Source organism: Molossus molossus, unplaced genomic scaffold, assembly GCF_014108415.1.
Source record: "Molossus molossus isolate mMolMol1 unplaced genomic scaffold, mMolMol1.p scaffold_m16_p_18, whole genome shotgun sequence".
Taxonomy (NCBI): domain Eukaryota; kingdom Metazoa; phylum Chordata; class Mammalia; order Chiroptera; family Molossidae; genus Molossus; species Molossus molossus.
Window position 1 is genome coordinate 30,541,776 of NW_023425353.1, and position 288,358 is coordinate 30,830,133.

Consider the following 288,358-nt stretch of genomic DNA (forward strand, 5'->3'; position numbering starts at 1 on the left):
TATTATTTTATATTTTAGATATTTGACTATTGTAATTTATCAATTCTCTCTGACTCAGTAGTTAATTAGGAGAGATGTTTTCCCCCTAATTTCCAAGTGTTTGGCCTTTCTATGCTTATTTATTGTTTTATGGTATTGCAGTCTAAGAATGTAGTTTGCATTATAATAGCTTTTTGGAATTTATGTCTAAAAGATGGTACTTTTTGTAAATGCACTATAATAATCTAGAAAGACATAATTTTAATTACATTGTTCACATATTTTATAGCCTTACCTATTTTCATTGAGTTGATGTGTCAGGGATCTAAAGAAGTATATTAAAACCTTATCACTTTTATATTTTTGTCAGTTACTCTTTGTATTGCCTATGGTTTTACTTTACACAAGTTGATGCTTTATTATTTGATTTCTAACGGTTCCTGCCAGTGTTCTCTCCACTGTGGACTGCTACCTTCATCATTATAAATGACCTCTTCTGCCCCGTGCAATACTTTTGGCCTTGACTTTGTCTAATAACAGTGTCATAACTCCTGCCTTGTCTCCACTTAGGCTTCTAGGCCAGGTTGGGAAGCTGGCTGGAGGAAAGAAATGGAGCTGCTGCCCATGTTGCTCTTAGCTCTGCCTGCTTTGCTTCCCCACTCGGTGGAGGAACAGCCTCCGCAGGGGTCCTGCTTCCCCACCCGCCCACCCAGAGTGGTGCTTCCATCTCTGCTAGTGAGAGCCCTCAGACACCTACCTGATGGTCTCAAGTTTCCTGAGCATTAGGGATGCACTGATGAATAAGACCCAGACCCTGGGTCTGAAGACCCTTCCATCTTAGTGGAGACAATCCGAGGGCAAAGTCACAGCACAGAAGGGCAGGAGTCACACCTGATGCAGCCTCGCTCTGGATGTGGCCTCTGCTCTATGTGGCTGGACGCTGAAGGACACTGACCAGGGGTACCTCCCAAATCCAGTCTTCCTGAGGAGGTGACACAGGTGACATATAGCCTGAATAGGAGTTAGCCAGGAAAAGGACAAGGAATATGTGGACATTCAAGATGAGGGGATGCAATGATCAGAGGCCTGGCTAGATATTTATATACTTACTTCAATAAGAAGGTAGTTAAGTTTTAAAGAAGTGAATTAGCCCAAGGTAACAGGAAGTAGGTGATAGAGTTGAGATTTGAATCCAGGTCCTTCTGACTCCCAGGCCTATTCTCTACCTAGTCTAGTGTACCACTTGCCCAAGTACCATTTCTCCTCCATGGTGTCCAATTTCTAATCCTCTTCAAGTATTTATGTTCCTAGTCACCACACTAGTTTTCTGTAGTGACAAAGCTTTCACACAGAGGAGCAGATGACTGACAACAGTTTAATGTCTGAGCTGTTTCTTTTTAAGGAAATCTGTATTTGACTGAGATAAAGTCAAGAGATAAAAGAATACAACTTCAGCAGTGGAATTCCATTTCTTGTTCGGAGAAGGAAGTTTGGGGACAGGAAGGAGCCTTATTAATGCCGGAGAAATTTCAGCCCTTGAGCTGAATCGAAGGTTGGACTCACTCTCTTTCTTTGGTTTCTATTCTTGGCACCCTTTGTTCATGCTAATTCCCAGCTCCTTTCTTCAAAGGAGTCTCTGACCCACGTCTTCTGTGACTGAGGCCCTGTGCCTCTGGGAGGAAGATGTCGATAGAGAACATAGGCTGAGGATGAAACGTTGCTCAATGTATACATTTCCATTTCTAAAGCCATTCCTGCTCATATCTAATTCTTCCTTCATTTCCAGGTTTTGTGAAGACTCCTCTTTCTGGGAGTCCGGGGTCTTCCTTACATGAAAAGAGTTTTGAGTTGCCGAGGATGCTGAACTTGCCAGTGTTAGTTAATTAGGAGGAGGCCAGCTTGTTCCTGCCGCAGACCTCAGGCTGTGCCTGAGTTTCCTCCATAAATTCATGTTGCCCCTTTCACTCCACACCCTCACACCCCTTTGAGCTGAGAGTCATTCTGAAGCCCTGAATCTGATTTTTCACTGCTTCAGGGGTGCATCTGCAATATGGGGGAGCTTCCCTTAGGTTTGGCCTGTTCCTTGTTTCAGGGAGACAGGTGGCTTTGCCAAGAGTCTGGTCATTGAGAGTCTTCTTGCTCACAGGCATCTTATTCTGTGGTTCAGCTCATTCAACGTTGACAAGAAGTTGCATATTTACCCGAAAGATTCCAAATTCCAAATTCCAATGATTGTGGCTTTGAAACCCAGCCACAATTTACATACTTGATGTAAATTATTCTTGGCTTTCCTTGTATGTTCATTCATTCAATCAGTCCAACACACACACACACACACACACACTCACACAGTTTTGGGAAGTATGGCTAGGATGTGCTAGCTACTTTAGGAAAGTAGAAATGCAGACTCTTTGTCATATCATTCAATTTACACTTTACCCTCACTGAATATATTTTTTAAACCTACAATCAGGATACATGGTGAGGCATTCAGAGTTTTTTTGGTTATGGTTAGTTTTGAACTAGAATAATTCCCAATTAAAACCTGCTTAAGCCTGGGCCAGTGTGGCTCAGTTGGTTGGAGCATCCTTCTGTGCACTGAAGGGTCGCAGATTCAATTCGGGTCAGAGCATATACTCAGGTTGCAGGTTCAATCCCTAATTAAGGTGCACATGGGAGGCAACTGATTGATGTTCCTCTCTCTTCTTCTTTTCCTAGAATCAATACAAAAAACTAATACAATAAAATAAAACCTGCCCAAGAACAAAAATGGTAATTTTTGCCTCATTTAGCTAAACCAGCCAGAGTTATAGATGGTTTCAGGCACAGCTAGATTTAAGGTCTCAAATGGTGTTATATCAGCACTAAGGGCCTCTCCATACTCAGCTCTGTCTCTTTCTGTCTTGGCAGCAATCTCAGGTTCCATGTGGTAACATGATGGTCAACAGGTCTCAAACTCCTTCTTCCTAACAGTTTATATTCAGAAATGAAGATATTGTCTCTCTCCCAGAAGCTCCATTAGTGTCTTATTGCCTCTGGTTGAGTCATGTGACCACCCCTTAGCCAATCTCTGAGGCCAGAGAAATACACTGTGCTGATTGGCTTAGACTCAAATTATATGTTCACCTACTGCTGAGTGGTAACTGAACCCACCCAGAGCACATGGAGTGTGGGAGGGGTGATTCCCCAAAGGGAGATGGGAATAAATTACCAGCACAATGGCAAATGGATGGTGGGAGACAAAAACTATAGATCTTCGCCAAGAATTTTTTAACTTGTAGACATAAAACCAGATTGAGAGAAGTAATATGATTCCAATGTATTGTCATTTCTGGGACATATTTTTTGTGCAATGACAAGTCTGTCACAGAATATTAGTGATTTATGGTCACTGAACTGCAATCTCAATCTCTATGGTCTTCATAATTATTTGGTAATATCTCCCAGGGGAAACCAACACACAGAAAACAACAACAACAACAGCGTCTTACTTAGTCTAGATATTGTTGGCAATTTTAAGAGAGATTGTTTTGAAAACTTATTTATTGTATGTACTGAGAACCTACAAATTGCTTTCAACATTTTCCCTGGAAGTGTGAAGTGTTTTGAAGGCTGCCAACAAAATGTCAAGTCAGTCCATTGATAGACAGAGGAAGAGAACCCTTTGGAAAAGATGTGCTGTTCTCATGAGCTTACATTCCAGCTGAATCTGTGCACCTGACCTGAGAAGGAGGTGGAAGAGGCTAGAGGGAGGAGATGCTGAGTAAGCTCTTTACTAAATGGTTTCAGTGGGAGAGATGCCACCTTCATGATTGTAATTCTAAGGGAAATACCCATAGCGTCAAAGACATTAAAATGCCTTCATTTGCAGAGCAAAACTTACAGTTTGATAAAGAGCCTCAGCACAGATTTATTTGGGCATCTTTTATTAACAGACTCAGGCTAACCAAGTGATTCCCCGAAAGCTCATCAAATTTCCAAGAAGAAAAGCAAAATTGTTAATCATGAAATATTCATTATGATTATTATTGCACATATTTTAGAGTGTTCACAGAACAGTGACACTGTGCCAGGACAGTGATCTAATAGTGCTGGGGAGAGAGAACCAGGCTGCGCAGACCAGAAAGCAGAGCAAGGAAGGACTGGGTACAGGTGAGTAGAATCTGCCAAGGAAAAGTTCTATTCTGGTGCATGCAGGGTGTCGCTGCCGCCTGGAGGAAGTATCGGGGCAAATTCATTAAAGACAAATCATGATAAACTTCTTGAAAATCATAGACCTGTAAAGCTTGTTTCTTGGGGTCTTGGGTGGTAAAATCACTGGGCTGGAAGGTTTTTGTTTTATAAATAAAATTCACAGGTTGTATTACTTTTTAGAAGAATTTTCATGGTCATTCCTGTGGCCCTGAGGTCTTCTGAGGGACAAGCTTAGGGACCTAGATGGCCAAGGAGGAAATGAGAGGCGGAGAAGGCTAGTGGCCTTATCTGGCCCAGAGCTGCAAGGCCCGCTACAGAGTTAAATTTCATCTCTCTTTTCCACTTCTCCCATGTCCAGTGTAAAGGCCAGGGCACCTTGGGTGGTGACCTAGGAAGAGCAGCTCTATTTCTGGTGTTAAATGTTTTTTCTCCTACTTTGGGGTGTCTTTCCTTGGGGATACCTTTCCTTGGAGAGGGGAGATCCAGAAAGGAAGCATCGGATGGCGTTGGTCCCAGCTGCCTCTCACTCAGGTACAGGAAGCTTCCCCTTGGTCCAGCTCACTGGGGGCTCCTGGCACCGCACACTGTCTCTGCGGGACGCTGCTCTGGGATAGGGACTTCCATGCGGGAAGACGGGGAAGCTAGCACAGGTGGCCATGCAGAAGCGGATCATGAAGTTTTGGTGCCCCTATTCCGGAGAAATTCAGCCCCTTTGCATCATTCATAACTGTCTCAGGTGGAATTTAAACCCAGGTTCGTCTGATGTCAAAGCTTATGCCATTTCTCTAAACTTCTGCTTCTCAGGAGCAGGACCATGAAGTACAGGAAGATGTTGGAAAGATAGAGGGATGGAGAGAGAGGATCCGGAGGGGGTAGGACAAGGTGAGGCCTAAGGACGAGAAGGCAGCGGGTGCAGCAGGATGGAAAGTGCGCGGGCGGTCGAGGGACCCTGGAGCCCGAGGCTCCCGGAGCCATCGTCACCGTTGAGACGTGGCAACCACACAGGGGCTCTGTCTTTGGGGGCAGATGGGGGAGTCTGGGAGGTTGAGCAGACACAGGACATGTGACAGCAGAGTGACAGAGGTAAGAGCCTGGTGCTTACTGTGGTCACCCGTGGCTGAGCTCCCGGACTCTCGTAGACAGGCCCACGCAGCGGGCCGGTTTGCAGCGTGGCCCCGCGGAAGGCTGTGAGTCCGGCTCCCTGTGGTCTCGGGGCGGTGGGCGTGTTGGGGGCGGGTCAGCGCCAGCCCCTCATACTGCCAGCAGGGACCAGAGAGAGGCCCCGGCGGACGTCCCAGGGTCCCACAGGGTCCCCACAGCCCAGTTATGACTAGATTTAGGTTGAATACTCGTGAGAAGAGATACTGAAGTAGAGAGGTGGGTTTAGAGAGAGAACGTGGCCCCACCAGCTGGTCGTGTCACAAATGAGCGAAGGAAGCCCCCCGAGGTGAGTGGCAGGCTGCGTGGACAAACTAGGAACGGTTTCCAAGGAAGAAATTGCCGCCACCCACCCCCGCTTATTTTTAGCACTTTGGGGCCGTTTGGTTAGGATGCCTTAGCTTTCCAAGTAATGGGGGGAGACGGGGGAACAAACAGTGACTTGCGGAGGAGTGGAGGCAGAGGCAGCCTCCAGGCACCGGCTGACCAGGGCCCTGGCCCCTCTCTCGGGCTTGCTTTCTGCTCTGCAGCCTCGCGGTTTGCCTGCAGCTCCGGTGGCCGCAGCAGGTCCAGGCTTCACATCCACACACCGCTGCACTGAACTGGAGGGCTTCTCTTTTCCAAGTCATCAGAAGCCCCGAGTTTTATTCTAACTGGACCAGTTACTCTGGTAAGAGGAGGGGGTTATGCTGATTGACTTAGGCCTTTTGAAGCCACTGTCAGGAATGGGATGGTAGGTCAAGCTCACTCAGACCCTGTGTCTGCTACACACTGGGAGAGGGGAGGGGTCGAAGTTGGTGGGGAGCGGGACTGTGTGCGGCCACAATGTCCTCTCCGAGGGGCGCCACTTTCTCACTAGGGAAAAAGACAAGTGCATCTGTGCTGTGGTAAGTGTGTGGAAGAGAAAAAAAAAATCATGTTTACACCAACGGTACAGATGTGGGGCCACAGCTGGAATGGTTATGGTACTGCAATGCACAACCCATTGTTCTTCTTTGAAATTAATGAATTGCCTTATAAACATAGTACTAGGAATTCATATTAAATAGCTGGTCCAAATGTAACATTTATAAATGTGCTGTTTGCTCAAGGCAAGCTATTACTGGAATATATAATGGTGTTTGCCAAGTAACTGAATACTTAAAGTGAATAACAAAAATGTATTATGAAAATGAAGTATTTAAATAAATAGCATTTTCTTTCTTGCCCCCCCCCCCCCATATACCATTTGTAGCAAAGGCAATGATTACAGAGTCAAATGCTCTATGACATTTTCAGAGACCTGTCACCAAGATACAAAGATAGGTGAATGCAAGACAGGTAGATAGATGACCAATAGATGGATGATTGGTAGATAGGTAAGGTGCATTCTCTGTCTTCACCACATTTTCCACAAAGATCCTGATAGACGCAGGCTTCTGGTTGCTCCCCTTTGGGTGGGACCCAAACACGTTGATGCCAGCTTCCCCCACTCACACGAGAGCACAGCATCTCTCTGTGTAAAATGAATTTCAAAACCAGCATGTTTTCCTTGCTCTCTTTCTGTCTCGATGGCGATTTGACTCAGGCAGAGTAGCTCACTGCAACAGCTCCAGAGGACAGAGGACACAGCCCCCTCCCTCCTTCAGGGGCTAAAACCCTCGGGATGGGCCTGTCCCCTTGGACATGTGCGGAGGGGCTTCCTTGGTGTGTTCCGGTCCTCAGCACAAGAGACGTTTAAGATGATGTTGGATTTTTGAGCCTCTTTAGAATGTGCAAATGGTTCACTGTTCACAATATTGGGATATAATCACCAGTATCAGCAAAATAACACACCTGAGGAGACAGGACGAGTCTCGTGTTGGGGCAGAACAGTGCACCTTATCACCTGGACTGTGGAGTTGGACACTTTGTAGCTTTGGGTATTAGCAAGGACATGACTGCTTTTTTCTGGTCTGTGGAATGGTTCCAAGGAGATACAGATCCCAAACTGTCCCCCATGGGTCTCTTCAGGGGCTAAAATTTCATTTAAAATTGAATTTTTTTGGGGGGGTATGACTCATGTACTAAGACTTACCTGATTGTATGCTTCACTTCAGGTACATTATATCATTCCCTGTTTAGTGCAATGACCCTCTTTATTTTATTTTAATTGTTCCCTTTATCCCACAAGCCCACTCATTTCCTTATTCCATAGATGCCCATTCTAGGATATTTTATGTACGTCTCTCCAATCTACTTTCTGTATGTTTATTCAGATAAGTCTAGTCTTAAAAACATAAATTTGGTGTGTGTTTTAATTTATGAAAATGACTCTGTGTGAAGGACCTCATTTTGTTACTTTTTCTACTTAGTGTGTGTGTGTATATATATCTATATATATTTATATATATCTATATATATATAGATATATATATTTAGATTCATCTATGTTGCTGTATTAAAATAAAATCTTTTACTTTCTTCTGCAAAGCATTCTATCATGGGAAAATTCCACGATTGTTTATCCAGAGGGACAACTAGGTTGTTTTCTTCTCTTTGCTATCACAAACAGCACAGTGATAAACATATTTCCATGTTTATCTTTGTCTTGGAGTTGTGTAAGAGTTTCTTCCAGTTAGGTACTAAGGTGTGGGGCTGCTTCTTGTCACTCATACCTGCCAGATCTGAAATGTTTCTGTTGAGAAATCAGCTGATAGCCTTATGGGAACTCCCTTGTAGGTAACCAGCTCTCTCTTTCTTGATGCCTTTAAGGTTCTCTCTTTGTCTTTAACCTTTGCCACAGAAACACCCGTTACTTCTCCCAGCCAGACACTAGATAGTAATTCTTTAATTTTTTTCAGTAATTGGGTGTTTTATCAAGGCATCAGTTCTTGTGTTCCACTGAGAGGGAAGCAACCAGAAATCTGTGGCTGTTGAGATCACTGGGCGAAACATGGTGTTTTCTTATTTTAATGTGCAATTCTCCAATTATCAGTGAGGTTGAGAATTTCTTCATATACTCGTCAGCAGTTGGGGGTTCTCTTTCTGTCATTTGCCATATGACTTGTCTATATATTTTTAGGTTTATTGCCTTTTAAAAATTGTTGATATGATAGAGAAAATAAAGGAGAAGGGTATGTGTAAACCACCATTTCTTTAACCACTGTCCTATTGACATATGGGTCATTTCCAGTTTGGGATAAAGCAGCAGGTTAGTTTATTATTTGAAAATCTCTCAATATAATTTACTATAATAACAGAATAACACAGAAAGACATTTATTGATCTCAATAGATAAGAAAAAAACATTTGACAGAGTACAACCCATGATGAACAAACACTCTCGTAAAAATTAGGAATAAATGGAGTTTCCTCAATCTGAAAGAGTATTTATGAAAAATTTACAGTTACAGTCATATTCAATGGTAAAAGATTGAATGATTTTGCCCCACATTTGGGAAACAAGGGAAGCATGGCCATTTTCAAGGCATCTATTTAACACTGTGCTGGAAATCATAGCCAACACAGTAGAGCAGGAAAAAGATATGAGGCGCATAAGATTGGGTGAGAAGAAGTAAAACTGCCTTTATTCACAGATGACATAATTATTTCTATAGAAAGTCTTAATCCATAAAAAAACTATTAGACTACTAAGTGATTTATAGGCTCATAAGACGCAAGGTCAAATGTACAAAAATAAATTGTATTTCTAGCAACAAAATCAACAGAATTGAAATTTTAAAAAGCCATTTAAAATAGCATTAAAATATAAAATTAAGGAACATATAAATATTTAGAGTAAAATTTTAAAAATCTATACAAAATCTGTATATAACGAATGTATTTCAGTATACCGAAAAAAATCATTGCTGGGAAAATTTCTAAAAGACTTAAGAGACTTCCAGTTTCTGGTTCTGCATGTAAGGAATTTGGAAGTCAGTCTTCCAACCTAACAGCAAGTAAAAGGTAAACAGACTGAAAAATTAACACTTCTTGGATCCAAGAGAGGGAGGACACAGGCAAACCACTGCTCCCAAGACTGAAGACCCAGTGAATGCAGGCAGCCATGGCCCACTGGAGCAGAGACTCAGGAGTGGCCGCTGCCAAGGGAACCAGTACCAGGGTAAGAAAACCTGAACTGTAATTGACTAATGCCAGAGGCTCAGTGTGGACAAGTGTGAGGGTTAAAAGACTACAGGGGAACCTAATTGGGAGAGGAAGAAGCAAAAATATTGTGAGATTTACTTTTAGGAGCTTGACCAGCTTCCCCCAGTAAATATCAGAGAAAAATTGTGTTTCCCAGAGGACGGGAAAAGAAACCACTCTGAAGTATGCCAGAGCACCCTGTTCTTAACAAGGCTTGTTCTCAGGGGAGACTAGGTGCCTAGAGCCTAACCTGCTGGGGTGTTATCAGTGCCTGATGACCTGGTGGAAGGGGATTAAGTCCAGCCAGTTCTCACCCTTATGTCCCACCCAAGGTGGAGGGTGGGGGGCTGATGAGATAAAAACCTAAGAAACTCTTGTGAAATTTACAGTCCTGAGACATAGGCTGATTAAAAGACTGAGACTATATGATTGAAGAACATCCCCAAGATCTTACCTCATCACCACATTACTAATGGTCTATTTACTAGAGTTCCTATTACCCAGTACATCATGTCCAGCTAGGAAAAATAAAGTCACAAGGCATACAAGAAGGCAAACACATACTTGAAGAAACAGAGAAAGCATCAGAACCAGGCCTGGCAGGCATTTTGGAATTATCAGACCAAGAATTTAAAACAACTATGATTAATATGCTAAAGGCTCTAATGGATAGAGTAGACGGTACGAAATAACAGATAGACAACGTAAGTAAAGATCGAAAATCCTATCCAAGAACCAAAAAAAAAAAAAAAAATGCTGGAGATAAAAAACATTTTAACCAAAGTGAATAATGTATTTGATGGGCTTATTAGTAGCTGGACATAGCTAAGGAAAAAATTTCTGAGCTAGAGGATATATCACTAGATCACTAGAATCCTTGAAAACTGAAAAGCAAAGAGAAGAAACACTGGAAGAAATAGCACAGAGTATCCAAGGAAGGACTGTGGGGCAACTACAAAAAGAGTAACATACACATAGTGGGAATACCCAAAGAAGAGAGATAGAAAGGAACAGAATAAATATTTGAAACAATAATAACTAGAATTTATCCCAATTAATGTCAGAACCAAACCATGGATCCAGGAAGCTTGCAAAACATGAAGCAAGATAAATACCAAAAAAACTACAGATAGGAATGTCATTTTCAAACTACAGAAAATCAAAGGTAATGAAAAAGTCTTGAAAGAAGTCAGTGGTGATAGAGGTGGAGTGAGGTAGGGAAGCTTACCGATAAGGGAACAAAGATAAAGAATTACATCTAACTTCTCAGAATCTATGAAAAGAAGAAGAGAGCATAGTGAAATATTTAAAGTATTGTAAGAAAAGAAACACCAATCTAGAATTCTATACCCTATGACATTATCCTTCAGAAGTGAAGGAGAAATTAAGACTTTCTCAAACAAAAATTGAGAGAGTTTGTTCTTAGTAGACCTACCTTGTAATAAATATTAAAAGAAGTTTTTTAGAGAGAATGAAAATAATATAGGTAAGTTGAATCTACATAAAATAAAAAAAAGCACTGAAGAAGGACTATGTGAAGGTACAATAAAAACATCTCTTTGCCCTGGCCGGTTTGGCTCAGCGGTTAGAGCGTCGGCCTGCGGTCCGGAGAGACCTGGGTTCGGTTCCCGCTAAGGGCGCGTGCCTTGGTTGCGGTTTGTCCCCGGCCCTGGTTGGGTCGTGTGGGTGGCAACCACTTGATGTGTCGCTTTCGCGTCGATGTTTCTCTCTCTCTCTCTCCCTCCCACTCTATCTGAACAAAGTATCGAAATAATGTCCTCGGGTGAGGATAAAAAAAAAAAAAAAAAAAAAAAAATTCTTATTTAAATTTTAAATTTAAAAAATTTCTTATTTATTTATTTATTTATTTATTTATTTATTTTTTAATGAATTTTTATTTATTTTTTTGTTACAGATATTTTACCTTTTTACCCCATTGGCACCACACACCCCACCCCCCCCTCCACCCTGTCCCCGGCTTAGTTGTCCATGTCCATTGGTCATGCATACATGCATATAAGTTCTGAGGTTTATCTCTTCCTACCCCCCCACCCCCCATCCCCTCTTCTGAGGGATGTCAGTCTGTGCCCTACTTCCATGTGTCTGGGTCTACTGTATTCCTCAGACTGTTATATTCATTATATTCCGTATATAAGTGAGATCATGTGGTATTTGTCTTTTTCTGCTTGGCTTCTTTCACTTAGGATAATACTTTCCAGGTCCCTCCATGTCGTCTCAAAGGATAAGAGATCTTTCTTTCTTACCACTGCATAGTACTCCATTGTGTATATGTACCACAACTTTTTTATCCATTCGTCTACTGGTGGACACTTGGGCTGTTTCCAGATCTTAGCTATTGTAAATAGTGCTGCTATGAACATGGGGGTACATATATTCTTCCTGATTGGTGTTTCAGGCTTCTTAGGGTATATTCCCAGCAGTGGGATCACTGGGTCAAATGGAAGTTCAATTTTTACTTTTTTGAGGTAACACCATATTGTTTTCCATAATGGCTGCACCAGTCTGCATTCCCACCAGCAGTGTATTAGAGTCCCCTTTTCTCCACACCCTCGCCAACACTTGTTGTTTGATGATTTGTTGATGCCGGCCATTCTGACAGGTGTGAGGTGATACTTCATTGTTGTTTTAATTTGCATCTCTCAAATGATTAGTGATGTTGAGCATTTCTTCATATGTCTCTTGGCCATTTGTATGTCCTGTTTGGAGAGGTGTCTATTCAGCTCCTCTGCCCATTTTTTAATTGGGTTCTTTGTCTTCCTTTTGTGGAGTTGTATGAGCACTCTATATATATTGGAAATTAACCCCTTATCTGATACATCATTGGCAATGATGTTCTCCCATACAGTGGGTTGCCTTTCCATTTTGATGATTGTTTCTTTTGCTGTGGAGAAGCTTTTTAGTTTGATGTAGTCCCATGTGTTCATTTTCTCCTTTATTTCTATTGCCTTAGGTGATGTATCAGTGAAAATTCTGCTCCGTATGATGTCCGAAATTTTGTTGCCTACATTTTTTTCTAGAATTTTTATGGATTCACGGGTCACATTTAAGTCTTTTATCCATTTTGAGTTTATTTTTGTGTATGGTGTAAGTTGATGGTCTAGTTTCATTTTTTTGCATGTCCAATTTTCCCAACACCATTTATTAAAGAGGCTGTCTTTACTCCACTGTATGCTCTTGCCACCTTTGTCAAATATTAATTGAGCGTATTGCCTTGGGTCCATTTCTGGGTTTTCAGTTCTGTTCCACTGGTCTATATGCCTGTTCTTGTGCCAGTACCAGGCTGTTTTGGTTACAGTCGCTTTGTAGTATAACCTGATATCTGGTATTGTGATCCCACCTACTTTGTTCTTCTTTTTCAAGATTGCTGTGGCTATTCGGGCTCTTTTTTGGTTCCATATGAACTTTTGAAGTATTTGTTCTAGTTCTATGAAATATGTCGTTGGTATTTTGATGGGGATTGCATTGAATCTATAGATTGCTTTGGGTAGTATGGACATTTTAATGATGTTAATTCTTCCAATTCATGAACAGGGTATGTGCTTCCACTTTTTTATATCTTCCTCTATTTCTTTTTTCAATGACCTGTAGTTTTCTGCAAATAGGTCCTTTACTTCTTTGGTTAAGTTTATTCCTAGGTATCGTAATTTTTTTGGCACGATGGTAAATGGGATTGTTTTTTCAGGTTCTCTTTCTGTGAGTTCATCATTGGTGTACAGGAATGCCATCGATTTCTTGACGTTAATTTTGTATCCTGCTACTTTGCCAAATTCATTTATTAAGTCTAATAGATTTTTGATGGAGTCTTTAGGGTTTTCTATGTACAATATCATGTCATCTGCAAAGAATGACAGTTTCACTTCCTCCTTTCCAATTTGGATCCCTTTTATTTTTTCTTCATGTCTGATTGCTGTGGCTAAGACTTCCAGTACAATTTTAAATAAGAGTGGCGAAAGTGGACATCCCTGTCTTGTTCCTGTTCTTAATGGAAATGTTTTTAGTTTCTGTCCATTGAGTATGATGTTGGCTGTAGGTCTTTCATATATGGCCTTTATTATGTCGAGATACGATCCCTCTATTCCTACATTGCTGAGCGTTTTTATCAGAAATGGGTGCTGGATTTTGTCGAATGCTTTTTCAGCATCTATTGATATGATCATGTGGTTTTTATTCTTCATTTTGTTTATGTGGTGTATCACGTTTATTGATTTGCGAATATTGTACCAGCCTTGCATCCCTGAAATGAATCCCACTTGGTCATGGTGAATAATTTTTTTGATGTATTTCTGGATCCGATTTGCTAATATTTTGTTCAGGATTTTGGCGTCTATGTTCATCAGGGATATTGGCCTGTAGTTTTCTTTCTTTGTAGTGTCTTTTTCTGGTTTTGGAATTAGAATTATGCTGGCCTCATAGAACGTGTTTGGAAGTCTTCCTTCTTCTTGAATTTTTTGAAATAGTTTGAGGAGAATGGGTGTTAGTTCTTTTTTGAATGTTAGGTAAAACTCCCCCGTGAAACCATCTGGGCCTGGGCTTTTGTTTTCTGGGAGAGTCTTGATTACCTCTTCAATTTCCTTAGTTGTTATTGGTCTGTTCAAGTTTTCTATCTCTTCCGGGAATAGTTTTGGGAGACTGTGTGTTTCTAGAAATTTGTCCATTTTGCTTAGATTGTCGAATTTGTTGCCATATAGTTGTTCATAGTAGTTGTTAACGATCTTTTGTATTTCCGTGGTGTTGGTTGTTACTTCTCCTCTTTCATTTCTGATTTTGTGTATTTGGGTTCTCTCTCTTTGTTTCTTGGTGAGTCTAGCTAAGGGTCCATCGATCTTGTTAATCTTTTCGAAAAACCAGCTCTTTGTTTCATTGATCCTTTGAATTGTTTTTTTGGTCTCTATGTCATTTATTTCTGCTCTGATCTTTACTATTTCCTTCCTTCTACTTGCTCTGGGGTTTTCTTTTTGTTTGCTTTCTAATTCTTTAAGTTGTGAGGTTAGACAGTCAATTAGAAATTTTCTTGTTTTTTGAGGTAGGCCTGTAGTGCTATGAACTTCCCTCTCAGAACTGCTTTCGCTGCATCCCATAGATTTTGTGTTGTTGTGTGTTCATTTTCATTGGTTTCCAGGAAGTTTTTAATTTATTCCTTGATCTCCTTGGTGACCCATTCATTGTTTAATAGCATGCTATTTAGCCTCCATGTGTTGAAATGTCTTTGCATGTTCTTGTTGCAATTGATTTCTAGTTTCATGCCATTGTGGTCTGAGAAGATGCTTGATATGATTTCAATCTTCTTGAACTTGTAGAGATTTAGTTTGTGTCCTGTCATGTGGTCTATCTTTGAGAATGTCCCATGTGCACTTGAGAAGAATGTGTATTCTGTAGTTTTGGGGTGTAATTCTCTGTAGATATCTATTAAATCCATTTGGTCTAGTGCTTCATTTAGAGTCTCTGTTTCCTTGCTATTTTTTTGCCTAGAGGATCTATCCAGTGCTGTCAATGGGGTGTTGAAGTCCCCTGCTATGATTGTATTGTTGTCGATTTCTCCTTGGAAGTCCTCCATAAGATTTTTAATATATTTTGGTGCTCCTATATTGGGTGCATATATGTTTATCAAGGTTATATCTTCCTGTTGGATAGATCCTTTCAATATTATGTAGTGGCCATCTTTGTCTCTAGTTATGGTCTTCATTTTGAAATCTATTTTATCAGATATGAGAATTGCTACCCCAGCTTTTTTTTGCTTTCCATTTTGAAATCTATTTTATCAGATATGAGAATTGTTACCCCAGCTTTTTTTTGCTTTCCATTTGCTTGGAAAATTTTTTCCATCCCTTCACTTTCAACCTATGTGCGTCTTTTGTTGAGAGGTGCGTCTCTTGTAAACAACATATAGTGAGTCATGCTTTCTTATCCAATCAGCTTCTCTGTGTCTCTTTATGGGAGCATTCAGTCCATTTACGTTTAAGGTGATTATTGATATGTACTTATTTATTGCCATTTTTGTTTAGTGTGGTTCTATTTTTCTTCCCATTTCTACTGCTAATTACAGCAGTCCTTTTAACATTTCTTGCAGTGCTGGTTTGGTGCCAATGTATTCCCTTAGCCTTTTTTTGTCTGGGAAGCTCTTTATTTGATCTTCTATTTTGAATGATAGCCTTGCTGGGTAGAGTAGTCTTGGATTCAGATTCTTGTTTTTCATGACTTTGATTACTTCATGCCATTCTCTTCTGGCCTGTAGTGTTTCTTGTGAGAAGTCAGCTGAGAGCCTTATGGGGTTCCCTTTGTAGGTAACCTGTTGCTTATCTCTTGCTGCTTTTATGATTCTCTCTTTGTCTTTAATTTGTGGCATTTTAATTACTATGTGTCTTGGTGTGGGCCTGTTTGGGTTCTTCTTACTTGGGACTCTCTGTGCTTCTTGAACTTGAATGCCTTCTTCCTTCACCAAATTAGGGAAGTTTTCTCTCACTATTTTTTTGAATATATTCTCTATCCCTTGCTCATTTTCTTCTTCTTCGGGGACTCCTATGATGCGAATATTATTACGTTTCCAGTTGTCCCATAGTTCTCTTAAGCTGTCTTCCTGTTTTTTAATAGTTTTTTCCTATTGTTTTTCTGATTGGTTGATTTTATCTACCCTGCCTTCTAATTTACTGATCTGGTCCTCAGCTTCCCCTACTCTGCTTTTTAAACCTTCCAATGTGTTTTTCATTTCTGATATGTCATTTTTTATCTCTTCTTGTTGGTTTTTAATTTCCAATTGGCTTATTTTCAGTGTCTCTATGTCCTTACACATGCTGTTCAGCTTCCTCAAGATCATGGCTCTGAATTCTAGCTCTGTTAACATGCCTAATTGCTCCACATTGATCTCATCTTTGGTGGAGGTGTCTTGCTCTTTCATTTGGCTTCTGTTTCTGTGTTTCACCATTTTGGCTATCACTGAGGGCTTTGGAGCCTGTCAAGTTCTCCCTGTGGGTGTTAGTGTTCTGCTGTTTGTGGCTCCCTCTCCTGTGTTTAGATGAGCGAGGGAGGACCCACGTTGAACACCACTGTCAAGTCTTACTTTCCTGGTTAAAGTTGCCAGCCCAGGAAACGTACTGTTATCCTCTAGCTTTTTGCCTGGAGGCTAGCAGTCTAGGTTAATTGATGAGTTTTGGGTTGTCAGTTGATTGAGAAACTCCCTCTGGTGCTCAGCCAAGGGGCTTTCAGGAGGGTGGGGCAGATGCTGGTTGTTAGTGAGCCTCAATTAGCACTTCAATGGCCCACAGGGTGGGGTTGGATCTCCGAGGGAGGGGCTGCTGCCTCTCCTTAGAGCCCTGGGAAGGAGCAATGTGGCCACCGTCCTGCGTGGCTGCACTCAGCCAAAGCTCTGAGCGCCCTCCAAACCCTGAGTGTCCCTACACAGTTCCAGTCCAGTCTGCCCTCCCTTCGCCGGAGCCCAAGGTGAGTGGCTGTGGCTGTTTCAGCCTCTGTCCCGGCTGCGCTGTGGAGCCGCCTGGGAGTGTGACCCGAGGGCGCTGCTCCCAGCTAAGTCCGCTGCCGAGCTGCAGACCGTGGGCTCCCGGCCCCGTCTCGCGCCTTCGCAAGCCTACCGGGATGGAGTCAGTGTCCCTCGTTGTATGGTCCTCGCAAGCTGCTTTTCTGTTGGTTTTTCCCGTTGATTTGTCTGTGTTATAGTTGTAATTCCAGTTTGGTTCTGGGAGACGGTCTGTGTAGCTCCGTTCACTCTGCCGCCATTTTTTCCTCCTTCAAAATTTCTTATTTTTTTAAAAATACAGTTTTACAGCATAGTGGTTAGATAATCATATACTTCATGAAGTGTTCCCCTCAACATTTCCACTGCTAACCTGGCACCATACACCATACAGTTATTATAATATTATTGACCATATTCCCTATGTTGTATAGTTTTCTTATTCTTAATTGTTAAGGGTTTGAAATATAATAGATAAAAATTTGTTCAAAATAACATCAATACTGTATTGATTATATATACTTATGTAGATATCTTATGTGTACATATACATGCTTATGAATAATTAAAAAAGACTTAAGAAATGGAGTAATATACCATGTTTATGAATTTAAAGACTCAATATTGTTAAAATGTCAATTTTCCTGAAATTGATCTATAGACCCAAAGCAGTCCAAATCAAAATCCTAGCAATCTCTTCACAGCTACAATTTTTATAGAAATACAAGAAAACTAGAATAGCAAAATCTATTTGTATAGAGAGAATAACAGGAGAGGACTCATAGTACCGAATTTCCAGACTTACTACATAAGATATAGCAATAAAGGTAGTGTGGATTTAGGTGTAAGGATAGACATATAACTCAATGAAATGGAATTAGGAGTCCAGAAATGGACCCATGCATAGATGGTCAATTGACTTTTCAACAAAGGTGCCATGATAGTTCAATGGAGTAAGGCTAGGCTTTTTAAAAATGGAGTGGAACCAATTGGGTAGTCATATGGAGAAGAAAAATTAACCTTGATCTTGACCTCAGATCATGTACCAAAATTAATCCAAAATGGATCAAGCTATAATATAAAAGCTAAAACTATAAAATTTCTAAAAGTGAACACAAGAGAAAAATATTTATGTTTTTGGCTGAGGAAAAAGATTTCTCAGATAATACACAAAAAGCAGAAACTATAAAATAAAAAAGTTGATAAATTGGACTGCATGAATATTAAAACCTGTTACGCTTTGGAAGACCCTGCTAAGAAAATTAAAATGCAAGCCTCAGATTGGGAGAAAATATTTGCCAACTATATAATGGATAAAAGACTTGTATTCAGAATATATAAAGATCTTTTAAAAACCAGTATAGATAAATCAATTAACCCAATTTAAAAAATTGGGCAAAGATTTGATAGGGTTGTTGGTGGGTTTTTTTTTTACCAAAGAAGATGTAGGAGTGGCAAATAAGCATATGAAAAAATGCCTAACATCATTTGTCATAAAGGAAATTCAAATTAAAGCCTCAGAGATACCAGCACACACACATTTGCATGGCTAGATTTAAAAGACTGACTATACCAAGTGTCACAGAGGATGCGGATCAACCAGAACGCTTGTAAATTGCTGGTGGGAAACCTAAATGGTCTAGCCACTTGGGAAAAATAGACTGGTGGTTTCTTATAAAGTTAAACACTTACCTACCATATGACCCAACCATCCGATCCCAGAGAAATAAAAACATATTCCACATAAAAATTTGTACATGAAAGTTCATAGCTTTTTTCAAAACTGACAAATATATACAATGAGGAACAACCTAATGATAGGTACAACCTTATAGATGAATCTGAAAAGTGCTATTTAATTGAAAGAAGGCAGACCCAAAAGACTATATATTCTATGCTTCCGTTTCGTGACATTTTAGAAAGAGCCAAACCACAGTGTCAGGAGGCTGACCAGTGATTGCCTGAACACAGGAAGGTGGAGTAGGGCAGAAGGAACTTTCTGGGATGATGAAAATATTCTATATCATGACCATGGTGGTGGTTACAAGATTTTACACTTTTGTCAAAACTTATCACTCTGTACACTTAAAAACGCGTGATTTTTTGTGTTCGACTTTGGTTGATCTAATTTTAATCATTGTTGTATTTGCTACAATGTTTCCATGTTGTTGCTCAGTGGATCAGGTATCGGAGGGCTGGGGGGCCTGGGTTGGCCGTCAGGGGAGTATCGTGACGAAAGGGGAGCCTGCTGGGCTGCAAGGGTGTCTGCAGCACATGGAAGGTGTCCCGTAACTAGCACCTGGCGGAAAAGGTCACATTTCTGCTGGAGTCCTCCATCCATACCTTGGGATCCACACCACATTTGACTAAAAGGCAAAACTCCCAGTTTGTATCTAGCAAAGGTGTAGTGACCCCAAGAGAGGCTGAAGGAAGGGAAAGGAAAAAGGTCACCTTTTTGTTGAGGGGACAGAACAGTGGTCTGGGAGTCAGGCCAGGGCAGCGTCCGACTCAGGGCCTCTCACTGATCTTCTGATGTGAGGCTTTTCCTATGACGGACGGACTGATGCAGCCGGGGCTGGCGGAGGGCTGAGCGTTTCCCTGGGCCTGGCCCTTGGCAGTTCGCCGGCCTCCAGCGGGGACTCCCATTTGTGCCGTGTGTCAAGGTCCTCTCCACCCGGGGGGAACATCATTGCCAAGCGCTGTGACATGAAGATGTGCTCAGAAGCCTGCACACCTTCACCTATTAAATGTGGGTAGTAACAATTGCAACCTCCCAAAATCACCGTGAGGAATTAACGAAATCTCTATAACTGCATTTTCAAACTAGACATTTCAAAATACCCACTGCCCGAGGGGCATCACGAGCAGCGTTCGCGGTGTGTTTCTGGGCTCTCCTCGGCCCTGGCTGGCCCCAGGCCCAGCTGCACCAAATGCAGGATGGCTCGTGTCTGCACAAACCAGTAACAATGGCTGCGAATATTCTGCAATTCAATATTCATGCACATCACGCGGGCTCCGTGCTGTTGGCCCCTTTCGACCCAGGGGAAAACGAGGCTCCTAAAAACTGGAGACTTGTCAGAAGCCAGGCAGCCAGTGGGTACTGACACTAGGGGAAGATGGACAGAAAGGCATGGTCCCATGTCCTTTATTCTTCTGATAGTCGTGCCCTGGCTTGGTCATCTGCATGTTGTCTTCAAGGATACAAATCAAATTGCCTACAAGAGCCAGGTAGGCTGCTGGTCATGTGAAAGGCGGAGAGAGTGGGTGCCAGCCTGGGGGGAGGGTGGGGCTGGGGGAACTGAGTGGCAGGAACGCACTGCAGCTCCTGCCAGGTGGTGCCAGGCATGTGTGCCAACCCCACGTGGCAGCACCTCTGATTTTTCGAGAGGAGCAGAAATCTGAATTTAAAAGTGAAATGTTCTTTCACCAGTAGATGAGTGGATAAAAAAGCTGTGGTACATTTACACAATGGAATACTACTTGCTGTGCAAAAATGGACATCTTACCTTTTGTGACAACATGGATGAACCCGGAGATCGTTGTGCTAAGTGAAATAAGCCAGTCAGAGAAAAACAAATACCATATGATCTCACTTATATGTGGGGTCTAATGAGTAAAATAAACCGATGAATTTAAATAGAAACAGAGGCATGGATACATGGAACAGACTGACAGCTGTCAGAGGGGAGGGGGATTGGGAGACTGGATGAAAGAAGGTGAAGGGATTAACCAAAACCATATATATACACATAGACAGACAACAGTGTGGTACTAGCCAGAGGGAAAGGGGTTGTGGGGTAGGTAGAGGTGGGCAACGGGGGTGGGATGGGGGTGGAGGAGGAGGCAGATAGGGACGGAAAGAGACTTTGCCTGGGACAATAGACACACAACACAGTGTGCAGATGAGGTTTTATTGATTTGGACACTTGGAACCTGCATGGTTTTGCAAACTAATGTCACCACAATAAATTCTATAAAAAAATCATAAAGAAAAGTAAAATATTCTTATTTTAAATTGTTAAACAGTTTAAAAATGAAAAATAAAATTGTGCAGGCCTAACATTGTGGATTAGATTTGGCCCAAAAGTTTTCAACATCTAGTCTATATAATTTTCTTTTAATGTAAGATTAAAAACCAAAAGAGGAAGTTTGCCATCGGCTATGTTCAAAGATCTGGCATATTATACTGGATAGTTAGCTGACATGCTACTTTAAATCATCTTGGCTAGTATAATAGGGGTTTCCAGAAAAATAGAACCAATAGCTTGTGTGTTTATATATGCATATATTCATATATGTAGATCTGTGTGTGTGTGTGTATATACAGATATATATATACATATATATATATAAATATGTAGATAAAACTATCTATCTACATATCTCTATCTAGAGAGAGATTTGTTTTAAAGAATTGACTCATGTGATTGTGGAGACCCAAGAGAAAGGCAATGTTTCAGTTCAAGGACAAAGGCTGTCTGCTGCAGAATTCTTTCTTGCTCCAGGGGAGGTCAGTCTTTTGTTCTATTCAGGCCTTCAACTGATTAGATGAGGCCCACCCACTTTATGAGGACATTGTGTTTTACTTAAAGTCTACTGATTTAAATGTTGTCATCCAAAATCACTCTCATAGAAACATTCAGAATGTTTGAACAAATATCTGGGCACCATGACTCAGGCAAATCAACACATAAAATTAGCTACCACAGTTGGTAATGTGGATAAAGGAGAGGCAATTTAGACAGAGGGCTGGTCTTTTTTTTGGGTAGGAGCAGTGGTTATCTGGGCTGTGATCAGCTGTCTTAGATTTGGGGACTGTGTTCCATATGAATTGTCTCTATAGCACAACTCAGCAAAATACCTGGGGAACTGGGAAGTGGGGTGGCAGCCTGTCCTCCAGAGTCTGCAGCCCTAATACAGTACTCTTCCAGGGGAAGGCTGGACAGGCCCTGCTGCAGCTTGGGACAACTTCATTAGTCAGTGTTGACCTCAGGGTTAAAAGCCAGGAAGCTGAAGAAATTGAAGGCTACACTTCTGAGTCAGTGAATGAAGATTTGACCTGGCTACAGGGCTGCTGGTCATCCTTGGAAAATGGACAGAATGTCTGAATTTGCATGCATATCATAAGCTAAAACATCTCTTATTTATTAATTCAGGCTTCAAATGAAAAACAAAAAACAAAAAAACAAAAAACACCACTGCTTGGAGAGGCACAGAAATGTGGGAGAGCAAGTCACAGGGCCAGGGTTGGATTCAGTCACCAGCACTCAAAACGTGAGCTGTGTCCCCATGCGCTCTACAAGTTCAGGAGCAGGGGCCTGTGCAGAGGGGCTGGAGAGTCAGCGTCTAAGCCTGGGCAGTTTCCTAGGTGCTGGGGACATGGAGCAACCCCTCTTGCCCTCAGCATCCTCGTCTCATGACTAGTAGTTTCCTGGATGAGCTTGTCTCCCTGTGTTTCTGGCTGCACACCCTGACTGCCTTTTCACATGCCAATAATTCTGTAATGTCACTGTTTACAGAGAGAAAAACTGGTGATGGAGTCTTTCTTCCAGCATGGTTGATTCATATTTGCTTTTTATTACTAGTGGTTTTAGAAATATTTCTTTCAGTTTAACAATTTACTTTTGGAAATGTCATGTAAATTTTTAGCGTTGTCACATTTGGGAAATACTCAAACACAGTTTTTCTTATATGTCTCATCTAATGACATATGTACTTAAATATTTGTGCATAACCATGAAATTGGACAGTTTGTTTTTTTATGTAATTTCTACATTCTTTGAGGCATCTTTGTCTTCTTTAATATCTCAAAGATCTTTACCAAATCAAATTGATATGCTCTTAGAGGAATTGGAGAAACCATCCTTAAAATGTTTAAAAATAGGCAAGAGAGAAAAGTTAGTGAAGATAAAAAAAATGCTTTAAAGGAGCTAGACAAACTACAACGCCTATGAAGAGCTGGACATGTGGTACATACCTGTTGGCCAAAGGTGCTTGTTGAGGGGAATTGCCTACCTTGGTCAGCTGCTGCTTGTTTGCTGGGAGCTGCCACTTAGCTGAATTGTGCTGTGGTCCAGCCTGAGCCCCTAGAGGCCACTAGGGAATTGGGTTTTTGTGACTTACTGCCTGCCCACCGTGCTTTGGCAGAGACAGACAAATATCATACGGTTTCATTTGTATGTGGACTCCAAAACCAACCAACCAACCAACCAACCAACCAACCAACCAGCCAAAACAAAAACAGATTCATAGAAACAGAAACCAAAGGGATGGTTTCCAGAAGGGAAGGAGAGATGGATGGAAAATAGAAAGAGAATATAGTCAATAATATTATAGTAAGTTTACACAGTGACAGATGATTACTAGAATTAATTGGGTGATCACATTGTAAGGTATGAAAATGTTGAATTTCTATATTGCACACCTGAAACCAACATAACAAATATAAGATTGTATACAAACTATACTTACATTATAAACAAACAAGCAAACAAACAAATAAATGGTACTGTGGGTGGAAGCAAGACAGATTTTGCAAGAGGGTCCTATATCCCTGACTTTTGTATGGAAATGTTTGTCCTTACCAACTGGTACAATTTTGTGTTATGGAAACTATAAATACTGTACTGAATGTATTCATTTTTTCTTTGGCTTTGAACGCTCGAAAACTCCTGTCAAACCACGTGACCTCATTAATTGTGATGGACTCTGTGATGTTGATTTTTAGGAATTCTGGCTTCAATGCCTTATTCTAATGGTTACTAATCAGTTTCTCTCTTTTTGTCTGTTGTATACAGATTGAAAGTCACCATAAGGCTTATTTGGAAAACGAATAGAGGTATAAATAACAGAAAGATGATGTTTTGGAGGGAGAATGGCTGAGATGGAGCTAGAGGAGCTATGAATTAATAAAGCCGGGATGGTGCCCTGGCCAGTGTGGCTCCGTGGGTTGAACATCATCCCATGCACGTAAAGTTGCTGGTTCAATTCCCAGTCAGGGCACATGGCCGGGTTGCAGGCTCCATCCCTGGTAGAGGGCATGTAGGAGGCAGCCAAACCATGTTTCTCTCTCTCCCTCTCCCTTCCTCTCTCTCTCAAATCTTTAAAAATATATATCAAAATAAAAAGTTGAGATGGGGAGAATAAGATGGGAGCAGGAATAGAAAATTATAGATGGGATCAAGATTTCGGAGGGTATTAGCAGAAAAGATGCTGAAATCAGAGCAGGAGGTCAGCTCAGGAAGGAGGAGAGCTTCCAGCCACACCTCGGGCAGTCCAGTCGCCTCTCGGTATTTAGTTAGCCATCTTTGTTTGTTTGGATATTTTAAAGATTTTTGTCTTTATCATTTCACTATGACATGTCTGGTTTTGGATTAATTTGTGTTAATCCCGCTTTGTGCTCAGAGCACATTTTTAATTTGAGAATTTATGTCTCTTTTCAACCGTGGAAATGTTCTCCTTTTATCTCTGAAATAGTGTTTGTGCACATCCTCCCTGCCTCTCGACCGCTTCCTGACAATTCTCTCGGTGTGGCTCTGCTCCGTCTTTTCCCGAGTCCCTTCCGATCGGTGTCCACTCTAGAGCACACTTCACTCGTTGAGTTTATTTCCATAGCTACATATTTAATTTCCATAGTTCTTAGTTTTTTAATAGTTTACTGTTGCTTTAATTTTTGCCTGATTTTTTTCTTTCATAATTTCTGTCCCGTTTATTGATGTTTTTCTTCTCACTGAGGATCCTAGGCATTTATTTAAAGTCATTGGCAGACTGCCTGTAATTTTACTTGTATCTTGAGTGAATTCATGTTTGATTATTTACTAGTTTATTTTATTTCCTCTCTTTTGTTGCATTTGACTTCCTAATGTGTTTTGCAATTTTTGTTTGCAGGCTCATCTGAAGGGAGTCTTGTACCATCTCCCCAGCTAAACACAACCGACACTGTTTCAGTTAGGATGTATTTGACTTCCTAACTGAAGTCAAGAGGAAGTCCAACCAACCCTGGTTAAACCATGTGCGGTGTATTATTGTCTGCTTTGGAAGTACAGAGGCTTGATGGTGCAGGGTTCAGTGAGTGGTCCCACATGTCAGGATTCTAGGTCAGTTTATCTTCTTTTCCTCCACAGTTGCCAGAGGCTGCCTCAGCTCCAGGCGTCCCGTCTTCGCACAGTAACATGTCAGGTGAGGGGGGAGATGTAGGCAGAAAACAGCAGCTTTTTTCCTACAAATGCTTTATTTGGAAGAAAATCTCTCCTAGAAGCTCTGAGCGGTATGCCTGACGTAGGTCCCTCACTGGGTATTCAATAGATAAATTTTCTACTTACCCTGCAAGAAGAAAACTCTCAGACATCCCAGACTAACTAAGAGGTTAGCAAGATAGCAGTTTCAGTTTCTACTAAACACTTTGGATTTCTCTTCCATTTCACAGCCACACACTCATCATGATTTTGAACTTGGCTATGATTTTAGCAGTTTCTTTTTATATTTCATGTGTTATTGCTATGTACTTAGATTGGAGGAAAGGAAAGAGTCTTCAAAAGATATATTTCCAATGCTTTCTTTATCCAAATCCTTCTCTTTTTTCTTTTTTTAAATTATGAGATATAAATTATGTGTTGGGTAAATGATCAGACTCATATGGAGATGCAGTTTCCTTGGCTTGAAGGATATGAGCCAGAGTGGTAAGGAGAGAGCTACCTGGTAAAACCCTTTCAGATGGATGAGGCACAGGTGCAGCTCAAAACAAGACACAAATAAACACCCTTGTGATATATTTTCAACTGGAAAGGGTGACCTGCATATTCAGCTTATGAACACTCGAAGGCAGAGTTTAGCCCGCACGTACTTTCCACATGAACTTGAACTCCAAAACCAACCTCCAAAGCCTTGAATTAGCTACAGTGGAGAGTATCAATATTCCGTCTTGGTTAATTTTTACATTAACTAACTGGAATGTGCCATACCATTTGGAAATGATAGGGGTAGGACATCAACACCTTGACCCATACACCCTCTTGGTCTGCTCAGTGCGTGTTCTCCACCGGCCTGGGACGGGAGGCTTGGAGGGCAGAGGCCACAAGACGGTCCTTTATTTCTCCACGGGAGCGCATTTCATGTGACCTGCATGGGTCAGTCTCTTATTGTCTTTGTTAGACTGGCTGGTCCAGTTTGGGAGCAGAGGTGGGGTTGTTTCAAAGACTTTCTTTCAAATGCTTTATTTTCAGAACTCATTTGTTTCCTTTTTCTTTCAAAGGAAAAAGAAAGTTAACTTCTGTACAGTTGATTTACTAGCAGCTGTTCCAAGGGAATTGAAGTTCAGCATTTCAAAGCCTTGTTTTCAGAATCTTTTCCCTTCCACCATGTTTTTAAGATAAAAGTGAGTTGCATACAGCTGGCGAAAGACGTGCTAAGGGGGCTCGGGCACAGCTCTGAGAGGGCCGCCTGAAGCCACACCGCCCACCTCCCCACTCCTCACTCCTGCTGCTGCTCAAGCGGGAGGGACACCTCCTCACCTCCTTCTCGCTCTTTACCTCGGCTCAGCGTCCAGCTGCTGCTCAGGCCCCCCCTCAGCCTCGGACCACTTCCACCTTCGGCTGTCCCTGTCGGCCTCTGGCCTGCTTCGAGGCTGGCCGAGCACTGCCTCAGCCCCACAGCTGGCTCTGCCATGAGTGCAACGGCCCACCTCCGGCCATCAGCTGAGACGCGGCCTTTGGAGCATCTCTGCGGCTTCTGTCTCTTCCTGCTGAGTTGAGCTATAACCCGAGGCTGCTAAGGCTCCACTGTGCAGCAACACATTGTCTCTCAGCCCTCACATTTCCCGTGCTCACTTTTAAGGAGCTGTGGTTGTGTGCAGCCCCTCAGCTGCTGCCCGGGGAGGGGAGGGTTGTGCTAATCGCATGCAATGATCGAACTCACGTGTGGTGGGGAACAGCACATCAACAGTTACTTCCCTTTAACAGCAGAGGTCCCGGAGTGTAGGGAGCCAGCTATCAGGGTTATGCAACCACTGGAAGGGTCTGTGTCACGTTGACCTGGGAGCCTGCTCCACATCAGGGTTGGCAAAAGATGGCCCATGGGCCACACTGAGCTTGCCACCTGTTCTGATAAATTACTGGGACACAGCCACTTTCATTTGTTCACATTATTGCCACCTCCATGCCAGAGCCAGGTAGTTGCAGCAGAGATCACACGGCTAGCCACACCCACAGTATTTACTAACTGACCATTTGCAGCTCAGAATGGCCAAGCCCTGGTTTTCGGTCTGCAGAGAAGAAACTTGAGACTACTGGCAAAGCCTTAAGACTCAGGAAGCCCTCCTGCAGTCTGTCTGGCACCCTTATATCTGTCTGGGTGTTTGAGGTTTGAGTGATGCTTCCCCATGTACTGAGATAAATCTATGGGCATTTAACTTCGTTTGGAATGACAGCCAGTGAGAGTCCTAGTTCACGTGGGCCCCACTGATCTCCAAGGAGTGTTATGTGAATAGGCAAGGACAGAGCTAAAGGAGATATTGAACTACGAGGAACAATAAAGTATTTGTGATTATTTGCACCTTGGTGAAGTCTTTGGGTGACATCCTGCTAGATATGGTGAGGCAGTAAAATCCTTTGACCAATCACCCCAACCTATTTGTATGAACTCAAACCCCCTTGGCAGCCCCAAGGTCAAGGGACATAGAGCCATGGCTGCCACAGTTGTCAGTCTGAGACAATCCACAAGAGCCACCACATGGGAAGAAGGAGGCGTGCCTTCACTGTCTCGGGGTTTCTGCCCATTCGTCCCCTGCCCCTGATGGGACAGCTGGGGCAACACAGTGTCCAAATCATGTGCTTTACTTACATGAGTGACAGCCTCAGGGAGCGTCACCAGGTCTGTTGTATGAGCTCAGAGCCCAGGATCCAGAGCAAGGCTGCTCCCCCTGGTGGTGGCGCACCCTCCACGGCGGCAGAGAACGTGCGCACAGCTTGAACGAAGGCAACAATGTAGGCAGATGTCCTTTGAATGGTTAACAGGCTCGACCAAAGATTATTTAATTCTTTACAAGAGTGTTCCTGTGTTTGACCTTGCAATTTACTATTTATTAGAGTCCAGACATTGTAAAATTACATGCTTTCTGGTAGTGCTGTTTGACAGAGGAAAAAAAACCCACTCAAATTATGATTTTATTGCTCTGTAGGACAGTAACCACTTTTCCATCTGGCCTAACAATCCTTTTAAAGACATTTTTTTCCTAACGACCTTATTCAAGCATTGTTTTTAAAAGCGCCCTTTACTGATGGACTATATAAGCCCTGTTCCTCACAAACTCTTAGAAGCAGCTCTATCATCGTACTGGCTTATAATTACGGCGAGAGGAACGCCCAGCCCAGTCATTTCAAGCCTCTCCTCCCTTAATGTACTCGAACGTCTCATTAGCCAAAGCAAAACACATCAACCTCAAGGGCAAGGAACTTCTCAAAGGAGATGGGAATAAGTATCAACAGAACAAGTATCTAACCTGCAGTTATGGCAAATCTTACCTGTCAGTTTGGGCAATGGGATGCCCAGATAGCTGGTGAAACGTTGTTTCTGGGTGTGTCTGTGGAGGTGTTTTGGGAAGAGGTTAGTGGTGGACTGAATGATAACGGTCCTCCTCAGTGTGGATGCGCATCATCCATCTTCCCAGGCCTGAGCCACACCGCTGGCCTTCTTGGCTTCTCCAGTGTGCAGGCAGCAGACTGTGGGACATCTCAGCCTCCATAATCATGTGAGCCAATGCCCCTATCTGTCTGTCTGTCTGTCTGTCTATCTACCTACCTACCTGTCATTTATCATCTATCATCTGTTTTCTATTGGCTCTGTTTCCCTCGAGAACTCTAACACACCTAAAAGAGTCGATAAACTGGTCCATTTGATTAGCAGAACTCATTGCAGCGACCCATTGTCAGATGCTTAGAACAAATGAAATGATCATGTACTATGTGAAGTATAAAAGTATGCAAACTGACTTTATAGCAAAAGTCCTGATTGCAAGTTGTATGTGTATCACATGAAGTGTATCGGAGACTTGGTTGAACATAGTGAAGATAGTAAGTGAATTTAACCAATCCAAATGTGGTAATGCCATAGTCCTGTGCTGGTATCCTGTACAGAGATTCAAAAAGAAAAAAATGTCAGTTGTCACAACTTTGTAAGTAAACAGATATAGTTGATATAATCATGTTCATAAAAGACAAAGGTTACACTCATTGCAAAAACATCTAGGATGGAACAGAAAATTTGAATCAGAGGTGGGAAACTCTATAGCCTGGGGACCAAATCTAGCCCACCCCCAGTTTTGTCAATAAAACTTGAAAAAAAAATTTTTTTCTTTATTGATTTTAAAGAGAGAAGAAGGAAGAGGGAAAGAGAGATAGAAACATCAATGAGAGAGGACATCGATTGGCCGCCTCCTGCATGCCCTCCATGGGGGATTGGGCCCACAACCTGGGCATGTGCCCTGACCTGGAATCAAACCAGTGACCTCTTGGTGCATGGGTTGATGCTCAACCAGTGAGCCACACCAGCCGGAGTTGTCAATAAAGTTTTATTGGAACACTGTCATGCACATTCCTTTGCAGGTAGTCTATGGCTACATTTGTGCTACAATGATGGGGTTGAATAGTTGCAACAGAGATCACAGGGCCCCCAAAGTCTGAGATATTTACTTTCTGGCCTTTTACAGGAACTTTTGCTGACCCGTCATCTAGAAGAATGCCACAGGTATGGTGTCCCGTATTCTCGGGCTCCCTCTGGATGGAACCAGCAAGGTGACAGCAGAGGCAACATGGCCAGCGTTGCTAACCCCTCAGCGGGAAAACCAGAGCCTCCGGGGCGGTGAGGGCAGGAGTCTGCAGGGGACCTGCTGAGAGCTTCTCCCTCCCTGCTGCTTCTCAAGTTTTCTAGAAAAAAAGTTTCTGAAGGGAAAAGTGTTCCAGGTATTATCATCCCTCAAGGATTAAGAAGGTTTACCTCTGTCACATACCTTGAGCTGCAAACAAGATATTTATTTGAAAATGTGAAATTTGCTGCAGTGGCGACAGGGACATGCAGCATTGGGCTGCTCTCTCCCTGGTGACATTGCCAAGATTAAAAATAGCCGTTCTGTTTGTCCTTCAGCCCTGTATTGAGCTGAAGCCTCCGAGCCGAGTTCTCCTTAGCTTCATGCTTAATGAAGCATAATTTGTATTAATAGCAGCTATTAGATCTCGAGTGCTTAACGGGAATGTAGAATGGAGGCCCTGAGTCACCGGGCTCCTCGAGCTCGGTCCCCAGAGCGCTGAGCTCAGGCCGGCAGCAGATCTGGGGCCTGGGGATGCGAGGCAGCGCGGGGAGCAGGAGAGGAGCGGGGCTCACAGCCTCTGCCGGCCCCATGTGCTGGTCCTTTCGTGTGACCGCCGCGTCCTGAATTGGCTGGTGGGGCTCGAGAACCAGTGGGCGTGGCCATTTCACACAGCAGGTCAGAGTGGGGTTCTGCTCTGTGACCAGGCTCTGGGCTCTTTTACAATTTAGATCTTTTTTAATGTATTTTATTTTTCAGTTTTAGTCTACAGTTTACATGCAACGTTATTTTGTATTAGTTTCAGGTGGACAGCATAGTGGGTAGGCGATCATATACTTCACAAAGCGTTCTCTGAACCTTGTGTTTTGTTGCTACTTGAGAAATCGATATAATTGAAGGGGGGATAATATAATATAGAGGAGTTGCTGAGAAGAATAAGAAAAGACAGAGATGAAGAGTTGACGCTGCTTCTGCACCCCCCCCCCCCCCCCCCCGTTTCAGAGCCAGCTCCGTTTGAAATAACCATGGAAGGATTTCTGCAGAAAATTACTGTGGGAAGCAAATTAGCTCCTTTTAAAACCTGCATTAGCAAATATTTCCTTACTTGCCCAGGCTCATCTCCACGAACAGACATTGTGTTTCTGTTTTCACTGAGGTGTGAATCCCCTGCTCCAGCGTCTGTCCACATTCGCGCTGGTACCCTAAAGGCCGTGAGCTCCCTAAAGGCAGTGGGAGAGGAAGACGCCCCCCTGTTGCCTGGCACAGGGTCTGGCACCAAGTAGGCACGTGATCGTGAGGTTGCTGTGATCACTGTTAGTGTACAATGAAGAAAACAGTGTGAAACACAGGTCTCATAATCTGGTTTAATATTACTACCAGCTGTTTGCCCTTGGGCCAATCAGTTCATCTGGGCTCAATTTCCACGTCTGCAGAATGGGATGAATAATAATACACTGTCTCTTAGGTTGTTGAGAAGATTAACTATCAAAATTAAGCACTTAGCCATGGTCCAGCCCCAGAGCTACTTCTCCTAGAAGTGCCCCAGGGTTATAGCGAACTAGAGCAGAACAGGTCGAGGTGCCTTCGGTGCTCAGCCTTGCACGCTCCTGTGATGTCCTTTTCTGCACTGGGCTGGGCTGGGCTGCTCAGGGAGGCCTGGCTCCAGGCACAGCCTCTGCTCAGCACTTGGTAGGTGGGAGACAGCAGCAGGAAGTGGGGCTTCAGAGAAATGATCAAACTGGCAGCCTCCCTTTGAAAGGTGATGTTTGAGACAGGCCTTTACGACAATGCCCGGGTCCTTTTAAATGTACCCAGGAGGAAAACAAAAACAAAAAACGCCTTTAACATTCTACTAAAGCCTCAAAGCAGGAGGATTAATAACAGCTCTAGGAAATTGGAGAGTGACGACCTGGCCATATTCGAGCCTGAGCGTCCTCACTGTGCAGTCCCTTCCCAGGAACTGTAGTGGGACAGGTGGAGAGTTCTCTCCTCCTTTGTGAACAGTGAGAAGCCCTCAGATTCAAGAACAAGCTAACGAGCCTCTAGACTGTCCACGGAGTGGGAACGTGCATGGGGGCATTTTATTTTAGGTGATTATTCATTTCTACCATGTAGGCTTCATTGCAATGACTCCGTCTCAGAGGTGGGGCTCGTTGCTGGGCTGCGGATATTGAAACAAGAGTTCTCAGAACATTTGCTTATCCGTGGAGTGCAGGCTGCTTTTGCAGGGTTGATGACTTGGCCGAAGCTGGGGCGTGTCCCCCCAACTCCAGGTGTCATAGCCATTGGGACAAGAAAGGACTCTACACGGGCAGAGGAATAATCTGTGGAGTGACTTGGGGAGTCACAGGGGCAGGGGCAGTAATAATACAGCCGGCTCAGAGCTCACCCCTCTCTCATTTACCGAGCAAGTTCAAGGTGCCAGGGCCTGGGCTGAGACTGGAGAGAAGCGTGGGGACACTGGGAGGGCACCCACATTTTGTGTATCCTTTGCTGAAAATAATACAAGATCATGCATTAAAAAGTAGGCAAAATGCAGGTAGTCATTTAGAATAAGAAGGAAATTGCGTCAAATGACATATACGTAAAAGCTGACACCAGAAAAATGATATTGTGCTTGAATGAGCAGACATGTTTTGCTAACATATTTGATAGCATTTCTTTGATCTTCATCTGGCAGCAACTTTGTCATGTTATTTTCTAAGGAGGACAGAAAGATGACTCACTCTATCTCCTTGCATACTTTCTCAAAAATTGCTGTATATTATTGGTAGTTGAGGCAAATTTCTTTCATCCTCATGTGTCATTATAGTCATATAAATGTGAAGATTGCTGTCAATTTGGAAAAACTTCTATCTCCAGTATGTGGGTCGTAGACGCTCGTCCTCCTGCTCTTCTGAGCCGTGTGCTGTGTTCTGACCTGGTCCATCTCTCCTGGTTCATTCTCTCGATTTTTCTGGATGTCACAGTTCCTCCCTCACCTTCACCTGGACCGTCTGCCCTCGAAGCTAGTGTGACAGAAGAGCTTTTGGTACACTGAAGCCTCTTCTAGTCTGTTTTTCAGTTGTTACTTTTGGCTTCCACTGGGCTAATTCCTCTCTGTCTTATTAGAGTTTTGGAGTGATCATTAATTCTGAAAAAAAATATACAAAATTGATCTGCAAGTAAGGACTACATAAAGGAAATTCAGATACATTGTTACAGGCCAGCGCTTTGGAGTTGACTGGGGAACGATGAATTGCAACTCGTTTTGTGCTGGAAGCACTGGGCAGGGAGGGTTTTGTCCGCGGGTTTCCTGAGGCCGTTTCCTGCACCCGCGGTGCTTTGTCTGCAGTGTTATCTGAAACTTCCCGACGTCTTGGAGGACAGATCGTGGCGGGTGCGCTAAGATATGCCCTGGTGCAGGAGACGTTGAAAACGTGCAGTTTCCCACACGGACACAGGCTGTTTGTAGAATTGCTGCCGGTTTGTGCCCTACAGCACAGGATTATGATGAAAACTTATTTTGTTGTATTCCATAAATATAAATTTTAAAGTGCATGCCAAATGTGCAATTACGTACACAACAGTGTTGACTCGATTTCGGAAGAGAGACACATTTGTAGGTATGGATGGCACCGAAGCCCTCGCTCTATCGGTCCCGTGATTGTTACGTTCACAGACTAGCTTTGCCTCCGTGCATTTTGAATTTGTTTCTCTTCCAGCTCCAGATGCTGTGGAACATGTTCGCACCATCGTACAATCTCTGGACCTGCGCCTTTGTCCATGATGGTGGAGGCCTCCTCAGCGTTCCGGAGCACCCGCCTCTGTGGCCCACAGAGAGCTCCGACGGGAGGGAGGGCGGGGAGGGCTAGGATGACAGCCACGCAGAGGGAAGCCCAGGGCTGGGCAGTCACAGAGGGGACCTGGGTCAGTGGCTCCGGCAGAAAAGGCCTCCGTGGGGAGGTGTGTTCCAGCTGAATCGTGGATGATGAGCTGCCCAGCCAGACAAACCAGTGAGAGAGGCGTTCGGGAGGAGGCACAGTGTGCGCACGGGCCCAGAGGTGTGGATGTACACAGACTCCAGAGAGAGGGCCGGAGAGAAAAGGGGCTCAATTAAAAAGCCAGGGTGAGCCCTGGCCGGTTTGGCTTAGCGGCTGGAGTGTCAGCCTGCAGCCCAGAGAGACCTGGGTTTGGTTCCCGCTAAGGGCACGTACCTCGGTTGCAGTTTGTCCCTGGCCCTGGTTGGTCATGCGGGTGGCAGCCACTTGATGTGTCCCTTTCACGTCAATGTCTTCTCTCTCTCTCTCCCCCCCTCCCACTCTACCTGAACAAAAAATGGAAAAATGTCCTCTGGTGAGGATAAAAAAAAAGCCGGGGTGAGGTCATTAAAGGGCTGGCGTCCTGTGCTAACGGAGCGCGACCCTGGGTGATGGGTAGTATTGAAAGACGTAGGTTAGATTTACGTTTAGAAGCTCACTTGAAGCAGTGCTGAGTTAGACAGAGTGAGGTAGGGGTGGTACTGGTGCAATAGTCTGAGTAAGAGTAGCTGTGTGTGAGAAGGAAAGGTCCAAATGTTAGGAAAAAATAAGGAATGTGTGGGGGGAGCAGTTGGATGAGTGGGGTTTCCAGGATAATAATCGAGGTGTCTGGATTGATGGCATGTTGAAAGAGGGGGTAGAGGAAGAGAAGCAGGCTTGTTGGGAGAGGTGGTGTCTGCTTGAGGTTCTTCTAGGACATCTCGGTAGTGATGCTGTGAGAAGGGACAGCAGATGTACCCCACGCTGGGGAGGCATCTGCAATAGCACTGACTGTGGAAGTCAGTGAAGCTACACTACGCATGAGCTCTTCAAAGGAGAGAGTGCAGCCTCAGAGTCAAGGACATAGACTAACCCCCTGGACACTAACATTAAAGGCAAAGAAGAGAGACATATGCAGAAGAGATGGGGAAGAAATGGTCTGTGTTAGAGGAAGATGTGTCCAGGGAAGTTTTCCTGCATTTGGGCATGATCCTAGAACAGGACAGGATCAGAGCTTCCACGGACACTCGAGGGTTGGGAAGGTCACTAACAGCAAGCATGTTTCCCACTTTCCAGTTCCAGGGGTGTCTTCCTTGGCATCATCTGATTATTGCACCAGTAATTTGAAGGGGGAACATCACTTTCATTCTCTTTTTACATTTCCTCAGAGGGACTCAAGGAAAAAAGAAAAACACAGGACTCTCAGTCTCTGAGGTAGTAGAGCACACCGACAAATATAAGATATGTGAGTTTTTGCCTAAAAGTACCTTATACATCTCTATCTCCATGGCCTAAACTGTAAGCCTAGCTTTTGCATATACATATATATTTACTAATGACATAATTTAACTCTTACTATAGTTTTGTGTTGCATTCTATTTAGATAAAAACTATTATCTATTATCTCAGTTAATTAGCCAGAATACTCAGTTGCTTAACAAGTAAACGATTTCTTCTCATTCATAGTTCGTAGCGCAGGGGCCAGCGGAGTTCTGCTCCACATGGCTACTCTGGACCCCGGCTGACAGCAAGTCCACTGTCTTGAAGCTACACCGTGCGGAACACTCGGCTTCCTCAGTCAGTAGCCAGGGAGAGGGAGCTGTGGTGTCCTGTCCCTGCTCTACAATGCTTGTCGCCGAGGGACAGGAACCACTTTGATTCACAACCTGTTGGCCAGCCCCATCTGACTGCACGGGGGCTGGGGAACGTGGAGGAGCCCGTCCACATGGTGGGTCTACGTGTTCCCGCCACACCCAATGCTGCGTGAATCCAAAGTCCCTAAGCCAGTTCAGGTCAGAAAACACAAGTAAAACAATGATAAAATACCTTGTTAATGATATCAACAAGTGATAGTAAAATACTCTTGTTGAAACTTATCTAAACAAATACAAATATAAAAATACACCGAAGTCTGGTTTCATTGGAAGCAATTTATTTTTTTAAAACCTAGGTATGTAAATTTTGACAGATTTATAATATTAATTGCAATAACACATTGACATTACATTAATATATTTTCCAAGGTTAATTTAATTAAGAATAACCGGCCCTGGCTGGTTTGGCTCAGCGGCTGGAGTGTCAACCTGCAGACCAGAGAGTCCCGGGTTCGGTTCCTGCTAGGGGCACGTACCAAAAAAAAAAAAAAAAATTTTTGCCCTGGCTGGTTTGGCTCAGCGGTCAGAGCGTCGGCCTGCGGTCCGGAGAGACCCGGGTTCGGTTCCCGCTAAGGGCATGTACCTCGGTTGCAGTTTGTCCCCGGCCCTGGTTGGTCGTGCGGGTGGCAGCCACTCGATGTGTCCCTTTCACATCGATGTTTCTCTCTCTCTCTCTCCCTCCTGCTCTAGCTGAACAAAGAATGAAAAAGTGTCCTCGGGTGAGGATAAAAAAAAAAAAGAATAACCGGAGTAGGTTTTACTGTTGTTGTTTTTATGAGAAAATAAGTATAGGAAGTGCAGAAAATTACAGACAAAACGTGGTTTTGCCTTTGCTGTAAAACCCAATCTTGGCATAATTTAAATGTGTCATGGTATGATTCCATCTTTGCTTTCTTTAGTACGCACACAGATGCTGCAAAGATAAAACACACAATCACTTACAAGGAACTGAGTTTCAACAATAAGTTAATTCACCGATAGATGTTTCCCTCTCATTCCAATTTATAAGGGAATTACTAGACTATGAAATGTTAAATTTCCCAGTTTTATTATACAACATGTTTTTATTGGGAACTAAAAGTATTCAATACACAGTTCCTGCGTTTGAAATTTCCAATTATTTGAAGAAAATAAAGCTCATATATAAGATTTTTTTTTAAAAAAAGATAAGTTAGGAGATAGTTTTATTTCCTTTTCTTGCTCAGAGCTCACCATTTCATAGGTCAAGATTGAAAGTAACTCTTTTGCTTCATTAAAAAAAGAAAAAAATTTAGCCTCGTAAAGAAAAACATTCCCCTTGTGTTTCTCCTTTACTCTCACACTCAACACTTCTGACACCAGGTGTGTGTTTTACACGTAACCAGGTAATTCTCGGTGACACTGAGGGGTGGCCTGTCATCCACTCTAATTCTGTCGTGATCTACCTGGAGCATCACGTCCCACCAGACGGCCCCACTTCGCACACCAGTGGCAAGTCCCAGGCTGTCACCTGTACTTCTGATTGATCAGTTATAAATCGGGGTTCCCACAACCCCTCCTTCGGCTTGATAATTTGCTGGAATGGCTCACCGAACTCAAGGAAACCCTGTGTTTAGCAGTTTATTATAAAGAACATGATAAAGGCTATCAGTGAACAGCCAGAGGAGGAGATCCGAAGTCTGGAAGAGTCCTGAGCCCAGGAGCCGATGTTCCTGTGGCGCTGGGTGCGCCGTCCCCCGGCCTGTAGACCTGTCGCCCACCTGGAAGCGCTCCGAACCCCGCGCTACTGGGATTTTTATGGAGACTTCCTCATGGGCATGATCAACCAGTAGCTCAGTCCCAGTCCCTCTCCCCCTCCCAGAGGATGGGGACAGGGTGAGGCTGAAAATTTTAAGTTTCTAATTCTGGTTTGGTCATCCTGGTGGTGAGCTGTTAGCCAGGAGCCCACCAACAGTCACCCCATTAGAACAAAAGACACTCCTATAACCCAGGACATTTCAAGGGACCCCGCGTCAGCAGCTAGACTCAAAGACCTAGTGGTAGAGCAAGTATTAGTGCTATTATCACAGGAAAGGAGGAGGGTTTTAGAAGCTCGACGCTACAAACCAGGGGCACAGACTAATATATATATATATTTCTATTATTTCACACCTCGGAAGAAATTTTTATGTTTCCCTTAAGCTGATATTATTATACCTCAGTATAATTTTGAAATGTTACCATTTTCCGTAGCATATGTTACTTTCTTATTGAAAGGTTATACTTAAAAATGAAATGAGTAATTAAGCGACAGCTTAATCATTACAGCATCTTATATTTTGATGTTTTAATTTATCTTGAAGTTGATAAAAATGATAGCTTGTAGCTCTTCATAAACACTTGCATATATTTCATGTTTTTCCTGGTCAGGAATGTTTATTTCCCAAAAAGACTTTTTCCTCCCCTTTATTGATTTTAAAGAGAAAGAAAAGAAGACAAGAGAGACATAGAAACATCAATGAGAGGGAACATTGATTGGCCGCCTCCTGCATGCCCCACACTGGGGACTTGGCCCACAACCTGGGCATGTGCCCTGACTGGGAATCAAACTGGCGATTTCTTGGTGCTTGAGTCAACACTCAACCCCTGCGCCACACCTGCTGGGTATCCAAGAAGACTGTTTAAAAGAAGAAGCTTTAAAAAAAATATTGTTACAAATGGGGTTTTTGATTTTCAATTACATATTTTGTATTAGATATTTAGGACATACTCTTACTTATCAGACAATTTTTTTTTTCTGTGTGATTTACAATCTCTGAATATCATTTTGAAATGATATATTTCTTTATGGAACCTGTTCGTAGACCTTTTATATATAATTTATATAATTATAAATTTTATATAATTTATATATAATAAATTTTATATATAATTTATACAATGGAACATTGTATAAATTATAAAGCACTAAGTCACTAAGTTGACTGCTTTTTTTCTTTTTAAATAGAAGTCTTTGTATTTGAAAGTGAGGAGATCATGCACTTTTGGTATCAGAAACCCAATTCTCTGCAAATAACAAAAACCCAGTCAACATCGTGTAACATGATTGAGGTGAAGGGCGGGCGGAGGGGAAGCGCGGACTCGGGCTGTGGCTCTGGCTCAGCAAAGCCACCAGCACCCCGGGCCGCGTGGCCTCTCCCTGCTCTGTCACTCTCAGCATGCCCATCTTCGGCCTCGGGGGTGGTGTCTTACGATTACAAGGTGGCTACTGCCCTGCAAACCTTCTCATCCATGTTCTAGTCAGGAGTAAGGAAGGAGGGGAGGGCAAAGGTGACCTCCTAGCAAAACCTTGCCTTTTAGTCAGGCAAGAGCATGGTCCGCGGGCCCTCCGCCTACATCTCACTGGCCAGACTGAGCTTAGGGGCCTTGCTTAGCAGCCAGGGCACTGGGAGGTCATCATAGTTTTAACAATTCTGTTCATAAGCAAATAGTGGGAGTGGATGCTGTATAGGAATTAGCAGGACTTGCTAAACTTACCCGAATTAAAATAGTCATTTGTATAATGAAAAACTTAACATATAGCCCTGGCCAGTTTGGCTCAGCTATTAGAGCGTTGGCCTATGGACCAATGAGTCGTGGGTTTGATTCCAGTCGAGGGCATGTACCTTGGTTGCAGTTCCTCCCTGGCCCTGGTGGGGTCGTGCGGGAGGCAACCAGTCGATGTGGCTCTATCACATCGATGTTTCTCTCTCTCTCTCCCCCTCCTTCCCATTCTGTCTGATGATAAATAGAAAAGTATCCTCTGGAGAGGAATAAAAGAAAAAAACAACAACATATTTGACCAGTGTATGAATAACATTCAGTTTTATTTATATTGGCCTCTTTTGTGATTTCCCTCCTCTAAAGAGAGCCATCTAAGAATGTTTCTCAGCTCCATTCTTATCACTTTCTGTGTCTGACACCTGCAGACCCCCCCCCTTTTAATTTATTTATTTTATCTTCACCCGAGAACATTTTTTTTTCCATTTTTCGTTCAGATAGAGTGGGAGGGAGAAAGAGGGAGAGAGAGAAAGAGAGACATCGACGTGAAAGGGACACATCGAGTGGCTGCCACCTGCACGACCAACCAGGGCCAGTGACAAACTGTAACCGAGGTACGTGCCCTTAGCAGAACCGAACCTGGGTCTCTCTGAACCACAGGCTGACACTCTAACCACTGAGCCAAACTGGCCAGGGCCCCCCTTTTAAATAAAAGGATCTTTACTCCCTTTAAAAAATAAAATGAGGGGTACTCTTCCTTAAGTCGTGAGATGACCAGGCAGATGTAAACAGACCTAATGAAGGACAGGTAGAAGCCTTTCACACAGGAACCCACGTGTGCAGAGCGACTGCGGACTACAGATCTCGCACTTCCCAGCTTTGTTCTGTTCCGCGTTTTATTTCCCTCTGAACCTGCTCATGTAAAGTCTGAAGCAAGTGCTCCTGATCAGCGCAGCCCTCCCTCGAGTGGCCCATCTCGTGGTTCTGCCCCCCTGGCGTGGCTTCCGAAGACAGTGTTCAGCCGCGGAAGGGGAGGAGCCTGGAGGGCCGGCCCTTCCCAGCCACTTCAAGGGCCAGGCTCGCGCTGGCCGCCGGCCACCCACGCTCCTGCCTTTGACTCGGACCCAGGACCACACTGACTGCAGCCTTCCCGCAGGGAGCGGGCTTGGGAAAGGCCAGCTGCTCTCTGCCACCCCGCTGGCTTGGCTGCTGAGCCACCTGACCAGGTTCTTGGGGCAAACACTGGCTGAGTCTGACCGTTAGTGGTGATCGGCTGCGTCCCGCCACAGTTTTGCTGCAGGAATATATCCCAGCAAAAACAAGCTGACACGTGGAAGCTAAAGAACAAACAAACAAAACAGAAACAGATGGGTAGATACAGAGAACAAACTGATCATTGCCAGAGGGGAGAGGGGTTGGGTGAAGAAAGGTGAAGGGATTAAGGAGTACAAATTGGCAGTTACAAAATAGTCATGGGGATGTAAAGTACAGCATAGGGAATATGGTCAACAATATTGAAATAACTGTATGGTGCCAGTAGGTACTAGACTTATGGGGGGATCACTTTGTAAACTATATAAATGTCTAACTGCTATACTGTACACCTGAAACTAACATACAATAATATGGAATGTCAACTGTAACTGGAAAAAAAGGACCTATTTTGGGCTTCTGATCTCTAAAATAAACAAACACAAAACAACAACCCCCCAACCCCCTATAAACAAAATAAAAGCTCTAAACTCAATTCTGATCAATGTAAGAAATGGCAAAGCAGACACGCGTTATGCTTGCAGACAGGAAAGTCTCCACTCTGTTCCTAGCCTTGAACAAAAGGTTTACTCTGAGACAGACCCCGAATTATTCAAGACATCCCAATGGCAGGGCCAGCCAGCCATGAAGATGGGTGTCTGGATGGAGTGCACCCCTCATTTAATCAATTCAAATGGCTTTATTAGTAGTAGTATTACTAGTAGTACTAATTTGGACGTAGTACTAATTTGGACCTCAGGTACGAAAAGGCTCACTTAACCCTTCTGCCCATGTCATGCTGTCATCATTGATCTCTGACCCAGGCCCCATTCCCACTCCTGTTCCCCTGCTTCTTATAGGCAGTCCTTCTAATGTGTGCATGCATGTTCTTTTATCTGTCTGTGTCCTTGAAAACGTGTAGAGTTTTGTGTGCATCTATTGTTAATTTTTATTGATGGTCGGTTGGAGATCTCATTCTGTGACTTAACTTTTTTCTTCCCTTATCACTATTCTTACATGTTGTTGTGTGGGTTAGGTTGGGTTTCCCAGGAAACAGACTCTGAGATAGAAATGAACGTGAAGGAAGTTGGCTGGGAATCTCTGTGTTTAGGATCAACCCCTTGAAGAGAGGAAGGGAGGGAGCGGAGCAGGACTGGGCAGAGGCGGGATGGACATCATAGGGAGCTTTGGAGCTGGGATGGCCCCACTAAGTTGCCGTGACTTAAGGTCAGGGGCCTGGCCTCAAGGCATCAACCAGTTATTGGCTGTGGGCTGTCCTGGAAGTGTGACCTAGGTGAGGGGTTTGCTTTGGCTGAGACAAGTTTTCAGAGAGGGATGCAGGTAAGAGCATCTACGGCCAACGGGTGCAGGGACTGGAGGAATGAAGGCTTCCGCTTTGCCAGAGGCTGGGGAGCACCCTCTACCATCTGCTTCTCCGCACAGGAGCCCAGTGGGTTATAGTCTCACCCCTACTTCACATCCATCACACTTCTTATCCATGCCTTCAGATGGCCTAAGCTCCCTGGTACCACAAATGATGTTGCAGCAAACATCGTATTTACCAGGTGGATCTGAGAGCATCTGGGGGGATTGTCAGAGCAGAATCCCTGGGTCCCGGGTAGTGACGCTGGCTGTACCGCAGGGTTGGCTCTGCCTGTGCTCCCACCAGCCATGCGACAGTTTCTGGGCTCCATCAGCTTTGACGCTTTCCCAGCTGTTTAATTTTTGCCCATCTGATGGGTCCGATTTGGGATTAAATTTGTATTTTGATCATTGCTGATGGGGTTGAGAATATCTTATATGCCTTCTATCCCTTGAGTTTTCTGTTCTGTGAATGTCTTTATATTCTTTGTCCACTTTTCTACTAGGTTCTGAAAAAGATATTTCTAATTTTTTTTGAGCTGGTAAACAAACCTCCCGTATCGATTTAAATAATGATATCCAAAGAGTGAAAGCAAACCTCTCTGGAGTGTGGATTCCTGTTCAGAATATTTCAAGTGTTAACTACCCCCTCCCCCACAATGCTGTTTATTATGAAGTATTTTTGAAGAAATTATTACTTTGATTTCATAACAATTGTCTTAACTGAAGATTTCTTTGAAGTGACTCATTAAAAAAAAAAACACCTCTCACTGCTTTGTGCCAATTCTTAAGCTTTTACATCTAAATCTGCAAAAGCTTAAAACGCTTTCTTACCTTTTTTTTTTTTTTGCGTTAGAATTCCGGTCTTAGAGTCAACGGAGTCCATACAGGAGCGGAAGGGGGTAGAAAGTCTGGCCTCCCTTCTGCCTCCCTCTCTCCTGGTCAGTTTCTCTCCCGTGTGTCAGTCAAAATAAGAGTCCTGGAAGCCACGAGTGCTGAGTGCTGTGATTTTGGGGATGTTTCTAAAGTGCATGCATTTGTCTAAAAATGAAGACCCCATTTGAGGGAAATGTTTTTTGTCCCAGAAGATGTAAAGCCTTTGTACCGTGCGATGTACATACACGTGTGTCATCACCCTGGGTGGGCACAGCCCTGGACGCTCCTGCCACACACTTCGCCTCCGCGGAGAGAATCTCCCTGGGGCTCACCTGCCTCACTTTGCTCCGAGAGGCTTATGGCAGGGGCAGAACACACTCAACCCACCGGTCTCGGGTTAAGGTTTTCACTGTGTGCAGATCAAATGATCCCGAGCTTCTCACTGCAGAAACCCAGGTTCCTTCAAGACTGGCTGAGAGTGTGGGGTGAGGGTGTTCCCCACCCCTACAAAAATTCAGGGGTCCCACCCCAGCCAGCACACTGCTCTGAGACCATTACCTTAAATTAGTTTCCTCAGCTAGAAGCGGCTGTTCTTCAATGCACCTCACTGATCCCACCGCTATCCTCGAGTCTAGACACCAGGTCTCCTCTTTTCTCACCTACGTGGGTTGAGGACACCAGGCAGCAAACTGGCCCGGGCCTCTGGACACACCCAGGTTGAAAGCTGTTACCGCATTTCCTGGTGGTGGGAAGTCGGTCCTGCCGTCCCTGACACACTCTGAGTCAGAGGCACCTTTGGTGGAAGAAGCATGCTTCAGGTTGTGTTTGGGTCAAAATCTGCTAGAACTTGCCTGGCCGGTGTGGCTCAGTGGTTGAGCACTGACCCATGCACCAAGAGGTCCCAGTTAATTCCCGGTCAGGGGGCAGCCAATCGATGTTCTCTCTCATAGCTGTTTCTATCTCTCTCCCCCTCTCCCTGCCTCTCTTTCTCTCTAACATCAACAAAGAGAAAAACATTAAAACAAACCTGCTAGAACCAGGCTGTAATGATAACCTCTGGCTACAGCTGAGAGACAGAGAGCACCTGAGGGAATTTTAAACCGAGTGCCAAGTGACAGAGTTGACATATTCTAATAAAGTGAAGTCACTTTATCATTTATTAACGGAAGGAAAAGACACAATGCAGTTGTTCGATTTTTTAAACAGGTCTTGTCGGAGGAGGCCGTGGCTGCCCATCACCAGCCTGCTCCTGCCCCTGCTTAGTGAAGTCTGATGACCTGGGACGAGGTCTGGAATGCAGAATTCCACGGGACGAGGGGTGGGTCTGTCTGTCATGTCGGCTGTGAACGGCTCGTTAACTGTGCCGTGAGCCGTGCAGTGGGGTTCACTTCATCTTGAGGTCATGAAGCTCTCTTAGGGGATTTTGAACAGGACAGCAGCATCAGTTTGATTGACAAAAATCAGAGCCTGTGGGTAAGTATTCATGTGCCCTTGACTCTCTCTATCTGCAGGCTCATCCCAGTGGAGACCCGATGTTTGAGGAGGTGGGATCACAGGCAGATTTTGGCGTGAAAGTCCTAGCTGAGCCAAAAGAGCACGGGGAGCAAGAGGGAGATCCTTGCAGATGTGCAGCCCACATCTGGACTCAGGCCTTGGTTTATTCTGCTGGAGAAGGCACTGCTGGGAGGTGTTTCTGGAAGCTCAGATTTGCCAGTTTTCCCAGGGATTCTGTTCATAAATACCTGCTCTCTTCAACTAGCTAGAGGTGATTTTCTCATTTGCAACTAAGAACCTTGACCCATACACCGCCCCTTTCTCCTTCTTGCCTCCACTTAATCCCACTTCTTTAGGGAACCTTTGGCCTTCCTGATGATAATTCATCCTACTATAGATGCGCAGAGTTCCAGGGGTGCCTCCTCGGCGGTGCCCATAATAAGTACCATTGTACACCTGTGTATGGGGTTATGTAATAATTATTTCTCTCCTCCACTAGACTGTAGATTTAGTGAGGGCGGGGAGCCGGTGTGCTGGGGTCCTGGTGCCCAGCGCGGTGCGGGTCCCACAGGAGGCACCGAGGAAGGACTCTGGAACGTCTCTGGGCAAAGAGCAGACACATGAATGAATACAGACTTCAGATTGTCAAGTCTTGGGATCATCACAGACTCCAGGGCACGGGGATCAACAGAGGCCTTGGGGACAGCCTTCCAGGGTTACTGCTCTGGGGAGTTTGCCCTTTTTTCTAGGTGCTTATTTCCACACATTTCGTTCTCTTGCTGGTTTTTAGGCTCTGTCTGGTTTATGTTGTTTTAAAACTCATTTTGTTTTTAAAATTGTAGTTGTGCAGCCAGGGCTCCCCAGTTCCTGTCTGGTGCGTGTTTGGGGACTGGTTGCAGCCCATGCGCTAAATGAGGAACACAGGCTCGCTGCTGGCTTCTGACACCCACACACGCTGCTTTTCCAAAGGCAGCATTTCGCTCTTCAGGGCTGGCTGTGCGAGCAGCGCCGGCCGACGTGGGGCTCGGAAAACCACCTCCGTGAAGGGATCTGAGCTCTGCCACTCCCCAGGTGTGCAGCCCCGATAGGAACACAGGCTCTTTGGAACTCAGTTCCTTCATTTATGAAATGGGATGAAGATGCTGGGGTGGTGGAAGGATTAGAGATCCAAAGTCAGTGCTCAGCAAGTCTTGGTACATCTCTCTGTCCTTTCTCTTCCCCCTCTTTCTGAAACCGTCTACACCGAGGAGATAAGGGGGAGAACGCTGTGGAGGCTAGACCCCGGACCACTGAGTGAGTGGGTGGGTGAAGGAGAATGAACGTATGACCCACTCATCCATTACTAGGGGAGGGTGGAGGAGGATCGGTCAGAGTTGTGGTGACAGTAACTGTTTAGTAAATGCCTGAAGGGCTAGTCATTGTGGCAGATGTTTTATGGAAATTACCTTACTTAATTATCCCGAGTCCTTTAAGGAAAGCACCATTGCTACCATTCTATAAACAAGGAAATGAACGCTCAGGAACATTGTCACACAGCGGTGCTGTGACCAGTGGTGGTTTTACTAAAGTATCATGGAATAGGAGGCCACTGCTCTGTATGTGTGTACAGGAGCACTTACAGGTGTGTGTGTGTGTGTGTGTGTGTGTGTGTATCTTAGTCCCAAGAAAACAGCAGGCACTCTGACATGATTGCACACTTACCGAGTGACTGTGGATGTTGGTGGCAATTAGAAGGGTGAAGTCAGAGTAGAGAAGGTAGGACACAGTGATGGTTTGACAATGTGGCCTCGAGGAAGGTGACACGAGGTATATTCACACAGAGCTTCTGGGACCACTACCCTGTCGTTTAGGGAAGGGAGAAGCTGCCGGGGCCCCGAGCGAGGCAGAGGCCCGTGCTGGAGGCCCCTGGGAGTCCCAGCTGGTGAAGTCTGTAGACCCGGACGGCCGTCTCCACCTGTGGCCACGGCGTGTTAGCGCCAGACTCTCCCTCTGGGCGGCTTCCACGTAGCCCCACAGTCACAGCAGTCCTGGGACTCCGAACAGAGACCTTTGCTTTGGACCGGCCAGAAGCAGGCTCTCTGGAGTGGTTGCATGGCTTAAAAGCACCTGTTTGAGCCTCAGCGACCCTGAGCTGTGCCATCCTGTAGCTAGGATGATTTACTTAGCCTCTCTGTGCTTCATTTTCTCCTTTGTAAATGGAGATATACATCTAATAAGACTTTGGTGAGGTAAGAATAAAATGCTGCCTATAAAGCACAGCATAGTTCCAGGCACCCGGTGGGTGCTGCATGAAGTGCACTATTGATATTAACATATTAATAATATTCACACGGCAGAGGGAGGCTCAGCGTGGAGGAGCAGGGAGGAATGGGCTGGACAGAGACACAGCTGCCACCGCCCTCCCCGTGCCCACCTCAGGGGTGAAGACCACACACAAAGAGCTCCACCCTTTGGAGGTGCACAGATCCATTAGATCGCCCTGGTGTGGGTCTCCAGCAACAACGCAGCGGGGTTCAGGTCTGGCTGTGAAGGGTGCCACCCTCATACCTGGAGGCCTAACGGGGGCCAGCTTTCTATGTCACCCCACAGCCCTCACCCCACACCCCGCTCCGTCCCACGCATGGATTTAGGACAGAGGCCAGACGACGTTGAGCGGACAAAGCAGTTCTGGTCCCCTCACCTCTTCGAATACGCCGAAGAACAGAAGCTCCCAGAGTCACCTTTACTGTGAAACTCTAAAATCATATTTATTCACCAATTCACAGGAAGTGTCGTAATGACCACCAACATGAATCAGTTTGTAGGCATTTACAAGCCAAGGCTGAAAATAAATATCTGTCTGTGTTGAATAGCATTTAACAAATTACTTGGAAACGGCAAGGATCTTAATTGTTAGAAATTTAAAGTTTGTGATTCCAACGTGGGTAAGATCACAGTCATGGGAAGAAGCCCAACAGATTCCCGTGATGGTTGTTATTTCTTCCTATATCTTTATATACATACAGATGCCCAGCGCCCCTCCCTCTGCGTCAGCCTGGATCGGACAGGCCGCTCATCAGGCGGGGGAGGTGCTGAGGGTGTGGGGAGGGGAGAGGGCACGTCTCCGGACTGCTGCGAGGGGGCAACCTCGGTCATGGAGCAAGGTGACCAGGGCTGTCCCGAAAGGGATCAACGTTCCATAAACGCAAACGGTGCTTCTCACGAGACAGTCCAGAGCTGGCATTGTTCACACTCACACACGCACAACGGTATATTTAGCAAGTACACACATTTTCTAGACTACAGAGGTTCACTCTCTGAGGCGGTTGGAGGAGCTCAGAAATCTGATGTGTGTCAGGTACACGCTGGCCGCCGCGGGAGCCACTCTGGCCGGACTGGCAGCAACTGTCCAGATAGCAACAGTGATTGAAGGTGATTCTGGAAAATGAGGCTGCTGGTCCTTCCTCTCCTCGGTGTCAACACCACAGAGGCTTCAGAGACAGAGCGCTGGCCTCCTTCTCGGACCCTCCACACACACTGTGGCTGGCAGCTGGGAACGAACAGCTGTCCAGGACTTCTCGGTGGCGGCGGCATCCGAGCAGGGGGGAAGGGCTGAGGGGAGAAGCCGCTGGACCTCAGGCGGGCTGAGCCCAGGACCTTCACACTTAGTTGCAGAATTGGGCCTGAAGCTGGCCAAGCGCGACAGCGTTTCACCAAGTGTTTAGGGAATGGCAGAGGCGATGGCGGGGAAGCCCCGGCCCCGCTCCCTGGAGAAATGGCCAGCTGGGCGGGATGCAGGGGTGGTCTCAGTGATGTGAGTGTCCTGCCACTGCTCACTGACAGAGAGCTGGCCTCTGTGCCTGCAGCGGGCTGGACACTGCACCGAATCTGCGAGTCACAAAGGCTTGTCCTCAGCCAGGTCGTGGCGACTGGGGAAGGGCATGTCGCCGAGCTTCTCTGTGGCTCACTTAATTTGGGATATACTGATGCTACTGAGTATCTACCAAGTGGTGACAAGCTGGACTTTCAATTTCCAAATGCTTACCAAATTCCTACTATGTGCCAAGCACTGTTCCCAGAGTTCTGAGGCTAAGAGTGAACAAAAACAATATGAAAAATATCACATCCAAACCAGTGCTTCTAAGGAATTTAACATGTGTTGGGACCATTGACATCTCCATTCTGTACCTTATTTCTCCGTTATAGATAGGGATATGCTTTGACACATATATTTAGCTCTCCTTAGCCTACTCGTCTCTGATAATTTATATTTAATACATTAACTAATATTCCAAACAAAGGCGCCACCAAGTCATTCCAAACCTTACCTTACCAACATTATGATGTCCATGCCAATAACGTACACCACACTCTGATCCCTACGGATTTCTTTGAAAACAACCTTCTACATGCACTTTCTTTTCTAAACTCACCAGCTGGTTTTCTTCACTCTCCCCCCAAGCCTGTCCGGCTCAGGGCACCAGCCCTTCTTTGGAAGCCACCTCGGTCAGGTTGGAAGCAGCCAGGTGGCTTGATCCATCACGGCTACTTCAACTAAGAACCCAACTCACCTCCCAACAGCTCTGACTTTGGAAGCAATCGATCGGACTGCCTCTGTGGTCACACCACCAGACGTGCCCAGAGGTTTGCTGAAACTTGGATACAGCTCTCAAGACAGCCTTGCTCTGGCTTCCAGGGTGAGGAGCGTTCTGGTTACGGTCACTCCTGTGCAGCTCACCTGTCCCCTCTCCAGTTCTGAGTCACCTCCATCTCTCTTTTCCTGCGCTTCGAGTGATCAACCCTGGATATCAAGTCTAACTTCCTGACCTCCAAAAAGCTTTGCTTTATTTCTACCAGGTGAAGTTTTCTAATGATGATGAACGTGACCTTTTCTGAATCTCTCACATCAGCCGCTCCTTTGCAGCTGTGTAAGGGAGCTGGGGCAGGGTGGGGGTGGGGGTGGGGTGTTCCATGGTGACCAGGATTGATGCACTTTTGTGTTCAGGGGTGGATGTGCACTACATATTCACATCTGTGACCCATAGGGACAAGCAGAGCCCACCTCTCAAAGGCAGGTGCCTCCTCATCCCTTCCCCTCCCTTCTCCACACAGGGACTGGAGTCTGTAGCTGAGACGTGGTTGGTTCTCTACTTCTGCAGATAAATACAACCCATGGGCGTGTGTGTGTGTGTGTGTGTGTGTGTGCACGCGCGGGTCCCATTTCTGCTCTGAAATGCTCACAACAAAAGGGTCTGGGCAACAGAGATGCATTTTCATTTCAAGATAAAAGCAAACAGACATTAAAGCTGACATGTTTCCGTTGCCTGTGATTAATACACACCGTCTGCATTTTGGCTCTTCCCACGTCTGTTGTCCTCCTTTCATTAGTCTGTTGGGAATTGAGCTTCACCTTGATGAATCTCCTCTGCAGAGAACCTCATAAAGGGACCGGAGAGCGGCACAGGGCTGGGGTCACTAACAGATCAAGGCTCGCTCAGTCGGGGCGCCGCCCACGGCGAAAGAGCCGAGCAAGGGGCCCATCGAGGCCCATCCACGCTTGCTCCTTGCTTAGGGGCTCCTTGGCCTGGTGGTAGCAGGGAGGGGTCATTCTCTCAACACCCCACTCCTGTTCTCTTCCCACTTGTCAGGCAGGAGTGTTAGCCTCCATCCACTTTACTCCACCCGCCTCCATCTGATTTTATCAAGGACTCGACTTCTACGCTGAGAGAAAAGGGGAAGGAGTCTTTCTCCCTTGGAGCACCCTAATTTTTCAAGCCCTGTCCATTCACTGAGGTGGAGCGATCTCTGGCATTCCACGTATGCCGGCGTTTACTGAGCACATGCTATGGTCCGGGTGCCGTGTTAGACACCCAGGGGGTGTGACGTAGAAGTCAGTCTTCTTGCCTCGAGGAAGGGGCCTGGGCAACAGAGGGGGCAGGAGTTGGGGAGCCAGACTCGCCTCAGACAACCGTGAGCTCCAGGACCCTCGTCAGACCCCCTCAGGTGCCTGGGCGGTAAGGACGGATGTGGTTCCACTTCGTTCAACTGAACATTTTCATGGAGTAGGGCCCGCCTCCAGAGCTGGCCCCTCGGTGGTCCAGAGGTACCCGCTCTTCTCTGCTCCTTGCAAAGGGAGGAACTCGCTGGCGTTGGGACTTGGCTCTCTGCACATTTCTGACAAACGTACACCGCTGGCGTGGTCTGTCAAGGACACACCATGCAGGTCTCGCCTGTGCCCAGCCTTCCGGGGAACGTCCTCTCATCCTGCCTCACTCCCCCTGGCGTCCGGGCTGGGCCTGAGCTCCGCCCTCCGGCCACTCCTCTCCGTTCCACCTGCCGACACGGGTCCGGGCCTGCCTACCGGAACGAGCCCGTCCTGCTCCAGGAGCACCGGACTCTCCATCAGCCGCCCGACAACCAGCCCTGTCCTTTCGTCCCCCGGCAGGCTTTCTGCACTGAGTGACCAACTCGGAGACACGCACACTTCCTTAAGGTCTTGGAGAAACATGTCTCTCTAGAGAATCACAGAGACGCCAGGCTGCAAGAAGAAGCTCTTCTGGATCCAAGTGGCAGGAAGAAGCCCTCCACCCCCCACCCGGCTTCCCCAGGCTCTCCCGCCGGCCAGCAACTGGCCAGCCCTCTGTCTGAGTCAGCATACCCTAACCTGTGGGAGACGAGTTCGTCTCGATAGGGGCCTACTCCAAGGCCATGGGCCTGGGCTCGTTCCCAGCCCCCCCCCCTTTTCCAGTTCTCCCACTCCGAGGCCCAGCACCCCCGTCCTCTGACTCCCAGTCTCAGAAATCCTCATCTGAGGAAGCTTCTACACCCAAGTTAGTTGTTAATAACGGATAGAGCGCCGACCAGTCCTCCCAAAGGTTTGTGGGTCTTCGTAGTTCAAGTCGTAAATAAAAAAACTAAATCAATAATTGGTGGACCTCAGGCATCTGGCAATGGGAAAAAGAGCATTGGTCTTAGAAATGCAAGGGCCAAGACAGATGGTCTGTAGGGAAGGTTGCATGATTGTTTTTGATTTTTGTTATCTGCTTTCAGTAACATCCAGAAAGAGTTACTGCTCTTCCAAGAAAAGCCATTATTTCCCATCTGATTTAGTGCCGGATTATGCCGCTGTGTGTCCCAGTCCTATCCCCCAGGAGCAGCGCTGCACGCACCTGCAGTGTCCTTCTGTGACCACGTCCACCGTCTGCCAGGCCCCGTGTCTCCGCCCGCACCGAGGCTGGTTCTCCTGGTGATGCAGGGTCATTGCTGCGGTGTCACTGTTTTCCCCTAAAGAACAGCCTTTGAGCAGGGACCTGGATGGAGGCTCCTAGGGATGGGTGACCTCAATACAGCCTCTCCAGGATGAAAGGGGCCAGGCCTGCAGGAATGGGTCCTGCCCTAGGGGCTAGGACCAGGGTTCTCTGAGCCCACTGCCTCAGGGAGCGAGGACTGGGGCCTGGCGGGCCCCTCTCCTCACTACGCTAGTGGTTGATTATTTTATCTTGCTAACAGTCATCTCTTCCCAAAGCCAGCTCAAGTCAGTCTCCTCATGGTTCTCAAACCTTAGTGGGCATTAGGGTCGGAGAGCTCACTAACACATGGGTGGCTGGGCCCACCCCGGAGTGTCTGGCGCGGTAGGTCTTGGGTGCGGCCTGGGAATTTGCATCGCTCACTCGATGTCGGGATGAGGAGGCTGCTAGTGCAGACCTGCACCTCGAGAACCGCTGCTCCCCAGGGTCAGGTGTGGACCCTCAGCAGGCCTCGGGAGTCTGGTCCTTTCCCCTCTCCAGCGACGACGTGGGGTCTTCGAGGGGCTCCTCCGCCTCAGGCTGCTGCATGGCCTTGGGCCTGGGCTCAGGCTATCCCTGTACCTGGGTCGCTCTTCTTAACTTCCGAGGTCTGGCTGCCTGCTGTTGACCTTCAGAACTCCCTCTGGCCCAGTGGGCAGGATGACCGGTGCTCATCTGCAGGTGGCCTGTCAGACCGGGCGGAATTGAGAAACAGAGGGAAGCGTGGCCGGCTTCCCGGAGACACCTCAGCCGGCCCAGGACGTGAGTCAGGGCTCCCAGAATTACACCGACCCCCCGACAGGGTGGAGAATGGCCGCAGCAAGTTATCCCACCTTGCCCAACCCTCAGCTTCTGTCCCCAGTGTCCTGACTCCTCATGGACAGCATCTAACTCTGCAGAGCGCGAAAGGCCATGGGCAGGGAGGTCCTACTCTTCCTCCCTTCCCTGGTTCCTGGCACCGGGCCTGGCACACAACGGGTGCTCAGCGAGAATTTGCTTCATGACATGGAACAAAGCTGCAAACAGAACCCAGCACTGAAGGCACACAGGCAATGTCGGCTAGCTCTGAGGGGCTGGCGGAGGTGACTTCTGTCTCTTCTTGTGTCCCTGGCATAGTCAAACTGGCTTCGAATCCACAGCCCCCGGAAAGCCAACTCTCCTTTCCAGCTGGCGCCGAAAGGAAAACTAGAGCAAGAGCTACAAAGCAGGTGCAGAATAAATCTATAAAGGAAAGCAAATAGAGACAGGGAGCTGAAGGTGCTGGGGCAGACTTCAAAACGTTCATTGCTCATTTCCTTTGCCTGCGGCTGGACAAGGGAAAATGGTCACATGAAAATTAAATTGTGCCATGGGCTTTGGCTTGTCAGCCTCGATAAATGTCGGATGCGGATAGAGAACCGTGTACCATCAGTAAGCCCACCAGAGTGCACTGCAGGAGGCTTGGAGCATCTCCCGAAGGCCCGAGAGGGATCTTACCTAAAAAGCATCTACTCTGCACTGGTCACTTCTTTCAAAGAATTAGACCCGCTCCCTCACTGTTTTGAAAAAGTGGTGTGGTTAATTTAAATGAGAGATGGTTAAGCAGAAGTCCTCGTTTTCTGCCTCTTGCTAATATTGAACCATCAAGCCAAGAAGACTGTTATTTTGAAGTGTGCTGGGTCGGGCTTTCTACTGATTACATCACTATTGATTCAAACAGTCACAAGTGTTTAGAATCATTTTTAGAGTGAAGGCATGAGCTGGCTGAAATGGAAATCAGTCTGAGATAATGAACACGCCTGCTTAGAAATCAGGATCGGATCTGCTGAGTCGTGCAGAGACGCCTGGGAGTTGGCCCTCAGCTCAGTGGGTTCTGCTCAGGGCCAGTCAGTGCTTGGACCCAGGGCCTTCGTCTCAAATGCTCGCCTGCATTTGAGTCAGCTCAACAAGTAACGAGTGTTTTTTGCTTTTGTTTTCCTCCGAACACAGACTTTTAAAACAGCTGAATTAAAGACTGTGGTGGTGTCTGTTGTTCATTTTGGAGACAAAGGCATCTGGGTAGTTGAAGGGAGGGTCTAAGAAAGAGATTTGCTTTCTCTGAGCAGACAGAGGGTTGCTTTCCACGCACACAGGGTAGGAGTGTGCAAACTATGACCCAGGGCCACGTCTGGCTGGCTGGCACTTTTTACATGGCCCCTGGGCTCAGGAAGTTTTCCCCATTTAAATGGTTGAAAATCACAATCGAAAGAGTAATAAAGTTTCATGACATGTGAAAAGAATATGAATTCAAATTTGGTGTTTGGAGTGTTCATAAATAAAGTTATTTTGGAGTGTAGCCATGTTCATGGGTGTAAGTAACGTCTGTGGCTGGTTCTGTGCTGCAAGGACACAGCGGAATGCTTGCGGCGGAGACCATAGGCCTGCAAAGCCCCAAATATTTACTATCGGCTCTTTGCAGGAAGGTTTGCTGAGCCCTGCCGTGTGCACAGGCCTGAAGAGCGCTGCTTCCCACGGGGGCCTCTCCCCGCAGGGCCCGTATCCACCATGTACAGGCCTCGCTACGTGCAGAGGTTTGTGGCCTGAGCCTGCTGGACAGCGCTGAGCACGTTCAGGACGGCGGTAGTGAAAGAGGTCTCACTGAAGTCACATTTTGTATCTAGATGGATTGGGGCTTTGGTCAGATTTTTAGCATTTGATTACACCTACGAGAATATGCTTTTAGCATTCTTTAAGAAGGCGGCCAGCTCGTTGATTGCTTTACTCCACTAGGGCAGCTCCTTCTGTGCTGGCCTTTCCGACTCAACCTCTTCTTCCCCCTCCTCCCTGTCACCCGCGTCACTGGAGAGGTGTCAGCCTATGTTTTCAAGGTCCTGAGAGCAGGGTCTGACCGTGCACTCGGAAAGACAAGCAACGGTCTGGCCTCTGGCCGCACCGGTCAGCTGTTCCCCCTGGGCTCAAGTCTGCATCTGCCACTGTTGACATCTGGATGAGAGGTCACAGTGTGGCCAGGTCATCGGGGAGTTTGACTCCCAGATGCCAGCACATGGAGCCTGGAACATGCTGGGCTGATTCATGACCTTTTCCACCTGTGGTAGAACATCTGGTGGAGGGCGAGTGCCCTGACTCACCGCTCACCTGGGCGATCCCTGAAGCGCCTGTTACTTTTACATAACCACCCTCCCTGGTCCCACCATGGTGATGAGCAGGGCGTTGGGAACATTGACCCAGCAGCACCATTTCAAGTGCCTCCTCTCTGAACTGGCATGCAGTGCGACCCTTCCCGGCAGGGGTTGGCAGAGGGCTCTGACGACCCGGCCCGTTGTTTCTCTGCATATAATCCAGGCCCAGCTCTGCTGCCCTCGCCAAGCGCCGCTTTCACGTGCTCCCTCCGCACAACCACGGGAAGATCTGACACACCCCAGCTGCTCCCTCAGCCACGAATGGGGGACGAGCCATCGGAGACGAGGGGATTGTGGGACCACAGTCCTGTGGATTTTCTCCTTGTGGACGTGCAGACGCAGCAGGGAGGGAAGGGCTGCCTGGATGGGAGAAGTCACACAGGTGTCTGTCTCCATCAGTGAATAGAAAACCCCAATGTCTGCCAGCATTGTTCCCTGAGGAGGGAAATAAGAGCACTGGTTGAGTTTGTGGCCGTGTCCCTCTCCTTCCTGTGACTTCTCTCCCTCTCTCTGTACTTGTCCCTCGTATCATGTCCATGCCCCTTTGTTTTGCTCTGAAACCGTCACGTCCTCTAGGGGAGAGGCTTATCTTATGCACCCTCATTCCCTCCCCACAGCTTCTGGGTGAGCGCTTGGCACATAGTAGGTCCCCTGCATTAGCTGCATAAACATGAACATGCGTAGAATCGGGGTGGTGGGCACTGGACCAGGCGTGGCAAGCGGGAAGTCCAGTCTTGACTCTCTCTCCGATTTACTCTGAGCAAGATGTTTGAATCTCTGAACCTCAGTTTACTCATACTGGAATGTGCCTGACAACAGATGTTCCAGCTACCTCACGGGCTCACTGTGCGGCTCAAAGGAAGGAACAGATGCAACAAACACTGTAGGCGACAGAAAGAGCTGCATAAGGTAGTTTTCTGGACTCAGGAGGCTGCAAAGGCTTATCGTGGGTCCTCACTGGGTGAAGGTCAGACTAGAGGACATTGACAGTGGTCCCTTTATAAGCTCTGTTTCGATGACACGGGGGCTAGAATGAACAGATTCTGAACTTTCTTTTGAATCTGAATGCCACTGTAGCTAGGGACCAGCTCCGTGCCTGCGTTGAGCCAAAATGAAATGGGATGGAGGAGACTGGGAAGACAGGGACAGATCACACACGCTGAGGACAAAGCCTGAGACGTCCGAGCCACCTGGAAGTCTGATAACGCCCCTAATTCTCGCCTGCTATTCTCTTGGCCACCAAAGATTGCAGACCGGTTACTATAGCAACAATTCTCCCCATGAGGTGTCCATGTTAGGAAGGAGATGGAAAAGATTTCCTTATTAAAAAAAAGAAGAAATAAATAAATTTGGTTTCAGATATATTTGCCCTCCACCCAAAGTGTTGTTCCTTTTATGAGAAAAAAGCAGCAGCTGTTATCACCAATGTGTCTAATTCCCAGCAGTTAAATTTGCAAACTTTCATTTTAGACTTGATGCCGTTCACACTTGTTCTAATACATCTAAGAGGGATGCATTTCCTTCAGAGGCAAACCAGCGTGAAATAGGGGACTGGATCGTAAGACCAGGTGGCGAGAGCCTTGTCCCCCGGGGCTGCCCTCTGGCCTGGGTGGACCGGGCCACCCTGTGTCCCAGATCTGCGCCCACCATGAAGCCCAGCAGTGTCTCCTCATCAGCCCTTCCTTCTGACCTGTGGCTGCAGGCCTTTTGCAGCTGTCGCCCGGGGCAGTGCCTGTGTGGAGTGTTCCTGGGTCCAGTGGCTTCATGGGGCAGGAGCCCCCCACAGGGAAGCCATGTGGGTCTCAGCGGCTGCTCAGGCAGGTAGACTCCTGTAGCTTTGGCTGGGGACCAGGTCCTGCTGTGGTTCGGGTTTTGGACTTTTCATATAAGCTTCTATTGCCTCAGAAAGGTCAAAGGGAAAGGCTCTCCAATCTGGGGAGTGTGTGCATGCGTACATGAGTGTGTGAACCTCTCCCTGTGAACTTGATTTGGCCTCAACAAGGCCTTGCCTTTAGAGTTGAGGACCAGATCTCAGGTGTGTGAAGTCCAGCCACCCTGCCTGAAAGAAGCCACCTGGCGTCAGGTAAGGAGAACCTGCTGGTCTGTGAGGAGAGACGACTGAGTCAGGTGCACACACCGTGAGTTGGAACCCAAGGGCCTTGGGGACACGGAGCCCAGGGAGGTGACTGAAATAAAACCTGACCTTCTGCCCTGCAGAGAAGAGCAAAGGCAGAACCGTGCGACTGGCTGACAGGACGCTGGGGGAGCCCAGGGCAGAAGAAGTGGGGACCGCAGGACAAAGTCCACCCTGAAGTCCCCACTGAGGATGATGCTGGGCTTCTTGGAACCAGCCGAGGGCCGGGACACGGGGGTGCCCAAGGCATGAGAGGCAGGTTCCGGGAGGCTGGGGAAGGTCTGCCCAGAGTCATCAAAATCAGAGGCGATGGTGATAGACTCACAGACATCAGGTGTGGCTTACAAAAGGGACAGGTGGGTGGGCGCAGACAGCGGGCACTAGTAGGGGAGGGTGGAGTCGTCCCACTCCAGCTGGGCTTGCCTGGCTCCACTCTGCCCATGTCTGCCCCGGCCCGTCCCCTCCTCCACCTCCTCCTCGTCGCTGTCGTCTGAGTCGCTGCTGCTGGAGCTTATGTCTTCTTCCACTTCCTCCTCCTCCTCCTCAGTTTCATCCTCGCCACGCCCTGGCGCTTCGTGCTTCTGCGTGTCAGAAAGAGAGGGGAGTGCTCGTCAGGGCTGCGGAGAGGCCACTTCAGGGCTCGTACTTCTCCCGCCACCAGGGGAACATTTCGGGCCCCTTGGAATTCCTTCCTCTTAATGCTAAACCCTTGGGCCCGGAAGGGAGGTCCCCTGGTGGAAGGTAAATCAGAAGATCGAGGACAAAGACTAGAAAGAGCAGCAAATTCTAAGGTACAGATTCAAGGTAGGACGTGCTTTAGACCCTGGACGTTTAAGCCAGTTCCCTGGTCGCTCAGCGAGCCTTCAGGCCCGGCTGTGTTCTGGCATTACTGGAGCCCGCTGGTGCGAGCTCGCCAAGTCTTCAGGGTGTGCTTCCCAGCGGAGCGTGGCGGCTCAGCTCGTTCCCCTTCGCAGGAAAAGAGTGTCTCCGGGAGCAGGAGGTCTTCTAAGCCAAGACTCAGGTATGCTGCCCCTCAGAAACATTCCTCTGGGAAGGACACAGTTCAAGGTCCTCACTTGCCATGTCTGCCTCTCACCCCCTGACTCTACCCCACTTTTTTCTAGTCCCATCTCTACTCCCCCTAGTTTTTGTGATTCCAGCTGAATTTTTCTGGATGTATGTTTTGATGATCCAGCCATAAAAGATACGTGCCCTTCCCTGGCCCTGGCCCATCTCTGGAGTGTCTTCTCCAAATCCTACCCATTCTTCAAGGTCTCCCTTAAGCTCACCTCCTCCAAGAAGTCTTCCCTGAACACTCCAACCCCAACAGCTCTCCCTGCTCATGCTTCACTGACTGCTGGCATTACCAGGTTAGCCTTTGGCAGGCACACTGTGGCCTGGTACTGAGACTGCTCCAAGATTGGTGGTTGTTTCCCACACCCAAGGCTCAGCTCCTCAGGGGTGGAGACCTGGAGTCTCTAAGCGGTGGACCCACTGCCCACTGCACGTGCTGAGCCACACTGGCACATTGGCTTTGGGATCAGAGCAAGAGACCCGCCGAGGGGAAAATGGACAATCTTTCCATTTCTCGGTGACTCATCCTGGTCTTCCCTGCTCTATTCAGTACTCATGGGCAGACTAAAGGGCGTGACGTCATGGTGACCCTTGGTATCCACATGCCCAGAGCAAGAGCTTTGGACGTTCATGGGTGGATGCTGGGAGCCGCTAGTGAACGGCAAGATCTGGACTTTAGAATCCGGCCCCTGGAGCTGGAATGACGACAGAGCCACAGCCAGCTGTGTGAGTGCGGGCACTGGACTCCCCGCTCCGAGGTGGTTTCTGACCTGGTGGTGAGGACGATGACTCCCGCTTCGCAGGTTGCTGGGAGAGCAAATGAGATGCGCATACTGAGCATTGTGCACAGTGCATAATGGGGGCTCGATAAATGGCAGCTGTTAATGTTGTATTTCTGTTTTAACCTGTTCTGAGCCTTTAAATGCACTCTGCAGGCGGTATGGAGCAAAGCCATCTAAATTACACTGCTAATTAATCAAAACCTCAATACTGAGTCCCTACGTGTTAGCTCCCAGCTAAATACAGTGTGGGCGGCAGTGGACATATGCCACATGGCTGGCTGGCTGCTCGCCTTAAGAAATGTCTGGTTGTGTTTGTAGGGTGAGAGCGAGCCCCCCATTTTTAATCAGTGGGTGTAGTCAGTGAGAAAGGACAGTCCATGTGGGCTGAGAGGGCTGGAGGAGCTCAGAGAAGGGCGGGACCTGGGCTGGACGGGGCGGGGCTTCTGGCACAAGAAAGATAGGTCTGGGCGGAGGGGAGGCACCCCGTCGGAGCTCCTGCCGCGTGAGGATCACCTCCATGGGGTTGACTGTGATAGTGAGCGCAGAGTCATCCCAATCCATCTCGGCCTCCTTGGCAGCCTCGGTCTCCTGGGTGAAGTGCTGGTGGGCGATCCGGGCCCGGTACACACCCATGGCCACCACAAACACTAGCATGCACACGGAGATGATGATGACCACCGTGGAGATGCTGGGGACCACTGGAACGAGGAAGGAATCCGCGTGACATGGTGAGCACCATGGAGCGTGCACGAGACTTCCACGCCCAGGCTAGATGTGCCCTCCCACCTGCCAGCCGTAGAGCTCTGGTCGGCACCTTACTCTGTCGGGGCTCCATTCGTCCTCTCTACTGGACTTGACGACTCCTGCCCCACGGGCATGTGAGGAGCAAAGGAAATACTCTGTGTGAGCTTCCACATAGGCACGTAGGAGGCTCTAAATAAAAGCAAGTTCTTTTCTATCTCTTGTGTTTCCTCTCAAATTATAGGACAGCTCACCCCGAGAGGCAGGCACTGTGGGGTTTAGCAGGGACAGACACAGTGCCCAGCAGACAGTAATGCAGGGCAAGTGCAGGGACAGAAGTAGGGGTAGGGGCTTTGCAGTGTGGTGCACACGTGTGTGTGTGAGCATATGAAAGGGGTTCAAGGATGTGGCTTTGAGTTGGCTCTAAAAGGATTTGCAAGATTTTACCCCAGCCCTTTGTACTAACCTGTTATTATAGATCGTCTGTGACTTCCTGTTTGCCTGACTGGTTCCCACTGGGGCTGTGTGCGTGCCCCAGAGCCAGGGTGCACAGCTTCCCCTTTGTCCGGTCCCTCCCTCACTCCTGGGCACCTACGGCCGCTGCACCCCACATGTCTGTCTAGTGGATGGTCTTGAGTCACAAGGATCACCCCGTGTCCTGAGGTCCCTCCTGCCCGGTGACCTACCTGAACTGTGCTGGACGCTGACCCGGGACTCGGGGTGGTGGACGGACTGCAGGAAGGGAGGCTGCACGATAAGGTGGTTGACGTGCTCCTCGTCTGAGACTCTGACCTCATGGAGGACACTGACCTGGAAGAGCAGGGACAGGCGCTGTTGACGGGTGGCAGGGGCCAGTGGCATAGATGAGGGGAAGGATGCGTGGGCCCAGCTCCCCTCGCTACTGCAGGACTCGCTCACCTCCAGGTTGAACTCGTTGCTGCTGTAGCGTCCATTGAGCTCCGAGCACTTGATCCTGAACCGCCGGGCCTCCAGGGTGGCAGGGCGCCAGTGGCGGTAGCGGACGTGACGCAGCACCTGCTCGTAGCGGCTCATGGAGCCCACACCTGTCACGAGAGGGGCTGCAGCGGCTGGGGCGTGCGGGGCCCCTGACTGGCCGGGCTGAGGGCTTGAGGTGTTTAGGGGCAGACCACGTGCTGAAGCACAAGTTCTGAGGAGCTAACTGAACGGACGCACAGGGTTTCCAGACAGTGGGCTCTGGGCAGAATGTTTGGCCATGGTTTTCTAAATGTTGCTATCACATTTGTTTCTACAGGAGATGTCCTCAGGGGTGGGGATGGGGCCCAGGTTCTCGAGATGCCAGAGTAGCTCACCAACGGAGGGGCTAGAAGTCTGTGCTCTGAGGTCAAGGGTCCCCACCTGACACTACCTTCATAGGTGACAGAGAGCCATCACACTCCTGACACCCTGGGTGACGCCCTCGAAGAGGAGTGCACCCGGAGGAGGGGCCAAGTGTGGCTTACCGTAGATGGAGTAGCCCGCTGTGGAGTTGGTGGCATCGAGGTGTCGCTGGTGGAGCTCACTGTGGTTAAGCTCCAAGCACTCCTCTCTGGGGTCCAAGTCCCCTCCCAGCACCAGAATGTCACAGAAATCTAAGTTGTGGAGCATTTCTTCTAAGACTGCTGATTTGGGGGCTGTGGGAAGACCAACACATGGGAAACAAAGGCATGAGGACCTCTCAAGACGGTGGAGGAAGGTTGCAAATCATCTTCCTCCCCTGTGTCTGCACCCCAGGGAAGCTGGGTCAGCAGAAGAGGCTGTGATGGACGTCCAGACAGCCCCTGAGGGTGGGCAGCACGGATTCGTGTGAAGACGTGAATGCAGTAATCAAAAGACGAGAATTTGAACACCAGCGCTGCTCCTGTGCAGTGTTGCAGAAACTACCTTCCCCTCAACTGCCCCACCTGTAAAGAGGGCAAGAGTTTTGAGAGGCTAGAAATGTTGTCTGGCACATAGTAGGTGCTCAATAAACAATAGCTTTCATTTGAAGTCAGAGATAAGTGCCCCTGCACCCTGCTCGTGTCACCTTGCCGGTGTGGCCATGGAGTGTCCCTGCTGCTCCCGGTAGATTCTGAGGTTCTCGAGGGCAGAAGCACTTTTTATGGCCACGTTCTCAGTATTCAACCCAGGCCCTGGCACGGAGCAGTGTTACTACATGGCTCAAATGGGGCAAAACTGTTCATATAGTTGAATACTTAAGTAAATTGGTCCCTGATTGTTTTTTGGGGGCCCTAAATTTCCCCAAAGGATGTCTGAGCATTAGAATCCTGGGCAGGTCAGCAGAACTGACTTAAAAGCTCATTTTCAAATAAAAATGATTGGTGTTTATAAAGTGACTGCTAGGTGCCGGGCACTGGGCCAACGGGGTCCCGGCAGACAGGCCTCAGGGTGCGCACTATTATTATCCCATTTCACTGATGGGAAAACGGCAGGTCCAAGGGTGGGCTGCCCAGGACCACACCGCCCTGGGGAGGGGCGGCGACAGAAACCCTGACTTTTTGGTTCCCCAGTTTGTAAAATCCTCCCCTCTGGGCTGGTAGTCTCCACATGTTTTGATCTCGCAGTCTGTTCTTGGGAAATTTGTGGACTGAGATCATTGAAATATGTATACTTATTTACTCACGAATACGACTAATATACTTTGTGTGTTATACAATATTTACAAAAGTAGAAATTAAAAAAGATGTGCTAAGTATGAATTTTTGTATTTTAATTTTTTAGGGATAAATATTTTTTGCTCTCACTAGATAAATATAATCATAAACGCGTTCATATGCTTAATTGTTAAGTGCTTGCCAGTCTCAATGGCTTCATGTGTCACCGGCAAAATCTAAGAGCACGTTAATATACACTTAGGACGAGGTCTGTGGTTAACAATGGTGTGTGTCTCTGTTTCAGGTGGTCTTCCCGGTGTGCAGGCTGTTCCGCCGGCTTTGCGTCTGGTTGGGTCAGGGCATCCTGTCTCCTCCCTCCCGATGCGGCTGACGCCGGCTCTCCCAGGTAGGGGGCCGCTTCCTCGCTGTCCCCGCCCGCATTGTGAGTGGCATGTCCCTCTGCACTTCCCCCGATTCCCGCTGTGCTGATGGACTGCACTGGGTTCAGGGGCTTCGCGAGAATCGGCCATGGCCGAGCCCTCCTGGAGCTTCTGCTTGTGTTTAGTAAACAGAGAGCAGAAGTTGTGCGCTGGGGGTAGCACGCGCGGCTGGGGGTGTACAGAGCAGGAGACCTGAGCAGGCCAGGGGTCAGCGTGGCGGTGGAGGAAGCCTGGAGGAGGTATGGGAGGTAGAGATGCCTGCCAGCAACGAGGACAGGGAGCGAGAGGAACCTTCCAGGCAGAAGAAAGAGCAAGAGCAAAGGTGTGAACTGACACAGAGACTGTGTGAGAGGGGCGTTCATGGGACACGCCTGTCCCTTGTACTGAGCAGCACAAAGAGGGAGTCAAGGGGGCAGACGCCGCCGCTGGAGTGGGTCCTTTGGGCCTGGTGGCAAATGCCATTGGCCTGCTTGTTTAAGGCACCCGTACAAATGAGTATTCTAATAACAACAAGAGTAACGTTTTCAGAGTACTAATAATAGGTCTCGGGCACTTGGCCCTGTGCTGTGTGTACTTCTGTCACGAACAGCAGGTGAGACAGAGACCCAGACGGTCGCTTCTCCTTCATGCCTGTGTGTTGTTATCCGGCCTAGCAATCCCGCCGCTCTCCGCTATGGCCTGCGACCTCTGAGGTCACAGGCCCCTTTTCTGCCTGATTTTAGCACAGATGAGGGGAAGAGGAAAGATCACTCGACCTAATGCACCTTAGAGTGTAACTAAGAAAATGCCCTGCCCGGGAAGGTGGTACAACACCATCTGTTTTGTAAGCTAAGAAGGGCTGCTTGCCCAGCCCGTGTGGCTCAGTGGTTGAGCGTCGACCCCTGCACCAAGAGGTCGCTGGTTCGATTCCTGGCCAGGGCACATGCCCAGGTTGTGGACCAAATCTCTAGTGGGGTGTGGGGGTACGTAGGAGGTGGCTGGTCAATGTTCTCTCTCATCCGTGTTTCTATCTCCCCCTTTCCCTTCTTCTCTCTCTAAAATAAAAAATCAATAAGAAAAAAAAAAAAGGGGGTCTGCTTTGAAAGCCACCCCCACTGGCTAGGGAGCAGGGTGGTTTATGGCGATGGGTATTAGGATCACCATAGGAGTAGCCCCAGGGACTCGGGCCCATGGGTACCAGCACATCAGCAGCTGCTGTTGCAGGGGACTTGGAAGTATTCTCCTGGAGAAGGCAGCAGAGGACAGTTTCCAAACAGGTGTTTGCCCGAGATCCGGCCCAGGTTCCCTCCTCCCTCCTTTCCTTCTTTTCCCGGCCTCCCTCCGCCTCCCTCAAGCCAGCAGCATCTCCTGGAGCTTGCGTGCAGCTAAGTGTTTCTGCCCGGCAGATCATTCCAACCACTCAGCTCTCACTGAACAGCCCTCCCAGTAATGAGACCATTGGAAAGAGCAACTGGAAAGTTTCCTGAGAGCTCAGAGTAACACTGCTGAACAGGCTTTCATTGTGGATACATTAAGATGTGCTTCTTCTGATTACCAAACCAGCAACGCTCACTGGAGAACATTTTGCATTTGCAGAAAATTGATGGGGAGCAGAAACCAAGGGGCTCTCCAATTTCTCAGAGCAGGTCCCCGTGAGTCTAAGGGGAGTTTTCTTTTTGGTGTTTTCCTGTGTACTTTTCTCTTTATAGGGTTGAGATCAGCCTATGCGTAGAGACTCTGCAATCTGCATCTTGCTTTCTGTCACTTACCATTCAGCATCAGTGCCTTTCCTGCAACCACACAGCGCTTATCTGGGGTCCCATGGTTTGCTGAGCCGTTCATGCCCCTCCTGTTATTTATCTGGGTCATTTCCAGGTTGGTTTGCTCGGTTTGCTATTGTAAATACCTTGCTACGGGGAACCGTACTGTTGTCCTGAATGGTGATGTGATGTGGCTCTGAGAACCTAAGGCCCACTGCCCACAACCCAGGATGCACCTGTGGCCCTCAAGTCACCTGGGGCCTCGGCTTTGGTGAAGGTGCTCACGATCTTGATGTCGGGGAAGAGGACCACCCCTCTGGCACTTGCGAACTGGGCGGCGGGTCTCCAGAAGCGGTCAGTGCCACGGAGCGTGATCTGGGGCTCGATGGCCTGCAGCACCATCACGTAGGTGTCCAGGTCGGGGATGCTGATGCACACGTCTTCTCCAAAGCACCTGGAGAGCACAGCAAAGCCATCCGTCACGCGGCCACGCACAAGGCTGCACACAGCCACCTCTGGTCTTGACAAGGAAGCCCGACTGCCTAAGTCTCAAGGACGGCAACAGACATTGAAGTTTAAAGACACATTACAGTCAAAACGACCAGCAACCTAGGGACGTAAAAAGATTGACTCCTGGGAGAAATGGGAATTTTCTCTACCAGCAACAAGCAACCATTAAACCTTTAATTATCCTCTAATAAAGTAATCAATGGCAACGTTAATTAGACAGCGGCAGCTTGTTTTGTGCAGTAGGATTTGGTGAGCAAATTGTTGTCGAACTGGTTGGTTACAGCCATCTTACTAAGTGACACTGCTGGGCTGGCCTCTCCTGCACTGCCTGGGTGTCCTCTCTGCATGAGGACCTCACACCGGTGCGCCTGTCCCAGGGATGCCGGCGGAGCGCCGTTGTGGCCACGCTCCTTTGTCCTGAGACACTGCCACAAAATGTGCAGGGAGCAGAATGGTGTGTGACAAGAGCGAAGCCCAAGAAGTCAGATGGACAGGGTCCCTGGCCTGGCTCCGCCCATCCTGGGCTGGGTGACTCTGGGCAAGGTGCTCGACCCCTGTGAACCCGTTTCTTCATCTCTAGGATGGGAACGACAATAATGAGTGACCTTACAGAAGTACAAATTAAATGCAAACAAGAAGGAGACCCAGAGCCCGCGTCGTGGTCGGAGGTCAGTAAATGCTGACCGATTTGATGCTCTCATGAGACCTCGTCAAGCGTGTGTGTCTTTGGCACTCTCTGGTGGTCACCTAGGCCAAGCCCGAGGCTACGGTGGAGGACCCCAGGGTGCAGATGGATGCTCTGGGAGTACTGGGTGGGCTCCAGCTGGTGGCCGCCATCATTCTGCATCTCTTGGGAAAGTTCCCAAGGAAAGGGGAGGCTGGGCAGATCCCATGTGGAGCTATTCTATCTTCTTCTCTGGGTGGGTGAGGTGTGGGAATGGTGGTGGGTTCCCATTCCCAGTTTTCTTTGGCCTTCGCTGTTCAACCCCACAATTTACAGAGGAGACCCTGCCCCTCACCAGTTCATGGATGTCTGGTCTCTGAGCCGGAGACTGCCAGTCTGGTCCCTCTCCTTCCCGCAATGTGAAGCCGACCTGGAGGAGCCTGCTCCCTACCCAGGGAGGGCCTTAGGGTGGGTGGGGGTGCCGCTCCTCTATCAGTAGCGCCATTGACTGTAATTTCTGTCTATGGGCTTTATGCAGGCACCTGTCTCAGACCCCAGCAATGGGCAGTCAGCAAACTCATACTTCCCACCCTTGGTCCTGTCCTTCTGGGCCCTTCTCTTGGCTCCAGGTGATACCCTTCCCCCTCCCAGGAGTTTTCCTGGGGTTCTCTCCTTAGCTCCCCCCCCAGGCAGCTGCCATGGCTGAGAAGTGAGTGGATAGGTGAGTAAGGTAGTTATCCACAAGCTTCAGTAACAGCCTCATGCCCTTAAATGAACTCTGCTCCCTGGAGATAATACATGCCTTCTCTTCTTCTTGGATCGGTTAAACACCTACTACGTACCAGGCACTGTGTCCCTAAATCACACCACTTAAAACCCAGCTCTCTGAGAATGTACAGAAAACAGTGTCTTCTGGGCATTAAAGCGGATACAGAAGAAAACGAGGAAGCTGGATTTGAGTTGGTGAAACAACAGAATATTTTCTTTAAGAAAACAGGACGATAAAGATCTACTGGGGTGTCCTCATAGGGACAGCACAGAAGCCGGACAGGACTGAGGAGGGGTGACCCTTGTTTTGCCAGGGGACCATCCCCGCTGCCTCAGCGGGCCCAGGCTGACCGGCGCCCACTCACTGGACTTTGGAAGAGACTTTGAGGCGTCGCACTCCTGCGGTCGGGAACTGCCTGGAGTTGATGTAGGAGACCTTCTGCAGCGCATGGTTGATGTTCCCGATGTCGTCACCTTCCATCACCAGCACGGACTGAGAGGGGTTGAAGTGATACTGGAAAATAGCAGGGGGTATCACAGGAGAGAGTGACCAGCAATGCACCCCGTCCCTTGGAGACCCTCCATCCCCACCAACAGGCTGCAAAGGACCTCGCAGGCGTCTCCAAAGCCTCTGCACGGCAGCAGCTGTGCGCCCAGACGACTCTTTCAACCCCCAAGCAATCCCTGCTGCCCCCTGGTGGGCTTCAGGGCCCTCCCCTCTTAGGTCCCCGGGGATCATAAACACCCACAGGGTGAATTCTGAACTCCTAGGCACGGTGCTCTTGCAGCTCCGTCCTCCATGGCTGGCCCATGCTCTGTGCCACTGTGGGGCCCGTGGACTCTTAGCCAAGGGCTGTTTGTCCCTCAGCCAGCAACCCAGAAATGTGGGGCTTCGGCTCCTTTCGCTGTTCTTGTCTGTGGTCTGGAACTGCTCTTCAGTTCACCCTGCACTCCGTTCCCTATCCCGTGCCTCATGGCCTTAGCTTCTAATCTTAAAGCTCACTATTGCCCTAGGTTTGTTCTCTCTTCACTGCACTCCGAGCCCCTGGAACCCCACAGGTGGTGCAGGCTCAGGGGCGACGATGTCCCTCACCGAGTCAAGGGGGTCCTCAGACTAGAGAAACCAGATACAGACTTCTGCTTCTCCACATACCTCCTACCAGTTACACTTCTTTGAATGGAACATGGAGAATGCCTTTTGTGCTGGTCTGAGTTAGTGATCTTGACATACTTCTGAGTAAGAATTATTGGGAACTGCTATTTTTTTTTAATCCTCACCTGAGGATATCTTCAGATAGAGCGGGAGGGAGAGAGAGAAGAAGAGAGAGAGAGAAACATCGATGTGAACGAGACACATCAACTGGTTGCCACCCACACGACCCCAATCGGGGCTGGGGACAAATTACAACTGAGGTACGTGCCCTTAGTGGGAACCGAACCCGGGACTCTCTGGTCCGCAGGCTGACGCTCTAACGGCTGAGCCAAACCGGCCAGGGCAGGAACTGCTATTACTAAGATGTCAGAAATCTGTCTGTGGATTCAGATTATGTATCCAATGCTCCTGTGACAGGAAAGTGAGGCATGAAATTACTTTTATGTACCTACTTGGCAACGATGATTTACTGTCGAATAGATAACATATCTACATGGTTCAGATGTACTATGTGCTCAGTGAAAGTGTTCATCTTCTTTCTATGTCCTACCCACCTGCCTTCTCCAATCTCACCCCACAGGTAATCACTGTTATACTAATCTCTTAGTGACAAATTCCATTCCTGTTCATAATTAGCTGCTTTCCCTCCTGGGGGACATGCCCGTTCTATTGTCAACAGGCTTGATCATGTCACTTACGGCACCCTTCCCTGCCAGATAGACATTTTGCCCCGTTGCACTCAGTAGTGATCATGTGACTTGCTTGGCCAACAAAATGTGGGGAGAGTATTGTTTGGTTGATACCCATGTGGAAGATTTAAGAGCCAGTTCACGGTTGGCTGGGTTGCTTTCCCTCTGCCGTGAAACTGCAAAGTTCCCTTAGGGTCTGTCCCTCAGCCTGGATCTCACTGTGAGGGTGCTATGAACAGAGCTGCCGCCCGGCTGTAAGGGACATGCAACGTGAACAATAAACTTCATTGTTACATAGCCACAAGAAATCGTAAGTCATGTGTTACTGCAGCACGACCTAGCCTATCCTGACAGTTAGACTTCAGCATTCTTATGAATATATAATCAATGAATATCCATTATTCTCCTTTCTTACACTGAAGGTAACTTCTTTACATAATATACATACTATACTATATCTTTGCCTTTTCACCCAGCTCATATCTTGGAGCTCTTTCAGTATCAGTACATAATAAGCTTCCTTATTCTTTTATACTGCAGCATAGTATTTTTAAATATTAAATAAATTAATTTTTAACTATTCTTCTAATATGAGCATTTGGGTTGTCTTCAATCTCTTTCTAATAATGCCACAATGAATAGTCCAGCACACATAACATTTTTTAAGTATGCAAATATATCTGTACAGTTATTCCTTACAAGTGAAATTGCTAGATCAAAACACATGCATTTAAAATGTTGACAAATGTTGCCGAATCCCCCACGGCTAGGGATTCTATCAATATCCACTCCTTCTCATGGTACATGAGAACGTCTCTCTTCTCAAAGCCTCAACAACAGAGCACGCTGTCAGACCTTGGAATTTTTGCCAGTCTGATAGGTGATACATACCATCGTAGTGTTGTTAAATTTGCATTTCTCTTACCGCGAAGGAGACTGAGTAGGCTTTCGTGGGCTTAGGGGAAAAAAATCTATCTATTTGAGCTTTTGCCTGATATGACTTGCATGTCCATGAGAGTTCCTAGTTCTGTGCCTGGACCCTAACAGGAGGTGGATGTCTCATGAACACTCTGGTGACACTGTGGCCTTTAGCCAGCTGAAAGCTTAACCTCTGTCTCCTTCAATTACCATGTGAATGTGTCCTTGTCCCCTCCTTGAGGCTTCCTCATCTTCCCTCATTTAGGTCCCCGTGGGCCCGTATAGGGCTCAGGGAACAGCAGTGTGATGATTACAGTGCAGTGACCATGAGCTCCGTGAATCCCAGTCCTAGCACCTGGTGAGCCCCGTTAGATGAAGAGTGAATGGTCCCCCCACAGCCTTCATTTCGCTCAGTAGCATCTCCTCTGACTCCCCGAAGGGACCCTTCTTTTGCAGTCACTTGTCTTTCCAGGCAAGCCTCTGTGGGGGTCATTATCATGGCTCCTCAGACCCTGTTCTTTCCTTCCAGGGCATCCTGCAGACTGCACTTGCCAGCTGCCTGGACCGCTCCGGCAGGGCCATGTGACTGCAGCTGGCCAATGAGATGCGAGAGGAAGCAATACAGAAGGTCTGGGCCGAGCAGCACAGTGCCTGCAGGATGCTCCAGCCGATCTCTTCCTCTGCTCTGGTGGCTTGTGGCGTTCTAGGCAGAAACCCCACTCCACCTCCCGACGCAGTGTGAGAGAGACCTTTACGCACCAAGTCATAGAGATTTTGGAGTAATTTGCTACTGCAATCAGTGAGCCCCTTGGAGGACCTCCGCCCTCCAGGCACGGCCCTCCCGTCCTCAGGGCTCTGTGGCATCCCTGGAGGATGATGGGCTGTGCCGCGACCACCCCCAGTTCCAGTGCCAACTGCAGACGGAGTGCAACGTCGGACTTTCTGGACTTTACTTCCTCATTTAAAATAATGAGGGTATTAATATCGACCTGTCTGGGGCTTAAATGAGATAACACATATAAAGTGTCAATTATGGTAGCTTTTGTCACAATTCTTAATATTGTCATTATTTCCACATTGAGTCTTTGCCTGTGCTGGTTTCCCAGCCTTCGCTGCTTGTCTGTCCTCAGACCAAGCTCCCTCCTGTTCTGAAAGCCCTGAGCAGGGTCTCTCCGAGCTGTGACGTCTGGTCACAAGTGCCACTGCCTGTGTGGTGACGCTGCCCTCGGCCCCGGTGCTTCTCTCTTGTCCTGATGACTCACTGGCTGCCCTGCACTGGTGAGTCACTGGACAGTTGTTCTTTTTTTATTTTATTGATTTTACAGAAAGAAAAAGAGGGAGAAAGAGCTAGAAACATCGATGAGAGAGAGCATCGATTGGCCATCTCCTGCATGCCCCCCACTGGGGATTTAGCCCACAACCTGGGCATGTGTCCTGACCGAGAATTGAACCAGCAACCTCTTGGTGCATGGGTCAACACTCAACCACTGAGCCACACCGGTTGGGCGACAGTAGTTCTGAGTGTTCACGAATCACCAGATTCAGATTTAGGCAGATTCAAGGTCATTCTTCTAAAAATATCACTTAACAGTCCTGGCCAGTGTGGCTCTGTGATTAGAGCATCTCTCCCCCATTTCTTCCACCAAAGGGTTTCGGGTTATATTTCTAGTCAAGGGCTTGTACCTGGGTTGCAGGTTCAATCCCCAGTCAGGGCACCTGAGGGAGGCAACCAATTGATGTGCATCTCTCACATTGATGTTTCTCTCTTTCTCTCTCTCTCTTTTCCTCTCTCTTCCTTTCTTCTAATCTCTCCAAAAATAAAATAAATTTAAAAAAATCCTTAGATGAGGATTAACAACAACAACAAAAAAGATTATTAAAAACACCACGTATGTTCTGACAGGTTTTTCTGCCCCATCACCATCCCTACTAATAGTATAGTAGAGTTGCCGTCTGTCTGTCTGTCTGCTGCCCCCAGTGGGCTGTGCACACGGCAAGGGGAGGGTCTACTGGCTTTTTGCAGCATCAGTATAGGGTCTAGCACATGACAGGCATGAAGCGAGGTGATGACCCCTGCAGAGGAGGCTGATCTCTGAGCCCCGCCTCAGGGCTGAGCCGGAAAACCAAGCAGTTCTTCCGGGGGGTGGATCGGCTGCCACCCGTGGCAGCCCCACTCCCACGGCACCGCGGCGGGGAGGACGGGAGGGAGTGTGCTGCAGCTCCAGTTAAGGCCCTCGTCTGGCTGCCAGAGCATCCCAAGGACGCCGCAGGGCCTAGCCACCAACACCGGCCTTGCAGGATCAACAAAGCAGTTTTGTTTGTTTTTTAAGTCGCAATGTTCACAGCCCTGTCATGACTGAGGGGTGGTCTCTACTTGTGTGGGATGTAGGGTGATATTGGCATTACTCAGGGGCAGATGATGGCTTCCTGGGGACCCAGCAAAGGGTGACAGTGTTCACTCTCCCCTGGGAGCTGTGCTGTAGCCATGGTGATTCCTTTCTTCTAGCCAAGGAACTGCTAGACGGAAGGCCTCTGCAGAGTGGTCGGCTCAGAGGGCTGGCCTGTGTCACCAGCCACGTAGCCGGCTGGGGCATGGGTGAAATCCTGTTCTCTGAGGATGGGCTGGCCGTGGCAGTCCGGGCACCGTGCGTTATCCCCTTGGGCACCTGCCAGCCTCTCTGGGCCGGGCCAGAAGATTTGCCACGTTAGAGGCTCCGCTGAGACGACCCTCACCCAGGCGGCGGCACCACATGCAGAGCCGGCCCAGCCGCAGGAGGAGATGGATTTTGTTGAGAGCCTACTTATTAGGTGTGCTAGGGGAGAGCTATATCTGCATCTATGTCTGTGTCTCCATCTGTGTCGGCATCTACATCTATTTCTCACCTGTATGTTTATCTTTGCTATATCGGATATATAAATATATATGAAGATATACATAACATTCCATTCTTGCAACATCTCGGCAAAATATTTAGTCCATTTTTACATGAGGGGAGTGGGGCTTAAAGGACAGAGTCCCTTGCCAAGGTCACCCTGCTAGTAAATATCCGCAGTGTGATTTGAACCCAGGACTGTCTCGTCCCAAAGCTCCGCTCTTCCCCACTGTCCCGCGTGGTGCCGGCGACAGACTGCAGGGACGCTGCTCTGGACCTCAGAACAGGGAATTCTTCGGGAATGTGGCTGCTCCACAGAGTCGTGCGTGGAGACGAGACAGTGACCACCGACTGCTTAATGACACACATGCTGGAGAGATGTCCAGACATGGGCGTGGTCCGGGGAGAACAAGTGAAAAGGAGAAGCCGAGCTGGGCCCTGTGAGCCCACAGGGACTTCCCTGAATCACAGAGGACCTCCTGCTTTCATGAACCAGAGAGGAGGGAGGGCCTGGGACTATAAAGAAAACAGCAGTCACTACTCAGAAACAAAATGAGGGCTACATGGAGGGGGGGCAGGCAGGCAGGCCGTTTTAATAATTTTAAGAAAGCTTTCTAATCTGAGTTTGGACAAGTCCTTGAGCCCCACTCTCCTTACTTCTGAAATGGGGTCATACTATTTAATTTGTTGTGAGGAGTAGGGATAAGGCACATGAACAGCCCCGGTGGGTGCACTGTAAACTGTCTCCTCATTAACTTCTCACACGGTGCTGCAGTTCTCGCTGGCTGCGCCCTAAAGCGTGGAAGCCTCCTTTGCACGGAGCGGTTATGAGCAGGTAGAATTCTGAGCAGTCAGGTTAGCCCCTCAGGCCCCCGGACTTTGTGTCACTTGGTTTAGTGCCCCCTCTTCCACAGGCAGTGACTGCTACGGGACATCATGGTGGTTCTCAATGCACACGTCGAGGATGTGTGTTTTAAGTTCAGCGTCTCTGCTTCATTTGTCCTGTAGTACTTGGGATCTGGAAACTGCACCCCCACAGGATGACCCGCTGCAGAGAGGACCCACTGGGTGGCGGGGAGCAATCCAGAGTCAGACAGAGAGGGGAGGGTTGGAGGACCGAGTTCTGCATCGCTGACCTGACAAAACACTAAGGAAACCACCGCAGGTCGAGGGTCAAACCCAGGCTCTGCTCATGAAGACATCTGTGTGAACTGTGGGTGAGCAGCTTGCCTGGAGCAGCTGCCAGGGAGCAGACTTCCCTGCACAACAGGCAGTCCTGTGAGCGTCCTTCAATGACGGGTGATTAGCTATCGAAGCACCCGTGTGCGCGCGTTTGGGAGTGTGTGTACTTCGCGCACGTTAAGCCATGCTCTGGAGAGTCTCAGCCAGTGTGTGTTCTGCATGGCTCCCCTCTGACCCCGTCTCCGGGGCGAGCATCCTAAACCCCACACTGGCCCGGATCAGGCTCCCTGGTCTGGACTGCTTCCTGTTGCCGACAGAAAAACAGTGATCACCTAAACTTAATTTACAAGGCCCCATGACGTGGCCTGTGCCTGCCTCTCTGGTCACACTTTCTACCTCTGGTCTTGCGATTTGGGGACTTGTGACACTGGCCTTGGAGTCTCAGTGTGCACTGCAGGGTCCTCAGCCCTCTGCCCTCACTCAGGCTCCTGGTCCCCCTAGAGTGGCTGCCACCCTCTCCCCTGCTCCCCAGGCCTTTCTCCGGGTTGGTCCCTCCCCGTCCTGAAACTCTGCCCCCTCCCAGGAGCCTCCCCTAACTGCCCTTCCCCAGGCTCTGGACTCTGAAGGACTGCGCTCCTGAAGACCAAGGGCTCGGAACATTCGTCTTTGTGTCTGTACGCAGCCGAGAATGGAACACACGGGTGTCCGTGGAAGGTCTGCTGACCCACCCGTGACATAGACAACAGCAGGATGTGCTCAGATGGCTGGCCCCACAGCCCGCCACATGGCAGAGCGGCACCAGCCCCTGCCGCTTCAACAGAGGGAGAAGCAGGCCCAGGGCAGTGCAGGCCGGGTGGAGCCCTCCGCAGCCAGCACTGGGTGGGGGTGGGGGGGCTGGGAGCCCTCGGCTCTGGTCACACCCTCCTCGAGAAATGACTAAGAAGGGAAACTGCACAGCTTAATGGGCCTCAGGGGGCTGTCCTCTGCCCCCAGGGCAGAGGGAGGCCCACCCGCCTTCCAGAGAGGCTAAGGGGCTGCCTGCACTAATGGGGTCCCCTGTGACTGAGTGAGGGCTGCCAGGATGTTTATCCTGCTCTGTGCTCAGGACCCCAGAGCCTTCATGCTGAGACCCAGGCCAGGCCAGAGCCGTCCCTGACTGTCAGGGAGTCACCTGCTGAGGCTTAGTGGGCCACATCCTGCCCTCCCCTCCCCTCAGGAGGAGCTTTCTCAGAATGCGGCTTTGGTTCTCTTGGATTGTCCAAATGTTTGTTTTTTGCAAGTATGATCAAAATCGTGATTTTGTTTACATTCCCTTTGATGGCCAGAGATAGCTCGGAGCTCAGCCTGGGCCTCAACTAAGCAATGAGAGACCCTGCGATCTCCACATCTGTTTTCCAATTCTGCCCGCCAGGACTGACCTTCCTTTCTAATTTGTACCTTACATGGTCCAAACCTTTTATTTTAAAAAATATCTTTGAGTGTACTCCTGCCTGCTGCTTCAGTTACTTCAGGGAAATAAACAACAAAGCAAGCAAGCAAGCAACCAACCAACAGGTGAAATACAAGGCTCCCTGCAGGTGGACATTGAACACGTGCCCGCTCTGGGGTAGTGAGCTGAGGCTCCGTCCTCCAGGGCTTCACCTAGGAGCTTCAGGAGATGGCAGCAGGGGTCCGTCATGGAGTCACAGTCACTGATCTGTCCCCTGTGGCAGCACCTCTGCCATGACACCACTCTGTGCCACTGGGCAGGACGGGACTCCACCGCCCGAAGTGCACTGGCCCTGGGCAGCCTCCTTCTCATCAATCTTATTGGGGCGGTGCTGGCTCCTTCCTTACCTTTATTCCTTGGCCGAGGCTTTCCAGGGAGTTGAGATCCAGCCCTTCCTTGCAGGCCTGCAGGCAGGAAATCACCTTCTGACTCTCCATTTTCCCAGGGCGGATGGTGAGACTGGCCAGGCTGCCGTGGAAGAACTGGGCAAACCGCGGTTTGGTGACCTCTCCTCCTGAAAGTCAAGCAGCACTGTTATTTGCCCCGTGGAGGTGAGGCATGAAACACCGCTTCCAGGCACCTTGGCTGTGGAGCCGAGGACACGGTGACTGTGCCCCCTAAACCTGCACTCTTCCTTCCAGATGGTGAGCGTGGTGGCCAGATTCTCAGCAAGAGGACGTTATATGCCGCCAATACCTTGGCACTCCGAGTCGCACCTGATTCAGGAATCCTGGAGGTTCTGAATTTTAAAATAGTTCTTTCAGAGACACCAACTGTCTTAGAAGACAAAGGCCCCACAGAGTAGAAACAGGAAGGAGGGGGAATCTATCACTGATTAAAAGCCGGCTGGTGCCAGGCTGTGTGCTGGGGACGTGACCTGAGTCAGCCTGCAGAGAGGCATCATTGTTTCCAACTGACGCCCGAAGCACCTCGAGACTCAGGAAGGCTGGGGGACTTGCCCCAGCACACACGGCTGCCCCCTGGGGCTGGTACTCCAGTCCTGGCCTGTCTGACTCCAAAGCCCGCCTGTGCTCCCCCATGTTCCGCGGGCGGGCCCTGGAGGAATCCCAGAAACCCCACCCCGTGGGCGCTGGCCCTCTCGAAGTGAGTTTACCTCACATCAGCTCAAATTCAAGTTCCTTGGCTTAAAAGGACATCCTTGACTCGGTTCTACCTCTGACTTTCTTCTCCTGGCCTACTCCTGTTTTCTACTGTTCTCCACGGACTGAGCTGAGCCCTGTCTGAGCTGGGTCCGCTTCTCAGCATGTGAAAGTGTCTACTGTGGCTTGTGTTGCCACACCAGCCTGGAAGTTGCCTCCTTGTATTTTCTCCATGGTTTTCCAAATCGCCCCACCGCCCACCCCAAGGTCCACCTGAATCCTCCCCTCCACCGGGAGGCCTTCCCACTGACTTCTCTGAGCACAGACCCCTCCCACCTCCGGGCAGCCCGCTCCAACACCCTTGCCTTGATCTTGCTCTTCCATTTGCTCAGAGAAGCAGCAGAACATATAGAAAAGATGAGTTGGGGTCAAACTTCACCTCTGTAATTCCCTGAGAAGATCTGTAAGTGCCTGAGCCTCTGCTTGCTTGGAGGGGACACGCATGGGTTGTGCCTCCTGGTTCTCTGGGGCTCACTGGTGGGTCCTGCAGCCTCCCCAGGTCCCCTGGGCTCCTGCGATGCAGGGCCAGCTCCAGTGAGGCACCTCCCTGTGAACAACTCCCAACACCACAGGGAGCAGATCCCCGAAAAGTTTGGCCCCACAGACGCACAGCGACGTCTCTGCCCCCAGGGAGCGGCGCTGCACCAGCACAGTCAGGACCAGCCCTGGGGCAGAGGCACAGGGTCTCCTTTGGGCCCTAGCTCAGCCTGCGGGAGCGCACGCTCCTGACACCTGCATTCCCTTATTCCTGAGGGTCTCTCTGCTTCTTAGTAGCCAAGCCTTCACTCTTCCGATCCTATGTTTCAGTTCATAATTCCATTTTTCTGTTCAAATGACTGTAGTTTCTCTCTCCTGATTGGGTCTGAGCTGATACACCCTCTGTGTTTACACACACAGACCTTTGCTCACACACATCTCCCCTCAACTGAGATGCCACATCCAAACTGCAGAGCAGGCAAATCCACTGGTCCTTTACAGCCCCTTACGGCCCCCGACCCTGCTGCTCACAAAAACCCTTCATGAACGTGCCCTCCCCCTGCCCTCAGCCCCCTGCCCGCCGTGCCCTCCCCCTGCCCTCAGCCCCCTGCCCGCTGTGCCCTCCCCCTGCCCTCAGCCCCCTGCCCGCCGTGCCCTCCCCCTGCCCTCAGCCCCCTGCCCGCCGTGCCCTCCCCCTGCCCTCAGCCCCCTGCCCGCCGTGCCCTCCCCCTGCCCTCAGCCCCCTGCCCGCCGTGCCCTCCCCCTCCCTCAGCCCCCTGAGTCTGGGAACACTGACAGTTCATTTTAATGAACCCCTCACAGCCCAGCATTGATAGTTACTGGTTTATGTGTGTTTTATGTCTTCAATCCCCTATAAAGGTGGTTCTCAACCTTGACCGCACATTTTAATTATCTGGGGATCTTTAGAGAGACAAAGGAACCCTGGTGCTGAGTCCCCCCTCCCCCGAAGCTGAGACTAACTGGGTAGGGTTTCTTAAAGCCCTCAGGAGAGTCCAACAGGAAGTCAGGGTGATAGGTTTCTTGAGGGCGGGCCTTCTGCCAACTCCTATGGGTCGTCTTTCCTTGGCACCCGCGGCCTGCTCTGCCAGGGAAGACAATGCTGGCACGTGCCAGGGGCTGAGGGGTGCAACAGGCACTTTGCAGAAGTGGCTTATTTATTCCTCTCACCCCCATGGGGCCCCGCGTTTCGTTCCCACATCCTGCACTCTGGCCAGCACACGGCAGACGCGTCATCATGATCTGTGGAATTGCAGTTAAATGCCAGCGAAGGGGTGGGCACCGTGGCACCCCTCCAGCATCCGCCTCCCCCTTGCCCTCTTACGATGGCAGCCCTGAGGGCGGACGCTTGACTCCAGCTCTAGGGGCGGATTCTACTGAGTCCAAGCGAGTCAGCTTTTCCTGGCTTCATTGCTCCAGCAACTGAACCAGGCGGGGACTTGGACCCAGTACCAAGGTACAGCCAATCGGCACCTGGCATCCAATAAGCCATGGGTTTGACTCAGGAATAATTCTGAGACCAAATTGAGGCCAGTGGGATGCGAGGAGAAACTGACTGGCTCTGTCTGGGAAAAGAGCTTCCATTTGCCCTCCAGAAAGCTTCGCGAACCTGCTCTTGCTCTCTCCCCGAGAGCATTATGCGGAGATGGAAGGTAGGAGCTGCAGCAGCCCAGGGGCAACCAGGGCAACGGGAGGGCAGAGCTGGGAGAGCTGCAGGCAACCGCCACGGGGCATCCTCCACCGTGGGAGCCCATCATCCATCGTCATGGATTGAGCCATTTTGACTCACTCTGTCGTTCCTTTCCACCCACAGCATCTTCACTGTGGAAATGAAAGGAGAGGCTCCATTGTAGACCTCGGTCCACAGGAAGCTCTGAACAGATCTGGCTTTGAGCAGCGACCTGCCCTGCCCCTGGCCTGAGGGTGTGGGGAGCCGATTTGGGGCCTCTGTTCTAGGCCCTCAAAGCCCCCATGGATAACGTGCCCCTCAGACCCTGAGCAGGTTCCTGCTCTAGCAAAGGAAGCTCCTGTTGACCTGCAGGAGGAAGGGCGTGGGCCTGGGTGTGAAGAGCGGAGCTGCCACTCCCCAGGGCGTCCCGATGGCACTGGGTATGGACTATGTTTCTAACACCACGTGATATGTCATCTCATTGAATCTCCACCAAACTCCTGGGGGCGGGCACTTATTCTATAGTTACAGAGGAGCAAATTCAGGCCCAGGGAGAAGTGACCCAAGGCCACAAGAGTAGGAGGTGGTGAAGGGAGTGTCTTACAGGGTGAGTCTGTCCATCCATGCAGAGGACCAGCTGGGCCTCCTGGTGGTGCTGGCCAGCCCAGTCCGGTGGGGCTCAGACAGAACCCAGTCGCGCGTCATCTTCTCCACTCAGCTGCTCACTCGCAGCTCCATCTCTAAAGACGGAACTTTGCAGCCCTTTGGGATGCTCAGACCTTTCCCTACACACTGTTTTCTCCCGGCGAAGCATTCACGTTCTATACTTTTGACTCAGGAATCCCAGATCTGTGATGTACTCTCTTTATCAGTGATGCAGCTCCAGGAAATCAATTCAATTAGCATTTTGCAATAGGAGGGCAGCATAAAATTTGAAATATAGTTGCACTCAGGGGTTGTTGTGATGCAGGATTTTAAAATATAATGGATACACTGAAAATCTCTTTCTTTTTACTATGTAGCCCAGAGTGTCTGCATATACCACATGGCTCCTCTGTCAACATTTAGATATAAACATGCTCATGAATTATTTTAAGAAAAAAATAATAATAACCGGATTTCTAATATAAAGAACCTTCTCTGTATCTTTGTGAACACGATTTTGGATCCCCGAGGCCAGATCCACACATATTTTTACAGCATTTGTTTTGTGCCTTGCCTTCTGTCAGACTCAGTTAATTATAAGATGTGGACAAGGCTCTCCAGCAGCTTACATTTAGTTGGGAGAATGAAGTATAGAAACTGGGAAAATATAAAAGAGTTAGTTGCCAACACAATAGATGTTCCAAGGCAAAGCATGGCTACTTTTCAAACAAGTGATACAGAGGCTGTGGCCAACAGATCACGGGGAAAAAAGTAACAGGCCTCATTTACGAGGTCCTTAGAACATGGCGAGGTCTTTCATATTTCATCCTTACATGGTAAGATAGTTCTTTTGAGATCTGAGCCTCTGTTCTTCCTTTCTCCCCTCCTGCCTCTGCCTGGCACGCGCTCATTGCCACGGGTGTGTGTGTGGGGGGGGTGACAGCTATAAGGGCAGACTGGCCTTGAAGCGGAGTCTCTTCCCCAGTTCCATTTCCAGAAGCCTAAACTGTTAGGAGGGTGGGGAAGATCTGAACATGGATCAACATTTGGGGAAAAATAGAGAAGAAACTGGATTCCCCCAGACTAGGACATGATTCCCCAGACCGGGGGGTGTTGGAGGGAGGTTAGACGACAGAGGTGCAGCGTGAGGGCACCGGGGCCGGGCACCTGGGCTGAGCCCTGGCAGGGGTGGGTGATGCTGCAGGGGATGTTGGCCTGGGCACCTGGACGGAGGAAGACGGTCGTACAGAGAGAGCACGAGGAGCAGGGAGACATCTCTGTGCCCCTGAATAAGGCAAGGAGACACCGGGACCACCAGTGACTGAGGACCAGACTGGTGAGCACCACTGGGAGGTCTGCTCAACACCCTCACATCATATAAATCCCCCTGAAATCAGCCAGCACCCTAAGTAAATGGAAGAATTCCTAATGTGCTAAAGTTAAGCCTCCCCTACTCAGAGGGAATAGGAACTTAAAATGAACATAAGATGGATGGGAAAAACTATTGTTTTTCTTTGTAAATCCAGATTCTTCCCCGCCCCACATATAGCTGCTATCACAGATGATGTTTTCAAAGTTGATTACTTGTCCAAGGCCATGCAGAAGCCTAGATTCAAACTCAGACCTGGCTGGCTCCTGGGCCTGTGGCCTGCACTGCACACCAGGGGATGAGGCTGGGCGGGTTCTGGAAGGATTTCTTGGAGGTGTAACAATCGGGCTTTTTCATAAAGATGGGGACAGGCTGGGGCCTATACACTGCTGGGCGAGACGGTCCAATTATCCTGGCTTCCGTGGACACCGAGGGAGTTCAGCAGCAAAGCCCAGAGATGTGTGCCAAGTATGCTTGGAAACACGTTCGTCTTAAAAAATAGTAGCATTTACCAAATGCAGTTTAACATAGGCTGTGTCCTTCTGGGCCAGAATGCGCACTGGGAATGAATTCCCCCTGAGCTTTCTTTCCAGTGAGAGTGGGGGCCCACCCACTCTAAAGAGAGCTTTGGAATCGGTAATGTCCACCTTCCTCTAAGCAAGAGGAAAAGATCAATGCGTATGAATGTGCCAGCTCCTCCCTTTGCCAAGTGAGCGCAGACCTGCCGGCCTTTTCTCTCCTCGGTCAATCCGGCGGCTGGTTAGCCTGAGGAGCCCGCGGGAGGACGGCGGCCACGTTCCCTCCTGTTTGAGTCAAGCAGCTCTGTGCACGGCTGGGTGACGGGGTGCATCTCAGTGAGCACGAGTTCACGGATGGTTGGCTATCCGTTGTGAGCAATGCAAATGTGAGACCATCGGAAATCTTGCTTCCTCTCATTTCCTGGTCTCAGCCAGAGACGCCCGTGGACGCCAAGACGAAGCGAAGTGTGTGACAGCCCCGTCAGCTGCAGCCTGAAGACTGTCCGCACGAGCCCAGGGGGTGGCCGCTGGAGGCTGCAGGTGACATGGAGACCGATGACCTGCCGTCACGGCCGACGTGGCGCATTCTCAGCAGGCTTTCTCGACCCTTCAGTTTTTATGCGTCCATCTCTCTGAATTTCCCAGCAAACATTTCTATGGTGTATTCTAAGTGCGTGAAACACGGCTCAAAAGCCAGCTCTCTGGAGACCTACTTCACGGAGTGGAAGGGCCCTCCCATATCACCAGTGTCTCCTTCATTCTCTGGATGAAGAACCGAGGAGCACGGAGGCGAGACACTGCTGTTGTCAAAGACCCAGAGCAGATCAAGCAGCAGCAGTGAGGGGCTGGAGGTCTCCCCTTTCGATGCCAAACTTCCCTTCCTACTGAACCATGGGGACCAAGGGCCTGGACTCACCTTTAGCCCTCAGCTGGACTTGGTAAAATCTGTGGGAAAAATGCCCAGACAGTCAGGGCAAACAATTTGACCCCAGATTCCGGAATCCTCTGGTCTTCCTTCCCTGACTGTGCGACACCATCTGGCTTCACACGACGCTAGGAACAGAGGCGGAGTAGTGAGGGTGCTCTGAGGGCACAGGCCGGGTGCCATCCAGGCTCTGTGTGGCCCTCACCGAGGTGCTTGTCTTCTCTATGTCTCCCTTTCCTCATCAGCCGAATGGGGACTGTAATCATACCCCAGGGGCGCTAAAGGAAAAGGTGCCAAGAGGCCAGCCCAGAGCAGGAGCTCGGGGGGCAGCGGGTTCGTGTGGCATTAAGAACCAAGGGACTCCAAGGAAGGGTCACACCTTGCGAATTCCACCCTCTCTCCGTGGCATCTTTCTTTTATTCCTCCCCTGGTACGCCTTTCAGAGAAGCTCAAATGATACTGTTTTTCTACGGCCCTTGCCAAACTTTCCAATTAATACACTCTTCAGAATAAGACACAAAGTTAGAATGACGACCCAGTTTTACTGTGTTTCCAGGCACGAATCATGGAACCTTAAAGCCGATTTAATCTGTGTTGCCTTTAAACCAATACACATTCATGTCAAATCAACTCCAGGGCCTAGAACAGTCTTTCCCTGATTTAGACGATGCTCGGAGACACCTGGTGATCGTTCCTGTGTGTCAGACCGTGAACCATACACTTTTGTCAAAACAGGCTGGAAAATGGGATGTAATTACATGCACATTAATTATTGAGCTGCTCTGGATCCCGGAGCAAGGGGAACGGTGAAGAGAGGAGAATCCGTGAGAGGGGACGGTCCTTGCCTTCTGCAAACTCATGACCTGGTAGGGGATGGGGACCTGCATCAGTGACGCCTGTGAGGTGCTTGGCAAAGAGCGTCCCAGCAGCACTGCCAGACAGTGAGCGAGATCGGCAGCGAGAAAACACCAAGGAATGTAGCTTACGTCACGTCAAACAGACTGCTCCGCTGGGCCTTTGAGAGCTGTTAATAAGCTAACGCGCACCGTGACTCTGCAAGGTGGTGGTGTGGGGATGGTTTTCGCAGTTTCCCAAACTTGACCTTGGCCTCCTTGTGCAAGGCCCCCCGCGCGCTGGAGCTCCATGGAGCCGCCTTTGGGAAATGCCGCCTGACTGTAAGGCAGACTCCGCTAGCACGTGCCTCTTCTTGCAGAGCAGACCCCAGGGATGCAGGATAATTTCAACACAGACTTTATTAAGAGAATCTGTAGGAAATTAGACCAAGCTTATTAAATGAAGGCATGTACTTCACGTGTCTGCACTCATTTCAGCGTCTGGCAGAAAATGACCTGGAAACGTACACCAAATCTCGGGACCACATGTGGCTAAGGATCATGAGCTATTGATCACTGCAACTCTCAGGGTGATTTCTGCCTTTGATCTTTTTTTGGACCATTCCTATTCTTTGCCTTGGATCCTCCCCAAAGCCACAATGGGGGTTCGGTATCTGTGCCTTAACAGGTTCTAATTTATAGAACCATGCCCTTTTCTACCTCTTGCTGCTTTATTTGTTAAGTGGGGGAAGGGGGATAGAACTCAGCAAGACCAGGAGCTAGGTTAGAGAGCCGGGGCACACCAGGGTCAGAAATAGGCAAAGCTGGGCGCTAGGAATGCCAAACTCAGAATGCTGGAGGAGAGTCCCCAGTAGATGTAGGGATGAGGTGGTCGCTGGGGACAGAGCAGGAGTCGGGCGCCTGTGATGGGATCTACCAGGAAGAGATGAGGATCAGGCAGGGAGCAGGGTAGTGGCTTCTTGAGGGGGTACCATGTTTCATCAGAGTACCATGTTTCAACAGGTGACACAGAGGTGCTCTGGCTGTAGTCTTGGGAGAGGTGCCCTGAAGTGTCGTCTGCCGGGGCGTCTCCCTGAAACCCTGAGGGCTCCGTAAGGCCTGGGCCGCCACAGTCAGCAGCCTCCCCGTCACTCCCACGGGTAGCTGGTGAGGGGCCTGGGTGACCGGGCCCAGCTAACAGGCCCGGGGTGAAGCGGAGGTGAGTATACGATTTTCATCATTTATGGGTAGAACTTGAATTTTTGCTCTTAGAAATGGATGAGTAGGACAAATAAGGAAAAGAACAAATGACTTAGTCTTTTAAATGGCTTTCTGCCTGGCACAACCCAGAAAGACAAGGAACCTGGTATTTGTTTAAAGGCAGTGACTTCCGAGTCCGCCCAGACCAAGTGGGGCCACGAGGGTGTGATTCTGTCCCGAGAACACGGTGACACTGCACCGAGGTGAGGGCAAGGTGCTGTGCACTGTCCTCGGAGAAAGGACTCCTTTGTGACGTGAGGTCCGTCCTGAGTGCAAGTGTTCTACAGTTAAGGTGCACTGCGTGCTCTAGGCTGTACTGGCGACACTTCTCAAGTGTAAATGAACATCCAAGCTTTTTTAATTACTGGAAAAATACCAATGAAAACGAAGCCCCACTGATTGCTGTGGCTTTGAAATTCACGACACGGATGCCGCAGGCTAAGCGGGGCTGCCGGGCCCTGCCCAGCCTCGGTACCAGAGCCGGTGCCCGGCGCCCAGCACGCGGCTGCTGCCCACTTAGTTTCCATCCCCATTGTAAACCCCAGTGGGACACTTCGCAAATGGGAGCTGGTTCCTTTGCCAACCTCCAAAGCACCTGAAAAACTCCCCACAATTGCAGGCCCAACTGGAGGTCCACAGAGAGGGCTACAGTACACATGCAAGCGGACTTTGAAAGGCTCAGAAACATGCTGAGATAAGGGCCACATTGTAGGCCATTAACTTCACAGCACCATGTCCTACTGAAAGAGCTTTTGGCGTGTCCTTCCAGACAAAATGTGACTCCAAGGAGGATGTAAGTGTTCATGCGAATCCAAGCTCCTTAACAAGGCAGCGTGACATCCTATGGTCTGGTCTCAACTCCTTTTCCCAGCCTCTTCTCCACTCATTCTGGTCCATGTGCCCAGTGATAAAGTACCCTGAGCATGACGGCATCAAGCTTCCCTGCCGTAGCATATACCGTTGCCTTCCTTATCTCTCCACTGGGCTCTTGTTCATCCTACAAAGCCCAATTTTAAAGATTCAAACGATTTCCTCCCATGCTGAAAATTTATTGACTCAAATCTTCTCCAAGGCCCCAAATATGCATCAGGTTCTTGCCTACACTACAAGCCATATCTTCCAACACCTGTCTTTTGACTATTCTTAAGCCTCAGTGACCTTCTTTCTGAACTATAGACGGAGCTGAGAGGGCGGGTCTGTGTGTGAGGGCGGGTCCTGGGGAAGGAGATACAAGTCAGTGCATGCAAGCAGCCACCGGGAGGCTGGAATCACAGAAGCCATAGTATACCGAGGTCTTGCACAGTGTCTGCCATGTTGGGTGTAAGTGCAATGAGCAGAGAATTATTTTACAAGAATAAGGGGACCACAGATGTTTTCAAATGTACACGTTCATTTGACTCAAACATGCCAAGCACACTCCATGTGCCCAGCACCTAACTCTTAACAACCCTGTGAATTAGGTATCACTCTAGTTTTATGGATAGGAAAATAAAAGCTCAGGGAAGTTAGGAATTCACTGGGTCCACAAGATTTGACTCAAACTCAAACTTTTCTATCTCCAAAGCCTAAACTTTTTTGCTTTGTTTTTGTTTTGCTAATCCCCTGCTATACACTCATTTCTAGGGTGTCAGATGTGTCAGAAGGTAAGGGTTTATAGTGCGTGTGTCAATATACACCAGCTCCTGCGTTTTCCTAAACATGTAGTTACATCAACTTAATGATCAAGTAGCAGCAGGAGCAGTGAGCCACAGTGAAAAGAGAACATGCTTTGAAGACATGTGGTCAGGCTGACTTCACCGGGTGACTTTCGGAAAAGCGACTTCACCTCTCAGAGCCTCAGTTTCTAACAGTACTTTCTGACATGACGGGAAACATTCCATGTATGTTAAGAGTCCCCTTGCAACACTGGCTCTTAAAGTAGCCACCAAGAAATGACATGAAGGACTTCCACTCACATTTAAAAATTATTTTTTATCCTCACCCGAGGACATTTTTCCATTTTTTGTTTAGATAGAGTGGGAGGGAGCGAGATAGAGAGAAGCATTGACATGAAAGGGACACATCGAGTGGCTGCCACCCACACAACCCAACTGCAACCGAGGTACGTGCCCTTAACGAAAACCGAACCCGGGTCTCTCTGGACCATAGGCCGACGCTCTAACTGCTGAACCAAACTGGCCAGGGTTCCACTCACATTTAATTGGCCAAAAGAAGTTACATGACTGAACCTAACTCCAACAAAAGTAGTCTTAGCATTTATCTGGGAAGAGGACAGAAATACTCAGTGAATACCCTAGTAGTCATTCTTTCTCCTACATTCTTGTAAAATAAACATACACTTTGGTTTAATGCTTGAAAACATTTTGTGTGAAATAACTTTTAAATAAATTGTAATCAGATATAACATGAGAGCTGCTATTTCTGAAGTGACAATTCTGTCATCATATGTGGCCTAGGAAACAGGAGAAGGAAACACTTTACAGAGAATGGATTCCAGGTCCACAGAGAGCCCTCCCCTCCCTAGGGTAGAGGCCTGTGGAGCATCTGCCCAGAGGGATTTCAGAATTGTTATGGACCAAAGACTGCTGTATTTCTCAAATTCTTCCTCTTTCTTAATGGGAGTGTTTTATTGTTTTTGTTTTTAGTTATTCTGCCTCATTCCACTGTTGCATAGTGTGTGTCTGTGTTAGAGGATGATGATTATGGTGATGGAAAATTGATGGAAAATAATTATTTCTATTAGTGTGCCACATCTGTGCTGGGTATGGAGCCTCCTATGCATCTCATCCCGATAAAGAGATCACCAGAAATTACTCAGAAAGCCTCAACATAGAGCTGGGAGCCAGAAACACGTGGGACTTTGGGGTTGTCTCATTTAGGGAAGGTGGTTGTATTATTTTTATGTGGGAAGGACAGTCAACCAAATATCTGTTGACTAGGTGGAAAGTCGGTGGTGTTCATTAGTGTTGTTCATACAATATTTTCAGTTTTTCTTCCAGCTACATTATAGATGTCATTTCCCGGCCCTGAGGTGTGGCCATATGACTTGGTGTGGCCAATAAAATGTGAGTAAAAATGATTGGTGTCACTTGTAGGTGGAAACTTTAAGAGCCTGCACACCGTTCATCATGCTTCTTTCTCTTCTTTCTCTGGATCCAGCAATGTCACTGCTGCGTCTGCTTGGGATGCAGACCGGAGCAAAAGCAGAGAAGAGCCTCCATTGGTTTTCAGTGAGCATGAAGCAAGAATTATTTTAACTAACTGAGAATTGGGCTTGCTTATCACTGCAGTACAACTTAGCCTATTTTGACTCAAAGAGATCATATTGATTTTTTTTTATGGAGTCACTTTTTATTTTGCTGGGATTGTTTCCCTACCCAGAGAGCACGAAACTAGGCGGCCGTGACTGTAACTGGCCTTGTAGAATTGAGGGCAGGTTTCCATTGCAGGCTGGGGTGACAGGAATCCAGATGTGGTCTCTGAGGGCCTCCGAGGAAAGTCATGGTAAGGTTCATGGTGAGGACATGGAAGTAGGACCTTCTTATATTATGGGAAGTATACAGGCTATGTTCCAAAATAGCCACAGGCTGGCTGTGGTGTTGGAGGGCACTGAGCCACACCAGCCATCGCTCTGGCACAGCTGTGTTCAGTGACTAATGATTCCTGTGAAACCTCTGAGTCAGTGCCTTGCTACACTAATTAGTTTCCTGGATTCTTGCTAGATGACAGTATCTCTCTTTCCTGATATCCTAGAGAATTCTGCATACGGATGGAACTCTCATTGAATTGGTGGCCTCAGCTCAAAGACACATCTTCGTCCCTCACCTCACCTGTGCTTGGTTCCCTTCCTGAGTTTTATCTTCCTGCTGCTCCCAGGGCTGCACTATGACTACTTATTTCCATCTCCTCTTGCGTGTGACTGTCCAGAATCACTCTTTGTCCCAGAGGACCCTATGTCTCCTCTAGTTCACCCTGTGGCTGGCTGGTCCTCTGAAGTCATAGTCTTATACCCTAGGCCACCTCTCCCATCAGTCCTCCACGGTGAATGGTCAAAGTCATAAAACTTAGTGACTTTCACAGAATCCATCAACAGGAGGTTGGGTCATCTCAAAAGACTAATCTGCTTATTTGGGGAGTATTTTCCTTCCCCTCTGCTCTCTCATTGGTACTTCAAAGCACCATGGCCCTTCAGGGAGCCAAAATAGAGTCCAGCGGATCTGAGTGAGAGAAAGAAAGGTTATATGCCCGTTCCTTGGAGAGCTGGTTTTGCTGACTCCAGAGAGAACATTAGCCAAGATTTGTGTGTTGGAGCAAAGGAAGTGAGGAGGGAGCAGAGGGCTTTGAGCTGGAAGGTGACCAGGAGCCTCCGTCCTTAGTGAGCAGGGGAGGGGCTTATTGCTGAGCTGAACTTGACAGTGGCCTCCCATGGCCTCAAACCTGTGACCTCCTACAGTTCTGCATATTTGTGAGTTCCCAGAACAAAGGGTAGGGGGCTTGAACAACTTGTGAGGGGATAAAGGAAGATCTTTGGCTTCTGACCAATGTGGTGCTTAATAGAGCCAACTGACCATTTGATGCAGGATTCCGTGTCCAGCCTTTCCTTCTTCATAGCCTAGTCATCGTTCAAGGTTCCAGAGCCATGAAAGGCATCAGCAACTCAGAGGCAACCGTGGAACGCTCATGCTGATCTAATATCAAAATCTGGTTTTAAGCCAAGTGTTTTATTATTACACAAGCTTAGTGTCTGAATGAATCCTTATTTTTATAAGTCCTGTTTTATTAGTAAGTGATAGCAGATTTTCTTGGCAAATTCCAATATCACTTGCTTTTCCCTTTTCTCTCAGTACCTTTCATAGGCTGCACCCCGGTGGTCCAGGGAGAAGGGCTTGAGTAGTGTTACCTTGCCAGCATGCGCCGACCGTAAGTTGCATGGCTATGTGAGATGGATGAATGGGCCAGTCGTTGGTCACCAGGTATGGTTCATATGTTGCTCCATCCATGTATAAGGTAACCACAGGAAACTCCACATTGATGACATAGTAATGCCACTCTTTGTCACAAATCTAATGAAAAGAAAGAGAAGCAACATTTAAAATTGAATATGCAATGAAACATCAATCAGGCTTTTATTCTAATTATAAAATGTGGAGAAGGCATTTTTTGGGTCAACAATTTTTATTGCAAAGAGCTCAATGAACATAGTGATTGATATGCATTGAGGTTATAGAAGCTCACATCAAATAGGATGAGGCAAACAATAAGAGAGAAGAAAGCCCGAGATTCCAATCATCAGGCAAACATTTGACTGTGGGCAGATCATCTTGGTCACATAATTACCAGCTGTATAGGCTGGCAAGCTCTTGGTGAACAGGTGGAGGTGTCACCTTACATTTGCTTTGTATAAAATTTTTCTTTGTTCTCTTTTATTTTTTTATCCTCACTTGAGGACACTTTTTGCATTCATCTTCAGATAGAGCGAAAGGGAGAGAGGGAGGAAGAGAAAGAGAGAGAAACACTGACGTGAGAGACACACTGACTGGTTGCCACCCACACAACCCCAACCGGGGCTGGGGACAAACTGCAACCAAGTACATGCCCTTAGCAGGAACCGAACCCGGGTCTCTCTGGACCGCAGGCTGACGCTCTAACCACTGAGCCAAACCGGCCTGGGCTCTTCATTCTTTAGTAAAGAAAGTTACATTGAAATTATTTTTCCCAAGTTTAGGGGTCGATGGAGCTATAAAAAGAAAGATGCTAGATCGAAAGTAGAAATGAAGATGAAGATAGAGAAAGGGATGAGGAAGGGAAAAACGAAGAAACTAGAAGGCGAAAGAAATAGGAATTAAAAAGAAGAGAAAAGACAGTGAAGGGGGGACGAGGAGGAGGGACGAGGTGAAGGAAAGGAGCCCTCCCAGTCCTGTCTCTACTTTGAGGCTCGCCTGCAGAACTGTTGTAACCTCATGCTCCGTGTGACTCAGGCGAAGCAGATTCTGAGAGCTCTCTTCCTGTGGAAGACCGCTGTGCTCTCCCTTGGAGGAGGGGGAGGCACGGAGCACCACAGAGGTCCTGCTGGCCTGACTCTCACACACACGTCCCCTCACACCTTTTACATCCGAGGCTTGGGGTCCTCGGGCTGGGAACCAGAACTGGACCCTGATACATGGGTAGGAACATTAGGGGCTAGAGGAAGTCACGGTTCCTGACCTCAAGGGACTGAACTCCCACATGATTCAGAATGTAAATCCAGACTAGGGTGTCTTGGAAAGGGAGACAGGAAGCTTAAAAGAAAGCAAAGCTGGAGAATAATGCTTCGCCTCCCTGCAATCCCCGAAGTGAGTGCCTTGGGAGTCACGTTAGACTCTCTCTGCCACACCCCCTCTGCCTGTGATCCGCTGCCCCCTGTGGAGGCCATCTCTGTGATGCTCTCATCGGTTCCTCTTGTCCCCGTGGCCCTGCCATCTGTGGCAGCAGAGACAGATGAGTTCTGCGTGAAGGTGACCCGAAGGTGAGGGCATCAAAGCCCTCCCTACATCCCACAATGGATTAAATGCACTGTTTCTCATGAATAGATAACACCAACAGGGATGCTAAATGATCTTTTCCCTTTCATTTTGCAATAAGAATTTTTCCCTTAATGTTCTTTTTATATTGTCCTATCTCATGTCTCAGAAAATTGCTCCGTTTGAAGCCCATTAGCCTGATAAAGCCTGATGAATATTTTAGGGGTCCATGGAAGATAAGCAGAAGGGGCCCAGGCAGATGTCTCCAAAGTCTTGTTACACTCCCCCGACTGTGCAGCTCGCTCAGGGCCTGTTACACCTCACTAGAAATCCTAACCCATTTACTCTCCTCTCCTGCTCAATCCTGAAACCAGATGCTGGGCTGGGTGCGGGGCTCACAGGCCGGGCCTGCATGACCGGGTGGCACTGATCCAGGGGTGTAGATGTGCCACAAAGAAAGTCTAGGGGTGATGGAAGAGTGAGGATCTATGAAGAGTATTTGAACGAGGAAGCACCCCATCCAAGGAGGCCCAATGCCTCCTAGACTTGAGGTTTGCAATCAACAGCTCAGCAGCATGTTCCAGAATCTGGAATGTGGTTGACATCCCGGTGATGTTCTTTGAGAAAGGCATCAGGAAACCTCTGGTCAGGCTCAGAGTACAGGGGGACCCAGACCATACCCCGTGCCCTTTGAAATGTAGGCAGAGTGAGAGCATTAACCAGGCAGCCCTGGAGGTCTCCCCAGTCCTGGCCACCATCAGCACCCTCCCAGGGGCCATCCCCTGGAGCATGGCTACCCTGCTGACTCCATGGGACAGCTGCCCCGACAACACCCCAAGTCCGTCCAAGTTGGTTGGAGGACGATTCTCTGACATCCTTTCTTTCATAACACTTCTGTAGGACAGTGCAACAAATTCCAAGGAAGATGTAAAATAATTCCATAGCTCAACAGCAGCAGTGGCCCCTCCCCATATTACAGTCTTTCCTGGGCACCCCCCCCACCCCCCGCTGTTCTGAGGTGTGACTAGCAGCCCCTTGGTGGCCTGCCTAAACACAGTGACCTTGTACGCCCAGCCTCGTTTTTTTGGATTTCCCATTTCATTAGTATATCCAACACTCCCAACAGCCTCATCGTATATGCCTGTAATAACTTTCCAACCTTGCTGGAAAATGGACCTTTTCTATTTATAGCATTCCTGTAGACACCCTGAGACCACACAGCTGGGACAGGTCTGTGCAGATCACCCTGCACAGACAATTTGAAAGTTTACTGGTTTCACTTAATATCAGCATGAAAATGCCTCCACCAACTTCATTTTAATAGTTTAATAATATGGATAGACGAGAATATACTTAAATATTCCCCAATTATCAGGTATTCATATGCACCTGCAATTATAAATCATGTTGTAATGAATTTCTCTGTGCATAAATATTTGTCTGCATTTCTGATTCTATCCATGGGAATGATTCCTGAAAGTGGGATTATTGGGTCAAAGGTTGGAGGTATTTTGAAGACTCTTGACACATAGTGTCAGTTTTTTTCTGCCAAGCGTTGTGCGGATTTAGACGCCTGCCCTCGGTGTGAGTGTGCTCGTGCATGGTGTCCTCCCCACATTAAGCATTAAAAAATACAAAATTCTGGCAATTTGGAAGGGGATACATTTTATCTCATGTTATGTGGATCACCAGAGATAGCAAGAATGATAGCATCCAAGGTCAAAAGGGAAGGGAGTTAAGACTCAGGCTGAGTGATTAGAAACTTCCCCGCTCAGCTTCTAACTGGGCACCCAGACAGGCTTTTGGCTCAGACGAGGTTTATGCCTGCAGACTTCTCGCACCAAGCACTCTCTGAAGGCAGCTAAAGGAGACGCCTAGCTAGGGTTTCATAAATGTGGATCTGTGATCAAGAAGAAACCCACATTAACCCTTGGCTAGAACTGCAGGGACAAACTAGTTGAAAAAGGATCAAAACAGAAAGAAACAAAAATAAATGTGTCCATGCATAGCTCAACCAAGAAAGAAGGGAATTAGGCGAAGTGACCTTTCCTGGGCCGAGAGAAGAACTTCGATTCCCGATTGTTGTGAGTCACTGGAGAAGGTAGCCACACCGAGTACGGCCAGCGTCATCCCCGGTGCCCAGAGCCTCAGCTGGACCAAAGACAGCCTGCCCTCAAACCTGCAGGCGTGTGCCGGCGGTGGGCAGCTGCGGATGCTGCTGAGCTGGTGCGAGAATCGGAGACCAGAGGCCCAGAGACAGGTGTGGAGGAACCGTAGCAGGGACAGTGTCAAAGGAGGTCTGAGGTGGGAGCAGGCTGATGCTCCAGGGTGAGTCAGGGGCCAGGAGCCTCCCTCGAGAGAGAGGAGCAGGCTGGGCAGCTGAGGGGTTGCCCCACAATCCTTTAAACGCCACATGGGAAGTTCTGAGTTGGTTTCCCCAGTAAACCAGGCACTTTGGAATGCAGCTATTCAAGGCGAGATGCAGTTGCCTGAACCACTGTGACCTGGGGCGTGTGCAGGGGCCGCACAGGATGCGGTGCTGGTCAGATCGCGCTGTGCTTTCAGGACTCCGGTGTGATGGGGTGGAGAGGAGGGTTAGAGGTGAGGTGTAGAGCCCGGAGGTCCCAGGGAGGGGAGAGAGGACTGGCTGGGAGAAGGGGTATTTAGGGTGGATATGGAAGGACTGTTAAGATTTCACTAGGAATAGACAGCAAGGAAAGAATTCCAGGTGAAGGAGCAGATCCTTTTATTCCTTTAATCATTCACCCTCTTTTCTACTGCCAAAGAAAGTGCTAGGTTCGGGGCTTGTGGAGGGTCACTCACTCACTCAGTCCTGAGTGTGTTACCAAGTGTGTATCCTGGGCTGCGAACGCAAACAAGCACTTACCTGTGCGGAGTGTCCAGCCCAGTCAGAGAACGGACAAACCCTTCGTGTGGCTCAGCCTGCACAGTCCGCAAGGTGCTGGCGAGCCCTGTGGGGGAGGGGTGTTGACTGCCCTGGGAGGGGCGGGCAGAGGCACAGAGCTCGGAGGGCTCCCACGTCTGGAAGGGGGGGTGGGAGATGAGACTGCGAGGAGAGACTTGGAACTGAGGCCCGAGGACGTGGGCTACTTCTCTTCTGTAGGCCACAGGCCTGGGCGCTCCTGGGCGGGGCAGGAGGGTGGTAGTCATAACAACTGATCTCGGAACACATTTTCCCATTTTGAAGCAACTTTTCAGATTCCTTACACTATTCAATCCTTGCTGCAATCTTATAAAGTAGGAGGGCCAGTTGTGTCCTTTAGAAATAGAGGGAAGAAATGACATGGTTTCTAATCACAAGGAATGTATAAGGAGTAGGTGTAACGCACACCCCACTGTGTGTCTTTCGGCTCCCACACTGCCAGTGGCTCAGCTTCACACACTCACCTCATAGCGGCGGCTGATCTCCTGAGACATGGACTCGTATGTCAGGTTGGCCCCGAATGGCCCCGCTCGACGTTCTACGGGCCCATCACACTCACTGTGTCCAAAATGAACACCCTCCGTGCTCCAGCCTCACCTGCCCTTTCTTGTGCATCCCCCTCAGCACATGCTTCCTCATCTGGTCTGTCGTCCAAGCCTGGACACGGGCATTGCTTTGGACTCCCCGACTTTCTCTCCCTCCAGCTAATTTACTGCCAAGGTCTGACGACACTTCTCACATCCATTCCTACCTCTCCACCTCCCTCGCACTCAGAGCTGACAGTGTGCACTGGAGAGGGGCGAGGTGGAGGAAGTGTGTCTGGGACAGGCTGCTGCAAGGTGGAACGCACGTGATCAGGGAGAGGGGACCACCGGTAGCAGGGGAATGGTGAGAAAGCTTGGTGTGAGTGTGGGTGGGGAGAGAGCGGAGCCTGCTTGTGCCGGCTGCCGGGGGCTGGAGGCTGCTGAGGGCTGGAGGCGGCGCCGATGAGACGGGCAGGGCAGCCAAGGAGGGACAGCTGGGGCCCAGGCTGGCCAGGCCTGTGGGTCATGCGCTGGTGTCTCACCTACTTGAGGATTTCTGGGGAATCATGTTCTGGCCATTGGGAAATGAATCGAAACTTCCTAATTCTTGGCTCCTTCACCTGTAAAGTGAGGATATCAGCCGTATCCATAGCATTGGTTGATTGTGTCCATCAAACCAAAATAAACCATACACAGCACTCAGCACTTATTTTCAGCCCAAGCAGATATGGAAACCCTTTCTTTTTCCAAATACATCGAGATGCTGGATAAAATGGAACAACAAAATAAAACAAAAGTAAGAGCACTAGGAAGAGAAACCCTTAGGTATAAAAAGCAAACAAAAGAAAAGACCAAAGCTGCACCTGAGAGTGGCAACAGTGGCTGCGTGAGGGGCTGTGACCCACATTATTGAGTGTGGTTTCAAAGCCCATGGATGTCAGGTCCTCTGTGCAAGCAAAGCCTGCGTTGGCATGGACGTGTGCACAAAGCCACTGCAAAGGGACTGCAGAAGTCCTGGGACAGCCACTGTCAACTGAGGCATGCAGGAAGCCAGCCAACTAGTCTGGAACGGATGTCCATGCATTGGGTCCCCAGGTGCCAGCCCATAGGGTGTGGGTATCCAGAACACAGAAACGACTTAAAAACATGTACGTGAGATCTTTAGGGACCCCAGCAAAAACATACTCAGAACCTCTCCCAGAGATATTCCCACAACCCAGGGCCTGAGCAGAATTCCTGTTGGAAATGAACTCAAAGTAAAAACTTACAAAACAAAGAGGTAATGATTCTTTTGCATGTGTGAGAATAAAAAGACAAAATAGCCCTGGCCGGTTTGGCTCAGCGGTTGGAGCGTCGGCCTGCGGTACAGAGAGACCCGGGTTCGGTTCCCGCTAAGGGCACGTACCTCGGTTGCAGTTTGTCCCCGGCTCTGGTTGGTCGTGCGGGTGGCAGCCACTCGATGTGTCCCTTCACATCGATGTTTCTCTCTCTCTCTCTCTCTCTTCCTGTCTCTCCCTCCCGCTCTATCTGAACAAAAAATGGAAAAATGTCCTTGAGTGAGGATAAAAAAAAAAAAAAAAGACAAAATAAATGATCAAATTCACATTCCAGGAGCCACAGAAAAATGGAGCAATTTGAAAGGGACTAGGGGAAGGGCAGGTCTGAAAACAAACCCAGTAAAAATTCCAGAAATAAAAGACAGATGTTGAAGTAGAAAGAGATTGACAGGTTAAACATAGACTAGAAAACTGAAAACAGAATTAGAGATCAGAAGGTAGAGGAGATGATAGCAAAATGAGCAATTTGATAGAGCAGCTGAGAGACACGATTCCATGGCCGACGGAAGGAAACGTCCTGTCAGATGTGTGTGATGAAGGTGGGCGGTGGGGAGTGGGGGCTGAGCTCCCGAGGACCCGTGTGCCCACTGAGGACTGTGACTGTTTCAGTGCCCTGCCTTCTAGAAAGCCATTCTTTACTTCAACAGCCTTATCCCATGTGAAATTCAGAGGACAGTGGACATACAGAACAATGTAAGCCCCCGTCCCACGGGATATAGCTCAAGGGGAGGCTGAAACTGCAGCTTGTGTCCGGAAATGGAGAGCTACGGACCCAGGAGGACTGAAACCCTGCGAACTGAGTTCTCACAGCAGACTTGCAAGGCCATTTGGCCTCAGGCCACTGTTTTGGAACATTAGAAGGATGAGGTTTTGGTTAATGCCAAGATCGACTTCATGCCAAAGCAAAGATGCGACTCCTTAATCTATTTAGCATCTACCCAGGAGGTCGCCTGCACTTTGGAACCGGCAGGGAGAAGACAGTGTGTTTTCAGCGGAAGGTGATTATGACAGCTCAGCTCAGAGAGCACCCGCTGGGCCTTTTGTCAAAAAGCAATTGCGGACCCTGGGCGGCAGAGCACAGGGGAGCCGGAGACATGAATGGTGGGCTGTGTCAGAGAGACCACCCCCATGTGCAATTTGGTTGAGCAATATTTGGGCCAAGCCCAAAACAATCCTGAAAAACTGTTCTTGAAATTTGTGCAAGAATTGCTAGCACCCAGGATTCAAACTCATCCATGGGGAGCGAAAACACACTTGTGCTACATGCACTGAGGACATGCCTGGCACCCTGGCGCCACGCTATGATTTTGCCTATGTAGTCAGCAGACTGGCCCAGCTGGTTTATTTTTTCCCACCCCAGCCTTTAAACTGTGTCAACCGGCCCTTCCATCCCCACCCTGGGATGATACCCTGGGAAGATTCCTCAACTTCCCGCTCTCACTGATGGTCTAATGTTCCTATATTAAAAAATGCACTTCAATTAGTCTCTCATTCAAGTCAAAGCTTCTCTTGCTCAGGCTGGGGTGGTCTGGCAATTCTGCAAAGGCCCGTGGAGGTAGGTTGATGGGGTTCACGCGGGAGTCGGAAGTTAGGGCAGGAAGTCCGCTCTCAGTGAAGTGGGCTGTGTTCTGTCTCCCGTGGGAGGGGGGAGAGGAAGGGGGCCAGCCAGGGGAGACAGGCCCTGACTAGCTATCACTTGGGAACGTGTTCTCTTCAGACCCTCTCAGGCTTCCTTCCCAAATGGAGTGTTGTCAAACATTTCCTGCAAGACGTACCATGAACAAAGGTGTCCAGGGTCAGAATGTTTTGAGAAAGCTCCTTTAACAGAGTTAAGCTGGTTTCTAGGAGCTTGACTCCTTGGGGGTCGTTCTCAAATGGGGGTTTCTGAACCACGAACATCAGTGCAGCACGTGAGGGCGCCTGTGTTGCAGGAAGGCTTATTTATCCAGTGGATAGTCACTGATAGCAATTATAGGTCAGGCATTATTGCAGGTGTTGAGTATATAAAGTGAGCAAAAATAGATACAGGTCCTTCCCTAAAGGAATAGACAGAAAATAGAAAACTCACATTAATAAATGTAATGCTATAGCTGACAGAAATACTATGAAGGGGAGGAACGCATGAGCCCACAAGTGGGAGGTCTGGCTTACTTCTGGAGATCAGGAAGTGACGGTGAAGCAAAGGGGCAGGTGAACGGGCCAGTGGGTGGGAACATTCACGGTGGAGGACCTGTGCTGGCAACGGCCTGTGGCCGTTGAGGGCTAAGGCAAAGCTTGTGATACGGTGGGCAGAGGACTGGCAGAGCAGGTGCCAGGGAAGCAGCAGCCCCTGCCTCTTGCCCAGCCCGCCGCGCCAGCATGTGCTCAGGTGCCCTCCGAGTAGTCTTCCCGCCTACTCAAACTGGGCTCTGTGCTATCCCAAATCTGTGGGGATCCCCATTCCCCACAAAGTGCTCACCCCTCAGCTCAACCTTAGAGAGGGGCTACAGGTCAACACTCAGGCTTTGAAGCCAGGCCTCCCGGGTTCAAATTCTGATCTGACCACTTCCTGGCTGTGTGATCTCAGAAAAATCACATCCCCTTTCTGTGCCTCAGTTCCTTCCTCTACAAAATGGAAATGACAACAGTAACCATCTCACGGGGATTAAATGAGTTAGTACGCGCACAACATTTAGACCAGTGCCTGACACAGTGAGTACTCAGAAAACGTCAGTGTTCACTAACGATATTGTGCTCTCCCTTATTACCCTCAATTATGTACAGGAGCATTATGTCTAAAAATGTACATACCTTATTAAAAATATTAAAATATTTTTTCTGTATTGATTTTAGAGAGAGAGGAAGGGAGGGAAAGATAGAAACATCGATGAGAGAGAACATCAATTAGCCACCTCCTGCATGGCCCCACTGGGGATCAGGCCCACAACCCGGGCTTGTGCCCTGATCAGGAATTGAACCAGCGACATTTTGGTGTGTGGGTTGATGCTCAAACACTGAGCCCCACCGGCCAGGCCTAAAAAATATTTTGTTGCTAAAAAATGCTAACCATCATCTGAGCTTTCAGGGAGTCGTCTTTTTTTTGCTGGTGGAGGGTCTCCCCTTCATGTGGATGGCTGCTGACCCATCAGGCTGGTGGCTGCAGAAAGGGATGGGCCACGGCAGTTTCTTAAAATAAGGTGACAGTGAGGTTTGCTGCATTGATTGACTCTTCCTTTCGCGAATGGTTCCTCTGTAGCAAGTGATGGAGCTTCTTTCAAACTTGGAGTCGATCTTCTCAAACCCTCCCACTGCTTTGTCAACGGAGGTCATGTAATATTCTAAGTTCTCTGCTGTCGTTTCAACAATTCTCAGAGCCTTTCCATCAGGAGCAGATCCCACCTCAAAATAACGCGGTCTTTGCTCACCCACATCGGTCACAGTTTCACCGTGAGATCGCGGCAGTTCAGTCGCAGCTTCAGGCTCCACTGCTAATGCGAGTCCTCTGGCGTTTCCACCACATCTGTACTTAGTACTTTTTATTTTTATTTTTTATGTTTAAAATTTATCTTTATTGTTGAAAGTATTACAGATGACCCCCTTTCCCCCCCATGCCCCCCTCCTCTCTCTCCCTCCCACCCTGCCTTCACAGCACTGCAGTCTGTGTCCACTGGTCATGCACATACGCACGAAGGTTCTTCGGTTTATCTCTTCCCGCCCCCCTTCCCCTTCTCTTTGAGGTTCATCAGTCTGTTCCCTACGTCCATGTCTCTGGATCTATTTTGTTCATTGGATTCCGCAAATAAGTGAGATCACGTGATACTTGTTGTTCTCTGACTGGCTTATTTCGCTGAGTATAATGTTCTCTACTACAACGTTCTCTGTATCAGCAGTAAGGCGGTTTTACGCTTTCTTGTCAATAGTGTGCTCCCCGGAGTAGCACGTTTAATTTCCTTCAATAGCGTTTCCTTTGCGCTCACCACCTGGTTAGCTGGTGCGAGAGGCCTGGTGTTTGGTCTGTCTTGGCTTTTGACATGCTCTCCTCACTAAGCTTAACCACTTCTAGCTTTAGAGTTAAGTGAGAGATGAGCAACTCTTCCTTCCACTTGAACACTTACAGGCTGTTGTAGGGTTATTAATTGGCCTAATTTTAACACTGTTGCATTTGAGGAAATAGTAAGGCCCAAGGAGAAGGAGAGAGATGGGGGAATGGCTGGTCAGTGGAGCAGTCAGGACACATACAACATTTATCGATTACATTTGCCATCCTATATAAGCATGGTTTGTGTCCCCCAAAACAATTATAATAGTGACATCAAAGATCCCTGATCACAGATTATCATACAAATATAACAACAATGAAAAAGTTTGAAATATTGTGAGAATTACCAAAATGTGACACAGAGACACGGAGTGAGCAAATGCTATTGGAGGAATTGATAGATTTGCTTGATGCAGGGTTGCCACAAGTCTTCAATTTGTGAAAAATGAAATACTGTGATGTGCAACAAAGACAAGCTCAAAAAAGTCAGTACACCTGTAATCAACAGGAAAGCTCATTACGGTATTTCACATTCTGTTTCTCTTACTAAGTCTTTGCAATCCGCTGTGTAGGTTACACTCGCAGAGCATCTCGGTTCTGACTCGCCACACTTCAAGTGCTTGACAGACACACACAGCAGGGGGTCCCACTGGTCAGGCAGTCCTGGAATCTGGGATCCATGAGGGCAAAGACCAAGCTGTATCTTCAGGTGAGCAGTAGGTTCTTGAGGACTGCCGACTGCAGGAATGGACAGCGGCCACGCTCTGCAGAGACCCGGTCTGCTTTCCCCTGGGGTCACTCTCTCTGTCACCGGAAACACGGCCTTTTAGCCCCAGCGGGGATCACATCCTAGGTACCAAGTGCCAAATGGCCTTCCTGAAGAGGAGATGAGGGGACTGGTTCCAGGACCTAGAGGCCCAGGCAGCAGCGTAAGGAGGGACATGGGAAGAAAAGGAGGTGGGGCTGGAGCCGGGCGCTCCTGTTTCCCACCCGTAGGCCCGTGCTTGAGAAAGTTACATCTTGGCAAAGATAAGAATAAATCACAGGCTCTTTGAAGAGGACCCCGGTATATTTAGCTTACTGAGATGTAGTTAACTACTAAGTAATGTATTTGAAGAAAATTAATTTCTCATTCTGCCATTCAGACTATTGGGGCTGGCTCCATAAATATACAGTCTGACTTTTTCTTGCAAGTTGAAAAAAAAAAAAGGAATCTCAGTGGGTATCTTTAGAGAAACATAATTATAATTTAGTTGACATATCTCCTATCTTGGTGCTGGTGAATAGATCTCCCCTGAATAATACAAATAATAAATTGTGCCCCTTTGGAAATTGAGCTGTATCTTGAATGGAATTGGTTAAGTGTTTCTGTCTCCAAAGACAGAGCATGCGCCAGCCAGCAAGTGCATCTTGCATTTTAAATCTCACCAGCCACATGGCTGGTTGGCCTCACCTTCAGCCACATGTCCGCCGGGTGTGTGTCTGCCGGCTCCCCGGAGGAGCAGCTAGACCAGTGTGCATTTCAGTCGGGGCTGCAGGAGCTCCAGCACAGACCCTCTGCCACACGGCTCCTCACACTGATCTGCTCTGGTGGAGTCTGGGGTGCTGGGTTGTAATTAAAGGCTGTCAGTGGGCCAGGGCTGTGGGCATCACATCACTGCTCTCAAAAAAAATCCACTGTCGCTTCTTGTTGGTCACCTGTTCCCTTTGCAGAGCGATTTCTGTGGCGAGGCCAATAATTTGCATTTCACAGGGGGCCTGGAAGGAAGGCCTGTGAACCGGTTGCCCTGCTTGGAATTCTACAGCAGAGAAATTGGTTACTCTCTTTGAATGACAAGTCAGTCCATTCGGTTTGGGAGAATTTGTAGAAATCTTTAGGGAACAGGTGCAATTTTAAATCCCTTAGAACATCCAAGATCTTAAGATCAGGCTATTGTGGATATTTGCCAAGTGGAATTTTCACACTTGGGTTTTGGTCTCATACAAAGCTTTGGAAACAGTTTAAAATCTGGCAATACCCCTCCTCCCTTCCCCCAGCACCAACCTTTCCTTGCTTTGGAGAGAAGGTAAGGGTAGTCCGATCAGCTCTATGCCCAGATGAATCACTCAGCGTGGACTTTCTGAGTGCTGATTAGGTGCAAAACATGTGCTGGTTCCAAGTTCAGTCTGATTGTCGATGTCAGGAAATATAAATGGCCCTCCGCAGTCACTGAGATAAGTGGGGCTCATTCATCCTGGATTCATCCTGGATTCATCCAAGCGGCACTCTTCAGGGGCCAGATTCCGCAGTCTTTGAACAATGCTGGGAATGCCCAGTGCACAACCTCGTGTGGGTCTCTGTGTTCATTTGCTATGGCTGCCGTGACAAAGAACCATCCACTGAGCAGCTGACAACCACCGGAGCACACTGGTCTCAGTTCTTCAGGCCAGAAGTCTGAAACCCAGCATTGGCAGGGCGGCCTTTCTGGGTGAAGGTCTCCGTGCCTCTCTCGGGGCCTCTGGCAGCCACAGGCGTTGACTTGTGGACGCACCGCGCCCATCCTCCACTCTCACGTGGCCCTCTCCTGTGTGTCTGCGTCTTTACACGTCTTCTTGTAAGGGGACCAGTCATAATAGTCTAGGGGCCCATCCTACTCTAGTACGACCTCATCTTCACTAATTCCGTTTGCAACAACCCTATTTGCAAATGAGATCACATTCTGAGGTGCTGCAGGTGAGGACTTCAACATCTTTTTTTGAAAGGACACAATTCTACTCACAAAAGCCTTCTTTTATTCCTACCATGTTCCCCAAGTGTGGGGCTAAGGATGTGGAAAGTCTTGAAGGGTGTGCACCGCATTTGGTCTGATCGCTCATCATGACAGAAATGGCCATATAGTGGGTTAGTGGGTCACCATCTTTTTTTTCTCTTTTTGGTATAAGGAAAGAAAATTCTTTGACTTCCACATGATAAGAGTAAACTCTGAGATGTTATATGTGTTCAGGAAGGGCTACCTTTAAAAGGAGAATCCCTTGTTAAATGATTTTAAAAAGCCTCCCATTAAAGCAGCGGTTCTCAACCTGTGGGTTGTGACCCCTTTGGGGATCGAATGACTCTTTCATAGGCATCGCCAAAGACCATTGGAAAACACATATTTCCGATGGCGATTCATAAAGTAGCAAAATTACAGTTATGAAGTAGCAACAAAAATAATTTTATGGTTGGGGGTCACCACAACATGAGGAACTGTATTAAAGGGTCGCGACATTAGGAAGGTTGAGAACCACTGCATTAAAGGGTCTGTAAACTGTATTTGTTAATTAATTCATTCACTTATTCATTCATTCAATAAACATGCATGGAGCCTGCCATGCCCCAGGCACCCTGCTCCATGGGGAGAGGCCGAGACCCTGCAGAGGAGCCTGGAGTGTCAGCTCCACGGGGAGAGGCCGAGACCCTGCAGGGGAGCGTGGAGAGTCAGCTCCATGGGGAGAGGCCGAGACCCTGCAGGGGAGCGTGGAGAGTCAGCTCCACGGGGAGAGGCCGAGACCCTGCAGGGGAGCGTGGAGAGTCAGCTCCACGGGGAGAGGCCGAGACCCTGCAGGGGAGCCTGGAGAGTCAGCTCCATGGGGAGAGGCCGAGACCCTGCAGGGGAGCCTGGAGAGTCAGCTCCATGGGGAGAGGTCGAGACCCTGCAGAGGAGCCTGGAGTGTCAGCTCCACGGGGAGAGGCCGAGACCCTGCAGGGGAACCTGGAGTGTCAGCTCCACGGGGAGAGGCCGAGACCCTGCAGGGGAGCGTGGAGAGTCAGCTCCATGGGGAGAGGCCGAGACCCTGCAGGGGAGCCTGGAGTGTCAGCTCCACGGGGAGAGGCCGAGACCCTGCAGAGGAGCCTGGAGTGTCAGCTCCACGGGGAGAGGCCGAGACCCTGCAGGGGAACCTGGAGTGTCAGCTCCACGGGGAGAGGCCGAGACCCTGCAGGGGAGCGTGGAGAGTCAGCTCCATGGGGAGAGGCCGAGACCCTGCAGGGGAGCGTGGAGAGTCAGCTCCATGGGGAGAGGCCGAGACCCTGCAGGGGAGCTTGTAGAGTCAGCTCTGCCGAGACAGGCCCCCTTCTCCAGTGATCTGGCAGAAGCAGGGGAGATATCAGACTTAGCCACTCCACAGAGTGCTTATTCTTATGCCTGACTGTGAACTAATAAATATACACACTACTCCCTGGGCCCACCAGGCTGCTGAATGCTCCAGGGGACCCTCTCACCTACTCTTCTGCGTATATCTCTACTCCCAGTTTCCGGCCCAAACAACCCTTTTACATAGGGGGTACAGCAGAATCTTTTCTTCTAACACTTAGTCTTTGACCCCAGTTCCTGAGACGGGTGCATTTCTGAGTGCTAGGAGCATGTGACAGCAAGCTCTTAAATGCCATGGAATTTCCTGGCCGAAAGGAACACCTTTTGTTCTAATAAGGTGGCTCTTGGTGGGCTCCTGGATGACCCCTGCATGGAGGTCTGTCACCAGAAAGGCCAAGCCATGACTGCAGAGCGGGGCAGCTGTGCCTCGCTCACACCTGATGCAAACACGGGGCCGCGCAGCCTGTCCAAGGTGTGTTCCTTTGCTACGAGTCTCTCCACTCACAGGTGTGGGATTGGTCGGCGTGGGCCCAGGCATCGTTAAGCCTGACAGATGTGCTCTTCAGATTCTCTGAGATGTCTCCCCAGGGACAGGCCCACTTAGGAGAAGGCTCCCATTTTGTCATCTGGCTCCCCAGTGCCGTGAGCACTGTCCTCTCTCACCGGCTTTGTGCTCCTCACGGGACAGAGAACTTTGCGTGCATTGCCGTACTTGGTTCTCCCAACAACTCTTGGAGATAGCATTATTATTTTCCCCATTTTACAGATACACTGAGTCTCAGAGGGTTTAGAGAAGCTGCCCAAGGTCACACAACGAGCTTGTGTCCACAGCCGTGCGGGAAAGAGTTGTTGACAGGAGTGAGGAGGAGGGGGCTAATCGGTGAGAAAGGAGGGACACCCGCAATACTTTCAACAATAAAAATAAACTTAAAAAAAGTGTTAGCCTCCATCAGCAGCCTTGATGTCTGCTAGCAGCACAAGCATCACCTGGGAGCGAGGAATGAGCATCTCAGACCCCACCCCCACCTCCCCGACCCGGACCTGCAGTCTGACAGGCTCTCTGGTGATTCGCATCCACATCAAGGTTCGAGAACCTCTGCCCTAAGGTCACTCAGGAAAGGAAAACAGTCACTCGCTGGACGTGAGCTGGAAGAGCTTGTCGGGTAGGGATTCCCACAGGTCCAGGGGAATCGCGCACTGGGGGTGGGGGGCTTTGGGAGAGGAGAGGAGGCCTCCGGAAGCCTGCTGACAAGGATTCAGCAGAGAGGCAGAGAGGGAGAGAGAGTGGATGAGGGAGTACCCATCGGGGGAGGTGCTTCTGCACCAGACAAGGTAAGTGAAGAGCTGGCTCATCTCCGCATCCAGACTCACTCCACTAAGGAGCATCAGGGTGTCTGCCCTGCACCCCAATACTCAGCTAGAAGAGAGAGGAGCAAGACTGGTACTCGATCACTATCACCACTGCCTTTAAACCCATCGATTTAGATCTTACTCACTTATGCCTGTCTCATTCCTCATCAGATTTTTTTTAGTCCTCACCTGAGGACATTTTTTTTTTTTTTTTATATTTTGTTCAGATAGAGTGGGAGGGAGAGAGAGAGAAACATCGACGTGAAAGGGACACATCGAGTGGCTGCCACCCACACGACCCAACCAGGGCCGGGAACAAACTGCAACCGAGGCACATGCCCTTAGCGGGAACCGAACCCGGGTCTCTCCGGACTACAGGCCAACGCTCTAACCGCTGAGCCAAACTGGCCAGGGCTCACCACTGCCTTTAAACCCATCGATTTAGATCTTACTCACTTATGCCTGTCTCATTCCTCATCAGATTTAGGGTTAATTTATATTAGTCACAGGTTCTTATTAACCCTCATTAATGACAACAGCATTAATTATTTTTCATTAATGAAATAATACTTAATTTTTTCCCAGGTACTCTACAACATCCTCCTACCTGGGAGCCCCGGAGGATGAGCGGGTAGGTGTCACGAGCATTCTACGAACGGAAGAGCAAGGCCTGCAGGACTACGGCTTCCCCAGAGCAGCTGTGGGCGGAGCGACTGGGACCCGAGTCAGGGCTCCGGCCTGCACAACATTTCTTCCTTGGTTGGCTGTTTCCAACCAACTAAACAAACATGAAAACCAAACCATTGGTAACAACACAACCCCAATCAAATTAGAGCAGACTCCACACTCTGAGCCAGGAGTACTTAATCCAACTTCTCATGCTCGAATCCAGTCCATGTTTAAGTTCACGACTGTAGGATGCTTCCTTCAACGATTGGCTTGGCTTCCATGGTGGGATTTCCCATACCTGTTAGAAAGTTTCCCTCTCTCACAGATATTCTGGGTGTATTCCTAATGTTCAAATATGCGTTTCTTCTATGGTGATCTCTCTCTCTCTCTATTATTATTATTATTATTATTTATTTTGCTTGGTTTGTTTTCTCAATTCCCAGATGTTTCCTGGGCCCTTAAACAATTACCAGCAAGGCTGGTTTGGGACCAGCCTCTGCTACTCATAAGAGTAAATGCCTGTGTGCTTTGCTGAGTGGCGATACTCATGTCCAGAATCCACGAGATCGCAAGCTGGCTCTGAATCCCTGAGTCCCCACTTGGGGGCCCCTTAACTTGAGTCTCCCTGACTCCCCATGAAATGCCCTGATTTTCACAGCATGCCCTCCCCTCAATGAGAACCTTTGCATTTCGACAGTGGTCTTAGGTATCTGTACCCATGAACGGCAAGGGGTAGACTTTAGGCACCTGGCAGGCTCATCAGAGACACTCAGCGAGAAGTATTCAGAGATGGAGAGATTATACCACCCACGCCACTGTGGGCAATTCTGCCAGAGAGCAGAGCTCCCTGTCTCTATCTCCGCACAGAGGCCAGCCTCTCTGTCTCTACATGCGGGCCCCTGCCCAGGCTGCAGGGGCAGCTCAGCACCAATGTGCACCTTTGTTTCCTAGGTTGCAATCTCAGGCCCTCAGCCTAGAAAAAGAAAGAAAAGAATGCTCAAGCCTAAGGCAGCCTCCCTCCCACGAGCTTGGCTGACCATTTAATTACAAGGTCCAATCAGACTAATCACACTTTGGGGACCTTGAAGACATCAGGTAATTAAAGGCCGCCTGGCTGCGGAGTTCCAGAAAGGTAGATTGTTTTTGCTGCAGTCTACTGACGGGGCTGAGAGTCACCCAGTGAAAAGATGAACCTGGAGACCAGGAAACAGGGAGGTTCTGGAGACAGCAAACTCTCTAAGAGCTCACTGTGGGGTGGACGCGGCCTCCCTGCGTTTTCAGAGTTAGTGAGGCACATGAATATTTCGCAGCAAAGTCCCTTATCATAGAAACCAGGTTTCTTCATTAGATTGCATGACACTCACAGCTGGCCAGAGCTGAGTTATATGAGATTAAAGAAGATAAACCAGCCAGGGAAGAGCTGAGCATCTAGTAAATGCTCAATAAATAGTTATTATCATAGAATCATTGTTAATTATTTGGGTTAGTGCAAAAAAAAATTCAGCAAGTGCCCACGATGCCAGACACAATCTATTCCAAGGACATGCTGTCCTTGCAAAGTTCCAATGACAAATGTAACCAAGGCTGAGAAAAAACACTTCAGGGAACCACAGCCTCATACTTGGCCTGAAATGTGAGCTCAGGGCTATCTTGTTGTGTCAAGAGAGGTGGTGACAACAGCCACTAGCTGTGTCCATTCATCCTCAAGCTCCTGCTTTAGCCCCTCCTGGGGATAGAAGAGAAGAGATCCCTTGATAAGACGACTGAGTGGAGAGACCAGATTGGCACATAGCCAGTAATTATTGAATTTTATTTATACTCTGGCCCAGTAAATGTGGTTTGTGAGGATACAATCCATACATGATAAAAAAAAAAAAAAGTTGGGAGATAAAAGAAGCCATGAAAAGGAAAATGTGGGTAGGAAAGTCGTCAGACACCTCCCTGGGCTCCCTCTAATCTCTTTGAGAGAGGACATGAGGAGGGGGCATGGCCACTCACTGATTCCAGCTGCCATGGTGGTAAATTCCTCTGAATGGTCACCCCAGCCACTGCCCGCAAGCCCATCACCCTGCTGCAGGGCTGCCCAGTCATCCCTGAGGCCTGAGGCACAGTGGGAGTCATGCCACCCAGTCCGACAGGGGCACGATGCTTCTGAAATATTGGGCCAGTATTACACCAGTGCACAAATTCCCTTTCTTTCCTCTTCTCTCCTCACACCCCATGCAGTGGTTAATTAGGAATAGTTAATAGGGATAGTTAATAACTGCATCAGTGATCACAAGCAGTGTCCAGTTTGATCACACACCTTGTTTATCCCCCCGCCCCCTGACATACCCTTCCACACCCTTCCACACCCTTCCACACCCTTCCTCACCCTTTCACATCTCATCTCCCTGGGCTTGGTTAGGAACCTGGGCTGACACTCCTGACCGTCCAGGGGAAACTCACACACTTGTGCCTCGGGCTTTGCTTTCTGGGGGCTCAGGCTAGAACAGAAAGTTAGGCGGAAGCCTTGGGGTAATAGGTGATCTGCCCCCTCAATGTATGCTGAAGGGTCTGCAGTGTCCAGCAGAGGCCGCGGCCCTGGGTTTCACGCTTCGTAGAAGCCAAGGAAACCAGGACGCTGATGAGTCAGGCTGTCTTCCCACGCCCAGAGCGTGAAAAGGCATCTTTTGTTACACAGCGGTAGAGCTTTTTCTTATACTGAGTCCAGACAGAAATCTCTCTTGTGGGTTCTCAAAAGGAGACATTGTGTGACGCAGAGACCACTGTCCTCAACATCCCCCGTTATTAATCTAACAGCGCGTTTGGGGCTGGTTCTTACAGCACCCTTCGGTGTGATCGGAAAGTCGCGCGTCGAGGTGACTCCCGGTCAGGCTTGGAGCTGATGAGTACCCGAGTGCAATGGTTACATCAAAATCTGAAGTGGCCTGGGTGCAGGTATGGTTTCAGTTTTGCCACCGACTACCTGTGTGGCCTTGGGCAGATTAAATGCCCTAAGTCTCAGTAGTTTTCATTTGTAAGATAGATAATGGGAAGGATAAACACGATAATGAATGAACAGGGCTCAAAAGGACACTCAGACACGGGGAGTGTTCAGCAGAGATTGCTATCCAGGAATTGTTCCGAGAGGAGCCCGGGATGAAGTCCAAGCACAGTGTGGTTTTCAGATGGTCTCTTTTAATTCAAGAACTAAGTGTAGATTAAGTGTATTTTGAGCTGTAGCTCCCATTTTTTCATCAATGAGGGCTGCTTTTGGCCCACATCCTGGGCGTGTGCTCTGACTGGGAATCGAACCAGCGACCTCTTGGGGCATGGGTCGACGCTCAACTACTGAGCCACACTGGCCGGGCAAGGACTGCTTTTGAATTTCAAACATTTCAGGCTTTACATATAATCATATCGTTGTTGTAATACCTATGGTCCGAAAGAATAAGATGGTGACCTAAAGCTACCATTTACATTTATATGACTGTTATTTTATGAAAGACCATTCATTTGAAACCTGGAAGTACACACAGGACTGTGTGTGTGACATGGTTGGCTGGGCAAGGAATTCAAAGACCCCTCAAATTTACTCAGGGTTTGGAGATGTGCTCATCTTTTTCATATTTGAGTCATTCTGGAGAATAATGAAACCCTAGGCTGTTACGTTTGTTTTCACTGGCTACACATGCTTGAGAAGTAGAGACAAGGATATCAGGAAGGGTGACAGCCATCACGAGGGGCAAATTCCATCCCCCCCCCTTCTCTTTTTCATGCGTTCGTCTATGGATACTCTGTGACGGTTACTGCGCTCACTACCACAGAGGAGGTTTCTGCCCTGGTGAGTTCACAGTCTGCAGGAGAGACAAACATGAAACAATCACACAAACAACATACATTTTAAGTTGTTTGAAGGAAGAGCACAGAAAGTGACCACGTTTTATTATTTATTTATTTATTTATTTATTTATTTTTAAATGTGTTTTTAATTATTTTTTTTTTTAGAGAGAGACAGAAACATTGATGTGATAAATAGCAATTGGCTGCCTCCTGCATGCCCCCTACTGGAGATGGACCCACAACCTGTGCATGTGCCCTGACTGGGAATCAAACTGAGACCTCTCAGTCCACGGGAGAACGCTCAATCCACCGAGCCGCATCGGCCGGGCAGTGGCCGAGTTTTAATAGGAGGTCCTCTAGTCTGGGGGCCAGAGAACAGCTTGCTGAATGTGTGCAGGGATTCCTGGGGGGAGGGAGCCTATGGACAGGCCTCCCTCCTCGACTGGCATGATGCACAGCTGTGGGTGAGGCCAGCCTTCACAGTGGTGGGCACAGCCCCTCCGCCTCTTCAGGAGGCAGTGTGCTGTCGTGGAAAGAACAGAGGCTTTTAGAGAGACCAGGTAAGGTGCTGTGTGGCTTAGGATAAAGCCACTTCCACGCTCCGAGCCTCCGGTCTCCCATCTGTGAAATGGGGATAACGATTCTTCTTTGCACACAGCTGTGATGACTAAAAGCATACGTGCAGTCAAAGCACCTTGAGCTGACCCCAGCAGAGAAAGACTCAGTAATGGTCACTTTTTTGACCCGCTTTTTCCTCCTTGGGTTTTATTACAACCGAGCACTGTCATCTAGCTCCTGCTATGACAAGGCAGGGACTTTGCCACAGATTTCTTTGTGACCCCCTAGAACCTAGCATGATGCCTAGTGCAAAGCAGGTCTACACAGTTGGTGCTGCTCACACAGTATTTGACTGAAAAAGCACACTTGTCACATTGCCCTTAGGTTCTGTGACGAATGCCACCGTTACAAGAACAGCCTGGCCACGATTCCAAACAAACCCCCTTAATGTATGTGAATGATTCCCCTCCATCCTAAATAACAACACAGATTTAATTAAAAACACTTTAGAGACATCCTTTCAAAGCCTCCCCCAACCCTCAGTTCCTTTATTAGACTCTCAATTTGCTGACTGGAGTGTGATTTTTGCTGAAACCTCTGAATAGCAAATCACATTTTCATCCCAAAGTGTCAGAGATAAAGCCATGTCAGAGGCTGGAATAATTAAAGGCCAAAGAGGTAAGCCCAGCCAGGAGCGCAGCTGGGAACCGGAGCGAGCCAGTGATGCTCATGGACTTTTTTCCCCTTTTGCTGATTAAACCAAAGGTCTTGGCTGTAAATTAGAACCATGTTCTCCTGAAATATTAATCTATGTCTTAAGTTAAAAAAGGGGGAAAAAAAACCTCCTTGGCCGATTGCAGCAATTTAAACTGCCGGTGAGTGTCCTTGGCAGCGATGAGTGGGGTTTGTCCAACTCTGTGAAATGTTCCTTATGTGGTGGGAGGCCCCTGACTCCAGTGGGAGCAGACTTCACCTGCAGGCTCCTGAGCTCCTCCCATCTATGTTAATTTTCATTCATCTCCCTATCCACACACCCACCCATCCACACACCCACCCATCCATCTATCCAGGGTATATTCACTGAGCCCCTACTCCAAGCCAGATGCTGCTCTAGTCCTGGGAGACACAGCAAGAAACAAGACAGACCGGGTTCTTGCTCTCCTGGAGCATAACCACGGAACGACATGACCACAGGGTTATAGAATGTAAACCAGGGCTGTCCATTCACAGTGACATGCATTCAACCGAACCTCCTCGAGAAAAGGGCAAAAGGCTACAATCTCCTGGATGTTAAGGGAAGTGACTGTGTTTTCCTGGGAGGAGAAGGGCCATCTGATTCATCCCATATTCCCAGTGCCTGGCACAAAACCCAGAACACAGTGTACACTCAGGAAAAGTGTGTATGATGAGAATCTGCTCTGGGGCTACTCAAGGACCGGGACAATGTCTGAGTATGCTCTGGAATAGGTTTTAATTCATGCAACTAGCATTTTCTGAGACTGATTAGTTTCCAATGTATTGTTTACATCTTTTAGTGAATGTATGGATATGTTGCTGCTGATAGAAAACTAAGAGTAAAACTTTTGGGTCTACTTTGGAGGTGACTGCCAGTTTTCCAACATGGTTGTACGTTTATATTCCCACCAGCAATGTGCAAGAGTTCCAGTGGTTCTGGCAAATCTTTTTTCTTTTCCTTTTTAAACAATCTTTGTTGTTGAGAGTATTATAGATGTCCCCTCTTTTTTTCCCATTGCCCTACCCTCCTGGTTCCTGCCTCACCCCAGATCCTCACCACCCTATTGTCTGTGTCCATTGGCAATGCATGTATGCATGTAAGTTCTTTGGTTAATCTCTTTCTGGCCCCCCTTCCCTCGAGATTCATCCGTCTGTTCCATGTTTCCATGCCTCTGGATCTATTTAGTTCATCCGATTATTTTGCTCATTAGATTCCACATATAAGTAAGATCATGTGATACTTGTCTTTCTCTGACTGGCTTATTTCACTTAGCATAATAGGGATCCTTCTTTTATACAGCTGCATAGTACTCCATTGTGTAAATGTATCACAGATTTTTTTTTGGGGGGGGGTTAATCCTCACCCAAGGATATTTTTTCACTGATTTTTAGATAGAGTGGAAGTGAGGGAGGGAGAGAGAGAGAGAGAGAGAGAGAGAACGAGAGAAACATCAACATGTCGAGAGAGACATTGATTGGTTGTCTTCTGCATGACCCTTACTGGGGCCAGGGATCGAACTTCCAACCCAGGTATGAGCCCTTGACTAGGGATCAAACCCATGACCCTTCAGTCCGAAGGCCCACATTCTAACCACTGAGCCAAGCTTTTTTATCCACTCATCTCTGATGGGCACTTGGGCTGTTTATTAAAATACTGACTTTTTTCACATGTATCCAAATCCTCCCCTCTCTCTTTTCCTTTCTTAGCCATTCCAGTGAATGTTTAGGATGTCTCATTTTGAATTTAATTTACATTACTCCATGTCTAATAAAGACGAGCACCTTTCCACGTGTTCACTGGCCGTTTGTATAATTTCTGTGAAGTGCTCGTTGAGTCTTCTGAAGGTTCAAGATTCTTGTCTGCTTTGTTCCCTGTGTGTCCTCGGGGTCCAGAACAAGGTCATTTTCATAGGTGCTCCAAGGACGTTGTTCTTAAATAAACGTGCAAATTCACATACCTCTTCTACTATCATTTCAAAAATATTTTCTTTATATCAACGCACTTCTACTTAAATAAACCGACTTAAAGATGATATAATTTCATAGATTCGAAATCATGGTTGTAAAGTGAAGGTTACAAGTTTTCTTTTATACATTAAAATAAATGGGCAATGATGAAATTTAAAACCAAAATCCATTCAAGTACTTCTCCCATCCCCCCCTGAAATTGGTGATGTACTGACGCCTCCCAGATGGAATGAACTGAATCCGGTGAAAGCCGCCAGTGCCCACGCGGGCCGCCGGCCGCCTTCCTGTACGAGGGCGTGTGGCCACTGCGGCCGGGGCACCGGGCTCTCCGGGAGCATGCGTGGGTCCGGCACTGGCGCAGCCGCCCCAGCGATGTCCTTAGAAAGATCACCAAGGCGGCTAAGTGGACAGAAGGCTGAGGGACACGAGAAGACACAGAAAAACAAACCAACGCGGCTCTGGTTGTGGTGTGAAGTGTTTGCCAAGATTCCAAGTGACCAGTCATGCCTTCCTCCACGGAGAAAAGGCCTAAGTGCATTCGGGACAAGTGACTGTGTTCAAATCTTGTGAAATGAACAGGTTTTAACTGTTCTCTCTCCCTAGCGAAGCTGTGATTAGATGAAATACAGAAATCGGGTAGCCTGGAGTAATAATGTGTAATGAGGAAGCCTCCTTGGCTTCTTCTTCTTTTTTTTATTAATCCTCACCTGAGGGTATCTTTCCATTGCTTTTTTTAGATAGAGTAGAAGGGAGGGAGGGAGAGAGAGAAAAACACAATGTGAGAGAGACACATCAATTGGTTGCCTCCCTCACAACCCTGACTGGGGCCAGGGATCAGGCCTGCAACCCAGGTACGTGCCCTTGACTGGGAATTGAAGCTATGACCCTTGGTCTGTGGGTTGAGGCTTCAACTGCTGAGCCAAACCAGCCAGGGTCTCCCTGGCTTTTTTAATCAGCCACTAACATGAGTGCCCAAGGCCACATGGGAGCCTGCGTCACAGCCAGACAGGCTGGGCGTGGGACCCCTGCGAGGTGCGGCCTCTGCCCCATGTGACTGAGCCGAAGATGGTGTCAGTGTTCAGCCCTCGACACTGCTTGGTGAACAGACTGCCCATAACCGGAAGAGGAGAAGCCACGGAATCCTGCTCTGGAAGCCTAGAGCCTGCTCAGAACACAGTCCTGAAGATGGGACACATTCTGAACTGTCCTGGGTGGTCCAGGCAGTGAGGATGGATGGGCCTCTGGCTCAGCCCCGGGTTCCAGGATGAAAGTCAGTGGGACGCCCTGGTCTGGTGGCAAAGGATTTTACAGCACTGCCATGAACTGCTCCTTGTGAGGATGAGTCCCGCACACCGGCGCCGAGGGCAATCACGCACCGTCCTGACCCTAGCAGGAGGACCCTTCCTGTGTAAGGAGATGCAAGAGCCACCCCCATCTCCACAGAGGTGGGGCGTGGGAGAGGTGATAGGTGTGGAGTGCATCTGGGCCACACCGCAGAGGTGGAGGCTGCCAGGCCCCCCTGCCCTGGGCTGAGCGGCAGAAGGAAGCAAAGCCTTGGAAGACAGACATAACCTTTAACTTCTTTAGACTGCACTGAATTAGGATTTAAGCAAAGGTCAGAACCTCTGCAATGGAAACAAGGGTCTTGAAGCAGGAACTGAAGCCCAGAGCAGCCTGGGATGCCCGAGAAGGCTCCAGTCAGACGGGCAGGAGCCACAGTGCCGGACGCCTGGGGAAGGCTCTGCGTAGGTCCTTAATGCAGAAAGCTACGGGAGGTGCCATGTGCTGTGTTATCACCTTTGATCCTCCCAACACGACGCGATGAGTGCTTTTCTACCCCTCTTACAGATGGGGAAACTGAGGCACAGTGACCTTAGTTAGCTTTCCCGAAGTCCACACAGCCAGCAGTGGCGGGGCTGGGATTCACACTCAGGAAGCTCGGTTCAAAAAGTATGCACTTAGCCACTACGACAGAGGGCATGTTTTCCTGTGAACAAAGTCCAGAATTCCAGAATCCTCCAGGAGAGGTCGACTGGTTAAGCCAAGACTCTGATCTCCAGTATGGGAAAAACAGAGGAAAAATAATGACAATGAAACAGTGATGCAACTGGTCACCATCTAGCATGAATCCGGTGAGTATGCACGTTATCTGATGCTCACAAAGCCCATTTATATGTGAGGACGGGGAGCTCGGAGAGGCTGGGTGATATCCCCAAGTGCCCACACGAGAGTCTCCACAGTGAGATGTGAACTCGGGGTTTTCTGCTCAAATCCCACGATCTCACTTCCACACACTTGCTTCTGCCCTCAAGAAGCTTCGCACTCCCCCAGGTCCACCACACGTCCGGCTGTCCCTCCTTGTCCCGGCATTGAAGCACGAAGCCTCGTCTGCCTGCTGGGACAGGGACTGCAGGCCTCGGGGTGCCCCTGCCCGTCTGTGACCATGTACACCCGCCCCTCGCGGCGCACGCAGTGCACCCTTGCCATACTTGCTATTCTCATCAGAACAAAATCAACTTTTCTATTTTACATGGTAAAATTATGTTTTTAAATCTTATTTGTGCTGTTCTATTGCTAACCCCTTTAACTCCCGCCTGGACTGCCGCTCCCACAGACTAACCACCTGTTCCTGTCAGGGACCCTAGACCCTCTACGTCCCTGGCAAAAGAGTGTAGTTTTGGTTCAATTCTCAGCTCCTCTCCTTACTTGCCAGTTGATCTAGGGTGATCACTATATCGTTTAGTCCTCATAACACCCCCTGAGGTGTTTACAGTTATTCTCACGTCACAGATGAGGAAATTGGGGCAAAGAGGGGTGAACTGACTCACCCAAGGTCCCACAGGAGAGTGGGGGGCAGAGCGAGCTGAGCAGAAACTCGAGCCTGAGAGACTCTAGAGCCTGCACTGCCGCTCACCGCTCCTTGACGAAATGTACGTTTGTTCATTTTAAATTTGATCTTGATCAAAATGTGTCGATAAATAAGTGAACGAGTGCCTGACTTCTTGGGGCAGAATGGAGGACTCCCCATTCTGCCAAGCTACAGAATCACTTCTCAACAACAGATACATACGGGAAAAGAGAGGATATCTGTAATACTTTTTACAATAAAGATACCTTTTAAAGAAAGAACATGGAGCTTTGGAGAACGGTGGGCTTGGTCTAATACCTTAAGCAAATTTCTTAATTGTTCAGGCTGGTTCTGTGCTCTGCCCACTAAAAAATGTTGTGTTTCATTATTATTATTATTATTATTATTATTATTATTATTGGTTCCCAGTGTGACATCTTTTTACTAGCTATGACAGAGGAATGTTTTTAGTATTCTAGAATAAACCTAAAGGTGTATTTTTACTCTCGGCTTGTAAGGCTCATTTTATTCATATGTTTAAGATGGAAAATATAAGTAGATGATATTAGATAATTCTTTAAGTAATTCAAGTCTCAATTCACATTTATACCTCAATGATGGGCTCACTTTCATGTGAGTCTCGGTAACAGGTATAAGAGTCTCTCTTTGCTTTGTGCCCACATAGCTCAAGCCTGCGTGTCCCCTTGTATATCTGACAAGGTTGTAGCTGATGGAAATAAAAGGGATGTGGTTCCTTTAACAGAAGCAGACCACACTGCCAGCTCATATCAGGCTCTGTTTTCGGGCACCCGAAACAAAGGACAAGGGCTACTTGGTGTCGAACATTTCATATAATCTTAGACATTAGATTTTCCTGTTGAAGGAGAAAGGAGATCTATCTTTCTCTGAGCACAGGGGAGGTTAGTGCCTGCCCACCAAACATAAGAAGGCGTGTGGAGTCATGGGGTCAGGCGCAGGGATGGCCCCAGCCCTGTCCTCTGTCTTGATCTTGGACGTTGCCCGCCTATGTCACATTCTGTTTTATTTCAGGACCATGCAGACAGGTGCATACACAGTATTGTCCAGCCTGCCTGTATCTAGGAATTGTATGGAAGCAAACAATTCCCTTGAGTCTCTGATGAGACCAATGGATAGAGAAATAGAGTGAAGACTTGGAGAATTCCCCATTCTGCCAAGCCACAGAATCACTTCTCAACAACAGATACATCCTGGAAAAGAGAGGACATCTGCAATACTTTTTACAATGAAGATACCTTTTAAAGAAAGAACATGGAGCTTTGGAGAATGGTGGGCTTGGTCTAATACCTTAGGCAAATTACTTAATGGTTCAGAGTCTCAATTTCAATATCTGTAAGATGGCGTTAAGAAAAAACTTCAAAAGTAACTGTGTAGCTTAGACTTAATGGATGTAAATCAATGAGTTTAGGGATTGCTACACAAAAACCTCTCAAAAAAATGCTGGTTTCCTTCCTTTCCCTCACGTGTAATACATCACTGGCTAACCGCCTTCCTTGCACCTATGGCCTCAAAGACGTAATGCAACCACAAGGCTTGTTTGTCTTTAGACTCCCATTTCTATCGCCTCAAGAAAGCCATCCTCTTCTAGGTGACCAAGGGATGCAGTAGCTGTTTCATAATGAGGCCTTGCTTGCTTCTAATATGCACTGATTGTCAAGGTGATGGAGGAGGTTCATTATTTAAAGGCATAATTAAAGGGCACTTCCTTTAACTAAACTAATGAGCAGTAAGTGCAGCAATATTTGCATGTTTAGACATTAAGGATGCAAACAGATGACTCATAGGAGATTGGGTGTAAGCTGGGGCAAATTAATCTACCCAGGCCTCCAGGGTTATTGCTTCGCAAGACTTCCTCCAAGGAGTGGTCTTCCTGGGGAAGTCAACTCCACTGTCTTCTCTTGTTTTATGGGATGAACTGCTCTCTCATCACGGTGGCTCAGGAGCAAACTGATCTTTTTTTTTTTCAAAAGATGCTAAAATGTGACTCCTGATTGTCTGGACGTGAACTCTTTCTGGATTGACACCCACGCCCTGTTCTAAACACTTGGTGTCTGTGTAGACATTGGTTCATTGTTGTCATCTTGTATATTTCCGAAAGCTATAAATTCTCCCAAGTCAATAATGGCGCTTTTTACTCTCTGGAAGAAGGTGTGCTTTGAGGTCATCCTCAAGGTCCTTTCATTTGTTCGATAAGAGATCTGGATGTACCTGCTCTGTCTCCCATTCTTCATCCCTAACTTGGGTATTGTGCCTAAACGGCAAGGTTTTTGTTAGAATTAAAAGGAAGTACCTGGTACAAATTAAGAACTGGAGCAAAGCTGCTTCCAATTTTCCTTCTTGCTACTCAGTGCCTTTGCCTCGTGTCTCCTAAATGAGGGGATGAGCGTTACAATTTCCCATTTCATATTAGGATTCAATTTCATCAATTTCTTGTCTTTTCATAGTGTGGAAGTGACAGAGAAAAATATCTTTCATATAACAATGCAGGCGTTTGGGTTTGGTGCCAAGGAGGAGCCCCTCTCCCCGCCCACCAGCACCCAATCCCTGGCGCAGTCTGGAAAGGCAGGAGCAAGGCACAGCGTGGTGACCGAGTTAAGGCTGGTCCCACGGGGACCACCCCAAGGCTTGCACATCTTAATTTATTAGTGAAATGGTGATTTAATTACTATTTTTAATTGTGTTGCCATCATTTCCTTCCTCTCAACAGTAAAATGAGAGACAGGGATTTTAAATATGCATGACAGGATGTCTCCTGAAAACACGCAGTCTTGGCCTCTGGGCAGGTGTGCAGGCGAACACACAAATGAGCTTTTCCCAGGAGCAAAGGGAACCACTAGCAGGTGCTTGTCGGGGGAAGAGAGACCAGAAAGGAGCCAGGTCTGCCAGAAAAGGGAGAAAGGTGTAGACTAATTCGTACTTTGATTTGTTTAAATGTACCAGTTGTTTAGTCTCCTACTTCAGTCAGTCTGAGAAAGTGGAAGGAGCTGGCGAAATGGCAGCAGGGACAGAGGGACGTTCCTGCAGCTCTGAACTCGCCGAGTGCACAGGCTGAGTAATACTGGGACCCAGGGAGCCCTGAGAAATCAGCTCTCCCAGCTATGGCTCCCGATGTGCTGATCAGTAGGGCTACGGAAGCCCTCAGTGGTTTGTGGAGGCTGTGTCCACAGTCCGTGCGCCTCAGGCAGGATTACCTACTTGTCGTCAGCTCTTACTCTCGCTCAGGACTACGATCAGCCCTGCTAACTGGTTCACCCTCACTGCGCTGTGGTGTCTCCATCGCCTCCTCCCTGCAGCCATGGCTCTGCTCTCCCAGGAACAGCAGCAGTTGCTGTTTGTTAACTGTCCAATAAAGATCGGGAACTCTCCTGGGCAGCAGGGGCGAGCCAGGGCAGAGGCCACCTGGGAGGTGGTCCCAGGGAGGACAGCAGATAAAGTGGGAGAGTGAGTCAGGGAGGAGGACACGCCAGAAGGGCGGCACTGTCCAGTCATCACCGTGGGCAGGGCTTGCTGGCCTGGGGGTCCTGAGCAGAGTGCGGGAGGCCACCCAGAGGCGCTCCCCCTGCCAAGCCCACTGCCCAGGGTGCTCCCAGGGCCACAGGGCCACCCCACTCCGGACTAGGCTCCTTGGAGCCAAGGGCTCCTCTTGCCTTGGATCAAGCCCTGGGGCTCAGGAGAGCAAGGCGAGCTTGGGAGGGGACTTGCGGGGAAGCAGGTGCTGTGCTTGGGGGAAGGGCAGGGATTATTCAGAGAATCTCATTTGTGTATCAACTCTGTCAATGTTCAGCTTCCAGGTAAGGCTCTGTCAAGAGAAAGAGGATTTTCTAAGTTTGCTTTAGCATTTCCAGAGACAAGCCTAGAGGACTCAAGTGTTTCTTCCCTGAAGGCAGAGAAGGTGCCTTTTCTATTAATAGTGGCTGGCAAGGAGGCTGACACCTTAGGCGAGAAGGAGAATGTTGATTTAGCGGGAAGGAAAGGCTAAATCTGCCCCTGGGGATCCTCGTCCAGAGGCTGGTGAGGAAGGGGACCTGGTGAACAGCAAGCAGCATTGAATGGGGGTGTTAGGAGACAGGGCCCTTTTCTCCCTCCATCCTAGGGCCGCACCCCCAACCCGAAGCACCTGCAGCAGAGGACGCTGCCGTGGGGCTGGGGCCGCCTAGCCTAGGTCTTCTCAACGAGCAGTTCGGAGTTGGGAGCTGGCTGGGTCTACGTATCGAGGCAGCTGGCTCCAGGCCTCCCCGAGTCTCGAGTGATGTATGAGTTTCTTACTGCTGCTGTAACAAGTTACCTCAAACTTTGTGGTTTCACATAACCCAACTTATTATTTTATACTTCTGGAGGTCATAAACCTGACATGAGTTTCACTGGGCTAAAATCAAGATTCTAGTCTGTTTCTTTGTCTTTTTGTGCAGCTCATAGAGGCCGCCATGGTCCTTGGCTCATGGCTCTGCATGTCACCCTTCCTCCATGGTCCTATCTCCGACGCCAGCTCTCCTGCCTCCCTCCTGTGTGTACCCCTGGGATTGCACTGGGCCTGCCTGGATTATACAGGATAATCTCATTCTCAAGATCTTTAATGTAATCACTCCTATAAAGACCCTTTTGTCACGTAAGGTAACATACTTCACAGGTTTCAGAGATCAGGATGTAGGCATCTTTGGGAGCCATTATTCTGTCTATCACAGTCGCTAACAGGGGACCCCGAGGAGCCCAGGAGAGGTGTCATGGCACAGAGGTGGTCAGCAGAGATGGGCATGATGAAAGGCTGCCAGGAAAGGCACTTCAAGGTGGAGAGGACAAGGTGTTGGTAATGGGCAGCGCCCTCTATAAAGAAAACAGAACAAGTGAGCTGACCACGTCAGCGTCACCTTTTCAGAGAGCAGAAGGTGCGGTCACTGCACAGTCCCGATCTGGGAGGACTAGCTGTCCTCTGTGGGGGTGAGACCCTCCACTGCCAACACCGTGCAGCCATGGAAGCCGCCTCCTTCCAAATGTCTGGAAACTCACACAGGTGGAAAGGAGGGAGGGGAACTCTGAGAGACATGCAGCTTCTCAGGGACCCCTGGTCATGTATCGTGGAGAAATAAAGAAAGAGAGCCACTGTGATTCTCCACGTCCATTACTCACCCAGAACCACCCTGCAAGTTGGCATCTTAGAAAAATCAGGTGTTCTGCCTAAAGGAGAGGAAAAAGGGGGCTCTGGACATTCTTCCCCCTTTGTTTAGGACATGGGGTCCTAAAGGAAAGTGGGGTTCCCCAAGGCCAGTGCACAAGGCAGGCCGTGTCCGTGCACTAGAGGAAACAGGCCAACGTACCTGAGTTACTGTTTAACAGCAGAATTAGAGTGCTGACGATGCCTGATTATTTTGCTCATTAAGATGACTGGTCTGGACTGGACTGACCATTTTCCAATTAGCTCCTTGGCACTTGGCTATAATAATGATTTAACTAACCCATTTGACTCCCAGCACGTCTGAAAGAGCAGGTGCGAGTAAACTGACTGCATCATTCTAATGCGAGTAAACTCTGCATCACCCAGAAGAAAGGGCTGGTTCACCTGCAGCGTATTCCAGCAGCTGGAGCATCCTGTTCGGGTGGAAGGGCGCATGGGCAGAGGCACTGGCCCAAGACAAATGCGAGCAATTGGCTCAAACCTCGCTCTGTCATTTGTTCCTGGGGGAACTGCATGTGACTTACTCTCTTCTTTACATAAGAGGAAGGGAGACCACCATCAACACCAGGGCCTGGGCTGGGGACCCTGCCCCACTCGCACCCGCCTCCTCCCTCTGGGTGTGCTGAGGGGATGATGGGAAAGCCAGCATTCTTTGTGGGGGTTTGGGGGGGGGCTAGGAGAACAGAAGGTGTTTCCAAGGGCAAGTGGGCCTCCTTTAAGAAGAGTCAGACTTCCCATATAGACCTGTTATGGCCTAGTTTTCCTGTGTCAAAATAACAGTCTGTTTTTTATCGGTCATCTCAAAATAAGTCTTTTTTTATTCTGCCAGGTCAGAGTATAAAGCTATACTGCAGCACATTTGTTTGGTCTGATGACGTATGTTTTTCCGTGAGATTACAAATTGGGAGATTTCACATAAAAATTTCACTTCCGAACAGTTGGGGGCGCAGCACCGGGCCTGGAGCTGCGCGGTGGCTCCAGCGAGGACCAGCCTTCGCCCAGCGAGACCCCTTCACTCCCTGTGGTTGCTTCTCCTGCCCGTACGCACTGGAGTGGGCACTCCTGCGGGAGGGTGTTCTGCCCGGTCCGTCACCTGGGCAGGGCTGGGAGCTCCCCCAAGGCAGGCTTCTGTCCTGCTCCCCTCGCCCCGGGGCCGGTTACAAGTTCTGGTGCCGAGAAGGCAGTGGCCAACAGAAGGAACCCCACTTCTGCATCTTGTGCTCACTGCGATTCTTCAGATCAGAGATGTGTACTTTTTCCTCCTATGAACTGGGGGCACCTGTCCTCGGGCTGGTCAGTTGAGACTGTCACTCAAGCTGTGTCTCCCAATCACGGAAACGTGCTGTGACACACCAGCCAGCTTCCCTCCAAGCACCAACAGGTCCAAAGGGGAGATCATTAGAATTCGCGACACCGAGTCCACCACATCCAAATAATATGAGAGCCGGGAGGGGCTGCAAATTAATAACCTCTCCTGGGCGAGCTGGCAGCTGGGCATTCTGCTCGGCTCTCATCTGGGCTTGCACATGATTCACAACAGGCTCCCGGGGTTTGCATTAGCAGATCATAAGTAAAAACCCCATTAAAATGCCATTCTCCTCATCATTATGATCCCTCCAGTGAGGTGCACTGATTGTCAGGGGCATTTGCTGGAGCGGCCTGCTGATGGATTGGCCTGGCAGTCCACCCACCCTAGCAGAGGCCATCCTAGATGTGGGACTGAGGGGCCGGGCTGCTGCAAGCGCCCCGCTCCTGTGGCAACTGTCGCACTCTGTGCGCAACTCTGAAGAGCTATGTGGAGACCATCCTGCCTGGCGTGCTCTGCGTTCAGCACCCACGAGCGGCATCCTGGCTGTGGAGAGAGGAAGGGGGGACCCTGGTTCCTGTGCAGTCCCTGCCACTGGTCCTATTGAATGACTTGACCTGAGTTACATTTGCTTAAATTTGATACGTTTTATGCAATATCATACCAGCCTTCTTCACATTTACCCATCCTTAAAATCCTCAGTTCTCTTTATATATAAAAATGCCTCAATGGTGGCCAATTAGTTTGGGGATAAAGTACCAACTCAATAGCATGATATAAAAAACTTCTTGGGATTGAATTCCATCTGCTCCTCCAAACTTGGGTCCTAACACATGCCCAACTTTACCCTTCCTGCCCCATCCCTAAGCCCTGCCACCCGAACGCTGAGGGCTCCCTGAAGACGGGGCTCCTGCTCAGCTCTCTGCCGGCCTGGCAGCCTGGCTCCACCAGCCCTCCACACTCCTTTGGTGCTGCCTGCCCTGGCCTCTCCAGGCCTCTCCTTTCCAGGCCTCTCTCCAGGCCCATGCCAGGACCCCCAGCCTGGCCCTGCCTTCTGCCCTAGCACACGCTGCACAGGGCTGTGAACTGTGTTTATGGGCTGTTTGCCCCCCTGTCATGGGAACCTCTAGAGAGCAGAGGCTCCTAATTTAGCTGCTGATCCCTGGTGCCCACCACAGAGCCTGGCACATAGTTTATGCTTAGAATAAACTGCTGATTTAAGAAACAAAGGAGGCCCATCAGGCATTGGGACATTTATTATGCTTCTGGATTTCCCCAAGGTGGTCTGGGAATGTTAATACACACATGCATTGGATTGGCCCAGGTCCTTTCTGGCCAAGGCCAGAAAGTTCAATAACAGTTACTGGTGTAAATCCAAAAAGACCTTTGGAATAAGATAACAAGATAAAAATGGAACAATTTTGAGATCCAGAGAGTAAAAAAAAAAAAAAAGTTAAATTTTTAGACTGCTCCATAAAATGGATCGAAAGGTCAATTAATCACCAGGAAATTTTAAAAGACCTCTGAAGTTTTCCTCTCCCCTGCCCTTCCTCCCTCTCTCACTTCATCTGTCCCATCTTTGGGTCTTCACATCCATCCACTGTTCTGCAAACGTGTCCTGGACACCGCTGCGCGCTCAGGGTTATACTAGGCCTTGGGGAGCGGGGAGAGCAAGGCACAGCCTGCCCTCCAGGATGTCAGCACAAAGGGTGCAGAGAGGCAGGATAAACGGGTGGCTGGGGTTCACGAGGTCCTGGGACGGAGTTCTGCACGGGGTCTGGAAGCACAGGGAGAGGCAATCCACGTTGGGGTGATTCGGAATGGCTTCCTGGGGGCAGAGACGTTAGGTATGCCAAGGCTGGGCATCAGGTTCTGTCTACAGGGAGCTGAGTACGGGGACAGGGACCTGGGGGCTGGTCTACAGGTACTGCCGGATCACTAGCATGAATATGGTTGAGGTTTCCTATGTCTTACCCATTGCGGCTCTTTTCACAGAGACGGGGCAACTGTTCGGGTGAGAGGAGGCTTCTTATCATCACTAGGCAGCCTTTACAGGTTTCAGATGTTCTTTTCTTTGGTTGAAGAATGCTATGGACTGAATCCCCCCTTCACCCCAAATTCATAGGTTAAAGCCCTAATCCCCAATGTGACTGTATTTGGAGTCAGGTCTTCTAGGAGGTAATGAAGGTTAAACGAGGTCCTAGGCTGGGGCCCTAAGCCAGTAGGGCTGGTGCCATATAAGAGGAGGAAGGGATGCCCGAGCTCGCTCTCTCCACCAGGTGGGGCCACAGCAAGAAGGCGCCTGGTGCAAGTCAGGAAGGGTCACTCTCCGGGGGGCAGAACTGGTCAGCACCTTGCTCATGGATCTCCCCGACTCGAGAACTGTGAGGAAGAAATGTCTCCTGCTTAAGCCCCGGTCTACAGCACTTGCCACGGCAGCCCAGCTGACAGACGAGGACGGCGACGCTTGAGCGAAGAGAACTCTTGAGAGTTTCAGACAGTTCTTTAAGTCTGTGATTTCAGTGACAATTCTGATCTCTACATTATCATATTTTAAATTTCAAAATGAAAACATTTTAAATTTTAAATTAGCAAGCCCACCGAAGCAGCAGCACGGCATAATGGAAAAGGCAGGTCCTCACCATGGTTTGCGATGTGACCTCGGGCAAGCTACTGGCCCGCCGTCTTCTGCCACATGTCCCCGGGGCAGGGCTGTGGCAGAGACCAGGATGAGCGGCCTGGCAGTAGCTTAGGGGTGTTCAGTGGACCTCAGCCCTCCTTTAATTCCCCACTCTGGGAACAGATTTCAGAATTCCTAGATTCACCATATCTTTACCTGAAGAAGCAGAATTCCTTCCTCACTTATTTTTATTTTCACTTGCCACCTGTATCAGGGCGTCGCAATCCTATCTTAGAAAATGCTTCGGGGCACCTGCCATCACCTCAGGCCTATATCAGTATTCTTATTAAGACCCCTCACAACATGGAATTTATTTTAATTCACTTCGATTCATGTTATGTATTTAAAAACATCGCACATAAGCCATATGGCACTTTAGAAGGTAGCTAAGAGGTTGCTGGGAAATCAAATAAATAATGTCAAGATTTCATAACTTCTGCAAGACCCAGAATTCCTAGTTCAGAGAAACATATACTAATTAGATGCCTTATTTCCCAAACTTATTGGGAATGAATTAGGCAGTTGGCACTGGGCTCCCTCAAACATCTTTCCCAACAGCTTGGCATCCCTGATCTTGTCACACTGTCTAATGTTCCGCCACTGAGAGATTCCCGAGGTTGCCGGAACGCTCTTTTAAAGAGCATATGTCTGTACTTCTGCGTGGGTAAAGGGGGCGGCAACCATTCTCATCTCAGCGCAAATGGGGTCCTGCTGGACTGCTTCCCAGTGATAGTCTGGGGTCAGCCCCGCCGGGGCCTGGGAGCTTAGGCAGTACCTGGAGAGGGTGGGGGAAGGGTTAGGGAACATTTAGCCTCGGACAAGGTGAGGCAGGAAGCACACCCAGTGGCTTTTGGAGGGAGAAAAGAGGACTGAGGTCCCCGGAACCACTGAGGATACGGGTGAGGCAGGAAAAAAGCAAAATGAGTTGCTGGGGCCCCAGGCAGCAAGGCCTAGAATGAGCATCATTTCACCTGCTTCATTAAGCCGACCCTTTCTGCACTCTCCTTCCCTGCCTGCGGGCATTCTTCCTCTCGAGAACTTAAAACCACTTTTCAAAATTCACACCCCGCTCTTCAAGTTCACTGAAGGCCAAGCCTAGGCTTGCTGCACAGACCACGGCTTCAGCGGCACCGCCGCGGCGACGCGAGCGCCACCTGCTGCCACCTGCGCCGGCTCCGCGCTGCACGCCTCGGAAATAGACACTGCACAGCTTTTGATTCAAGCCAGACACTGCATGTGTCATTGACAAGTGTGACACACTAGTCCTTGCGATCACAAGCCATGAGGCTCTGGAGTGAGTCACAGATTTTTCCACTTCAGACAAGAACATGCATTGCTCACGGTGCACTGTGTCACTGCTTACTTCCAAGTCCTCGGGGCCCTGTTCCCAAACGGTGCCGCCAAAAGCAAGGCTGCACCGTCATCCAGAGGAGACAGTAGAGCATCAAAGAGGAGACACAGAACATTTGTGACCTAAAGATGTGCTACCAAAGGTCATAAACTGAACACGAGAGCAAGAGAAGCAGTTTCCCACGAGCTCGACCAGAGCAAAGGGACAAGACGAGTGTCAGCAGGTCCACTGGCCCTGCGGGGTCCCAGCGGGGAGTGCGACCCTCCCCACCTCTGACTGGACTTTAAGGTGGCAGTTTTCCATCCTGACTTTAAGATGCTATTTGTCTCCCTGAGCTGATTCCTCTGAAAATCAACAAGTGACCAGAGCCCGGAGGTGCCCACCCACTGCCATGATCTCTGCAGCGCAGCACCCAGCCCTGAAAAGGGGTGCGAGGGGCCAGGGGCCAGGGGGTGCCTACCTGGTCCAGCTTCCAGTGGAACTCTGCGGGCCGGAAGGTGTCGGCCTGGTCAAAGTCCTTCCGCAGGAGGAACACCAGGCGGCAGTTGTGCACGTACAGGGCGTAGTGATGCCGGTTCATTTCTGGAAACAGAAGGAGGATTTGGGGGTGAGACTCCCCAACTCAGTGTCAGTCTCAGCAGAACAGTCTTCCCGCTCATAATTTAGCACACCTCCCAGGTCACTGGCATTCCAGTTTCTCTTTTACAATCGCTTCTGAGGAATGTTCTAGAACACACATGGTGGAGTTCACTGAACTGCAAGGGGAAGATTCAAGAAAGCCCACAGCAAAACTTCTGTGGAGATGCCATTTGGGCTTTAAATACCAACCTGACCTATGCTCGGATACTGTATCAGACCCTAGAGGAAATCTACCTGGGTTAACAAGGTTTTATTTTTTGTGTAAATACTTCTGGGAGAGTTAAGGGAGCACTCGACAATCACACTCTTCACACCGGGATCCTTGGCATAGCTGGTTTCTCTCGAGTTCTGGACTCATTTCATCAGGCTGGGGGAGGGGACCACCAACGCACCCGCTCTGATCTCTGCGCAGGGAGGGAGCCGCATCACTTTTAGCTGCGTCAGGAGGAGGGGTCGGACTGATTTTGCACATTACATAGTTCTGTGACTTTCCAAACCTCTCTCCTCCATTCACAGACAATGGATGGGTCTTTTCCCTTTTTTTTTTTTTATTATCCTCACCTGAGGACATTTTTGCATTTATCTTCAGATAGAACGGGAGGGAGAGAGGGAAGAAGAGAGAGAAAGAAACATTGACGTGAGAGAAACACATCAACTGGCTGCCACCCACATGACCCTAACCCGGGCTGGGGACAAACTGCAACTGAGGTACGTGCCCTGAGCGGGAACTGAACCCGGGTCTCTCTGGACCGCAGCCTGACGCTCTAACCACTGAGCCAAACCGGCCAGGGCTCTTTTCCCTTCTTTGATATAAAAACTTTCTTTCCTGCTGAGGAAATTTCACGTCTTGGATCCCAGCCATGATGTCCCATAGGGCCAGATAACAGCCTTTAGGTGGGGAGGAGTCTTGAGACCAGTACTCAGAGAACTTGCATGTATGATATAGTAGCCCACACAGAAATCTTCCACAAGGCACATGCTGATGGGTGAGTGAGCTGGTATAATGGGAACAGCATGGGCCCTAGATTCAGATAGACTTTGGGTGGAGCTGTATCTTTGGGTGATGCTGGGAGGGTGATTTAGCCTTTCAGAGCCTGTGTTTCCTTAACTGTATCATGACAGTGATGCTGGACTATCCCAATCCAAGGGAACAGGATCCTATCCTATCATGAGAATAGGATATTGTGGTTGATTCTTGCACGTCCTGCACAAACATTGCCCTTGTGGCTTGAGTGGGAGGAATCAACACCAACCTCACTTCTAGAAATGGGCTCTGATTGGTCCTGGCCAAACAGGCTCGTACAAATCCCCTGCCACAGTGATGGGTTCAGGGCTCAGGCCCAAGTCCAGTAGTGTAGGCCATTCTCCTGGCCACGGGGCTTCTCTCAGGAATTGGCAATGCCTCAATTCAGGTCAGTGATCCATGAGCTTTTTTGAGAGGTTCTGGGAAAGCACTACCTAACTATCTTTCTTTTTTTGGCAGAAAGGAAAGAGAAGAGACTCTTTCTCTCTAGAAATAGTAGTCTATGACTGGGAGGCTTGGAACTGCTGCATCCATATTTGCTAACATGAAATTGATACACTTATGATGGCAGAGCTAAGAACTTGCAGGGAAAAGGAGCCAGGCTTTGATCACACTTTGCCCGAAGCTGTCTTGTCTGTGGACATTTTAGTTATAAGAACTTTACATTTCCCTTATTATTTTACTTTGTTTTTCTGATGACCTCATATCAGTTTGATCTGTATTTTCCATTCCTTGTAACTGCAAGAATCTTAGTGGATACAATGAGAAAGAGTATGTAAAGCCCAGAACAGATGCTCAATGACTGTTAGTTATTATAAGGACTATTACACTGCTTTGTGACCATGCAGCATACAAAAGTAGTGTCGGATGCTATTTTCACAAAAGGATATTCATTCTTCATGATGCAACCAAAGAATAGAAGGAAGGTGAATGGTCAGTTAGCAAATGTGGCAAGGGTAGTCTGGGCCAGTATCTGGGTGAGCCTTGGGTTGGCAAAACACCCAGACCGAGTTATGGAGATTTTACTGAATATTTCTTATCCCCCGCACAACTGCATAACTGATTTCCTGTAGCTTCTGTTGAGAAATATCAGGGGGAAAAAAAAGTTTCCCCTTTAGTTTTATTTGGAGTTAGGAGACAGTGTGGGTGAGGAGGTAGAACAAGGAGAATGAAAGAGGTCTAGAGCACCTTCCAGCCTAGGAGGTTGTCCCTCCTCCCTCCCTCATTTGTCTGGGCTCCTAGAGTCACCATCCACACCAGGGGACCCAATGTAGTCAATGGGCTGCTGACATAACACACTCAGAAATGGGCTTCATTTCCTTTCCCATCTTCTGGTGTTCCTTTTTGCAGCTCTCTTTCCTTCTCTCAGTGCACATCTCTGGCAGATCCTAAAGCCTTCTGGACACTTTCAGATTTTAAAGTAGTCTTAAAGGGTTCTCTCCAAACCAAGCGTAAGTCCCTCACCTGATGACAAGGGTTTCCCCTCTCCTCCGCTCAGACTTGACCTGAGGCTTGGTCACCAACAGTGGGGAAAGAAAGGGGCAAGGTCCGTTCCCTCATTCTTCTCACTCCACTTCCCTGTCCCCCAGCCTCCTCCTGGCCCCAGTCATTGTGGGAGGCAGGGAAGGCAGATGAAAAAGAATGAAGTCGAAAGCCTCGTTAAAGGGCCAGTGGAATCTGTCATTTCTCATGGATGTCAAATGTCCTTTGTCATGCAGGTGTCTATAGATGGGTTCCTTCATGGACACACTGACTGGTTTTTGGAGGAGCCCTGAAGAGACCTTCACATGATATCCATGGCCAATAAAGTGGGTTTGGGCCCTGGTAAAATATGTTTCCAGCTCTTTCCTTCCCCCACCACCTTCACCCCTGACATTCTCAATAAGAATTGACCTGTTATAATCTTTATATAGAAATTGATCTGATAAGTGACACAGTCCCTTTCTTGATGGCTGGGCCAGTTGTACCAGCTTCAGTCCCACCTTCCTGGGCCCTTACCTCTCCATTCCTGGTGTGAGTAATGCTCTTTCCCACTGACCTTTCATGATTCGTCTCGACTCCTGCCCTTGCTCTGGAACTTCTCCCTCCCCCCGCACCTGCTCCTCCTGCTGACATCCTGTCTTCCAGGCATGCAGCCCTCTTGGCTCTAGCCTTGCCCATTTCTGGATACCTACATGGTCCACAAGAAGAACAAAAGCACCTGTGCCCTGACAAGTTGTAGTAGGGCACTTGCTCCTCTGCTACCCATCTCTCCTCATCTCCCCCCCCCCCATTGAGGCACCCCATCAGCATCTTGCTTTCAGACCCACTGGGCAGGAGGCTCCAGGTTCCATACACCCGAAACTTCTGGGGAAATGAGTCAAACTTCCCCAGACCTCATGTCTCTCCTCCAACACCAGCCTAGAGCAGACAGAATAGTGTTTGCAGCTCAGCCAGCAGGCCACTGGAAATGAAAGTGTCACCTCCTCTCTATAGCAGATGACCTCAACCTCTGGATGGTTTTCTGGGCATCTCTGAAAGTATGGGAGCACCCCTTCTCTCTCCCGGAAGGCAGGAGGACCGCCTTGGCACTCTATTCCAGGCCAGCAGCTGCCTCTCTCACCTGATTGCTGAGCAGCCGGCCCCTCTCTCTTGGAAAGCCCTGTAGGGAAGTGGCACTGTGAGTGGCCACTTATCATTCATTGCTCTCAGTTGAAACTCAGGGAGAGCAAGAGGGCTGCATGCCAGGAAGAGGGGTTCCTGGCCGGAGGCGCAGAGGTGTGCAGGGAGAGGAGCTACTGAGACTGTAGGAAAGAGCTTTGCTCACACCAGAAGGGAAAGTTAAGGGCCGACAAAGGTGAGCTTGAAGGGGGCACAATTGCTCCCACAGAATATCTTCTTGGTAGAGACATTGCGATGTGTTCGTCTAACCGTGTTTCCTTTGCTCCCAGACACACAACTAAACTCAATTCACAGCTTCCCCTGTGGTTAGGTGAGGCCATGTGACCGAACTCTGGCCAATGGAATGCGAGTGGCAGTGAGACATGTCGCTTTCCGGTCTAGCCAATTAAATGTTTCCTTGCTCTCCTCTATGCTGACTTTCTGTTCTGTGGTTCAAAACGGCAGCACCAAACAGTGGAAGGAACCTGGGCCCCTGAACATGTAGGTTAGGGGAGCGTCCTCATCCCCCTGCCCACTTAGGATGTCTGGACACTGACATGAGGGGAACTGAGATGAAAGAGTGTTAGCCACTGAGATGTTATTCTGTTGTCAGTGGTGACAGTGGCTTTCTTACTTCTTAAAAACTACAGTTAGCCCACACTGACTAATCAATTCTGCTATCCAATTATTTATAAGTTACTTCAGCAGTAGTAAGCTTTACTTAGTGGATGAGACAGAAACTAGAACAATCTTCATGAAGGGTATTTTGGCAATTTACCTATGTTCTTTGACTTAGTAATTCAACTTCCGATCAGACAATATCCGAAATATCCATGAGGATATATACAAGAATGCTCACTGTAGCCTTGCTTTATTTGCATTTAAAAGAAGACAATCTAGCCCTGGCCTGTGTGGTTCGGTGTATTGTCTACTGCACCAACGGGTTGCCAGTTCTATTCCCTCTCAGGGCACATGCCCGGGCGGGGTGTGCAGGAGGCAGCCCATCTATGTTTCACTCATATCAATGTTTCTCTCTATGTCCCTCTCCCTTTCCTTTGCTCTAAAAACCAATAAAAAAAATCTTAAAAAAATAAATAAAAGACGACAATCTCAATAATCTAACAAAGGCGAGACAGTCAAATGAAGTATAATAAAGCCACATGACAGAATTTTAGACTGCCGTGTAATCCATATTTTTAAAGAATATTCTATCACATAGAGAAATGTTGTGGATATAATGTTATATAAAAGCAACAGATGACAATAACATTACATGTATTATAAAACAGATTAAAAACTATAAGGACATATACAAAGAAATACAAGATTTGGTAATGAAATATACCAAATGCTGTCAGAAAATATCTCTGTTAGTGTTTTATGTGATTTGTGTCTTCTCTTTTATACTTTTCTCTGTTTTTTATGTTTTCTGCTATAATAAATATGTGGTTTTTATTATTTGAAAAAAATGTTTCTGATATATAAAGGCCCTAACAAAGCTTAATTTATTCCAGATATTTTTCAATTTAGGGCAAGGTGGTAGTTGTAAATTTATTTTCAAGTTAGAGAAAAATCTTCCCCGTTTTCTTTGTGCCAATTTCTTTTAAATTTATTTTTTATTGTTGACAGTATTACAGATGTCCCCCATTTCCCACCCCCTTGGCCCCTCCCTACCCAGCCCCCACCCCACCCCAGGCCTTCACCACACTATTGTCCGTGTCCATGAGCTCTGCATATGAATTCTTTGTACCAATCTTGAACTAAGGTGCCGTTATGCACCGAGGCCAAGCTGAGCAGCTCCAGGGCTTGCTGGTTCGGGGCGCCGGGATGCCTGGTGGTGGGCTGCTCTGATGAAACTGACGCGGCATCTCAATGCAGTTTTCAGCCATAGCTACCCAAAAGGACCCCCCGAAACTCTGACTTATTGAGCTGGGGTAGGGTCCTGATATTACATATTTTTAAAAGTGCGCTAGGTTATTCTGGTGTGTAGCAGGGTTGAGCCTGGGTCTGAATGCAATCCTGTGGGTCTGAAATGCATGGCCAGAGGACTTAGGTCCAAGCCTGTTTTTCTTGGCAATCAGCTGTTATGCTGGGCTAGTAGCTTAACCTTTCATATTCTAATTTCTTCTCTTGAAGCAGGAATATTAATATCTGTCTGACCTGCCTCCCAGGGGTATTTGATCCATTTCGCCAAGGACTGCATTGTGTGGCCACTAACCCAGTTCATGTTGCTTTGCATTCCTATACACACTCCCAAGCCTTGTCTCATTGACCGGCTGCTGGAGCACAATGGAGCGCCCCACCAGGCACTGGGGGGTTCCTCCAGGGCAGTTACTAGGACTGTGGGCTGCACTCTGACCCTGGTGCTGAACCTCGATGCCACCTCATGCAGATGTGCAGGATCCTTATTGCAGGAAGGTCCTAGGAAAATGGTGCCTGGCACTGGCTCCGACATAGACATACCATGTGACGAGGGGATGCTGGGCAACTCTCTCTGTCTCAGTTTCTCTATCCAGAAAATGCATGAACATTTATTGTAAAGTTTGATTTTGGAACAGGAAATATGGGGCTCTGTTAGCAGCATAATGTAGAATAAAGCCAGAGGTGGTCCTGACAATAATGATAACAACAACATCAGGTAGATTAATGAAACACTGATTATGTATCTGGTGCTGCTAGTGATTTCACACGTTGTTTCATGTTTATTTTCTCCATTTTGCATTTGGGGAAGCTGAGGCTCAGGGAGATTATCAGCTCCTCAAAGGTCACACCTTACACGCTTGAGCTGTCCGTCAGCAGAGGCTGGGCTGTGAGCCCTTCTTCTCCACTGTCTTCTCATTGCTGTGGTTATTTGTTTTGGATAATTTACCAAAGTAGCATTGGAAATGGGACATTGTGAAATTACGCTTTAAGGTGGACTTATAAAATGTGCCGACGATATCAGTATGTGTGTGGGGGGGGCAGCGACAAGGGCACAGGGTTGGAATTAGCCAACTCTAAGCGTATGTCCCAGTTCTGATACTTTTGGTTGTATATTCGGGACAAGTCTCTTGGCCTGTCAGGGAATGTTTCCTTATTCTTTGGGACACACAACAATGCTTGTAGAAAACCGTCCGTGGAAGGTGAGACGCTGGTTGGAAGAGTAGTAGCTCACGCAGACTGCACCCCTCCACGCCCGTGCTGCCCTCCCCAAACCCTGCAGGGTAGATAAAACTGTAATGCCCATTTTATAGACAGGGAAGTGAGGCACAGAGGGGTTAAAAAGAGTGCCCAAGGTCACATAACCTGTAAGTGGTGGAGAGCTTTGCACCACCAAGCTGCGAACTGGCTTGCACAGGGCCGTGCTGAAACGCCTAACCCACGTCAGCTCTCGCTATTAGGTATGGCGCCGATACGCAAACTATTACTTTAAACTAGACCAGCAGGGCCCTTTCATTGAAAACAAACTTTGTGTCATACTATACAGGGGTGGGCAAAAGTAGGTTTATAGTCATAAAAAGACTATATGGAAAAAGACTATATAAAAAGACTGTATGGAAAAAGATGTGCAGGTTATGATTATTACAATAGCTTGATTAGCTCTGTTTCATGTACTCACAACTGTAAACCTACTTTTGCTAACCCCTGTACATAATATAATGAAGGTGGAGCTGCTTTGCTTGATGTACTCGTGTCACGTGTAACCACTCCGTTCCTTCTGGTGGGCTAGGGCTCTGGAAACCCCAGTTTAAAACCACCAACCCCAGAACCCGCTTTGGCCTTCTGTGTGTCTGTACATCCACTTTCCCTTTTCCTGGTCCTGCTCTACCCCAAACCCACGAATCAGCAGCCAGAAAACCAGAGAGCAGACTCTTTCCCCGGGGCCCCTGTCATGATCCTGCTTTTTTGCGGCTGTGTCTCTGCCCAGCCGCGGGACCTCACGGGCAGCCAGCGGAGGGCTGCGCTCGCTCGAGACTCACCGGTTTTATCTGAGTTGCAGAGGATGGTTTCCTTCTCGGCTCTCACGCCAGGGCTGGGGCCGTGTTTCATCCACATGGTGATGGTGAACTGGTCTGTCAGGTTCTTGGGCACAATCCCATCAGGGATCTTGGCACCCTGCCTGCCGTCAAACTTGAAGATCATCTCGCTGCTGTCCACCAGCAGTCCTGCCGTCCAGTTCATGGCAGCGCTGGGGGACGGCAAGAGGTCGATGATGCCGGAGGAGGCTCCTGCGGGGGCGGGGACAGGAAGAGCAAAGGTCATTCCTCACGGGGTGGGTGGCCTGGGCCCTGTTGTCTGCTCCTAGGTCGGATAAACCAGTTGACCCTTGAACACTACTGATGTGAACTGCGTGGGGCCACTTATATGTGGACCTTTTCCAATAAACTCTATAAATATATCTTCTTTTCCTTATGATTGTCTTAATAACATTTTCTTTTCGCTAGCTTACTTTATTGCGAGAACACAGTGCTGATGCATACAACACGCAAAGGAGGAGTTAATCAACTGTTTATGCTATTGGTCAGGCTTCCAGTCAGCAGTGGGTTAGCAGCAGTTAAGTTTTTGGGGAGTCAAAAGTTATACATGAATTTTTGAGTGTGCTAGGGGTCAGCACCCCAACCCCCCACAGTGTTCAAGGGCCAGCTGTACTCATTGTACTTACTCGGAAGTCTGTCCCAGCCCTGAGCTAGGTGACCTGGATAACAAAGGGCCAAACGCCATTCGTGTTCCTGAAATGCTGTGGTCCTCTCGGGGGGGCATCAGTAACTTACACAGGACAGCGTTGCATGTGGCAAGACAAGAACGCAGTGAACTGTTATACAAAGGAAAGGTGCTGGAGTAATTTAGGAAAACAGGATTCCCCTGGGGGCTTTTATAAGCAGGCAAGGTTCCTGGAGAAGGCCAGGGTGCGACTGGGGTCGATGGATTCACTCATGCACTCCTCCAGCCATTAACCTGTCTGCCATTTACTGAGCACTGACAAGGGGCCCTGACCCCTGGCAGGTGCTGGTGATGTAACGGAGAAGCTGCAGTCCCTGACCTGCAGGAGCTCAGAGCCCATAAGTCCACAGACAACGATGACACGTGTGATCAGGGCTGTGATGGGGGAAAGTTCTAGGTCCTGATCTCATGAGGAGTGTAAGCCACTTTGTACTCATCACACTTTTTTTTTCTTTAAACAACCATTTGTTTAGGCCAAATGGTACAGTGGCTGAGTTCTGAAGTCAGCCAAACTTGAACCTGATACTGAGCAGCATGACTTGTAGCCTTGTTACTGTGCGCAAAATCACTTAACCTTTCTGACGTTGCTTCTCCTTTGCTACTATCTCCCTTCCCAGGGTGTTGTGAGGATAAAAAATTGCGTTGGAGTTGCAGCAGCATGCTCACCACAAGGTGAGTGCTCACTCCGTGTTAGCTGCAACTTCTTCATCATCATCATTGCTATTTCTGTTACCACTGTGATTCCAGACTAATGCATGGGGACTTAACCTGAAGCCATGGGAGTGTCATGGGCAGATTTGTGTCTTAGGAGGATCACACCTGCAACTTTGTGCAGGGTCGAAAGAACTGAGGCCAGTGGGAGGGGCTGGCCTTGCAGAGAAGACTGGATGCCCTGGCTGGGAAATCCTTGGGCCTCCACTGGCTTCCCACTGAAGCTGCTGTGTCCTGATATTCTCCACATCCTTTCGTTCCATACGGGGCCAAGGCCCAGCTACTCAGGGGAGGAGGGGGGCCGGGGCTTCCTGACACTGTTAGAAGATACAAGTCAGGGAGTGTAAAGTGTGCACGGTACTGGGGCCATAGGTATGGGTGCTCTCTCCTGGCTCGGGACTGACCGGTCGGTTGTAAATGATGGTGGGTTTAATGGACGGTAGTTTGGTGTATTACCTGCCATTTGTCAGAGATCACTGGACTTCTTAATTCTGTATATCAGAGCTGCATCTCAGCTAGGGATTGGATTCCAAAGTCAGCCACCACAAATATCTCCTCTAGTTAAAATGACCCTTGAAAATCCTCAGTAAACTGCCATATTGGAACTAATATACATCTTTGAAAATGTTCAACCCAGCTAGTTTAGCCTCCAGCCTTGGAACAGATGATCGGGTCTAAGGCTGAGCATCCACTGGCTTGCAATCAAAGGTTATGCTATGTGAAAAATATGCTGTTTAGCACCGTGAGAGGTTCACCTTGGAGAGGCCTCTAGGAGCTGCAGGGTCTGAGAGGGAGGAGGAGGTTGGTCTCCCAATTCGTGATCACCTTGTGGTTTATGCGTATCAGGGACAAATGTGGGCAGCATAGACTGCATTATTTCCATGCATATTTCTGAGAGGTTTGGTTGGTGCTATGTCTGACACAGTAGACGCCCCATTAATGTGTGTAACTGCCTTTCTTCCCATCTAGAGCCTCCACGAGATGCTCTGGCCCTCTACCCAATGCCATGTGAGCCTGTGCATCCAGCCTCTGGTCTGTGCCCACACCTCTCAATATGTTCTCATCCCATTCCCCTACAGCCTCCTTTGGTACCTATTTTACCTATCTGGTAAGTCAGTTCAGACTAATGTCTCAATGACTAACAAAGCCTTAAGCATGATCATACTCCAGAGCCATTTGAATGAAAGAAATCTACCAAGATGGTAGCAGGCAAAGACTTTGGGTGGATTCAGAGTTAGGGATACAAGGTATTGGGAACAAGTTCATTTTCTTAGAATTCTCAGAATGATGCAACATGGCAGCAGTGTCTTTGATCCATAATTAAGCCGGCTCTGACATCAGCATGTGTCCAGCATGAAGATGGCCTGGTGACTGGGGCACACGCAGAGTATGTGTGGTTCCTGAAACTTCAGGCAGCCAGGGAGACGCAGGCTGAGCACTCAGGGCTCTGATTCTAGCTCAAGCCAATGCAGCCAACGCCATTGGGTAGGGCCCCTCGTAGAGCCGTGTGGGCCAGGCCCATGGCCCCTGGCTCCTTTTTGGTTAAGGGCCTTGCTGGTATTAAGCAAATGTTCCTGTAGAATTCTCACCACAATTAGCACCTTAGACTAGTGAAGGGGCAACTTGTAATCCACCCCCCCGCCCAAACAGGTTTGTACAGAGGGAGAGAGGTATAATGCAAGTCCAAGTGTGGGCTGATGGGGGAGACATAAAGACATCGGGAGGCAAAAGTGGTTGCATTTGTCAAAGGCCAACCCTGGTCAGAGTTACTCTATACATATATCCTATATGTATAGAACTTTATTTTTCATAGTTACAGGTCTTTTTTATTATTTTCCTAGGGACTTTTTGGGGAGCACTGAGCGCCAGACCAGAATTAGGTACTTCAGTACTTTCCTTAGTTCCTTAGTTCCTATATGGAGAAAGCCATTATGTTTCCAGTTTGCAGGTCAGAAACCTGCAGCTCAGTGAGCCCAGGGTCACAAGCCGGGGAGTGGGCCCACCTTCAGGCTTTCCAGTTCTTTCCTCTCCCCTTACACCTCCCTATCGCACTACCTAACGAACCTGGAGAGGAACCCTGTATCCTCCTGCACATTTTACACACATGGAAACAGGCCCGGGAGGGGAAACGGCCAAGCTCACACAGCCACGCAGCTGCCAGAGGCCAGCTCTCAGACGCCTAGCTAATGTCCTTTCCACCACACGTAGAGTGTCCTGCCAAGCACAGCCTGGTCCCCGGGGACCCGGCTCCCCGCACAGGCCGCCGTCTACAGAAGGCATGAGAAGACAGCGTGTGACCTGGCAAAGCCATCAGAGCGGAGCTCCCTTGTCTTCCCTGGCGAGGGAGCAGCAGGCCACCCTGCCTCATCCCCAGATGTTCCCTACCGGGAAGGAAGCCTCGAGCTGCATTTTACCAGATGGTGCACATTTCCCCAATCTCAACAGCTTGTATTTCATTTCTTGGTGCACTTAAACAAATAGAGAGATTTGCCTTCCCCCAAAGTTGTTACCTCTCTCCCCTTCCCAAGGGATTCCACGGACAGCCGTGGGTAAACAGATGCATCACTTGCAAAGATGGTATGACATCGTCTGCACGTGACGGTGTATTTAAGATGCTCCTTGGGACACCTCCACCAGGCTGCTGAGGGGTCACAGTGGTGTGGGGCACAGCAGCTGCGGCGTGAATGTGGCGGTGGGGGGCGTCAGAGGTGAGGTCTGATTCAAGGTCCCTGAGCCCTCTCAGGGTAGGGAAGCCTTTCTGAGCCAGCAAAGAGATAAAGATGGGGGTGGATGAGGCAGATTTCAGAGTACACTGTGGAGTGAGAACCCACATGAGCCTGGGGGCGGTTGTCACCATCTGGACTTCTTAATTGCAGGGTTTGCACTCTGCTCTGGTGGTCCTGTGAGGGTAGAGGGTCCTTAGCGCTTTCGGGAGGGACTGTGGCGATGGGGACTGACGTGCCTCCTCATGGTCCACCACAGCACGAGGGTCTCGGGGAGGAGACCACTGTGATCAGGGCAGACGCCTCATTCTACAGAGCATTCTCACAGCTGGCACTGTCGTCTCCATGTTACTCCAGTAAGTGTGTCGCGTCCAAGTCGCGCCAGGGACTGCGGTGAGCGAGCAGCGCTGCACTAGACGTGGGCCCTGCCTCTGGGCCAGCAGGGAGTCTTTCCTTTGGGTGGGGGGGGCAGTCCCGTGCGGAGAGTCTCAAGGGAAGCAGGGTGGCGCTCTTGACCAACGCCTACTGGGACTGACAGGTGGTAGAGGGCATCCCGCCTCAACATGCTTCTCTGCCCCACTGATGTCACCAGGCGTGTGACTTGCTCTGACCAATGAAATGTGAGAGCAAGTGACATGTATCACATCAGGGCAGAACCCTTCAGAGGCAGCCCACGGTTCTCCACGACTCCCCCACGTGCCACGGGAGCAACAATGTGTCAGCCTGACCCCAGTGGGAAGGCAACAGGGAGCAGAGCCACAGTCTGTCCAGGAAGGACGTGTGGCAGAAGCGATAGATAAACCTTTGTTATCTTAAGCCAAAGAGACTTCGGGGTCATCTGTTACTGCAGCATAACCTGCCATCCTGACCGCTGATCCACGTAAGTGATTGACATCCGCTGCTGTGATCCCCATTTCTCCTTCGGCACACCTTCTGCGCGGACACAGAGGACTCTTCGATGTCCTTTCAGAAGCTCAAACCCTATTGTTCCTGTCATCAGACTATCGTTCTATTTCTGGAATCCTAGACAAGAGGGGTTTCTCGAAGGCAGCAGTTCTCAACCTGTGGGTCATGACCCCTGGGGGTCCAACGACCCTTTCACAGGGGTTGACTAAGACCATTGGAAAACACATATTTCCAATCATCTTAGGAACCGAGACACCGCTCCTCTATCCATCTCCAGGCGGGTCCACCCACATGCAGATATGCTCACATACAACAGGAGGAACTGTATTAAAGGGCCGCGGCATTAGGAAGGTTGAGAACCACTTAGACTTGTAGCCTAAGGCCTTGAAAACAAAAACTTGGATCTCTCGGTGAAGCAAGCCAGGCTTTGGATGAGGGGTGGTCAGCCAGGTTCCTGGGGTAGGACCAGACATAACCAGTGGCTGATCAGCCTGGGCACGGTCATTGTTGGCACAAACCTCCTCCCCAGGATAGGAGGGCATGCTGCATGGTAGCTGCTTAAAAAGCAAAGAAACAGGCATATCCAGAGAGGAGCTCACTGCTCACTGTCGTCATCCATGAGTCAGTGTGTTCAGCTCTTTGCTGGTGTATGATTAATGGTTTAATCTGACTCCCAACAGGCATGCGCCACTTTTCCTTAAAGGAAGAGGCCACTTCGGTTCTCTGGGAGTGGAAGCTCTGGCTGGGCCTCGGGGACAGATGCCGTCTCCCGGAAGCTCCGGCTCTGGAGGGCTGTGTCGGAGAAACTGACAATAGCTTCCTGTAGTTGGGCTATTCTGAGGGTGTACAACTGTCAGCGATTCTCGGTGAGGACAGCTCTGTAACGCTGTAAGGTGTAGTAGAAAACCAGGCACTTAACTTTTTCAACATGTCTGTCTCCCCAGGAGACTGGTCTTCTTGCGTTCTATAGATCCCCAAGAGTTACAGCCTTTGGACACTCCACAAATATTTGTTGAATTAACAAATACACAAATGAATAAGTGAATGAATGAATCCTCTCTACAACCTCCTAGCTCACAAGTGCATGCATTCTGAGAACAACTTACTGCCCGGTGATCTGAGCTGCTCTGACAGACCCATCACTTCATGTAATAGCTCTTCTTCTGTGGCCTTTCCTGCGACGGGACCTGTCCTCGCAGGTCACGCCTCCCGTACAAACAGCCGACGGGCGGCGCGCCGGGAGCCCTGTGATCCTGAGGAGGAGCAGCCCTGCCTCTGGGCCCTGCAGGCATGTGCCTCACAACTACTTTTCTGTTTACTCTGATACGTAGTGACGCAAGGTCATCGAGGCCGGCCTTTTCCGGGGCTGTTGTTAATGTCAAATTTAATTTGGCCAAGAGGTCTTACCGGGGTTTCACCACGCCTTTCATACTCAGGGGAGCTGTGACATGCGCCTCTGGAGAGCCAGGTGTCGGGATGGCAGAGACCTTCATCTGAAATCTCTGACTTCAGAGGAAATGACAAGCAGTGTGTCCAACTTCTCCGGGAAGCCTGGCTTTTTGGAAAGCAAGGGCAGTAGGGGGCCTTCTTGGGCCACGACCGGCCCCACACACTGAAGGGGACACAGGTTCAGGGGACCCCGACTGTTTTTACTTCAAGGCGGAGGGGAAGTGTCCGCCACCCAGCACCTCACTGGAGTCGAAGAGGCTATTTCCGGCGCTGCCGCACCTGGCAGGTGCTTCCTGACAGCAGGCCGGGTGCCCGCTGCTGTCTGACCGCCCTGAATGGCTCCGTCACTGCTCCTCCTGGAGCTGATGTTGCAGGAGGAGGACGCGGGTGGGCAATGACCAGGCGTCCACACGCCCCTATGCGGACACCCTGTCTGGGTCGCTGCACAACTGCAGCAGCACAGAGAGGTGGCAGAATTCAAAGACACCCAGGAAGCACCCAGGACTGCCACCCCCGTGGGCACAGGTGGCAGGTGAGTATTGACTAAAGCGAAGGGTTTGGAGTGATGAAGGGGACAGCGAGTGTCCCAGCAGGAAGGGGGAATGAACGAAGGCTTAGGGATGAGAACGAGCTGGCCACGGGGATGATGAAAGCCAGGAAGAGGCGGGGCATCAGGAGGAAATGCGCTATGAGACGGTGGGCAGGGTGCAGGCAGGTCTTCGGGAGGGTCGGGGTAAGGCTAGGGTTGGGCACGCACACCTGGATACTCCACAGGTGACGGTCACCATTGCTCCCTAACTCTGCTCTTGCCCTGGGTTCCCAGTTCTCACTGGAAACACCCTCGTCCAGCTAGATGCTCATCCTGGAGTCATCTTAGATCCTTCTTTCTCTGTCCTGACAGCTCACGAATCATTCAGCCTGGCCATTCTGCCTCCCCACCGTCTTAAATTCATCCCAACTGCCCCTCCCTAGGTTCAGAAGTCATTATCTCTTTCGTAGACCATAGCCATAACATCTTAATTGGTCTCCCTGTTTCCACCCGAAGTCAATAAAGATTTGTAGAATAAAAAAACGCACGATGCTGAGGTTTAAAGGGCCACGGCAGTTCCCTGGTTGAGAAACCCCACGAGAAGCTTGCCTCCCACCCACTGAGAGCACACAGAAGCCTCTCTCCAGGCTGCAGGTCCCCACAGGAGTCAGGATACACCCCAGGCCCCTCTGAGAAGCCCCAGCCTGCTTCCCCTTGCCCCTGGAATCAAGATTCAGACCCGGCATGTCTCCGGCCCTGCCCATCGGGGCTGCTCAGACAGAGTACCCATCTGTACGGAGCGTGGCACTCTCGGGAAGGTCTCCGGGAAGACACACAGATGTCTCTCCAAAAAGCGTCTCTCTGAGTACCGGGTAATCTTGCACGCCCCTGGGGAGACTGCTTTCCCGACTGAATTAACCTGCCCCCTGCCAGGCGAGCTGGCAGCCCAGAGGAATGAGCTCCGTTAACACCTAATGTGATTTTGTTCTCAAGTTTCCTCCCTCAGAAAATCCTTCTCACTCTCCATATCTCCTCATCGCTCCCAGCAACATTCAAAATCAAATCGCAAGCGTGTGCCCTTGGGCCCATCTGATCGTTAACAAGCAGATTCCATCATCTCCTTGGAACCTGGAGGAGTTTAGGAAATGACTGTAACCCCGGGTGGCGTGGAGTCCAGTGGACTCATAATCTAGGTGATAATTTAGGTGCACGGGGAGGGGAATGGGAGAGTCATTCAAAGTAAGATGTCCTCTGGGACGGCTTCTCTGCACGCAGAGTCGGGGACAGGACCGCAGGCAGTTTTCTGAACATTGCGGGCCCCTCGTATCCATTTCAGCAAGGGCTGCTTGGGATACTGACGGCATGGCGAATTCCCTGCTCATTCTGGAGAAGTCTGCTTCCCCCCGGGCCCTCCTCGCTGGCCCGGTGACACAGCAGATGGAACACGGTGATGCCTACGCAGGGTTCGTTTCACACTGCATCCCAGAGTTTCATTCGGTTCTTTGGGCCACCAGCAGTGCGGATGAGTGTGTGTGTGCGTGGAGGAAATGTTCCCAAGACAGTGGTGGAGGGACCTCCAGGAGGGGATGGCAGGCTGGACTGTGTTCAGGAGCCCCGTTTCCCTCTGTGGAAATGTAGTCCCCCCAAATACAGGCCCAGGGTGAGCCTTAACTCCCCAAGCACTGCTGCAGAGTCAGGTGCAAGTTCCTGAGTGTTTCTGAAGAGAACAAAGAAGAAATAAAATATATTCCGTGGGGATGGAGGCCCATCAGCACATCAATAGTCTTGCTGACCATGTGTATGGGGCCATTCCCACCACACCGAGCATCCTCTGGGTCTACAGGCTGACTGTACACACTCACGGTCTAGTGCCCAAGGCCTGGCCCCACACCACAGATACTGAGCTAAAGAGACTTTCCTTCTGATAGACCTATCTTCACATTCTGGCTCTTTCTGTCTGTGTGACCTTGAACAAGTCATGTTTCCTCTCTGGGCCTCAAATTTTCCCTCTTTAAAGTTGGGTGAATAACACCCTTTTCGCAGTGAAGATGAGAGAATGAACTAAAGCAATGCATGAGAAGAGTCTGGCAGGCTGCACATAGTAGGTGCTCAATAAAGCTAAGTTTGCTTGCGTAGCACCCTCCCTCAGCCTGCTTCCTGGTTCCTGGCCTGCTCCTTCCTGCAGCACTTTCTCACAGCCCACTGACAACAGGCCCCCTGACCCCCACACTTGGACACCTCCACTTTGCCCCCCGCCCCTGACCCAAGCCCCCTGCCCCGATGTGGGCAGCTAGGCCAGGCTTTACTGGCCTACAGCCTGAGCAATCTCACAGAGCCCCCAGCCTGGTTTAATGCTTTGTGATTTTATTATTAAAATCCTTCATGATTTTTTGAACAAGGGTCCCGCATTTTCATTTGCACTGGGCCCTGCAAATTGCGTAGCTGGTCCTGTGGGGAGGAGACTAACCTCTCTCCAAATGACTGACAGCACCCTTCATATTGGCGTCTGGCCAGGTGCCTCCCTATAAACCAGCACAGTGGAGGGAAACTCATGCTTTTCCAGGCCCTGTGCCAGGTGCTCTTAAACACACTGTGTCGTTAATCCCCGTTTTACAGAGAATAGTCTGTGTCACCTCACTTGCGCACAGCCACACACTTGGTAAATGGGGGGTCTGATCAGGGGTGCCTGATGCTACAAGCTGTGCCTTCTGACCCTTCGGCCCTGCTAAATAAACGCGATTCATCCAGGAGTTCCACGTGCCACTGCGGCGGGAGGACCGCTTTTCTCATAATATGAGATATGCTTTGTGTAGATCTTTTAAAAGCAATTAATTAAAGAAAATCCCCACAGGGAAAAACTTACCACATAACTTCTGCAGGGACTTTTCAGAGTAGGTCTCCCGGTCACACCCCTTCCCGATGTAGTTGGTCTGCAGCTCCGTGGTGATCTGGATGGAGGACACGGCCCCGTCGCAGGTCTCCAGGTGGATGCTGGGAAACAGCGGCACGCTCCCCGAGCCGGGCTGGTACTCGATTCTCTTGGTCCAGTCTGAGTAGACAAGGACAGGGCCCAAGGAAGTCAGATACAGCCGGTTCTGCTATGACACTAGAATATGTGAACTTGTCCCAACACAAATGCTACATTAGGGAATAATTTGAGGATAACAGGAATTTCACCTTTGCTTATACAACATTGCCTCCCCAAGAAATACTAGGTGAATGCAGGAAACTGCGCCCTGCTGAAGCGAGCCCTTCAGGAGTGTACACGCGCACGTGTACACAGCTCGAACGCCTGCCAGCTACGCGGTCCACCTGTGCGGGGAGCTGCGCCTGCCGCACCTGCGGTTACTTCTTCCGCCCCAGACCACCCTCCTGCCGCCCACTCAATGCACCGGCTGCAGCGCTTACTGCGTCCACTCCCACAGGCAAAGGCCAGGCCTCTTCCCGGTAAAGTGCCACACTCATTGTAGTACTTATTTAGCTATTTAACCGTGTAAAACTGCCCAAATGCTTTCTTTCTTTCATGCTTTTTTATGGTCACTGATGTTCTCGAGGGTGGTGCCCCTCGCCCCATTGCCCCTCTTTTGCCCAGTGTGGTGGTTTTCAGGAACGGATGGGTCTTGTCATAAAACAAAAACCAGCACAGTCACTCAAGGACCACGTGAGGTCATGAGGTAGGGTGCAAGGATTCTTTCCCAAATATCCAGGACCGTGACCCGCTTGCGTAGGCTGATGGTCCTCACTGTTCCTTAGTGGGAACCATTTGGGGACGAGAAAGCGTTGGAGAGGAACACAGTTACAATTAAAATGGTGCCACATGAAACAGCAATCAGCCGAAATGAACACTCAGCGTGAGTGTGCACACGGATGGGTTAAAGCAGCAGCCCCAGCGGCTGAAAGTCAGAGCCAGATCAAGGCAGCATTCAGACACCGGGCACAGCGCTGGCTGACCACGGCGAGCGTCCCCCACTCCGCAAGGACGCGCGTCCAGACGCCTGCGCCACCCCGAGGCCGACTTGTGGGCAGAAAGAAGAGTGAATCCGAGTCACCAAGAAACAGAAACTATTACTTGAGGACTCTCACATGTTTGTCACACAGAATGCTGCCGGAGCGTGTCCTTCGGTTGAAGTAGAAATGACAATCTATGGAATTGCTTGCCCTCACCCGTGAGAAACTCAGACGGGCCTGCATTTGTGGGTCAGCCTGCAGCCACCCACTGGGCATTAGCCACCAGCTTGAGCCACACGAGTGGAGTGCAGAGGGCTGGCGGAGGGGCCAGCCAGATGGCTTCGTTCACTAGGAAACCTGTGTTGGGGTTTCCATGTACCGGGCTCTGCTTGGAGCATCACGGAAAGAGCAGTAAAGGAGTCAAGAAAGGTCCTTGCCTTGTGGAGCGGGGCAGACGGGCAGATGATGAATAAGCCTGTGCTGCCCTGTCACAGAAGACACGTGCCACGAAAAGAAAAGCGGTGACAGAGAGGGTTTCTGTGGACTGAGAGCCCCTGTCGGAGCAGGGCCTGCACTCAAGGATGACGGTGTGGGAGCCCCAGGAAGCGAGTTGGCCAAGGATGCCGCTGTAATCTCGGCTTGACTCTGCCAGGTCAGAAAGGTCGCTTAATGAAGGTATCTGAACCTCAGGCTCCTCACCAGTAAAACAGGGGCCACCGCCCTGGCCTTACAGAGTTAGGGTGAGGACCGAGTGTGACCCCGTGAGCCTGGCACGCAGGAGGACCCTGACGATGTTCTGGGAGAGGACAGATGTTCGGCCCATGGGGGCAGTATCCCCAGCGCTGCACCCTTGCCACGTACACAATGACCACGTCGTCTGGGTTGGTCTCTGAACCCCCATTAACCATGAGCACGCCATGAGCGGAGACTGCACGCCGGGGTTGGGAGGTCCTCTCCAGGGAATTTGCCATGGGAGGATACGTGGAAGAGAGTGACTATACGTAAGAGAGAATGTACCCAATTATGTGATTTTCCTCAAAGCCCCCAGGGACCGCGTCTGGCTTGGCCTGTCACCTCCCTGTGGAGCGGCTATAGCCCATGCTCCACAGGCTCCTGGTTCAATCCTAAGGACAAACCGCTGGAGGTGGACGGGTGGGCTTTTTGGAGGATGTATCTGAAAGTCGCTGTAAGAAGCAGTCCAAACACACCCAGCCTTGTGGTGTCCTAGTACAAAATGTTTTATGCCACTGTGCACGGTGACTCTCTGTCTTCTGATTGGAGCTCCCTTTCATTCCCCTTATGTCTTGTCATCTCCATGCAACCTTTCGGGGATTGTCCAGTCTGGGTAGAAGCCCTCCGCTGGGCTCTCACTGCATCCTAAGCATTAGACTCGGACATTAGACTCCAGGCTCATGGCTACTCTGAATGCCCAGCACGCTGCACAGTGCCTGGCACAGAGCAGATGCTTGCTAGGTAGTGGTAGAAAGTGTTCATGAATCCTATAGGATGTCATTTTGAAATGATCCATGTGTGTGCCTGCCTCCCCCAGTCACGGGGAACTCTTTAAAGGCAGGCTTTGTGATGTTTCTTTTCGATCCTTCCACACCTAGCTCAGAGTACAGAAAATATTAGGCGCGAGAATCTGGGGAGCCCCAGACATCGGACATGGACGGCTGCCATGGCAACCCTTCTGGAGCACAGAGGTACCCGTGGCCTGCACTCAGCCCCGCCCTCGGTCCCGCAGACCCAGCCACCCCACCGTAGCCCACGACATGTTTGGTTGTCTTTGTTCTCAGCAGGCGATTGGTTCAGAACTGACGGAAGAATCTGCTTCCTAATAACAAGAAATGACATCAAGGAGGACGTCTTCTCCTCTCTCCTTGGAGCCTTCCCTTCTTTGGAGATTCAGATAAAAAATAGAGAAAGTGGCCTTGCCAGGGGCCCTTGGTGTGGGCCCTGCAGCTCCAGTTCCTCCTCCTGCTGCTGGCTCAGAGGTGCCCCAAGCACCTCCTCCTGGAAGCCTCTTCTGTCGGAAGCCCAAGGCATCCTTGGGACCTATGCCCTTGATTCCATGGGCACGGCATTCCTTTCTCACCTGGATGTTTTGGTGGTTATCTCCGATGAGACGTTCCACCTCAAATCCTTTCTTAGAAGAGGTGCAAATAAAGAAGCAAACACATAATGAAGGAGACTCAGTGGAGGCAGGTCTCAACAGTTTTTATTCCTCTTGTCACCCTGCGGCTGGTGGAGCAAGGCCTTCCCTGGGGAGGAATCGGGCACAGAAAGAGCTTTTAGGAACACCACATCTGCCACTTGCTTTGGTGGCCTCATGAGGCTCGCTGTTGAGGGTTCATGAGGAGCAGGCCAAGTTGCAACCACATAGTGAAAGAAATCGATGAAGCTTCCTGAGTGCGGGCGACTCCCATACATCGTACATCATTCCTTTTCCAGGAAGGGACTGGGGTGGGGATCAAGAGAGCAAAAGCAAGTCATCACCTTCAGCCACATGAAATGTCTATTGATTCTCACTTCCTGGAGTGTAGGGTAGCGAGCTAGTTAAATGTATGCCCTCGGAATTCAGTGTGTGGGGGTTCAAATCCCAGCCCTCCCACAGCCTGTGTAACGTTGGGCAAATAAATCATTTACCCGCCTTGGGCCTGTGTTCTCTCCTGTAAAAGTCGTAGCCGCCACCCAGGATGTGGGGCGACTCACTGCACACTCGGTTCAGCACCAAGCACAAGGGGCATTTTCAATAGCTATGTTCTTGTTAAAGTACCATTTATTCAAAAATATTTATTGCGGGAAATAAGAGGACCTACAATTATTAAACACTGACCAGGTGCTAAATTCTTTTACATCTATGTTTTCATTCGATCCTCCCAGCAACCAGGGAGTGGATGTTATTATCTTAATTGCGCAGATGACAGAACCGTGGCGGGGAGCTGGTGTGCCTTTGCCCAAGGCCACACGGCGCTTTTAAAACAACTCCCCCATAATGCTGAGGACTTGCCAGCACTGAGAACAAGGGCAGTTTTTACAGGTTCATTTCTTTTTTTCAGATCCATTTTTGAGCATTCAGTGTATACTGATATAAGAAAGAAAAAGGTGGTAATCTGTGATGTTGGCAAAGGATTGGGAGGTGCTGCCCGGTTCATCACTGCTCGGCCCTGAGGGCAGCTTGGGGGGCCGGGGACTGAGGGATCCCTCCTTGAATCGCAGTTTCCCCAGATGCAGGTCATGTGACCTTTGCAAAGCAGTTGTGGTCTCCAGGCCCCCATGGCCTCTCTGCAGCTGCGAGATACTCACACCTCAATGCAGACTTGCTACCAGCGGTTAGGCCTAAGGGCCCAGCACAGAGATCTTCCTCTTGAAGGCTCCCGATAGGAAGATTCCATCCCTTGGTTTGCAAGCTTCTCAAACGTCTCTAAACTGTCCTGCTTGGAAACAATTTTTTTTTTTTTTCAGTTTCTAAAGGGCCTAGAGACGAGTTTATGAATTGTGGTTCAGTTTTTTCCTTCGGTGAAGAGAAAGGAAGCAGACCACCTATTGCTTTAATAACCAGGCTCAATTACACTGTAAGTGTTCCTGAGAAAGCTAACGTTGGACTGTCTTCAGGAATTAAAGTCCTTCTCTGTGGATTACGTATTTAGAAACATGATGATTTTATTATAACTCCTATTAAATTTGGGGACCATATGTTTTCTTATCAGGAGAATATTAACCACTTGGAATTCTCCTATTAAAATGCCTGGAGGTAGAATAAAGCTAATTGGAGACTTCTGGACAGCACAGGCTCTGGGGCTCCTGTAATCCAAGATATTCAGGTCCGTTCTTCCAATTCTGCATGAAAGGGAAAGACCGTCTGTTGAAGCATTCTTCTTTCCTCAACTGTGCCTAGTCAGGGGCCTCCTCCAGCTCCTCCTGATCTCAGCTTTCAGCAGCTGAAGAAGTATCAGGATTTTTAGGAAATTGCTGGATTTCTACAAGGTGAGGGGCTGGATGCGGGATGTTGGGAAAAGGATTGTTTAGGCAGCTGACATAACCAATCGCTGCAGGCCTCAGCCATCTGGCACCCTTCAAGAGATGTGTGACATTGATTTGGGCATTAAGAGACGTCCTTTCCTACCAGGAGAAGCCAGGGGGCGCCCGTTGCTCCGCAGTAAGCACGTCTGTCTCCACTGGCCAAACGGTGCATCTGAATTGGAGCTGGGTGAGGAAGCAGAGATGGACAGCGGTGATGATGAACACGGGCTAAGAGGTTTGGATTTCATCGCAGGGCCAGTGAAGGGCCTTAAATGGGTGTTTAGTGAGGTATCCAGACGGTGCTTTCCAAAGGTCACTTGGCAGCTGGGTTAGGCCTGGGATTCATTCTCAGAACATCAGAACACTCTGATAGCCACCTCTTGATTGATCCATGCAGAGGTCACCTCTGACAGGGTCTCACAGTGGGGACTTAGCTTCAATTTAATTACATTAAAGAGTGTTAACTCTGCAGCTGGACAGACTCAGGTTTGAAATATGCTGGGCTTCTCCTTGGCTGTGCAGCTTTGGGTAAATCGCTGAACCTCTCTGAGTCTTACTTTCTCATCTGTAGAATGAAGATACTACGAATCTATCTTTAGTCAAAGCATAGTCGCTTTGGGAATTGGAGAAACAGTATTCAAAGCACCAGGAACACAGACCTGGGGCTATGATTACTATGACTATTTTTGTGTAATTCTTATGATTAGTCCAGATTTCCTTTTTACTTTTCCAGAACTGCTGTCCTGGGTCTGCCACTGTGAGGTGGGACTTTCTGTGGGAAGGAGGTAGGAGGAGGTGAAGGTTCGGAGGCTGGGCATCCAAGCCTGCTCCAAGGCTAGCTTCACACTCATAACCCCACCCGTGACTCGCTGTCACCTCCGCACGAGTAACTCAGGGGAAGAAAGGCCTGGCCCGCAGTCCGTGGTCACAGTGTCGGAGCCGGAGTCACAGCTGGGCTGCCTCCAGGCCTTGAGCGGCGGGTAGGGTTCATGTCCGATAAGATATGCAAACCACTTAACCCTGTGCCCAACACGTGATAGGCACATATATTTTTGAGGAGTAAATTATGTGTTATTTTTTCCCCAATTAAAAGCAATTACACAGGGGGTCACTTTAAAAAGCAACAAGACACAAACGCTCTGAACTCAATTTACAAATGTAAGGGATCTTCTTTCCTTACTGCTGACCCCTTTCCATTCATTTTCACACAAGTGTTTTTACTGGAAAGAGCTATCCTAGTTAACCACAGAGGGGAAGGGGGGGGGGGCAGATCTTCTCATGCCCAGAGGCCGAGCCTCCAGGCTGTCCCCCTGGTGGGGCGTCAGTCCCTGTCCTTCCCGTGAGGAAGGTCAAGACTCCAACTGGGGTCACAAGAGAGTCTGGACCTGAATCAAGATGCCCTCAAATTCTCACCCTTTCCCTAAAGACGCACTTTGGGGAGTTTATGTAATACATAGTGAACCGTGTTTGTCTCATTCCATGAGGTGGACTTGGTCACCCCGAGTTCCTCCTGTGGTTGTTCTCTCTGGACTCGGAGGAGAAGCTCCATAGGGGTCATAGAAGGGAGAAAGGTGCTCAGCCTGTGGGGCCCCCTCTCCCGACCTGACCACCACGAAGTCCTGGGCTCCACGTAGTGGGGCAGGTGGGGCGCTCCTTCAGGGCCCCCCTCGAGCTTTTCTCCTTCCTCTGGCTGTGCTCCGTGCCTCACACACATTGATGACTTTCGGTCCATCATATAAATAGAACTGCGGCCGACCTTGAGTCAGGCTAGGTCACTGTTCCTCTCATGTTCTCATAGCATCATCGGATGGTACACGCTGGCTTCTAACAGTTCATTTATTTCTGTGCTTGTTTTCCATCCGCAGCTCTCAACCCGCCCCTCTTCCTGCCCGCAAGAAGCTCCACAAGAGCAGGGGCTGTGTCCGTTTCACTGGGTTTTACATTTCGGGGGCCCGGTACCATTCCTGGAACGCAGTGGTTCCCACTAAATGATTGAAGAATGAATGATAAGGGGGCTTCAGGAAAGGGGCCTGTGTGCAGATTCTGGGGCTCAGGGAAGCCCCTGGCTCCCTTGCTCTGGTGGGTCTTGCTTCTTGCTGCATTTCTTGTGACTTCTCCTGCTTGGTCCAGCTCCTCTGAATGGAAGCATTGCTGCCATTCTTCTGGGCTGGGCTTGGGTTCACTGCCCTCTGCTTCTCTAGGGCCCTTGGGTCTGCACAGAGATCCACGTTCTGCCCTGCCGCCATGCCTGGGCACTGCCCCCCAATCCTGGCCGTCCTCGTGTTGCGAGGGGATCATTTCTCTTCTTTGGGGTTCTCTGATGTGAGTAGGAATGCCTCCGCTGTCCTACGAACCTCTAGTGTTGGGTACCATTTTCTTAGAGCCTGTGGCCTCTCCTTTCCCCTTGGCCTCAAGCTTTTTCATGGGCCACTGGGCAGCAGTCGGTGCCGCCACTGAGGTGAACCCTGCGGTGTTCAGAAACCAGGACCCCTGCCCGAAGCTTGGCTGCTGCTTCCTCCCCAACGCCTTCAGCCTCGTTCGCCCCTCAGCTCACGGGCTTCCCGTTCCCACACAGAAGCATGCCTGGCAGAATTGATGCCGAGAGGTGCAGAAACCAGGCAATGGAAGAGCAGCCCTTCTGAAAGATAATTTTCCTAAAGGGGAAATCATTAACTCCGCCAACCAGGGTACTTTCTCTTAGATTTATAGAAACTCTTCTCGCCTATGTCCAATAAACATGCGCATTTTCCAGGCCATTTTCTTATCTTGGGACAAATGTGTGATTAGCGAAAGATAAAGTAGTTATTCTTCAAGAATCTTTATTTTTATGGCTTTGAAAAGCATTTACAATGCAAGAGTATCGTTTTTCATGCACACATTTTCAGTCTTTTTGTAAAAATGGCTTGTGTATACTTTTCATACTCCAGTAATGTAAATCTTTTTAATCCATAGATCAGCTGTACACGATTGCAAAACTTACCTTTTTATTTTTTTTAAATAGAAGGACCATGACTCTAAGTGATAATGCCTCATTACTGAAACCAATCAACCCACTTGACTTCAACTGTGGCTGAAAATGAGGTCACATTTACTCCAAATACCGACCTGCACCAACCAAGTCATCAGAAACGAGCCCTCTCAAGGGAAGGCTCCCAAATTCATTGTTTGAGGCCAGCATTACCTTGATACCAAAGACAGACAAAAATACAATAAAAGAAATAATTACAGGCCAATAATCCTGAAGAACATAGAGGCAAACATCCTTGACAAATATTAGCAAACCAAATTCAGCAATGCATTAAAAAGATCATACATCATGATCAAGTGGGATTTATTCCCGGGATGCAAAGTTGATTCAATATCCACAAATCAATTAACATAAACAAAAGGAAGGACAAAAACCATATGATCATGTCAATAGATGCAGAAAAAGCATTTGACAAAATCCAACATCCTTTCATGATAAAAAAAAAAACTCTCAGCAAAGTGTGGATAGAGGGAACATACCTTAATATAATAAATATTATATATGACATACCCACAGCTAACATTATACTCAAATGAGAAAAGCTGAAAACATTTTCTTTAAGATCAGGAACAAGATAAGGATGTCCTCTTCCACCACTTATTCAAAGTCCTAGCCACAGGAATCAGACAAGAAAAAGGAAAAAGGCACATCCAAATTGGACAGGAAGAAGTAAAACTGCCTTATTTGCAGATGACATGATACTATATATAGAGAGAACTCTAAAGATTCCACTAAAATAACTATTAGAACTAATAAATGAATTCAGTAAGGAAGAAGAATATGAATTTAATATTCAGAAATCAGCTGCATTTTTATACACCAACAGTGAACTCATGAATAATGAAAGAGAAATTAAAAAAGCAATCCTAGGATAAGAGATCTTTCTTACAGCTGCATAGTACTCCATTGTGTATATGTACCACAGCTTTTTTATCCACTTGTCTACTGATGGACATTTGGGCTGTTTCCAGATCTTAGCTATTGTAAATAGTGCTGCTATCTTATCCTTTGAGACGACATGGAGGGACCTGGAGAGTATTATCCTAAGCAAAACAAGCCAAGCAGAAAAAGACAAATATCACATGATCTCACTTATTTGTGGAATATAATGAACATAACAGTCTGAGGAACGAGGTAGTCCCAGAGACGTGGAAGTGGGGTACAGACTGACAATCCCTCGAAGAGGGGGTTGGGGGGAAAGATAAACCACAGAACTTATATGTATGTATGCATGAACAATGGACATGGACAACAAGCTGGGGACAGGGCAGGGAGGATGGTGGGGTATCTGTGGGGGGAAAAAAGAGAAACATCTGTAACAAAAAAATTAATTAAATAAATAAAAGACAAAACAAAACAAAAAAGAAACAAACAAAAAAAGAAAGCAATCCTATTTATAATTACATCAAAAAGAATGAGACATTGAAGAAGCCCTGGACGGTTTGGCTCCCCGGTAGAGTGTTGGCCCACAGACCAATGAGTCACGGGCTCAATTCCAGCCAAGGGCACGTACCTCAGTTGCGGTTCATCCCCCGCCCTGGTCGGGGTCCTGTGGGATGCAACCAGCCAATGTGTCTCTCTCACATCGATGTTTCTCTCTCCCTCCCTTTTTCTCCCTCTCCCCCACTTTATCTGAAGATAAATAGAAAAATATCCTCAGGCAAAGATTAAAAAAAAAAATTTAAAGACACAAATAAATGGAAGGTTATATCATGCTCATGGATAGAAAGAATATCATTAAAATGTTCATATTACCTAAAGCAGTCTACAGATTCAATATAATCAATATAAAATAGTAATGGTATTTTTCACAGAACTAGAACAAATAACCCTAAAATTTATATGGAACCACAAAAAATCCTGAATCACAAGCAATCTTGAAAAAGAAGAACAAAGTTGAAGGTATCACACATGCTACCTGATATCAAACTATACTATAAGGCCATAGTAATCAAAACAGCATGGTACTGCTATAGAAACTGACACATAGATCAATGAACAGAATAGAGGGCCCAGAAACAAATCCATGCCTATATGGTAAATTAATCTATGACAAAAAAGGCAAGAATATGCAATGGGGTAAAGATAGTCTCGTCAATAAATGGTGTTGGGAAAACTGGACAGATACATGCAAGAAAATAAAACTAGACCAGTTTCTTATACCATGTACAAAAAGAAACTCCAACTGGATTAAAGAATTAAATGTAGGACATGAAACCACAAAATTCCTAGGCAGTATTTGACATAGCTCTTAGCAATATATATTTTGGCTATGTCTCCACAGGCAAGTAAAATTAAAGAAAAAATAAACAAATGGGACTACATCAATTAAAAAAGTTTTTGCAAAAAAGGAAACCATAAACACAATGAAAAGACAACCCATTGATTGGGAGAGGATATTCACCAATGCTACCTCAGATAAAGGAGTTAATATCCAAAATACATGAGACTTATACAACTTAACACCAAAAAAGCAAACAATCCAATTAAAAATGAGCATGAATAGACATTTTTCCAAAGAAGACATACAAATGGCCAATAGACATTCGAAAAGATGCTCAATGTCACTAATCATCAAGGGAATGCAAATTAAAGCCACATTGAGATATCACCTCACACTCATCAGAATGGCTATCATAAAAAAAAATCAACAAACAACAAGTGCTGGAGAGGATGTGGAGAAGGAAACCCTCAGGCACTGTTGGTGAAATTTCAAGTGGTGCAGCCACTATGCAAAAACACTATGGAGGTTCCTCAAAAAACTAAAAATAGAACTATCATATGACCCAGCAATTCCACTGCTGGGTATTTATCCAAAAACATCCAAAACACTATTTTGAAAAGATATATACACCCCTATGTTCCTTGCAGCATAATTTACATTGCCAAGATATGAAAGCAACTTAAGTGTCCATGGATAGATGAATGGATAAAGAAGATGTGGTACATATATACAATGGAATATTACTCAGCCACAAAAATGAATGAAATCTTACCATTGGTAACAACATGGATGAACCTAGAGGATATTAGCCATCTGCAATAAGTCAGAGAGAGAAAGACAAATACCATATGACAAATACCAAATACCATGTGTGGAATCTAAAAAACAAATCAAACACATTGATTGTGATGCAGAGAACAAATTGATGGTCGCCAGATGGGATGGGGGTTGGGTGGATGGGAGAAGAAGGTGAAAGGTATTAAGAAGTACAAATGTCAGTTATAAAAATAGTCATGAAAATGTAAAGTACAATATAGGAAACATAATCAATAATATTGTAATAACTATGTATGGTGTTGGATGAATACTAGACTTATAGAAATGATCCCTTTGTAAGTTATATACATGTCTAGTCACTATGTTGTACTGTACAGCTAAAACTAATATAATATTGTATATTAACTGTAATTGGAAAATAAATTAATTAAAAAATAAAGAGAATGTACTAGCTTCCAGAGGCCCAGCCAGGCCCCCTGCCTTGGCTGACCGTGTGGTGGCAGCGGCAGGACCCCCATAAGCCCCCCGAGCTTTCATCCTGCCCGTGTCTGCTGCATCCAGGTGAAGCCGTGCTCTGCCTGGCCTGACCAGTGGACACCAGCCTCCCAGCTAAGAACAGCAAGTGTGGATGTTCTGGAGGTACCCAGGCCTCGGCGACGGGCACCCCATGGAGAAGGGCCCTCCGCACTGAGGCCCCCCTTGCCACCTTCAGGCCAGGTGAAGTCTGGTTGTTACGTCCACCTTACAGAATCTCTCTGTAAAGTTTTGTCTACTTCATGACTGTCTGCACTGGAAAGCTCAACACATCTGTCATGAGAACAAATCAGGAGACAAACATAAGTCCATTTATCTCTGATCAATTTCCTCCAGACCCTCCTCTGCGGCCCAAACTCGTCTCTGTCAGCTGTGAACAAGAGATAGCGAGGAGCTGAGGCACAGATTCCAAGCTCTCCTGGGGATGTGCCTCCCTGCCCTTTCCCGTTGTGGCCTCCTCCCGTCTCCTCAGTGCACCTGGTGAGTTGTACTGACCCCAGATCTCAGCTTCGGTGCCCTCCCTGTGGGAAGTCTTTCTAAAGGGTCAGGTGCCCTGCTCTCCGCTCTTGCGGCTCCTGGGTTGCCTGCCTGGTGGCTGCCCTGACTTCCCTGGAATGACTCGTTCACCTGCTTGCCCTCATCCACCCCCCAGCTCATGGTCCTCTGGGCCTCACTTCCGTGCGGCACAGATGAAACCCAGATGTAAGTTCCTTGAATCGAATGGAAGCTTTGAGAGCTTCCCTGTTGTGCCGTGACCACAGCTGCCCCTCCGCGTGGTTAGACTGGGATCAGTGTTCCAAGCCCTGTACCGGCGCTTTAAGGCTCACGCTCCACTCAGCCGCGGGAATCCAGGGCTCCCTGGCAGACCAGAGCTGACTCACAACTCGCCAGCCTGTCCCTCTGTCCACCAGGAGCCAGTTGAAGAGAGAAATATCTTGAAGGTACACGTGGGGAGAAGGGGGCAGTGTTCTGCCCACTCTAGAGGGGAGGGCAAGTGCAGCAAGGAGAGGTGGGTGGCGTGCGCGGGCCCCACGCGCCACTAGAACCCACGTTTCTCTAGGTGTGCAGGTGACGATAGAGGTTTCTGAGCCGGAGTCACCCAGCAGTGCAGACAGCAGGAAGGAAGACACCATCTGATGGACCCTGCGGGCCTCATACACGTGTATCAATTTGCACGGCCCTCGTCTGAGGAAGGAAGTAGGAGGAGGGACATTCCCCAGTGAGACAGCTGAGGCTGAGACGTCAAGTAGCCTGCTCCAGGTCACATGCCAGCAAATGGCAGCGAAGGGCCGGCCTGCCTCCTAAACCCTCTTTGGTATCTTCTGCTCCTTCTTCGGCTCTCTCACTGGGAGCGCTGAGCTGTTCCTTGCATGATGGAACCTGGATTTGAACCCTGACCTTCCTGGCTTTAGAGCTGTCCCCTGGAGCCCTACCCTTGGCTGACTCCTGCAGGAGAGAGTCCAGCTCGCTGCAAATATTTAAAAGAACTGTCGGCGGAAGAGGGAGTAGGCTGACCACGTGTGGCTCAGAGACAGACCCCAGTCCACAGAGAGACAGGGTAGAGAGTGGGGGTCTGAGTCAGGAGACCTGACACCAGCCTTGGTCCCATCTCACCGTCTGTGTGTCCTAGAGCAACCCTAACCTCTTTGTGGTCCCAAGGAGTCATCTAAGAAGCCGGAGAGATGGCTCTGCTATCCTGAATGAAGGCAGGTCCTAGCAGGAGTGATGCCCCCGCCCCCTCCCTTTCTCAAGGCTGCCCTGCTGTGCAATGATGTATTTTCTTTACAACATGAGGGAAGGATTCTAACTGCAGAATTTTCCTCAAATCAGCTTTCCTCCAAAGGTCTCAAAAGTGGCTAGTGTGCATCCTCCTCTGAGACGCGTTGTAGGTGACAGGGCAGGGCTCTGGGCCTGCAGACAGACAAGACTGGGGTGGGGGCAGGTCCTGCACCTGACTAGCTGTGTGGCTCATTGTTCTCATCTGCAAAATGGGAAAACAGCAGCTTTCATGTGTGGTGACCAGTAAATGAGTGTGTGCATACCGCACCCGTAGACAGGGCTTGGCAAACAGTAAATGCTGTCAGTGGTAACCACCATTACGATCGAGCACTGTTTGGGAGGAGCAGCTCACCCACGCCCCCTCCCGTCAGGGCCGAGCCGACCCAATCCAGAAGCTCTGAGGCCGTTTTCCAGGGCTCTCACCAGAGCCACGAGCAGGCTTGAGCACATCGCTTCTATCCGGCAGGTCTTTAAGCACATTAAGAAGCCACCAAGTAGGTAAATCAGCTTTGTGCACAGAACTATTTGTTGCACCTTAATGATCGGCGATGTCAGTGATGTCAAACAGGCCGTTCTTCACGGAGGAGCGCCCCACGAGGCCTCTGGCGGGGGCGCGGACGCTCACCAGGCAGATCTGAGCAAAGCCAGGAGCACCTGCCCGGATCACACTGCCCGGGAGCAGAGTGCGGGCATCAGAGGTGGCTTTTCCGCTTATTTGCAGGAAAGATGCTCCATTGTGGTTTCAAACATCGAAATCAAGGGGACTAAAAAGAGCTGCTGTTCCCTGAATCCCGTGGGTAGTTCTATGCAGGGTCCCTCACTGGCACCTGTCATCACGTCCTCACAAGAAGCCCTCGCCGCCCGGGTACAGCTGGGGGCCCCGAACCAGTCAGGAAGAGACTGCCCAAGGCTGCAGCCGGGGCCAGAGCGGGGCTGGGACTGAGGCCTGGGTTCCTGGCCCTGGACTGTGCCTTCCACCCACCTCACTGTCTCCTGTCAGTCCCAGTCTTAAGCTCCAGAACCGTGTGTGTGTGTGTGTGTGTGTGTGTGTGTATGGTGACTTCAGTTTTGCAAAGCAATTATATACCTAGAACATTATGTGGCCTTCTTGACAATCCTACGAAATTAATCTGGCCACGGGTTCTGATTTTTCCTTTACAGTGGAGGTCACTGAGGCTCAGCAGGGACGTCCAGCGAAGCCTGTGGTGGATCAGCGTGGAGCTAAGGCTGACCTGAGCGCTTACTCCCACCCAGCTCCGTCTTCACTGCTTTGTACACTCCACCGCCTTCTCCAGTGCTGGGTCCAGGGCTATGCTTGGGATACAGGAGAGGGAAGAGCCAGAGCAAGAATGGGAGGGAATGAAGGGAGAGGGGACAGGAAGGTAAGGAATGGGGACACAGGGACAGGAGAGAACATCGATGACCAGAAGAGTCAAAAGGACAGGACACTGAAGGTGGAGGGCTCAGGGGATAAAGAAACTGAACCCCTGGGATGAACCTTCCACAGGTTCCCTCCTGTGGAGGAGGGTGGAGGATGGGTCGTTTCATTCTCAGTTCTACAGAAAGAAAGGTAGTCTTCCTGCTCTGGTGTGAGCAGCTGCTCTTGGGTCCAGCGTCTTTGGGTTTGAAGCCTAACACCCAAGTCCAGGCTCACGCTTTGTTTTTCTAGCCCACGAGACCACCAGTGGCATCTCCAGGTTCAGGCAGATAGTATCTGAGAGCAGAGAGTCTGCAAGCATGGATTTATTTTTGAATGAGTTGTAATTTCAAGGGGATACTGCACTAGACCAGGCTCTGCCGAGCACCTGTGACTGGGTGGGGCAGGGAGAGGAAAGAGGATGAAGTCAGGGCACCTCTTAGGTGCTACTTGTTTCATTTACCTCTTGCTACCCTTTCAAGGTAAGTTTATTCACCATCTGCTAGACAAGATTAAGGGAGGTTAACATAAGGGCACACAGGTTGTGTCTCTTCCGAAGCGTTTTCTGAGATGCCCTGTTGAAGCTGGTGACATGCTCCTTTGGGGATTCCCAGCCTCCGCGTTCAATCCTTCTTCTTCCTCTAGACATCCGGGTACCCTCTGGGACAGACTGACGTCAATCTGAATTCTATCTCTGCCATTTAGCAGCTGGGAGATTTTGGGCAAGTCACTCAATCACTCTTGGCCTGTATTTTCCCCCTCTGTGAAACGGGCTGGAATTGCTTTGGACTTTGGACTCCTTTGCCTCTGTCTACACATGTCCTTTTGATGTCCTTTCTTTCCAGACTAGGTACTCCAATAAACGCCTTCTCCCCCAGGCGTCCGTGGACAGCGTAGCTGCCTGCAGCTGCCAGCAAACACTTTCTGTAAAGGGCCAGACAGTAAATATTTGGTCTCCGAGAGCCGTCTGGTCTGTGTCAGAAGTTTTCGGCTCCACTGTTGTGTTGCAAAACCAGACCTGGGCTGGTGTGTAAGTGCACGAGTGTGGCTGCGTGCCAATACGACTTTATTTATGGGCACCACAGTTTGAATTTCATACCATTTTTATGCGCCATGAAATAATTCTTCTTTTGATTTTTTTTTTTTAAAGAAACTGCTTAAACTATAAACACCACATTTATTTTTAGCTCACAGTTGTACAGAAACGAGGGGGGCACCCTGGATTTGGATTGTGGGGATGCTCTGCTGACTGTTGGCTTAATAGTGGCTCCTGCAGGAGGCATTTGCATTTCCGGTGAGAATCGTCCCTTAGAAAAGTTGGCACCCTAGTGGTGGGATCCTGGCCACCATGGCAGGACAGTGAAGGAGAGCACAGGGCAGGGGGCCTCTGTCCTTCTGTGTAAGTCCTCATGCAGGGGCCTGCGGGGAGGGTAACACTGTCAGAAAGTCTTCTGATGGACACAGCTCCACCCTCTGAGCCCTGCTCGATTGTTACTCTAAGCAAATCTGGGCACCTTCCTGGGCTTATCACCCTGTGATTCAAAATCAATGCTTTTCCTGTAGTAAAGCCGAAGCCAGCTCTTCAGTGCACTTGATCAATAATTGATCTGACTTTTGGAAAGGGCAGGGTGAAGCTGGCTGACCCTGAGGGCCCAGGGTTTTTCTCCTTGGCAGGGAGGTGGACAGGTGGACAGCTGTAGAGGAGATTGGAAAATACACTTGACAAGGCTTAGCATGGGTCTTTTCTAACCCAGACATGCCTGACTGCCGACCTGTCTCCATGTCTAAGGAGTCTCATGCAATTAGCCTGAAAATCTAGCCTCCTTTGCTGACCGGTACTTTGAATTGGTTTGGGAATAAATCCATGACTTTAGATACTTTTCCAGAAGTGCTCCTCTTAAAAGTGCACTCAGGAATAATCACCCTTTTCAGCTAGTCTCCCTGCCCAGTTTCTGTACCCCAGCCACCGTCTGTGTGGCTAGCCAAGGAGTCCTTCTTCCCCACGAGTCCCTCCCCACGCTGAGGTGTGAAAACCTCTGGGCTCCTCACTGTCCTGGGGTAACAGGAGGCCCTCCCTCTGTGAGCTGGTCTCCACTGGCCTGCTGTCTTCTCTCCATGCCCGGGCCATATTACACTCTGCCACCTTCTTGACATCTGTACCCTAGTGTGGAACACCTTCCTTCTCTGCGCTGAAACTTACGTGTCAAGATCTGGCCCCGGTGCGTCCCTCTGAGGGCCCTTGCAAGGTGGACTGACCCTCCTTTGTGTCCCCATAACTCCCTCCATAGAGCTCTGTCCTCACTATTGCCATCATCTCCTTCTCAGTTACGAGCCCTGGTAGGTGGGCGTGCCTCTGTACCCCGGTCTTCAGTGCATGCGCAGTGGGCCTTCAGTAAAGGGTGAATACATTCACCCCAAAAATATTTCCCACGTGTAACACATGCCAACTTTCGTGCAAACAACTGAGGGAGACGTAATCTCACCCGGCAGTGTTCGTGCTGCTGTCTTTCCCACACACAAGTGCCAGATGCCCTCCAGGTACTTAGGAAATATTTTCTGTGTGACCTTCTTACTCGGAGTGAAGGCCGTGGACCAGCCTCCCAGACCTCCCCAGACTCACTAAGCTGGACTCTGCGTTCCGCCAGCCTCGCAGGTGCCCTGCGCACACGCAGGTTTGAGAAGCACGCTGCTAAAAGACGCCATCCCCTTATCTAGAAGGCTGGGCTTCTGGGACGGAGGAAACACAGGCCATTTGCCACACCTGGAGATGTATTCACACCAAAAGAACAGAGAAGAAATGGTTCGACTGTATGAGCGACTGTCCTCTCCTTTCTCTCTGAAATGAGACACCTCACTGTGAAGGTGGAAAGGACTGGGCCTGTGGGAGAGTCCCTGGCACCGGGTAGTGCTGGGTGACCGGGAGCTGGGCCAGGGGTCATTACTGCCATGGGACTGTGCTCAGGGACGAGGCGGCAGGCAGAGATGGTTCTTCAGGGGTTCGAGTCTGGAGAGCTGATTCTTGATGTGGGAGCTTGGAGCCCGTACGGCTGGACGCCCAGGTAGTGATCTGTCCAGGACGTGAATGTTGAAGGGCCACCAGGAGAGTCTGCACGGCTCTCTTTAAAGGGGCATTGCTTTTGCATAAACGGACAATGAAATACTGGGTTTTGAATCTAAACTGGCAGGGACAGGTAATAAATACAAAATCTGACTTGCAACAATAAAAGGGGAATTATACTAAGTAAGTGTTGTGAAGACAATGTTTTCAGCATAAAACATAGAAAGAGATGGGCCAAGGGATGGTAAAGAACAATAAAGAAAGACATAAAGCGCCATCAACAAATCATCAAACAACAAGTGTTGGCGAGGGTGTGGAGAAAAGGGGACTCTAGTACACTGCTGGTGGGAATGCAGACTGGTGCAGCCACTATGGAAAACAATATGGTGTTACCTCAAAAAATTAAAAATTGAACTTCCATTTGACCCAGTGATCCCACTTCTAGGAATATACCCTAAGAAGCCTGAAACACCAATCAGAAAGAATATATGTACCCCCATGTTCATAGCAGCACTATTTACAATAGCTAAGATCTGGAAACAGCCCAAATGTCCATCAGTAGACGAATGGATAAAAAAGCCGTGGTACATATACACAATGGAATACTATGCAACTGTAAGAAAGAAAGATCTCTTATCCTTTGAGATGACACGGAGGGACCTGGAAAGTGTCATCCTAAGCGAAACAAGCCAAACAGAGAAAGACAAGTATCATATGATCTCACTTACTTGTGGAATATAATGAACATAACAGTCTGAGGAATGGGGTAGTCCCAGAGACGTGGAAGTGGGGTACAGACTGACAATTCCCAGAGGAGGAGGTGGTAGGGGAGAGATAAACCACAGAACTTATATGCATGTGTGCATGAACAGTGGACATGGACAACAAGGCTGGGGAGAGGGCGGGGAGGGAGGGGGAATCAGTGGGGGAAAAAGGAGAAACAAAAATAAATAACAATAACAAATAAATTAATTAATTAAATTAACAAAAATAAATAAATAAATTAAATTAAATAAAACAATAACAACAAAAAAGAAAGGCATAAAGGAGAAATGTGTCTCCTAACGTAACTGACATGACATGACATGACATAACCAAACAAACAAAACAACCCAAACTAGCAGCTAATCACAAACGACCCCTTGGACAGTCCATGGCCCCAAGAGGAGAGTCAGCAGGGTCGTCTCCACCTGGTTCCGCCGCAGCTGCGGCCGCAATGCCCAGACAGCCTCCGAGGGCACCGCATCCCGTGGGCTCTGGTCACAGAGGATGTGAGCTTCCTGAAGGAAGTCCTCAGAGCACACGTGGGCCCAGGCCTGGGTATTCACTACCGCTTGGCAAAAGGACGACAGACCCCAAGAAGGCTGCTAATCCAGACGCCTGGCAGAGGCAGGACTCCAGCCTGTCCTGAGCGCAGGGCCTGCGGTGGGTGCCCCCCTTTCCTGATTCCTACCATCATCTTTCATCTCCTTGGACGTGAGGTGCCTACAGGGGCCCTGAGTTCTCAAAGCTCAGGACAGAACAGAGAATTTAGTTCCCGCTTCCACGCACGCAGGTCTAGCTGAGGCCTTGAGGACTCTGGGCAACTGCGAGTGGGGTGGCGCCCCGATAAAACCCCCCCAGCCCCGCAGAGTGAGCGGACCCTCGCCACCTATGCAGTTTCCATCTCAGCATACAGCAGAGAAGACAGGACTCACAGAACAGCAACACAGCATGCGGCGGCACCCTGGGGCCATTTTCTGGATGCCAAGCTCGCCTTCCTCCCGACATGCCCGCTCCGACACTGGCGCGTGGTGTCGGGAAGCACACCTTCCGTTTCTGCCGTGTGAGGGATGCAGAGCCGAGTGCGTGCCAGGGGCGGTGAGGAGCACGGCTCTGCCCTCAGGGACCCGAATTGTTTCTGGGGAGATAAGACCAACGCACAAAGGAGACAGAGCACAGAAAACCATAGCCCAAGTGCAGGCGCTTTGGCCAAGGAGGGAAAGGCAGGTGGCAGCAGACCTAGGGTCCGGGATGCCCGTCTATCTGTGCCCAGTGCGGGGAAGGCCAGCAGCATGCTGGGAAAGGCTGGGACGGAAATGGGGCCGCTGCTCTGGGCCTTTCTGGAGTCGGAGCAGCCCCTCATCAAGTCCTGGGAAGTTCTGGGTGCGGGAGGACCTCTTGCTCCTCCGGGCAGCTGGCTGGGAGAAGCTGACTGGAGCGCTCAGGGGAGCCAGGAGGCTCCCGAAAGGAAGGGAGCCTCCTGCCCGTAGGGAAATGACTTGGAAGGTACAAGAATCTGAACTGCCAAACTGCATTCGCATGGCAACTCGGGTTGCCTGCGAGAAGTCTGCTCAGGGAGGAACCTCTGTCCCAGACAGCGATACCTGGCGCCCGCCCGCACGCCTGTCAGTCACAGCTGGCTCTGAAGAGTTCGGGGATTATTGCAGCTCCTCCCCCGGCATTCATAACCTTGACTGCCCGCCCTACCCTACCCCTGACCTCCAATCTTGCTTCCCACTCCTCCTCAGTCCCAACCCAAACCAGACTGGCTCCCTTATATTGTTCACTGGTGCCCGGAATGGCCCCCGCTCTCCCTGCTTCTCCCCTTCTTCACTCTGCAGGCTTCACCCCACACCGGCTTCAAGAACCCCCGGACCTGACAACCCCTCAGAGCGAGGGGCAGCCTCCTTCATCTGAGATTAGCAAAGAACCAGTAAAACACGGCCCACTCGTTTGCCCGACAACACTGTGAGAGGGGGCTGGACAAGAAACAGCCGGGGCCAGTGGTGGTTTGCTTGTCGCTGGAGAAAGGTGTGCTTTCAGCTTCAAGGCTGCGGCCCGGGCCAAGGGGGAAGGGAGAACAGGGCCCGAGATGGGTTGGTCGGAGATGACGGCTGCCCAGGTGGAGGGATACAGGGGACTAGCATGCTGGAAGGAGAAGATACTTCTCGAGGTCTGGGCGCTGAGACAGGAACGGCAGGAAGGCCCTTTGACCTTGCCTACACCTGTCTGAGAACCAGGAGCACCTGTGATCTGAAGCCTGCTGGGCCAATGATTGGGAGAGGGACTCACTGTCTCTAGGGGTAAGCTGGAGGAAGAAAGGGCATGATGCAGAATCCGATGTCAGCTCTGCCACCAAAGGCTGGCTAAGTTAGGCAGGGCAGCCACCAGAAAGTAGTTGATCCTGTTGTTACACATGCTTAAATCACTTCCCTTGACATGGTGAACTGATGCATGGAGTTTCTGCTTCTCTCTTCTCTGTGCCACGGAAAGTTATATTTTTTACCAAGGCCTCACCGTTCATTCTTCCATTCAACACTCGCCAATCACCTGCATTGTGCCTGGCCTCGTGCTGGCTGCTGGAGACACAACGAATGGGCACCCTCTCTGCCTTCAGGAGATCACTGTCTGGAACTGCAGATAGCATCATGCACAAGAGGGGAGGTGCCCCACACAGAACTGAGCATCATTAAAATGTTTATCTTTGCCTCCATTTAACACTGAAACAAGCACACACTCTGTTAGAAAATTACACTTAAATATCGTTACAAAAATGTAATCCCAAATCATCAGTGTCTCATTTATCAAAGACAAAAACCATTGGGACCCTTCTCCAGATAAAGCTTTGTTTTGCTTTCCCCACTTAAACTCCCATTGTGAGCTTATTTCATGCGGAGACAGATTTTATATTCTTTCCAGGCTTTCTCTTCAAAAGCGAGACCTTCACGGGCACCAGTCCTATAATTTATAAAATTAAAATAAAACAAGGTGAATTCTTCACACAGGTAGCTCATTTGTTCGTTTGTCCGTTCATTCATTCATTCATTCATTCATTCAATGACTATTTCTTGAGCACCTACTATGGGGGCCAGACATGTGCTGAGCCTGAGGAGTTCAGTGGTGAACAAGAGAGGCAGAATGTTGCCCTCAGGGTCCTTAGGGCCGAGTGGATTATCCCCAGCCCGAGCTCAGGCTTCCCGAGGTTAGGAACTCAGTTTCCCACTCTGGCTTGTCCCTCGGTCTCTGTTTCCTGCTGCATCCTAAAGAGACTGACATCATGATGGCTTTACTTTGTTCTTCATGTCCCATATGTCTTACTGAGATCATCTTCTCTTTGTTCAAAGGCAAATGACTCTCACTCTGTGGGTTGCCTACCCCTCCCCGCCTTTCAGAGAAAAGACGAAGCGGGTGGGTGTGCAGGGAAGAGCACTTTGAGAGCTGCCTTCTGAGGGTCGGGACCCCAGGTGTCCTTGCTTTGCACCCTGAGGTCTTGCTAATCTGCCCCCAATAAACTGGATTAGGAATAAACGCCTGACTAAAAGGCAGACATTCGGAGCCTGGCCAGTGGCCTGGGGTCAGTCCGCCCCACAGGGATGTGAGTGACTTACACAGTGAATCACACCCTCTATAGGGGAATTTAAGAATGAAAGATACTCCCCCCCTACACACACACACACACACACACACACACACACACACACAGAGAATGAGACTATAGCAGGGGGCCTGAAGCTTACAACACACCAAGAGAAGGCAATAAACAGAAGCCACAAAGTGGAGGACTCCAAGAAGCACCATGAGCTGTGGATAGCAGTGGTTTACCGTAGCATCACACATGGAGCAAAACAGGAGCAGCTGAGCCACCAAAATGCTGGCCCAGAGGCCACGCTAGCATCCCCGCCTGCCACAGGAACCACCGATGGCACCATGGGGGCCGCTGCTATTCCACGAGCCGTCCAGCTCCCTGCAAGGTCACCTGTGTAGCTGGCCTTGCCTCCCTGTTCCCCCTTAGTCAGTGACAAGCCTCCACCATCTCAGGGTCACCTGAACCTCTGTTCTGTCCCTGCATCCTAAGCGATTTAAATGAGCACAGAAATCCACCGCCATCCAAGACCATTGTTTCACCATTCCCAGAGCCAACGTGTTAGAAACCCCTTAATCCAGAAGTTGGATTCTAGATCTGCAGCCTCTGCCTGGATGCTCTCTGTGCAAGCCCAACCTTCCCCGGGGGTTGGGCAATGATGCAACACTGGAAACGCACCAGCGAGGTTCGGCGCATACAGTGAACGGGCTGGCTGGCCATTCCCGTGGAGCACTGTGGATAATCAGTATTGATCCAAAGGTGTCACGAGCTTGGAGAAAGAGCACCCTGGACGAACTGGGTATGTGACATTAGACAAGTCACCCCGAACATTCTCACCTGTAAGATGGAGATAATACATCCCCCGGGAGTTGTGTGAATAAACAAGCTACTCTGATTCTTGTAGCAGAGTGACTGCCCTTTGAACTTCCCTCTAGTTACGTGTTGTGATGATCTGAGGACAGGTCTGGCAGCATCTGTGCCCCGGGCAAGCTGCCTTGACCACAGGACTGACAACAGCAGACCCACCTTGCCAGCCGGGCTTGCACACGGGCTTCACGTCCACCTGCACCAGGGTGTCCTGAGCGGCCGGCTTCTGGCCGCAGTCGTAGGCCGTCACCAGGATCTCGTACTGGTGCTGCTTGTCGTAGCTCAGCTTCTCGGTGTTCCTGATGTTGCCTGAGGGCACAGAGACAGTCCAGATGGTTTCCGGTCAAGTTAGGCACAATGTAGTTCTTCAAAATCCCTCCCCATTCCCCCACCTTCACCAGAAAGACACGAGCCCCTTCCCTGCCCCTTTGTAACAAGGACACACGGGACCATGGCTGCCACAGCGCCTGCCTGGACCTCCATGGCAGATTCCAGGGTTGTTGGCTGGGTCCACCCTGGCTGTGGGGCAGAGCTTAGCGATTCCAAGCACACATCGGGAACCGAGGTTGGTGCTGGTGAGTGAGGGGTTGTTGGAGGGCGGGCTCTCAAAGAGCCCCTCGTGCTGCGTCCCCGGTGTACGGCGCACAGCTGTCTGCCACGACATCTCCGGGAAAAGGACGGAATTCAGAAATGTCCCGACACATATTTTTTACCGTCTGGGCTCACTGCCAGGAGCGTTCACTACCTCTTCTCACATTATTTTGCTACCAAATAGGAAGTAAAATCAATAAGAAAACGTGTGATCTCTCTTCCAAAGCTACACAGAATAACGGATTCCTTGCCCTGGTGGCAAAGACATTTTTCTTCCCCAAGAAAGACCGAACCGTTTTTAGGAGCCATTTGTGTGTATTTAATCCCCGTGGGTTTGATACTAGGACTCGGAATTAAACACTGGATAATTAACAAGCAAAACGTTAATGGACTATTTTTGCTAATATACAATTTTGGTTCCAAGAAACTAATATAGGCCCCATGTGCACTGAATAATTTTTAGTTTGATTCTAGGGTAAAGTCTTCCTTTGTTGGGAGAAGTTTCATTGTATTTTTTTCTGATGGTGGAGCTGACAGCAAATTAGAACTCATGTTATCATCATCCTTTGCTAGAAGTGGAATTAAGAAAATGGAAATAAAAACAAATACCAAGCTGACAAGCAAATAAACAAGTATGGAATGGCTGACTCAGGCATGTTTTTAGATTTCATCCAACCTAAGGGAAGACTACTTAAGGAGCTGTCTTCCCTTCCACTGATGGATATTGTTCATGTAAACTGAGGCAACAGGGGCTAAGGCAAGAAAGCCTGGGACACTCAGAAAGTCCTGGCAGGTTGTAAAGACTGGAAACGTCCTTGCACCCATCACCCAGTGTCACAGCCCTCAGTGGGAGGCCATGAGCAGGCGCTGAGTGTGTGGGAGGGGTGGAGGGGAGCGGTGGTGAGGAGGGGGTGGAACTGAGTGTGGGGGGAAGGGGTGGAGGTGAGTGGTGGTGAGGAGGGGGTGGAACTGAGTGTGGGGGGGAGGGGTGGAGGTGAGCGGTGGTGGGAGGAGGGATGGAACTGAGTGTAGGGGGAGGGGTGGAGGTGAGCAGTGGTGAGGAGGGGGTGGAACTGAGTGTGGGGGGAAGGGGTGGAGGTGAGCGGTGGTGAGGAGGGAGTGGAACTGAGTGTGGGGGGAAGGGGTGGAGGTGAGCGGTGGTGGGAGGAGGGATGGAACTGAGTGTAGGGGGAGGGGTGGAGGTGAGCGGTGGTGAGGAGGGGGGTGGAACTGAGTGTGGGGGGAGGGGTGGAGGTGAGCAGTGGTGAGGAGGGGGTGGAACTGTGTGGGGGGGGAAGGGGAGGAGGTGAGCAGTGGTGAGCAGGAATGAAGTTGCCCAAGACTTTGTACCAAGAATTAGAACCATTTGTTTGTTTTTCTGCCCTGGACTGTTTCTAAAAATGCAACTGCAGCTATGAATTTGAATTAAAATTTACTTTAACAAGGCCAGTCAAAAACCTCTGAATAATAATGGGGTTGAGGTCTTTTAGGCCTGGTGGCTGGTGTTCAGAATCCCTTTCATTCCCCCCCCCCCCCCCCCCCCCAGCATTTGTTTTAGTCTCCTGTGGGCCGCAGGGCCGGATTAGCTCAGCATCCGGGCCTGGCGGGGCCCTCCCTGCGGGTTCTGTTAGCAGACTGGTCTGTGGTTCCAGTTATCACAGGGGGGAACTCTGTCAGGTGCAGCCGCGTAACAGAACCCGGAGAAGTAGGTTTCAGCAGCATCCAATTGAATTTTCAACAAAGAGTTTTAACTTTCTCTTTTTTTAAAGTTAAATGGCTCTCAAAAGGTACGTCTCTTAGAAGAGGAAGGCGGAGGGTGTACAATCCGTGTGACACTCAGCAGACCACACACTATTGATTGTGCTGGAGAACAAACACACCAGCCGGCCAGCCGCGCCTCCACTTGGAGCGGCTCCTCTCCCGGAACGGTCTTAATGAAACTGTCTGGGAAACCAATTTACTTTCCCCGCCAGCACCGCCTTCATGATGTGCGGATAAGACTCGGAGCACAGAGTGTGCAGCCTGAGGTCAACATGGGAGTGCAAGGTGGTGGCCGACCCTCGTGCGGGGGAGGGCGCTACCTGGGTAAGACATCCGTTTACAATGTTTGGATAGCCCAGAAGAAGCCATCCATGTTACTTCGGTTATAATTCTGTTTTCCCTCACATTTGAATGATTTCTCCTAGTAGTGCCTTCTCGGGAGACCCAGCGTTTACCCAGGTGAACAGCTATCCCTGGGCGGATTCCTCTGTTTGAAGGAACCTGGGAAGCCAACGCTCCAAGAACAACCAGCATGGACCTCGCACGCTGGTGAAGGTGATTTTTAAAACCCAGGTGTGTGGGGGGCGGGGTGCAACGAGACAAGCCCAGTGACCTGCACGCTTCTTCCCATGGAATTGAAACGGGAGCAACCCTCTTGGAAAGCTGTAGAGCCAGTCACTTTGCAATTGTTCATACCTTTTGGGCATGCAATTCCACACCTAAAAATTGATTCCAGAAAAATAATAAAAATTTCAGATATTTATTGTGAAAAATTGCAGGACAGGTGAAAATATGTCCATCTCAGCATTATTTATAACATTGAAAAAACAGTGCCCAAACTGCATGTCTGATAGCAAGGAGAGAGTCTGTGGATGAAACGGAATGCACTAAAAGTGGTAATTATGAAGCAATTTTAAGGGTGGAAAAATCCATATAATCGAATGTTATGTAAAAATGGGAGGATAAAGAAAAGCAAGAAACGTGTGGCCATACTTTTCTTTAAAAAGTAAAGAACAACCACCACCTACTGGTAAAATGTCAATAGTGGTGACCTTTAAAAAATATTTTTAATAGTAATTATCTTTAGTGGGATTATAAGTGACTTATTTTCTTCTTCATACTTTTCTATGTTTTCCAAATTTCCCACAAAGAGCATCTGTTCCTTTTCTATTCAGGTAGAAAAGAAGTGTTTTTGTTTGCTTTAGGAATAAGCAAAATAGATCCAGAGACATGGAAGTAGGGAACAGACTGACAGACCTCAGAGGGAAGGGGGTGCGGGGGTGGGAAGAGATAAACCAAAGAACTTCCATGCACATGTGCACAACCAGTGGACACAGACAACAGTGTGGGGAAGGTGGGGGGTTGGGAGCGGGGAGGAGGGTGTCAATGGGTGAAAAAAGGAGGGGTATCTGTAATACTTTCAACAGTAAAGATAAAGATAAATTAAAGTAAATATATGAAATGAAAGAAACGCAGCAGCAGACCCCAGGACACACTTCACTCAGAGGCTGCAGAGTCCTGTCGCTCAGCAGGGCAGCCTAGGGCAGAGCTCAGCCGCGACCCGACAGCCCCTGGGAGGTGGCGCAGGCTGTCCAGGTGAGTGGGTGCCCCTGGGACCCCTGATGCTCTGCTGCGGTCAGTCTCAAGCATGGCTGAGTTGGGGGAGGGGCATGTTTGCAGTTTATCACCCCCTTACACAGGCAAGATATTTAATTCCCATTTTACTGATGAGTATCTGAGGCAAGTTGAGTAACTTGTCAAAGAGCTCTCTCTCACACACGCGCGCACACACACACACAGTGATGGATTAAGATGCAACTTTGTGTTTTTGAACTTAAACGACCATTGCTGTGCGTTCCTGTCAAATATCATTAAGGAGAGTGATGCCATCACTGGTGGGAAGGCCTGGGGGTCAACACTCAGGGGCCCTGGGCTCCGGGCCCGACTCTGCCGCCTGTGTGACAGGTGCCGGCAGGCAAGCTCTTTATGCTTCAGGACTCAGTTTTCCATCTGTTCAGGGGAAATGAGCATCTAGGCCCCACCAATCTCCAATAAACTGGCCGAGTGTCAGAAGATGGGGGCCTGGCAGCCATCAGAAATCAATCTAGAACCTTCTAAGAGGGGGGAGATGTCACCAGCTCAGTTACCTGCTCCTACTTTCAGCCTGGAAACCCACGGGGAGTGAGTGAGTAACCTTCGTCCCCGTCGCCCAGGTAAACATCTAATCGTCATGGCACCGTGAGCTGAGCTCTGTCTACACCACGTGCCCTCCAAGCACCATCTCCGGGCACTGCCTCTCGCGAGGCCTCCCAACCCCACAGTGGGCAGGAACGGCAGCTCCAGGATTTCACAGGGGAGGGAGGCTTAGGACTCCGCTGGAAGAGGTCGAGTCTTCAGTTAGGACAGGTCTCTCTCCCTCCATGTTGTCTTCTCTCGTCTCTGCACCCTGCTCCCCTTCCTTCCCCCACAAGCCAGAAGCCTGCCAGATTGGAGGGGCCAGGAGCCATCCCCCTGAAGCCATGCGGCCTAGATGAGTGGGCCCCAACTCAGCCATACTTTTTCTGATATGCATGCAAAGAGCCCCTTCAAGGAGCTTGGGAGGTCGCTGGAAGAGTGATGGAGAAGGGCCAGTTGGGAGGCTCATTAGAATGGAAGCCACTTCTGCGTCTGGCCCTAGGTCCTACCTTCATTAGTTAGAGAACTGCTTTTGTAAACCTCCCTGTCAGGGCCCGCACTCCCTGGGAGTGCCCACTCTCCTCTTCATCTTGTGTCGTACCAACGTTGGAGGCAGAGGCCTGGCAAAGAACCATTACTCACTTTTAATGAGACAGCTAGGGAAATAAATTGGCATATGTTAGCGAAATGGCTCATCAAGGTGAGTAATTATCTTCATGGCTGGGGCAGTTTACCCTCTGATGAAAAAATTTGCATCTCATCTCTCATTGGCCTGTGGTTCTCGAGCACTGAGGGAGGAGGTCAAGGGGAGCTGGACCACTCATCACAGATGCCCCCTTCTCTAGTCCTGCTCTTCATCAGGGACTTGTCACTCCCCAAATTCTTGTATTTGTGGACATAGACCAAACAGCTGATCGTATCGGAACAGAAAAATTCAAAAGAGTTGTTTTATATTTTATGAAGTGGTGTGTGTGTGTGTGTGTGTGTGTGTGTGTGTGTGTTGAGATGTGTGTCTGCGTGGTGGGGATGGGCCACTTGTCGATAGGAAAAGCTACTAGAGAGCAGTTCTGACACACTCTACTAGTTGAAATGATCTGTTTCTTAGTCCTGAACTAAACTTTACTTGAAGTCTGGTATTTTCTATCTTACTTTCTTATGCACTGGTCTTGTGCCCTACACAATTAACACCTAGTTATGTCCAGGTGTGCGTCACTTCCTTGTGTTTTAGCATTTTATAAGGACACTGCCTTAGTACTATTCTGTCCATGTTAGGGAAATTGATTTCCTCTTACAAGACACATCACCGACCACTGGAGATCAGGCAGGAGGGTTTCCTCTTGGCTTCCATCCTTCTGGAATCTGCTGCAGCTCTCCGGACGCAGAAGACAATGTCATAGGGCACGTTTCTCCCTGGTCTCACCACCAAGAAGCATCGGAAGCACTGAAGACTTGTCAGCAGGTGGCTGATGGTGTTTCCTTCTAGGTCTGGCTACCAGGGAGCTCAGAGCTCATTTGGTGCCCTGCGCTGCTTCATGGTGTGCTTTGCATACCTGACCCTTGATGCCACTTGACTTTGTACCTTTTATTTTGATTTCCTCCCCCACTAGATGGTGAGCTGCATGTGGGCAGGCCCATGTCTGCTTTAGGTTCTACTCTGTCTCCATTCCCAGTTCCCAGCACTGTGTTTGGCACTGAGTAACTGCAATATTTACAGGGTGAATAAACCTTGGGTTTTGCAACGTTTCGAGTCTTTGTGCAGTACTTGAATCCTATTTGAAACAAAGTGGGACAATGTGCATGTACCCAAACACTCACGGTAACAATGAAAAAATAGTTGGCAAATAATTATCCTTTGACTGACATCAAGTTATTGAAAATTGCAGTTAAAGTGGGCTGAGTGATTGGGCCTCTGGCTGTCATGTTTACACCACAACGAGTTTTTAATGGGTGGTGAGGGAGAAATGTCCAGGTGGCTTTATTAGAACCATTTTTAGTTCAGTAAGTTCAGTTTGGGACTGGGGTGTGGGAGGGTTCTTCCATCCTTCATTTTCATTAGGGTGAAAATTCTCAAAGGACTTTGGCAAGACCTTTAAAAATTGCTGAATGGGCCCTGGCAGGTTTGGCTCAGCGGTTAGAGCATCGTCCTGCGGAACGGAGAGTCCCGGGTTCGGTTCCCGTTAGGGGCACATACCTCGGTTGCAGTTTGTCCCCGGTCCCAGTTGGGGTCGTGTGGGTGGCAACCAGTCGATGTGTCTCTCACATCGATGTTTCTCTCTCTCTCTTCCCCCCTCTCTCCCTCCCATTCTATCTGAAGATATATGTAAAAATTCCTGAATGGATCTACAGCTTCTAAGGTGTCTCAAAAATCTCCACCTCCTCTTTTAGCACCCCCTTGTTTAGAAGCAGGAAGCAGATTGTTGTGGTGGGGTAATGTCACACCTGGTTGTGTAAGACAGGAACTCAGACATGGCTGAGCTGATGGCATGACTCACCGAAAAATTCTGCCAGGAAACCAACCTGTCTGCAGTACCCAGATGAGTGGCACTGTGGGTTTTACAGACTCTATTCACTGAGTAGGTGTCTTGGAGGGATGTTTTACACCTGGCTGGGCTGCCAGTAATGTCAGGCTGTCCCTCTAGTGCAGGACTGAGTTCTGGGTTACAGAGCCAAATCAGGGATGGCAAGGAAGGCATCGCTCACTGAGTAGGTTCAGTTCCCCACTTGGCCTTCAGAATGGGGGAGGCGGGCTGTTTTGCTGCCCCCACTGGGGCCTCTCAGGACACTCACCATTTCTGTCGATGGCAAAAGGTACATCGGTGGTGACAATCTCATAGTTGCAGATCTGGCTGTACTGGGGGGAGCAGTCCTCATCCACGGCCTCCACCTGCAGGATGCTGTCGTAGATCTTGCCCTCGGTCACCACGGCCTTGTAGGCCGGCTCTTTGAAGGTGGGCGCAAACTCATTGACGTCCTTCACCTGGATGTGGACCACCGCCCTGGCACGACACACAGCAAAGAAGGGATGGTGGTAAAGAAAGCATCACACCATCCTCCCCACCTCCCATGGGCGTCGACTCAGGCCTCCACACCAAGGAAGTGGAGAAACCACAAGCCGGTCAGGGCAGTTGCAGTCTGAGTGCTCCGTCCTCCCTCTCTGGAGACCCTCCACCTGCCCTCGCCCTATCCCCTGCAATGAGCCACCCCGGAGGGACGCCTCCCGTTCTTGGACCTTCCATGTCCCCCAGCTCTAGGCACCAGCATTCCTCTGGATCGTTTCTCCTTTCCTTAGTCATTCCTGCATTGCTCACTCACTGCTCCATTGAGCCAGAAGTGAACACTCTTACTCCGTGTTCGCGTCGGAGTCAAACTCCGTAGGGAGAGTTACAACCCCAAAGGGAAAGTCTGGGACGGAGCGGCACGTGGCATGGCAGAACCCAGGGAACGGCCCCCACCAGGTCTGCAGGGCTGGCCTGGCTCAGGGAAGGCTTCCCAGACGAAGTGACACGTGATCTCAGTTCCGATGGTGGGACAGGGCTGTCTCCCTGTGAACTGGGGGTAGAGAGTTTCAGTTGTGGGAAGCGCCGGTGCCGATGCCTGCCAGGGCCGGGGAAACCGGCCAGCAGTAGAGCGGGCTGAGCATCGTGGTGCGACCACTGGGGACATGGCTGGAGAACAGCACGTGACAGAGACGGGCGGACTCACTTGTGCGACTTCTTCCAGGCGGCCGCCCGGGTCCCCGCGCCGCAGTCGTAGGCCTGGATGATGAACGTGTACTCCTTCTGCAGCTCGCAGTCGATGGCGCCCCGGGCGCGGAGCCGGCCCTCTCCCGACGTCTGGTTGAGCACCACGGCCTCAAAGGGCAGCTCCTGGCCGTGGATCTTGAACGCACAAATTTCCCCTGCAGAAGGATGGAAGGCAGTGAGTGGGGTCCTGAGAACGGCCCTACTGGGGACAGAGCTTCTGCTGCCGGGTTTGCAAAGCTGACACCTGCAGGCCATTTCCTCCACACAGGCTGCCAGGCCCGAGGCGGCCTCCGGAGACCTGGCCCAACGCCGCCGTGTCGCAGATGGGCGTGGAAATGTCACCCAACAAGTGTATCTGGGAGGAAAAAGGGGAGAGTCATGCGCCGGGAGCTGGCAGATCATCCGGTTTCCTCCTTTTCCGAGCAGGTTTCTTGCTTGCCCTCTGCCCAGTCTGAGATGCAAAATGTGTCCACAGTCAAAAGAAAAATGACTGCAGAGGAAGAGAGGAAGAGGCCCAAACGTTCAGTCTTTGGTCCTGGGCCCACAGCCTTGCTACTGGAAAGTATGCTTTGAACAGCAGCAGGAGCATCCCCTGGCCGCTTGTTAGAAATCCAGATGCCCAGGTCCCACCCAGGCCTCCTGCGTCAGAATCTGCATTTTAACTGGGTCTCCAGGTGATTTGTTTGCTTGATAAACATGAGCCGCACTGTTCTGCTCTGTCCTTTGCTTCTGGTTTAAACACCCTATGGTGCCGCCCCCCCCCCCCCCCCCCCCGCTTGCCTCTGTGTCTCTCCACCCACCACTTCCCTGTGGGGAGGGGGTCTCCACTCCGAGTTGCAATCTTCTCTCACAACAGTGGGGGTGAGTCTGTGAGTTCCAGAATTCCTGTGGAGCCTGAGAAGCTAACTTCTTAAAGGGCTGAACATGTTGTGAAATTAATGCATTTCTCCCCCTCAGCTGGGTTAATGCACATTATAACTATTTCTCTGCATTACAATGATATGTCTATGAAAATATCTTCCTTGTCTCAATTGATGGATATTTGTTTCTTGAACCCTGACTGCAAGTAAGCCCTGCACTGTGTGCCTTGGGAGGTGCTGAGAAGTTCAAGCCTGTTCCCTTCCTGCACTGAGGGCCGCTGCACATTGGTCGGGGAGACAATGTCTCGATGTCCAGAAAGACCACCCAGAGTGCAAAGCAGCATGTGAGGGTCAGGGCCTGGGCAACAAGGCATTTGGCTGTAGGTCGGTGGCCGGGAAGTAAAATGCAGGCTTAGAGCCCAGAGGTCTGGATTCAAATTCCAGGTTTGCTACTGACTCACTGAATTAGTCAAATTACATTGATTCTCTGGGTCTCGATTGTGTCACTTGTAAAATGGGCCAGGAGGTAATGTTGGGAGGAGGACATCTACCCTGAGATACCCCAACCCTGGTTTCACATTGCCCCAGCTGCACTGCTGGAACCAGGGGGCCCTCACTCTCAGGGTGACCAGGCACCTGCCCAGCTGTTGCAAAGTGACCGTGTGAGATGAAGGGATAACATGACTGCATGCCTGCTCTGTGCCAGGTGCCAGGCTCTGTACCCCCACCCAGGTGCCCGCTTTCGATCTTCATTACAAACCTGTAAGGCAGAGGTTTTATACCAGTTTGTGCAGATTAAAAAAAAAAAAACGATCAGAGAGGTCATTACTTGGTCAAGGTCGCAGAGCTAAAGTTGGTGTTAAACCCAGATATGGCTGACTTCTAAGTCCATGACTCTACTGTCCCGTTTCCAAGCAGCCGATAACTTTTTTGTTAATCCTCACCTGAGTATATGTTTTTATTGATTTTAGAGAAAGAGAAAGGGTGAGGGGAGAGAGAGAGAAACATCCATGTGAGAAAGAAACATCAATTGGTTGCCTTCAGCATGCTCCCCGACTGGGGATTGAACCTGTAAACTAGGTATATGCCCTGACCAGGAATCAAACCTGCCACCCTTTGGTGTAAGGGAGGATGCTCCAACCAACTGAGCCACTTGGCCAGGGCAGCCCCATAATTTTTGAGGGACCACCATGGGAATTGCTTTCTGTCACATTCTATATCCCCATTCAAGCCTCACGCAGGGACAAATGCCCCAGTTTACATACAGCAAGCATGCCCTGATCTCTTACTAACAATGTTTTCTGAGATGGTCAATCGATAACAAACGTACCCTTAGGCTTTTGATTTTTATTATTTCATTGATCCTCAATCTCATTATGAACACTCCATTTTCACTACCTCCCCTCCCGGCCATTCTCAAACGGAGCTGTGGAATTCTGGACAGAACAGACAGGTTGTGGCCCGGGCGCTAACGAGGAGGCTGGTTCCCATCACCCTGCTGGTGCTCAGATCGCCCGAAACCTGCCAACAGCCTCCCTGACAGAGCCCCCGCAACCCTTAGGCGGGACGGCTGGATTAACCCCATCCTCAAGTGATTTCTGCTCAGAATTATCTGGGGCTTAAATGGATGAACTTCCAAAGTGCCTGCCTTGTGATTCTATCCAGAGATCAATGCCAATATAGGGATATTACTACCAAATATGTCCAGACGGGTCTCGGGCATTCTCTGGGCGCCCAAACAGCCATGATTATAAAACCAATCAGACCATTTCTTTTTGTTTTTTATTTATTTATTAATTTTTTTATCCTCACCCGAGGACATTTTCCCATTTTTTTGTTCAGGTAGAGTGGGAGGGAGAGAGAGGAACAGAGAGAGAGAGAAACATCGATGTGAAAGGGACACATCGAGTGGCTGCCACCCGCACAACTGACCAGGGCCGGGGACAAACTGCAACCGAGGCACGCGCCCTCTGCTGGAACCGAACCCGGGTCTCTCAGGATCGCAGGCCGACGCTCTAACCGCTGAGCCAAACCGGCCAGGGCCAGACCATTTCTTTTTGAAGAGTCCAGTTCAACCCAAAATAAAAGAGAGTAATTTTCTGTTGGAAATACTTGATGGCAATTAAAGTTGTTCTCGAGACTCAGAAATCCTTCACAAGAGGAGAGGAGAGGAAGGAGGGAAAGGAGAAAGAGGAGGGGGAAGAGGGGACACAGGAAGGGCGACATGAAGTAAACTCGGGGCTACATAGCTTCACCTTAGTAAATTCAGCTCAATTCAATTCAATATACCCAGTAGTTGTTTGTTTTTTTTTTAAATCCTCATCCAAAGATATTTTTCTATTTATCTTCAGATAGAGTGGGAGGGAGGGAGAGAGAGAGAAACACTGATGTGAGAGAGGCACATTGACTGGTTGCCTCCCGCCCAAACCAGACCAGAGCTGGGGACAAACTGCAACTGAGGTACATGCCCTTGACCGGAATTGAACCTGCAACTCATTGGTCCTCGGGCTGATGCTCTAACCGCTGAGCCGGCCAGGGGACACCCTGTAGTTTTTGAGAGCTGACTAAGGGCCAGGCACAATGCTGGGCCTGGAGACACAAGGAGAAGGACTTGCGCACCTGAAAATGTAAGGATACCCTCTCCCTAAGCCACTTAGTAGACGAGACCGTCAACAAGGGCAGTGTGATGCCCACTTCGTTTCCACGAGCCCAGACTGAGACAGGATTTAGGTCCCCTGGAACAAAACCTGGAATTCATGTCACTCTCATTTATCCCTCTTCATTCCGACACATTCCGGGTGCAAAGACATTCATTCATTCATTCATTCATTCATTCATTCACCTCCTAAACATGTATTAGTAACGATGTTCCCAGCACTGGTGAAAACAGCGATGAGGAAACCAGACCAGTCCTGACCTACCAGTTGCCGCAGACCCGGAGGGAGAGAACTAAGCGACCAGAGAACCACACACCTAAATAAAGAAAGGTGGCTGTGGTAGGTGGTTGGCGTTGGGAGTGTTCCAACCTGGTCAGGCAGGAGGGCTAACCTAAGGGTGAAACCGAAGGCTGTGGCGGGGGAGCTGAGACCACAGGAGGGGAGAGAGGAACACACTCAGGCCATGAAGAAGGGAACTGAGTGTCAGGGCATTGCGACAGACGCTGTAGGGCCCTTCTACCGGAAGGAACATATCAGGCCAAGGAACATCAGGGCCAGTGTGGTGGGAGCAGAGGCCGTGGGGCAGGGCTGGCTTCATGGGTATGTGACCTGACAACCATGCAGGGGCCGTGCTCAAGCAGGTCCTGAGCTTGGGTTAAATCTCTGCTGTTGCCATCTTGAAATTCTTAATAATTTTATCTTTGAACTTTTGTCCTGTAAATGAAGTTGGATGGACAATGGAGCACGCAGTGAGCCGAGAGACGGGTGTCGAAGGCGTGTTGGTTGTCCTTGCTGCCCCATTCACATACAGCGTTCGGACGGCCCCGCGAGCACAGGATTCGGGGCCCAGGGCGCACGGGAGTCAGCGGGACGCAGGGATAACACCGACGCCTGGGACAGTGAGCACTGGGTAGGTGAAGAGCTGACAGCCCGACAGGCCATCCCTTCTGTTCGAACCAAATTGTTCAGACCACAGAAACACGATCGACCACAGAGCCCTGGGGTCGCCTTCCTTCCTCCTGCTACTTCTCTGCGCAGCAACAACGCATGCTGACCGTGATGACAAGCGGGAAAGGGAACGAGAAGACAGCCTGTGGTTCCCTTTCTTTTCGGACTGTCGTTTCTATCTGTGAGCCAAAGGTGGAGAGTGGTAGCAGGATGCGTACATATGAAGCCGGGAAGTAGAAATAGTTGAGTTCGGTTGGCGTGGCATTTACTCTGCTCTGGTGAAGGACTAAATGCACATGCCTACGGGAGCTACGAACTGCAAATGCCGCGGTTTCCGGAGGTTCTGCACGGCCGCTAACTGCTCCTGTGTTTATACTTAAGGCTGGCATTGCACAGTATAGGGATAAATGGTAAAATTCGTGCTAATAAATTAAACTTTTGATTTTTCTTTACTCAGAATGACATTAAATAGCAAATTTGCAACACTGCAAGTTGAGAGAGAGACAGTGGAAGAAAGTTCCCAGTGTCAGTGTATGACACACTGGGCTGTCTGGATCTTGTGGGAGGCCTGTCACTAGAGTTTGCTATTATTATTATTATTGTTATTATTTGATCCTCACGCCAGAATATTTTTTCATTGATTTTTTTAGATAAGGTGGGAGGGACACATTGATAAAATGCCTCCCGTATGACCCCAACTGGGCTAGGGGTCGAACCCACAACTAAGGTATGTGCCCTTGACTGGGAATCGAACCCATGTCTCTTTGGTCCATGGGCCAACACTCCCAAGCCAGCCAGGGCTGTTATTATTAATAAAGCACTGCAATGGGAGGATGATGCACTTAAAAAGGAAAAACATCAGACTTACTGGTTTCCATATAAAAATACCATCTTTTAAATCTTGCTTTTCAACGTGTTTTCTTAGGTGGGAGAGCTGGAGCGTAGCACCCGGATGACCATGTACTTTGGACCAGCGATGGGAAAATGAGCCAGCAGCTGCCAGACCTCGGGGGCTACCTAACACTGGCCGGGGCGCAAGGGCTGACTGGCTTCCCCAAGAGCCCCGGGAGGGGCCGGGTCGGAGGGTGAGTGCTGTGGTGCCTGAGCACGGGGCTCTGCCCCCTGTCACCTTTAGCACACCCGCAGAAGCTGACGCAGTTGTCTCAGTTCCTCCCAGAAAAGCCTAGGGGGAATTTCTGAATGAATGGACTCATTAATGAATACATGAAGGACTGAAACTGATTTTTAGACTGTAGTTTGTAGCTAACCTTGAACAACAGACTGTGTTGATTCCATTTCCAGGTGAGGAAACTGAGTGTCAGAGGGATTAAGTGATTGACCCAAGGTCACTTCGATAGGAAGGAGCAGATCAAGGACTGACACCTGGACCCTTTGGATCTAAACCCAGCACTCTCTGTGTTCTCTCACAAGATTGTCACCGGGCAGCGGTGTTCTGGGACCGTGCTTCTCCAGGTGCGATCGGTCAATCCCTGGGATCCCCAAGGCCCTTTCTACAGGGTCCACAAAGTCAAACCTAGCATCCTATTTACACTAAGACATTATATGACCTTCTCACTGTGTGGATATTTGCATTAATGGTGTAAAAACAATGGTGAATGAAAGCATTGGTGTCTGAGCAGCACTTAAGAATGACTCTAATGATGCAGTAAGTATTTATTAGATCTCATTTCTTGGGTACACATATTTTAATATTCTGTGTGGCCAAGGGCAAGTGCTCATGGAGCACCTTTGTGTGGAAGTATGCTGGCTTGTCTCTAGGACAAGCACTTGTGTGATGTGAGAGAGTTGGGAGCTGACCTAGGACCTTTCTTCATGAAACGCCAGTTTTACTTAAAGAGTGACTGACAGACACACTATGTTTATTCATTCTTGAGTGTGTGGCAGACATTGTTTTAAGTGAGTCTGTCACTTCAAGGAAAAGAACTGGTAGGATTTGTTGCCAAAAATAAAATCCAAGCTTTTAGTTTTGGAAAACTCGTGTCTGCCACAGAGAATCTGACAATATACCAATACATTACTACTTTTCTGAGTGATATTAATGAATGTGACTGTTTGATATCATGTAATGAATTATGTCAACTTTTGAAAAATGTACTAAACAATGAATCAATCAATATCCCCCAAATGACCAACGCATAATGTTATGTAGTCACATATGAGTAAAAGACTCATTGAAAGTGTGAAATCGACCAACGGTTTTTAATGTAACAGTGTATAATAAGTTCATTAATGTGATTTGAGACTTTTTATTGTAACTAACCTTTCAGAGACTATTACTTATGGAGCTCTGGTATAGTAGCAGAGAAGAATATCTACAATTATCTGAAAAGATTATTAAATACTCCTCCCTTTTCTAAGTACATACCTGGGTAAGGCCACATTTTTTTCTTCACCTGCTTTGACCTAAACAACACATCATGACCGATTGAAGGCTGAAGTAGAGGTGAGGACCTAGCTGTCTTCTGTTAAGGTAGGCATGGAAGAGATTGCAAAAATGTAGACAGTGCCACCCTGGCAGGTTTGGCTCAGTGGCTGGAACATTGGCCTGCGGACCAGAGAGTCCTGGGTTCAGTTCCTGCTAGGGGCACGTACCAAAAAAAAAAAAAAAAAAGTATACAGTGCCACTTCTCACACTAACTTTATTATGGAAAATGTATATTTTTTCAAATTATGTTATATATATTGATTTGTTATGAGTTTATCATTGCTATTTTAAGACAAATTAAGAAATAAGCTTTCAAAAATCAGTTTTCATTTCTAATACAGTAAATATCAACAGATATAATCCACATAGACAAAAGCTCTCGTGGGTCGTTAATCACGTTTGAGTAGGAAGAGGTCATGAGACCAAAAGGCTGTAATTTTCCAGCCATGGTTTCCACACACATGATCCCACAGCCTGTTACGGATGCTTGTAACAGGACCCATCGCCTCTCAGAGGACCCCAGTCTCAGAGCAAACCCATTTTCCATGCACCTCACAGCGGGGGCATTTGTATGACAGTAACCAGGCAGACCTTGGTATCCACAGAGCTCTGAGGGCAGACAACTTCATTTCTAGGTCTTTATCCAAGCATGGGTGGTTAAAATCTGTCTCTGGAGCCAGACAGGCTGGGCTCATATCCTACTCCCATGGTTAACTATCTGTGTGACCGTGGGCAAGTCGCTTACCTCTCCGTACCGGTTTCCTCTTCCGTAAACTGGATTCTATTAGTAATAGTTACCTCATAGGATTGTTGATTGCTAGGAGGATTAAATGAACTAATAAAAGTAAAGCACCGAACAGAGTGTGGAACGACGTAGGCACTACAGGTGTTAGCTCTTATCGCTGTCACTATACTGGAGAAAAGTAAGTCACACACGTCTGGCAAACTTTCTGTTTGTATTTGAGAACTGAAGAGGCTGAAAGTAGAGATAATTTTATCATCAGAAATGTTCTGAATGCATGTCACATGTGTCAAAAAAAGTCTGCTCCGTGAAGAATCCCACACTATCACCCACATTCACTTTCCTGAGCATCACTGGCCAATGACTGCATCCCGTGCATTTGCGAAACCTCATCCAGGACCAGTGTGCCTCATGGGACAGTTTACTGGGTGGGAAAGTGCTGTTTGTTTGATTTTGCTTCTCACAGTGACTGAACGTTACTAATGGCCTTGATTGGGCAAGAGTCAAAGAAATGAAATATCCTGCCCCAGGCAGGTCAGTCGTATCACCAAGAACCATCTCACCTATAATGGCTATAGCACCCTTGAGAAACACTGCACCTCAAGAATGCAGCTGCTCTTCAAGGAGCAAACGCCAGTCCAGTTTCATGACCCCCAGTTTAAGGACATTGATAGGTCTTACAAGGGCTTCTCCAGATTGGCGAGGTCCCTCCACATGGAGGATGACACCATCTGCTTTCAGGGCGCACTCTGTGCTCCTCAGTTCACAAACAGCATGCGGTGGACACTGGCCACACTGCCAGAGGGCTGGGCAGATGAGTCTTTAAACATGTACTCTGTACCTCCACACAGAGTCATCAGCAGCCACCTTGGGTAGAACAAAATGGGAAAGGACGACGCTAATCACATCAAGAGGTAATCATGCTCAGAACAGCAAATTAGGGCTGAACTTAGAAATAAACCTGTACTTAAGTCCTGGCCGATGTGGCTCAGTTGGTTGAGCATCATCCTGTGCACCGAGAGGCCCCGTCAGGGCACATGCCCAGGTTGCAGGCCCGACCCCCAGTAGGGGGCGTGTAGGAGGCAGCAGATGGATGTTTCTCTCGCTCTACCTCTCCCTCCTCTTTCTCTCTCATATTCATATAAAGTAATTTTATTAAAAAGAAGCAAAAAAAAATCTATACTTAAAAAATAAAAGTTGATTTTAAGCCCTTTCACTTTAAATACAAACTTAAAATTTCCAGAAATAGAAAGCTAAAGGAAAAGACTCAGTGGATTGTCACTTTGGCTGTTCCCTCACATGTCTGCGTGGCAGGGAGATCTCGGACTGTCCTCGATGTGGCAAGCAGACGGCCTTAATCTCAGTCCCAGCTCCTCTTTTCTGGGCTGCGTGACCTTCGTGGTTCATTACAACGGAGAATATATAGCACCTGATCACAAATGTGCCATGAGGCTGCAATAACACACGGAATGAGGAAGAGCTCTGGGAAGTATAAAGATCTATCTACTTTTTATTGTTAGAATAAGTCTGCCTTCAAGCCTGCAGTCACAAGATGCATATTGGCAACTTAGCTTGTTTCTCTTAGAAACCAAAAGGGAGGGGGAGGGTGGCACCATTTATGGCTTTCTGCCTAGTTAGCATTGAGCAAAATAAAAAAACAACTCTTTCATTTAAGAAGTCATTTTCCTAAAGCTTTATGCTGAAATCAAAATTTCCCTCCCTTTGGAAGATGAACACAGCCCAGTTATTATGTTGCTGAAAAACTAACGAAGACAATGCACTTTTCATTCTTTGGCAACATTTGCTAAATGAATAAATGATGTAACAACTAATGTATATGCTCAGCTAGCCACAACTGGGTCAGGCAGAGCTTGAAGACATGTTGGGCGATCGTTCCATCTTGAGGGTGCCTGACAGTCAGGAGTTGAAGGACTTCAGGCACAAAAATGTTCCGTATTTATCATTCACTCAGCAAACCTTCCCTGGGCATAGATAATATGGTGAAAAAAAAAAAGTGAGTAATAATTTATAATACCAACCACTGCTCACATTTACTGAGCACTTCCGATGGCCCAGGCACTTATTTAAACCTGTAGTAAGAACCACCTGCATCTCTGCACGGCTGACCTGCCTGGCCAGGGGATGGAGATTTGGGCAAATCAGAGACCTGTCTTCACAGACAGGAGAAGGAGGCAGATGGACAGAGAGTTGAGTGCAATAAAGTGCTGCAAAGGCTGCACCAGGTGTCTGCTGGGCGTTGTGAGAACACACACGATGACGGAGCAGTCCATCTAGCCCGAAATACTTGCAGAATCAGTGGTTCGCTGTCATGTAGCCACCAGGGGAGGCTGTAGCTGCCAGAAGGAAGAAGGTTCAGCCCAATAACTCTGCTGAGACAAGACCCTGCCCCAGACAGGTTGGCTCATACCATCTGTGAACACGGTCCTGTCTTTCTCTTTACAACGGTGCGTCAGTGCTCCTAACGTGGTGCAAGGTGGTACAGGTCAGCGCCCGAGGGTCAGGTGAACCTAGATCCAAAGCCTGACTCTTCACTTGTCCTCTCTGTAACTTCAAAAAGTATTTATTTTTCTCTACTCCATTCCGAGTTCTTTTCCATCTGCAGTGTCTAGGAACCCAGATAGGCACAGAGGACTTTCCCTTTGAAGGATGACGCGTCAGATGCTATACTCTGGAACCTGTCAGTGTGGAAGCCACCAGCCAAATTATGGCTCTGGAACACTTGAAATGTGGCTTAATGTGACAGGACATGGATTTTTAATTCAATTTAATTTAATAATTTTAAATGTAAATTTAAGAACTGATAATCCAGTTACTGGAAAACTTTTGAATATGTTTGGGCATGCAGATCAATTTTTTTCAGCTATAAATTATGTGAAATATAAATACAGATATCAAAAAGTTTTACATAATAGGAAACTGGCATCTCAGAAAAGAAGGAGAGGAAGAAAGAGGCAATAATATTTACTTAAATAATATTTAAAGAAATAATGGCTGAAAACGTTTCTAATTTTGGTAAAAGACATATATTTATATATTCAAGAAGCCAGTAAAGAGGAATAAATATAGGGGAAACCACACCCGTGCACATAACAGCCAAAGTTAAAGAGAAAGCAGCCATAGACAAATGACATTTTATACAGGGGAACAGTAACTCAAGTGACTGAGCTGATTACAAACCACGGAAGCTAGAAGACAATGGAACATCTTTAAACGACTATAAGAAAAAAGAAAAAACTATCAGCCCAAAATTCTATAACAAGAAAACATAGCCTTCAGAAGGAAGGTGCTGTGAAGACATTTTTGTTCATCTCTACTAGACTGGGACTACAAGACACCCTAAAGGAATTTGTTTTCTGGTGAAAGAGAAATGATATTGGGGAAAAATGGGACTTCAGGGATGAAGGGAGACCATCAGAAATTCTAGGAATGTAGGTAGGTCTAAAAGGTTACTTTCCTCTTTTAATTTTTAAAACTACATATGCCAGTTTAAAATAAAAGTACAACATTGTCCGCGGGGCTTAGAATATGTACAGTAATAATACATGTGACCAGGGTAGCATAAAGGATGGCGGGAGAGGGGTGGTAAGGACCTCTACGGTTCCAGGGATTCTGCAGTTTGTACAAAGTAGTACAATACCAATTCTAGGGAGATGGAACATTTGTGGATACATAGAGAGCACGTAACCATTTAAAAAGTGAAAAAAAAAAAATATATAGCTAAGAACTACAGATAAAGTGAAATTCCTAAGAATATTCAAACAATCCCAAAGAAGGCAGGAAAGGAGCAACAGAGAAACAAGCACCAGAGGTTAAAGAAAAAAACGAATAATAAAATGGTAGATCTAAATTCAACCATATCAATAACAGCATTAAACATTTCAATAAAAATGCAGAGATTGTCAGAATAGATAAAAACACAAGAGCCAACTACAGTCATGCGTCGCTTAAGGACAGGGATATGTTCTGAGAAATGCTTTTTTGGGTGATTTTATCATTATGCAAACACCATAAACTATACTTATACAACCTAGCTGGTATAGCCTACTACACAGCCTACATAGGTGATAGGTATATATGCACACCTATTGCTCCTAGGTTGCAAACTTGTTACCATACTCAATACTGTAGGCAACTGTAACACAATGACATTTATGCATCTAAACATATCTAAACATTATCAAGTATTATGTATTGCATATATTATTGTATGTGCTATACTTTTATATTACTGGCAGCCCAGTAGGTTTGTTTATACCAGCATGACCACAAACATGTGAGTAATGTGTTTCTCTATGACATCACGATGGCTATGGTATCACCAGGAAATAAGAATTTTTCAGCTAAGTTATAGTCTTGTGGGACCACCTTTGTATATGTGGTCCACTGTTGACCAAAATATCATAATTTGGGGAATGACTTTATATGTGTGCTGTCTACAAGGGATGTACTCCTAGTATAAAAACACAGATATGTTAAAAAAAAAAAAGTGAGAAAGATATCTGATACAAATTGTAAGCACAAGAAGGCTAGAGCAGTCAAATCAGGTGAAATTGATGTCAAAACAAAAAGTACTACTAAAAAAGGCATTTGATCATTAGAAAGGGAAGAGATAGAAATCATAAAAGAATATGCACCTAATTTTAAAGCCTCAAAACACAGGAACAAAAATGGACAGAATTAAAGGGAGAAATAGACAATTCCACTATCATAGTAGGAGAATTTTAGTCATTGATAGAACAAGACAAAAAACAATCAATAAAGTCATAGGTAATCTAAAAAACACTATGGAAGGCTTTGTCCTAAGTGATATTTATAGAACACTACATCCGACTGCAGAATACATATCACTTCAGCCTCACGTGCCATGTTCGCAGAGACCACACGCTGGGTCATAAAACGAGTCCTAATCCTTTAAAAAGGCTGAGGTGCTGGAGTGTATTCTCTGACCTCCATGGAATGCAACTGGAAATCAATAACATTGAACAATAAGAGACCTGGAGAAACCCCAGATATTTAGAAATTATTGAAACAATACACGAATCAGAAGAAGTTGAAAGGGATATTAGTAACTAACTGGAACTGAGGATGATACGATACAAACATCTGTGGGTGCAGATAAATCAGTGCTTAGAAACTTATAGCTTTGAATGCATATATTGTAAAAGAAAAAAATATCTAAAATCAAGAAGCTAGGAAAATAAGTAGATTAAAAACACTATTGATTATTGTATTTAAATCTTACATTAAAGAATTTGAATTTTTTATTAAAAAATCTCCCCACAAATGAAATTCCAGGAACAGACTGTTTCATTGGTGAGTTCTATCATACATCCAAAGAAGAACTAACACCAATCATATATAATTTGGTCTTAAAAAATAGAGGAGGCTTTTAAAAAAAATTCTCACTTGATGATATGCTTATTGGTTTTAGAGGGGGGGGGGCGAGAGAGAGAAAAGAGAGAGAGAAAGAACGAGAGAGAGAGAGAGAGAGAGAGAGGTGAGAGAACGTCGACTGGTTGCCTTCCGTACACACCCCAGCCTAGGTATGTGCCCTGACCAGAAATTGAACCTTCCACCCTTTGGTGTACAGAATGATGCTCCAACTAACTGAGCCACACTGGCCAGGGCAGAGAAGGAGGCTTTTTAAGAGGCTGGTGTAACTCAAATAGCAAAACTCGATAGAGATATTATAAGTAAAAAAAATTACAGACCTCTATCTGTCATGAATATAGACACAAAAATTCTTAATGTATTAGCAAATTTAATCCAACTTTATATAAAGGATTATGACTAAGTAGAATTTATCCCAGAAATGCAAGATTTAGTGTAATTCACTGTATTAACAGGATAAAGGAGAAAAACCATATGGTCATTTTAATAGGTGTAAAAAAAAATTTGCCAAAATTCAACACCCATACATAATAAAATCTTCCAGCAAACTAGAAATAGAAGGAAACCTGTTTAGGCTGATAATGAGCATCTGTGGTAAACATACAGCTATTATACTAACAGTGAAATATTAAATCCTTTGTTCCAAAAATAGGAACAAGGCAAGAAAACTGCTCTTGCCATTTAATAGTGTTTATTTTGCTCCTTGCCTTTCTTGAGTGTTTATTTTAAGCCAGGTGCCGATGGCTTTAGAGTAACTCTTTCTGCAAGTACCAAGTTTTCTCCCATTATACAGATGAGGAGACTAGAGCACAGAGAGGCTAAGAAACTTTCCCAGTGTCACAGAGTAATCACAAGGCAACATTTAAATTCAGATCTCCCTGACTTCAGAACCACCTCTTATCACGGTGTCTTCTCAGTAGTATACGAGTAATTATTATGATAGGAATCTAGAGGCAGGGCAGAAAGCAGTGTGTCTGGCTTTTTCACATGGTCCCTTCCTGTAGGCCAAGACACAGCCCACCAGGGCCAAAGCAAGCAGGCTAACAGGTACGTGGTCTCCAGGAGATGCTGGGAGCCGCGGCCTGACGTACACATCTCCCGCGAAGATGCCCTGCTATCCATCAGCAGGAACACTCAACTCATGATGGCAGTTTGCTACTAAAGTGAGTCTTATTTGCTCATTTTCATTATTTAGAGGCGGTTAATTAAAAACCCAGCTGATATTTATTTTGCTTCCTTCACATCACCCATGATTTCTCGCTGCTGTACTCTCTTAGCAGCACCGTTTTATGGCTCGGCACGGCCTACAGTGGGTTCTTATGCTTGAGTCTCCCATTATTTTAATTTCAAGGAAGACATTAAACCGCTGTAAGAGTCCCGCCACGGCCAGTGAAGCGTGAGAAGCAACTGTGGCGCTCGTCTTAGTGACGGAGCAGACACTACAGGATTATACACCAGGGGGTGCGCCCTGGTCCCTTCTACAGGGAGAATATGGGGGTTCAGCGTCTGAACAGGCAAAGGATTGACCACAAGAGTTATTCTGGCCGGAAACGGGCAGTCTTACTCCTGGGCCCATTTAGCCATTTCTTTGTCACCTGGTGATGGAGAAGGACTTGCTATGCCAAAAAATGGCCCTTGTCAACTGTGACGTTTCTAAGAAAGTGAATATTTTATTTCTTAAGAGTCATGTTAATTTTGCAATTCACTCTGAAAAATATCTAAATAGCTTTTAGTATGAAACGCTGTGGTCTCCACTTGCATGGTTGAGTAGAATTAGCATTCTGGGAAAGTGTGTGTGTCCATCTGGCAGCTCCGGGCCCGCCTGGCGAGGGCCTCCTCAGGCAGAGAACTGTGCTCTGAAACCGATGCTTGAAGGTTAGAACATCAGGGGGCCAACTGGCACTCAATGCGTAAGGTTTTTAAATCTAGAATTAAGGAGGGGAAAAAAACACCCTAATAAGCAGGCTTTTGGAGTTTATCTGTAAGCAGGAACCTGTGGAAACAGAAAGTCTTACAAACGGTCCCTTGAGAGGTGGGTAAGCAGTACGATGGCCTTTGGTGCCTCAGACGTGAGCCCTCCTAGTTGTTCTTGATCAACTAACAAAAAACTCTCCCTTATATCTACTAGAACTCCTACGCAAGCTTCAAAACCCAGTTTAACAGAATGTCCTTTGAGAAGCCTGTGCTGGCTTCTCAAGCTGAGATGGGCATCACTCTTTGGAGCCCCCCTTCGGTGCCCCCCCTTGCCCGGTGTTCCTCTGCCTCCTTGCACTTTTCTTCCAGGATTGCCGGTGGTGTCCACGCATCTTTTTTTCCAGTAGAGCTTTCGAGGCAAAAGTCCCTACTTACTCACCTCCCTGACTTTACTGCCTCTCTCAAGGCCTGACTTAATAGAGGTGCTCAGGAAATGTTGGATGCTATGAAATAGAGTCTCAATCCATGCAAAAGGAGTATGGTATAATAGTTAAGACCAGAGTCGTTGGAATCAGAATGCCTTGGCCTCCAGTACCAGCTCCCACATTCCTCACTGTGACCATGGCCAAAATGCATTCTCTAAACCTTAACTTCCTCATTCAGAACATGGGAATAATAACAAATCCTGCTATACTGAGCTGCCGTGAAGTTGGAAATCCACAAGGGGAAGTGCACAAAGCGCTTTGTGTGATGCACAGGGCATGATGACAATGGCTAACATCAGTGGTAGCACCTTCAAACGGAAACTGCCTCATTTTCTTCTGATTTTGACTTCCCAGGAGAGAAAGAGCCTCAAAGAAGGTCACCATTTGGTGTCGAAAAGATCCCAACAAGGGCATCACGAGGACCTCACCTCCAGGCTTCTCTTTGCTAGCTATCAATCCCTATTTTGTTCAACCAGCCTCATTTGAAGGTCTGTTCAGCCCCTGCCCCAGACCCCCGCTTGCTCTAGGACCCTGTCCAGTGAGCCATCTCTGGTGGGCTGTCCTTCCAGGTCCCAGGGCTCCTTTTACGTCTGATGCCATCCCAGAGTTCATCCCATGGCTCACTTCTCCTGAGCTGAACACACTGCTCTGTCCTTCCCAAGTTCACCGCCGATCACTGGGCACACGACCTGCACCGTCTCTCACCCTGCCAACAATCCCGCTGCTAGGGGTTATTCACCCCGTTTGATGGATGAGTCAGCCTAGGAGCAGGGCAACTGAATGACTTGCTCATGGTCACAGTGGGACCTGGCCCCGTTTTCTCGGCTCTGGTGCTCACACTCCACACCAGTCTGCCTCCCTGTTCGGCGAGGAGGAAATCGATGGACACGCGCAGGTACACAGCCCGCACACTTCCACTCCCCGACAGGTTCGGTCCCTAATCCATATGTTGTACTGAAGTTCCCAAATGTTCAGGTGGGGAACCCCAAAGGGGCCAAGACATATTTTAAATGTTTTATTCAAGTTAAGGGAAGTGTCAGGAAAATCCATATTTTGAGCTGCAGAAGAAAGAAATGGCAGCCCAATCAATATTACAGAAGTATATGGACTCTTTTACTGTTCTATCAATTCCTGGAGCTAATAAGTCAGCCTCTCAGGGGACAGCTTCAGAGTTTAAAACAAAAGTTCAGAGGCCGCTGCCTGTCAGGCGTGACTCCAGATTTCATTCTGATCAAGGTGAGAGGGAGATGAAGGGCCTTCTTCCACACGGGCCGGGCCACCCCTGGGGGCTCTCATTAAAGCCGGGACTGCTGGCTGATAACAAGCACCTGCGCTGTGGCTGGCTAATTCTTCATTTCCTTGTCACCAGTCCCGCCGGCCAAAGCCCCCACAGAAGGCATGCAGATTAAAATGTTAAATCAAACTCAGAAGAGAAATTTGAAAATCAATGTTAGGTTCCTGAAGAAAAGGCCGAGGCGGATAATTAAGACTTGTAAGTCCCCGCTTGCTCGGCTTCGCTCTCCAGTTCTGGGGCGAAATGAAAGCGTTCTTCTGGAAGGAGGGGGCTGGAGCAGGAACGCAGCGGTGGGACCAGGCGTGCTCCCCGGCCGAGAGCCGCGGGCCAAGGCATTCCCAGCGCCGGTGCGAACGGGAAAGGTTGGCTGCTTCCAACTTTACAGGAAATAATTTGAAAGAGCTGTGGATTACCCGGGCCTTGCGTGTCAGGAGCTAATGCTTTCTCACTGTAACCCATTTCCGGCAAAGCCAAACTCTGCTTGGACATTTCCCTTCGCCGCACGTGGATGTTTGCGTTATCACTACCTTGCTTTGGCTCTCATTTGCCTACTGTGACTCACAAGGACCAGCGATGCTCATAGGATGCTTCATTTCCCCCTTGGGCCCAGGCAAGATGAATTACAGCCTCAGGATCCATCCGCTGTGCAGTAAACACCCCTGAGCTTGCTTCTCACTTCCCATGCAAAACATATGTGGATGGCGGTCGCTGTGTAAGCTCCCTGGCAAAGGAAAGACAGATGGAATGCCAGCCTCTGCAGGGGGTATTTGTAGAAGATCCAGGAGAATTTAATTCCCTGGCTCCCAGCAGCGAAGGTCACATAATTATATTATCCCCAGTGAGATCCAACACTCTGCATTCGTCAGAAAAATGAAAGTGACAGAGAAGTCATTTCTGCAGCTCCTCAGAACTGCCCGTTTGTTATCGACTTGGGAAGTCATTGCATGTTTCTGCACAAATTGATCAGTAGCCGTTTTTCACCCTGCTCCTGACTGGCAAATGGTATTTGGCCTCGAACTTCCATGATAAGCTTAAAATGTAACCACTTATATCTTTTGACACTCGTTATTCTCCCAGCCAACCACACTCATTTACTTAGGATATTAGGAATAATTAGTGAGCATCTGTTACGGAGCAGACACGCAGAGCTAGTGGAGGAAGGGGAAGTGCATCGCTGGCCTCCCAGCCGATGTTTCCTCAGGAGGGGGCGTAGGGGACACAGTACCAGGGGTGGGAGTGGGGGTTTAGACCAGAGAAGCTGCCGAGTTTTCACTTTGACATTTCTCAACCTTCAGTTTTTTAAGGATCTTTTTTGTGATTTTGGCTATAATGGAGGAAGACTTGTAATATTTTTACTTCATAATTTTAACTAGATTTGCTAGTGTTTACTTTAAATTACTTAGGAAGAAGACTTTAACTGTTACTATAGTTTGAAAAATAACACAGTCTACCACACGGGGAAGGCAATGTTTGTGTACTGTTTCTAGTTTGAAAGTGTTACCCTCATAGTGAGGAGACAGACAGGTGTTCATCTAATTAAAACAGAGTATGGTAAGTATAATAGAGAGGAGATTAACCAACTCAGGAAGGCTGCCTGGAGGAGGAGGCATCTAAGTTGGGCTGGAAGGATGCTTAGGAGTTCATCAGGAAGACAAGAAGACCTTCCGTATTTACTGTGCTCTTCCTTGTGTCTCTTGAACCAGCCCAAATGTCACAGTGTTAATTTACCCGCTGTCCTCTCTGGAAAAATGCAGACAGTAAATTACTGATTATCCATCCTGGACATCAAAACTGATTTCTTTCTTTCAAACTTTCAAATGGCTGATGCAGCTGCAGTGACATGATCTAATCATTAGTTTAGTGAAACAGCTCTACAATGTGCTCTCACATCCAGCCTCTTCCATTTGCTGTGACAGGATCTATTTTAAAGACCACACTGTGGCTACTCTCACTTTCTCCAGAATGTGATTCTCTGTTAGGGTCGAAAGCCCAATCTCTCTAGCTTGGCCTGACCTTCACAGCGTCAAAGTGCACCGAGCTCAACGATGCCTGGAAATTTGGCTATGGTGACATCTCTGAGCTGTTGAACTCATTTCCTGGTCACCTGGCTGTCACATAGGAGCTAACCCCTAATCCTTTGAGTTGGCGTTTCTTCCCTTCTCCTGAGGGAACAGAATCCTCGCACTGTTCTCACAGAGCACATGCTTGAAGACAAATGCCTGAAGGCAAGGAATAGCAGCCTCTGGGGTTTCCTCTTTCATTGATACCACTCCTTCATGGAAGGCTGGTTCTAGCTGGGTTACCCCACTAACCCGAGCCCCAAAAGGCATTAGGTAGAACACAACCCATGGGCACAAACAGATACGGTGCAGGCTGCAGGGAGCCTGTCAACTTCCATGAAAATGAACTGACTTCCGTGACAAATCACATTGATTAAATGTTACTCAGTTGAAAGCAGAGACTCTGAGTCATTCATTTTCCCCTGATGATCAGCCCCCTTCAGCTTTGTGGAGCCACACTTGTATGGGAAAATAGTGACTGTTTGTACCTATTAGCTACCTGCAGAACAGCCCCTCGCAGCCCCGCGTGCAGGATCCGAGCTGGGTGGGGGTAGCCCACAGAGGCGAAAGCTGATGGGACCCTCTCGTCCGGGACCTGGTCCAGTGGGAGAGGCAAATAGCCAATGAATAAGCACAATTCTGAAGCTGTGGTTGCACGTGGGTTAAATGTCAGGAAGGGTGTGAACAGGACACTAACTGGGAGAAGGGAAAGTGGGTAAGTAAGGAATGAAATTAGACAAATTGGGAATGGGAAGCAGGGTGGAGGTTAGCTGCGCAGTGCATTTCGGGTAGAAGAAACACTGTGGCCCTGAGGTAGGAGGGTGCCAGTCTTTTTATGGAACAAAAAGGAATTCTGAACACAGTGACATGATATCAGTGGCGTGAAAAGTGTCGGAGAGGTAGGGACGGACACACTGTGTTTTCCAATTCGAGGCCTTCTAATCTGACCCCAAATGTATTTTCTGAAGCCCTCTTGCTGTTTTGTATCCAGCAGGGCTCATGGCAAAGGAGGCTGCTGTGACACTGCCGACTGTTCAGCTCAGGAACTGATACACCACCGGCGCTGTGCCTGGCAATGTGCTCTTGCTGGGGACACCACGTCAGCCTGGCTGGCTCAGGCCAAGACTCTCCCTGAGCGCAGAACTATGTGGCCAGGAGCTGCTAGCTTGACAACAACGATGAGAAGTCACCTAGGATGAGCCAGGAGCCTGGTCCCAGGCTTCACACACATTACCTCACTCAGACCTCACAATGACCTTCAAGTCAGGTATTCTCCTTTTACAGACTAGGACGTGGCCGAGGTGCAGAGAGGCTGTGTGATTCCCAAGGCCCCACACTCAGTGTGGGGTTGAACTGAGTCCCTTTGAAAATGATATCTTGAAGTCCTAACTTCAGGATGTGCCCTGATTTCAAGGTGGGGTCTTTAACGAGGTAACCAGGTTGAAACGAGGTGAGCTCTAATACAATGTGATGGTGTCCCCGTAAAAGGGGGAGCTTCGGGCCCAGGGGCAGACGTGCACAGAGTGGTGACAGTGTGAAGATGCATGTGACTGGGCTGATGCAGCCACAGCCAGGCAAGGCCAGGAGCACCAGCAGGTGCCAGAGGGACCCTCCCCTAGTGCATCAGGGACAGCGTGCCCTGCCGCCCTCTGAGCTGGGGTTCAAGCTTTCACAGTCACACACAACTGTATTGTTCTAAGCCACCCAGTTTGTGGTACGTTGTTAAGGCGACAGAAACGACCAGAGAAACCAAACCTGAGGCAGACACGCTACCTCTGGGCTGCAAAGCCATGGCCACACTTCTCCTCAGCTGCCCTGCAAGCCCACCTCAGTCCCGACTGGAACTACAGGGATGAAGAGGGAGCAAAGACCTTGGCAGGGACACCCAGCCCAGTGAGGGATGGTCTCCTCTGCGTCCTGCTCAGACAGGGGCCCAGCACACAGTGGAGCTCAGAGTGTGCTTGTCAAATAAATGAAGCACTAGGCACCAGTCAGCCACAGAGGCCCGGCCAGTGGGGGCAGACAGCGTGGGTTTTTGGGGGGCAGGTTGAGCAGCTGGGGTCACTAGGAAAGACCCTCCAGAGGTTCTTCAAGGTGCATAACTAGGTTTCATGCCTCTAACCAAATTTTCTTGAGGACACAAATTCTTGTCAATGTTTCTAAAACTTAGAGAAACTGCAGAATTCATAAAAGGAATTCTCAAGGATTTTAACCAAAGGACTATAAATAAACCTGCCATTATTTCATTGTTATGTGTTGTCCTTTGAGGGAGCCAATCTGATAAGTATCCAATTTACTCCTGGCTGGACAAGTCTCAGGACACACAGGACACACCATGTGGTCTCCCCAGGAAACAGAGGGGGCCCTGCTCCCTCTCCACCAGGGCTTGAGAATAGGGACTGGGTCTGAGGGGACCCCTGGCTCTGTGGCAGGTGCGTGCTCCCAGATGCCCCTCACAAACATTTCTGGCTGTCCCCAGAGCCCAGCACTGTCGGAGCGGGCTCAACAGTCAGGTGCAGAGACCACTGTCCCGGCACACAGTAGGCACAAGATAGCTCCTCTTGCAGCCAACGCTTCCTGGTGGCGCCGGAAATTCCGTTACTCGAGTCTATTTCTTTAGGTTTGGCATCGCTCGTACTGGTATCTCTTGGCTTTACTGTTTCATTTTCAAGTTTTATCTTTATGCTCAGCAGATAAAATTTAGAAATATAACAAGGTAAAAAAGAATGGTAGCCTTCTTTCTGGGAAACAACCAACAGTAACTTTCAGGCATATTTGCCTTCAATCCTCTTAGTAAACTGTTTCTGAACAGCAGAGATGACGCCTTATGTACAAGTCTGTCCTGCTGTTTCTTACTGTATGAGCATTTTAGAGCTTATTAAAGACTTTTTCCGACAGTTGCTTTTAATGGCTGCATAATGTTTCATTCTATGGATATGGTAAACATATTTAGCCAGTGTCCAACATAAATAGCACTGAAATAAACAGTTTCATAAACAAAAAATGGAAAAAAAAATCCCTGGCAAATATTCCTGGAAGTGGAAATATTGAGTCAAACAGGATGAACGTTTCAAAGTTCTTATTACGTTTTGCTATTTGGCTTAAAAAATGCAGCCTCCCACCCTGGTCGGTATTCTCAGTGGTTAGAACATCAGCCTGCGGTCCAGAGAGACCCGGGTTCGGTTCCCGCTAAGGGCATGTACCTCGGTTGCAGTTTGTCCCCGGCCCTGGTTGGTTGTGTGGGTGGCAGCCACTCGATGTGTCCCTTTCACGTCGATGTTTCTCTCTCTCTCTCTCTTCCTCTCTCTCCCTCCCACTCTATCTGAACAAAAAAGGAAAAAAAAAAAAATGCAGCCTCTCATTTCCCCCTCTCCATACTCTAATGTGCACCTCCCTGGAGATGGATCTGTTCTGTGACCCTCAGTACGTCTCAGCCAATGAGCTACTCCTTCCACCTCTTAGTAGCCTGCACAGTGACTGACCTCCCGGGGATCAGCCCCTTGGCATGCTGGGAGCACATCCCTCTCCATATGATCCAGAGACCATCTGCTTGTGTGCGGGCCAGGCGGACACCTGACACTGGCAGCAAGAAGCCGCAGGCGCCTGCCTGCCAGATGAGACGGTCCCTGCTCCTGCTGGCAGACACCCAGCAGCGAGGGAAGGAGAGAGTGACTCATCTCTGCCTCTTCACTCCTCCAGAATATGGGGCCCTTTGGGGCTTCTCAGTGAGCACCTCGCCCTCCAGATAGCGGGCGGAAATGGAACCGAAGGTGCTGTCGCAGGGAAGGCCCAGTGGCTAGTCTAGTGCTGACAGCCAGCAATGACCACTGAAGACTCCAGGCCTCAAGCACATTTCAGCAGGTAGCAGCCAGGCTCAGACTGTGATGTGTCACATGGATTGGATGGTCCAGGGAAGGGTAAAGCCATCTATAATCAAGCACTCGATGTGGCATTTCACGCATATTAGCACACTTAATTTTGGCTACACTCTGGAGAGCTAGTTATTTTACCAAATTTTAGAGAAAAATAAATCAGGGCTCAGAGAGGTTATGAGACTCACCCAAGGCCACACAGCCCGTAGGTGACCCTTAGGCTATAGACACAATCTGTCTGATCCCCACGCTCATGTTCCTTCTGGGTACCACTCTCTAAAGAAGTCCTTCCTGATGGATCCTCAACCCCCTCATCCCCCCACCCCGCCAACCCTGCTTTTCCCAGAGTCATTTTCAAATGGCCATAGAGTCCTAGTGCCAGTGAGAAAGCCTGGGTCTCAGGTCTCTGGCGAACAGTATAGGTCCAATGACAGATACACAGGTTAAAGTTACTGCATTTCAAGCCCCAACTTTCCAAGTTTCAGCAGAAAACTCTTAGCCTTTGGGGAAATTCCATTGAGTCTGGAAGGTTGCAAGCACCGGCTTTGTACAAGGGTGTATGATGCCCGGAACACAATAGATATGTGCAGATATTCATTCCATTTCTCCATTAGGGTCAGATGGCTCAGCAGTTCCTTGATCAAGTGTTTCCTGAGCATCTACTACGTGCCATCCAGAGTAATTCTCATATGGATCTGCTACCAGCAGAAAGGAATAAGGGAGCAATCACAGCAAGAGATGCTCCTTCCTCGAAGTCCAGCTGGCGAAATGTGAGCCCTGGCAGCCTTCAGACCTCATCAAGACAGGTTGGTAGAAGAAGGGTCCCCAACCCAGCTGCCAGACCTTTCATTGTGCCTCCTTCCCAGGAGCCTGATGGGAATGCTGCAAATACCATCGCGGCTAATTTCAATGAAACCAAGACACTGCTCTCCTATTGGCAAATCTTGCCCCATGTCCTGGCATTGTCTAGTCAGAAAGACACCGGATTTATAGCACAACTCCTCCCAGGGACCGTCTAGAATGTGATGTGACAAAAAAACAACGTTGTTCCAGAATTTAAAAGCAAAATTCATGAAGGGTTTACTCCTTGGGAAGGGGAATTGGTATACTGGCCAGTTTCTACTTAATTGAATAAATAAGAGAGAGGAGGACGATGCAGAAGGGAGGGGCATCTTCGGGAGGAGGTTATAACGCCGCTGCAGGATCATTTGGAAGGAGGAAAGCATCCAGCCCCCCTTCCTTCCCTGTCCGTTACTGCCCTTGGTTAGGAAGCGTGCCTGCTGCAGCCTAGAGGGTGCAGCGGTTAGTGCCACTGGCTGCCATCCTGATGGCTAACGCTGCTGAGGGTGGGATGAGGGTTGGAAGTTACAAACAGAGCCAAGCTGAACTGCCCAGCGCGACCCCCTGTCCCTGGCATTTGGAACCGGTAACAGTGGCGGAGTCAGTTAGACAGTGGTAGCTGCTGGACCCCAGGCGTGCACCGGGTTGGCGGGGAGGCGGGCCTGGGGAAGGCGGACTTCAACTGCTTGGAGAGGGTATGTGCGACAGGGAAGCAGGAAGGAAGAAACAAGGGACCCGAGAGGGAGAGACACATGGAGAAGGTAGCTGCCGGTGATAATTTCCCATTTCTAATGGGACTTGAGCATCCTTATTGCACGCCATGTCTTTGCTGCGTGCCTGTATCCTTCCAACACGCCTTCATCGTGTGGAGTTAGTGGAGGGGCGTCCTGTTCTGGCCCCTCACATGTCCCTTCTACAACACTGGACAGTCCTCACCACCGCTCCTTCACCACTCGGCCTCACACTTGCCGTTTTGTAATTAAGGAGCATAAAAGACAAAAGAATCTTAGTATGCCATCAACAACAAGATAAATCAAGACAGAAGTCATTTAAAGCAGCACACAAGGCAAATAATAAGGCTAAAATAAAAAGGAACAACATGAAAACAAAGCTCAAAATAAAAGTTGACTATGATGAGAGAACCAGATAAAATATAAGCCATGGGTACAAGTTAATGTGAGATTTAAGAAGTCATTAAATGGTACATCAGCTGGGAACAGTTAAAATACAGGAAACAAAAGAGCAAAGTGAATACTGAAAGAATATAATCTAGAAACTATAAAACTAGAAAAAGCAGTCAATAAAAGAAAATGGATAAGAAGATAGAGCTTATCTGTGCCCCGGGCATATGCCAAAGGCTCGAGTCTCTGTGAACAAGGAAGCCAGGGCCTTTCTGGGCAAGACCGTCACCGTGGGGCACAGGCTGCCTTTCCAGGGCAAGAGTCCCCAGCAAATGTCCTCTGAATAGAGAACCCCACGAACTGGAGAGCAGGACATGTGTCCTTCCTTCCCCTTCTACCCTGTCCCCTTCTACCCTGTCCCCTTCTGCCCTGTCCCCTTCTACCCTGTCCCCTTCCGTGTGCCCCTCCCAGCTTCCGTAATGCACCCGAATGAAAACCGAGCCAGCTCGGCGCTCTCGGTCAGCCTCAGCCCCATCAGTGAGCAGCGAGGAGCAGCGGCCGCGAACACAGCCCGTGGAGGGTCAGAGCATCGAGATTCAGAACCACCAGCCTGGCTCCCAGAGAGGGGAAAGGGGCCAAAAGGCTGAAGGCCTCGCCTCTCTGTGCAGATTCTGCAGAGCGCACGAGGCCCTGGGTTGGGCTGGCATGGCCAGAGGAGATCACTGAGGTGACAGCGTTGTCTGGGAGCTGCTGGCCTCCTTCTCCCGGTCCTCACCAGTACTGCAAAGGGTCTGACACCGACACCATCCAGATGATACCGAGATACACTGTGATGCTGCCAAGGAGCTCCCAGCATGGTCAAAGAGAACAGGTATCTGACCATGAAAAAGGACTGGTTCTGTTTACCGAAGGATTGATTATAGGATCATTTAGGTTTTCCATTTCTTTTCGCATCAGTTCGAAAAGTTGTATTTTTAGAAATTTGTTTCCGTCAGTTACATTTTCAAGTGTATGGCCATAGTCATTTGTAATGCCATTTTATTATCATGTAACATTTGATGTCTGTTTTGTTTCATTCCTGCTATAGGTTATATCTTCTTTTTAACGTGATCATCCTTAGCAGGAGAGGATCAGTTTTATTAGTATTTCCAAAGAACCCACAAACCCAAAGAATAGAAATGGATGAACTAGCAAACAAACATACAATAGATATGCTCATTTGGGAAAAAAAGATACCTACAAAAAGTAGTTAACAAGACATGAAAGGAAGGCTAATTTACAAGTAGGTCTTAGCAGAAATCACTCTGTGAAGACACACCAGGCAGGATGGGGAAACTTCAGTTGGGTTATGGAGGAATGGCAGTATTTGGATGGTCTAGAGAGGAGGAGGAGGAGGAGGAGGAGGAGGAGGAGGAGGAGGAGATGATATCGAGGAGGAGGAGGAGTCTGGAAAGACCCGAGCAAAAGCATAGAACAGGCAAGTTAATCAACCTCCCTTTTGCCATAGGATCTAAGGCACCGAGTTAAACAGTAAATATTACAGGCCGCTCACAAGAGGCTGTGATGTGAAAGCCAGTGGGAAGACGCCTGAGGCACCCCTGCAGTCGCAGGCGTCTGGTGATGGGTGAGTCTGCTCTGTAGGAGAAGCAGCAGGGGCGCAGAGGGGAAAGAGCTGGACGGGAACAAGGGGCCCAGTGCTCCCGAGCTGCCAGGGAGCCTCGAGCCAACTTGCTGCGACCCCTTTCTTCCTAGTGACAGGGAAGGCAGACTCACCTCCCTTCACAGAGACCATTATGTCTCCCTGACGTTCTCGCTGTTAGAACCTCACGAGTGACGGTGTATGTAGGTCAGAATGACTGCTCCTTTGCCCTAAAATAGAGTTATCTCCCTCCTGAGCCAACGGCACTGATTGCTGTGCCCTGCGCACTTGGAGAGCTCTTTCCCCTAAGGGTGGCTCTGCACCCCACTGGCAGCCCCACAGCCTCAGCGGAGGGAGGAGGGACAGAGTCTCCTCTCAGTGTGACAGACAGCTCGGAAGAGCACAGAACTCAGGCAGACCTTTCGTGGCAGTGCAGTGACGCAGAAAGCGGATCGTTGTCATCTGGAAACCTACTTGTCAACACTGCCGTGTTTTTGTGCCAGGTACTCATGGAGGAGTAGGGAGACGAGGTCATATTTCCCTGATGGCTGAGCTGAGCTTCTCCCAAGAATAAGGAACAACAGTCCTCAAAATCCCAATGGGATTAACTCATATTATCAATGTTGAAATAGTATTATGACCATCTTGGCTGGAGTATGTTTTGCCATTTCTTAATAGATGTCATACACACTGACAGTTCCCCTTTAGGGCTCCTATGTTTGGAAAATGCGGAGTGAAAAACAGGTTTCTTAACTGCAAGACTTCTGAGAGCCTTTAAATGTACTCATATGTATTGTGAACTCCCGAGAGAACCCTTGTTTCCAAGACCACGCAATCTTGGGTCTGTCTTTCTGTGGAGTATCTCATGTAACTAGAGCTTCATGGAGAACTTTTCGGGAGGACGGTCAAGTAGCCAGCTCACCTGCATGTCCCAGGAGCTGCCTGTGCTCTGAGGGTCGTGCTCAGCCTCACCGTGCCCTCGCTTGCATCTAGAACAGAATCTCTTGGGTGCAGGGGGATTTTATTGCATGACAGTTGGTGACACCAAGTGACCACAGATTTGCTGAACACGTGTTACTTGGCTGATGTGCGGCCCTAGGCTCGTCCTACAATCTCACCGAGTTGCAGTTACTTGCTGAAAATACATATATAATTTTCTGTCTCAGGCTTTCTTTAGGAGGGATCACATTGCGGGACGGATGCTGACGCTGTCGCCTGACCTTGGGCTGGGCTCCACCTGCCCGGACACAGGTGGTGAACTGGAGGGCAGGCAGGGCGGGGTGGACAGGAGGGTCCCAGGGAGCGCTTGGTGGTGCTGATGAAAGCCGGGGCTGGAGAGCATGTTAGTTTACTCAGGTTGTCCCACAGACAGGCTGGCCGAAACAACAGAAATGTATCCATCCAGTTCTGGAAACTAGAAGTCTGAGAGCAAGGAATCGGCAGAGTTGTTTTTTTCTGAGGGTTATGGGGAAGGATCTGTCCATGCCTCTCTCTGAGCCTTTGGTGGTTGGCTGGCATCACCCCAGTCTCTCCCTTCGCCTTCACATGGTGTTCTCCGTTTGTGTGTATCTGTGTCCAAAAGTCCCCTCTTTGTAAGGACACAGTCATGTTGCACTAGGGCCCACTCTGCTCCTGTTTGACCTCATCTTCATAATCACATCTGCAAAGAACCTATTCCCAAATAAGGTCATGTTTGCAGGTAGGAGGGATTAGGAGACCTGAGTGAAAGAATTGGGGGGGGGGGGGCACAATTCAACAAGAGGGATGTGGGATGACCCAGTTAGCTCATATGAGACTTTCTGGAACTTCAGGATTTCACATGGTCTGCAGCCCACATCATGCCAATGTCATGAACAGCCTGAAAGTTATAAACATGGATGTTCATAGCATGTTACTAGTTACTGGTGTGAAGGTTTCATTTACATCAAAGACGGGGGAGGCCTGGGATCCAGCTTCTGTATACACATGCCTGGCACATGCCTGCTCCTTGATGCATGACAGCCCCTCGTCTGCCACACCTTCACGCCCTGTTCCAGCCGTTTCCTCTGTGCTCCTCGAAAGAGATGTTTTCGCAAGAACCTTCCAGGGCCATGTCTTTCAGGCCCAGCCAGCCCTTGTCTTCAGAGATCAACCTCCATGCGGCTGCGGACCTGACCCCTCTGCTTCCCGAAGCCTCGGATCCCTGGCTCCGGAGGTCCCTGCCGGGCTCCTAGGGGGCACCCCTTACCTGCCTCCCTTCAGCTTTTAGCAGCTTCCGTGCCAGGGAAACTGCCGGTGAAATGTGTTGCCTCTGAGAAGTGAGAAAGTCCCTGAAGAAGCGGTCTGCCAGAAAGACGGCAAAAGGTGTTGTCTTCACTTAGCAGGTGTTTAAATTTTTATGAGACCCACACGTGTGGAAAGTGCAGACTTTCAGATGGTATTTGATACGTAGAGTCACTTGGCTTTCCCAGCTGAGTGGCTGGCGGTGGGTGTGGAGGGTGTGTCTGGTTGAGGGGGGTTGTGGTGCTGGGATTCCGATGGAAGAAACGTCACGTGCCCGTGGGTCCAGCATGGCCCCTGCTGGGAGACTATTTGAAATAGTCATTCAGCTCCCAGAAGTCAGCTCATTCTTGACCTGCCTGTGCATGAGCATAGCTTGGACATATCGCAGGTTCAGTTCTAGACCACTGCAATAAAGTGAGTCTCCCAATAAACAAAGCTGTAGTTGTTTTGCAGGTGGAAGGTCTTGTCTTCAAATCATAAAAAATGCAACATCTTGAAGTGCAATAAAGTAAAGTGCAATAAAACGAGGTATGTCCGTCTCTGTTCTTCTGTCAGCCCGGAGGCTCTCTCTTTTCAGCTGTGTGTACTTCCCACTCACGCTCTCCTCTCAAGGGCTCAGAGGGCATGCTGGGTAAATGAAGTGCTCTCGGTTACACTGGGTTTCCTCCCTCTTCCTTCAAACCTGACACAACAGCCATAGTCTAGAAGTGCCCACGTGGGTTACAAGCTTTCCATGGGAACTTCTCTCCTCCCTCCCTCCCTGCCATCGGTATATTCTGAGCATCTACCATATGCCAGGCCCTGTGCTGGGTGAAGGGTACAAGTGAGCCCGAAGCCACCTTGGGTCTTGGGTCTGGGGGGGCAGGAAGAGGCCCCAAGCGCTCAGTCCAGAACTGTACTTCAGTCCCATGGTAACTGACTTCAGAAGACAGACTTCCTTGGGACCAGTGATGCTCCACCTTGACTGCCCTTGAGAATCACCACAAGGAGCTTTTCCACAGGCTGGTAAAGGGCTCACTTGGCAGCAACTGAATCAGCTCTGGGGGTGAGGGGTGGGCTCAGGCCATGCATTCTACTGCGAGCCAGGGTTGAGAGGCCTGCCCTGGGCCCCCCTCAGGCCCCTTTACACAATCTGTTCACACCCAGTCTCCTGTAACCCACCTTGGTTGGTCCTCATGACTGACAGGAAGTGCTTCTGGACAAGTTATGGAAGTCAACCCTCCCTGAGCAGGGGACTCGCAGGCCACAGACACGACCCCAAAATCCCATGGAAATAATCCTTAATAATTTCCACGATAATTATGTCTCATATTTTGATCATTTTACACCTCTGTAACACAAAATGATCCCCAGAAACAACTTGCAGGGGACCTACTCTCTGCTGTGCGTGGCACTGCCCATGTCGGGGCTCCAGTGCGCCCCACAGGCTGGCTCCTTCAAGGCTGCAGCCAGGGATCTGGGCGCCGGGAGCGAACGCAAGGCTGAGGAGCGAGGCGAGGGAGCAGGCTGAGCCACAGACGTGTGGAGGACGCTGTGGCCACGGGAGGGTGGACGCTGTGTCCACAGCTGGGGGGCTGTTATTTGGCTCCCACTAATTGTGGCCAAGCAGAAACTGAGGACTCATGTTGGCCTCTTCAGATTTTTGTTTATGTGAAATCTCCAGATTTTTCAACATTGAAAGCCAATCAATGTCTAGAAATATTAAAATCTAACAAAACGAAACCACATTGGGCAGTGCAACTCAGACATGTCAACGGATCAGATTTGGTTTCTGAGCCAAAAGGACAGCAAGCACACTGGCCGAGCAGGGCACTGTCCACCTGCGGACGGTCCGCGAGGAGCAGCACCGCTAGTTTCTGCTGCCCCGGGCTGGACTGGTGATGTCAGGGGCGGACAAGCCCTGTAGCGAGCACCCTCTCTGCCTGCTCCGAAACACAGGTATGAAGTTCATGAAGACTTGTGACATGGAGATATCGTTCCCTGGCTCAAGACTGACTGACAATGGCTGCTGATGCATTTTACACAAGACAATGAAACAGCAGGCTCTAATCAAGTGCCTAGACTTCAGCTGTTGAATTTACTAATTCTTCTTCTTCACTCAAATGATTGCTAACTGAGCAGCCATAATCTAGCCAGCAATACATTCACTTACCTAAAAACTGCTACTGAATCTCTGTTTGAGGTGGGCACTGTGACCCAGAAAGGGTGGCAAGCCCTCGCCCTCGTCCACGCTGTCCTCGAGAAGAATAAATTGTCGGTTACAATGCCTCCATTATGTACTGGCGATGAGGGAGGCGGGCTACCCTGGGTTATGGTACAGGAACATGTCACCCACCTTTCTAACTGCTTTCCGGATTACTTGCACTTAAAGCTGTCACAGAACACTGAGAGAAAATCGTTGCATGGTGACGCTGTAAAATACAATTCTGAAATTCCCACAGTAAATGAACAGCAGGCGGTGGGCACTCTGGAGAGAGAGGACAGCTCCCTGCTTTCTTATTACAGGCAAGACAGGCGGAGGGAGAGACCTGGGTCTGTGCTGGGTGCCTGTGCGCTTTTCGAGGGCTCCCATGGATCATGTGGGGGGCTTTACACATCGCTTGAGACAAGGACCGCCGAATATTAATGACAACTTGGAACCAGCAGGAGAGATGAGAACGCCTGGCTCTGACACCCCGAGGAGTGGGCTCCATTCAGGCTAAAGGCTGTGTCCTCCAGTAGGGTCTGGATGGCTGTGTCCCATCCTTCCTGCTCCCAAACGTGGTTTCCTCTGTCCACGGTGGCTCCTGTCCTTCTCCTGGGCTGTCCCGCATCTGAGCCTGTCCTCATGGAGCCACAGAGGCCCTACCTCCTCTGTGCATCCTCCAAAGCCATCGACCTCTGGGCCAGCTTCCGTCCCTTGGAGCTTCTCCTCCAGGAGGCAATCCTGTCCGCTGCAGCCTCCGCTGGACGCTCCTACAGCAGCATGTGCTGAGGGCCAATCCCATGCCCGGTGTGCTATCTACGAATTCGCTCCTTTAGCTCTCACCACAAGCTGGCATAGATGTCCTTCACAGCTGACAATGCAGAGGGTCGGGGAAGTTCAGCAAGAGGTAAGCGACCCCCAGCTCCTAAGGTGCAGGTCTGGAGTCTGACCTTGAAGTGTTTTCCTTCTCTGCTCCTTGCAGACGACCCCCTGCATTCGGGGAGGTGACGGGGACCCTGTGCCAGGCACTGCTGCAGGGGTCTGGAAGGAAGACTGTGAGTGAGCCAGACCAAGTGGGTGCTGCTGGTCATGGGAGTGGCGCCAGCGCATTTTCGATGTGGCTCTTCCTTCAGTGCCCCCTTCGGGAACAGCTGCGCCACAGCACTGTGAAGTATTCATTCTCTCTCAGCATCTGCCTTTATCTGTAATATCTCGATAAACGTGGGATTACCACCCACCATGTAATTACTCCTAGAACCCTACCTCTCGGTATCGGACAAGGTGCCTCTGGCGTGTCCTCGTCGTCTCTCGCCTGGAGTGCTGTGGTAGCGTCCTGCCCGGTGTCCCGGCTCCGCTCTGGCTCCCAGCCCACCCTCCAGAAGACGGCCAGACGGTTCCTTCTATAGATCCAGCTGATCACACCAGTCAGCATTTAGAATCCTTTAGTGGTGAGCATTTGCCTTCAAATAAGTTCCTTTTTTTTTGCTTAGCACTAAAGCCCCTCTGTTGTGGGGTCCCTGCCTTCTTCTCCGGTGTCCCCACTCGCCAGCTGTCCATGTGGAAGGACTTGCGGGTCCTACCTCCAGTTCTGGTCTTTCCCCATGTGGTGGGTTCCTCTTACCTGCCTCTGTTTAATCTCTACCTGTAACCAGCCCCAGTCCCGGAGGGAAGCAGGAGAGACGGGCAAAGAGACTGTTCACGTAGGTGAGGTTCAGGTGTAGAGAAACCACGGGGTGGGGCAGGAGCTGGGGACACAAACACCAGCCCTGGGTCTAGGTGATGGGGAGGAAGCAGTTTCAGAGGCTGTGAGGTTGGGGCCACCTGACAGCACCTCTGACCCTTGGTCACGGTCACATCCAGCCTGCAGTGGCCAAGCAGGGAGGGTGCCAGGGCAGAGACTAACCCACTCATTACTCCCCCTCCTTCCCCTGAGCTCCTCCCAGGCCCCACTGGCTGAACCAGCTGGAAGCCAGAGGTGAGGGCAGAGTGAGGCAGGAAAGAAAGGCGCTGGAGGGCAAAAAGAGTCCCTCAACTGAGCACACTGCTCGCCCTTCAGATCAGCCAGCGCCTGGTCAGGGAGGCCTTGTTGGCCGCCGCACCCTGGGGCTAAGTCGTGTCCCTGTCCGCGCCCCCGGCGGCCTTGAGTGACTGGCCCACTCGGGCGATCAGTGGACATGTGTTGAGCACTCCCATGGGTGTATCTTTTTCCTTTTCCCTGGTGGCCCGTCTCCCCTCCAACGTGGGTAATGAGTTTCACATATTTACACGTTTCTGCCTTTGTCAGCCTTTCCCTGATTTGTTTTCCCAAAAGGAACGAGCCGGCAGCTCCGAGGCCCTCCATGGTTTAGGCTGCAGGGTCTGGAGGGCGAGGCTGTCCCTCCTTCCTCACCCTAGCGATGCTCGTGCGCCCGACGGCCTCGCCTCGGCCACCCAGACGGAAGTAACGACAGCCCCAGCACGTGCTCTGCCCCAGGCCCTGCACTCGGAACTTCCGGCCCACCTGATTTAATCCAGCGCCCCAGCAGGCGATCACTGCCATTTCCGCTTTCCCAAGGAAGGGCCGAGGCTCAGAGAGGCTTCCGCCTGCGCCCAGTGCCACAGATGTACTAAGCGACAGAGCCAGGACTACAGTAAAACCTTCAGGAACTTCATGCATTAAAAATGCTACGGCACCCGCAACCTTCCCAGTTCAAAACACAAACAGCACAGAACACTGACACAAAACAAATGCAGATGGTGGAAGTGAAAGAGTTCCTAAGATGTGTAATTCTAAAGTTCTAGATGCATTTCTCTAAGCTGAACCTCTTTCCTGTTCGTGTGCCCCTCCTCTGCTGTGCCTAAAGCCCCCCGGTGTACCTGTGGAGCCACCAGGCCCTGGGGTGAGAGGGTGCGTCGGGGCGCAGCACTCACTTTCCTGGCCACCAGGCCCACTGCCCAGCCGCCACCGCAAGCGCTCTCGTGGCCAGTGGAGTGGCCTCAGTGTCCCCTGCCTGCTGTAGGTGGCCAGGCTGGTCCATGCAAGTCTGGCTTCGCGTCCCCTCTTGCAGCTGCGGCCTGGGCCTCCCCCAGGGCTGCCTCTGCTCTGTGCTGGCCAGTGAGAGCATCCTGCTCATTCCCAGCACCAGCTCATTCCCAGATCGTTGCACCTTCCGCATTTCCCAGTCACCAGCTGGTCCTGGGGACTGAAAGGGAAAGAGGTACCTACACACAAGGTAGGTCCCGATTGCTAGGAAAAATCTTGAAAGGGAAAAGTTTGGTTGGAGTTTCCGGCAGGAGGCAACACCGCCAGTGGCGGGCTCTGCAGGCTCTGGGAAGAGGCCGTGTCTGAGCGGGTACAGAGAGTGGAGGGCTTCTATGGGGAAGGAAGCGAGGTCAGGGCCCAGGGCCGGTGGGACTCACAGGCCTGGAGGGGAGAGGGAAGGGGGAGGTGAGCTCAAGCCAGTGCATGTGGCCGTGGCCACACGGGATCCTCTGCAGTCTGTCTGAAATTGGCCACTGCCTCGGCATTTTGAGTGTCTTGGTTTTGACTTATATAATTTTCTTTCTAAATATTTGATGCCTGCTTTCTTTAATGCTCTGTTAAGGCCAAACAAATCCTGTCTCCTGTCCTCCCGTAGCTCACAATTGATTTCAGGACGAACGAAGCACTTAGGCTGATTGCTCCAGAGCGGGGCTGCTCCCACACCCAGAGCGGTCTCGTTACCTGGCCAGGCTTCGCCGGCGTGACTCATAACCAGGGGCTTCTGGGCAGGCCGGGCAGAAGGGGGTGGTCGGGACGCTGTGCCCATCCATCCATGGTTCGGTTCCAGCAGGGACGTGTGCACAGCGCCTGTGACAAGCAGCAGAGGAGCACGTCACGCTGCCACGGTGAGGGCACTGTGTTCTTCCTTTCCTGGGTCGGCTTGTCTTTGGCCAGGGAGCAGATGACAGCCGTTCTGTTCCGCGGCGTCAGCCCACTCCTGAGAAGCAGGATGAGGAGGGGGCCTGGGCATGGTCCACTAGGAAGCAGAGCACAAGCTCCTGGGGAGACCCTCTCTCTGGGCTCAGGGGTGGGGTTGCCCTTCGTTTTCTCTCTAGACGTTTCCGTAGGGCCTTCTGGCGGTTTTGTGAATCATAATTGAAAAAAGAAAAAGAAAGTTGTTTTTTTTTCAAATATGCCATTTTGGTCTCCATCTAGTTCTCATTTTAAAAATCAGGTTGTTTGTCCTCTTAGTGAGTTGTAAGAGTTCTCAGTGTCTTCTGCATTCAAGGCCTTTATCAGATATATGATTTGCAAATATTTTCTCCAAGTCTATGGCTTATCTTTTCATATTCTTAACGGTGCCTTTGGAAGCACAAACGTTTTTAATTTTGATGAAGTCCAATTCATCCACTTCTTGTGGGTCATGCTTTTGGTATCCTATCTAAAAATTCCTTGCTTAACCCAAGGTTGTGAAAATTTTCTCCTATGTTCCAGTCTAATGGTTTAATTTTACCTCTGACATTTAAGTTAATTCATGATTCATTTTGAGCTAGCTGTTGTGAGGCAACAGTCTATATCATCATTTTTCACATGGATATCCAGTTATCCTAGCACCACTGTTGAAGAGGCGACCCTGTCCCACTGTGTTCAAAAAACCACTTGATCACAAATGGAAGAGTCTTATTTCTACACTCTCAATTCTGTTCCATCAATCTATACTCCCACCCTCTTAGCAGTATCCCACTGTTTGATTACCGTAGATTTATAGTAAGTTTTGAAACCACAAAGTCTGTCTTCCAACTTTATTCCTCCTTTTTGGCTATTCTGAGTTCTTTGCATTTCCAGGATCAGCTTGTCAATGTCTGCAAAAAAAAACAGCCCCCTGAAATGTTGATAGGAATTGTATTGCATATGTAGATCCATTTGTGGTAAACTGTCATTGTAATAATATTGAATCTTCCACCCACGAACTTGGAATATCTCTCCATTGATTTAGATCAGCAATTTTCAACTGGTGTACTGCAAGAATTTTTAAAACATGAAATTCCTGACCATTAGTCAGGGGCACTGCCCTCTTTTCCCTTAGATTGTTAAAAAAAAAAAAAAAATAGCCAACTCAACAATAGCCATCTGGTGTGAATGATTCAAAATCATACCTTTTTCTTTTTCTGTTATATTGGCAAAAAATATATTTTTGGTGTGCTACAGAATTGTAGTAATGAGTGTATGTGTGCCAAGGAATAAAAAAGGTTGACTATCACTGATTTAAATATTTCTTATCTTTTCTCAGAAATTTAAGAAATAATTTTTAGTATACAAGTCTTGCACTTTTTTGGTTAAATTTGTTCCTAGGAATTTTATTATTTTTGATGCTATTTTGAATGGAATTGTTTTCTTAATTTCATTTTGGATTGTTCATTGCTAGTATATAAAAATACAATTGACTTTTTTATATTGATCTTATATTTGTGAACTTGCTGAACTTGTTTATCAGTTCTAGTAAAATTGTGTTGATTTTGGAAGATTTTTCTACATCTAGGATCATGTTGTTTGTGAATAAAGACAAGTTTTACCTCTTACTTCCAATCTGAATATATATGTGTATATTATAAATATATATACTTAGTTTGTTTTATCTCATTGGCTAAGAAACATCAGTTCAATATTGAATAGAAGTGTTGAAAGTGGACATTCTTACTTGTTTTTATTTTATGGGAAAAGCTTTCAGTCTTTTATCATTAAATATAATATTAGCTATAGGTTTTGTGGTTTTTTTGTAAATGCAATTTATTAGGTTGAGGAAATTTCTCTATTTTTAGTTTGAGTGGATGTTGAATATTTTTCCACATGCTTTTTCTGTGTTTATTGAGATGATCATGTGCTTTTTGTCCTTGTTAATTTTGTCCATTCTAATAAGATGGTATTTTACATTAATTGATATTTGAATATTAAACCAACCTTTGATTCCTGATATAAATATCTGGCTTGGTCATGGTGTGTATATATATTCATCAATACTTTGAAAAATTTTACATCTATCTTCATGAGACAAGTTGGTTTGTAGTTTTCTTATGATGTTTGTCTATTTGGTATTAGGATAATACTAGCTCCTCATTCTCTTCTATTTTCTGAAGAATTTGTGAAGAATTGGCATTATTTCTTCTTTAAGTATGTGATAGAATTCACAATGAAGTCATCTGGTCCTGGGCTTTCTTTGCAGGAAGAGTTTTAATTACTAATTCAATTTATTTGCTCATTGTAATTCTATTCAGATTTTCTATTTCTTTTTGCGTCAGTTTTATTTATTTGTGTTTTTAAAGGGATTTTCCTACTTCATTTAAACTGTCTGGTTTATTGCACAGAATTGTTCATAATATTCCCCTTATTTTCTTGCTGAGTTCTGAAATGATTGCTTTTAGTTTTATTGTCTTTTTGCCAGGCCCCCTCCACCATTGCAGAAGTCACCCCCTTCTCTTCTGGTTTTGATACCACATCCTCACTTCTCGGTGAAGGAGACTCTGTACGGATGACGATTCAGACGCTCAGGTTTCCTTCCGAATGAACCCTGTGCGCGGCCTTTCTTAGTCAGCCTCGTGGCAAAGGCCTCTCCTCCTCCTCTCCAGGTACTTCCTGTCACATCAGTCAGTTTCATTTCCCCAAAGGACTCGCTATCTGAATGCATTCTATCTCTTCAGTCATGTTCTCACGTATTTGTTGTCTGTTGTCTGTTTCTTACTCCACGCCCACCTCAAGCATCCCTGCCAGAGGTTAGTGCCACGGAAGCAGATGCTTCCTCCACGAAACCCACAGCTGCTTGGCACACAGAGGAACCCCACGGACATCCGTTGATGAAGGAGTGAATGAAGGAATAAAGAAAGGGAGGATTATAGGAGGAGATAAGGCCTCAAACGAGGGCACCTGCTTTCCAGAGCAGTGGTTTTCCAGTCTACGGCCCTAACTTCCTAAAGCACACAGGCGTGCCGTCCGGGGGAAACGTATCCACGGAGCTTCACTGCCCATAGCGAGGAAGCAGATACTCACTGCACTTCCAAGTTCGCCTTGCAGTTAGGTCAGGGTCAAGTCACCAGTCCTGGCCAACAGAATGCAATTGGAAGTCAGTAGATTACATCTCTACCACCACCACTCAGCAAGACAGATATTATCCCTCTTTAACGGCAAAGCTGCCGCGTGTCAGAGGTTAAGCACTATGACCAACCTCACTCATCTGATAAGAGATGGAGCCAGATTCCTCTCAAACCATTTCGAAGGATTTGACACCCTCCTGGGTGTTCACTATCCTAGGTGACCTACATGGAAGTAATTTTGTCATTAAGTTATTATAAAAAATTCACATCATAGATGGCTCATTGTGAGTTAGGCGCAGAATCAAAAGCCCATTTCCTCGCCCTTTCTTCGTGTGACTACACATTATGTTTAGCATTAGTGCAGCCCTGGCTAACTATCAAAATGATTTTTATGCTGACTTAATGAAAATTTAGGACAGAGGAGGTAGTTGAGTGCGGAAATGGTTTCATTATGTGATGTTCACGGTTTGCATTGAAGCCTCGCACTGGAGCACTCCAAATGCTCTGTCCGTTCGCCCACCCACCCAGCCACCATGTTCCTAGTTGCAATCTTCTATCAGGGGATGCAAGGATAAGATGCCTCAGTCCCTGCCCTGAAGAGCTCAGGGCACAGAGCCAGAGCCAGAATGAAAGGCTGTACTTCCCCATAAACACCAGCAAACAAGCAGCCATCCCCTGCTTCTGCGCTAATTCCCAGGCAGCTTTGGTGGCAGATGTGGTGGGTGGGTCACGGGGCGATCGCAGAGTCAGAGTCGACACCTTTAAATGTCAGGATCTTTGTTCTTGGCATAGGTGCCTGGATGTCAGAGGGAGGTTTGGTTGCCAGCCCTGCCTGCCGGACAATATGGCTATGGCTTCTGCTCTTGGGTTTATTCTGCCTCCTGCGCCTGTCCTGGTGCGCACCTGTGCAGGAAGCCCCGCCACTGCCTGGCCTCGCTGCGTCAGCCCCTGCGAAGCACAGGTCTGGGTCCCAGCAGCCTTTTCCTCCCGGGTGCGCATCATCTATGGCATTTAAAAAACACCCATGCTCTTATCCCACTACGAGACAAACAATCACAAATGAAAGTTGGGGAAGGGGGGTTGGAGTGATGGGGTGGTGGTGGTGATAAAGAATGGATATTTCTGAGAAAGCTCCCCGGTGACAATAATGGGCTGCCAGGGTTGAGAACTGGAATAATATGAATCTACGATAATCTCTTGGGTCACTTCCAGCTCTGTGCAGAGATTCAAATACGCAAGTTGTGACCCAAGGAAGGATCACAGCCTCGTGAATCACATTCCATGGCTGAACAGCATTCTTAAGGCTTTGCCTAGTGTCTTATGTTTTTACTAAGTGCTTTCCTGTTAATTAAAGGAATGATCTTTAAATACGAATACTACAGCAAGATAAGTCTTTCAGGCATTTTGTACGTGAGAAATCTCACCCTGTACTCCCACAAAACCGTTCAGTCTCTCACAAGGTCACTGGCTACCTAGCCACGTACTGGGAGAGAATCCAGTCAGCCTGTGGGCCCCCAGAGCCACCTCCAAGAATTCTAACTGTTCCCCAAAGCTACGAAGCTTCCAGAAAGTTTTCCCAAGAGGAGGTGGGAGGGGCTGGCCAGGTCTCTCTGAGACTCAGAGCCTGGAGGGCAGATTTCACAGAATTCTGGGTGGAGGAGATGCAGGGAAGGAGGAACCCTCTGACACCGTGGGGGGAGCCCAGCCCTGCAGCAGGCAGCCTGATGGAGGATCAGAGGCAGCTCAGCCCCGTGTGGATGTGAGGAGGGCAGCCTCCCTCAGCCTCAGCCGGGCGCACGCTGTAACCGGAGAGAGGTTCTCGCTGGGCCTCTTTATACTTAACCTCTTGCTATTGGCTAATGGGCTGTCAGAACCCATGAAAGAGTCTGAATTTCTGCTAAGCAATCCAGAAATGTATCAGAGTTTCCTCTGTATTAAATCAGTGGGGCTGGGCATTTCAGCACTGCATTTAATGGCTCAGACAAAGAAGTTGGAGCCCACGGGGCATCCTGGTGACCCTTGGCCAAGCTGGAAATGACGGCACCTAGATGCCCTCAAACCACAGTCTCAGTGTTCTGCATGAGGCAGACTGGGTTCCAAATGTCCTCTTCCCTGACCCTCATTCTAAAGGCACATGTGGAAAGTATGAAATGAGGCAGACAACAGAGTTTCCTCTCAGCTCTGACCCCTGCAAACAGCCTCTTCTCCTCACAGGCTTCATGTCCCTGTCCACACTGCCTCCCAAAGAGACCAGGTCACGAGGCCAGTGCTAAGGTGACAACAATAACACAAGTCTCTACGCTTGGAGGGAAGGCAGTGTGCTACCCGAGGCACCACCCAGCCCACTGCGAGGCCAGGAGGCTTTCTGGAGATGTCTGAGCAGCACGAGGAACGCACAGTAGGTGCTCCCTGAGGTCGGCAGGGATGAGAGGGGTTGCACAGGTGTCCAGCAAACTCCTGCGGAGGCCCAGGAGGTTCTCAGGAGGAACTTTTATCATTTTTAGGAACCGCACATGGCGTCAGCTCACACCACAGCCAGCGTCTGGGTGGGGTGATGGGCGGCAGGCCTGAGTAGGAACTGCAATTCTCATACATAAGGGAGGCAGCACGATTTGTGCATGGTGTCCTTTAGGCCACCCCCAGGACTGGGCCCTCAGGAGTTGTCGGGGTGCTGTGCTTAGACCAGAGCCTGCTCTGTGCCAGGCTCTCCAGGTTTTGTGCCAGGGCCCGCTGAGCGCCGAGAGCACACATCTGAGCGTGCGGGAGGCTGGCAAGGCCCCTTCTCGCCACACTCCTCCTCCAGGCCTGTCCTGACTGTCATCAGAAGGCTGCCCTGCCGGCGGCTCCTCTGGCTCCCCTGGGAGCTCGGGGCCTTGGTGACTATGCCACCAGGCCACCACCATCCACAGAGGCTTGTCGGCTTGCCACCAACAGCTGGACTTCTGGACAGTCTCCCTGCTGGGAGAGGAGGTGAGGGGCCTGGTCCAGGTTGTGGCCGCCGCTGCCCACAGGCTCTGTGAATCTGCTCCCATCTGTGCGTCTGGCTGCGAATGAGTCACCGGCAAGACTGCCCGGGTCCATGAGGAAAGGTGACCGAAGTGTGTGCCCACGAAGTTGGCTCTGACGTGGTTGGTCCAGAGGCAGAAATGTGGGGTCAGTTACTTTCTCAGGCCCCTTCTAGCAGGGCAGTCTTTATCCATCTGATAAAATGTCCCTCGGATATAACATCAGATGGTTTATCTGATATTAACGGGAGATAATATATGATGTGATATCAGATAGTTATCTGATAATGAGATAAAATATCCCATTACTTGGAAAGTAACCACCGCTGCTACTTTGGAAGATTCATGGGACCCAATGAATTTAATTGGTGACATTTCAGGCAATTTAACAAGAACTAAATCACCTACTACATCCCACATCCTTTGTTAGGAAATTTAACATAAAATATCTCATTTCATCTTCATTTTCCAGACGGAGGTCCGAGGAGGTGACTTACCGAAAACCTGATTATGTGGTTGAGCTAAGTTCCCATTTTGGACCGGCTTTGCTCTTCACTCCCCATTCATTGAAGGGAAACTGACCAGAGGACGACTCTGACCCCCCATCTGCTCCTTTAGAGGAATCGGCATATTACAGGACGTACCTAAAAAGCTGATAAACAGTCTATTGAGATCCTCCCCTGAGATCTCCCCTAAAATTCCCGCCTTTGGAACACAGATTAAAACCCTTAAAACAAAGGACCGCTCGGGAGCACACCGAAGCAATTCCCCCTTCTTTTCTCAGGCGTGTATGTTTACTTTAAACGTACTCTCGAAATCACCTAGATTGTAAAATCTTCCCTGCACAAAGTCAAGAACCCATACCTTCCAGACCGTGCAGGGAGAGACCTGCTGAGGTCCCGGTCCCTTTCTGGTGACACAACTCTGGGTGACATCGTCACAGAGGCAGGGCACCGTCCGTCCGCTGTGAGAAGCTCCCCTCACCATGTCGGGAGGATCTTTCATAACTCGTTCTAGCCTCACCTCCTCCACCTCTCCCCTCTCCCAGTTACCAGGGCCACGTGCCTAGTTCCTCTCCAAATGCAAGGATCCTTCGCAGAACCAGCCAGCGCATTCCCGTGTGGTTAGTGTGCGAGGGATGAAAGGGGCCCGTCTCCCAGGCTGACTCCTCAGGAAGCTCAACCCTCAGACCTGCTCTGGGTCCACTCCTGCAGTTCAGCATCTTTGTAGCCTGATGCAGCCTCGGCACCCGGGGCTGTCCCTCTGCCCGGGAACTCTAGACAGCCTGTTGGTAAATCCAGGCAAGGGAACACCACCACATGATGGCCCGGAGTAAATTCTTTATCACTATCATTTGTTAATATTTTATCGAGATCATCTGAGTAAGCCTTAGAGCTGCTAACAGAGGGCAGGTATTACCAGCATCCTGAGAGAGGCAGAGGTAGCTCCTTGAAGAGACGGAGCCTGGCCAAGGGTGCCAGAAGGCTGGGTGGAGAGAGATGGATTCCTCTTTCCTCTGCTCTGAAGGAGATAGCTGGTCCCAATTAGTTAAAAAAAAAAAATCCCAATACTAGGGATAAAGAGTGACTTTGAGTAAGCACAGGACACCGCGGAGGGGCCCTAAGTGAGAGGGGCTGCTATATTTCTTAAAGAATCTCTTAAGGCTTTAATGAATAGGTGGAATCATTGCTAATTAGCACATCCATTGTCGGAATGCAAATGTGGCTGTTAACCCAGCAGCTTTGCTCTAAATACACTAACTGTGTCCTTGTTTACAAGGTAATTGTCCCCAGAGCACTTGCTTGTTGTTTGTAAATCACTAGGGGTACTGCTGGGGGTGGGCGGGGAGGAGACTCCTCACAGGATTTCCAGGGAACCCTGGCTCCTGAACCTGCTGGGCATTGAAAGGAAAGGTTGAGTTGGTTTTGGGACGAAGTCTCAAGGACCAAAGACCTTACAGGGGCAGGAAGTGAGCAGTAGCACTTTCCACCACGCTTCACGATCCCAGTACTTACCCTTTCCAACCAATGACTGTGGATTTATCTCTAGGTTTAGGACCTCCTGCTGGCTTTGATTGATAAAGAATATTAACAGACCTGCCCTGGCCGGTTTGGCTCAGTGGTTAGTGTGGGCCCATGGACCAGAGAGGCCTGGTTAGCACATGCCTCCATTGCAGTTTGTCCCCCACCGGCCCTGGTTGGGGTTATGTGGGTGGCGGCCACTCCATGTGTCTCTCTTACATCTCTCACATGGATATTTCTCTCTCTCTCCCTCCTGCTCTATCTTAAGATAAAAATGCAAAAATATCCTCGGGTGAGGATTAAAAAAAAAAAATATATATATATATATATATTAGCCGACCTTGTGCTGCAGGGGCAGAACAGAGACCTCGTGGCCACAAACTCTCAAATGCTTACTATCTGGGCCTTTGCTTTTGCTGACCCTGCTCTAAGGAGACTGGGCTATGTTTTCCTTCGTGTTAACTGATTAGGACACAGATTCTTTGCATTCTATAAAGGTTAGAGGTTAATTTACAGAAAACTGAAAAAGGGGAGAGGCTGAATCTCAAAAGTTACAGTTTTATTGCCTTGCAGGGCTTACTAATTTACCTCTCTTCTCATCATTCCTTTTTATTTCACAGACGATATAAAATTCTAGTTCTCATATTTCCTTTGTACAGATTTTGTCACCGTGCTGGTTCCCTCATTTAAAAAGTTAAATAAGCCCAGCCGGTGTGGCTCAGTGGTTGAGTGTTGACCCGTGCACCAAGAGGCAGCTGGTTGGATTCCCAGTCAGGGCACATGCTCAGGTTGTGGGCCCGATCCCCAGTGGGGCGTGCAGGAGGTGGCCAGTCGATAATCTCTCTCATCGATGTTTCTATCTCTCCCTTCCTCTAAAGTCAATAAAGAAAAAAAAAGTTAAATGAAACTCTGATACATACTCTCGCTTTCTCTGTGTGTGTGTGTTGTGTGTGTGTGTGTTGTGTGTGTGTGTGTGTCTGTCTTCATTTTGAGAAATTTATTTTTGACAAGCTCTTTCATCCACTTCTAATTATCCTCCAGTACTTATCTGGATTGTTGCACCTTCCCCCGAAGTCCCTCCTTATCCTGTCCAGGTCATTGGCTCCTTTCTCTGCACCTGAAGCACCCCGAGTGCGCCTTCCCAGCACGGGTTCTCTCGGTTTGCGAGTCAAACAAGAAATGCAGAGCGAACGAGGAAGACACCTGCTCCAGTGTGGACAGGAGAGCCTGGAGCTGGTACTGATGGGTCCAGGGGTTTGTGAAACACCTAATCAGCCTTTTGATCACTTTACTCAATGTCTCTGTCCATCTTGAGCAGTTCATCTCAAACTCTCCAGATCTACCAACAGCCCCAGGGGTAACCTGGAGTCAAAGGCAGAAAATCATGAATTACCCAGAGGAAGGAAGAGACCCAAATTAAATGCCTCCTATCTGCAAAAAGCTAACATGAACTTAGAAGCATATTGTCAAAACATCTGGGAAGGGAAAACCCAAGAAGTTTCTAGCAAATGGATAAATGGAACATAATCCCACACAGTAGCCACTGTTACCACCTCGAGCTAGTAATGCGTCATTGATGCCTGCTTCACTTAGTGCGTCCTTCAATGTGGTATGTTTGGAAACAGAAAGCATGTAGAAGGGTGATCACAGTCCACCCCCACCCCCTGCCCATTTCCTCTATTAGACCTCGTTCTCCACCGCAGGATTTTCAGGAACCCAGCAGCCATGGCAAAGCTTTGTGCTGAACGTGGGAATCTGTAGCAGGTTTTTCAGTTTGCATTTGTTTTTGCATTAGTTTTTTTACCTGCGTTTTCAACTTTGTTTTGCATGAATGAAATTCCTCCAGCTGCTATTACCTTCTGAGATGAGCTTGGATTTCTGGCAGTTAGTGTTCTTGGCCTCATTAAAGAGAGATTTGGTTTTCTAGGATGTACTCTTTCAGCTCTCCGAAGTTATCATCTTTCTTTCTGTTCGCTCCCACCCTAAGCTGCTGCCAGGCCAAGAGGCAGAGCCACACTTACTGCTGCAGCCCATTCTCCCAGGGGATGGCAGAGCGCACGCGCGTGTGTGCCGAGACGGGTTTATTAGCCCTCAGCCTCTGCCTGGCTGTTGGCTCTCTTCTCCGGGCATCTAGCAAAGTTTCAAAAACTGTCAACCAAATGACCGTCTCAGTCTTATGAAACATGTCAACAAGGAGAGAAGGGGGAAGAGTCAGAGAAGGCTTTGCAGAGAGACACCGTGATGCACAATGCTCGTCCAGATGACCCACCTGCCTTCGCTCTGTTTCGAAGTTCAGGAAAATGACTGGAGCTCACTGATGGGGCGCACTCTGGACCACCACCTTGCAAACAGCCCTTCGACAGACACGGCGGGCTCACGCTTTAGCAGTCCTGCAAAACCGCTTAGGGTCTCCAAACTCTCCCAGAGGCTGGGAAGATTTAATCTCTCCTTTTCAACAAGGAAACGTTCAATAGCAAATTTTTTTTTTCCTTTTCTTTTTTTTTTCCCTCCATTAAACTATTAGGAGATGCCAAAAAACACATTTTACTCAATGTTCTAGTCAATGATGTTTTGTGATAAAAAAAAAAAGAAACATTAAGAAAATGACTGTTCAAATGTGTGTGCGATTCGCAGGAGAAAACAGAATCTGGGCCCCTTTTAGAAAGTAAAATAAAACTTTGGTAGAGCTGTGAGACCCCTTTCAGGAAAGGAAACAAAGAAACGAGTGCAGGTTGGTAGGACATCTGCTCCGTGTTTGCTGTCTATGTATCAGAAGGAAGAGAAACATGGGGACTGGGGCAGGGTACAGGTGGACTGGACTGCTGGTGGCAGAGTCCCAGTGTCGACTGTTATTCCAGGTTCCGGAGCATCCATCACAGACCACGTGCATTTCACTCTCTACCCGTCACCCATAGTTCTCACAGCCATGCTCAAAGTTGTCACGACCTCGTTTTTGTAGGTGATCACCATGAAGTCCTGAAGAATAAAGCCATTGGCCAGGAGTCATTGGGGAAAGGGGAGTCAAAAAAAGATTTCAGTCCCAATTGTGGATAAGCAGGGATTGAAAATGGGTCCGTGGAGAGTTTGTGCATATTTGATTCTTATTCCTAAACTTAGGTAACTCTCCTAACTCAGTTCTACAAGCTTATTGAGTTACTCCTGGGTGCAAAGCATTGCCGTCAGCAGGGCACAGCGTTCGGAAGATCTGAATGGGCAGAGCTGGGAACACCAAGAGGCAAGCGTGACCCAGGGCCGACAGGGTGGGTCACCGACAACAAGACGGGGCGCCAGGCTCCCGCGGCGCCTACCCTGTAAGTGAGAGCCCGAATAACCCGCCTGGGCTGTTACATGCAGATGGCTACAGGGACTTGGCTACTGTGAAATTCTAAATTTGAATAAACAGTGTGACATCTTGTCTCATGAATTTTACAGCCAATTCAAATGGCACAGAATGAGTACCTCTGAGATAGACGGTAAGACATCCGAATGTCTGCACGCCTCGGGGACTAGAAACGCACGCAGAGAGAGCGGGTCTGGGGCTCCGTCATCTCTCCGGCTCTGTGCATTGATTTGGAAGAGGCTTCTGAGTGTCTCCATTCACTTCTCTGGCCCAAGACCCAGCCTGGGAAGCCATGTGCGGCTCCAGTGAGTGGAGATGATGGGCGATTATATCTTAGAGTACCATATTGAACCAGCAAACACAGATAATTGAGTTACCTTCAAAATGATCACTTGCAGTGAAAAGCGTTGGATTCCTTTAAATGAAGAGCAGCTGTGACTTTAAAGCACCACCCGGTGCACATATAAATTCCCATCTCCAGCCCCGTTCTGAAGAAGCTGAAGTCTGGAGTGGGCTGAAAGCAGCCTGCACGTCTGTCCCCTCCACCCTCTCGAGCGCCTCCGGAAAAATCCGAACAGAGCTGAGTGGCAGCCACACGTGCGCGGCCTTCTGTCCGCCTCAGCCTCGCCCCTCTTCCGAAATCCCACGCAGCGACACCAGAGACGAGTCGATGCCCAGCGCAGAAAAGCTCCCGTCTTCACCCAATGCCTCCCTGGTTCACATCCCCCGAATCTATTACTTGAGGACAAACGGGCAGCTCCTCAGACCTGCTCCCCCTCTAAGGCAAGATGGGGAACAAAAGGCAAAAAGGGCAAGTGGGGGCCGAACCCGAGCCAGGGGGCTACGCCGGCTTCCCGGCCTCCACAGGCCTCCGAGCAGACGGCGTCTGTTGGACACCGTCAGACCCGTCCAGGCGGCTCAGGAGGTTCGCTCCAAATGGCACTTCCCCTGGAAGTGCCGAAACCTGAGTTGTTCGTTCCTCCCCAGAGCTGTCAGTGCAGAGGTGCCAACCCCTCGCCCAGGGCCACAGACAGCGTGCATTGGCCCTTCAGCCGGTGCTCGTGGTGGAAAAGACGCGGTTCAACATTCATGGGAGGGTGAGGGAGAAAAAGACACACGGAGAACAGAGGGGTCCATGTGTGCAGAATGTTTTGCAAACCCAGAGGAGAATCCAGGAAACTAAAGTGTTATCTGAGGTCTCCCAGAGGAGTGGAATGAGCCAACAGTGGGTAGCTTGACCCCCGAAGGGAGGGTATCTCAGCAGAGGGGATGGCACACCAAAGGCCCAGAGGCCAGGAAGTGCAGGGCACTTGGAGTGGAAGTACTGGGTGTGACAGGTCAGATCTCTGTCTGGGAAACATTCATGTACCTCCCCCTGCCTCCTGGGACAAGTCTACTGGCACAAAACTTGATTTTGGGCAGAGTATACGACTTGTTGTGACCATGGTTATGATTGTAGACATGATGTGAGCAGAGGCTTAACATGTGCAGTCGGGTTTGCTGGCTTGTGCCCTCCTGCCTTTCGCCATCAGACACGTCCTGGAGAGCTTCAGGCTCAGCAATAAGCTATGTGAACAGTGGGCCTGAACCTCGTCTCAGCTGAGCTCAGCCTCAATCAGCCGAACTCCAGATGACGACAGACAGGGAAGCAATAAATACATGCTCACTGTTGTATGCCAGTGAGACTGAGGTGGTTTGCTATGAGCATCACTGAAAATATAGCAGCAGGCTGCTACACGAGAAAAGGCAAAGAATGAGAAGCGAGGAGGGTGGAGAGGAAGAATATAACCAAACGGAAATAAACCCAGCAGAGAACCAGAGCAAGCAAGGAGCGGCCCCAAGGCCTGAGGACAGGGACGACCTAATTTTGGATGGTCACCCCTTCCTGACACTGAGCATACGTCTGAGCACATAGCAGTAACTCGGTAAAGACAGTTCAATGACCAAACCAATGAGTCCTCAGCCATGAACAAAGGATGGGCTACTCGTAACATCAGAAACAACAGACTGCAGCACGGACTCAGACCTATCACTGGCAAAACTTGGCTGTGGCCACAGCCTCGAAACACATCCAAATCAACAGGATAATTACAAACTTACTCAGTGTAACCAGAATCTATATGAGGATTAACGAGGAGTGACACTTCACATTCTAATTATATTTTGCTAAAACTCCCAGGCTCTAGGAAGCCCTCACAAGCCTCTAATACAGATAATTCTGGGTACAATAAAATGCCCAGTCACCGAGGTCAGAAGCATTTATTCAGTAAACACTTGTTAACCCAGTTATGTGTACTGCACACTGGTAGGCCCTGGAAGACACAAGTTCACTCTTTAGAACAGTTTCTTAAAAGCAAAGATTTATGTACCATCTTATTTCAAGTACATCAGCACCATAATTCTTTATTGCGCTAACCTCATAGCCACCAACGTTGTGGCTTTGCTTTAAAATGAGCTTTCTCAAGCTGAAATGGAGTTAGATAGTCTTAGGATCTCTAGAATTGAGAACCAAAGGGTTCTCAGAGCCACTGGGAATAATTAGAGGGAATGAACCAAATAAAACCCCAGCATTATCCTGTTCTAGCAGACCTGGAGGGTAATTGCACTTCAGTCCCTTTGATTATGGGAGATGGGACTCTGTGATGAATTGGAAGAGAGCACAGAGCCTGAGAGCAGAGAGTCAGGAGCCAGGGCCCCTGGGACGGGGTGAGGAAAACATACTCCACAGAAAGATGAAGTTAGGGAGGAAACTGGGGCAGATGGCCACGATAACACATCCTGCCTGTCCGCTCTTCCTACGGCGTGACTTGCCACACTCCTCCATCGGGGAGGCCTTCCTACTGCAACAGAAGCTCCATCGTGTGAGTTCCAAGGGCTGGTTATAAGAGGCAATACAGTTTCCACCTGTTTCTCTTGTGATGCTCAGCTTTGGAGCCCTGAGACACCATGTAAGCAGTGCCAAGAACATCGTGTAGTGAGAAAGCCCAGACCACATGGAGGGACCACAAATAGATGTTCTGGCTACAGCCTCAGCTGAGTTCCAGATGGCAGCCAGCATCAACTGTGCATGCAGACAGCTTTGAATGATTTCAGGTCCTGGGTATAAGTCATTCCCAGACTTCAAGTTTTCCTACTGAGGGTCCCAGATATCAGGGGCAGAGCCAAGCCATCCTTGCTGTGCCCTTTCTAAAGTCAACAGAATCCAGAAATGATTTCTGTTATATCTTACTAACTTCGGGGAGCTCTGCTCACAGAAATAAGATGAGTGTAACAGGAATCATGATGAGGACTATCTCCCTGGTTTCCCCTTTTACCCCCTGAAGTTAATAGTTAACAATGTATCACCTCACGCAGGCAGAAACACAAGCATATCCAAGGGTACCAATGTGTTCTATTGCACAGTGCCTAGAGAGATACCTACTTTTAGTGGTTCTCCATGGAGGGAAATTCCCCCCCAGGGGACATTTGGCAAAGTCTAAAGACATTTTTGATTGTCACAGCTGCGGGGAGTGGTACTAGGACATCTAGCCAGGAATGTGGCTAAACATCTTAAGCGCACAGGAAACCCTCCGCAACAAAGACTTATTCTCGGCGGTGTCCTCAGCACTGAGGTTGGAACCTCTGCTTGAGAAGATAGCAACCACTCTGAGCTGTGCACTTTGCAAAGAAAGCTCCAGTTTTCAGAGACTGCACCTGGGCCAGGGAGACAAGGCTCTGACAAGCTATAACGGATCGAAGACCCTCTTCTTCTCTTTCAGGTGTTCGAGAAAGCAGTGTCCGCAGGCTACCCCAGGGCACCCACCCCCACCGCGTCCTCTCGGAACCTTGCCTTCCGCACCGGGCTCCCTTCAAAGCACAGCAATTAGCCAGCTGCTCTCAGACACACTCTAGAGAACTGTTTCATTTGGAAAAACAAAAAACAGAAACCTCACTAAGGATAGTAAATTGTAGGACAGTGTGCCTGCTGCAGGTGGCCAGGAAACCATTTCCATAATGAAAGCTGTCTAATTCCAATGCACCGCTCTCACCGGCTTCTTTGACAAAAAGCCCTGGGTGAGAGGAGGGAGGAGCCACGGCCATTCACACATTCATCCCACTGATAATTGGACAGCGTGTGCCCAGCCCTGGGTGCTGGGTGTTTTGAGTGGAAGGAGATGTGGAGCAAGTTGTCCTCCAAAGTGCTGGGGTGTTTTCAGGTGGCTGCCTAAGAATCTCCGATGTCAGCAAGATTTACGCCCTGTTTACCTTCTGAAAGAGGCTGAAAGTCCCCTTCACTTTTAGAGCGAGGGCAAGGCTCCCTGGTGCCCTTGGAAGTGACTGCCCGGGACGCCCTCCCCCACGTGGGGAGCAGCGGGCTGCGGGGGCAGAGTCACACTCGGGGGGAACGGAGGTCAGCAACCTGACACATCCCACAGAGACTGCTGGAGCAGCAGTGTGCAGTTGTGCGCAAACCAGCCCAGACACAACACAAGCAAAGGACGAATGTCTTGTGAGACTGTACCAATTTTTTTCTAAAATAAAAATAGATTTTTTTCTCCCTGATTCTCAAAGTAATTATGCTCATTGAAAAACAACAACAACAACAACAACAACAACACTCAGATACTATGGAATAATAAAGAGAACAGAGTGCAGAAAAGGGGGTGGGAGAGTAACTTTACAATTACAGGCGACCAAGGTCAACATCAGCAGCAGTGAGTCTGGTTGGCAGGACCTGCCCGACAGGATGGGATGAAGATGGCACTTTACCTCTGTGGTCTTCCTCACGAACACTCATAACCCTCGTCTAATCACGTGAAAAACACGAGACAAATCTCGATTAAGGGACATTCTTCAGAGTACCTGACAAGTATACCTCAAAATTGTCAAGGTCATCAAAACAACAACAACAACAACAACAACAAACCAGGAACGTCTGAGAAACTGCCTTCGCCGGGAGGAGGAGCCCAAGGAGACAGGAGGACGAAGGTAGTGCGGTGTCCTGGGTGAGATACTAGACACAAAAGGACATTAGGTAAAAAGTAAGAACATTTGAATGAAGTGTGGACTCTAGTTAACAATCAATACTGGTTCATTAATTTTAATGAATGTCCCATGTTGAAGTAAGGGCAAACTGAGGGTAGGGTTTATGAGAATTCTCTGTTATCATTTGAAATTTTTCTATGAATTTAAAACTGCTCTAAAAAAAATGAAGTTCAGTGAAAAAAGAAAATCACCTATGATTATACCCTCCAGATAAAACTACTATTAATATGGTTTATAGCTGTCTCTTTGCATATACAATCATCCTATATGTATACATATTTGGATTATTTTCATTTGCACTTGTAAATAAAAATAGGGTTATTCTATAAGTCTTTAAACCCTTTTGATTCACTCACTGGCGCTCATTTGCTAATCTAGTCAGCACATCACTGTGATGTTTTCCCATCCAGCGGGAGTACATTAGAACTTCTTAAAGTGAGGTCTACTTCCCAGATTAGCCTGGATCAAGATTAAATGCAACTTTTAGGCAGACGTGCCAGGCAAGTCTTGGTTTCCACAAGGTTGCACAGGGACACATTCGAGCGACAGGAGAGGGAGGGGGAGGAGTCGTGGGCTCCTGGCATATTCCACATCACAGACTTCACAACCACCAGCTCTTTAAACTCTCAAGGAATCCTACAAGGCTGACTTATTCATCATCATTTTCAGTAAAGAAAACTGGGGGCCCAAGGGACACTTATTTCTCGCCCAAGATCATACAATTCGTACATGGCGCTGGCGTCTGAGCCAAGTCCAGCTCTACAGCCTGGGCCCCTTCTCCTGCATGTGCGGGACTGTTGCTGGGATCAGCTCTAGTGCTTACAGATGAGAAAGCTAAGGCCAGACAGGGGTACAAGCAACCACAGTGCAGCCGCTATGACAACATCCACCAGACATGTGACATGTGTCCCAAGTACTTGTTTTTGCATAGTCTGAGCACCTGAGTGGTATAGCGGTTTAATGTGTGCCTTGGGAAACCACATGGCAAAGGATGAAATTCAGCCAAGGATGAAAACTTCTAAGTCTCCATTTCAAGGAAGCACAGTGCCGAGCTGGATGCAAAGACTCCTGGCCCTCAGCCCCAGGGATCTCATTTAGGAAGTCTAGTTTATAGCCCGGGGATTGGTATTGTTTTAAAGTTCCCCAGCTGAGGCTGATGAGATGTGGGAACCACTGAGATGGACGGTCCCTTCTCTGTTTTAAGATTCGAAGAGCATTTGAGTAGCAAACTAAATCCCTGTAATTACTCTTCACAAGCCTCATTGTAATTCCAAAGCGTCTCTGCTGGTTTTCTTAATAACTTTTCCTTGGAGAAGGGAAGAGAGAAAGAGAGAGAGAGACAGCACTTTTCTATCTTCTACATTTGTCATGGGGCTGGGGTTCTTCTTAGGATTTCAAAAAAGCACAAACAGTCCAAATGGGGAAAACATACTTGACCTCGTTAATCCAATCCCTGGTAAGACAGGGTACCAAAGTCCCAAGGACCACAGTCACACCTGGACTGTCCCCCTCAGACCCACACTCAAGCAGCAGCTGGCGTGCTGGTCACGCCTGGGGACACAGGGATGCTTCCCCTATGGAGCCAGCGCAAGGCCTGACCCATGACCCTTCCCTCCTAACAGAGCGGCATAGGTGGGTCTGTGTCAGGCTGTCTCTGTCCCCACCTCATCAGCTATGAGCCCACAAAGCCTGCCCCACTGTCTGTTTGGCAAAAGCAGACAAGCACAGTGCACTTGGATTAAGAGAGAGGTTGGCCAGGCCATAGCGGAATGGGGAGGTCACGGCATCTGTACATTGAGAACCTTCAGGCCTGAAGGACAGTCCCCATTCCCCTCTTCTGTCCTACAAGATGTGTGTCCCCTGGGTTTCAGGCAGGAAAAGCCCCTCAGGGACTAGTCCTAGGCCTGTGAAGCAAAACGATTGAACATCCTCCTGGGGCCTCCTCCTAAGAGCACTCTGAGAGGTTCAGTGTCGCACAGTGCTTGGCAATTCTGAAGGTGCGCCCACTGCGAAAGTCACCCGAGCGCCCCCTAGGGTCCAGGAGTGGAAGTGGACGTGTGTGCATTCCCACCTTTCATTCTTGCTGCCCCCCTTGTGGAAGAGATGTCATTTCTGCTTTACGATGAGACTCAGAGGGATGAAAATACTTGCTCCACCGCAGAGCTGGGCCTGGAACCCAGCATGAGCAGGGCGCTCCCAGAAGGCCTGCGCAGCGTGGTGGGTTCAGAGCTGTGGGGGAGGGGGTATCACAGACTGCTCCTGACCCCGGGGTTGTATTCAAACAGATTGCTCTGGCTGCTGTGAGAGACAGTGAGTGCCATGGAGACCCATCTGCGTACCAGAGAGGAGAGGCAGCTGCCAGAGATGCAGGACAGCCAGGGTGCTCCTCTTACCCCAGGCCTGCGGATCAAAGACCGACCTGACAAGTCATTTCCCGGAAAACAGCGGGGCACGGTACATCAAAGTGCGGTCCATGGACCACCTGTATCAGAATCACTGCGCGTGCTCTTAAAATTCAGATTCCTGGGCTCCATCGCTGGTTTGCTAAATCAAGAGCTCTGGGGCAAAAGTCTCGAAATCTGCATTTTTGAGCAGTAGAGTTAAGACAGATCCTTGGGGCCTGTCACTCCAGTAAGTCCAGGCAAGTTACCTGCGGTCTGTAAAACAGGCATCACTTCGTATCTACCGCATATGAGAGTGACGACACTGAAGACACTGAAATCCTAACCCCTGCTGCCTGTAAATGTGACCTGTTTGGAAAACAGTAGCATTGCAGATGATTGGGTTAAAATGAGGTCAGGGGGCTGCACCCTAATCGAATATGGCTATGTACTTAATACAAGGGAAACGTTGGACACAGAGACAGACACACGCAGAGGGAAGAGGATGCGAGGACCCAGAATACCATCTACAAGTCAAAGAAAACCCGAGGCCACCAGAAGCTAGGGGAGAGGCTTAGAACCTAGCCAACACCTTGATTCCAAAATTCTAGCCTCCAGAACGGTGAGACAATCCATTTCTGCTGTTGGAGCCACTGGGTCGATGGTTGTTATCGCAGCCCTTGTAAACTAATATGTCTGTCCACCCAGAACTGGCAGTAACTGGGCTCTAGCACCAAAGCTCCCAAGAAGTAAGCCCCAAATTCTTGAATTTTGGATCCTGAATCCAGCCTGCGGAGCCCCAGTGGGAGGAACGGCCCTTCGGGCGACGGTGACATCACTAGGGGGCGGGAAGAGGCAGCTGCTCAGTTCTTCTCTGAACCCTGCATCTTCTGGGCGCCAAGGGGAAGTGGTGTGAGGAACGTGAGTCCCTTCCTTGCTGTGTAATCAGGTTGGTGACGAGTGAGGGGTGCTCAGCTGCCCCCTGTCCACTGCATGCTGACGATCGAAGCCTTTGGCACCTGATTCTCACAGCACAGTTCACACCGAGCAGCAGCAAATGGTTCCATGAACGAAAACACAAGCCCTCCCCCTCTAGGACTTCAGCGTTTGATACACGGAAAGCAGTTGGCTTTCAACAAAATCATGGCAAGTCTACGCTGGTGAAAGCTGGGTGTGTGTGCACTTGGCAGAAGGTCAGTTCTCCGCCTCACCTCATTAGGCAGGGAGGGGGCTGTGCCACCCACAATCCCAGCTTCGGGGTGCTGAGCAGTGGGAGGGGCCCTGCCAGTCCACGGGGCTTGGCCACACTTCAGGGGAGGCCCCAACACAGCGGCCCGCCACAGGCCGAGCCGGAAAACTAGAAAGAGGAAGGCCAAGCCCAGTCACGATTTCTCTTCCAGCCCAGTCCTTCTTCCTCCCTCCCAGTCAGGTCCAGCAATGCTGAACAAGTTTGGTTGTTCCTGAGTTCAAATCCCAGCTCCACGGCGTGCTTGCTTTGGGAGCTCGGCAAGGGCACTGAGTCTCAGTTCCCACTCTGTAAGACAGGGAGATAAATCGCTGTTCTTTCTGGGTGTTATGAGGATTACATGAGATAAAATGTTAATGTGCCTTCACGGTACCCAGCACATCAGCACTCGATGGTAGCTATATTGATCATCATTAACTTATTTATCGATGATCTAACTCAACAATATTCAACCTACAAATAACTCCGCTGGTTGACAACAGAATCACCAAAATAAAAGAAGCAGTATCTGACTCATTCTAGCTCTCCAGTAGCTTCCAAAGGCTCAACCATGACACTGCGAGGGACCAAAAAGTAGGTTTTTGGTATCTAGTTTAACTTGGACTCTGGTGTAGCCTGAAGCCTTGGTTCTGAGGGAGGGGCATGGGTCTGACAGCAGTGAAGGTCAGAGGAGAGAAGGTCATTCAGGGCCTCCTAACCCCTCCCTCAGCCTCCCCACCCACTACCCAGAGTCATATTCAAGTGTTTGCAGGTTCATTTTCCTCCTCCTCTTGGAAGAATTGACTTCCTGAGGTTCATGGCCCCAAGATTATAGGTGTAAGATTGAATTTATATCAGCACTGTGGGGACCAGCAGACATCTTCAGAGGCCTGTACAGTAATCGCATTCTCCCTTCTGTCTTTATCACAGAAATACAGTCTCCAAGGCCTTCATCTGATGTATCCTGTCTTGAACTATCATTGAGACTCTGGTCGTCTGAATCCAGGGGTGATGACACCGCGCTTCTGTCTTAAAGCACTGTGGAACTGGGACCTGTGGAGGCAGAGAGGCCCTCAGAACTGGGGGTGCACCGAGTCCTTTGACTCATGTCAGAGGGAAGCCATTTCGAGTCTCCACGGGCTTTGCCTTCCACATCTTCTGAGCAAGTGCTCACAGCTCTGACTTCCCGCGATGACTTCTCCCCACCTGCTGCCTGCCATAATTGATCCTTCTGAAGAATCAGAAGGTTGTACTGAAGTGTGTATTATTCAGCTGCTACACCCAGTGGTGTGTAATCCTTAAAGATGAGTTCTCCCTGTGTCTTGGCACCATTTCCTGCTACAGCCACCAAAGTGGTCACCACGTCCAAAGGTCCCGGGCAGCCCCAGGTGGGTTGCCTGTCCCATGCTTGGATTTTAATCAAGAAAGAGATGTAACTTACTATCCAGTCAGGAAACTCAGCATTTTCCCACCTAGAGGGTGAAAATAAAGGGCCTGTCATTCCTTCAAGGCGGCCCTGGCCCCAAGAGACATATGAAAAAATGCACAACGTCACTAATCATCAGAGAGATGCAAATTAAAACAACTATGAGGTATCACTTCACACCTGTCAGAATGGCCGCCATCAACAAATAATAAACAAGTGCTGGTGAGGGTGTGGAGAAAAGGGGACTCTCGTACACTGCTGGTGGGAATGCAGACTGGTGTAGCACTGTGGAAAACTCTATGGTGTTACCGCAAAAAATTAAAAATTGAACTGCCATTTGACCCAGTGATCCCACTTCTAGGAATATACCATAAGAAGCCTGAAACACCAATCAGAAAGAATATATGTACCCCTATGTTCATAGCAGCACTATTTACAATAGCTAAGATCTGGAAATAGCTCAAGTGTCCATCAGTAGATGAGTGGATAAAAAAGCTGGACATGTACGCAATGGAATACTATACAGCTGTAAGAAAGAAAGATCGCGTATCCTTTGAGATGACACGCAGGGACCTGGAGAGTATTATGCTAAGCGAAACAAGCCAAGCAGAGAAAGAAAATATCATATGATCTCACTTATTTGTGGAATATAATGAACTAAACAAACTGATGAACAAATTGACCCAGAGACATAGAGGTGGGGTACAGACTGACAAGCCTCAGAGGAGGGAGGTTGGTGGCGGGAAGAGATAAACCACAGAACTTGCATGCATGTATGCATGGCCAATGAACATAGATAACAAAGCTGGGGATGGGGCGGTGTGGTTGGGGAGGAGGGTGTCAATGGGGGGAAAAAGGAGAGACATGTGAAACAAAAACAAATTAAATAAATAAGTAAGTAAGTAAATAAATAAATAAATACATTTAAACAAACCACAAAAAGAAGGCCCTGTCCACTCCTCTATCAGCATCTACACCCTCTTGGACATAATCTGCTCCCCTGGAAACTCAGGTCCTGTGTCTGCCTGCCGGAGAGCCAGTGACAAGTGGTAATGACACACCTTCCTGAGGCTCTGGGGTAAAAAAAGCTTGATTTTCAGGGCCAGCTTCCCAGATTGTTGACTTGGCTTTAAGCTTGCTCGCTGGATGGTTCCATACCTTCCTTCCAGCTTCTGCCTGTTGACTTTCAGCCCCAAACTCCAAAGCCCATCTCACCTGCCACATTATGGCTCCCCTTCCCCTTCAGCCCTACCCATCCTGCAAGTTTTCTCTTAAATGCTACATCCTCTGTGAAACTTCTGGATTCCTCTGGATGCTTTAGCCTCACATGGAATGTCCCTTCATTCTGTCGCTGAGCAGGACATATTGCAATTGCTTTTGCTCATGGGCCTCCCCACGTGGCGCTGAGGTGCTGTCAGGCAGGGACCCTGTCTTTCCATCTGCGCCTCCACAGCCTCGCCCAGGGCCTGGCCCAGGGCAGGTCTTTAGCAAAGGCTGTGTGCTCACTGGATGAGCGCGGCACAGTAAATGCGCAGGTAACACACGGAGCGGAAACTCTCACGGGGGCAGTGATGAATGAGGCCACCAGGTTGTTCTTGCATTTCAATACTTCAGAGATGCCACATTTCCTCCAGGTAGTCAGGTCACATCGATGGGAATGAGTCATTTCTCAGCGGCTGGTGTGGGTGACTGGTTTTGCTCATCCTAGAAAGTCTCTCTGTAATGGATGATAAGCAATGACTTCAGGATAATGCTTCCTCCCTTTGGGGTCACATTTGGATGTTTTTCCCAATGCATTTTTCTGTGCAATGTCTCAAGCAGGGTGGGACACCCTTCCAGGGCTAAGAGCAACTTAATTTTGCAGATGAGGAAACGGAGGCCCGAGATATTAACCAGCTGGACTCAGGGTCGCAGCGTGAGCTCAGATAGAGCTGAAACGAGGCTCCCAGCCCTGCTTTCTCCTGTTGCACTTTCCACAGCACCAGCCGCCTCTCCTTGAGCGAAGTGACTATCGTCCAGACACAACTCCCACGTGTAATACTTAACATTCTTCTAGCCTTTATCTGATCTGCTCAAAACAGTCTCAACCACAGGCCAGTTGCAAATACTTCTGCAGCCAGTGTTTCTGCCCCAACAACGGTCTATATGACCTGGTCTGGTCACTGCATCACCAGATCTCTGATGATAAGCTTAGGCTTTCTTTGCTTTACCCTCAGAAATACCCATTCACAAAGAAATTTCAAATGAACTCAGAAAAAAAAATTAATTGAATGTCTTTTCTCTGCAAATACTGTGAGTTATGACGAAACGGAGAATGGGTGAGGATGCATAGTGCGGCAGGGGTTCGAGTGGTAGCAGAGAATGTCACTGGGGTGAGAAGGCAAGGGATTGGATAGCTAGAAAGAGGAACCAGGGATAATAAAAGCAAAGTTGAAGTAGGGCCATGGGGATGGGGCCGCGGGGGGAGCTTGCAGGCTATGCTAAGGCATTTGGGCTTTATTTTCTAGACAGTGGGGCACCAAGGAATCATAGAAATGTCATCATTTAAGAATCATATATGCAAGCATATAATGTTAGAGTTGAGAGAGCTCTCAGAAATGATCGGACCTACCCATCTGTTTTATAGATGAATATACTGAGGCCCACAAGAGGATGTGACTTGCCAAAAGTCTCGTGATAAATTATTCGCAAAAGAAGTATATCATCAGAACCCTGATGCAGAAAGTCTTCACTGGTGGTGGCATGAAACAGAATTAACCTGCAGAAAGACGGACAAGGTGGATGTTGCTGATACTCCTTGGCATAGAACTCATGCATCTACAGAGACGGATGCAGAGAGAAGTAGACAGAGACCCCTAGAGGAGGGGCAGATAAAGAGGAATGAGCCAACATGTGACAAGCTCCATCTGAGGGCTCTGAGGTCACCCTCAGAGTCAGGCTCTGTGCCAGGCTCTTCATAGTGTGTCCTTTAATTTTCCTTAGAGCCCAGTGAGGAAGGATCATGAATCCTATTGAAAGAAGATTTGAGGTTCAGAGACGTTTGATAGCTTGCCTGAATCTGGGCCTGGCTTTGGATAGAGGTCAGTAAGATGCAAGAACCACACACTCTCTCTGCCCAGCTGAACCTCCCTAAATTCTGCAAGGTCCTGCTAAGAACTTGAGCTAATGAACAGGGATTGAAGTCCTCCAGCCAGCTCACTGCCTACTTCTGTCCGTGCTCCCGTCTGTCTCATGCCTGTGTCCAGAGGAAGGGAAAAGGGATCCTTCCTCTAGACTTTTTTTTTTTCACCAGAAAAGGTAACAGAATTGCCCTGGTGTTGTGTAGACCAGAAAACTCAGTGCTTAATGTGTGAAAGGGATGGGGGTTGACAGAGGTAATAACAGACTTCACTTCATTGACTGAGCACCTTCTATGTCATGAAGACCAAGTCCACATCTATGACATTGCTCATCCATTCATCACAGCCAAGTGTTCATCCCCGTCCAGTGAAGGCCCACTCAAGTGGCTTTCCATCCAGAAACACAGGTAGAGTTTGAAAAAAGTAAATACATTTCTACTATTTGCAAAATATAAGCAATGGCCAAGCTCTTGTGAGCACCTGGCGTATCACCCTGTTCCTTACAGGGTTAAGTATAATCACCTTAATGGGCTTATCCCGTAGGACAGGACCCTGCTTACCCCACCTCTCCCAGCCCAGCCTCTCCCTTTCCCTTCCTCCCAGTTTATACTCCAATAACTCTGAACAGCTTAGAGCTGGACCTTTTTTGTCTCCTTGACCTTGGTATTCTCTCTTGCAATGTCCTCCACATCTAGGGTCAAGGGAGCTCAGGTGATCTGTCACCACCTCCATCTTTAGACTGGGGAAGGGACACTTCCCTGCTCCCAGAGCCCAGCATTGCTCTTTCACTGCACAGATCACCATTCTGTCTGTCTGTCTGCTTGTGCATCCCTCCCCAGGAGAGGCATCAGATCGATCAGTGTCTGCAGATACAGAGGAAGCACACTATTAGGAAACACTGAATGCATTCTTGAGGAATAAATGTGCAAACAAATGGACAAATGGATGACTTCCAATTAGCAGTGTAATGATGCAAGTGAGCCTGGAAGCGTGCCAGAATGAGTGGAGACTTGAAGAACAAACACTGGAAAACATGGGAGCAGCTTTGGGGAGAAGAGTAAGGGAAGAAAGTCAGCATTGGCCATGGGCAGATGCAACCATGAACATGCCCCATGGGGCATGGGAGAGAGACTGCCTTGGCTACGGTGTTAGGTTTATGGATAAAAGTAATCAGACACAGGGCGGAACTCTAGGTGACTGTGGACCACAACTAGCCTGGAAGATGCCTTTGTGTGAACGGAAAAAAAGTATCCTCTTTGTGTAGATGTCAACTTGAAGCCACAGGGCCTGGGGAATGATCAGTACCTTTGTGTTAAGACAAAGGAGACTTTTATTTTGGTGGATAAAGCCCAGCACTTCAGGGAGTGGCCGGGTGAATAGAGCAAGAACCAGAGTTTGAACTCGTGTGTTAGGTGCCCAACCTGCAAAACTGTATGCAACGGCCTGACATTGACAGCTCAGATAAGATGTGGAGAGAATAAGAAGTACAACTAAAACTCAATTCTTTTCATCAAACCTGACTTTTAGAGCCAGCTGGCCTTTGTCAGTCCCCAAGCCTCAGAGCTCACTTCCCCTCCTGGAAACCCTCCCTATATGTGAGCCGGTGTCTTGATGTGGGTCCCTCTGAAAGTAGAGCCTGAGACAAGGACTTGAGTCAGATAGTTAACTTGAAAGGTGTCTCAGGAAGTTAGAGTTGGCGGGGCTGGGGGTGGAGGCAAGGACAACAATGCCGAGAGCCATGGAAAATGTAGAATTCGGGGAGTTACTGCTGTGGGCAAACTGGGGCTCAAGCTTTCTGGGGATCCTTGGAAGAAACATGTATAATGTACATCAAAATCATCCCTGCAAAGGATGAGAAGCTGGGATAATTAATAATCAGCCCCATCTTCCTGCCTCCCATTAGTTGGGAGTTGTCACCGAGAACATTACCTTCCCCACACTTCCAGGAAGGACCAGAATGTGCGGGGAGTGGACTCCAGTGGATGTGGAGATGCTGAGAACGTGCACTAAACTGTCCACATGGCTGCACTGAAATCATACGGACTGAGGGGGCAGGGCATGGGGCAAAGTGTCTGCCACGGTCAAACCAGACACCGAAAATCTTCTCCTTACGTGAAGAGTTCAAAAGAGGAGCAGGCGTCTTGGTCCTCTCTCTCCCAAGAAAGGCCAACATGTCGGGTCAAGACCTGGCTCTGCCTTCATTCCATACAGCAGCCAGCGTCGTCGGACTTCAAGAAAAGAAGCCTCTAGTCATGAACAATAAAGGCGCAGGCATACTTGGGGGGCCTTGGAGGGGTCAAACTGGGTACTCAGGGCCATTCCTCCTAGAACAGAGGAAGGAAAAGCCACTAGCTTGGCTCTGACTCCTGGGTAATGTTGAATTGCTTACATTTGATATTTTATGGCAGGCGTAATGACATAAGCTGTATTATTCAGCATCCATTAGAAATGAAAGAACGTTTCTACTTTAGTGGCACTGAGCCACAGATGCCCCATGACTGCTTTGCTGGGGCCATGCCACGCGCACAGGAAGCAGATAAGAGGCCATTGATCAGAGCTCAGATTTTAACACCATAAATATGACCTGAAGTGCTTACGCTCATGAAATCAAAGGAAAAAGGTTGATTTTTATGAGGCTGGGCAGATTTTTAAAACAATTAAATATATGCCCTGACTGGTGCAGCTCAGATGGTTGGGTGTCATTCCATGCACCAAATGGTTGCTGGTTCGACTACTGGTCAGGGCACATACCCAGGTTGTGGGTTCAATCCCCAGTTGGGGTACATACAGGAGGCAGCTAGCCAATATTTCTCTCACATTGATATTTCTCACTCTCTCCCCCTCTCTCTCCCTCTTTCTCTAAAATCAATAAAACATATTTAAAAATAAAATAAATAAAAATTCAAGATATGTCATATGTATTTTCAAGCCAAATTCCAATCCTTTCAGGAAAGGGTTTGAGCTTGTTTTGTGAGTACCAAGTGCCTCACACAGGACACAGACTTGGGAAAGAGGCACCAAGCAGGGGGCAGGGCAGCAGACACCAGGACCAGCCATTTCTGCCACATCAAGCCCAAAGTCATAAAACCAAGCAATGTAGAAGACACCTCATACCCATTGAGATGGCCACTATAGAAAACCCAACCCAGAAAAAATAAATGCTGTGAGCATGTGGAGAAATTGGAACCCTTTACACACTTCCTAAGAATGTAAAATAGTGCAGCTGCTAAAAAAAAATTGTATGATGGTTTCTTAAAAATTAAAAGTAGGATTTTCTACTTAAGGTGCAGCAATTACAGCTCTGGGTATATACCGAAAAGAATGGCAGACAGGAACTCAGAAAGATATCTGTATGTTCATGTTTGTTGCATCATTTTTTACAGCAGTCAAAAGGTGAAAGTAACACATGTGTCCATCAATGGATGAATGAATAAACAAAAGGTGGTATATCCATATAATGGAATATTATTTAACTTTGAAAAAGAAGGGCATTTTGACATGTGTTACAATGAGGATAAACCTTGGGGACATTATGCTAAGTGAAATGAGCCAGACACAAAAAAAATAAATATTGTATTATTCCACTTATATAAGGTACCTAGAGTAATTAAATTCATAGGAAGCATGGTGGTTGCCAGAGGATGAGGGAGAAGAAATGGGGAGTTATTGTTTAATGGGTACAGAGTTTAAATTTTGCAAGATGAAACAAGTTCTGGAGATGGATGGTGGTGATGGTTGTACACCAGTGTGAATGTACTTAAGGCCACTGAACAGTACACTTTAAATGGTTAAGATGATAGATACCATGTTATGTATATTTACCACAGTTAAAAAAAAGATACAAAAGATAGAAGGCCTTAGAGATGATCTATTCCAATCCACCGATGATATAGATGGGGGAAATTGAGGCCCAAAGAGCAAAGGTAACTTGGTTCAAGTCACACATCAAATTGATGGAGGAATCAAATCGAGAATTTAGGTCCTGACTCTCAGTCCAGGGCTCTTTGGACAATCTGTATGAACTCACTTCATTACAAAACATGGGGTAGCCCTGGCTGGTTTGGCTCAGCGGTTAGAATGTCGGCCTGCGGTCTTGAGAGACCCGGGTTCAGTTCCCGCTAAAGGCACGTACCTCGGTTGCAGTTTGTCCCTGGCCCTGGTCGGTCGTGAGGGTGGCAGCCACTCGATGTGTCCCTTTCACATCGATGTTTCTCTCTCTCTCTCTTCCTCTCTCTCCCTCCCACTCTACCTGAACAAAAAATGGAAAAATGTCCTCAGGTGAGAATAAAAAAATAAAAATAAATAAAAGAAAACATGGGGTGACGTGTCAATGAGACATTTATGAATCACGACACGCCAGGCACTGTTCTAAGGCCTTTACAATTACTAGCTTACTGATTGGGAAGAAAAAACTATTTTAATTTTACACATGAAGAAACAGAGACTCAGAGAGGTTAAATAACTTGCCCAAAGCCATCCAGTGACAGAGCAGGGGTTGAACTTAGACTGTTTGACTTGAGTCTCCTCCTTAACTACCATGTGGCTGCTCTCCAGGACTCTCCATATTCCATGTTCCAAGGGAGCCTCCCCATTCACAGTGTAAAGACTGTACTGAGAGGAAGTGTCTCAGTTCTCTTCTATCCATCGTGTATCCAAACTCTGCAGAGTTTTTCTAGTTTAGGGAAAACAGAGTGAGACCCATGGGAAGACAGTTAACACATATGATCCCTGAAGACCACAGACTTTATAATACAGTGAGAAGGTCACTGAAGGAAAGAGGTCTGTGTGGGTTGGGAGCTCAGTACAGCTTCTCTGCAGAGGTGAGTCTGTCTTGAGTTTTGAAGAATTAACAGGACAGGGCTTAAGGGGATGGTCTATATGTTGACTATCTGACCTGTGGCCCCATCTTGAGAACTGTGGGGAAGACCATAACTTTGATCCCATCTGTCTACTCTCCAGAATTCCAGGAAATGTCTGTCTGCACTGGTTTGGTTGGGAACAGGGTCCAACTCTGGAACTTTCTAGTTTAGGGCTAGAAAAGATACCTAGTTTCTTTCTTAAGGAGTTAAAATCCAGTGTAGGTGGAAAGAAGGCACAATGAGTACCCAGAACAATGTTCTTCCAATCTCTACAGGCTTCTGGGACGCCCTCAGAGTACGAGATTGAAGTACAAGTGTCCCGACCTCCTGGGACTCCAGGCTCCCATACCAACTTAGCTTTCAACTAGTTTGCATGTTGTATTTTGAAATCCAATCTCATTAAACAAACACATTTCTTTGTTATAGTAAAATTAAGATGTTACACTAAATTCTTCAGATCCCATGGTAGTCTATGAATTAGCAAGTAAATTAACATTTATTGAGTGCATGCTACTAATTTCAATTTATCCTCCTAAAACACAAGGAGGTAGGTTTTACAGTTATGCCCACTTTATATATCAGGAATCCGAGGTCCTTGAAGGTGAAGTGACTTGCCTAGGATCACACAGCTGTTTGTCAGTGGAGCCAATATATGAACAGAGAGCTGTCTGACCCCACACCCCATATGCTCCTGCTTATACCAGGCAGCATGTCCAGAGTTCTTCCCTGACACCACTTCCTAAAGTTTGAAGAGAGGTGGGAGGGAGGTCTGGCTAGTGGAACTCAGGAGACCTACATCCTAACCTTGAGACCAGCAGCACACCGAATCTATGTGAGTACAAGGAGGCTTTGTAGTCCTTCTCCTACATAAAGGCACTTCATAAACAGCACCTGTTGCTGGGGCATTGGGGGCAGGTTGTGAGCATTTTGGGGCTCTCTTCCCTGTTATTGGCCCTCTGGAAGGCAGGGAGGTGGCTATACTGTAAAGAGCAATAAGAATATTTGTTGCCATAGTGCACAGTAAAGCACTGGCTTTTGATTGGGTACCAGTAAGCCAGGCTTCATAATTTTCAGTTTTCTCCATAAGAATAAATCCTGGCTCATTCAGGGATGAGACTCATCCTCTTTGTCTTCTGAATGTATTCTGGCATTGCTTTAATGATACTGACCTGTTTGCCAAGAGCTACACACACAATCACTTTAATGAGGTGTTATTTTTTTTCTGTGTAATAGATAATCTTATTTGATTGCATTTTTAGTTATTCCCAGGGCAAACAGTTTGTATTAGTCTTAGCAACGACAGATAAAAGGTCATGTATAAAATATTTCACATCCAGAAAGCTGACCTTTCACTCTTGAAAGTGATATCTAAAGCAAGCACGGTTGTAGAGGGCAGTTTGGGAAATGTCATATCAAATTGCACAGGTCAATTAGAGGGTTTTGTTTGGAGGTTCAGAAGCATAAAGAGAGCTGTAGTAGATTCTAACGAGGCCCTAAACTTGCATTCCTTCGGTCCTTCATAACTGGCATAATGTAACGATATTTAGGACCATGGACAGCACCACAGCAAATCCTGCCTGGATGAAGGGGGCAGCTTGGCAGAAAGGGTGATAACTTTTGGAAAATTCTCTCTCTCAGGCTCTTGAGTCCCCTAGAGGAATCCGTGTTGGAGTTATGAGCAAGCCATGGCCTTGAATCTCCTATCTGCCATGTATTCACATGCTAACTTCAAGATTCCTTAACTAGAGCTGATTTTCTTCTGAATATGAGCTAAAGCTGGGAGAATGAAATGATGTCACACATGGAGCTGGAAATGCTCAACCCAGTTTAGGCCCCCTGTTCCTCAGTCCCATGTAAGCACTGGGTAACTCGCAGCCTCGGGTGACTGCAACAACCAATGGGAACAGGATCTCTGCACGCTCTGGGCACAAGGCATACAATGTTGTGAAATCTTCCCTCTTGGAGTCTACTTCCTCCTCTTGTCTTGCCTCTCCAGCTTAACATCCAGAAGCCATTGGTGGTCAGCTACTAACTCCTGAGATGTTCTGACAGTGACATCAAGCTTTGTCCTCTAGGGGAAAGTACTTTTTGGGGAACTTTAAGAAACTAGGGCCTATTCAAGGCTCAAAGGAGCAAAACCACAAAGATGGCATTTCAGTTATGATGCCAAGCAGCAGGGTTGAGTTTGTATATGACATGTGAAGGTTGGAATTCTGACACATCTGGTGTTTCTTACCATGCTTAAAATGGTATTTCTTGTGGCTAACACTTTGTTGTGGGGTAGGACTGTGAAGAGGATAAGTACATATTTGGCTTTTTTAAAAGCTTTGATCCAGTAATAAGTTATGGGTGAAGTGTTTGGGGGGAAAGGGTGGTCTTGATGAGCAATGAGCAACCTACCCATGATGAAGAAACTGCATTGTCCCTTTACACCTCAGACTGGCCCTCTGTTAACCCCATCTCATGCTTTCTGATCGATCTAATCAAACTTCTTGTCTTAGAAGTAGCTTCATCTCCTTAATCACTTTGTAATAAAAAATAAATATTTTTTGCCCTGGCCAGTTTGGCTCAGCGTTTAGAGCATTGGCCCGTGGACAAGAGAGACCAGGGTTTGGATCCCACTAAGGGCACATACCTCGGTTGCAGTTTGTCCCCGGTCCCAGTTTGTGTGATGTAGGTGGCAACCAGTCGACGTGTCTCTCTCACATTGATGTTTCTCTCTCTCTCCCCCCCTCCCCCTCTCTCCCTCCTGCTCTGTCTGAAGATAAATGCAAAAATGTCTTCAGGTGAGGATAAAAAAATAAAAATAAAAAAATAGATTTTTTAAATTGAAGAAGTTTAAGATTTATTTTTAATTAAATGTATTGGGGTAACATTGGTTAATAAAATTATATATGTTTCAGGTGTATAATTCTATAATACATCATCTGTATATAGTATTGTGTATTCATTACCCAAAGTCAAGTCTCTTTCCATCACCATTTATCCCCCCTTTACCCTCTTCTACTTGCCCCCAAACCCCTTTCTCTTTGGTAATCACCATATTGTTGTCTGTATCTATGAGGTTTTTTTTTCTCTTAATCCCTTTACCATTTTTCCCAGTCCCCTAATTCTCTTCTCCTTTGACAGCTGTATGTTTTTCTCTGTATCTATGAATTTGTTTCTATTTTGTTTGTTAGTTTATTTGTTCATTAGAGTCTACATACAAGTGAAATCATACGGTACTTGTCTCTCTCTAACTGGCTTATTTCACTCAGCATAATGCTCTCTAGGTCCATCCATGCTGTTGGAACAGGTAGTAGTCCATTGTGTAAATGTACCAGAGCTTTTTTATCCACTCATCTCCTGATGGGCACTCGGGCTGCTTCCAAATCTTAGCTATTGTAAATAGCTCTGCAATAAACATGGGGGTGCATATATTCTTTCAGGTTAGTGGTTCATGTTTCTTTGGATATAGTCCCAGAAGTGGAATCACTGGGTCACAAGGCAGTTCTGTTTTTAATTTTTTTGAGGTAACTCCATACTGCTTTCCACAGTGACTGTACCAATCTGCATTCCCACCAACAGTGCATGAGGTTTTCCTATTCTCCACATCCTTATCAATACTTGTTATTTGTTCATTTATTAATGATAGCCATTCTGACAGGTGTGAGGTGATATCTCATTGTGGTTTTAATGTGGATTTCTCTGATGATTAGTGACAATAACCATCTTTTCATATGTCCATTGACCATCTGCATGTTCTCTTTGGAAAAGTGTCTATTCAGGTCCTTTGCCCATTTTTTAATTGGATTGTTTTTTGTGTGTGTGTTGAGTTGTATGAGTTCTTTATAAACTTGGGATATTAATCCTTATCAGATGTACCATTGGCTAATATGTTCTTCCATTTAGTGGGTTGTCTTTTTATTTTGTTGATGGTTTCCTTTGCTGGGCAAAAATTTTTTAGTTTGATGTCGTCTCATTTGTTTATTATTTCTTTTGATTCCCTTGCCTAAGGAGATATATAAAAAAATATATTGGAGAGAAAAAATGGCGGCGGAGTGAATGGAAGCTACACAGACCATCTCCCAGGACCTAACTGGAATTACAACAAAAATAAAGACAAATCGTCAGGAAGGGGTAACCGAAAGGCAGCTTGGAGGACCACATAACCAGGGACACTGACTCAATCCTGGTAGGCTGGCGAGGATGCAAGAGGGGGCTGGGAGCCCACAGTCCACAGTGGCCTGGGCTGGGATCAGCAGACTCAGCTGGGACCAGGGGACTCGGCTGGAAGCTGTGCCCTGGGTTGGGTCCTATGGCCTCGGTTGGGACCAGCGGCCACCTCAGCTGGGTCTGGCGACCTCGGCTGGAAGCTGCGCCCTCAGCTGGGTCCTGTGGCCTCGGCTGGGACCATCAGCTGCCTCGGGTGGGTGCTACACCCTCGGCTGGTGCCGCAGCCTCAGCTGCCCTTAGCTGGGAGCAGCGCCCTTGGGTTAAAGTCCCAGGCGGTTCTACGATGCAGAGCCCAGACAGAGGCTAAATTGGCAGCAGCCACTCACCTTGGGCTCCAGCAGAGGGAGGGCAGACTGGACTGGAACTGTGTGGGGACACTTGGGATTTGTAGGGTGATCAGAGCTTTTGCTGAGTGCAGCCACGCAGGACTGTGGTCATCTTACTCCTTCCAGGGCCCTGGGGAGAGGCAGCGGTCCCTCCCTCGAGATTCAACCCCACCCAGTGGGCATTGAAATGCTAATTGAGGCCCATTAACAACCAGCGTCTGCCCCACCCTTGGGAAAACCTCTTACACTGAGCACCTGAGGGAGTTTTTTAGTCAACTCAGAAATCAAGGTTCTTCAGGTGACCACTACTAATAGCCTCCAGGCAAAAAAGCTAGAGGATAACTACCATTCCCTGGGCTAGCAACTCTAACCAGGAAAGTTAAGACTTGACAGTGGTGTTTAAAGCTGGTCCTCCCTGCCTCATCCAAACCCAGGAGAGGGAGCCACAAACAGCAGATCACCAACACCCACAGGGAAAATGTGGCAGACTCCAAAGGCCACTGTGATAGCCAAAATGGTGAAAAACAGAAACAAAAGCCAAATGAAAGAACAAGAGACCTCTACTGAAGATGAGATAAATGAGGTGCAGTTAAGCAAGTTAACAGAACTAGAATTCAGAGCCATGATCTTGAGGAAGCTCAATAGCATGTGTAGGAACATGAGCACCATGAGTAAAGACATAGAAATGTTCAAAATCAACCAGTTGGAAATTAAAAACCACCAAAAAGAAATGAAGAATGACATATCAGAAATGAAAAACACATTGGAAGGTCTAAAAAGTAGAGTAGAGGAAGCTGAGGACCAGAGCAGTAAATTAGAAGACAGGGTAGCCCTGGCCAGTTTGGCTCAGTGGTTAGAGCGTCGGCCTGCGGTCCGGAGAGACCCGGGTTCGGTTCCTGCTAAGGGCACGTACCTTGGTTGCAGTTTGTCCCCGGGCCTGGTTGGGTCGTGTGGGTGGCAACCACTCGATGTGTCGATTTCACGTCGATGTTTCTCTCTCTCTCTCTCCCTCCCACTCTCTCTGAACAAAATATCGAAAAAAATGTCCTCGGGTGAGGATAAAAAAAATAAAATAAAAAATAGAAGACAGGGTAGAAAAAATAAACCAATTAGAAAACCAAAAGGAAAAAACGATGAAAAAACAGGAAGACAGCTTAAGAGAACTGTGGGACAACTGGGAACATAATAATATTCGCATCATAGGAGTCCCCGAAGAAGAAAATGAGCAAGGGTTAGAGAATATATTCAAAGAAATAGTGACAGAAAACTTCCCTAATTTGGTGAAGGAAGAAGGCATTCAAGTTCAAGAAGCACTGAGAGGCGCAAGTAAGAAGAACCCAGACAGGCCCACACAAAGACACATAGTAATTAAACTGCCAAAAATTAAAGACAAAGAGAGAATCATAAAAGCAGCAAGAGATAAGCAACAGGTTACCTACAAAGGAAACCCCATAAAACTCTCAGCTGACTTCTCACAAGAAACACTACAGGCCAGAAGGGAATGGCATGTAGTAATCAAGTTCATGAAAAACAAGGATCTGAATCCAAGACTACTCTACCCAGCAAGGCTATCATTCAAAATAGAAGGTCAAATAAAGAGCTTCCCAGACATAAAAAAGGCTAAGGGAATACATTAGCACCAAACCAGCACTGCAAGAAATATTAAAAGGACTGCTGTAATTAGCAGGAGAAATGGGAAGAAAAATAGAACCACACTAAACAAAAATGGCAATAAATAAGTACATATCAATAATCACCTTAAATGTAAAAGGACTGAATGCTCCCATAAAAAGACACAGAGTAGCTGATTGGATAAGAAAGCATGACTCATCTATATGTTGTTTACAAGAGACCCACCTCACAACAAAAGACTCACATAGGTTGAAAGTGAAGGGATGGAAAAAAATCTTCCAAGCAAACGGAAAGCAAAAAAAAAGCTGGGATAGCAATACTCATATCTGATAAAATAGATTTCAAAATGAAGGCCATAACTAGAGACAAAGAAGGCCACCACATAATATTGACAGGATCTATCCAACAGGAAGATATAACCTTGCTAAACATATATGCACCCAATATAGGAGCACCAAAATATATTAAAAATCTTCTGGAAGATTTCAAAGGAGAAATCGATAGCAATACAATCATAGCAGGGGACTTCAACAACCTGCTGACATCACTGGATTGATCTTCTAGACAAAAAATTAGCAAGGAAACAGAGACTGTAAATGAAGCACTAGACCAAATGGATTTAATAGATATCTACAGAGAGTTACACCCCAAACTACAGAATTCACATTCTTCTCAAGTGCACATGGGACATTCTGAAAGATAGACCACATGTTAGGGCACAAACTAAGTCTCTACAAGTTGAAATCATATCAAGCATCTTCTCAGATCACAATGGCATGAAACTAGAAATCAATTGCAAAAAGAACATACAAAGACATTTGAACATATGGAAGCTAAATAGCATGTTATTAAACAATGAATGGGTTACTGAGGAGATCAAGGAAAAAATTAAAAACTTCCTGGAAACCAATGAAAATGAAGACACAACAACACAAAATCTATGGGATGCAACAAAAGCAGTTCTGAGAGGGAAGTTCATAGCACTACAGGCCTACCTCAAAAAACAAGAAAAATCTCTAATAGACTATCTAACCTCACAACTTAAAGAACTAGAGAGCAAACAAAAAGAAAACCCCAGAGCAAGTAGAAGGAAAGAAATAGTAAAGATCAGAGCAGAAATAAATGACATAGAGACCAAAAAAAACAATCCAAAGGATCAATGAAACAAAGAGCTGGTTTTTTTAAAAGATAAACAACATTGATGGACCCTGAGCTAGACTCCCCAAGAAACAAAGAGAGAGAACCCAAATACACAAAATTAGAAATGAAAGAGGAGAAGTAACAACTGACACCGCAGAAATACAAAAGATCGTTAATAACTACTATGAACAATTATATGGCAACAAATTCGACAATCTAAATGAAATGGACAAATTTCTAGAAACACATAGTCTGCCAAAACTGCACCAGGAAGAGATAGAAAACTTGAACAGACCAATAACAACAGAAGAAATTGAAGATGTAATCAAGACTCTCCCAGCAAACAAAAGCCCAGGCCTGGATGGCTTCACAGGGGAGTTTTACCGAACATTCAAAGAAGAACTAACACCCATTCTCCTCAAACTATTTCAAAAAATTCAAAAAGAAAGAAGACTTCCAAACCTGTTTTATGAAGCCAGCATAATTCTAATTTCAAAACCAGAAAAAGACACTACAAAGAAAGAAAACTACAGGCCAATATCCCTGATGAACATAGATGCCAAAATCCTGAACAAAATACTAACAAATCAGATCCAGCAATACACCAAAAAAATTATCCACCATGACCAAGTGGGATTCATCCCAGGGATGCCAGGCTGGTACAATATTCGCAAATCAATAAACATGATACACCACATAAATAAAATGAAAAATCAAAACCACATGATCATATCAATAGATGCCGAAAAACCTTCAACAAAATCCAGTGTCCATTTCTAATAAAACTGCTTAGCAATGTGGGAATAGAGGGGTCATATCTTGACATAATAAAGGCCATATATGAAAGACCTACAGCCAACATCATACTCAATGGGCAAAAACTAAAAGCATTTTCCTTAAGAACAGGAACAAGACAAGGATGCCCACTTTCGCCACTCTTATTTAACATAGTACTGGAAGTCTTAGCCACAGCAATCAGACAGGAAGAAAAGTAAAAGGGATCCAAATTGGAAAGGAGGAAGTGAAACTGTCATTATTTGCAGATGACATGATACTATACGTAGAAAACCCCAAAGACTCCATCAAAAGTTTACTAGACTTAATAAATGAATTTGGCAAAGTAGCAGGATACAAAATTAACGTCAAGAAATCGATGGCATTCTTATACACCAATGATGAACTCACAGAAAGAGAAACTAAGAAAACAATCCCATTTACCACTGCGGCAAAAACAATTAAGATACCTAGTTATAAACTTAACCAAAGAAATAAAGGACCTATTCACAGAAAACTACAGGTCATTGAAAAAAGCAATAGAAGAAGATATAAAAAAGTGGAAGCACATACCCTGTTCCTGGATTGGGAGAATTAACATCATTAAAATGTCCATATTATCCAAAACAATCTATAGATTCAATGCAATCCAAATCAAAATACCAACGGCATATTTCACAGAACTAGAACAAATACTTCAAAAGTTCATATGGAACCAAAAAAGACCTCGAATAGCCACAGCAATCTTGAAAAAGAAGAACTAAGTTGGAGGATCACATTACCAGATTTCAGGCTATACTACAAAGCCACTGTAATCAAAACAGCATGGTACTGGCACAAGAACAGACATATAGATCAGTGGAACAGAACAGAGAACTCAGAAATAGACCCAAGGCAATATGCTCAATTAATATTTGACAAAGGTGGCAAGAGCATACAGTGGAGTAAGGACAGCCTCTTTAATAAATGGTGTTGGGAAAATTGGGCAGCTACCTGCAGAAAAATGAAACTAGACCATCAACTTACACTCAACACAAGAATAAACTCAAAAGGGATGAAAGACTTAAATGTGACTCTTGAATCCATAAAAATCCTAGAAGAAACTGTAGGCAACAAAATTTCAGACATCATACACAGCAGAATTTTTACTGATACATCACCTAAGGCAATAGAAACAAAGGAGAAAATGAACAATGGGACTACATCAAACTCAAAAGCTTCTGCACAGCGAAAGATACAATCATCAAAACGGAAAGGCTACCCACTGTATGGGAGAGCATAATTGCCAATGATATATCAGACAAGGGGTTAATTTCCAATTTATATAGAATGCTCATACAACTCCACAAAAGGAAGACAAAGAACCCAATTAAACAATGGGCAGAGGAACTAAATAGACACCTTTTCAAACAGGACATACAAATGGGTAAGAGATATATGAAGAAATACTCATCATCACTAATCATTAGGGAGATGCAAATTAAAACAACAATGAGGTATCACCTCACACCTGTCAGAATGTCCACCATCAACAAATCATCAAACAACAAGTGTTGGCGAGGGTGTGGAGAAAAGGGGACTCTAGTACACTTCTGGTGGGAATGCAGACTGGTGCAGCCACTATGGAAAACAATATGGTATTACCTCAAAAATTTAAAAATTGAACCTCCATTTGACCCAGTGATCCCACTTCTAGGAATATACTCTAAGAAGCCTGAAACACCAATCAGAAAGAATATATGTACCCCCATGTTTGTAGCAGCATTATTTACAATAGCTAAGATCTGGAAACAGCCCAAGTGTCCATCAGTAGACAAATGGATAAAAAAGCTTTAGTACATATACACAATGGAGTACTACTCAGCTATAAGAAAGAAAGATCTCTTATCCTTTGAGACCACATGGAGGGACCTGGAAAGTATCATCCTAAGTGAAACAAGCCAAACAGAGAATGACAAGTATTATATGATCTCACTTATTTTGGAAATATAATGAACATAGCAGTCTGAGGAATGGGGTAGTCCCAGAGACGTGGAAGTGGGGTACAGACTGACAATCCCCAGAGGAGGAAGTGGTGGGGGAGAGATATACCACAGAACTTATATCCATGTATGCATGAACAATGGACATGGACAACAAAGCTGGGGACAGGGCAGGGAGGGAGGGGGAGGGAGGAATTGGTGGGGGGAAAAAGGAGAAACCTCTGTAACAAAAATTAATTAATAAAAAAATATTGTTATAAAAAATGTCCAAGATTTTATTGCTCATGATTTCTTCTAGGATTTTTATGTTTTTGAGTCTAACATTTAAATCTTTAATCCATTTTGAGTTTATTTTTGTGTATGGTGAAAGAAGGTGATCTAGTTACATTTTTTTGCATGTATCTGTCCAATTTTCCCAACATCATTTATTGAATAGACTATCTTTACCCCATTGTATGTTCTGGCCTCCTTTGTCAAATATTAATTGACCGTAAAGGTATAGGTTTATTTCTGGGTTCTCTATTCTGTTCCATTGATCTATATGTCCATTTTTATGCTAGTACCATGCTGTTTTGATTACTATGGCCTTGTAGTATAGTCTGACATCAGGTGGCATAATTCCTCCAACTTTGTTCTTCTTTCTCAAGATTGCTGTGGCTATTTGGGGGTCTTTTGTGGTTCCATATAAATTTTTGGAATATTTTTAAATAAGGATACATGCCAGTACTTTTTAATTTGTCATAGATATGAACTGTGTTTTCTCAAATTTTCAGCATTTTCTTAACACATTTGCATCCCAGAAAGGTCTCCTAATCTACATTTCTGTAGACATCATCACCACAGCATCACTTTTAGTTTATGTAACCTGTTCTCAGGGCAAAGAGGTTCTCTCCATCATCTCTCACTTGTTTCAACAAATCTGTTAAAAATGCATGAGATGCAGAGACTTTCACACTGCCTTTTCATGATGATTTGGATAGAATAGAGATACAAATATACATGCAAATCCATGCCAAGAAGGCATTCTCTGAGGTCAAACTAAGCATCATTATTTTTTAAAAAATTTTATTCCTCCCAGTTAAAAGAACAAACATGTGAATTATAGAAATTTTGGAACATTGTAGAATTAATCAAGCAGGTTTCCATACCCTAGAAAAATCACTGTCAACATTTGGGTCTCATTTCTTCTAGCAAATTTTTTTTACACATAATTTTATTTTGTCTGTTTGTTTCATGAGTGGAAACAATGTAGTGTATATGTATTTTTCTTATACTCATTCTACACTTTATAGTAGAATTTTTGTCATCTAAAATAAATTTTAATACTGTGGAATTAGTGGTGTGTGTTATTGATTATTTAACCATTCCTGTGATGTTGAACAATTGTGTTGTTTCCTTTTATTTTAGGCTTTTAGAAATTTTGCCACAGTTGACAGCTTCCTACACAGAGGACAATGTTGCAAGCATATGCTTTTAAATAACTGAATGTTCTATGAACTGTTCTTAATTGGTAGCAACGCTTTAGTGAAGACATAGTATGTGCACAGTACTTTTCAAGGTAGTATGACAGAGATTTGACAGTAAATGAGCATATCCCTACCCTTGAGTGTTATCTGAAGAGGTGTGGCAGACAACTGGCTGCCCCTGAGAGACCTCCCCATTCTCCTTACTGGTGAATTTCCTATTCTACTGAGGTCAGGAGGACATCTGCTTTGGGCATGGCCTGGGAGCAATGTTGGGTGTGGATGTGGTACTAGGAACTGCTGCAACCAATCTTGAAGTAAAGTGGGGGACCAGTCTTAGGACAGAAGCCGACACTGGAACTTGGATCTTCAGTGATATCAATGAGCTGTTATTTAACCCATCCCCATGCTGTTCTGACCCAGACTTCTTACTATGTGAGAAATATATTTTCCTCCTCGTTTCTTTTGGTTGAATTGGACTTTTTATTATCTGCAGTTGAAAGCAATCTAAGTGATAAAAGTAAAACCAACACATACTGTTAAGAATGGCTACCATTTACAAACTCATGTCACAGACTGTGCCTTTAACTGAACAGGAATTCCCCTCACTGAACAGATGAAGACAATGAATATTGGAGATGCTATTTATGCAACTTGCCCCAAATCACGGAGCTGGGACTGAATCCATATCTGTGCGAGTCTGGAGCCTTGCGGATGGGTAGATTGGAGAAGCGGAGAGTTGCAAGGACGCTCCGTGAGGGTGAAGAGGAAGCGGGTGACTTCCTTCGATCCTGTGCCTTTGTTGAAATGTGTATGTGTAGAGCTTACTGCTGTATAAAAACCCCTTGCCTCTATTAACTTTATTTTATTCTTTCCCAGATATCTTATGGAAGAGGAGACAGGTCCGCAGAGCTTCAAAGTGCTATGTCTCAAGACAAAATTCTTGCTGGCATCTGAGGCTAAAATGGAAGCCAAGTTTCCCAAACAGTGGTCCAGACGCCCCTCCACGAGAGCCCACTGCTGGGGAAACCTGCAAAGAACCCCACCCCCTTCCTGGTTTTCTCTCCTAGTCCTCACCAACCCTGCTCTTATTTTCCATAGCACAGCCCCTACCCTGTGGCGCTGTTAACAAATGTAATGCATCAGAGAAAGAATTACAAATATTTATGGTTATAATAACTTCCCACCCCCAAAAGGGGCATGGATCAGATTATTAGAGAAAATCAACCCAGCATGAGGTGTGCTTTTTATTTCTCTCTTAGATTTTAATTCAGATAATGTACATGCTTTTCTGGGGGTGAGAAACTCCTGCTTAGGGAAACAGGATTTTACATAACAGGGAGGCCGGTTTGCAAGTGGAGAATTTATTTTCTGATTCACTGATTCTAGCAGAACTTTGTAAACCAGAAATCCCTTGGAGGCTTTCCAGACGGGACTCAGAGATGCCGGTGGACGCGAGGGTCTGAGATACACCTTGCATGCTCTCTCATTCACTCTGTGTCTTTCACAGCCTGCATTGGGACAAATTTTCTTGTTAATTTATTGTTTAGGTTTAACAAGAAATAATGACAAGAGGGTTCATTCTAAAAGACTGTTTATTGCCCTCTGCTCTGGAAAATCATCCTGACCCGTTTCACCCTCAGGTAGGTTTGGGCTCCTCCTCCATACTCCTGCAGTCCCTAGAGATGACCCCCACTTGGCATCTATCACTCTGCATCCTATTTGACAGTTTTCTTGTCCATCTCCCCATTAGACTCTGGAGTCCTTTAAGCAGAAACCGTTTCATGCCTGTGTCGGTGTCCCCAGCCCTTAGCATGGAGCTTGCCATGGGGCTAGGTGCGCAACACATTTATTCAACCTCTCCTAAATGGCGCAAAGAAGAAGGACCCCGGGTTGGGTCACAGCTCAGTGTTCAGGAGGGGAAGACAGAGCCAGGCTATCTCAGGGGGAGCCTCACTTCTCCCCAACACTGACATTCGGTCTCTTTCCCTTCGCTGACAAAGTCCTTGTACAGGAAACTGAGCTATGATTAAGGCTCAGCCCTGAGACAGTCCTTGCCCCAGGGCTTCCTTTCTCCTGGGGTGTGGCAGTCTGGAGAGATGGCACCGCAGGGGGTAGTGGGCGGCGGTGAGGTCTGGCATCTGCCCCAGAGTTAGACACCAGATGAGTCACTCTGCTGCAACTACCAGCCCTGTGCTGAACACGGCTGCAGCCCTCCTTTGCTTGGATCCTGGATTCCCCAGGAAGCTAGGAGCAGAGGTGGCCCCTTGAGCACCAGTCTGAATTGGCAGTAAAGTCACAGTAAATGCGAGAAAATGTTATTTCTCAGAACTCTTTTCAAGGAGAACAATCTGATCGTCTCTGGGGGTGGCGTGGGGTTGAGGGACCACTGGCATCTTGTAGCTGCCTTCTCGGGAGAGTAGCTCTGGTTACCTAAGGACTCCTCAGTGGGGTGTGCATGCCTCAGCTCCTTCCCCTCCCTGCTCTCAGCCTCACTCCTAAATAAATGTGCAGCAAGCAACATTTTAAGGATTAGTAGCTTCTAGGATTTGCAGCAGTTTCTCTAGCCCTGCTGAGGAAGGGGGGCAGCCCTGACGGGACCCACCCTGAGGGCGCAGGAAGCCAGTGGATAGGGGCGGTGCAGACTGGACACTGTAGGCCACTGCCCAGCCACAAAGGCCCAGGAGAAAGAGGAGGAGATGGGGCGGAGGCCACATGCTCACCAGCTGGCTGGGGCGGACCTCACCTAGCAGGTAAATGTGTAGGAGACAGGTTTCCCTGGGTGGGAGGTGCTGAAGTTATTGTCAGGAGAGGCAGTCTACGGAGGCTTGAGCATGGTTCTGGACTTACTCTGGGTCCAAAGCTCTGGAGGGTCCTTGAGCAGATCTTTTCTAAACTTGTCCTCAAGGCCCCAAGGCTCCCTTACCAGGAACACGCTGCACTCTGCCAGGCATACCCATACAGCCAAAGGTGTACTATACAGCCAAAGGTGTACCCACACAGCCAAAAGTGTACCCACACAGCCAAAGGTGTACCCACATGGCCAAAAGTATACCCACACAGCCAAAGGTGTACCATACAGCCAAAGGTGTACCCACACAGCCAAAGGTGTACCATACAGCCAAAGGTATACCGTACAGCCAAAGGTGTACCCACACAGCCAAAGGTGTATCATACAGCCAAAGGTGTACCATACAGCCAAAGGTGTACCTGCACAGCCAAAGGTGTACCATACAGCCAAAGGTGTACCCGCACAGCCAAAGGTGTACCATACAGCCAAAGGTGTACCATACAGGTGTACCATACAGCCAAAGGTGTACCATACAGCCAAAGGTGTACCTGCACAGCCAAAGGTGTACCATACAGCTAAAGGTGTACCATACAGCCAAAGGTGTACCATACAGCCAAAGGTGTACCCATGCAGCCAAAAGTGTACCTGCACAGCCAAAGGTGTACCTGTACAGCCAAAGGTGTACCATACAGCCAAAGGTGTACCCACACAGTCAAAGGTGTACCTGCACAGCCAAAGGTGTACCTGTACAGTTAAAGGTATACCATACAGCCAAAGGTGTACCATACAGTCAAAGGTGTACCCACACAGCCAAAGGTGTAGCTGCACAGCCAAAGGTGTACCCGCACAGCCAAAGGAAGCCACCCTTTTCCACAACTGTTCACCACACTCATTCACCGCCTGTCACCCAGGACGCCCTTGCCCTTACCCTCAGCGACAGCCCATGGAGCTCAGCTCCCATCCCCCACAAGAGAGCACTCTGTGATGCTCCCTGCATGTCCTTTGTATGGGGCCCTAGGGGGTGTGCTGCTCCTGGCACCCAGGAACATGACTTCAGATACGTTTGTCTGTTGCTTCTGCCTAATTTCCATCAACCTAAGACGCAAACATGCCACTGGGGTCGTAGAGACAGCATCTGCCTCCTGCTCCCGCCTTTCCTCACTTCAGCCATCTAGCTTGTGTTTCTGGGCTGCTTAAGGCTGCAGCAGCATCCCCTCAAATGGCCTTTTCCTACTTGAAATGGTTCAGAGCTCCAACCAATGAGAGGCTTCTGAACCTTCCAGGGTCCAGAAGATCCATACATTGAGTCCTCCTCAACCCCACCCCCTGCAAAGGAAGCGTGGACACTACCTGTCTGGAAGTGGAGCCTCCATGGTGCCATTGAGCCCTCAGGGACACTGCTGGCCAGGCTTTGTGTGGCCAGGCCCCAGGGGTCCGCTCAGGGCCAACCCTGTGCCCTGGAGCCTGACACCTGCATCTGAAAATCACCGGATCAGGACCGAGCCTTTTACCACTCCCTCATTTCCCTGATCAACCCTGTCACATCCTCCCTCTCTTCGCTGAGAGAAGGTGATGGGCTGTTACTTTCCAGGTTTGGACCACTGCAGGGACTCCCTTCCCTGTGTTTCTTCTTACCTGGCTTCCTTACTCCCTACCTGGAAACCACAGATAGGAGTGGATTTTGACAAGGTCCCCCCTCCCCCCACAGGTCTGCGAGGCTCTCCAGGCGGAAGGTTGTCCTAGCAACCCTGTTCCTCTGCCCATCTTCAGATCTCCAGGCCAGCCTGCACCCGGCAGGGCTCCTGCAAGCCTGTCGGAGCAGCAGGGCAGGGACGACGCGTCACATGGTTGTCTGTGGTCAGAGCCTAGACATACAACATGCTCTGAGGTGACACTTCAGACATGGACACAGCTCATGGCAGGACATGGACACTTGTTAAGGACATTTGTTTAGGACACTAGGACACAGTGTCCAGAGATTGCTGGGAGTGCACTTGCAAGAAAACGTAAAAGACGTCAAGCAGCAGCAGAGTGTTTGCACGAGACCGGCCTTTTGTCTGAGGCGAAGGCTGAGTTGCTTCTGCAGAGCGTCGGCAGAGCGCTGTGCCCGGGGCAGGTTTCCAAAGCGCAAAGTGATTATTATCTGAAGCGCAGACAGACAGAAATCCCTGGAAAGGCTTGCACCCCTGCGTTCTGTGAGTGAGACTGACAATCACGCCGAGCAAGGCTCGCTCAGAACCGCCTGTGCCATCTCGGTGCTCTGTGACAAACCTCTTTCTTGGAACTTGTGGCGGAAGCTGTTGGCAGCTGCGTTCCCAACACCACGCCCATCCCCTTCCACACTGGATCCTGGCTCATTCTGCAGCCAGCTCCTCCCCAGCCCCGCAGGGGCAACCTGAGTGCTTAAGCAAAGCAGTGCTCAGCGTGTCTCTGGCCACTGTCCCTGGGCGGGGAGGGGACTTGTGACCATGGCCCAGGCTGAGGATAAGGACACACATGCCATCACTGGGAGCTGAGAGCGGGGTAGCACATAGTCCCAAGGGAACTACCCTTAAGGTGGCACCCATGCTGAGCAGAGGACGGGGAGTCCTGGTCCCTGAAGTCAGTATTGGCTGCCGGCTCTGTCCACCTTGCCCCTGGGCTTCTTCAAGTATGAAAGGAGACATGTTCTTATTTCCCGATCCAGGGTAAGGCCGGCTGACTCTTGTACTTGGAAAAGTTCTAGGACAACTCCTTAATGATACTGATGAAGAAACTAAGGTTTCAGAGGCTAATGAACTTTCCTAGGATTACATAGCTAGCGGACAGTGTAAAACCCAAGGATAATTTGACTCCAAAGTCCAAACTCTTAGTTACTGTTACAAAAGGTTCTTGCAGTAATAATACACGGAAAATTCACAGTCCACATTCACTGAAGAGAAGGAAAATACTTTAAATCAATTTTGTCCCCTAAGCACTCAGAACACAGATTATTATTATCTTTTAATCCTCACCTGAGGACATTCCTCCATTTTCTGTTCAGATAGAGTGGGAGGGAGAGAGAGAGAGAAACATCGATGAGAAAGGGACACATCGAGTGGTTGCCACCCGCACGACCCAACCAGGGCTGGGGACAAACTGCAACCGAGGTATGCGCCCTTAGTGGGAACAAAACCTGGGTCTCTCTGGACTGCAGGCTGATGCTCTAACCTCTGAGCCAAACCGGCTAGGGCCAGAACACAGATTATTTTGCAGGATAAAATGTTTTAAAAATTACTTTAAAGTTAAAATCTTCCACTTGACTCTTTTTCCAGTTTCCTCCTCAGCTAGGCCCTAACTGTGTTTATTCAGTGACACACCTAACACCCCCCAGCAGGGAACAATTGCTCCCAGGAGGGCCCTTGGGACCCTGGACCCATTCCTGTATCACAGTAAGTCCCTGAACTCCAGCTGAATATTGAGTCGGATCACAGTAACGAGCCCCATAGCACTGGGAGGATAGTCTACGCTCCCGAGGTTTCACAGACACTGTCTCATTTGAGCCTCAGTGGCCCCAAGAGAAAATCAAGGCAGAAAGATTTCCTAGTCTGCCTAAGAGGGAAAGAAAGTCTGGACAAGTGGTGACTCCTGGCACACTGGGCACTGGAGGGTCTGATGCTGGGGTTGGGGGCCTGTGGCCATCAGCCGCAGGCTCCTTCCTCCACGTGGACGGGGCCTGAGCGAGGACGCTCCAGGGAGGAGGCTGACCTGGCTGGGGGCTGCCAGCAGAGGTCTCTGGCCTCCAAAGCCTCAGCCCTTAGCTCCGGTTGCATCAGTAAGCTGTGGCTTCCAATGCACTGAAGCAACTTATTAGATGCGCCCTCCCAGAAGATTCCCTGAACTTTAACACCTGCGCTTTCAAAAGATGATGCAAAGAGCAAATCCTGTTTGTAATTGAGCCATCTGGTCCACTCATCACTTCTCTGGTATAATTCACAGAGGCTGTTTCCTTTCTTCCTTTGTTTGTTTTTTTAAAGGCTCAGCTTCATTATAAAGAAGGCGCTGTTCCCAGCGGATTCACTAATCAGGGAAATCACTGAAACTCTCAAGTGGAAATGCCTCTAATAATTCACTTTATTATGACTCTGCCTAACACGAAGAACTTATTTTCTTGATTTCCTTCAATTGTCTCTAAAGTGAGACAATTTTCCTATCAGCATGCTGACAACCTACCCTACATTTTTTCAAGGCAAGCTTTATTTGCATTCACAGTGAGTTTAAAACTTGGAATAGTTTGATGAGATTAATATGAGGTGCCTCTTCAAAAGTTGAGTGGTATAGCAATTTAGCAATGCCTCCACTAACTATGTCAAATGAAATATTAACCTCACAAACATAGTGACAGGTTAAAATATCATTGACCTCCAAGGCAATCACAGTAACTGATCACACATCACCACTGCCCCGGGAGAGGTGTGAGCCCCCCTGTCAAATACCCCAGCAGGTGTTCACTGAGCACCTGCTGATGAGAGACCTGAGTCACCCTTTCCGGCCTTAGGGAGCTGACACCAGCAGAACTAACTGATGATTAAACTGGCAATCGAGAGGCACGCAGAGATGAAATCCCTCAGACACCAGGAGATGCTGAGAAGAAAGGATGGTGTGGGTTGAAGAAGGGGATCCACAGGAAAGACATGAAATACTTGCAAGAGCACAGGCGATATTTAGCAAGAGCTACTTGCGCCTGCACCATGCTAGGCACCTGACATACACCTCTGAATCCAGACTGGATCACGACGCTATGAGATAAGTCAGAGCGCACCCAAGCTGGAACAACTGTCATTGTTGCAATGGGCATGGCTTTGGTTCTTCTCCAGGACTCCAGATTTGGGGTCATAAGTCAGGCCAGGTAAGTTCCCATTCCCTGTGCTGCCCTCTGGAAGGGGCTTCTCACCTCCACCCCCCTGTGCGCACCAAATGGTAATCACATGTTAATTTGCCCTCAGACCAAGTGGCGAAGGTGATGGTGGGGTTTCATTTATCACCACACCCCTGGCACCTGCGCAGGGCCTGACACCCAGCTGGCACTCAGCAGGTGCCCACAGAATCAGTGAATGAGCCTAAGACGTCCGTTCCCCGGGGCTGGGGCACATGCACGCTTCTCTGCAGGCCCGTCCTGACTCTCCTTCTGCTGAGCCCCCTCCTCCTCCGCCCATTGCCTCAGTGAGACAGAGGTCATCTTGGAGGCCGTGGCCAAACACTCTCCACTTTTTATCCTCCCTGCCCTCTGCCCCAGACCCTGTACCATGCTGTGCCCATAGCATAGGCTCCAGAAACTGGTTTAAAACAGGTGGGTTGTGACCTTGCAAAAAGACATCAGCTTAGGCTTGGACATTTTTGTGCAGACAAAAGTGTCAACTGGGTCCCCCTGGAAGGCAAGTTGCTAGGGGGAGCCCTCCCCAGGAAACAACCACTCCATGGGGCCCCCCAGGGACACTTGACACTTTTCATGGCCCTTTACTAATTAAAAACCAGTTTCTTCACTGCAGGACCTGGGCGAGGAGACAATGGAAGGGCCTGCACTTGGCACATGTGGAAGAGCAACGAAAACCACGACAGGGAGAGGATAACAGCATGCACAGGAGCAAATAGACATTTCCATAATTTGCCTACTAATTAAAATAGCAACACAATCAAATCCAATTAGCGTGGATTGGTCTGCGGGGCTTTAAATCAGAGGAGCCCGGCTGATCGCTCTGGCGTCATTAATTAGGCCTGACGTGATTTCTTCCAAGCAAACCCTCTTGGCGTGCACCTTCACCAATTACGGGGATGCGAGATCCGCTGGGAAGTCACAGGTGTTGTCCAGAACTTTGCAAGGGTTTATTTCAAAGGTGTCTATCATTTTACATACATTTTCATTTACTTAGTTTGGGGAGGGTTTCCTGAGCTTCCCAGTCTATTGGGTGCGTGTTGGTTCCAGTCGGAGGCGGGATCTGGGGGTGTTGGAGAAGGTGGTCCTCCTGGTCTTCACCCTTTCTGGTATCAGGACTGCTTTCTTCCTGTCCCGGGCATCCTGCCCTCACCAAGAAGCATCTACGACTTTCAAGCTAATCTAGCATTTCCTTGGTATAGGCTGGAAAGGGATCTAACCCTCTCATCGAACTGAGGTGAATAGAAATTTAGTTCAACCAAAAATCCCCTCAAGGATTTCCGGGTGCTGGCTTTGCGATACGGGGTGGCCGTGAGCTGGGGCAGAGCCCTTGCCCTGAGGAGCAGGGGCGTGCTTCCTCCAGGAAGACAGACGGCTACTCCAGGGCCCCAGGGATCAGATCAGGCACAAAACCAAGAAGCGAGCCTCATGCAAGAAAAACGGAAGGTTGGAACGATGGCAAATGGAAGACCAAGGCTCCTTCCTGAGGGAGTGCCCACTGCTAACTCAAAATGATGGTTTCCTACCAGGAATATGTGCCCTCGTTTCTAGTTGTTCTGGGTTTGCCCAAAGGTTAGACATCTAGATCCTTATGCAAAAACCCATGTTTGTTGTTTTCTATTTCTTTTTTAAGATTGGTTTACTAAAAAACAAAAGCACTGGGACATGGAAATGGGAGCCCATGCAGGTAAGTGGAGGTAAAGAGAGAGAACCCGGCTCTGCCACGGGGAGTCCTGAGAGGTCTCAGGGAAGAAGCCACGTGGGTTAGGTTTAGTTTACTTCTCTGCGCCCGGTTAAGGAGGGGAGGGCAGGTAGGAGACATGAGAGAGAACACATGCAAAGTCAGGGGTTCAGGGCAAAACCTGATGCCTTCCGCATCCCAGGGATCACTCCAGGGCGGAAGCTCCGGATCAGGAAGCCTATGAGTTCTCAAGGATCGTGAACAAACACGTGGCTTTGAATTATACTCATGAGATTTCCTCTGGACCCATCTCTTCCCTGAGAGCTAGGCTTTGAGGGCAGCCATTTAATGTCCCAAATGGAAGATGGAAACAAGAAAAACCATCTCGTGGATGGTTATGGAGCGTCCATGGGGCCATATGAGGGGGATGCCCAGGACCTGTCACCTGCTGACAGTGTTTATTGCTGTCAAAAGTCCCAGTGGTCCAAAGCACACCCTTTCCTGGAACAGATGTATTACCTTTCTAGTCCTTGGCCCTGTGGCCACCGAGGACTGGGGCTGGGACGGGTCAAAGGGCAAAGGGAGCAACCCTAGAAAGTAGAGCCTGTTTTGTTCTTCCCGCTGTGAGCTGCCCTCTATCGTCCTAAACCAGCAGATGTCAACTCCCCAAAGGCCCCCGGGCCAAGGGCAGGGAAAGTTGCTGGGGCACTTGCTGTAATTCGGATCGGAGTGCTGTGCTTCGCGTCACAACGCCATTGTAACGTCTAGACGCTTCACCAGTGACACACCTCACTGTGTGCTATAGAAACGGCCTCCGAGTGGCCGGTGCAGACGCGCCTGAAAGATGTAAGAGCCTCCCTGCCCATCCCCGAGGAGCCGCCTCGCTCCTGGGCCCAGCACGCCCTCTGGCGCAGCGTCATGACCATCCACGCCCTCCCACGGCACCGACCTCGGCCCCGCCTCCTCTGGGCTCTCAGCTCCCCTCTGCACTCAGCCTCTCAGCGAACGCCGGCACGTAGTCCAAAGTGACTTGCTTTGCATCTCTCTGATGATTAGTGATGTTGAGCATTTCTTCATATGTCTCTTGGCCATTTGTATGCCCTGTTTGGAGAGGTGTCTATTCAGCTCCTCTGGCCATTTTTTAATTGGGTTCTTTGTCTTCCTTTTGTTGAGCTGTATGAGCACTCTCTATATATTGGAAATTAACCCCTTATCTGATGTATCATTGGCAATGATGCTCTCCCATACAGTGGGTTGCCTTTGCATTTTAGTGGTTGTTTCTGCTGTGCAGAAGCTTTTGAGTTTGATGTAAGTGGGGTACAGACTGACAATCTCCAGAGGAGGGGGTGTGGGGGAGAGATAAACCACAGAACTTATCTGCATGTGTGCATGAATAATGGACATGGACAACAAAGCTGGGGACAGGGCAGGGAGGGAGGAGTAGGGGGTATCAGTGGGGGGAAGAAGGAGAAACATCTGTAACAAAAATTAATTAATTAATTAAAGAAACAACAACAAAAACAAAGTGACACTGCGCTCCCCTGCACAGCCATCCTCCTATGGAGCCCCCTGTGAGGCCCCCGCCCAGGCAGAAAGGGTTCCTTCTGTTTTGACTTCCTGTTAGAACCGGGGGGCTGGATGCCCTGGGAATGAGAGAAGAACTGGACTTGGGGGTTAGAAAGCCCTGCATCCACCCCAGCTTGCCTTGGGTCCCAGTCCAACATCTCTGAGCCTCAGTTTCCTCATCTATAAAAGGGACGAATAGACCCTAATGTGCAGGGTTACTGTGAAGGTGAAGCACCATGAAATGCACAGCATCTGACGTGTAGAGGGATTCAACGAAGAGCCAGCCATAAATGGTCCATGGCACCTGCTCTTCTGCTAGAAAGTGAGTGTCTGGATGGTGGTGACAGAACCTGGTTCATCCATCGTTGTAACCCAAGCACTTAGCCCTACGAATGGCACATTATTTGATTCGCTGAATGTAATTGCCTGAACCTTTCCCCCCCAGAGTCTTTGCATAGCTTCTTTAAATCATTTTCTTTATGTTCGAAATGAAATGAACAAATATACTAATAACCCAAAACAGAAGTTGCCCAGGATTCCAGTGGAGACCTTTGTAGACAAGCGAACAAATCATCCAGTGGCTGAAAATGTCAACCCTCTAAAGGTTTTGCTCTCAATTTTCAAAACAAAAGCAAATTCCCATCTCCATTTCTCCCATGGACCCGCTGTCAGACTCTAAAACCGAGGCAAAGCAAACTGCATTCCTCTGAAAATCCCCAGTTTTTTTCCTTGATCCCAATTAATGACAACTTCCTTGTGGTTTTCAGAGTTCCCGTCACTGCTGACTGCAACACACCGGCCTATCCTAACCACGGGACAGAAGGAGATATCGGCAAGGTGTTCGGCTTCCGTAGTCTCATTATTTTAACAGAGGGCTCAGAATGCTCTTGCATGTTCCTAACACAGAGCGATTACGTCCAACAAGCTCCCAGTTCAGAGCCTAGAGAAAGAGCTGTGGACCGAAGGTGATAGCTACAGCTGTCTCAGAGGCTTGCTTAGTTCCCTGGGGGAAACTACTTGAAAGAAAAATACAGCGAAAGAAAGTCAGATTCATCACATGAGACGACGACCGAGGTCAAGGGCTCAGTGCCGAGAAGACAACAGCCCAGTAACAGCTCCTGAGCCAGCCTTCCCAAGGTGGGTCACACGCCACAGAACAGGTGCACGGAGGATACAAAGGAAATCGTGTACTTTTGTGTTAACCGGGATCCCGATTTGTAAAAATGCCCACCTACCGATCTGTAACCAATTACTTGTTAGAGAAACCAGCAGAGAGCAAACGGACATGGGAAGAGAGCTTGGATTCGCATTCTAATGAAACTCAGGGCCTTCTCATTAAAAATAAATGTCTGTGTTGCTTCCAAGCACTCGGGGAGACGGCCGCAGACCGCAAGGGAGAAAGGGAAGGCCCTGTGAGTCCCGAGGAAACACAGAAAGCAGAACCAGTTTTAACTGGATTACCTCTGATTCAGTGACTCGATGATAATTGAAGACGTTGATGACATATGTAGAGTGAAGAAGCTGGAATAATCTTCCTAATTATAGGTGCGACGGAAGGTGAGGCTTTTTGTTCCCTGGGTGATTTGTTAGTAGGGACCCTTCATGTCATCTTGCCGCGGACCCAGAGCCCAGGATCTGGGCCCAGAGTCTAGGTGGGAATCCAGGCCCACACTTGGCCGTGAGCCTTGGGCAAGTCCCATAATCCTCAGTGTCTTCTTCCTCATCCGCTGGATGACAGTGATTAAAACAGCGCTTACCTCGTACGATCTTATTGGTATCACATGAGTTATCAGATATGCAACCCTGAGGATAGTACCTAGAACGTAGCAAATATTCATACATTTTAGCTGCTATAAATCCACACACCCATCCACCATCTACTTATTCAAACAGTATTTGCGACATATTTTCAATGTTCCCAGTTCTGGGCTAGGGAAGCCTGCTCATAGTAGTTCCCGATTCAATGGCTCCCACTATTTTTAAAATGAAGACTCTGTTGACTCCCAGCCACATCTATCCCTTCCTCTCTCTGCTCTGAAGCACTGGTCCCCCTCCAGGCTCTCCGACCAGTCACCCTGCCTTCTTCACAGCAGAGAAGAAGGTGATTCCATCAGCCTGGGGACTCCGGGACGGCAGAGTCTGGTATATTTTGTTCTTAAATCCACAGCACCTAACATAGAGGCTAGTTTGCAGTAGGTGCTCAATTAACATTTATTGAACTAATGAATACATACATAAAATCAAAGATGAGCACAATACATAAGGCAGTGCTAAAGCATAATACAAATAGCTAACGTTTATTTAGTGCTTATTCTGTGACAGGTGCTGTTCTAACCACTTTTCTTATGTTATCTCATATCCAGTCCATCTTCAATGGAATGAAATAGAATAGAATGGAGGGGAGGAAAGTTGGAGTGCGATGCATTGGACCAGGACGGGCAGGATAGGATAGGAGACCCTGGCCTCAGTCTTTAAGGGAGGAAGACCTGTAAACAGACCACTGTAATTAGTGAGCTAACACCATGATGAGGGAGAGCAGGGGGCATGAGGAAGGACTTAGTCACAGAGGGTGATTCCTCGTAGGGCCTGTGGGGTGGCTCTTGGGCTGTCTGGACCTTTTATCTGAGACCTGAAACCCTTGCCTGACTGCCCTGATCAGGGAGGGATCCTAGTATGCCCAAGAGGTCTGCTGAAATCCTCAGGTCCTGCCTGCCTACCTTGCCCCAGCCATGCCCTCCTTGGGACAGGACCAGCCCTCCGAAATACTGTGACACCTATGGTAAGACTAGTTTCCAGAGTGTCCCTTCACCCTACTCCACTCCCATGCCCTCTGGGGCACCTTGCCATCTGCAGACACCCGTGCCCAGGGTCTTTGCCCCTTCTCTTGTCTCAGAAAGCCCCAGAGCCAGTTCGCCAGTGCCGATCCCAGTCCTGTTCCCAGCCTGCCAGGTCCGCATAACCTGGTGCCACCGCTCACCAGCCTCGCCTGGGATCACCTGGGAGCAGCAGGTGGACCAGACACATTCTCCTTATCCCATGTGTCCCAAGCACCTTGCCACCTCAGGCCCTTCACAGGTATATTCAACGTCCTCTCTCCCTCCCCCTAGCTCCTACTCAGTCTTCAGGATTTTTTTTTTTTAATTTATCTTTATTCTTGAAAGTACTACAGACGCTCCTCCTATTTTACCCCCATCGGTCTTTAGTTTTGGCCCAAGCAGGCCTTTCTTAGAGAAGCCTTCCCTTGGACCCCCAGATACATGCTCCCAGGACCCTATACTTTGCTTTGTCTCACTTCTCAAGACTTTAATTCAAATGATTAGTTGCTTAATCATGTGCGTAGTGTCTGATTCTCCCCTTGACTGCACGTTCCACGAGGGAAGGGACCAGGCCAGCCATGCTCACTGCTGTCTTCCCGGCGCCCGAAACGGAGCCCAGCAAGGAGCAGGTGCTCAGTCAGTACTGGCTGACGAGACATGGGAACGGAAGCCGGGTGCAACCGTGCTGCAGAGCTCACACCGGCAGTAAAAGGCGAGTCTGGATTGAACTCACCTCTTCTGCATAGGCTTCGGGCCAGTCCAGTTAGGAAACGATTTTTAGTGGAGAATTTGCCCTTGGCTCTACATTAGGATGGCCCTTAGGGAAGCAACTGCACAGGGGAGGGGGACGGGGGCTAACATGCAGTGAACGCCGAGTTTCCTGAGGACCCGAATGGCTCAGCAGACACTGGAGTGAGGGTGTGCCTCCGAAAGGTTACACATTGTGTAATAGGCTGGCGCCGTACCTGGGGTCCGTGAGGGGTTCTGTCGACATCAAGCACTCCAGCTGCCTGCGAAGGGAGCAGGTGGTTTTGAGAAATCCACCCGCTCTCTTGGGAGTGGCCAACTAATCTGATTCCAACGCCTTGCACAATGCTGTGGAATTGTGTTCATTCCCTTCAAAACGTGCTTGCTAGAATGAACTAGGTAGGCTCTCCCAAAGGAGGTGCAGCCTCCCCCCAAACATCGTTTAGTTATCAGAATGTAGAATGTATTCACGGAGGGGCTGCAAAGGAGAGACAACAACCGGGATCATTTTTAAGAGCCTACTATGCGCGGGCACCGTGCAGGTCCTTCACCCACGTTTCCTCCTCCAAACTGGTGATCCTTATACCTGCACTGCGGTTAAGGGACTTGCCTCGGTCCCCACGTGTCACAGGAGAGGAGCAGGCCTGGACACCTGAGGCCCTCTGGCCACAAAGCCTCTGCTCATTCTCCAGTTCCATTTCTTCTGGCTCCTGGGGGGATACTGGTACCATCATGTTCCAGGATTAAGGGGTCCGGAGCCTTCCATTGATGCCCAGACCAACTCCAGGGTGAACAGCCAGCTCCTTGGTACAAGTGTAGGTGGGGATCTAGCATGGGTGGTGGGAGTGATTCGGTCCACCCATCACATTCAGGAAGAGCCTCACTTTGAGACTTGCTGCTTGGTCTGCACAGGTCACATTGCAGGCCTGCCAAAGGGATCCCTCAGTGCATGGTCAAGGGAGCCTTCACCATACGACTGACTGGCACATGTAAACGTGTGAACGCACCATGGTGTTGTGAACTACTTTAGTATTCACTCTGTTTATTAATATAGCAGAAGCCTCAAAACGTAGAAGAAAACTGAGACTCTTCTGCTCCTACAAGTGGTAGAGGAAAGCAAAACATTCACAAACTAGGGTCTGGCCATTTTAGGAGAGTTGATTTCAATGAGATAGAGGGAGGCTGGGGAAGGTGAAAGACCAAGAAATAATGGACCAATACAAAAGCAAACATTCAGTCAACAAACATTTAACAGGCCAGGGTCAGTGGGTGGTGGTCCAGGGTCAGTGGGGGGGGGGGCAGGGTCAGTGTGGATCAGGGTCAGTGGGTGGTGGGCCAGGATCAGTGTGGACCAGGGTCAGTGGGTAGTGGGTCAGGGTCAGTGGGTAGTGGGTCAGGGTCAGTGGGTGGTGGGCCAGGGTCAGTAGGTGGTGGGCCAGGATCAGTGTGGACCAGGGTCAGTGGGTAGTGGGTCAGGGTCAGTGGGTGGTGGGCCAGGGTCAGTGTGGATCAGGGTCAGTGGGTGGTGGGCCAGGGTCAGTGTGGATCAGGGTCAGTGGGTGGTGGGCCAGGGTCAGTGTGGATCAGGGTCAGTGGGTGGTGGGCCAAGGTCAGTGGGTGGTGGGCCAGGGTCAGTGGGTGGTGGGCCGGGGTCAGTGTGGGCCAGGGTCAGTGTGGGCCAGGGTCAGTGGGTGGTGGACCAGGGTCAGTGTGGGTCAGGGTCAGTGGGTGGTGGACCAGGGTCAGTGTGGGCCAGGGTCAGTGGGTCCAGGGTCAGTTTGCCATAAAGCCTGTGGCTCTTTCCCCTGAACACGCGGCTTGCCCTCATAGAGGCGTGATGCTGTGAGAAGAATTATGTCTTCTAATGGGAGGGGTCGTGGTGAGGGTAGCAAAGGGAAATGACAGGACAGGCCAGTCTCCGTGGCAGGTGCTTCATGAGTCGGAGCAGTGACGCGTGCCGCCTGTGTGCACAGAACTGTCCCAGGCACCCCGCACCCACCATCAGCACCGGGGGAGCCCCGTGGGACGCGGATGGTGCACAGAGTGTGCTGGGAGTGTATTAGCGAGGGCAGTCTGCAGGAGACCGGGCCTTGAAAGCTGACTAGGGTCTGGATTTGTGTGGAAAGGAGGAGATGTACTTTGGGGGAAAGAATCACAGCGGAGTAATCCACTGGGGTGGGAATGAGCACCATGCACGTGGCCCGTCAGAGTAGAGCGAGAGGGACACTTCAAAATACCACTCCTTCCCTCACCGTCAAAGTCACATATGCTCACCGCAGAAGTCCCAGGAAAGACAGAGAAGTATAAAGAAACAACCAAGAGTTGCCCCTCAGTGCTGCTGTCTATCCCGCCAGGCTTTGCTTTGTGGACTTAAGGAGCATTAATTCATGATCATACTGTACATATAATCCCATGGCTCGCTTTTTTGTTTTTTTACTTAAAAAAATATTGAAAGTATTTTGTTCTCCTAAAATGTTTTTCAAGATCTGGGTTTCCATGGCAGCAGGTGCTCTGTCTGGAGCCTCCCAGCTCCTCGGCCCTGCGAGCGTGTCAGCCTGGACTGCGCGCGAGGACGTGGCCCCTGGAGCGGACAGGCAAGGTCACCAAGGACTCGGGGCTCCTCCGGGCACTTCCAAAGGCCTGGTCCCTTCTCACCGGGCTGGCCATGCTCCCCACCCTCTTTCCTGCCGTGGCGTCTTGCTTGCTAGGGGTGCCCTAAAGGGAGCAGAAGGAAGATGCTACTTTCCCTTCAGAGACCAGAGACCCGAAATGCCTCCCTGTACCCCCTCCCGCGGCCCCCCTAATAAACACAGCAACTAAAGGAGTTTAGAAGACATTATCTAGAGATTATGGAGTTTCAAGGAAGCTGTTTGGTTTGTGGGAGTATTCAGAGATGCAATTTCTAATTCATCTCCTTGTTGGAAATGAACATAGCAGGCTATTCATATACAAAGCGACCCCTTTCTGACCTGTCCTGTGTGGTGATGGCTTGAATCCATTTACAGGAGCCTGGGCTCAATGAGCCTTCCTGGTGATGGTGACAAGTACCGCACGTGGGGAGGGAGGGGCATTGCACACAGCGTGTGTGCGTGTGTACGTGTGTGCGCATGTGTGTGCGTGTGTGTGTGTGTGTGTGTGTGCATCCAGCCCGCCTGACTCTGTCCTCTGGGGACAAGTGAACTGTGTTGCATAGCTTGCTGCGTACACAGCATGCAGGGTACAAGGCTCTTGATCTAGACAATCTTTCTGTGGCTTTATAACAACAGGTGAGGGAAGGAAAACTGTCTGCCTTTCTTATCTGAAGAGATAGGGCAGTTAAGCATTTTGCCCAATGACACCGCTGCTAAGGGTGAGGCTGAGGCTGGGACTCAGATCTGCCTGGATCCACTGCACAGCTCTACCCACTGGATGGATCAATGAGGTCAGACACCCCTCCAGCCCCACCCCAGCCTGGAGAACACTTCAAACAGGGACCCGGAGCCCCACCGCCAGCAAAGGACTCCACTCAGAACTGAACCCAGCATTTTGAAAGATGATTCGTGATGAAGAAAGAAACATGAAGGACTTTTAGGTTAGCCACAGTTTTCAGAAAATTCAAAGAAATCAAGGTGCCTGTCGTTCCAGTCCGGAGCCATTTAATCTTCCAACCATCAGCTCACACATGTCCTCTTCTGAGCATTACAGGGATTGTCCACCGAACCCATACAATCCCCCGGTGAGTACGGTTTTTGATAACCATTTCAAAGACAAAGCAAAGCAGACTCAGAGAAAAAAAAAAGTGACTTACTTAAAATTGTAGCGATAAAGCAGCACAGTACTGCAGTGGTCTTCACTTTCCCCAAGATCCCAGATTCTGAAAGTGACAAGGCCACAAGCCCAGCCCTGAGAATGGTGACCCCATACACAGTCATGGCTCCTGCTAGTAGCTGGTCGGTCTCCTCACATACCCGGTCGGAGCCAGCTGACACCTCCTCGGACCCAGGGTGTGCTGTTTCCCTCAGGCCTCTGAGTTACACCAGCCAGCTTGCAACCACTGAGGGTCAGGATGAGACCCTGAATTGTCCCTTCAGACACAAAGTTGTCAGACTTTTTTTTATCCTTACTCGGGAATATGTTTACTGATTTTAGAGAGAGAGGAAGGGGAGGAGGGAGAGGGAGAGAAACATTGATGTGAGAGAGAAACATAGATTGGTCGACTCCCGTACGTGCCCTGACCAGGAATTGAACCTGCGACCTCTTGGTGTACAGGACCATGCTGCAATCAGCTGAGCCACCCAGCCAGGGCTTGACATTTTTTTTATATACAGCTCTGGAAACCTATCCTCTGCCCCAGGAGACCTTCAACTGGATGCATTTTAAAATCGGGAAGTTAAAGTGTTTTGTGAACTGTATGAAATTCTTGGAGGATGTTATTATAATTATACTTGGAAAAAATCCTAGAAGGATTATTTAGAGATTATCCCTTTTATATAAGTAGAAAAATTGTCCAAAGAAGCTAAATGACTTGTCAGAGACCACAGTGCCAGAAATGAAGCGAGGGCCTGACCGTTCTTTTGGATTCAAGCAGAGAAGCACGAATCGAGTACCCTCTGTGTACTTAACATCTTTCCAGGTGCACAGAGGAGAAGATGCAAGAGTAACAAGACCATCTCTGGACCTGCTCTGGTTCCCCAAGCCGAGCGGTAAGCTTGGCACACAATGAGCCTTTTGTAAATGTCTCAACTCGTCGACCCCGACACTCTTGTTTCCTCTTGTGAACAGTTAGAACCCAAAGTGCCTACTTGAGGTCAGAATTCACCTAACAATGACTCAGCTTTTCCCGTCATCATTTCCCCTGTGTTCATCTGCATCCCCAGCAAGATTGTATACCCTCCAAGGGCTGTGTGCACTGCAGGGCAGGGCAGAGTCTGGGGACTAAGCAATGGCTGGGGAATGACAGTCCTGCACCGTGTCTGGGACTGGCAGCCTGTCTCAGGGTGGCACACAGCCTTGGCCCATACCAGAATGCGAAGGCCCGCACTTAGAACTCTGACCCTCCTCTGGCTCCACACCGGGCCCACATCACCCCTCCCTACCAGCCCACTGGATCCCCACTCCACCTCCCGGCCTTCTAGGGCGGAACACACCTGCCTTGCTCCCAGCTGGTCAGTGGGCCACCTTTAAGGTATTTTTTCTACTCCCCTACCCATCTGAACACCTTGCTTAGGGTGGAGCTGACCACAGATACTCAATGTACTTATGTTAAACGCAGAAAACATTTTAGCCACAAATGCTTGGCTTGTTTTTAGCTAAGGTTTGCTGGCCTTTGAGAGTAAATACTTTGAAGACCATATTTTTCAAAGAGCTCCTACACAAACCCAGAATTAATAAGCATCTAAATTACAAATCTCACCATGTAGAACAAATTGGATTTCTTTTCATTAATGGCAAGGCAGCAGAAAACAAGCCCAGTCCCAAGGGAACCAAATGAACACAGTTATTCACCATTTCTCTTGTTTTTGTTTTTTCTTTTTTCATCTAAAAACCCATCTTTATTCAATTATGTAGCTCATAAATATGACCCCTGTATGTCAGCACAGCTAACAAGTGGTGTCCAATGTCAGGGGCCTTTTGACAGCACACCCAGCCTTGCAATAACAGCGCCATGGCTGTGGTTATGGGATTTTATTTATTCATTTATTTGTTTGTTTGTTTGTTTTTGTGTGGTGCTGGTAGGGCTGGGGGGAGAAGCACAACATCAAATCCTAGAAAAACCCCAAAAAGCTTCTAATGATTACAAAGTTCCAAATATTAAGATGCAGGACTAACAGCTTTTTAATCAAACAAATGTTAATGCTGTTCTATATAATGGCATAGGAACCATGTTGCTGATGGACAAACCAAGGCCAGTCCACGCACAGAACGTTTTTAGGCATGCCTTCCTAATAATATATCTGCTTTAAAAACAGGCTTGAAGCTTTTGCAGACACCTGAGCACCCTGGTAGCAAAGGCTCTTCCCCAACACAGCTGCTGTGAGAGTTTGAGGGAATCCCGCCTCTGTGCTGGGCAGGGGGTGGGAGTGGGAGCTGTTGCCTGCCAGGCTCACAGGCTCCAGAAAAAGTACTTGGCCCCCTGCCTGCACAGCAGAAGCCCAAAGCCTAATGAGTTAGCCCATTATAAATCCTGAGCTCTTTGTCTCCAAAATGGAAATTCTCAAAGACTAGTCCAGGGATCCCTGGGATTCCCTATGACCCTTTGGGAGAAAGAACCCACAAACTCAAAACTATTTTCATCATTTCATGAAGCTATTTTGCCTCTTGCATTTGTATTATCTGCACAGTACAGTTTTACAAAAGCAACAGATTGGATGAAAGAGCAGACGTGAGGATTCTGCTGTCTCCTATTAAGCTTGCTATTAAAGAGAGGGGCTCCTCGCCTCGCTGGATTCACTTCGCTTTGGGAAACATAGTTATTTTCCATGACAGATGTTACCTATGTTACCCTGTAACGGGTTGCTTACTGTTGAATTAGTAAGTATTTCTAAGATATGTCAGTTTGATTCTAATAAGGTAAGTATTCCTAGATATAACCTGCATAAATCGTCTTTGTGGTCCTCAATACTTTTCAAGAGTGTAAAGTAGTCCTGAGACCTAAGAACATGAGCGCCCGTCGAGGGTGCCCTCAGCTCTTCCTGGGCCGGCCCAGCGTCTGCTCATCCTTCAGACCCACCTTCAACACACTTTCTTCGGGAAACCACTCCAGAGCTCCCAGACCCCCTGCACGGGGGGCTGGCCTCTGTGATTGCACCGGTCACCCAGCATTGCACTTCTAGACCCTCTTTTCTGTACTTCCCAGTGCACGTAGCTGAGGCCCAGCTGGGGGTTTTCACTCCTGCATTCTCGGTGCCAAGGAGAGGGCTTGGTACCAGGAATATCTCAGTAAATACTGAAGGAAGGAAGAAAGGCAAGAAGGAAGGGAGGCAGGCAGGAGAGCAGAGCTTTGTAGGAGTTTGGGTCAGAAGGGTGTTCATCAACATAAAATGTTTAACAAGTTCCATAAAACTCTCAATCATAATTATTCCCCAAGTGCCTAATCTTGGTCCAGCCTGTGTCACGGTCGGGACTCCTATACCTTACGCATAAAGATACCTGGAGGTATTTACTAAACTATTGATTTTGGGGCCCTATCCCCAGAGACAGTGAACCCTACAGAGCTGGTCAGTAATAGGTGGGGGGGCTTTCTGGACAGCAGCAGAAGCCAAGAACTACACTTCTCTGAGCAAAAAGAGGAGCTATTTGTAGGTTGTTCACAATTTGGAAATTATTCTTTTCCATCAAAAAATAAGGCTCTACACAAGATCAGTATGCATGGGGTGTTTTGCCAGCCACTGACGGGAACATCATCATCAGAGGAGAGAAGGGACGCTCTCACGGAGACTTCCTAGACCTAGTGTGTTTGCACCAAGTTCTAGACGTGCAAGTCCGTGCAAAGCAACTTAGGGGGGCACGTCGCTAGTGTGACCGTTTCTGCAAATCACTTCCCCAGCTTCACACAGCACCTTCGCGATGCAGCAGAGTGGGTTATAGGGCCGCTTGGGCACAAACATCGGTGGCGGACAAAACCACAGTCAAGAGCTGACCAAGAAGGGGACCTGGACAGGATGCGGCGCGGCCCGCGCTGTGCGCCTGGCTGAGGCTCTCACCAGCTTCCCGAGGAGCCAGGACTGTGGGTCGTGCACGCCCAGCCGCACAGCTGGACAGACTCAAACAGGACTTCTCCCCATGAATTCGTATACAGATGCAAACATATAATACAGCATGTTATGATTAAAATAGTGGTTTGGCCCTGACCGGTTTGGCTCAGCGGTTAGAGCATCAGCCTGCGGTCCCGAGAGACCTGGGTTCGGTTCCCGCTAAGGGCATGTACCTCGGTTGCAGTTTGTCCCCGGCCCTGGTTGGGTTGTGCGGGTGGCAGCCACTCGATGTGTCCCTTTCACGTCGATGTTTCTCTCTCTCTCTCTCTCTCTCTCTCTCTCCCTCCCACTCTATCTGAATCTGAACAAAATATCAAAAAATGTCCTCGGGTGAGGATTACAAAAAAATAGTGGTTTGATAAACTGGGTAGAACTTATTATATAATGTGGTTTCATTCTAAATGTAGGCCAACTTTTTGATGAAGGACTCCTGAAGGCTTGGGTAGGGGACAGGGCTGGGAACTAGGGGTGCCCGTGTGATCATGCAAGACAGGATCTGGTGAGCAAGTGGCTGTCCAGGGACCCAGCCCCTTCCTGTAACAGGCTGCAAGGACAGGCCTGTTCCCATTCGGGTGGGTCATATACTATAATTACTGAACACTTTGTCCTGAAGCAGTTTAGGAGGGCTTCCTGCAGGAGGGCATGGGCTGCTGGAAACCAGAAGTATCAGGCTGAGCAGAGGGGGGAGCGGGCAGTGGAGAGTCTAGGAGGTGACAGGGAGGTGCTGAGGTGGGAGGTCAGGGTAACCTGTATTGGGCACTCCCTGTGTCCACTACCAGGCGAGGCACTATGTAGAGTCTTTTTACTGTAGATGAGCTACAGGTATTTCTGCTCAGCCGTGCCCAGACCGCAGATCCCCTGCCCCAGCTTTGCTCAGGCCCGAACTGCCTTCCTGGCCTCTTCAAGTCCCTCTCAGGGTCTCAGCTCAGCTCCAATGCCCCGCTCTCCTTTCTGCCTACATGGGGGTCTGCTCGCCTGCCTCTTTACTCCCACTTACGCTCATTTGCATTTCCCTCTCGCTCATGCCTTATATTCTGGTTCCTTCCGTGTTATTCTGCCCCGTCCACCCCCAAATGCCACTCCACTGGACAGTGAACTTCCTGAGGAAGTACACTGCCCTGCGCCTGTCCGGCAAATGCTTTATGAATGAATGGATGGATGGATGAAGGAACGAACAGCTGAATGCATCTCCTTGTGTGATCCTGGGCAAGTCACCTCCCCTCCCCGAGCTTCATCTTCCCCTTCTATGGAACCTGTCCAATGACCATGGCCTTCCCAGTGTGCAGGAGGTGGGCTCCCAGCCAGAGCTTCTTAATTGCTCAGTGCTTCCTGCTCCCTCTGGATAATCTGTCCCTGGCACAAACCCTCCTCACCCCACCAGACACCACAGCGGCTTCTCCCTGCTGACATCTTTTCCAGCCCCTGTGTCCTCAGCATTTCTTATCACAGTGTGCTGGGCCACAGGATTCTGTGCTTGGCTTTTTCTATAGGTGGTGGGCTCCTTGAAGGTCCATAGGCCAGTCCATGTAAATGACAGTTATTATTATCATTGCTATGATTACTAGCTTCTATTTAATGGATACTATATTCTAGGCATTGTTTTAAGTACTTTACATAAATTATTTCCTTAAGTACTTACAATAGTCCAATGACTATTATATGTAGTTTATAGATGAAGAGCATTGGGCTCATTTTACAGGTGAGAACACTCGGGCTCAGAGTTACTAAGTGATTTGCCTGAGGTCACCAGCATGTATGTGGCAGGGCCGGGAACTGTGTGCAGGTCCGTCTAAAGCAAAGCCAGGGATGTACATGGCCATTCTTTACATTGTCCCACCTCTTAGCCTGAGGCCTAGCACAGAGTAGATTCTTAGTAAATAGCTGATAATCAACGAATGAACGACTGTTAGGTTGAACCATCACCCTGGAACTCAAAAGCCCTATAACTTGTGCTATATTCTCAGAAAAAGATTATTCACGGAGTCATATGGTTTCTCTGAGACTCAGTTTCATTGTCTACTGACTGGTCATAATACTATATATTGAATGTCAGCAAACTATGGCTCCCAGGCCAAACCCAGCCCTTCACTCATTTTTATGTAGCCTGTGAGCTAAGAATGACTTCCGTATTTTTCAATGTAAAATGTAGAAAGGACAAGGACTGTAACTTTTTAAGAAAATTGTTGTTCAGTTTGCCCCTTGGCCTGCATAGACCAAAATATTTACTATCTGGACCTTCACTGAAAAAAGTTAGCTGACCCTGATCTATGTAGTAATTAATTCACAAGTTTATTGTGAGAATCAAGCGAATGCTGTTGACAGGAATCTTCTAAAAAGGAATTGATATTAGTTATAATTTTGATGCCAGGGGGCTGACTTTCCCGAAGTTCTTTGCACCTGCTTTGAAAGAGTGGGTGTGAGAGTCTTTCTACCCCCTTCAACCCTCAAAGTGGCTGTGTGACTTTGGGGCAAGATTGATTTCTCAGAGTTGATGCAGAGATCATTCCAAAGACGGAGGCTGGCTGACTAAATGCCAAACTGGCCAAAATACTTGGCAAACAAATCAACTTGAGTCCAAATGTTTTCCAATTAGTCAAAATATTAGTAAGAAGTTAATCACTCTAAGTAATGCCCAGAGTGCGCCTCGTAGAGGGGCAGGTGGAAGGTCTAAATGTCACCGGAAGGAAACTGGGCGCACCCTGGAGACGGCACCCGAACTACAGCCGCGTCTGCCTAGCCATCTTTCACCCAGCAGGGGAGGGCCCAGCTGCCTTTGGTGTGGGCCTGGCTTCGTGTGCTGGCTCCAGCTCAGCATGTTCCTGTTTCTCTCTTGAACCTCAGGTTCTAAATTTGAGAATTAACTCAAGTTATTCCTTTCCTCTCTACTGAACAGGGTGGTTATGAGGAACTAATGGACAAATAGATGTGACAGCATAGTTTTGTTATGATTAAAAATAATAAAACACGTCCCTCTCAGGGGAAACTGTCAGACCCAGAAACAATAACAAAAATTGGTAGATTTGGTAGATTTTATTTTATTAATTCAACATTTAACTATCATTTATTAAGCTCTGATTATGCATTAGGCACAACATAAAAACCTCTATAGGAAAAATAAACTTAAATGTCAAATAAATTTTTAAAATGTGTGTGCTGTATATGACAAAGGGTTGGTATCATTAATTTGTAAGGAGCTCTTATGAATCAGTAAGAAAATGATGAGTGCCCCAATTAAGTATAAAAGGGTGTGAATTAGGCAATCCATAAAAAATACAACAAGTGAGCCATAAGCATATGAAAAGATGCTCAACCTTACTAGTCATCAAATAAATACAAATTGAAATGACAATGGCTGTCATATTCCATGACAGCAATGAAGGCAAGGAGTGAAAATGTCTGATGTGGGCAGAGGTGTGAGGAAATTACGAGAATCTAGATCAGGTTAAACTTGCCAGAGGGTATCTTAGTGTGCTCAACATCTCAAATACACAAATCTTGTGGCTATCAACTCTCCCACGGGTGGTCTTTAGGGAACTGACACAGTGATTCTAAAGATCACCTTTAAGAATAAATGCAAGGACGGCCAGGGAGCTTCCAAACAAAAGACAGTTCAAGGGAGGAAGCTGTGGGTTGTAAGCACAGGAAAAGATGAATGGACCAGGAGACCAGCATGGCTCATTCATAAATAAATCCAGGCGGAAAGGCTGCATTGGAGATCAGAGTGGGAGGGGCAGGGATGACTATTCAACAGAGGAGAGTCAGTGCAGTTGTGTAAATCTAAAGGAAAAAAGAAAGCTAGATCTTTACATCACTTTTTAGATAAAAAGTTATAGGTACATCAAAGATTTATATGTAAATAATACAAATACATAAATATTGAACAAAAATGTGGGTAAACCCTTTTATGATGTTTTACCAGCTTTTCCATAAAGAAAATACTCTGATAAATAAGATTAAAAGATAAATGTAAAAACTAGGGGAAATATTTTATCTTGTGCTGCATGAAAGGCTACAACCCCTAATATACACACTGACTCCGAAGTCATAAGGAAAAGTTTAATAACCATCCCCACACTCTTGCCAAATGGACAAAGAAAACAAATAGGCAATTTACAGAAGAAATAAAGTCAATAAACACAAGAAAATATGATCATATGATCATCCTTGCTAATTATAAAATGAATATAAAGAAAAACAGCCTGGCCGGTGTGGCTCGGTGGTTGAGCATTGACCCATGCACCAAGAGGCTGCTGGTTTGATTCCCGGTCAGGGCACATGTCCAGGTTGTGGGCCTGATCCCCAGTGGGGGGCATGCAGGAGGCGGCCAAATGATGTTCTGTTTCATCGATGTTTCTGTTTCTCTCTTCCTCTCCCTTCCTCTCTCTTTTTTTTTTTTTTTTTTTATCCTCACCCGAGGATATTTTTCCATTTTTTGTACAGATAGAGTGGGAGGGAGAGAGAGGAAGGGAGAGAGAGAGAGAAACATTGATGTGAAGGGACACATCGAGTGGCTGCCACCCGCACGACCAACCAGGGCCGGGGACAAACTGCAACCGAAGTACGCGCCCTTAGCGGGAACCGAACCCAGGTCTCTCCGGACTGCAGGCCGACGCTCTAACCGCTGAGCCAAACTGGCCAGGGCTCCCTTCCTCTCTCTTTAGAATCAATAAAGAAACATAAATTTAAAAAAAAGAAAAATGAACATTTTTTCATTTTTTTCTACAAAACTGGCAAAACAATATGTATCAAACAGTATTGCTAGAAAATTTTGTGGAGAAGTGAGGGAAGAGGAGAGACATCGCATGCTCACTGACAGCAGGAGCTGAGGCACTCACTCGTCTTGGGTAGGGATGAAAACTGCTCACCAGGCTCAAGGTGTCTGTGCTTCCCCATCTGCTAACAGTGAAAATGACAATAGCTACCAGCAAGCACTATTACTATTTAAAATATGGAGCCTTGGAAAGTGCTCGTACAAAGCACCATCGCACATATCATCTTGTGCCGTTCTCCCAGCAACCCAGGGAGGGATCTATTGCTATTCTCACCCTTACGTGGCAAATGATAAAACTGAGCCTGGGAAAGGTCACGTAACTTGCTTAATGTCACTTGACTAATAAAAGGTTGAAGTAGGAATTTACATACAAGGTGTTTGACGTTGCATCCTGCGTGATTCTCAAAGGCACTCAGAAATGCTTGGGTGAACAGAGATGAATGGTGCATCATGTGACCAGGTCTCTGCTGGTTCATTCTTCAACAAAGACTTGCTGAGGAGTTAGCGTGGGGCAAGATGTGAGATGCTTGGGGCACAGTTGTGTCCAAGGCAGACAATGTTCTTGTATGTAAGGAGGGTTCTATTTTTGTGGAACAGATATAAAACAAACAGATATCAAAGGCATAGCTAACTGGGTGAATCAGAGAAGGCCTACTTGAGGAGGAGACACATGGGCTAAGATGTTCATAACAAGAAGGAAGCAGATGATGGCGGGGTAACAGCATCCTAGAGAGAGGGTAACAAGTGCAAAGACCCAGCCTGTTTCAGGAACAGAGAGAGGCCACAGCAGCTGAGGATCCCCAGCAAGGGCAAAAGCAGTGAGCAGAACATGGGAGGCCATGTTTTTATCTTCAGGACACTGGGATGTCTTTGAATTGAATGAACTAAACAAGGAAGGAAGTGATCTGGAATTTGCATTGAAAAGACTCCCCAGCTTTGAATGGAGAATACTCTGAGGGGGCAGGAGCTGGAGCAGGGGGAGCAGGAGGGCAGGACACGGAGAGGGGAGGGTGTGCTGATCCATGTTTTGAAGTTGCCACTTATAAGACCTGGGAGGGGTCAAGGATGACTGTGAGTTTGAGTGGTTGGGAACTTGCTTTTTAGATGCAGATGGAGGGGCACTGTTTGAGACCAAAAGAGGGGACAGAGCTCTGCTTTTGACACTGGATTCAAGGGGCTTGAGAGACAGTGGAGCAGAAGTGACAAGCAGGCAGGGGAATATTCTGGCCTGGAAGGGGGGAAACGGTGGAAACAGGGAATGAAAACTCCAATATTTGGCTATCTGGTGGTGGAAGAGGCAGCAGCCAAGGGACTGGGAAGGAGCGCACAGGGAGACAGTGGCAGAATCCAAGGGAGAATTGTTTCTGAAAGGAGAGGGCAGTCAGCGCTGTTGAATGATGGGGGGTCCAGCAGGAGCAGACGGGGAAGCTCTCATCTGATTGAGCTTCATGTCATCTCCTGGTGACCTTGACAAAACCAATTTAAGCTACACGTTAGGAAGGGAGGACAGATTGAAGGGGAGTGAGGAGTAATCAAGTGAGGACGTGGGGCCAGGAGTACTGGCCACTTGTTGGAGATGAATAACTGCTGACATCGAGGGAGCTATCATGGGCCCGGCCCTTCTAATGCTTTACACACACTCGTCGATTTCATTTTCAACAGTCCTAGGGGGTGGTTATTAATGACAGCCCCCTTTTTATAGAGGAGGAAACTGGGGTACAGAAAGAAGAGCAGTATTTTGCTGGGAAGGGAAGTGGAGACCTCTGGATATAGCTGAAGGTGAAGAAAAGAGAGGAAATATATATATATATATTTTTTCCTTTTAATGTTATGTGGTTGAGTCTGCTTGCAAGCTGAGGGGCATGATCCTTTGGTGAGGGGACATGGAAAAGGGCACCGTTACAGGTCTGGTGAAGGACTCACCTCCCACGGAAGGGAAGGGAAGGGGAGGGAAGGGAAGAAGGAGGGAGAAAAGGGAAGGGAAGGGGAGGGGAGGGGAGGGGAGGGGAGGGGAGGGGAGGGGAGGGGAGAGAAATGAAAGGATAGGGAAGGGAGGGGAGGAAAGAGAGGGGAGGGGAGGGGAGGAGGACAAAGGAGGGGAGGGGAGGAGAGGGAGCTATTTTCTGATGGCTTCTGTTTTCACAATAAAGGACAGGGTGGGCTCATCAGCAAGAGGAACAGAGGCTAAATGTGGTTTAACACCAGAGGAGAAGGTGGGAGTCAGAATACTTACGCCTATACCTTGAGGTATCCAGGCCACACTCCACAGTGGAACATGAGCCAGGACCCCCTGGGATCGCAGCCAGGGGAGAGCCTTTCCTGTGTCATCTGCTGAACGCTGTATGTTGGGGTATGTTTTCCCTCATGGACTACGAGCTTCTCAGAAGAAGAAGGGGGATGCCCCTTTCTTCCCCACCTACTCCTTCTCTTCATTTGCAGCAAGCTCTTCGCCAGTCCTGCAACCACACCCAAAGGTCACCCTTCCAAGAGGCCGGAACTGTCTGCTGCAGTCCAAATCAATGCGTCCCTCCCTGTGCCTGCTCCGCAGAGCTGTGCAGGCTCGCCTGGCTTCTTAGTGCTCCTAGTACAGGAAGCTTCCTGAGGCAGGATTCTGTCCTCCCAGCCACCTCTGAGCTCCCTGTGTTGGGGCCCCGCACCATCCCTGGGGGCTGGGCACAGTGCCCGACCGTGGCAGCGCTCAGTAACTGACTGCAAGATGAACTCACATTCCAAACTAGGCTCAAAGAATACAATTTAAAAAATGGGAGTTTTGAGACAATTCTAGAATCCATCATTATCTTAAAAAGGCAAAAAGATAATGAAAATCTTTTCTGATGTCTATTAGCAAAATTAGAACACTAAAGGGACTTTTGAGCTTTCTTTACCCACCTTTTACATAAACTCTGGCTTTAAAAGCCTTCAAAATGTCTAGTCAGCATCTACTAGACTGGTCAAAGGGCCTCGGAGACTATTTTTCATGCCTCACAAGCCCTGTTTCTAACCTAAAAACACAATTTCGCCTGACTTCAAATGAAACTGTGTCATCATTTACATATTTGAGGATCCCGATAAAATACTATGTTTGGGTTTTTAAATCTTGTCTGATGTATAAGAAACTTATATCTGAGACTATTGATAGGGTTATATTTTAAATTCATGATCAAGTTGGCGGGGATGTGATTTTAGAAAGACAACAATTGCTAAACTCTGTCCACATACAGGTGTATCTTTTAGTTCATTCATTCATTCATTCATTCATCCATTCATTCAACAAATGTACTTAAGTCCCCTATGCTGTATCAGTCATTGTTATAGAAAGAAGGGAGTAAAAATTTTCTCAAGTGTTTGGCCTTGACTCTGAAGGCGATGAGGAGCCATGAGGGTCTGAAATAGGACAGAGGCCCAGTTGTCACTGTGCCCCAGATGGGCTTGTGCTTTGGAATTAGGCTATGTTCCCCGTATGTGCTATTCTTTCAGCTTAAGTGGCCAGTTGTAGACAGAGATTAACTAGGTATCTGAAGAAGGACCTCCGTTTCTAAAATTACAACTCAACAAATGCCAACAAACTTCAAAATTGGACTCTGACCTAGGCTGTCAGGGTTGAAGTCCCTGCACCCCAGTGCGATCTTGGATAAGTGATGAAACGGTCTGTGCCTCAGTTTCCCCATCTATGTAATGGGCACGATACCACTGCTCATCTCATAAAGTTCTGAAGATTAAAGGATTGAATACGAGTAAGGTCCTGGGAACCATGTCTGGCATACAGTAAGTAGCCTATTGCCTATATTGTGTGCTATTGGGTCCTGTGGACACACAGAGAAATAACCATGGTTCCTCTCTTCACGGAGCAACCAGTGGAGAGTCCAGAGAATCTCAGCACTGTGATCAGGCAGTAATGCAACAGTAGCAGCATGACCCAGGTGAGATAAAGCAAGGCACTGGAGTCAGGGAGAAGAGGTCTGGAGGCTGCTGGGGACAAGGGAGGGGGTCTAAAGGACGGATAGGAAGAATTCAGCTCATTTAAGGGACTGTGGAGAATGCACCAGCCTGTTCAGATGCAGCTGGATTTTCCCCATTTATAGACTAGTTCATTAGTGTCCAAGCCTGGTTCACACTCATTTTCATATAAATCCCCCGGAAGGTGTTAATGAGACCTTCCACGGCACCAACGATGGCATTGCAAGAGATAATTAGCCTGCAGTGTTGGCGGGAAGCTAACTGGAGCACGGAGAGAAAAAGGAAAATCAAAATAATCTATTGGCATTTCCTCAATTCAATATGCAAACCTCAGAAAGTACGTCCTGGATTTGGGAGGCTGAGTTCCACTAAAGCCCTCGGGAATCAGAGGTCCCGATCTGTTGTGCTCGCTCCTAGCCATCACTGAAGACTTGGCAAAGCATTGGGAAATGGTGTTCACTGACTGCAACAGAAACTTTCTCCAAAGAGCTGGGTATCTGAGAGTCTCTGAGGCAGTTGGGGCAATCATCACTTCTTACTTTCCTGGGCAGAACAGGGAAGGGCCAGGAGAGTGTGTTGGCTGTCACTCATCACCACAGGTGTCCCGATGCACAGACCTTCCCCCTCCATCTCCCCGTTGCTTTCTCCCTCCCTCCCTCCTGCCTTCTTTTCTTCCTTCCTTCTGCCTTTCTTTCCACCCTCCTTTCTTACTTCCCTCACATTTTTACTTCTATTGTGTTTATGTGATATGTGTTAATAATTCAACACTCAAAGATTCCAATAGGCATTGTCAAAAATGCTATAAACAGAAACACTGTGAACCGGCGTGGGAGCTGCCACCCCAGAGGAACTGCCTTGCCCGTCTCCCTCCTCAAACCCTGAGAATGTTAAACTGGGCAAAATAACCACTGGGCTGGGCCTGAAGCCTCACTGTGTCCCAAACAACTGTTTTTAAAGATAACAATGAAGCAGGTACTATGACTGCTGGACTGAAAATGGAAAACATTCTTCACAGTTAGCATCACTATCTTTAGCTCATCTGCATCTGCAGAAACGCCTTCCTTCTGTTGCTGTAAAGGGTCCCCTCCCCTTTCCATGCATTCCCCTTGCTTTAGCCTCCTGATCAGAGCATTATTTGGGTTTCTGCCTGGTCCTTGCTTCCTGAGTAGCTATTTGCTTGGGTCGCAAGCACTTGTTGCCTCTCACTTTGGCCTTTTATTTTTAGGTTAACAGCATATATTCATAGTAAATAACAGTAAACATAAATATACTTAACAGGATACATATCTGAAGTGTAAGCTGCTCACCATCATCTCTGACGTGCCTGTTTGCTGTTCTGATTGTTTTCTAAGATAAGGTTATGCCTTGTCTATTGAGAAGAAGAAATGATTAGAGTTTAGTTGGTTGGGTTAAAAATTTGAGCTAAAATCACCTTAGTAATTATACGGTGGAATCCTCTCCCAATCCAAACCCATTATGAAAGGGGGGCAGCTGAGTCCACTGAGGTTTGGGAAGAGCTGTTTGGCTCCTTGGTTCATCCCTCTCTCCTGCCGAGCACTGGGGCGTGCTCTCCAACGGAGAACTGAGTGTGAGAGGCACAGACACGGTAAATGCAACACTGACTCGGGGCTGAGACGGACCCATGTTTGATTTCTGGCTCCACTCATCTCTCACAAGCCGTGTGACCCTGGGGAAGTCATGGGGTATCTCTGAGTCTCATTTCAGAACTTGTAAAATAGAAATTTAATACCCACATCACTGGGCTGTTTGAGAGAATTTTATATTCTGACATATAAACTATCCCCTTTTCCTTAAGAAAATAAATTATGTTTTCTCAACTTCCACTTTGTTATGGTTTCTCCATACATTATTATCTGTTTAGCCTTTTATTAAAAATCAACTTCAGTGAGCTATAATTGAAGTACAAGAAACTGCACACACTTAAACTGTAGGTTTTAATCCGTTTTGATGTGTGTTTATTGCAAAACCATCACTACAGTCAAGATCACAGGCATTTTGTCTCCCGTAACATGTCTTTCTGCCCCTTTACAATCCACAGTCCACCTGTCCCTGTGCCCACATCCCCAGGCAACCGCTGGTCTGCTCTGTCTTCAGAAATTACTTTCCATTTCCTAGAATTTTATTTAAATGGAATCATACAAAATGTCTATTTTTTTTTTTTTTTGGTCTAGCTTTTTTCAGTCAGCATGATGATTTTGAGATTCATCCATGTTGTTGGGTATATTAATAATTTAGCCTTTGTACTGCTGAGTAATATTTCATAAACTGCAGTTTTTAAGCTATCAAGGTATGCCTTAATAAATCACACGACATCCTGGAAAATCAGGAAGCCAGAAAGACCTCATTGTCTCTACTTCTCAGAAACCTTTGCTTACTATTATATTCTACTTTGATAAACGATGCCTACTCCTCCGCTGGGCTGTTAGGATCTTTCATTATCTGCTCCTTGGATTGAGCTAATCTCTTTCCCCTCTACTAACCAGCCTGAATCCTCATTCCAGGCAGGCTGGGCCCTCCCTGTCACCCCCACTTTCCAAGATCTCTCCAGTGTCCGTGGCTAATGCTGTTTCATGGCCGAGAACAGTCTCTCACCTCCTCGCCTCTAGAAAGTCTGCCCCTCCAGCCGGTCCAGTGCCTGCTCACTTCCTCTAGAATCCTGCTGCTTCTCCGGCTGCCGGCTGCCGCGCAGCCTCTCTTACCGGCATATGTCTCGCAACTCAGCCACAGCTGAGCAGACTCCCCCTCCCTTTAGCAAACACCTCCAGTTGCCAGCTCCCTGCTGGGCTCGGAGCTGAGCAGGAATAGGGAGAGAGGCAAGGCGTGGTCCCTGTCCTCAGGGGCTCACAGCCCAAGGTGGGACAGGGAAGCAGGCAGGAGCACCATCATGCCCAGAAAGTAGCGTGAGCGTGAGGGGACATGCATACACCTGTCTGTCTGTGATGTGGAACTGGGGATGGACACGGTCAGACCCTTCTTTCCTCCCTGATTTGTCAGATATATCACTGGAGCAAGGAACACGCTTTATGTACCTCCTGTCTGACCCTCTACCAAACAATCTATACACAGCTCAACAGAGGACAATAAATAAATATTTAATTGACTTGAGAAGGAGAAATGGTCCAAAGAGTCTCCCAGTTCTCCTCGGAAACATCACACCTACCAACAAAAGAAACCCACAGCCAGGTATGACTCAAAGGCCCATGAACAGCTCAACCCTATTCATTCCACAGGCTCGGCATGGCCTCCCCTAGAACCAGGACCTGCACCAAGAGGCTGATTTCTTTGCTGGGGCTACAGTTCTGGATGCTGCCCAGAGGTGGGGGATAAAATGAAGACCCTGTTGCTCCAGAGGCCACCTGGACCCTCTGCTGAGGGGAAGCAGCTCGCCTTAACGCCCGCACGAGGATCTCACAGGCGTTACACACCACCCGCGCTCACAAGCACTCGGAGGCAAGCAGGGCTGTGCCTACACTTCCCTTCCGGCAGGTAAAGTCCCTGGGCACAGGTGGCAAAGTGTTAAGATGCCTCCATTGAAGGTGAGGGACTTTCCCCCGTTTTTCTGTTGTTTTTTTAATCCTCATCTGAGGATATTTTTCCACTGATTTTTAGATAGAGTAGAAGGGAGAGAGAGAAAGTAACATCAATGTGAGAGAGACCCTAGCCAGGGCTGAGCGTTGAACCTGCAACCCAGGTATGTGCCCTGGACCGGGAATCAAACCCAGGACCCTTTGGCCCATAGGCCAATGCTTAACTGCTGAGCCAAACCAGCCAGGCGGGGCTGTTCTGGTTTTAACCCTAAGTCTCCTATTCCAAAACTCCCCCCCCACCACCACCACACACCACACACACCACACCCTGCCAGGCAAACCCAGACAGTTGGTCAGCTTAGCTATAACTCATCTCTTCTGGTCCACCTTTTACTTTAGCCCAGGGATTCTGGAAATGGGAGCTCTGATCAGCAGCGTGGACATCAAAAGCCCTAGGGGAGGCCATCAGCAGTTCGTCTTTTAACAAGCCTTCCAGCAGCTCTTGGTGCTCCCTCGGGTTCGAGAAGCATTGCTCCAGCCATGTTTATTGGGAACAGCTCCCAAAGGGCTGCCCCATCAGCTCGCCTCTGCCACACCCCCAGAGCTCCCACCGTGCCCTGCAGCTAGTCTGCCACAGCCCTGGGTGGGGGTGCAGAACCCGCCTGCTCCCACTCCGCGGATGCCAGAGCGGCCGAGACACCGCCAGTGGGCGGTACCCTCTCCACAACTTGGATCAGCAACTTGAAAACACAGTCTACACATAGTTAATAAAAATCAATTAACATGAAATAAATGTAAAAATCAGTTCCTCAGGCCCACGGGCCACATCTCCACTGCCCCGCTGGTCACGTGGCTAGTGGATCTAGCAGTGGAGTCTCAGCACCACAGAAAGTTCTATTGGACAGCGCTGCTCCATACAGTCCTCAGATGGGCCCAGGGAAACGGGCCCCTGTTGCCCACGGTGATGGCCAACTGTGATGTTCCTTCGTGTGGGCTTTCCTGCCTTTCCTGCTGCGCTCCAGCAGACCCCGCGTCTGGCCCCTGGATCACGCCAGCCTGTGTGTCAGCTCGGCTTTCTTGGGGCAGAGGTGGTAGGCCACGACAGGGTGTTCGAGGACAAAGCCTGTCCTGACTCCCAGCCCTGCCACTGGTCCCTGGCTGTTCCTCCTCCATCCCCGGTAGCAGGTGTCAGGCTGAGCAGGCTGCAAACGCAGAGACTCTGCCACCAGCCCAGCAAACACAAGCTGCTGACAGAGTCTCTACACTGAGAGATGTAATGGGAGGGCTCCTGGAGGGCAAAGCCGACGGGCAGAGGCTGCACGGACTTTCAGGGGACGTGTGCTCCTGGAGGACAAAGCCGACGGGCAGAGGCTGCACGCACTTTCAGGGGACGTGTGCTCCTGGAGGGCAAAGCTGACGGGCAGAGGCTGCACGGACTTTCAGGGGACGTGTGCTCCTGGAGGGCAAAGCCGACGGGCAGAGGCTGCACGGACTTTCAGGGGACGTGTGCTCCTGGAGGGCAAAGCCGACGGGCAGAGGCTGCACGGACTTTCAGGGGACGTGTGCTCCTGGAGGGCAAAGCCGACGGGCAGAGGCTGCACGGACTTTCAGGGGACGTGTGCTCCTGGAGGACAAAGCCGACGGGCAGAGGCTGCACGCACTTTCAGGGGACGTGTGCTCCTGGAGGGCAAAGCTGACGGGCAGAGGCTGCACGGACTTTCAGGGGACGTGTGCTCCTGGAGGGCAAAGCCGACGGGCAGAGGCTGCACGGACTTTCAGGGGACGTGTGCTCCTGGAGGGCAAAGCCGACGGGCAGAGGCTGCACGGACTTTCAGGGGGACGTGTGCTCCTGGAGGGCAAAGCCCGATGGGCAGGGGCTGCACAGACTTTCAGGGGGACATGTGCTGCTGGAGGGTAAAGCCGACGGGCAGAGGCTGCACGGACTTTCAGGGGGACGTGTGCTGCTGGAGCTTTTCTCTCCACAGAACCAGGGGCCCAGGCACCTGAGCAGGTGCACCCAGACGCAATGGCTCCTGAGCTGGGAAGTCCACGACCACTTGACTTGAGAACTGGATTCCCACAACCTCCTGCATTTTGTGAATAATGCAGTTTTCTTAAAAACAAAAAACAATCACTGTTACATCTTTAGGGCTCCATCAATATTGTATATGTGGAACAGCCCTGCGGTTGCTCTTTTACCCTGAAGACTGGTTAAGGGTGATGGTGTCTTGACGGCTTTTCAATTCCGTTCAATTTGACAAGCATTTACTGAGTAATCATTGCGGGCCTAGTATGGTGCTTTTTAGCCCAGCCACAGATTAGAAGTTCAGTTTATTCTTTCATTAAAAATCTAATAGCATCTGGATTTTAAAATATACACAATTCTTCATTTTAACCTAACCCTACCTGGTTTTCACATGTCATTACTGCATCACTGAAGTAAGGGCCTGATTTCAACAATAAATATCTCGCTGCTTTATCTTTAAAAAGAGAAAAAAAAAAAAAGAGGAGATGTTCTTTTGGATGACAATTTTATTTGATCAATAATTGCATCAATTCCTGCCAAAAGTGCACACTAGCTGCCCAAGGTGAAATTTACCAGCTTCCAATTTTTAATTAGCCTGTATCTCCTTTACAGTTGGAGCTTCTAATAGAAAATTAGAGCAAAGTAACTCACTGAAGAAAGGCAAGTCATGCAGAAAATGCCAATATCAATTTCCTAAACAAGTCATAACTTAAATGCCACCTACCTAGCTTCTGGCCCCAAGCTTTAAAGGGAGAAGTAATAAAAGAAACTGATTGGGCAGAGGACATTATCAATTAATGAGAGAAGTTAAAAGGAAAAGAGAAGGCATTAAATAAATTGGAAAAACAAATTTCAATGGAGGCTTGCTATTTCCAGTCTGAGGAGGAACGCCTTTTCCGTTTGTACTTATCCCATGCTCTTTGCCTGTAACCGGGTGACTCAGAGCACAGAGAAGGCATGGCTGGAAGGGGATGTGCCCTAGAGCCAGGCGGAGGAGGTCCAGGGTGCGAGTCTGGCCCTGCTGAGGTCTGGGGAACTCATGCCCAGCTCCTAGCCCCTCTTGAAGTCCTTATTCCTCCTCCAAAAGATCAATGTAATGCCATCAGCCCCACTGACCCCACGGGCTCACTGGAGGGACCAGACGAGATCTGGAGCCGACAGGGAAACATTAATCACCTATGAGGAAATGTGGAAACTCTGTGTGTGGTGTGGGCACATGTGCTCATGTATACACATTCTGGGGCGCATGTGTGATCGTATGGGTGTACCGGTCACTGTGTGGGTGTGTGTGTGACCTAAAACACACCTAGACTTTGGCTCTCAGAAAGATGAGGGAATGCATAGCAACAATACATACCAACTTCCAGCCGATGAAATCTAGGTTTGGTCAGAGAGTGGCCCACAGGGCTTCAGCTGAACTGGTGATGTTTTATTTCCTAAGTGGGGTGCAGGGAAGCAATGTTTTGCTCTATTAGTCTTTAGAACTCCTGTATTATGAAATCTATATCCATCCACCTATCTATTGGACAAAGGGATACACCTCTGTTTACAGGAAAACAGGAGGTCTTGAACACTGTGGCTCAGGATTGTACCTCATCTGCAGCTCCCCTGAGCATCCTGTTGTCATTTCTGGAGGAGATGGCAGCCCCGTTTTAGGGGAGAAAGTCAT

General features: G+C 48.4%; 1 protein-coding gene across 1 annotated transcript; it reads right to left on the bottom strand.

Annotated features, from left to right (window-relative positions):
• Nucleotides 1–50,591: 50,591 nt before the first annotated feature.
• Nucleotides 50,592–207,721, bottom strand: CLSTN2 (calsyntenin 2). The gene is made up of 17 exons (XM_036267466.1): nt 207,572–207,721; nt 174,688–174,800; nt 174,405–174,632; nt 173,490–173,698; nt 166,335–166,484; nt 143,039–143,224; nt 133,116–133,364; nt 125,314–125,435; nt 87,820–87,982; nt 74,393–74,559; nt 66,107–66,255; nt 64,054–64,253; nt 60,490–60,660; nt 59,927–60,072; nt 59,695–59,818; nt 58,781–58,965; nt 50,592–56,992 (listed from the first exon to the last, which is right to left on the bottom strand). The coding sequence occupies exons 1-17, from the start codon at nt 207,719–207,721 to the stop codon at nt 56,792–56,794; spliced, it is 2,913 nt and encodes a 970-aa protein (XP_036123359.1). The 3' UTR covers nt 50,592–56,791.
• Nucleotides 207,722–288,358: the final 80,637 nt, after the last annotated feature.

What these genes read in the sequence shown, in the direction of transcription:
- CLSTN2 (XM_036267466.1), bottom strand. Translation starts at nt 207,721, where the DNA reads ATGGCAGTGATCGCCTGCTGGGGCGCTGGATTAAATCAGGTGGGCCGG. An exon ending in GTGCAAGCCCGGCTGGCAAG is followed by an intron (nt 143,225 to 166,334) that starts GTGGGTCTGCTG and finishes TTGTCTACTCAG; the next exon opens with ACTGGACCAAGAGAATCGAG. An exon ending in TCCACTGGAAGCTGGACCAG is followed by an intron (nt 87,983 to 125,313) that starts GTAGGCACCCCC and finishes TCTTTTCATTAG; the next exon opens with ATTTGTGACAAAGAGTGGCA.